The sequence below is a fragment of the Martes martes genome (genome assembly GCF_963455335.1).
Source record: "Martes martes genome assembly, chromosome: 1".
NCBI classification, from domain to species: domain Eukaryota; kingdom Metazoa; phylum Chordata; class Mammalia; order Carnivora; family Mustelidae; genus Martes; species Martes martes.
Genome location: NC_137888.1, coordinates 54,824,382 through 55,073,659, shown reverse-complemented (window position 1 = coordinate 55,073,659; position 249,278 = coordinate 54,824,382). Strand labels below are relative to the sequence as shown.

At 39.7% G+C, this 249,278-nt stretch overlaps 2 protein-coding genes across 2 annotated transcripts; one reads left to right on the top strand and one right to left on the bottom strand.

Moving 5' to 3' along the window:
* Positions 1-44,940: 44,940 nt before the first annotated feature.
* On the top strand, positions 44,941-199,317 carry MYH15 (myosin heavy chain 15; the record flags this gene model as incomplete). The annotated part of the gene is made up of 41 exons (XM_080799011.1): positions 44,941-45,028; positions 49,898-50,004; positions 55,177-55,320; positions 56,754-56,910; positions 57,556-57,583; positions 58,886-58,979; positions 60,886-60,978; positions 62,781-62,844; positions 62,935-63,030; positions 71,905-72,008; positions 73,281-73,419; positions 82,571-82,689; positions 87,310-87,459; positions 88,063-88,233; positions 95,198-95,374; positions 96,451-96,583; positions 99,602-99,669; positions 100,469-100,556; positions 103,625-103,742; positions 104,669-104,792; positions 106,448-106,584; positions 111,353-111,608; positions 115,801-116,043; positions 116,974-117,150; positions 118,844-118,989; positions 122,541-122,631; positions 124,895-125,284; positions 134,251-134,377; positions 139,050-139,168; positions 142,028-142,224; positions 146,154-146,503; positions 148,643-148,767; positions 151,779-151,894; positions 168,811-169,003; positions 169,212-169,415; positions 173,461-173,586; positions 175,688-175,858; positions 178,826-178,930; positions 194,168-194,263; positions 195,126-195,260; positions 199,273-199,317. The coding sequence occupies 41 exons, from the start codon at positions 44,941-44,943 to the stop codon at positions 199,315-199,317; spliced, it is 5,811 nt and encodes a 1,936-aa protein (XP_080655137.1).
* Positions 199,318-199,482: 165 nt separating this feature from the next.
* Positions 199,483-211,775, bottom strand: HHLA2 (HHLA2 member of B7 family; the record flags this gene model as incomplete). The annotated part of the gene is made up of 5 exons (XM_080798895.1): positions 199,483-199,550; positions 205,693-206,013; positions 208,454-208,717; positions 209,672-210,025; positions 211,712-211,775. The coding sequence occupies 5 exons, from the start codon at positions 211,773-211,775 to the stop codon at positions 199,483-199,485; spliced, it is 1,071 nt and encodes a 356-aa protein (XP_080655021.1).
* Between the last annotated feature and the right edge of the window lie 37,503 nt (positions 211,776-249,278).

Below are 249,278 nucleotides of genomic sequence, written 5' to 3'. Positions count from 1 at the left end.
TGTGTATGACCATTTCCTAATGGAGAAAGTAGAACTAAGTAAATGTATCATTATATTAGAATTGTTCAAATTCTCTAAAAATCTTGCTATGAAGAGTTTGTTCATGTGTACATTAGCACAGTTCCTTTTGCCATTTACATTTGCCACTTGACTAGATACAGACTTCTCTTAAAATTGGGCTGATTGAAGTTTATACTAAACTCTCTTTTTAATGTCAGGGCAAAAACAAATAATTAAAACTTAATGCTGTGTTTTGGGGGGAAATTGTCAGATTAGTATCCTTTTATTTGTATTTATTTGTTATAAAGTCTAGTTATTTATGTTAAGGATATAACATAAGACTCTCTTGAGTTAGGACTCTTAGTTAAATGAGAATGTTTGACTTTCAACTTCTACCAGAGGCTCATTCACATATGTTAAGGTACTTCTAATCAAGTTATATTCCCTAAAACTCATAACCTTTAATTTGATCTGTTTCCTCTTTTCAAATAGTTACAAATTGTGTTTACAGCCTTACTTCTGATTTACCTACTGATGAACCAAACACATGCCCTGTTTGTGACTTAATTACTTTATAGGAGTCAGCAAACATTTTCTATAAAGGGCCAGATAGTAAATATTTCAGGCTTTGTGAGTCATCGCTTCTCTCTTACAACTACTTAGTTCTGCAGTGGTAGCAAGAAAGCAGTCCTAGACAGTACATAAATAGGCATGGTTCTGTTCTAATAAAACTTTATTTACAGAATCAGTCAAGGCTTTGCTATTGGGTGTTATATCTTACTGATTAATTGGCCCTTTTATCATTGAGAAATATGTCTCTTTATCTCAGTAAACTTTATCTTGAGGTGTGAGGTCTTTTTAAATTGGTATATGAATATAGCCACTCCAGACTTCTTGTGTTTTCTGTTGTCCTCGTATATATTTTTCTATCCATTTACTTTTAACCTGTGTCATTATATATAAATTGTAGATAATATATAGTTCAATCTTGCTTTTTTTTAAATCTATCTTGACAATCAATTCACAATCCACTTAGAGTTAATATTATACTACTTAGTATAAAATGCAGAAGCCCTGTAACTGTTGGTCCTTTTATGTTCTCCTCATCCTTCATGTTATAGCTGACATATATATCTATATATATTATTGAACCTGAAAACAATGTTATAATTTTTGCTCTAAATAATTATTTGGAAATACCCTGGCTCTCAACATCATAATATATTTACCTATTTGTACACAACAATACACATAAGTAGTATCTTCATTATAACACTATTTTATTTTTCTTTTGAAATAATAAGTTAACTTGTAGGGAGATACTGCAAATACCCTGTTTCTTCTAACTTTCACCCACGAGTTTCAACCTCCATTGATAATTCTTGCTTGAATCAGTTATTACTCTGATGGTTGCCACTTTTGTTTTATAAACTTTTGATGGAAGAAAATGGAACATATTACCCATAATGATAAGTAAGTGTTTTGGATTAAGAAACAAATTGTATATTTTCAGCATTCACTGAGTTTACATTCAAGATAATTAATTTTTTAAAGAAATGAACAAATAAAAGTATGACCTATGCCTTTAAAAGGTAGATGGTTTATTTTTTATAATATGGATAATGAATGTGCTAAGTACTTGAAATTGTATGCTTCTGTAATCCATGCTTTGAGATGAAACAAAAATTTTTAAAAATCTTGGATTTCTTTGAATCTGCAGATCACTTTGAAATCTTAAAGTCTTACGCTGTTCAGCATTTTGTAGTTAATTGACTTTCTTCCTGTCATGCAAAGACTGAGGCTGGTTTTGTTTATGTTTGTGTTCATCTAAACATTTCAAAAATACCCTAAGAAAACTTAATTATCACCATGAATGAGAGGTACCATAATTAACAGAAACCAGCTTTTCTTCACACTGAACTACAAATAGCCCATCATAAACATCATTAGATGTGAGAAGTAACTTTCCTCCCAACTAAATACATATTTTTAGTTATCTTAATTCCCCAAGGACCTAATGTTTATATGCTCTTGGTATCTCAAAAAAAAAAAAAAAAAAGATAATCTTAGGATATACAGCAAAGGGCTTTTTATGTAAGGTCTAGCCAGTGCTGCATAAGAAAGTGACATTTTCAACATCAATAGAATAGGTTGGGTTACAGTTTCATTATGTTATTAAAAACTAATTTTCCACTAAGTAGCTGGGCATTTGGCAGGGATTTAGTAGTGAATATGATTCTCCCTCTCCATTATATTATCTACACTACTCCAAGAATTACATTTCATCTCACTAATCTCAAAGAGCCAAAAGATAAAGGTATTAGAGTAACCTTATGCTTTCCTCAAACTTCAAATAAAAAGGCTTATGATTAGCCCTAGGAAAAGACAACACTGTTCATGTTCAATTAGGCAGGGTTTTCATTTACCCACAAATAAAGACTGGTATTAACTACTACACACTAATTTATATAAAACCCACAGTTAATCAGAGCATGTTAGAGCTGAAAGGATTCTTAAAGAACAGTAAAGCCTGGCCCCCTGTGTTTCAAAAAGATTTAAACTTTATATTACATTTTCAGAAAAGAAGTCTGGTGATTTAAACATACCGATCAAACTACATGATGAAAAAATAAACGTGGATTTTGGGCAGTTTCACTTCTAGCATTTTGTCTTAAGGATGTACACTAAGAGTTAGGATGTACATTACAGCACGTTATTGTAATACAAAATTGGAAATAACCCAAGTATACAGTGTAAAATACATTCATTAAAATAACAGAGTCTTTTTAAAAAATGTATTGAAATATATGGGCACATGGAAAGAGATCCCTGGTGTGTTACGGGGAAAAAGCATGAAACCAAACTATTTGTAAGCAGCGATTCACACACCTACATATCTTTAAGATATATAGGTGTGTATAAATATGCAATACATAAATATAAATGGTAAACAATGGCTGCCTTTGAGTAATGAAATTGATTTTATTGTCTATTTATCTAAAATTTGTAACTAGATGTCACTTAAAAATTTTTAAAGCCATGTTTTAAATCATGAGTTTTGTAACAACATTGAAATTTAACTTCTAGCTTTACCTAAGGAAAGTTTCATCTGTAAAATGAAGTTAATGCATACTTTATAGATTTGTTATTATTTTTTATTTTTCTTACAAATACAAAATGAGGAGGTGCCTAGATGGCTCAGTTGGTTAAGCATCCAACTCTTGGTTTCAGCTTAGATCATGATCTCCGGATCATGGGATCTGAGCCCTGTGTGGGACTCCATGCTTAGCATGGAATCCGCTTGGGATTCTCTTCCTCTCCTTGTGCCCCTACCCCCAACTCGTGTGCTCTAAATAAAAAAGTTAAATAAAATCTTAAATACAAAATAAAGCTGATGGCTTTTAGTAATTTCATAGTGTTTATCTCCCTTTTGGGAGAAAAATGGTGTAGAAATCTTTATTTCCTTTATCTTTGGTTTCTGATTTCTCCTTATCAAACCTGTGACCAATTGTGGAAAATAAAATTAACAGTAAAGAATCTGCATTTTCAAGAGTAGTACAGGGTGGCAAGGTTAGTACTAGGCATTAAATAAATCTTCGAAGTATTCTAGGGTGACTTATTGGCAAAAGCCAGCCTAGGCTGCCCTCTTACCTAATTTATTTCTAGGAAATAGCTATTCTAAGCAGTGTTAAGTGAACATTTTTCACTTTGTAAGAGACGTTTTTCATACTTTAACTCTGCCCTCTCTTGGGCGTCATAGCTTTTCCAACTGATGAATATGCCTACAAAATTCATTACGAAATTGTACATTATTTTTAATTTCCTGGAAAAGATTGAGGAAAGGGCACAGTTGAGAAAAGTTTGCCAAATTTTAATAAAAAAGTATGTGTAAGACTGGGATGCTGTTATATTCCTAGCTCTTTTGACAGATTTATGGACACTTTAAGAGCAAACAGGCTTTAAAAAGATACTTGGCTACTTAAGCCACCACATATTTATAATAGCTTCAGTCATTTTCCACTTAATATAAATTAGTTTTCCTATTACATGTTAATATTTCGATTTAGAGATCTTATTTTTATATTAGCCCCTTAAAAAGTCCAAAAATATTAGAGCCGTACATCCCAAAGTAAAGATTATGCATGCGTTTACAGAAATAAAATTGAAGCCGTTAGCTGTAAGGTCAAGGAATAAGAATATTGGAAATTTGTATAGAATTAAGAGAGAGAACATAGTTACCAATGCTTGAGCCTGACTGTGTTAAAACACTTTCAGAAAATAAGCAAGGTCACCCTGAACCATTTAGTCAGAGTTGCATTTCATGCAAATACTCTTGAGATTAGACTAATTGGAGCTATGTCTTGAATTGCTGCTATCTTGGAAATACTAATCTAACTAAGAGACTTGAGTTGTTGATGTGGATTGATCCAAGTAGTAAAAAGTCTCATGCGGTGATGATTACAATATTAACCAAATACACTTATGTCACTTTTTCAGTGGAATTCTCTACTTGGGATGGGGTTAAGGAATAGAATATATAAGCACATGGTTATGAAATTCAAAATTTAAGAAAAGATTCATGGACTTCCAGTTTCTACTCTGACAAGCAAAGTGCTTGGAAATTGGTTCTCCCACCTTCACAATAAGAAAAAATTGAACAAACTGAAAACTATTTAGATTCATCAGAGAATTGAGGTTGCACGACTAACCACTGCCTCAAAAACTGGAGATAGGTGAATACGGAGAATATAGATGAACTTATCTGAAGCACGAGCATGGTAGGAACACTTATATGCTAAATTTGATGAATTTAGAGCTTTATGTGAATTAGTCTGAGAGTTAATCCCTAGGAGCACCCATACTTTCACAGTGTCTTGAGTTTTACCTCTGGGAGCCTCACCAGGTTCTAGTGAAGACCAGAGAGAACTCTACTTGTGTTTAGAGGCAGGGAGAAAGAAAAAAATCCTTTTGAAACTAGCCTGGAGCATTCTCCATAACCTAACAAAGGCTTATCCAACAAGGAAAAGCTCTGGAACCTTGATAGATTCAGAGGAAAGAAAACTACCCAACTCCAGTCCATTTGAGCCCTCAAGCCTCAACTAAGGGAGAAAAAATTTTGAGAAGTGTTTATAAACACTAGATCAAAGTGATCATCAGTACTGAGTCTATGAATATGAAAAGGATCATAAGGGAATATTATGAAAATCTCTGTCCACAAATTTGATAACTCAGATGAAATAGACCAATTTCTTGAAAGACACAAGCTACTAATATTCATACCAGGAGAAAGGGATAATCTGAATAGAACTATATTAAAGAAATTAAATCAATAATTACTAACTTTCCAAAACAAAGCATCAGGCCAAAATTGTTTAGCTGATGAATTCTACCAATCCTCATTCTGTGAGGCCATCATGACTCTAATACCAAAACCAGACATTACATGGAAGGAAAGCTGCCGAGCAATAATAGCTCATGGACATATATACAAAAGATTGTCAGCAAAAACTTGCAATGTCTAAAAAGAATGACAAACTTTAACCACGTGTGATTTAATAAACTGTTACAGCCATGCAATGGAATATTCAGAAATAAAAAGAAATGAGCTGTCAAACCATGAAAAGACATGGAGGACCCTTAAATGCACATTCCTAAGTGAAAAAAGTCGGTCTGAAAAGTCTACACTCTGTGTGATTCCAATTATATGACATTTTGGAAAAGTAAAAACTATTTTAACAGTAAAAATAGTGGTTGCCAGGGGGAAGTGGGGAGCCTGGATAGCAGGGAGGATGCGTAAACAGGTGAAGCACGGACATTTTTAGGGCAGCGAAACTATTTTGTATGATACTATAACGGTGGGTACATGGCATTCATTTGTCAAAATCCATGGAACTCTGCAATATAAAGAATGGAACCTTAATGTAAACCAGGCACTATGGTTAATATGTCATACATTGGTGCATTAATTGCCAGGGAATGGGGTGAGTATATGGAACTCTATCTGCTTAATTATTCTCTAAATCTGAAACTACACTTAAAAAAAAAAAAAAAGTCTTTTTAATGTTAAAAAAAAGTGCATGATGGTGTTCTCTTTTATTCCTCTCTCTTAGCCACCTAGTTCTCTTCCACAGAATCACTGACTTGTTATCAGTTTCTTATGTAGCCTTAAGGAGATGCACAATACATACAAACATGTATATGCATATATTTTTTTTTTGGTGGGTTACAGAAAGGAAAGCATATCATACATACAGTTCCGTACCTTCCCTTTCTCACCGCATGATGCCTAGGAAAATGTTCTCGGGTTCTCATTATGGTGTTAAATTTTTCATGACTTGCCAAACATGTAGAAAGTACTTATTTCTGTTTCCTTTTTGTTAACTATTTAATCCCTTTCTATTTTTTCCCTGGGATTATCCATCTTTTCCTTATTGGATTGCAGGTAGTCTTTATTAAGTAAAATTTCCAATTTTGATAAAAGTTGCATGTACCTTTCCCAGTTATCTGAGTGATTTTTTACTTTATTTATGGTGCACAGATCTTCCTCAGCTTATGATAAGGTTATGTCCTAATAAATCCATTATTTAAATATGTAAATTTAATTATATAAATTATTATATATTTAAATATAAAATACATATGTTTTATATTTAAATATATAAATCCATAAATTATGTCCTAATAAATCCATTGTAAACTGAAAATAGATATTTTTATTGAAATTGATATTTGAAAATAGATATTTTATGGAAATATGTATATTTAAAATGCATTTAATACACCTAACCTACTAAACTTGATAGCTGAGCCTACATTAAACGTGCTCAGAACACTTATGTTAGCCTACAGTTGGGCAGAATCGTCTAACACAAAGCCTATTCGATAATAAAGTGTTGAACACCTCATCCAGTTTATTGTATACTGTACTGAAAGTGAAAAACAGAATGTATCAGTCGTTTACCCTTGTAATCCCATGGCTGCCTGGGAGCTGTGGCTCACAGATGCTGCCAACCATCAGGAGAATATCATATCTCATGTCACTCACCTGGGTGAAGATCAAAAATTCAAAATTTGAAGAATGGGGTTTTTTTTTGTTTGTTTTTTTAAGATTTTATTTATTTATTGACGGACAGAGATCACAAGTAGGCAGAGAGGCAGGCAGAGAAAGAGGGGGAAGCAGGCTCTCTGCTCAGCAGAGACATAGGGCTAGATCCCAGGACCCTGAGATCATGACCTGAGCCGAAGGCAGAGGCTTAACGCACTGAGCCACCCAGGTGCCCCTTGAAGAATGGTTTTTACTGAGTAGTTTTTTTTCTTTACTTTTGCACCATCATAAAGCCAAAATATAGTTAAGTTGAATCTTTGTTAATTGGGGACCATCTGTATTTTTTTGTATGAAGAATTTTTTTCATTTTAAATTTCTTTTCTTTCATAATTTGTGTTATTGTAACCTTGATGATATTTTAATATTTCATAGAACTGGTGTTTCCTTGTTTTTTTATTTGAGAATTTTCCTAAATGTACTTGTTCATTAATTTTTCCCATATTATTTTAGAATCATTTTATCTAGTTAAAAAAATGATTGATACTTTCATTTGATTAATGTTAGGTTTATAGATTACTTTAGAGAGAATTGACATCTTTACATTATTAAATCATCTTTTTAAAAACATAATATGTCTCTCTATGGTTTTATTTTGTACTCAAACCATCACTGAATTTACTTAAGAGAATCACCTAAAAGCTACTATAAATAATAAGCCATTTATATCATCTATAAAGAAAAAATATTTTATATCCTCACTTCCAAGTTTTAAATCATGTATTTCTTTCTCTTATCCAGGTCAATTTAATATATATATATATATGTATATATATATATATGGTGATAAAGAACTTTGTTTATTCCTGGCTTTAATGGAAATGCTTCTAGTATATTCCTGTTAAGCATGACGCTAACTTTTGATTTAAGATATATAGGTTTTAATGTGTTAGGCTTTTCTATTTTATTCAGAATTTATCAAAACTGGAAGTGGATTTTAATAGAATGGATACAAAGTTTATCATATTTTTTGCTATCTATGAAAGATAATGTGACTTATTCCCTCTTTTTATGTATTAATATGTATCAGTCAGTACAAGTTAGTTTATACTGCAGTAATCAATAACCTCAAATTCTCAGTAGCTTAGAACAACATGGTTTATTTTCTGCTGATGCTACACATCAGAGGAGCTGCATGTCCTTCTTACCCCCAGACCCAGGCTTATAGAGCAGCCATCATCTGGAGCATTGAGAGTCTCTGTAGTAGAGGGAAATGGAGCCACTGACTTTTAAACCTTCCACACATTATTTTGGTTCTTATTTTACTGATGAGTTTAAATTACATGACCACAGGGAACTGCAAGAAGAGAGGGAAGAGACATCCTACCATGTGCCTTGGAAAAGAAATAGGATCAATATATAATGAAATATATTAATATATTCCTTAATTTTGATGATCCTTAAATTCCTGAAATAAATAGAACTTTGTCATAGAAAAATTTAAATGGGCTAATGGATTCTGTTAGGTAACATTTTATTTAGAATTTTTGCAATGACAGTCACAAGTTAGATGGTTTTCAGTTTGTGTGTTTATGTGTGCTAACTTTGTCAGGGTTTGGTATCATTAATCTAGCTTTAAAAAATTAAGAATGTGGGGGCACCTGGCTGGTTCAGTAGAGGATATGACTCTCGATCTTGGGGTCATGAATTTGAACTCAGCATTGAATGTAGAGTTACTTTAAAAAATAAGAGTATTTTACTTACTTGTTTTCTTGTTTTTCTCTGTAATTTAGGCAGAATAGGAGTTTTTTGTTCCTTAAAGGTTTAGTAAAATTGACCTGTGAAACCATCTAGTCATGGTGCTTTTTTTCCTTTTTTGAGGGGAAAGAGTTAATGCCATGATGGCTTTCTATATTTCTTCCATGTTAATTGGTTTGTTCGGAATTGTTTTTCTCTCTATTCTGAGTTATTCTAATAATTTATTTCTGTTAAAAATATCGTTTATTTTAATTCCAGGTCTTCAGTTGTTTTGCATGTTTGAACAAGGAAATATTTTGATATGCTTTTGATTTCCTCTGCATCTATAATTATCACCCAATTATATTTTCCTGTTTTATGTATTTAATCTTTTACTTTTTATTCTGCTTTTGATCAACCAGAAGTTTATTAATCTATTTCAAAGAACCCAGGCCTTAGATATGTTTATTACTTCTATCATTGTTCTTTTTATTAATATATAATTTCTCATTTTATTAAAAAATGTTTTAATTCTGAAAAATATACACATATAGAAGAATGCACAAAACATAACACCAGTGAACAACTACTCAATTTAAAAGTCTACCTCATGCCCCATCTTGAACTCTGTCCTTCCCTCCTCCTCAAATGTAACTACTGTAGTTGCTACCACCACAGTTGTTTTACCTGGTTTTAAAAACTTTATATAAAAAGAGTCACCCAGTACGTATCCATTTCTATCTTTTTTCTTTTACTCAACATCATGAGATTTAAAATTTTTTTCATGTCTAAATTTTTTCCTATTATATTAAAACCAGTTGATTTTTGTATATTAAACTTTATCCAGCCAATTCACTAAAATTATTTATAATTTATTCACCCACTCTTTTGAATTTTTATATACACTTCCAATTGTCTGGGGAAAAAGTGACAGTTTTCTTTCTTTCCAATCCTTATACTTTTCGTCTCTTTACCATTTTATTGTACTTTGTCAATTTATTTACTTTTAAGACCTCTAGTAAAATGTTGCTTTGAATGGACATTCTTATCTCTTTTCCAGTCTTGGAGGATATGATATTAACATTTACCAGTAAGTGTAACTGATGTAACTGGGGGTTTTTGTTCATTTTAGAAATGCTCTATGAGTTTTTTTTAAATTTTTATTTATTTATTTGACAGAGAGAGAGCACAAGTAGGCAGAGAGAGAGGGGGAAGCAGGCTCCCTGCTGAGCAGAGAGCCTGATGTGGGGATTTATCCCAGGGGCCTGAGATCATGACCTGAGCCGAAGACAGAGGCTTAACCCACTGAGCAACCCAGGCGTCCCTAGAAATGCTTTATGAGGTTTAAGAAGTTTCTATTTTTAGTTCAAAAGAAATTAAAATTTTTATTGAATGTTTTCTTTGCAAGGGATATAAATAGGATGGGTTTCTCTGTTCTCATTGATGCAGGAGAATTTGAGCTTCCTATCTCTGCAATCTTGGGCTCTTGGATTTAAGTTTCTGGTTCCCAGAGTACAATTCTTTCACAAAGGGATACAGCTAATGTTCTGTTCCACTGGAAGTTGAGACTGGCACCTGGCCACTCTGAGCTTCTAATGCCAGTGAACCAAGAGGAAAAGAAGCAGCTAACGGTTCTGGCTGAGATGATGATTGTGTACAATTCATCATTGTACAGGGAAAAGAATGTCTAGAACACAGGAGGACTTCTGGGGTTTCTCTTAGTACTCCTATTTCTGTTATGAACTTAATGAAAAACTACAATAACTGCTCATGACTCAAGAATGACCTCAGCAAGCAACAAACTGACCAGCTGAGTGTTTATTCACTAAGGCCAAAGGGATACGAAAACCTTAGTATTAGAAGGAAGCTAGAAACACCAACAATGACTACATGTCCAGTTTCAAAAACAGGAACTGCTGTAGTTATGAGTATTAAATCCCAACTGTGAAATGTCTGTATTCTTTTTTTTTCAATCTCAGTCCTTTTTCTTTGCTTTTCTCCCATCTTCTGTCCATCTGTTTTTTAACATAAGTTGTGTTAGTAGTGGTTAACCTTGTAGCTCAGTATTTAGGTTATGAGACATCAAAGGGCAAGTATCATTCAGCCGAAAGAAGAATGGACATCACTTGTGACTCAGGTGAAATGTGGAATTCTGAGTCCTCTGGGGAGAGGTGAGTATGTTTTGGTTACACAATGACAGAGTAGAGGCATGGTTTTGCTATTGTCTTAATTTATGGCTGGATTTATGGCTTTATTTATGGAACCATATTTCCCAGAACTGTTTCTTAAGGCTTAAGTGAGTTAGAGAAACTGTGTTAATACTTGGAAAGCAGAAACAAGGCAGCTGTCATTACTTTTTTAAAAAATTATTTTTATTAACATATATTATTTGCCCCAGGGGTACAGGTCTGTGAATCTTCAGGCTTACACACTTCACAGCTCTCACCATATCACATACCTTCTCCAATGTACATAACCCCACCACTCTCTCCACACCCTCCCTCTCCCAAGCAACCCTCAGTCTGTTTTGTGAGATTATGAGTGTCTTATGGTTTGTCTCCCTCCCGATCCCATCTTGTTTCATTTTTTCCTTCGCTACCCCCTAAACCCCCCACGTTGCCTCTCAAATTCCTCATATCAGGGAGATCATATGATAATTGTCTTTCTCTGATTGATTTATTTCACTCAGCATAATACCCTCTAGTTCCATCCACATTGTTGCAAATGGCAAGATTTCATTTCTTTTGATGGCTGCAAAGTATTCAATTGTATATATATACTACATCTTCTTTATCCATTCATCTGTTGATGGACCTCTAGGTTCTTTCCATAGTTTGGCTATTGTGGACATTGCTGCTATAAATATTCAGGTGCACATGCCCCTTTGGATCACTACATTTGTATCTTTAGGGCAAATACCCAGTAGTGCAATTGCTGGGTCGTAGGGTAGCTCTATTTTCAACTTTTTGAGGAATCTCCATGCTGTTTTCCAGAGTGACTGCACCAGCTTGCATTCCCACCTAGAGTGTAGGAGGGTTCCCCTTTCTCCGGATCCTTGCCAACATCTGTCATTTCTTGACTTGTTAATTTTTGCCATTCTGACTGGTGTGAGATGGTATCTCATTGTGGTTTTGATTTGTATTTCCCTGATGCTGAATGATGTGGAACACGTTTTCATGTGTCTGTTGGCCATCTGGATGTCTTCTTTGCAGAAATGTCTGTTCATGTCTTCTGTCCATTTCTTCATTGGATTATTTGTTCTTTGGGTGTTGAATGTAATAAGTTCTTTATAGACTTTGGATACTAGTCCTTTATCTGATATGTCATTTGCAAATATCTTCTCCCATTCTATCAGTTGTCTTTTGGTTTTGTTAACTGTTTCCTTTGCTGTACAAAAGCTTTTGATCTTGATGAAGTCCCAATAGTTCATTTTTGCCCTTGCTTCCCTTGCCTTTGGTGATGTTTCTAGAAAGAAGTTGCTGTGGCTAAGGTTGAAGGGGTTGCTGCCTGTGTTCTCAAGGATTTTGATGGATTCCTGTCTCACATTGAGGTCTTTCATCCATTTTGAGTCTATTTTTGTATGTGGTATAAGGAAATGGTCCAGTTTCATTTTTCTGTATATGGCTGTCCAATTTTCCCAACACCATTTGTTGAAGAGGCTATCTTTTTTCCATTGGACATTCTTTCCTGCTTTGTCGAAGATTAGTTGACCATAGAGTTGAGGGTCTATTTCTGGGCTCTCTATTCTGTTCCATTGATCTATGTGTCTCTTTTTGTGCCAGTACCAAACTGTCTTGATGATGACAGCTTTGTAAGAGCGGTTGAAGTCTGGAATTGTGATGCCACCAACTTTGGCTTTCTTTTTCAACATTCCTCTGGCTATCTGGGATCTTTTCTGGTTCTGTATAAATTTTAAGATTATTTGTTCCATTTCTTTGAAAAAAATTGATGGTATTTTGATAAGGATTGAGTTAAATGTGTAGATATCTTTAGGTAGCATAGACATTTTCACAATATTTGTTCTTCCAATCCATGAGCATGGAACATTTTTCCATTTCTTTGTGTCTTCCTCAATTTCTTCCATGAGTACTTTATAGTTTTCTGTGTACAGATTCTTTGCCTCTTTGGTTAGGTTTGTTCCTAGGTATCTTATGGTTTTGGGTGCAATTGTAAATGGGATAGACTCCTCAGTTTCTCTTTCTTCTGTCTTGCTGTTGGTGTATAGAAATACAACTGATTTCTATGGATTGCTTTTATATCCTGACACTTTACTGAATTCCTGTAATATCCACATTAAATATCATATCATCTGCAAAGAGTGAGAATTTGACTTCTTCTTTATCGATTTGGATGCCTTTTATTTGTTTTTGTTGTCTGATTGATGAGGCTAGGACGTCTAGTACTATGTTGAATAGCAGTGGTGATAATGGACATCCCTTCTTTGTTCCTGACCTTTGGGGAAAAGCTCTCAGTTTTTCCCCATGAGAACGATATTCACTGTGGGTTTTTCATAGATGGCTTTGATGATATTGAGGTATGTACCTTCTATCCCTACACTGAAGAGTTTTGATCAAGAAAGGATGCTGTACTTTGTCAAATGTTTTTTCAGCATCTATTGAGAGTATCATATGGTTCTTGTTCTTTCTTTTATTAATGTATTGTATCACATTGATTTGTGGATGTTGAACCAACCTTGCAGCCTATGAATAAATCCCACTTGGTTGTGGTGAATAATCCTTTTAATGTACTGTTGGATCCTATGCATTAGTATTTTCATGAGAATTTTTGCATCTGTGTTCATCAAGGATATTGCTCTGTAATTCTCCTTTTTGGTGGGGTCTTTGTCTGGTTTTGGGATCAAGGTAATGCTGACCTCATAAAATGAGTTTGGAAGTTTTCCTTTCATTTCTATTTTTTGGAACAGTTTCAGTAGAATAGGTATTAATTCCTCTTTAAATGTTTGGTAGAATTCCCCTGGGAAGCCATCTGGCCCTGGGCTCTTGTTTGTTGGGAGATTTTTTGATGACTGCTCAATCTCCTTACTGGTTATGGGACTGTTCAGGTTTTCTATTTTTTCCTGGTTTAGTTTTGGTAGTTCATACGTTTTTAGGAATGCATCCATTTCTTCCAGATTGTCAAATTTGCTGGTGTATTGTTGCTCATAATATGCTCCTATAATTGTTTGTATTTCTTTGGTGTTGGTTGTGTTCTCTCATCTTTCATTCATGATTTTATTAATTTGTGTTTTGGGTCTTTTTTTCTTTCTGATAAGTCTGGCCAGGGGTTTATCAGTTTTATTAATTCTTTCAAAGAGCAAGCTCCCAGTTTCGTTGATCTGTTCTACTGTCCTTTTCGTTTCTATTTCATTGATTTCTGCTCTGATCTTTATTATCTCTCTTCTCCTGCTGGGTTTAGGCTTTCTTTGGTGTTCTTTCTCCAGCTCCTTTAGGTGTAGGATTAGGTTGTGTACTTGAGACCTTTCTTGTTTCTTGAGAAAGGTTTGTATCACTATATACTTTCCTCTCAGGACCGCCTTTGATGTATCCCGAAGATTTTGAACAGTTGTGTTTTCATTTCATTTGTTTCCATGAATTTTTTCAATTCTTCTTTAATTTCCTGGTTGACCCATTCATTCTTTAGTAGGATACTCTTTATCCTCCATGTATTTGAGTTCTTTCCAGCTTTCTTCTTGTGATTGAGTTCCAACTTTAGAGCATTGTGGTCAGAAAATATGCAGGGAATGATCCCAATCTTTTGGTACCAGTTGAGACTTGATTTTTGACCCAGGATGTGATCTATTCTGGAGATTGTTTCATGTGCACTAGAGAAGAATGTGTATTCTGTTGCTTTGGGATGGAATGTTCTGAATATATCTGTGATGTCCATCTGGTCCCATGTGTCATTTAAAGTCTTTATTTCCTTGCTGATCTTTTGCTTGGATAATCTCTCCATTTCAGTGAGGAGGGTGTTAAAGTCCCCTACTATTATTGTATTATTGTCAATGTACTTCTTTGATTTTGTTATTAATTGGTTTATATAATTGGCAGCTCCCATATTAGGGGCATAGATATTTGAAATTGTTAGATCTTCTTGTTGTACAGACCTGTTAAGTATGATGTAGTGTCCTTCCTCATCTCTTTTTTTTTTTTTAATTTTTTTATTTGAGAGAGAGAACATTAGAGAGGTCAGCGGGAGAAGCAGAGTCCCTGCTGAGCAGGGAGCCCGATGCGGGACTCGATCCCAGGACTCCAGGATCATGACCTGAGCCGAAGGCAGTTGCTTAACCAACTGAGCCACCCAGGTGCCCCTTTCTCATCTCTTATTACAGTCTTTGGTTTAACATCTAATTGTATAATATAAGGATTGCCACCCCAGCTTTCTTTTGATGTTCATTAACATAGTAAATTGTTTTCCACCATCTCACTTTAAATCTGGAGGTGTTCTTCTGTCTAAAATGTCTCTCTTGCATATAGCATATCATTGGGTCTTGTTCTTTTTATCCATTCTGATACCCTGTGTCTTTTGATTGGGGCATTTAGCCCACTTACATCCAGGGTGACTATTGAAGCATATGAATTTAGTGCCATTGTATTGCCTGTAAGGTGACTGTTACTGTATCTTGTCTCTCTTCCTTTCTGTTCTACTACTTTTAAGCTCTCTCTTTGCTTAGAGGACCCCTTTCAATATTTCCTGTAGGGCTGGTTTGCTGTTTGCAAATTCTTTTAATTTTTGTTTTTCCTGGAAGCTTTTTATCTCTTTTTATCTCTCCTTCTATTTTCAATGACAGCCTACCTGGATATAGTATTTTTCTTATTTAGTGCTCTGAATCATCATGCCAGTTCTTTCTGGCCTGCCAGGTCTCTGTGGATAAGTCTGCTGCCAATCTGATATTTCTACCATTGTATTTATTCTCCATCATTTGGTCTTCTATATCACTAATTCTCTCTTCTGCCTCATTTATCCTAGCAGTCAGAGCCTCCATTTTTTTATTGCACCTCATTAATAGTTTTTTTTTTTAATTTCAGCTTGGTTAGATTTTAGTTTTTTTATTTCTCCAGGAAGTGTTTTCTAATATCTTCCATGCCCTTTTCAAGCCCAGCTAGCACCTTGAGAATCGTCTTTCTGAACTCTAGTTCTGACATATTGCCAATGTCTGTATTGATTGGGTCCCTAGCTGTCAGTAGTGCCTCTTCTTTTTTTTTCTTGGTGAGTTTTTCCACCTTGTCATTTTATCCAGATAAGAATATATGAACGAGAGAATAAAATACTAAAAGGGTGGCAAAGACCTCAGAAAAGTGTACACTGACCAAATCAGAAGAGATCCAAAACTGGGGGGGAGAAGAAAGGGGGGAAAATTTTTAAAAATTGAAAAAATTATATATATATATATATATATATATATATATATATATATATGCACACATACACACACACACATACATATTAGTATTAGACTGGTGAATAGAACAGAGCCACACACTTGATTTGGGGTGTATTTTGGTCTCTTAGAAGAAATTTCCTCCCAAAATTTTAAAGAAAGAAACACACACACACACACACACACACACACACACACACACACGTATATATATACACACACACACAGGGTAAACACGATGAAGGGATGGAATATGACTGTTAAGATGGAAATTTAAAAAAATTCTAAAAAGGAATTGATAAGATAAGTTGGTTGGAAAAAGGAAAAAAAAAAAAGAAAAAAAAAGGAGAGAATGTGCTCTGGCTGGAGAGTAGAACAAAGCCATGTGCTATATTAGGGTATATTTTAATCTGTTAGAATAAATTTTATCCCAAAATTTTTTAGGGAAAAAAAAAAACCTGTATGTATACAAAAAAAAAAGGTTAAATACAATGCAGTGATAAAATATGACTATAATAATGAAGGTTTTAAAAGGGTTTTTTTAGAAAGGTATTGTTAAAATAAACTAGTTTAAAAATGCTAAAAGAGGAAAGAGTAAAAATTTAAAAAATAGAATAAGAAAAAGAAAATTTTTAAATTTAACTTTGCAAGACTAAAGGATCATAGGGAAAAAGATGAATTCTATGCATTGCTTTCCCCTAGCTCTGGAGTTCAGCTGTTCTCCTTGATCGGTGAGCTTGGTCTTGGCTGGATGTTCTTGCTGATCTTCCATCGGAGGGGCCTGTTGCAGTGATTCTCAAATATCTTTGCCTAAGACAGAATTGCACTGCCCTTGCCAGGGACCGGGCTAAGTAATCTGCTTGGGTTCGCTCTCCAGAGCTTTTGTTCCCTGAATGCTTTCCGTACTGCTTTGGAGGACTGGAATGAAAGTGGTGGCCTCCCAATCTCCGGCCCAGAGGAGCTGAGAGCTCAGGACCCCACTCCTCAGTGCGCCCTCAGAGAAAAGCACTCAATTACTCCTGTCTCCCTGGTCTCCAGCAGCACTCCAAGCTCACCTGACCTGTGACTGAGCATTTTTATCTTTGGAGCACAGACCCATTTGGCATTTCCAAGCCCAGTGGATTCCTGCTGCACTGCTTCTCCCAGAGCAGGAATGTGAGTCTCCCTGGATCTGCCACTTGTGGGGTTCCTGCTCGAAGAACAGTGACCCATCTGTGCCTTGGGTCACAGTTTAAGGTACCACCAATCTAAAAGCTCACTCTTCGGTTCTGTCTCTGCAGCTGGCTTCCCTGCTCCAATACCTGGCAGGTCTGCCACACTCAGACAACCCCCATCTTTTTGTGACCTTACGGGACCCGAGACCACACTGTCCCCGTGAGGGCTTCACCCCTGCTTAGCCTCTGGAGCAATGTCCCTCAGTGGAACGACTTCTAAAAGTTCTGATTTTGTGCTCCACTGTTCTGCCACTTGCTGGGAGCCGGCCCCTCCCCCAACGGTTTATCTTCCCATGGCTTCGGATTCACTTCTCTGGACATCCTATCTTTCAGAAAGTGGTCGATTTTCTGCTCCTAGAATTGCTGCTCTTCTTCTCTTCTCTCTCCTTTTGAGTTTGTAGGTGTTTGGAATGTTTTGATACCTATCTAGCTGAACTCCTGGGATCTGATATCGTTTCAGTCTGCTACACCTCTGCCATTTTGCCTCTCTCTCTGTCGTTACTTTTTGAAGGTTTCATTGGTTAGGTGTCATGAAATATGCAGAGAAACAAGGTGATTCCAGATTCTCTTCACTCTCTCCTGCTCTGGGTGCAGCTCTTCTTCCCACCTGTTAGTCCTACTGACCCACAGCACCCCAGGCTCACCAGCAGACATGGAGACAGCAGGTTTCCCTACACATCAGTACCTTTTCTTCACAGTCTCCTCCTGGCAGCTACCCATATTCTCGTTCAAGCTCCCAACTTGCTTCAGTGTTTCAGGAGGTTAGCTAGTAGCTTGTCTCTGATCCTCCAGTTTCCCCTTTTTCCACAATTGTTCCATTTAGTCCTACGAGGATCCTTTATTACATGATACGAGTCTGCCTTCCAGATGGAATCCAGACTATTACACTCCTATTCCCTTCTGCCTCCAGAAATTATTATTTCTGATCCCTTTAGCATTTTCATTTTATTAGATATTAGTCATGTATTCCTCATTGGTTGGGGGTTGCAGGGAAAGGTCTCCTTGTAATTGTATTTTCTTTTTTAGAGGCTTGGAGGAGTTGTCATGCACTTTTCTTCTCTCTGGGTTATATTTAATTAAAAACAAACAAAAACACAAAGCAAAAGTCAAAATAAAGATTAGTTTAATAATGGAAAAGCTGGATTTCAGAAATTGGCAAGCCAGCCTCCCTCCTATCCCAATTAAAATTTTCCCATTCAGTCATCAGATAGAAAGCATTAAATCTCTCTCCACTCTGAGGAGGGCTGCTGTGTGTTTGCCACAAGGGAGAAGTAACTGAGGAGGAGAATCATACTTCATTTAAGGACCCACAGTTCCAAGAGAAAGAGGGGTATACCTGCACTATCTATGTTTCTAAACAGTAACCTGCTTCCAAAATAGTGTCGTGAATGTCAGGCTCTTACAAATGTCAACAAGGAGTTGAAAGTCACTCTTCCTTCACCAAGGGACCCCAAAAGTGTACATTCTAATATGGTCTCTTCTTTGGATATAGGGGAAGGTCCCACATTGGAAACTTGGGGACATGGGACTTGGATTCTACCTTGATATACTTTCTTTGTCCTCGTGTCACTACATTTAAAGATCATTTGTAAATACTTTATTATGGCTCTCTAGATAGACAACTCCTATTTGTAATTATATAGACCAACCCATGACCCATGTCAACACCTCCTTGCCTATATGAGTTCTTTCTTAAAGAATGATAAACTCTACAGAGTGGGAAGACAAAATGCTATACTTGCCTTCCCATCATTTCTTGATGGTAGGGGATTGTCCTGAGTAGTGGTTCTGGCCAGTGAGCCATAGAAATCTGCTAAGTCGAGTGTTTTACTTGAAAACTTCTGTTTATAAAAGGAGATAGACACAGGTGTCACCAACCCTTTTCTTCCTTCTTTCTGTCTTGCACATGTGTTTTTTAGTACTATTTGTTGAAGCAATGAAAATAGCCAAGGAAGTGTAATTATGGATATAAATAATCCTTACCAACTATTTTAAATTGGGAGGAGAAGGGTCTTGGTTAATAGATACTTATGTTGGATTTGGATGCATTTTGCCTGTCTTATTAATCATAATGCTGTCTAACAAGTCTTAATTTTTTTCTCAACACACCTTACTTACAAAAAAAAAAAAAAAAACTGGTATCTTTTTACTAGGTTCTCACATGCTAGTCCTTAGACAGTGGTTCTCAAATTTGAGGATCCATCAAAATCACCTGGAGAGATGTTAAAATACAATTGCTAGGACCCAAAGACATAAGTTTCTGATTCAGTAGGCCTGAGATGTGTCTAATAATTTGCATTTCTGACATGTTCTTGGGTGATGATAGTGGTACAGATCTGGGAACCACATCTTAAAATTTGCTGTTTTACGATATCAATGCTGTGTTGTCCTCTTCCATACCTATTTTGAGGTAATAGACCCCAGCTGATGTTAGATGCTGTGAGGAGCCATACTTTTTACATTTTGATAAACCAGGAATGATGAAGTGACTCAACTGTCAGGAGCACATCACCAAATTTGCCTAATCAAAAAAAAAAAAAAAAAAAAAGTGACATGACTGGCTAGCTCAGTTGTAGCATGGGACTGTTGATCTTGGGGTTGTGAGTTTGAATCCTATGTTGAGTGTAGAGATTACTTAAGAATAAAATCTTTTAAGGGGTGCCTGGGTGGCTCAGATGGTTAAGCATCTAACTCTTAGTTTTGGCTCAAGTCATGATCTCAGGGTTGTGAGATCGAGCCCCACATTAGGCTCTGCTCTGGGTGTGGAGCCTGCTTAAGATTCCTCTCCTTCTTCTCCCTCTGCTCCTCCCTACCTCTCTTTAAAAAATTAAATATTTTTAAAAAATAGTAAAATTTTCTTCTGACCTTGGTTAATGATTTCTTATGTCAATGTCTATAAATTTTAGGAATGATTTGTAAGAGGATAATTAATAATCAATATTTCTTACTACATGACTTTTTAATAAAAAATAAGGGAAAATTAAACCAGTATCCAGTTTAATAATAATTGAATACCTCACCTTTGTATAGCTGATGGAAGAACCAAATGATTTTAATTTAGTTTTGGATGTCATTAGTTTGGTAGAGTTTTTATCAGGCATCTCTAAGGATGAACCTATTGGAAGATAATATATTATCAAATAGAATGGTGTAATTTTCTATTTGCAAGTTAAATGAATTAATATCATCAACATGGTGTTTTATCATCATATGCAATTATAGATTTCTGTATGTGCTTTGATGATTACTATCATTCAGTCTTCTTAAAGAACCTGGGCATCTCATTAGTATTCTGTTACTGAGCAGTGTGAACATGTGTGGAGCAGCTGGAGAGGGACCATATATTTCACAGAACTCTGGATTAATGACAAGAAATATTCTGGTAGTGACCCCATGAATAGAAAGCAGGAATCTTGGAAAAAAAAAAAAAAAAAAAAAAACCTTCCAATTTGCAAGTCTATCTTTGTAAAGTAAGTTTTGTTGTTGTTGTTGTTTTGTTGTTTTGTTTTTTTTTTTTTAAATCTTGGTAGTAAAGGTCTACTTAGCTCTCTACTTAGGCTATCTGTCTTCACTGCCAAATCCAGTAAGGCCTTTCTCCATCTGTTGGCTCCCCCCAACCCAACAATATAAGGTCAGTCCTGCCTTCCATCAGAAGTCATTTAAAAATCCCTGCGGGGTGGGGGTGGGGGGGTGGGGGGGAGGAGCGAGGAAGGGTGGTGGTTTCACCTGGTGGAACTAGATGATCCAGCTCCATTTAGGTGTCCAGATTACACTAGTTAGGCTTTGTCTTTTAATTAAGTCCTACCTTAAAACTAAAAGTTCTAATAAATGGACTCCTGGCCAGCCATGTGTGTGTTCTAGTTTCCTGGACAGAACCCTAATTCCTCCATGACTGGGACTTTGTCTAGCCCCCAGTTTTTCAAGAAACATAACCTCTCTCCTAATGCCTCTCTCTCCTGGGCTGTGAGGATTCACATGCATCTATCACCTGGATGATGGTCATAAAACCTGTGTAGGACTTTACCTTTGACAAACCACCCTCTTTTCATATATTCTCTTCTTTGAGCATCAAATTGATCAGGTAAGCATGGTAATAGTACCACATTTTAATTTTAATTTAATTATAGACAATCTAAGGCTCAGAAGGGTTCAAAAAACTGCCCAGGGTCCCTGAGCTAGTAAATAGTCAACAATGATGTGAGAACAGATCCTCTGAACATAAATCTGGTACTATTTTTCCTAACCTTCCCTATGTGCCAGATTTCCCTGAAATTCTGGCACTTCTGCCTACTTCTTTCTACTGCTTGCTATTGGGACCTGTTCTAGGGTGGTCTGATCTCCAGACTTAGTCTTGCCCATTTTGTCTATCCTTAAAATTCATAAGAAGGATAAATGAATAAATAAATAAATTTCTCCAAGAGGTTTGCTTTATCTGAATTGAATTAAAATATAGTCACAAAAGATACACAATTTGTTAGTAGGAAGAATAAGTCACCCAGAGAATCAACTTACTTCATAATAAGCAAGTTTCCCTTCTTGTTGGCTACTCTCTTCAATATCTAAATACAAAAACTGGCACCAGCTTGTTCACTCAGATACGTTGCCTAATGTGGCAGTGAGGGGGGTGGGGATGGCCAGGGGTACTGGCATCTGGAAAGCCGACTGGTTCTTAACCTGAAGCAGTTCAGACTCTGAGACAAGTTCCATCCCACCTTCTTTTCAATACCATGGAGATAATGCTCTCCTTATATTCCTTCCAATTGACACTCACTTAACTGCTTTTATAAATAAAATGCCCTACAGTTAAGGGTATTAATACATTACTAATATTATTGGTTTGTTTTTATATATTTTATGTTTTCCAAGCATTTTTGCATCTTCTTTACACTGAGAAACTTGATGTTCAGAGAGGTTTAGCAATTATCCCAAAGGTGCAAAATTAGAGACGAGAACCAACCCCCCTGTATTCTTATCTTTCACTCTTTCCACTACACACATATTCACTAGTGCCTTGACCTTGGATTGCTCCTTCATTCCCTCCTTTGTTTTTATAAGCAATAGCTAAAGACCACATCAAAAATACTTGTTAGGGGTCTGTATTCTCCTACTCAGTGTGTCTAATTGTGCACAGTACTTAAGATACCAAAATCTACCTGAGTAGGGCAAGTATCTTGCACTTGATAGATGATTGAAAGAATTAGAGGTAGAGAAAAAATTGAAGAAGAAAGACTGGCTGCCTGATGCTCATTGGCTCCACAACTAAATATGACAGCTACTAGCCCCTGGGGCTACTGAGCACTTGAAATGTAGCTAGTCCACATTCAGGTGTGCTATAAGGATAAAATACACACCAGATTAATATATGTATATCTTAGTATTAAAACAAAGATTTTTCATTGATAATTTTTAGATCGATTCATATTTTGTATATATTTTGGATCTTTTTTTTTTTTAAGATTTTATTTATTTATTTGACAGAGATCACAAGTAGGCAGAGAGGCAGGCAGAAAGAGGAGAAAGCAGGCTCTCCACGGAGCAGAGAGCCCGATGCGGGGCTCGATCCCAGGACCCTGGGATCATGACACGAGCCGAAGGCAGAGGCTTTAACCCACTGAGCCACCCAGGCGCCCCTGGATCTTTTTGATAATAAGCTATATTACCAGTTTAGTTTATTAATAAATTCATCTTATCTCTTCCTCTTTACCTTTTTTAAAGTGACTACTGAAAATTTAAAATTACACATGTGATTTACATTCTGTTTCTGTTGGACAACACTGCTCTCAGGCATTGATTCACCACTTTGCAATTCTTAAGTTGTTTGTTTCCTCCTTGGTATCTTTTCATGTAATTCCTTCTCCTTAAAAATATGGCTCTTCCTTCATAACTTGTCACAAAGTTGAACCCCCAATCAATTAATCAGTCTATGCTTAAAGCCAAGCACCATTACAGTACCTTCACCCACAATTATTATGAATTATTCTGTTTCTAAAAGAAGACCCAATCTTCATGAAATTTCAAATACAATGCCTTTTTTTTTTTTTTTTTTTTTACATTGTTCCAGGACACCTAGTGTAGCTCTAAGAGTCTGTTGAAATGGGCTTGACTGACACCCTGCAGACTTATAAAGTTATCCTAAGTGACAGTCAAACTAAGACTTCCCTTCATATATAGACACTGTCAGTTATACTAGGTGTTCTTAGTAACCAAATGTAAATTAAAAAGAAAAAAATTCTTATCTCTATTTCCACTGCCATTCTTTCAAACTCTTACTTCCCTGTTGTATTATCATAGTTGCCTCCTACCTGAAATCTTTACTCCTGGTGTCCCTACCAATTACATCCTGAATCCCACTAGCCATTCAATCTTTCTAAAATACCACAATTTTCATGTCAGATTTTGATGAAAAATCTTCAGTGACTTCCAATAGCCTAGAGCAATAATTCTCAAACCGTGCTTCATTGAACCACATGATTCTGCTCATCTTGGGGTTAACATTTCTTGAACCAGAACAGCTCTCCCATGTCCTATTTATCATGTTCAGTCTACTGGTTTCCTGAACATATGGAATAAAGTTGTGCCAACTGTTTTAATGTTTTTATTTACTAATTCTATCATTCATGTCATTTCTAGGTTAGTTTTGATTGATTCTTTTCATTTTAAGGTGTATTTTCCTGTCTTTCTTTCTTTCTTTCTTTCTCTTCTTCTTCTTCTTCTTCTTTCTTTCTTCTTCTTCTTGAACACCTGGTAGTTTTTAATTGGATGTCAGACATTGAGACTTTTAACTTGTTGGGTACTGGACATATTTGTATTCCTATAAATATTTTTGAAAAGCTTTGTTCTAGGATGCAGTCACTAAAGGATCACTGCCCTTTGGTGTTTATTGACTGATGCCTAGAAAGCCGTTGTATCATGTTTTCTGTGGATTTATTTAGTTGTTGTATGTGAGAGCGTAAAGCTACTCCCTGTTTTTCAATGTTGGTGGGAGCAGAAGTTTCAGTGAAGAGACTTACATCACATTTTGTTTTAAAAATGTGGGGCGCCTGGGTGGCTCAGTGGGTTAACCCTCTGCCTTTGGCTCAGGTCATGATCTCAGGGTCCTGGGATCAAGCCCCGCATTGGGCTCTCTGCTAAGCAGGGAGCCTGCTTCCCCCCCTCTCTCTGCCTGCCTCTCTGCCTGCTTGTGATCTCTGTCTGTCAAATAAATAAATAAAATCTTTAAAAAAATAAAATAAAATACTAAGGAAGGGGAGTCTGGATGGCTCAGTGGGTTAAAGCCTCTGCCTTTGGCTCAGGTCATGATCTCAGGGTCCTGGGATCGAGCCCCGCATTGGGCTCTCTGCTAAGCGGGAAGCCTGCTTCCTCCTCTCTCTCTGCCTGCCTCTCTGCCTACTTGTGATCTCTGTCTGTCAAATAAATAAATAAAATCTAAAAAAATAAAAATAAATAAAAATCTATTTGACCCATAAATGAATATTTTAAAAATCTAGAATATAGTCTATCCAGATAGCCAAAGCCTTCCTCAATCTGCCCTCAGTTTAAACTTATAATTTATTGTCTTATTGCAGGCAGCATGACTAAATACAGCTTATATGTTTCCACCTCTTTATTCATAAGTTTCCCATGCTGTCAATGTGACATTGTCTTCCTGGCCGGTGTTCTCTTATCTGGTCCTCTATTCTGGTCCTTTCTACTTCATAAGATTACTTTAATTATGTTTACCTCATCTTACCAACAATATCATATGATCTTTTAAGATGCGAACCATATCTGATATTTTTGTATTTTTCCCAAAAGCTTAGCACAAAGATTGGGCAGCAAGTGAACACTCAACATGTGTTTGTAATTTGTCTATCAGAATGCCCAATAGCCTGACAGTAGAAGCCTGGAATTTTATTCTTGCTAGTCTTAATCAGCAGCACACAAATTACTATATGACAGGATAAAAATAGGCTATGAGGTAATTTCTGAGTAATCATGATATGACATTATAAATGTAGTCAGCCTACTTTTAAAAAATCCAGACAGATGGTAAAACATTCCATGTGATTTTATTCTCTGTGCTCTGTGTCCAAGTCAATGGCTCACAACTTCTCACTTCTATTTTCTCAGACACCAAGGGTCCTGTGCTGAAATTTTCCACTGTACCAGCTCTTTTCTTTATACCCGGTAGGACAGAGTATGTAATGTCACCTTCTCTATTTTCACTGACACCAAAGCTACATGAATCCTAATTATTTATTGAGCGTAGTTGTCTCTGCTACCAACCCAGAGGCAAGAAGCCAGAATGGTTAAGAGCTTGACCTCTGGTGTCAGACTGCCTGACGTTGAGCACTAGTTTTACTGGATATTAGCACTGTGACCTTTTGCTGCCATTTCTTCTCCCAGGCCTCAATTCCTCGCCTATCAACAGGAGATGATAACAGAACCCACCATGTAGGATCCTGTAGGAACTTAGATCTCCCTACCACACTCTGCAGGAGTTCAGTGCTTTTGAATTGAATTGAGATATATGTTCATACTCCTAAATTGGGTCATTGCTTTTTAAGGACAGAATTCCTTACCAAATTGTTTGAAACCCATGGCAATTACCAAGCACAGAAAGACACAACCATTATCTCTGATTTTAATGTGTCTATGAACTCAACCTATTTCACTAAGAAGACTCTTGCAAGAAGTTTAAGATCCAAGGAAATTAATTACACTTTATGCCTGCCTATTAGTCTTGCCAGGATATGGCTATTCTCAATTAGTGAGAAACCAGATAAATGCTCCCAATATAATTATAGTTCTTTTATTGTGATAATAATTGTTGCCATTTGGTTTTTTAATTTTTTAAAGATTTTTTTAATTTATTTATTTGACAGAGATCACAAGCAGGCAGAGAGACAGGCAGAGAGAGAGGAGGAAGCAGGCTCCCCACAGAGCAGAGAGCCTGATGTGGTGCTCGATCCCAGGACCCTGGGACCATGACCTGAGCTGAAGGCAGAGGCTTTAATCCACTGAGCCACCCAGGTGCCCCTAATTGTTGCCATTCATTAAATACTCTTTTTCCAGGTATGGTTCTGATGACTTTATAGATATTATTTAAAATGAAAACCTTATGATGTAGGCATAATACGGATGAGAAGGCTAAGGCACAGAGAAAATAAAGATTATGCTCAGTGTTACTTGGTTAGATAAGAGCAGAATCAGAATTTACATTCAAGTAGCCTGACCTCAAAGCCTACCACTTACCCTCTCTATTCTTCTGATAAGCCAAGATAACATTTTATCTATATGGGGCATATTTGTCAAACTCCAAGTTGGCCTAACTAGTGTAGAGTTTTAGAAGTTCTAAGACATGGTCAACACAAAATAGGAGTCATGGAAATGCATTCCAGGCATTACTGGCAGTGGGATGGGTAATGATTTTTTTTTTTTTAACATTAAAAGCTATCTAGAATAACATACAGTTTCTCCTAAAATATAGACTCTACAGCTGAGAGTCCTTTGCAGTGAGAGATGGTGATGCGTGTTCCCAGGACACCTGGGGCAAGGTGCACTTGGGGAGGAAATTTGGCCTCTCCTGGAGTATGGAGAATGGAGTAGTACTAGACTGGACCAGTGTATAAGGCACCAGAGAAAGGGCAGTTGAGGCTGGTCTCTAAGGCTGGCTAGGAGGTCTAAGGAGAATAGAATAGACTCTGATGGCTTAATAGGATCTCCCCACTTGCTTCCTTTTGTCTGGTACACTAGCTCTCAAAGTGAGATCCTCAGACCAGCAGCAGTAAGATCAACTGGCAGTTTGTTAGCAATGCAAATTCTCAGGCCCCATCTCAAACATACTGAATAAGAAATTCTGGGAGTGAGGCATGCAATCTGTGTCTTACCAAATCCTCTAGGATATTCCCAGTAGATACTACATTTTTAAGAACCTCTGATGGCAGGATCCTTTTTGAACTCCACAGTTAGAAATAAGAGTATTAAAATGTGAGATTATCGAGAGCTCTTCAATATGAAGTAGATACAGACTCATGTCAATGAATTTTGACACCCTGCATTTCATCTATTTTCAAAGTCTTTTTGGCGGAGATAAGTATACCGGGTAAGTGCAGTCCTCACTTTCCCCCCCTACATGACTAAGGTTCATAAAACCAAGGCTTAGCCTGGGGCATAGGTCAAATGGGCCGCCATTCATGATGGGTGTCAGCCAAATGCTTTCACGTGGGAAAACACATGAGTGCAAGTAATATGTATTAGTGGATGGATATTTTAAAAACCATTCTAATGTATATTTTTTTTTAAATAAAAATCACTGGGAAGAAAATAAACATTACAACTGTTACTGTTCCGTTTCAAACAATTCGTATTGAGTCTCAACCCAGGGCTGAGAAGTTCTGCTCGAGATCATGCGCTCCCAGAGGGCCGGGACCTGCCTTCTTCTTCACTGTTCACCTCAGGACTGGTACAGAGCCCGAGGCACAGCTGCCCCACAAACAGATCATGAGCTACACTAACTGGAAATGAGTAAAGAGATCAGAGAGCATTCACCTCACAAGTAGGAGAACAGAGATAGGAAAAGGAAGCAGAACAGGGAAATAAATTTCAGACTTGACAACTCTGCCATCTTTCGTATAGTGAGGACTGATAGAAGCTCTACATAGATGTATACGCCTCACAGCTACAGAATCAGGTAGCTCTGATTTGTGCTATTCATAATTTTAAGATGCTTGTTGCTGGCATGAATTGATTAATGAACTGGTGCATGGAGAGTTTGTTTATCGAAGCACCGGAACTGCTGAAAAGTCTAACTTTATTGGCCCATTGCATGCATTTGCATTCAGTTTCAATTATGAGGCAAAAAGTCATGCTGCTGAATGGCAGACCCAGACGTTTTTAGAGAAATTCGCATTGTAAATGACAGCCCAGCACCTCTTCTTTTTTTTAAAAAATTAATATTAGACATGATCAAAGAATAAAATCAAAAGACACATGGGTGTCCATCATGTGCCCCTAATTCTAATTCCTGACTATTTTTTTTAAATAATACAAGTATTTTATTTCAAAATTAGGTACCTGGTTCGCCCAGAAAATCTGCATTATTTCCAATATACCGCAAGCATTGGTGAAATGTATTTTGAAATTTATCTCTTAGATTCAAAAGGCAACCCGATAAGAGACTCACATTATAAACCATGGCATCTGCTTTGCTTCCATCTTTACATCTTAAAGATAAAATTTATTACATTCTTTTGCAATGTGCAATCTTATTAAAAATAGGCTAGACATGACAGCATCTAAACAGAAGTTACTCCTTTGAATCTAAGCCACTCATTAAAAAACACCCAGCAGCATTAACCCTTCTAGCTGAAAAATGTGTTTTTGAGGGTTTTTCCCCCAGTGGATTCTTTCTTTGATCTTTTTACCAGTTTCACAAAGGATGTTTCAAAATTGGTGAGAGCATTGGGCAATTGATGAACCTGAGCAATGGATAGGGGAAAAAAGTTCTTTATGCAGTGGTGCTGGGTCACTTCCAGTTGATAGCAATTTTCCAAATAATTAGGCATACTTATGATGATTTTTTAAAGATTTTATTTATTTTTTGAGAGAGAGAGAGAGAGAGAGTGAAGAGAGAGCGAGCACAAGCTGGAGGTGGGGAGAGGCAGAGGGAGAAACAGACTCCCCGCTGAGCAGGGAGCCTGATGTGGGCCTTGATCCCAGAACCTGGGATCATGACCAGAGCAGAAGGCAGACATTCAAGCAACTGAGCCACCTAGGGACCCTGAAAATGATGATTTTTTGGAAACATTAGAAGTAAGTTTATTAATACATTTATTCATTCATCATTTATTTAGAGTAGTACAAAGTCTCCATAAAAGGTATATTTTCTCCCAAATCATTACTTTCAAAGTATCTCAGGTGATTATTTTTTTGAAGTTCTCTGTGGTAAGCTTCCCCCATCTTCCAAACTATTGGAACCCCTGATTTTTTAGCTGAGCACAAAGCCACCTGGAATTAAGACTGTTTCATAGTCTTCAGCCACGGAAATGTAAGCATCCTTTTGCAAGTAGGTGTTATTAAGCTCTTGTAGACGTGATAGCAATGGAAATGGTGAACAATTTCTGGGAAATTCTTTAAAGGGCATGGCCCATCTATTTTCCTTCTTTCTTCTGGCTTGGAAATGTATAAAATGGCCAGATCTCTAACAGAATTTTGAATCATGAGTTGATCTGGGGAATGGAAGCCTTGTACAGCAAATACATTGTCAAGAAAGAAGAAAACTGATCATATATATATATATATATATATATACACACACACACACACACACACACACACATACATACATATCCTGGATTAACTCCTTCCAGACTCCATGACAGAAATAAACTTCTATCTTATTTAAGTCATTGTTATTTAGGAGTTTTCTGTTCCTAACTTGTCTATTTGCAGAGGGCACTTTTGTTATTGTTGTTGTTCCCCTTGGCAACTAATACCAGGACTGCCAAGAAATACTGACTAAATATAGCCATTTGTAATCCTCCAAAGCTAGACCAAAAAAAAGTTAGTTATAAAAAGAAAAGATAGTTATGTCTAACTATATCAAAATATAAGATAAGTGTTACCATAAATAAATTCAGGAAATAAATGGTATGGTAAATTGAATTAATTAAGACCGATGACAGACAAAGGATTAGGATACAAAATGTGCAGAGAATGCTTACAAATTGAAAAAGAAGAGCGGGGTGCCTGGGTGGCTCAGTGGGTTAAAGTCTCTTCCTTCAGCTCAGGTCATGTTCCCAGGGTCCTGGGATTGAGCACCGAATCAGACTCTCTGCTCAGCAGGGAGCCTGCTGCCTCCTCTCTCTCTCTCTCTGCCTACTTGTGATCTCTATCTGTCAAACAAATAAATTAAATCTTTAAAAAAAAAAAAAGGAAGAACAAATACCCCCACAGGAAAATAAGCAAAATAAATTAGCAGAATAAACAACTCAGACAAGAATCATTCCAAATGATGGATAAGCACTTAAAAAGATGCTCAAATTCTATAAGAGAGAAATGAAATTTAAGTTAAAATGTGATATTACTTTATGCTTTTTGGATTGTCAAAAATTAAAAAGAATGACGGCCAATTACTGTCAGTAATCAAAAAAGAATACTTTCATACATGGCTAGCGTAATTAAGTGTTACTGCCTTTTTGGAAAGCAATCTGGCAATATCTATTAAAATTTTGAATGCATTTTTTCTGACTTGACATTCCCACCCTTGGGACACTTTCCCAAAGAAATAAAATTATAAATAATGATACATGCATGACAATGCTGATTACAACATTTTTCATAATGGTGAAAAAACTAGAAAATTTGATAGGGGAATTGCTGAATTAATTGTGGTATATCTACATTGTGGAATATCATACAGCCATTAAAGTGATGAATTAGGGTTCTGGCAGCTGGTTTGGCAGGTTTTCAATGAATATTATTGAGTGACAAAAGCAAGAGATAGAGACCTATATATAATTCACCTCATTTTGTTCAACAACCAACAGCAGTATGTGATGTCTTTGCATATCTACATGAGCAAATAAGCATGGAGGAAAATATCAAAGGATGAATTCTAAATTGTTAACCTGGCCCATGTGTGAGGTGAGTGAAAGCAAGAGACGTTGTTAGTGGTAAGGTAAGAAAATGTAGGATCTTATATGGCAAGAAGACAAAGGCAAGCCAAAAAAAAAAAAAATATGTCTAGTATGTTTGACTTATTTATATGTTAGATTAATTGTATATGTGTGTATATATATTTGTGTGTGCATGTGTATGTATTATATATAGAGAGAGAGAAAGAGAGAGAGAGACATACACTGAATTATGACTCTAATTACACCCAGAAATACTGATCAGAATCTTATTTAAAGATAATTTTTATTACAAAAAATGCACAATATTATAGGAAGATTAGAAAATATAGAGATGCAAAATAACTTTTTGAAGAACCCATAATCCCTCTACCCAGAGAAAACAACTTTAGGACTATTTTTAAATGCATGTAATTTTTAAATGTACTGTGATAACTGTTTTATAATTCATTCTCATTTAAATACCACAAACTTCTTTAATAATTAATTCTCCTCCTCATAAGTTTATGATCTCATTTTCTAACAAACATGAAACCATCCCTTTACACGCACACATCAAGTCCTTTCACATATATGCTGATCCTCACACCGCACATGGACTTGGGAAGGGAAGAAGCCACACAGCCTGGAAGAGGATTTGAGTGTTTCATTTTTCCTTTCTTTTACATCTGCAGTAATCCCACATGGAAAACCTCCTCTCTCCCTCCCTCCACAAGCCAACATACTCTAACATCCTTCATAATACTGAACCTTCTATCTAGGTTAAGAACAGAAGAGAATAACTTGTAAACTGTGGTTCAGAACAACCTCGTGTGACTTTTCTAGCCCTCAGTAGCATTTGTGTGATCAATGCTGTAAAACATTTTGTCTTTAGCAATTATTATAGTAAGATTTGAGATGTGGGGGATGCCTAGGTGGCTCAGTCGGTTAAGTGTCTGCCTTCAGCTCAGGTCATGATCCCAGGATTCTGGGACAGAGCCCCACACCAGGTTCCTAGCTCCGTGGGGAGCATGCTTCTCTCCCTATCTGCTCTGCCTGCTGCTCCCCCTGCTTGTGCTCTCTCTCTCTCTCTCTGACAAATAAAGAAATCTTAAAAACAACAACAAAAAGATTTGAGATTTGACTTTTGGTTCTGCATATTAGAGTACTCAGTCCACTACAGTTTCAGTAGAACTTATGGTCATCAATATGTAACAGATCTTCAAAGGGGTTTCCTTGTTGGGAATAGTTACTTTAATTTTATTGTCCAGGCAATTGGCTATACGGTTTGATCCTTTGCATATAAAAGTTGTTGACAGAATTTAGCTCTCCCCTGTTTTCTTTTTTTAAGACATGACTTACCTTTCATTAAGGCCCTCGTTTTGATCCCATTCTCTATTCAACCCAGAGAATAAACAACACTGCCTCACATTCCTGAGATTATAATAATGATCTCATAGGCCAAATTTGAATCTCCAGGGCTGCCATGCCTATCTACCTGACAGATTTGAGAACTGTCAAATGCCAACCAAGCCATGTAAGCAACTCCCTGATCCTGTCCTTTCTTGGGATTTTTTTTTTTTTAACAGAACCAAAACATGCCCCTATTCCCCCATATACATCTTGCTCTCAACCACATGCCCTAAGAATCTACTGGAACATGCCTCTCTCCTGAGCATTCAAAATGGAAACATTTCTTTTATTACTTTTAACAGCTGTCTCTTATTTATTCCAAATCAGACCCCTCTGAAAACCCAATCTGGTTAGTTTCCTCTGTGTTTGGACATTCTGAATCCTCAGAGCACCTTGAAATGCAAGTTAAATTGTTTTGTCTGCTTTATCTAGATTGATTCTTTTTTAAAAGTCCAAACACAACAACATACCCTTTTTCTTAAGCCCTAAGCTCACAGGAAAAATGGCTTTCAGTCTCCCAAAGGCCAAATGGATGGCCCTTATATCCATTTCCTACAAACTGAAAGCCAGCCAGAGTGATATTTCTCTTGCTTCGTTTCATATTGCCTGGGATTCTGTGAGGTTACTGCTGACTGTCAGTTTACCCACTCTAATTAAATCGCATTCCTGTAAGAAGCAACAAGGATCATCTCAATTAGGCTGCCATATTGGCTCATTTTAGCATAACTGATTAGTTATAATTATGCAGTACTTACTTCAGTATTTATTACTAATCCACTTCTGCCCACAACGCTGCTATACTAACCCTCAGTATAGGTGTCTTTCGACTCTCTTCTCTTTTTCCCCAGTGGGAAATGATGAACTAATTGGTTTGGGGGAAGAGTTATGCAGAGCTGGCCCATCAGTACTGAGAACTGATGGCATGAGCTGTTTCCTATAACCCGAAAGGAGTTCTACTTTTTTATATCACTTCCCAAGTTATTTTAAACATAGTTCAGAAAGTCCCTTGCTCCAGGGAGACATTTTCAGGTTTTGCAAAAGGCTTTCAAGTTCTGGAAAAGTGATTCAAAGCCAAAGGCATTGTCTGGCTGTTTCCCCTTTTATAGCAGTGGGTTAGCTGTTTGCTTCACCTGGAGACTGCCGCAAAAGAACATTTCCTGGCTGTTGGAAGAAGCAAATAGTAATGTATTTCCTTGCATAGAAAGGAAATTTTTTTAAATTACACTTTTTGAGGGAAGGTGTTAAAGAACATTACCCAAATTATGAGCTAATAATCATATATTGTAATGGTTACAAGAATAGGTTCTGAAGCCCAAAATTTTAGGCTCAACTCTTGTCTCCAAAAATTACTAGCTTATCATCTCTGCCTCTATTTATTTCCGCATTTGTAAAATGGGAATAATAAAAGTCCCACCATATAGGGTTATTATGAGGCTTAAATAAATTCATGTATGCAAAGTGCGTAGAACAGTGCTTAGAACATAGTAAATCATTTTAGTAGTCTTAGAATGGCCTAAATAAACAGTAGACACTATTATTAACTGTTCCCTTGGCACTGTGGGAAATGTTGAGACCCTTAACTTAATTCTTCAAAAAGCCCAAGACTTAGAGCCCAAGATCCCAAAATTGAGGCTGCCAGAGGAGGGTGTTGCTGCTTCTCTTAATTAATCGTGTCTAATCTTATTATGCAGCAACCTTTTAGAGAATGAGTCAAATTACTCTGTGGAGTTTGGTTATAGAAATGGAATCGTTTTCTGGCATCTTACACCCCTGCCTCAGAGACAATTTGGGTGCCAAACCCAGATCCATGAGTTCCACTTCTCAAAAACCAGCAGACAAATTTAGAAACAATGGCAAAATTAACTGAGGTTGTCACCGTTGACCTTGACAAAAGTGTATAAAGTTTTGTTCAGCACTGGTCTGCTCATTTCTTTGTCTCTTTCCAAGGTAGGTTTTTCTCTGTCCCTTTTCCACCAACACACTGAATGACAGGTACAAAAGACAATTGGTTATTTGTACTGATATTTTTCCCTCCGGGGTTATCCATTAGATGAAATGAAATAGTTTAAGAAAAAAAAATGCCTTCATAGAATGGAATCATGCTGAGGTAAGAATTTCAACCACTATTTATTTTATTTTCATTATAGTCTCTTGGGGAATGTATGTCCATTACTGTACTTACTATATTAAAATGATTTATTGCTGAGTCGTGTCTCCTACTAGAGTTAAATCTTGAGAGCAGAAGCTGGGATCTCAAGTATTTTGGCAATTTTGGGGTCTTATTGGGTGTTCAAAAGTATTTGTTGGAATTAATTGAACTAGAATATATAATATTCCAATTTTATTTTAAGTAAGTATGTCTTTGAATATCTATCATGTGAAGATTTTGATTATAATTGTACTAACTTAAAACTCATAATTATCCTGAGTTAAGGTCATATCAACCAGAAGAAATACAAAAACAATTAGAATAATACAAATAATACCTTGGATTTATATTTTACATCACCTTTCAGAATCACTAAATATATTTAATGCATATCATTTGTGCTGAATAATAGCATTAGCAATTCTAAACTAGATGTTAATCTATTGTGCAGATCATGGGTCACTGATCCTAAAGAATATTTTACTAGATGATACAATGTTCGATTTTATCTATTGTTTATTCTCTGCCTATGGTGTTTATCAGTATTTTATGGGAGAGTATCTTTGCCTTCAACCCCAAAGCACAAAGATACAACCCCAAATCTGAATTTTCTTTGGTTTCTTTTCATAGATCTATCATGAATATTTTTTTCCTAAACTCTGCTCAAAACTGTTCATACTTTCAGCCTGGATCTATTGGTAAACTTGGGCCAGTCACTTATTTCGCTGGTCCTTTTTATGCTCACCTATCAGTTATGGAACACTGAGATAGCTGGTATTAGAGAATTTTTAGTTCTAAAATTTCAAGGATTAAAAAACCTTGGGATAATACAATTCAAATTTCTTAACCAATACAGTTAACACTCGAACAACATGGGGGTTAGGGGCACCGACCTCTCCCCAACAAAAATCCGCATATAACTTTCGACTCTCCCAAAACTTAATTATTAATAACTTACTTTGACTGGAAGCATTACAGATAACATAAATCAGTCAATTAACGCATATTTTGTATGTTATGTGCATTATATACTGTATTCTTACAATAAGGTAATCTAGAGAAAAGGAAACATTAAGAAAATCATAAGGAAGAAAAAATACATTTACAGTACTGTTCTGTATCTATTGGGGAAAAATTGCAAGTGTAAGTGGGCCCACACAGTTCAAACCCATGTTGTTCAAGAGTCAACTGTACTTTCATTTCACATTCAATGTAGAGAATGAGGTAATGATACTGTCTTAACCAAGGACAGGTCAGGTGTAAGGACATATTACATCTTGGTTAGATGCCTTTCTAACCAAGGACAAGATCCCTTCTAAGCTGGCGCTTAGCCAGGAGTTGGTACAGCATCAAACTTACAAATATGAATTCAGGAATCAGACTGATGGGTTTAATTTGTTTGTTAGTTCTTTCCTTAAGTGTTCCGTGACACAAGTGAATGCATCTAAGACGCAGCCTAGACTAGAAAACTTCCTGTAAAATGTTGCTTAATGGGGACCCAAAGGATGATTAGGAACCTACTAGAGGGAAGAGGGCAGGGCTGAATGTTCCAGGAAGAGGAGGTCACATCATGTGTGAACATCCAGAGGTCCGAGAGTGCTCTTGGCATTTACTGGTAATGCACCAGCCAGGCCATGCCGGGGTTGAGAGAGTGATGGAGATGGGGTGGGGACATAGGGCAGGCCAAAGGATGAATAGCTCTGCAGGCTCTGTTACCGTGTTGGACTTTATCTTACATAAAAACATAGGTTTTATTTTATTTTTTTAATGATTTTATTTATTTATTTATTTGAGAGAGAGAGAGAGCCCAAGCGGGAGGGTGGGGTCTGGGGGGAGGGGCAGAGGAAGAGGGAGAAGCAGACTCCCCACTGAGCAGGGATCCCAAAGTGGGGCTCAATCCCAAGACTCCAGGATCATGACCTGAGCCAAAGGCAGACGCTTAACGGACTGAGCCACCCAGGTGCCCCAAAACATGGGTTTTGAATAAGCTAGTGATAAGATTGTGCACCTGTATTAAAATTAAATTAAAGGAGTAAATTAAGAGAGTAAAGCAATAAGCCAGGAGAGAAATGGTGGTGCCCTTGGTCAGGGTGCTGGTAGGGGAATAGAAAGATGTAGATAGTTCTGAATGACATTTAGACAAGAAGTCAGCAGAACTTGGCAGATGATTGAATGTGAATGTGAAGGATGACTTTCATGTATCAGGATTCCATACCACAGACATCACTAGCTACCTCTCCAAATCTTGATGTCTTTATATAATGTGGGTTATTATATATATCCTTCATAAAGCTGTTGTGAGGTTAAGAGAGTTACCCTCAGGGGCGCCTGGGTGGCTCAGTGGGTTAACCCTCTGCCTTTGGCTCAGGTCATGATCTCAGGGTCCTGGGATCAAGCCCCGCATTGGGCTCTCTGCTAAGCAGGGAGCCTGCTTCCCCCCCTCTCTCTGCCTGCCTCTCTGCCTGCTTGTGATCTCTGTCTGTCAAATAAATAAATAAAATCTTTAAAAAAATAAAATAAAATACTAAGGAAGGGGAGTCTGGATGGCTCAGTGGGTTAAAGCCTCTGCCTTTGGCTCAGGTCATGATCTCAGGGTCCTGGGATCGAGCCCCGCATTGGGCTCTCTGCTAAGCGGGAAGCCTGCTTCCCCCTCTCTCTCTGCCTGCCTCTCTGCCTGCCTGTGATCTCTCTCTCTCTCTCTCTCTCTGTCAAATAAATAAATAAAATCTTTAAAAAAGAAAAAAAAAGAGTTACCCTCAAAAATGGTTATCTATTATTTGCTCTTTTAAGATAGTGTTGGTACTGAGTCTACAGGTAGAATTTCAGGGACATTTAAGATTGTCTCCTTTGAGTTACAAACAGTTATTTTTAAAATAAAGTTATAAATGAGAGGGTTACATCTCCATGACCTGTCCTGTGCATAGCTCTATCCCAGCATTTCTCATTTTGAACTGTAAGAGCTTACACATATCTAGGTGACTCAGCCCTCCCTGGAGTGGGAACCTCTTGAGGTCTTATTGCTCCTTTAACCCGTGGAGCTTAGAAGGGCATATGAAAATGAATGTGTGACAGATTTTAATCAGAATTTTTTTCCTCTGGATGAATAGCAAATCGTTGAATACAGAGAACTGGAGTTTGGATCCAAGTTGGGAGAAGAGAAGGAGTGGGATGAGATAGGCATGGACAGGATGGAAGGGAAGCTGGGAGAGGAGAACCCACGGAAGGAGGGAGCTGAAGAGACATGTCACTGATACCCGCTATGTGATTAGGGATAGGCCTTTGATTAATTAATGAACACAGGGAAAGAGAAAAAAGTAGAGAGTATCCTAGAACCAAGGATTAGCATTAGGGACTGAAAAGTACCATTAAGGTTTGTCTATAAGAGATCATTAAAAAGAACAGTTTCTGTGGAGTGATGGGAAGGAGAGCTGAATGGCAGTGGGCTGTGGGTAGACCAGGAGGAGGGGAGCAGAATCCAGGAGTGTGGGCTGGATTGCCCAGATATCTGTAGTCACGTTCATCAACACCCTTTGAAATGAGTGCCTCATATAATCAATAATTTGTGCAACACTCTTCATTTGTAATTCAATTCAACATTTGAACATTTTTCTTTCAAGGAGATAAACCTGCTTAAAACCCCTGTTTTATAGAAAGCTACATAGCATATAAATAAATAAAATGCAAGTACTATAGCTGTTTAAGGGGTGGTAGATTTATGCATAAAGACTAAGCAATTAGCAATTTTCTACTGAGTTACCCTTGCTGAGTTGAGGCACATAACACACTATCCCAGCAGCATGAATATTAGGGAGTCATCGGTATCATTTGTCTACCCAGTAGTGCCCCTAATTAAGAGCATCTTGCAGCATTTCCCCAGATTTGTGGTGTTCACTGGGCCTTGTAGCTAAATGTATTTCACTTACAGCTTTGAGACACATGTTCCAGCTTGTTGGGAATCATTTAAGGGCTTGATAATTCTTCCTTCCTCTGTTGACATCTGGATAAATCCATTCTCATTTTCAGGCACTTCGTCTCCAATTTTAATAATGGAAGAGGCTTTGTCAAGAGAGCCTTCGTGTTTGTTTACTTACAGCCATATTCATATTTCTTCTTATTACTTGCATTATGGTTTCCCAGCAGTGGAAGTCTTCAAAAGTAAACATGCATAATAACCTCACTTGATGAAGAATTCAAGTGAATCTAATCAGTTACGATGACACCAACATGAGAAACTGTTGGGGTTGCTAACGTGAGAATGATTTGGCTCTTTTCATAATGCAATTAATAAGCATTAATTGAGTTTCTGGTTATACTTCAGGCACTAAAATGCCAAGGTGGTATGGATTTCAAAGGAGAGGCTCTGCATTCCCTCCCCTCAGAAATGTATTGTCTAGCCCTGACTGAAAGAGAGAAGATTGCCAATAATAGACTCACTGTGGCCAGCAGGGAGAGGACTGGGGTCAGTGTGATCTTCCAGGACAGAATCCTGCTTAAATGAATGATACTGTTGTCTCACCTCCATCTACCCAGCCAAAGCTGCCACGTTTTGATTTGGTCTCTCTACTTCCCTGTCGAACTATCCTCTATCATGGTTTTGCACATCTCAAACCCACGAAGCAATTCAGAAAACAAAACCTGCATCTTGAGCACAGCGTTTAAAGACCACACAAATGTTGTTGAATAGGAATAAAAGTAGTTAACATGTAGTGAAGTCTTAGTATGCACAGCACTGTGCTGCCTTTCATTTATACACAATGTTCACATTGCCTTAGGAGAGGAGGTAAAAACCTGTATGAAGACAAAGAATCAGACGTAATGTCTTAAAGATATTTTGATCAGAAAAACAGAAATTCAAGATAATTTAAAGTTGGGGAGGGGAGAAATGGGAATTTATTAGCGGGTTATTGAAAGAGTCTATGAAAACCAAAGGCAGGAATTGAATCTAGGTCTCCAGAGGTACTGCTAACTGGAAAGCGATTTGGAACACAAGCAAGCAATCTCCCTTCCCTTGTTCCCTTATCGCTGCTTCTCTGTATTCTTGTGATTCCCTCTCTATTGATATTTCTGCTGATTAGCATGCTTACGGCACCACATGACCACACCACAGTGCCAACCTCAATCCCCAGGTTCGTATCACTCCATTCAAGCAAAAAACAGACTGAGCGTGTCACCTTGGTCCCATATCTGTATTCCAGATAGGAAAGATACCCTAATTGTCCCTGATTGGATCAGGTGCTCACGCTTGGTCTAATCAGTGGGCCAGGATGCCAGTGTCACCTCAGAAACATGGAAGCTTGTGGTTCATGCCTATTAGATGAAGGCAGGCACTTCTCAGAGCAGAGTGTGGGCTCAGCAGGCACTCCAAACTGTCTGCTAAAAGGGGATAAGATTTGATAATTACAGAATCAATAGAACTTGATCGATTGAATGTGTGCATGAGAGAAAAGGAGAAATTGGAGATGACTCCTAGGGTTCTACATTGGTGGACAACAAGGGTCCAAGATGGTAACCCTTCCATGGGGAACCCCCAAAGCAGAGGACAATGAGGGAGTGAAGGAGTCTCTAGAAGAACAGTGTGAGGAAAAGGTCTCTCATGTTCAGAATAACATAACCCGTCAAGGGTTTTCGCTTAGTGGTGAGCTGGGACTCACGGCTCTATAAGCTCCCTTCTTCTCCTGGCTGCCGCAGTCCCCCTGGGCTCCTACATTCTGACCTCTGTGCAGGACTAGCATCACCCACCCTTGGGTGCAAAGACTTTTCTCTACAAATTTCTTGAAGTGTAGCCATAAGTAAGATAGAAGAAAACCGGGGTGCCTGGATGGCTCAGTGGGTTAAAGCCTCTGCCTTCGGCTCAGGTCATGATCCCAGGCTCCTGGGATCGAGCCCCACATTAGGCTCTCCACTCGGCAGGGAGCCTGCTTCCTCCTCTCTCTCTGCCTGCCTCTCTGCCTGCTTGTGATCTCTGTCTGTCAAATAAATAAAATCTTAAAAAAAAAGAAGAAGAAAACTTCCTCCTCCTATACCTGACCCAGTCCCAATCAATTATTCTAAGAGGGCAAAGAGTATGTTTATTCTGCCCATCACTGTACCGCCCAAGCCTAACATGGACAATTACAGATGGATACTGAACACATATTGGGTGAGAATAACTAAACATTTTCAACAAGCTATTTATAAAATACCTGGGGAGAGAGAGGAATACAGAGAATATAACCAGTATAAAATAACTAATTTCCAAACAACAGATTTTATTCTAAAAATAATTAAATGTTCTAAAGTAGGGTGACCAGGCACCTGGGTGGCTCAGTGGGTTAAGCCTCTGCCTTCAGCTCAGGTCATGATCTCAGAGTCCTGGGATCAAGCCCCGCATCGGGCTGTCAGCTCAGCAGGGAGTCTGCTTCCTCCTCTCTCTCTGCCTGCCTCTCTGCCTGCTTGTGATCTGTCTGTCAAATAAATAAATAAAATCTTTAAAAAAAATTAATAAAGTAGGGTGAGCAACTTATCCCAGCTTGTCTGGGATTCTTCCAGAATCCCAGTTCGAAGCTGGTTTGAGCCCTGAAAAGTCCCAGGTCCTGGGAAATGCTTCAGTCCCTAGCCAACCAGTTGGTCCCCCAGGCAGGTGTCTCACATGACAGGCAGGTATTAACTTACTTTGCATCAAGTAGAAGTTAAATTTTGACTAACATGATTCTTTCCAGACCAAGGTGAAAAGCTCTTATCTCAACTTTCCCTTCCTTTTAAGGCCTCCCCACTCCTTGTCTTTACCTTGTTAACTGGGTAACTGAGATACATTGAACACTGGAAATTGTACCATAGAATGCAAATATGACAATGGTGGTTTACATGGCATTCGGATTCCAAAAAAATAAATGCCAGAACAGAATAGGAGGAATTATTTGGTTGTGTATGGCAAACTGAATGACAACACACATGAGTATCTAAGGCTTCTCTCTGAGTCTAACTTTCTGATAGTGATATTCTCTGAGAACCTTGGGAATCATGGGTACAAATCATCAGGGCTTTGTAGTTATTGAAAAGGTATACTGTTATTGCCGATTAATAAAATGTCATTCTAAGTCCTCTGTTTTCTTACAAGGGGAGGTGTCCATATGTCCCTATTTGCTTGGGGCAGTTTTAGATGATATCTGTTGCCCAAGTTTAATTATTAAAATTAATATTTTATTATTACTTTCTAGTAATTTATTATTACTAATTATTATTATGTCCTGGTATAAAAAATATACTTATAGTCTTGGGTGATAGATAATATGGTCACCATACTTACGAGCATAGCTATGTGACTCCCAGAGCCCAGTCTTTCCAGTACAAATTGACAAACCAAACTCTGGGAGCCCAAATGTGAAGAATTCACAGGGATGTGCAGACAACCCTTGTGCCTAACCTCTTCCCCTTCTCTCCAACATCCCATCTTCTCTCTCCTGCTCCCTATAGATATTTACTAGCAGATAAAAATCACAGTAAGTCTCAGCATCTTTTGACAAAAATGCACCTAAATGCGAGTCTCAGATTTAATTTCCTCTCCGTATGTAGATTAACTTCTCCTTCTGAAAGAGCTACCTTTAATTCTATGTTTCTCTATCATGATTAAAACACACCATTTATTTTGCTAGCAAGGTTAATTTGTTTACTTCTTGTGGGAATTTGGGCTCTTTCATTTTCTATTTTAAGGTGTTGATATGACTGGACTGTGATAAGTATGTTATTCTAACAAAGTTCTGAAGCCATATGAGCAACTTGAAACTGAAGGGACCCAGGGGACAGCTGGGGCATTGAGTTAACCAAAACAGGAGGCCGAGGGGGAAGGACGGGGTCATCTCCTGGACTCACTTTCCTGCCTCCCAACAGTTGCCATGTCCTCTGTACTCTTGGTCCATGAAGTGCCTTCCTCTGTAGAGCGGCTTCCGACACGCTCCGTTCCTTGCAGACCTTTAACTATGCTAAGCGGTCCAGACTAGAAAAGAGACTTACACAGCTGTGTGCTCTGTCTTGATGTGATCTTTTTATCCTTGGATGTTATTATAAGAACTACTTTTTAAAAAACTCTGTTATTATGAAAACGCACGCACATGCCACAACTTAAAATAGACCAGAAAGCTAGGAAGTGAAAGGTAACTATCTCCTCACCCACCCAGAGCCTGTTCCTACTCCCAGATAGATACCTGTTCTTTAGGTATCTTTTCAGGAAGTGTACACACACACACACACACACACACGCAGAGTTTATGGAGATCGTCTACATCCAAAATATGCTTCCTGAGCTCTCCTTTCTACTGAGCGCAAGCCACCAGGAAGCCACATGGAGTGAGGGTGGGAAGATTCAGTCCAATTTCCTCACAAATACAGACTCGCAACTTGTCTCCCTGACTACGGCTTCTCCCTGTTCCAACCCACCCTGAATACGCTGCCAGAGACATTTTCCTAAAATACTGCTTCCCTCACGTTCTCGCCCTGTCTGTGACGTTTCCTGTAGTGTATTCCTAAATGTCTCGGCCTAGCTTTCTAAGCTGTCTTTTAGCTTGCTCCCTCCTACCTATTCCAACGCTGATCATTATCATCACATATCCTGAATTGGAATCCTTACCGGCAGAGGTCGGTTTTGTTTTTTTCTCCTGGGACATGTCACCACCCTCGGTCCCATTTCTGGGCTTTTGCGCATTGCTTCCCTTGCATACCTATCTTCTGTCTACTTCAGGAAATGCTGCCATAGATTAGGATTAGTCCTTGTGTTGTGTTGGGGAGGAAACTGAACCTAGGGTGAGCTAAGTGATTTCTTACAAGTCACGTGCTTATTTTCTGGCAGAGATAGAACTAACTTGTTAGCCTGGGCCACTAGTCCTTGCTGTAAACAACACTCCTTAGATCCTAGAGGAGTTACCCTTGGACACACCCAAACCACCACAAAGAAACGTAGGGGCGCCTGGATGGCTCAGTCAATTGAGCATCTGCTCTTGGCTTGGGTCATGGCCGCCTCAGGCTCCCTGCTCACTAGGGAGTCTTCTTCTCCTTCTCCCTCTGCCACTCCCCCTGCTTGGGCTCACTCTCTGTTTCTGAAATAAAAAATACCTTTAAAAAAAAAAAAAGAGAGTAACTTAAGGGCAATGAAATCCATTACTTTATTGGGTTTGTTTGTTGCCACCCGTATGCGAAATAGAAAGTGATTAGTTTCTTCTGGCGGGGGGGTAGACCATGGTGCTGATCAGTCCTCAACAGCAGCACCAGAGCTGAGCAACCTTGGTACATCCTTCTCTACCTTCTCATCTGTGAAATGGGGCACGTGATTCTTGCCACACAACCTTGAACGGAGAGGGAAAAAGCTTAAGGTTTTTTGTCAAATTAGAGAGAATGACCTCTTATTTTGGATCACGAGAGCACAGATTGTATTTCTTCTCCTTGTTGTCAAATGTCAAGTGTGAAGATCAAAGATAAAATAAGTCCCGTGTTTGGTACAGAGTGGAAGACACCATGAATTTAGACCTGATGATTTGCCTGGCCATCAGCCCCTCCGAGACCCACAGCTGCTTCGCCTGAATTGATGAACTCCTCCATCCATACCTGCTCATTGCCTTCAGCACACAGCCTGCTTCCCACTTCCAGCCCGTGCTTCCTGTGCTTCCAGAACATCCCTCAGCCAGTAGTTGCACATCCCGCCCACTCCCAGACCCCCATCTCTGTGGGATACTTACACTTTCACTTCTGTACTCTCTCATGCTGAACATTAGTCTGAAAGACTTTCCCCCCTTTGTCACCACACTCCAGCCACAGTGCTCACTCTCCCTGGATGCTCCTAGACCCCTGCAAGCCCTTCTTCCACTCCTATCAAGCCGCCTGGAGTTCACAACTGGACGTTTCTCAGTCTGGCCCATTCTACCACCTGCCAATGTCAGGACTGTGGTTCAGGGTTGCAGCATGACTTTCATGGGCCCAGGCTCTCTTGTCTTTGTTAGCTTCTTCCTTCACAAAAAGTATGAAAAACCAGATTTTACAACGGTGTTGGCATCAAGACTAATTAACATTACCCAGGATGGATTCATTATTATATATCATTAATATCATACTCATGTTTTATTCTGATTTTAAAGAAAATTATTATTAAACTATTTTGGGGGGCCCCTGAAAGCATCAGGAATGCTAGTGCCTTCTGTGCCTAGTGGATACAGTAAGATGTTCTCGAGTCCAACTTGGTCATACGCTTGATACATGTTGAGAGAGAGGACGGGTGGAGGCAGTTAAAAATTTAACCCTTTTTGGTCTGTGTCTAGTGAATAGCATCTTGGATCAGTGCCTGGTGCCCCCATATCCAATGGTTCCTTCCTATACCTGTCTTCTACAGAGTGGATCCTTGTGGCTCACTTTCAGGGCTAAGCCTGTTCTGGTCGATCACTCGAAGAAGGATGGATCTGTCAGAGCTTGGAGAGGCTGCAGCCTTCCTCAGAAGAAGCCAGGCAGAGCTGCTTCTGCTAGAGGCCGGGGCCTTTGATGGTAAGACTTGGGGTTGATGGTAGCTTCCCTCCATTTTACCACTTCTGGGTGGTGGCTGAGATTTTTGATTGGTTGAGAAGGAGCCTTCCATCCTGGAACCTAGCTTACTTGTTGGGATGCATTCGCCTGTATGAACCTTAGAAGAAGCAACTGAGAAAACACGTGGCCTGGTGGGGATGAGTCCGCAAGAAAGAGGAGGGCAGCTGGGGACAGACCCGGGCCAAGCCCTGCTTATTTGTTTTCTCTTGGAGGAAGCATGGTGCCAGCGTAGATACCCCTGGGAGTGGCCCAGAAAAGGCCTTGCTCTGAAACCACTTAGTGTGGGTGAATTCTATAGCACAGACAGGGGCCTGGGGCTTTGACTGTAGGTGGGGCTGGTCCACTCTAAGGAAGAAGAAAGGAAAAGCCTTCGGAAAGACAGGAGAAATAGAAGTCATCCCTGGCCCTCTTCAGACTGTTCTAATGATGGAACTTTGCCCTCTGGCTGTCTTCCAGGTCAGCAAGGTCACACAGCCAACCTGCAACAAGAGATAATTAGGAGACTTGCTCACCCTGATGAATAGTCTCCTGGTAGTTAAAGGCAAGGACAAAGGTTAATGAGGATTTACCCTCGAGATGAAAGCTGAGTTCTACATTAAAGTCTCTAAATAAAGGCTACACTTCCCCTCCTTCTCTACGTGGCTGGGCAGCATGGGCGTCTGAATTTCAGCTACTTGGAGATGGACAGTGTGATCTAGCCTCAAGCCACCCACATATCTTGATCCCCAAATTATTCAACAGTGCAACATAAATACTGACTTAGTGTTGTTCTAGTACTCAGAATTAGTCAACATGAGACCTTAATATGACCAATTACAATTCAAGCTGGTTATGTAGGACATTATATTTCCATCATAGTCTAGTCCTGGATCCGTTCCGAGTTTCCAGTCATTGGATTTCATTACAATGACTGGATTTTAGAGTAGCTAATTATAATCCATCAAATCAAATACAATAACAGAACTCTCCCTGAGGTCAGAACTGGTCATGCAAAAGCTTACCACAGGTAGTCAGATAATGAAGGACAAGATCATAGCGGTACCAGTGAGAAAATAAAAATTAGGTCAAAGCATTAGAGATAATTGGATGATGCATTTAGTAGGAACAGCACTGTAAATAATTACTTAAAATACTGCAATAACTTTTAATTAATTTTTTTTCCAAACGGTTTTCCTCATAGAAAGGCAGTGGCAGCAAAAACGAAGAGTAAGGGAAAGATTCTCATCCCCTTTGGCTAGTAGACAATGGAGTTTGCTTTTTTGAACTCAGGCCAAAGGGAAGCAATGTGATTAGAATACTTGGCAAGGCATCTTGGGTTCAAATTCCCTGACCCAGATCCTCTCCAGTGCTATAATCAGAGCAAATCACTGCCCTTTCCTGAGCCCTGGCGTCCTCATCTGTCAAACAGGGTGATGACACTTGCTCTGCCTACCTTCCTCCCCGGAGGCCCATTGCAACAATAAATGTAAAAACTAAACACCAAACATTATTACGTGGCCTGGGAAGGAAAACTAGAATTGCTGAATGTCAGGGAGGAAGTGTGCTAGTAGAGATACACACAAAGCCCCATTCCCAAGCTAAATGTGAATGATTGTTATGTTAGGACACATAAGCAATCTATTTCCAATAACCACCAAACTGAATGCAGTATTACTCCAATCTTGATCAAAAGTATAGAAAAAAGACTGGAAAGAAATGTTTCGGATAGCGGCTATCTCTTTGTTGTTCATTATAGGTGATTTTTTAAAAAGTTTTGTTTATTTACTTTTTTTAGTAATCTCTACACCCAACGTGGGGCTTGAATTTACAGCCCCGAGATCGAGAGTCACATGCTCTTCTGACTGAACCGGCCAGGTGCCCCAAGGATTATTATTTTTTTTTAATTTTCTTTATATATTTCTCTACATTTTCATTTTTTCTCCAATATGCACGTGTTGCCCTTTTGGTTGTTGTTGTTGTTGCCTTTAGATTAGAAAAGATATTTAATCATCTAAAAATATAAAATCATAGTAGACAAACCTCCTGAGGTTACAGATGGGAAAATGGGGGCCCAAAGAGGTGAAACCGTTGTTTTCTACCTTGTCACTAGCCTTGCCAGGACTAAAATCCAAGCAGCCCAACTCAGACCCATTGCTGTTTGCACTTCCATCTCTGCAATTATTCATGAGTGCATGGCATGTACATATTAAAATATGAGTTCCTTTAGTTTAGCTTCAAAAACATCCCTGTTAGGGACTGGGCCTCAGAGATAGGTAAGGATTTCTAAAAATTCTCCCCTACCATTTCCAGGGGCCATAAAAGAAGGGGCTAATCATGAGGCATGGGATGAACCTAATTCTTCAGAGAAAAATTGGAGGAAAAAATCCAAGCATATAAGGGAGAGGAAGCATGCTGTAATGGAAGAGCTCTGATTTAGGAGATGGGTGATCTAATTTCTAGAGTCATTATTCTAATGACTGCCACTAATTAGCTTTGTGACTATAGATAACTCTCTTAATCTCTTTTCTCAGGTTTTTTTCTTAAAAAAAAAAAAAAAGTGGAAATCTTGCCAGCTAACATCCATGTTTCTTTCAAGTGATAACATTTGATTTAAAATACAGTGCATTTACCTTAAACACACAAAATGTATGCAAAATAGGTACTTTTCAAAAACAAGCCTCTTTTCATAGACATAACACAAAGCAAAATCTATTTTTTGTAAAAAGAGATCAAAATAATAAATATAATGCAAAACCAGTATTTAAAATGCAAGCGACAGGGGCGCCTGGGTGGCTCAGTGGGTTAAAGCCTCTGCCTTCGGCTCGGGTCATGATCCCGGGGTCCTGGGATCGAATCCCGCATCGGGCTCTCTGCTCGGCAGGGAGCCTGCTTCCCCCTCCTCTCTCTGCCTGCCTCTCTGCCTACTTGTGATCTGTCTCTCTGTCAAATAAATAAATAAAATCTTTAAAAAAAAATTTTTTTTAAATGCAAGCGACAAGTGGAAGCAAATGCAAAAATCAGTTTGACAGGAATACAAAAATCTCTCCTGGCAATTTCGGCAGTGGATTGGTTGTAACTAGGGGAACAGCAAAGACTAGGACAGCAAGAAGGTAGTGTGCAACAAAATTCTTTGCGGAGACAAGCACGGTGGAAGGAAGGGCGAATGTTGCCCAACTTCACTACACAGTGTCTCCAAGTCCTATTGCCCATCTCTGGGGAGAGAGTCTGGTAGGGGCACCAATGAGGCCTCCTAACTTTTGTGATTCTTGTGTTGGGTGGTGGTGGTGATGGAGCTGGCATTACCTACCCATGCTATCGTTGCATAGAGGTTTCATCAGTTCCTCCCTAGGCATTGGTTCAGACTGTCCCTCTCCCAGCCAAATCCTCTCCTCTTCTCTCCTCTCCTCTCCTCCCCTCCCCTCCCCTCTCCTCTCCTCCCCTCCCCTCCCCTCCCCTCCTCTCTCTTCCCCTCCCCTTCTGTCCCCTCCCCTCCCCTCCCCTCTCCCCTCTTCTCTCTCCTCTCTTCTGCCCTTTATCTACTTGTTGAGCTGTGACTTGGAACTTCCATAAAGTCCTGGTAAGACTCACTTTCCCTTAAAAATAGGTTTCTTTTCTTTTTTCTTTCCTTTTCTTTTCAAGTGAGGGAGAGAGGGGGGCAGGGAGGGCCAGAGGTAGAGGGAGAGAGAGAATCTTGAGCAGGTGCCACACCCCGTGGGAGTATGACAGGGGGCTTGATCTCAGATCTTATGACTCTGAGGTCATGACCCGAGCAGAAATCAAGTGCCTGACGCTTAACCAACTGAGCCACCCAGGTGTCCCGAAAAGTAGGTTTTTTTATTCATCTTTCCTGGCTCTCTGTCTCAGGTGGGAGAGAACCCAAGAAGCATCTAAATGAGGTCCAGCGAAGCTGTCTCAGCTGTTAAAAAATTTTATTTCACCCAAAGCTTCTTGGCTAATCACGTTGTGAAGGGCTGTTTTGCTTAGGGGCAAACAAAGTGAAGAGGCTGAGGACAAAAAAAATGCTATTCTGGGGGGAAAAATACAGAGCAGTTATGCTGTATGGCAAAAATAACCCATATTCTCTCTCCTCTCTCCCCTGCCCTGCCCCCATTCTACCATGTGTTTCTCATAGCAGGCTTTTATTCCAAAATTAAAACTAAGGTCTAGGGGTGCCTGGGTGGCTCAGTGGGTTAAGCCTCTGCCTTTGGCTCGGGTCATGATCTCGAGGTCCTGGGATTGAGCCCCGAATCGGGTTCTTCACTCAGCAGGGAGCCTGCTTCCCCCCCTCTCTCTGCCTGCCTCTCTGCCTACTTGTGACCTCTGTCAAATAAATAAGTTAAATCTTAAAAAAACAAAACAAAAAGAAAAACTAAGGTCTAAAGAAACCCTGAAAGACAGACTTGACCACTAAACCAATTTTCACTTAATTGTAACCAGACCTTTCTGAGTGAAGTATTCTGGAAGGGAGCTGGGCGGGGAGTGGGGAGGCTTGTTGGACGGGGGTGGTTGAGGCACCAGGACAACCACCCAGGACCTGGGCCTATGAGTGGGAGGTAAGTGTTGGAGGTGGGAAGAGTGGCGTATAAGGTGTGGGCCAGTACCTTTCTTACAGCAAAATGGTCTGTGATGTTCCTTGCCTCTGCTGGCTCAAGTGTTTCTCGTTCCCACAGAGTCAGTGTGTCATCTTTGCAATGAGCTTTTGTGATTTTATCTAACGCTGCCATTTCCTATATTGGTGACTCCAAGTCACCAGGCAGGATTAGCAGAAAGGAGATCATATCCATCAGTATGAAAGGGTCCAATGTATATTTTATACAGGTACTATGGTTATGATCCTCTTTTGCTCCGTAGAGAAGAAGAAATGCTGGATTCGTGATGGCAAGCATGGGTACGTTGAGGCTGAAGTTAAAGGGAGTGGAAAGGATGGCAAAGTAATTGTCGAGACAACAGACGGAAAGGTACAGGAATCTTTGTTTCCTCTCTGGGATAACTACATTCTCTATTTAATCAAATGATTAAATATGTCCTTTCTCTGATAGCTTAATTAAAAACCTGAGGTAGAAGATACAATGATAGATACACTTTTGGAAACGGCATGCATCTTTGAGAAGCCCCTTCACTTCCTATCGAAGATTAAACAACACTGACTAAATCAGAATAACACAATTATCAGTGGTAAAGATCATTGACTCTAGAGCTCACAGTTTCTGTGTCTTCCACCGCCATTTCAAGTTTTGTTGTTTTTTTAAAGGGGTCCCTTGCAGTGAACAGTGACCTAAAGGACTCTGAAGCAAGTTGTGTTTGGATTAAGAAAGAGGGATAATTTGGGGCGCCTGGAGCCATGCAGGTGGCTCTGTCAGTTAAGCATCCAGTTCTTGATTCCGGCTCAAGTCACAATCTCAGGGTTGTGGGATCAAGCCCCAGAGCTCTGTACTCAGCTGTGAGTCTGCTTGAGATTCTCTCTCCCCCTCCCTGGTCCTCCCCCTGCTCATGTTCTCTCTTGCTCAGATAAATAAATCTTAAAAAAAAAGAAAAAGAAAAAAAAAGAAAAGAAAGACGGATAATTTGACTAAGAATAGCTCAGTGCCAGAGAAGCCAAGGGATGGGGGATGGTCAGCAATGCCAAATGTTAGAGAAAAAAATGAAGGTCTTGGAGAAGGCCACAGCATTTCAGAATTAGGTCACTTAACGACCTTTGAAAGAGGTTTAGGGCGAGTGTGGAGTGCAAGCTCTGAAAGGGGTCATGGAGGGCACGTGCAGTAAGGCTGGAACGGCCCGCCACCCCTTCTTCCTGTCACCCGGGCACCTGGGGCGGCAGGGTAACGCCAGGCAGACAGTCCACCCACGGGACCCTCCCCTAAGTCACTGACCTCAGGTCGCCTGCCAGCCCCGTGATGCTGAGCTGGGCCCTATTTCTGGCCTGACTCGGATGAACAGTTCCCGGCAGGTGTTACAGACGATTCCCTGCCCATATTCGCGTCTCTGATCCCCCTTTGGTTGCATCTCAGCGCCGGAGCAAACAGACAGAATCGTTACCAAGAAGCTTTGTCTTTTTCACACCCGTATCTTCCTATTTGGACAATTTATAAAAAACATTGTCATTTGTGTTGTAAAGCTCTGGAGACCACTTACAGTGTCTGGACATAAAAAAATCCCCCATTAGGCAGATTTGATGTCACTAATGGAATTAAGAGAAGAACTCGGGCCTTATCGGCAGGAACTTACCTAGGTAGGCAAGAAAAATTCAGACTGTCCTAAATAAGGACACAGATGGGCCCTAAAGTTAGCCTTGGGACCATCTCTTATGAAAGGAGAGAAAGCAGATGTCAATGTCTCTTTTCCATCATTGTTTATGCCAACTTTTTAAAACAATATTATCGAGCTATAATTTACATACCATATAGTTCACCTCTTTAAAGTGTGCAATTCCATAGTTTTTGTGGTGTTAAAATGTGGTGTCTGTCTGATCGGCTGGGGGACCCCAAATGTGGGGCAACGATCAGGTGGAAGCAGGTGGTGTGGGTGGTGACAAGAATTCGCCTGAGGCAGAGCAAAGAAGGTAGGACTTTATTGACTATAAAGCAAGGGAGCAGCAGGCAAGACAGAAGCGAGGCTGTCTGCGGAGGCAGGGGGTAGGGGCTGTTTTTAAAGAGTGAAAGTGAGGATAAGTAGCCCATGGGTCAGTTAGGGGCTCTGGATATCGTGAGGTGGGTCCCCCGATGGGCCGGTATGTATCCATCCAGGTGGTCGCTGTGGGCCCTTTCTACAGTCCATCGCTCAAGCCTGATTGCCAAAAAGTGGCCTTTATAGTTTTTAGTATATTTAGAGAATTATACAATCATCACTGCCATTTAATTTTTAGAATATTTTCATGATCCCAAAAAGAAATCTTGTACCCATTAGCAGTCACCCCTTCTCTCCCCTCTGACCTAGGTTATTTCTCTCTAGATTTGCCTATTCTGGCATTTCAGATAAATGGGATCATACAACATATGGCCTTTTGTGTCTAGCTTCTTTCACTTAGTATAATGTTTTGGGGCTCATTCATGTTGTAGCGTGTATCAGTACTTTATTGCTTTGTGTAGCTGAATAATATTCCATAGTATTGGATGCACCACATTTGTTGGGAGACATATGGATTGTTTGCAGGTTTTGGCTATTAGGAATAATGCCCACATGAAGACGCATGTGTAAGTTTCTGGGTAGGTGTACTAACTTCTCTGGGGTATGTTCCTAGTAGAATTGTTGGGTCTTTCGGTAACTTCTGTGTCTGGCATTACAAGGAACTGCCAAAATGTCTTCCAAAATGGCTGCATCACTTTACATTCCTGTCAACAATATAAAAGGGTTATAATTTCTCTATATCCTCACCAATGCATATTACTGTCTTTTAGATTATAACCGTTCTAGTGGGTTTAAAGTTGCATTTTATTTATTTATTTTTAATATATTTTTAAGGATTTTTATTTATTTATTTATTTGACAGAGACACAGCAAGAGAGAGAACCCAAGCAGGCGGAGAGAGAGAGGGAGAAACAGGCTTCCTGCTGAGCAGGGAGCCTGATGTGGGACTTGGTCCCAGAACCCTGGGATCATGACCTGAGCCGAAGGCAGATGCTTAATGACTGAGCCACCCAGATGCCCTGTAAAGTGGTATTTCTTTTTTAAGATTTTATTTATTTATTTGACATATAGAGATCACAAGTAGGCAGAGGCAGGCAGAGAGAGAGGAGGAAGCAGGATCCCTGTGGAGCAGAGAACCTGATGTGGAGCTGGGTCCCAGGACCCTAGGATTATGACCCAAGCTGAAGGCAAAGGCTTTAACCCCCTGAGCCACCCAGGTGCCCCTAAAGTGCTATTTTAATGTGATTTTTATTTGTATTTCCCTAATGAATGATATCATGCATCTTTTCACATGCTTACTGTAAGCTTACTGCTTACATTTGTGTATCTTCAGAGAAATGTCTAATTAAAGCCTTTATGCATTTTTAATTGGCTTATTGGTTTATTTGTTGTATTTTAAAAGTTCTTTATATATTTTGGATATATATATTTGGATATAAGTCCCTTATCAAATATATGATTTGTGAAGATTTTCTCCTAGTGTTGTCTTTTCACCTTTTTTTTTTTTTTTTAAGATTTTATTTCTTTGAAAGAGAGAGAGGGAGAATGCATGCTACAGAGTGAGCAGGAGGCAGGGACAAGAGGAGAGGGAGAGGGAGAAGCAGGGCAGGGAGCCTGACATGTGGGGCTCAATCCCAGGACCCTGAGATCATGACTTGAGTTGAAGGTAGATGCTTCATTGACTGAGTCACCCAGGGATCCCATCTTTTCACTTTCTTAATGGAATCCAACCCTATTTTATCAGGTCTCCAAATGAGAGGCTTTCTTGTCTAAGCCCGTGTTCCAAAACTGCTGTCTTTTCAGCAGTATTTAAGATGATTTATAAATATATTATGGCTAGACTTATGGTTTCCAAAAGAAATTAAAGAAGAAAAGCATGAAAGCCATAATATAATGATACAGAAAGAAGAGTCTAAAGGGGTTTGCTTTGTTTTGTTTGTCCTTCCACCATGTAATGAGGGTCCCACTCCCCTCTCCTCATCCTGTAACTCCCCAGCTCCAGGCGTCCTCCTCCTGACCTTAGAAGTAACAACACTTTCAATCACCACATGAACAGTCTTTGAAATGTTAACAGAGACAATGAAGCCAGTGGGCATACTTATGGAAGAGAGTAGGCAATGAAAGAAGAGAGAAAAACAGAATCAGAGCTAACGGGAGGTATTTAAAGACATAAGACACCCGATTAAGTTCTATATAAAAGGAGTCCTTGACATGTGGAAATTAAAGGGACTCAAAAGAAAACTGACTACTGTTGGAGCAATGACAAAGCAGATTGTGCGTAGGAATTTGATCAAGAATATGGAGAATGTGGGGCCACCTGGGTGGCTCAGTTGGTTAAGCATCTGACTCTCCATTTCAGCTCAGGTCATGATCTCAAGGTTGTGAGCTTGAGCCCTGCCACAAGTTCTGTGCTGACTGTGAAGCCTGCTTAGGATTCTCCCCCTCCCTCTGCCCACACTCACTCTCTCTCAAAATAAATAAATAAGGGGAACCTGGGTGGCTCAGTGGGTTAAAGCCTCTGCCTTTGGTTCAGGTCATGATCCCAGGGTCCTGGGATGGAGCCCCGCATTGGGCTCTTTGCTTGGCGGGGAGCCTGCTTCCCCCCCTCACCGCACCCCTCTGCCTACTTGTGGTCTCTGTCTGTCAAATAAATAAATAAAATCTTAAGACTAAATAAATAAATAAATAAACAAAACAAAACATATAGATAATGTGAGAGTTTTGGAAGAAGCCAAATGGGTTTAAATGGAGCCATCAGTTGATACCTATGTTTAGTAAACAAGGAAAAGGTCTATAGGAAATGGTATTAGGAAACTTGGAGAATAACTAAACAACTATTTGGTAGCAATGCATCCATATTAATCAAGAGATCAATATTTATTGAGTACCTACCATGTCCATCACATTATAATAGATGCTTTAGTAACTATAAAAGAAAACACCATCAAAACTCCTTCAGGTGTTTATAATCAAACTGAGAAATAGTCTGACATTGTTAATTATTGAAACATACACAAAAGCTTGTGTCAAGACAGTATGGGTTGTTTACATGGTAAAAGATTTTTTTAAATGAGCTAAGGGTGTTGGAGAAGGATTGAGAAAGAGGGTAGGTCTTGAACAAAGTCTGGAAGGATTTATCTGCCTCCTTGACCTTTCACTCAATATTCCTTCTTCTAAACCTTCTAAGCAGCAAGAGAGATGCCGAATTGTATGCCATATGGTGTGTGCCCTCAGAGACAACCAGTCGGTGAGGAGCCTCAGGACTAGAGCTCTGCAAGGCAGAATATTTTGATTCAAGAAAAACCTTTTCAAATTTCATCTTCAGGCAAGGTGTGATCATGGGCAGGAGAAACACCTGTCTGTTTCATTAGGATTGGTTAAACTTCTGGCCCCGTCCTCTCATGAGGCCTCCTTTTCTTGAATCTTTGAAGATTCTTTCCAATGCATGACAAAATGAAGGAACATAAAATAGGGGAATACATACGCAATTTTTCTCCTCTCTGCAGAGTCTAAGTGTCAAGGAGGACGAAATCCAGCAGATGAATCCCCCAAAGTTTGAAATGATTGAAGACCTAGCAATGCTGACTCATCTCAATGAGGCATCCGTGCTGCACACCCTGAAGCAGCGCTATGACCATTGGATGATCTATGTATGTACACATGCTTTACTGCTGAGGGATCACGCTGGCACTCACACTGGCAATGTCTCAGCCCTCTCTCAGATGATAGCTTGCTTGGAATCTAAGCAGACTCATGTGGGGATAATCCTTGAGGAATGCCCACCGAGAAGGGACCTTGCCTTCACATTTCCCCCAATTTTATTTTGTCAACATCTGTAGCCTGCCCCTAAGTTGTCAAGCTAAAGTAAAGTCATGAGGTTTGGAAGCTGATAGATTGGTGTCCAAATGCTAGTTTTGTCCCTGATTAGTTGTTAAGTTTCTTAACTTCTGAAGTCACCTTATCTATAAAGTGAGGTGAGACTGCTTGGCTCTCCAAGGTAGCCTGGAGGATGAAATCAGAGAATGTAAAGAACTCAGTGCAGTGCCTGTCACCCTGTTCATGCTCCGGAGAAGGAGTTACTGTTTTCAACACCATTACACTGGTGATGTTTGCTTAGGTTCTTTGATTTACTCAGATCCTATTCAACAGCAGCCCTGAGTAGATTGGGCCAAAATGATAGCATTTGGGCTGCACTGCTACCGAAGCCACGACATGTAGCCAACTTGTCCCTTGGCACTCTGACTTATATGACTATATTAGTTTCCCTAGGATGCTGTAACAAAATTACCACAAACCAGTTGGCTTAACAAGAGAAGTTTATTCAATCACAGTTCTAGAAGCCAGAAGTCTAAAATCAAATCAAATCAGCAGGGTCATACTCCTTCTGGAGTCTGTAGTGGAGAATCCTTACCCCTCGAAGCTTCTAGTGGCTGCTGGCATTCCTTGTGGTTGTACCGCTCCACTCTCTGCCTCTGCCTTTATATCCCTTTCCCTTCTGTGTGTCCATATTTTCTTCTCTCTGTGTGTCTTATAAAGACATCAGCCATTGGATTTAAGGCCCACCCACATATCATCTTGAGATCCTTAGCTTAATTATATTTGCAAAGATCCTTTTTCCAAATAAGTTTGGTTTTGGGGATTAGGACCTGAACGTGTCTTTTTGGGGGAGCCACAATTCAACCATTACGGTGACTGAGTGACCCAAATGAGCTATTCCCTCTCATTGCCTTAAAAATCAGGTTCCTAATCTTGCTGAAACACAAGCCACCTTCTGGCCTCAAATGCCCGATAACTGCTCAGCCTGCTGTTGGCGTCCTCCCTGTCTTCAAAAGGTGTGTGTGTCAGACATGTTAGTAGTTAGCGGGTCTCCCCGGGGAGAGGTAACCCCGGGTCCCAAGGCTCCTCTAACCTGGTTCTGTCTCTTCCCGTTATAGTCCCCTCTCTGTGAGCATCTGAGAGCTCTCCTCTTTTTAGGTCCTTTATGAGTAAATATTTCAGCAAACGTTATCTGGCAGTGAGAGAGCTGACAGACCTGGAAGTATTTCCAACCTGTTTTCTGAAATCTCCTCTGATTTTTCCTCAGACATATTCAGGTCTCTTCTGTGTGAGCATAAACCCTTACAAGTGGCTCCCAGTGTATCAGAAAGAAGTCGTGGCTGCCTACAAAGGGAAGAGGCGATCAGAAGCTCCCCCTCACATCTTCGCTGTGGCCGATAATGCCTTTCAGGATATGCTTCACAGTAAGTGGCTGCCCTACAAAATGAAAGGTAAAAATATCTGATCTACTTTCTTCTCTGTGTCACTAAGAGGCAGGTAGGCATTGTGAGCAGAGCGTGGCCTTTACAGTTACCTAATCACTTGAAGCCTCCATTTCTTTGGGATAAAACATGGGCAAAATAGAGCCTGCCTCCTAGGGTTCTGGAGATGATTAGCTCACACGTCAAATTAAGTGAGATAATGCATTGAAAGTGCTCAGCCCAGTGGCTGGCCCAGAGTAAGCCCCCTGTAGATGGCAGCTTTTATGACATCAAGCGCCCGCTAGAGTTTCTGGCACAAAGAAGTTTCTCTGTAGCTATTGTAACACCATGCTTCTTAAAAGGCTTAAAATGGCAAAAATGTCAACCATTAGTCAGTTATCATTTGTATTTGGAGCAAGGAAAATAGGCCTGAGATTTCTATGTTCTTATGAGTGACATACATAGGGGCAAGGGAAAAAAATCTCTTTTTACTCTGTGCTCTTTAAATGGTATTTTTTTATCCGACTGAGAGCAAATCCTTTTCCTGGTGTCTGACTTCAAACCGCAACCAAGGACATTTTGAATAAGTTTGCCAATACGTAGAAGCTCTGGCAGAAGAATGTTCTGACATTTTCTTTTCTTTTGTAGATCAGGAGAATCAGTCTGTACTTTTGACGTAAGTGTTTGCCTTGCCACCTCTTTCTGGCTAGCGGTGAGAGTTTCAATGGAAACAGATATCTACATTTCACTGGGAATAAAACATAAATTCACTATCTTTGAATTGTTTGCTCTTTAGATACAGAATACATTCTAGGCAAGAATAAGATAACTCAGGAAATTGTCATAACAATTTAGTCAGCGATTACTCCAGATATGGTACTAGGTAGGTTGCCCCCACCATCTTAGTAGATCTTTTAGAACTCATAGTGCACAAAGTGATCTTAGTCACTTTCTTGATGGAGAACTCCCTGTCAAAATAATCATTTTCAAAGGTCTGTGGACTGGCTAATTGGGCAGAGAGCCAGAAAGTTCAATGGGTATGACCATGGAACAATAACCTCCTGCCAGATTGGGGCAGACCAAGGTACTTTAAGTAGTAGGAACTAAAAGATGGTGACACTTGGAGCAGAAAAGGAGGGTAAAGACCAGTGATATTGTATTGTATCTGCTTTTGATGAGAAGAGCACTGGTTGACCAGATGAACTATCAGCATGGTGGCTGGGGAAGGGTGGGGAGGCTAAGATTCAAAAGGCAGTGAAATGCTAAAGTTCTTGGTCTTCCTAAGCAATGGTGTTGTCACCTCATGTCCTGGGCTCTCCATTGGCTTTAGTCATCTCAAGAAGGAAAAGAGTCTCAGAATCTTAGAGCTAGAAGGATAGTTAAGTGTTTAGGCCTTGCAGAGAGGATTGACTCTTTTCTGGAGTTTCATAGAGATAAAGGCAGGCCTTGATCCTATAATGCTTTGGGTGATAAGGCTAGCACCACTGTGTTCTTCCCACATCACAAAGTTAACTGGTTATCAAACGTAAAAGGGAACTCTAAAACCCAGCTGCCTGGTAGATTGATTGGTAAGCCCTCTTCTCAGGGAGAAGGTTGGACCTAGCCATGTCGTAGCCTTAATATGTGGAAATCCCTGCAACAGCTGGTAAAGAGGAGACCTGTCTTTAATTAATAGAGAAACTCCTCAGTTTTTTGTTAACCAGACCATGAAAAGCAGTCTTCCAGTTTTTATAAAATCTTTAATCTTTCTGTACTGAGTTTTGATGTTTGTTCATGCTGTTTCTCCAGCCTGAGATAGTCCTTCCCTGTCACCCAATTGATTAAATATCTACATCTCTTTAATCAAGTTTCCTCTCCAGTTCCATTTTTCCATAAAATTTTTCCTTCTTGTCTTAGCCTATATGGTTAAAATGATTTAACTTTTCACTGTATTTATAATCCAAACCAGTTAACTGTATCATTGAATTTCTCATCGCAGAGGAGAATCTGGTGCTGGAAAGACTGTGAACACCAAACATATCATCCAGTATTTTGCCACCATAGCAACCACGGGTGAATCAAGGGAAAAGCTGGTAAGTGCTCATATATCTTGGCAGGAGAGGTGAGGTAGTCCTATCCTGATCATGGAGGCTCTGCCTTGACCACTTTTGGGGGAGAAAAGAGGAGACAAGAGCCATAGAGCAATTAGAAAATTATAGAAAAGGGGTTTTTTTCCCCCATCTTTGCCTCTTGAGAGGATCACCAAGTGCTTCAAACCAATAACCCCCAAACATGAAATCACATAATTTGTTTCAGATTTGCTTCAAGGGCTATTTAGGCTGATCTTTGTTGATTGTACCCTCTGAGAATTACACTTAAGATCCAAGCCATCTTCCCTAAAGGCTAGAGTCATCAGTGCCTTGAATGGCCACTTTTGATATTTCTGAATCCCTTTAGCTACTATGAGATGTCAGACTTCCACAGATAAGTACCGGTAGAAGTCTTCTTCCTTTACCACTAACTCCTGGATCAAATCCCAAAGGCCTGATGGGCATTACCTCAATGTTAATCACATTCCAGGTTCTACTTATCTTCCCTCTCTATTTAATTACTTTTATCTTTGGTGATTTTTAATTTAGCTTACTTTGTTTAGCTCCATTAACAGGTTGATGGGTTTTATGATAATTTGAGAGTAACTAGACCGTGAGAATTGGTATGCAAAAATAAAATTAGATAATGCTGAGTGAGACTCAAAATCAATGAGTTATTGAGCTGTTAGAGAGCCTCTCATCTTTCTATGTCTGGCATTGTTATTTTGCTTTTTAAAATTCAATCCTGGATGCTCCCTGCTGTTTTTGCCAAGAAGTATATCAAAATAGCAACCTGGTCCAATTTTCAAGCCACGAAAAGTTTCCCAACCACCACATTCCTGAATTTGATTGATTTCTTTAGGTATCATTGAACTCTATTATTCACTAGATATTACTTCATTTCTGTGTGCATTTTAGGTTGTTCAGTGTGTGTTTGTTCTAGCCATTGAGCCTTATGATAATACATGACACAATACATAATACAATACATGAGAAACTTTGCTCCTTTAGCCCTTTTACCTATTTATAGTAGACCCATACGATGTAGAAGGGATGTGATATTTGTAGTTTTATATATATACTTTTTTTTTTTTTTGAGAGCAAGAGAGTGTGTGTGCACATGAGAAGGAGAGGGAGGGAGAGGAAGCAGGGCTCAATCTTACCACCTGAGCTAAAATCAAGAGTGGGACACTTAACCAACTGAGCCACACGAGTGCCCCTAAGTTTATAAATTCTTGAATACTATATACTAAGTAATCCCTTCCATGAAATGGATCTTTGATGTTGAGTGGAAAACAACATAGCCACATTGCAATGGGGATGCTGAGTGCTCATTAAGACTTACTCTGTGGAGGTGACCTGCTGAGCACACACAATTCAAATTCAAAATGAATACCATCACTGACTCCCTGCTTGGCATGGACCACTGGATTACTTAGGAATCATAATAAGGAAAAATATAATTTAATAATGCCAAGAATCTGCTGTATTACCTTAGGATAAATTTCCAGGTGTAAGAATTAGATGGGATGAGAGGGAGATAAACAATGGGGAAAATATAAGGCATGAAGTCTTTCTGGAAATAGGCTATAGTATTGATTGATTGATTGATGGTAGATATTTAGTTCCTTTCCCCACTTAGGCCAATTCCAACCAAAAGAGAAGCATTGCAAATAAATGAGCTCCCACATATATTCACAGGGGCATTGTATGTTAAGACAGTTTTCAGTCATCTATTTTTCTGAGTTCTGATTCCAAAGTAACATTGTATAAACAAAATTTGGAAACAGCTTTTGGCTACTATTTATCCAAAGCAAGAATGGGGTCAGATCTAGGGATGGAGGGCTTACCACATTACAGAATTTTACTAAAAACTTTATCTGCTGTATTTCTCTTACTTGTACCTCAGGGGACTTTAGAAGATCAAATCAAGCAAGTGCATCCTATTTTGGAAGCATTTGGAAATGCCAAAACCCTGAGAAATGACAACTCGTCTCGTTTTGTAAGTAATGTGATTGAACAGCATATCAGAGTCTCTAATTTTTAAGTAAATGGTAAAATTCAGGTCTGAGCACATAGATGTAAAAAAATTTCTCAGACATCAAAGAGGTCTAACATTGTTAGATTGTTTGAAAAAGAAAGAGATCAGTTTTGTTATTAAGAAATTAAAACTATATATAAATATGTACCAGGGAAGCTTCTATCGTTTAGTCAATTTCAGGAAGACAGTATTTAATAATTGGTAATATTAACAATATTTAATAGTTTCAATTTCCTTTCTACTCCTGGTAGAGAAGCTCACCCAGCAAATTCTAATAATGCTTTATATTGTATTATATTTTACAGATTTGAAAGTACTTTCTCCTTCATAATTTCCTATACTCCTTATAACTGGTCAATGTAGTAAGCACTTCCTCATTCACTTAATACAATTATTGTTTCTATTCTTGCTTATGGCTCCCCTACCTCTGCATATTTTCTACTGGGGAATTTTTTTTTTTTTTTTTTTTGCAGGAAGAAAACATTTTTAAAAAATCGCTTTTGATAACTGCAATCCCAGGATAGAGGAAGAATTTGAATTTCAAACCTTACTTTCACAAAGCCATTTTATGACAAAAATGAGTGGCAAGCAGCCACTCTATAATTTACAAGGAAATTCGCAGAAGGCTTCCCATTTGAATCTTTGGGCACAATTAAATAACAGCCTCATGGTGAGGTGGTTGGGTTCAGTCCAGGGCCTTTGTACTGCCCTGCCTGTTCCTACACCTGCTTGTGAGGGTACTTACACACGCGTGTCTGTGTGTATGGTTCCCATTCCCCTATATTTGCTAACTTAATGGCTCAATCCCCCTGTTTGTCACCACTCTCCTTCCCTTGCGTGGCTGTGGTCCCCCCTACCTACTTCCTTGCAGGGGTGACCTTTACCAGCCTGTCATCCCCTGGCACTGTCCTCCTCATCCTGCCAGCCCCAGCTGACACCGACTGCCTCCTTAGCTGCCCCTGGCTTCTGACGCGGGCTCTGTCTCCTTGGGCAGCCTTTCTGTCCCACAGATCCTGTCTTATGGCTTTTCATGAGAAGAAAGGAAAGGAGCCCCATCTATTATTTATGCCAAAGCCGTGTTTTAAAACAGAAATCTGATCACATCTGCATAAAATCTCCCACTGTCTTCTGAGAACACATAAATAATATTAAACCCTACTCCTTCCTGTGGCCTGTAGGACTTAGTGATAGGGTGACTGGGGCCTAACTCTCGGACTCTTGTATTTTGCCCCTTTTACTCACTGAACTCCTGCACAGCTGTCTTTTCTTTAGGATTCAAGGATCACCAAACGTTCCTTTGTGTTTCTTTGTTAATGCCATCGCATTAGCTGCTTACACCTAGAATCTAGAAGAGTAGGGACCACACCTGTTTTTTTCTTCATGTGATATGTCCAAGTCCTAGTAGGTTTCCTGGATGGTAGTAGGTTTTCAGTGAATGTTTACTGAATAAATGAAAGAATATGCTGAACAGATAATTGCTTTTTGTCCTTTTTTAGGTAAGAACGCTGAGGCCCAGAGAGATTCAATAATACACATAAGAACACACAGCTAGAAGTCGGCAGGTCTGACACTAGAATCCAGGGCCCCTGCCAGTTCTGGTGATCATTCTGGCTTCCTCCTAGCATTAACTGATGCCATCTCAGGCCCATGCTGCATTTTTCTTTTAACTTTGAACTAGTCACTTTGGGAGTAACGCGTATAAGAAAGCCGTTGCAACTGTTCGGAATGTTTCCATAGGAGACTGTGTTTTATGTCCCCCCCAGGGCAAATTCATCAGGATGCACTTTGGTGCCAGAGGCAAGCTGTCCTCTGTAGACATCGATATTTGTAAGTAGCCACTGCACTATTGGATTACTTTTCTTCTAAGTTTTGCGGCAATACCTAAATAGGAAGCTTTATCCTTTTCTCATCCCACAGATTTGCTTGAAAAATCCCGAGTGATTTTCCAGCAGCCCGGAGAGAGGAACTACCACATATTCTATCAAATTCTGTCTGGAAAAAAAGACCTTTGTGGTAAGTGTGTTATTCTGGAGCTGAGGGATATTGTAAAACAAGAGACAGAAGTCAGATTCTCAGACCTGGGAAAGTGTTGTTTAGTAAGTCTCTTGAGAACTCAGTTTATTTATCCTAAAAAGTAAACAATTATTAAACCAATTATAAAACCAGTGTTCTATAATTTTTTTTAAAAGATTTTATTTATTTATTTATTTGACAGAGAGAGAGAGAGATCACAAGCAGGCATAGAGGCAGGCAGAGGTGTGGGGGAAGCAGGCTCCCTACCCAGCAGAGAGCCCGATGCGGGGCTCGATCCCAGGACCCTGAGACCATGACCTGAGCCGAAGGCAGAGGCTTAACCCACTGAGCCACCCAGGTGCCCCAAGTGTTATATAATTTTATATTGCTAGAGAGTAAATGTTTTCCCAATTTGGTAGTGTTTGGAAGTGGACAGGATGCCTAGAAGGTATAAATGAAAGTGTGTGTGTGTGTGTGTGTGTGTGTGTGTGAGAGAGAGAGAGAGAAAGAGGGAGAGAGAGACAGAGAGACAGAGAGAGACAGAGAGGGGATGTGTGTAAAAAATTTAGGTAATTTAAGGCCTTCAATGATTAGAAAATTAGAACCCCATGGGCGGTATAGACAAAAGGCCAGAAGTGGGAGTTTTATAAAGAAGGGAGGTTTGGGGTTGGGATATGAAGGATGGGAGGGGGATTTAACCAGAGTAATGAGTGGAGGGTATTTCCTATGAGAGAACAGTGGGTACAGGGGCAGGAAAAGGCAGGACAAGATCGGGGAGCAGAGACATCAGGTTGACTGGAAGAAAGGATTTGCATAGAGGAATAGTAGAGATGTTATCCTGATGGTTTCTGAACTCAAGGAGTTGGGGGTGGTGTACATATGTTATGGGTTGGGGTAATAGGAGCTCATGATTTGCTGAGGGCAGTGACAGTTAAGCTGATATGGTGGGCAGGATGGATGGGAGGCCAAGATCCTAGAGGGAAGGGACTATAGCAGTCCTAGTATAAGATCACAAGGCATTGTGTAAGGTTGTGTCTGTGGGAATGGGAGAAAGGGGATGGATTCATAGAAGAATAGACAGGTCTTAGCAATGGCTGAATGCAGGAATGAGGGAGTGGTGAGCCAAAAATATTCCCAAGTTTTATGATTTGACCAGGATAAAGGTAGTACCATGAAGAGAAAGAAAAGTAACTAATGGGCCAAGAGAATAAACTTCCTATAGTCACTCAGTCTTTATTGTGTGACTGCTGCATGTGTACAAGGCACTGCTTTTTTAAGCATGGGGTTTGAAAAATAAGACAGACAGGTCCCTGCCCTCATAGGCTTATATTATAGTATGGGAGGTAAGTAATAAACAAGTAAATGAAGACATATATAATTTGAGCGAATGGTAGGTCTACAAAAAAAAAAAATAGGGTGAGAAAACAGTGAATTTGGGCTTGGTAGGGTAGTGGGTGGTTATATTTTAGATAGACTGGTCAGGCAAGACCTCTCTGGGAAGACAGTATTTTTGCAGACACCTGAATGAGTAAGCGAGTGAGCAGGCAAGATTTTTTGGAATAAAGTTCCAGGAAGAGCGAACAGTGAGTGCAAAGGCCCCAAGGCAGCAATGCATTTATTTTATTTTTGAGATTGCAAAATGGCCATTGCAGTTGACAGAAAGAGGAAAGAAGAAAGTAACATAGGGAAGAGGTGGGCAGGACCTGATCAAGCAGCACCTTGCAGCCTGAGGCAGAGTATGGGAAGTCATTGGAAGGGAAGAATGAGAATCTGATTGGATTGCAAAGGTCTTGCATATGAACTAAACCACTGAGGACAAGGACACTCCCACAGGAGTGGTTGTGGGATGAGATCAAAGATCCAGGTGGAAAAAAAAAAAGAATCCAGGTGAGCAAATGAGTGGGCAGTGAATTCCCCCAGCCTCCTATGCTAGGCTCAGTGTGTCAGTCATACCCTTAGTGGTGTTTTGATTGCACAGTCTTCAAATTCAAAGTGCCCTCACCGAATGGGGCAAGCTCTGCAAACTGGACAATTATTTCTGGCACAGGTGCAGCGGGTGATACAAACGCAGCTGCAGTTCTCCTTCCGCTTTCCCTCCACCTAATGTGGAACAGATTTTTTTTTTTCTGCATCTTCCTCTGATTAGCCCTGCCATATCTAACATTCTTAGCACTGATTTCTCTGCTGTGCAAGCCATCTGACACATAGGGTCCAATGTGGGTACCAGCAGGGACAGTACAATTTGGGGGAGCATCTCTGTTTACAACTAGAACTGTCCGAAGGCTCTGTGGTCTGCAGTGGAAAACGCAGGCTCATCTTGAATTCATTGATCTTGCTGAGTCTTTGGGGGCTGCAGAGATTGATTCCTGCACGAAGACTGACATCTGGTGGTCCAAATTGGGTATTGTCAGTCCATTTGTTCTGGGCAGCACTGGCCATTCTTGGGGACATTTTAGAATTTGAGTTCTTTTTATTCATGTTTGCCAAAGGAGAGTTTCAGAGTGTCCTGAGGATTGTTACAAGAGGACATACCTTAGCAACAAAAGGATTATGTCCAAATTTCCAACAACAGAAGCACTTGTCAGTACCACAAAAGAACCGTGTATGGAAAATCAGTCGGGAGGCTGGCCACCCACCAAAGGAGCTGAGGAATGGGGTGAAGTGTTATCCCAGAGTCAGCTCCCAACTAGTCTCTACATGGTCTGAAACATCCCTCCTCCCCTCCCCTCTCACTTTACACTGACCCTTGGTCAAGGCATGGCTAAAACCTACTTCCTCAGAAACCTGAGATATGGCTCCTTGAAATTCTTGTTCTTAATGCCAGCTGGATGGGTTGGTCCTGCATATACCTTCCTATTTTTCTTCTGTTCTGTGTCTAGTTTTTTCTGTTTATTGTACCCATTGCTACTATTCAACTGGTGCATGAACTCTAGGGTGAGGGGTCAGAAAACACCACCTTGTCTCTTAGAATCTTTGACATTTTGTCTACTGCCCTGGGGGCTCACTTTGGTACATATCAGCCATGCATAAGGGTGCCAAGAGGGGCACCCAACCTGTCTACTAGGGGCCTGAAGGCCTCTGGGGAAAGAAACTGTCATCGTCTGGACCTCCTATTCTGGAGCATATTAAGTTTTACTCCCCTGGCCCATTAGGTTTCTCTTGAACTGGTCTCCTATCTTCATTCCCTTTCTCCCCACTGGTTGTTAGGAGGAAAAAGATGTGTGTGTGGTGGTGGTGCAGATTGTGCCCTGCCTGACTCCAGAGAGTGCTGTTCAAACTGTAGACTGTGTGGATGATTCTTTGTGGAGTTGGGCAGTGTACAACCTCTTCAGCTGTCCATGGCAGTGTGAGAAACAGGTAATGATGGTTGATGCGGCATAGTGGTACTAGCTACAGGACTTTGTGATTTTAAGGGGTTTGTTGTTGTTGTTGTTGTTTTGGTCCAGTGTCAGCTTTGCTTCTTTTCATAGTGAACTCAGCTGAGTCTTGGAGAACACTCATCTATGGTGAAAGTAAAATTCACTGTCAGGAAGACATGTAAAACAAATCCTTGAATGATAAAATACTCATTCTTAAAGGCTTCTTTGCATCTCCTCCTGAAGAGTGGAATCTAGAAATGAACTTGTATGAAGGTTGAGACCTGAATTTTTTGAAGTTGTGAAACAACTGAATTTACCTTTAGCATCATCTTGCACCTCCTCTTTATGCTGTCCCCAGCCTTCCTGACAAGGTTCCCTCCCCCCTTTCTCCACATGCCCACAGCCTGGTCAACAATCTTCTGTGTGGGCCTTATCTGACCTAGATAGTCTCCCTGGCCCTCATAGTGTCTCACATAGTATTCACTATTTGTTTGCCTTTAAAAAAAAAAAAAAAAATCTCTCAGGGCCATTCCTCTGATAGAAATGAAATTAATTAAATAAAGGAATCTCTGTTTACATGATACTCTGAGGTGACCTCAAGACTTAACACAATTAAATTTCATTTTTCCTGGAAAATAAATTTTTATAAGACCTAGTGGGGAAGACATTTTGAGCTAAAGGCCTTTCAGAGTCCCTCAAACACTCATGCGTGTGGTCTGTACGTTTCTAAGAGCTACCACTTCAAATTGACTACGGCTGCTGCCGTGAATGGTTAGGTCAGTGCATCAGCCATATTTCTGGTTAGTGAAATAAAGGAGAAGCCCATTAGGTGTCCTTTATGACTTCTTTGTTTTGGTTTGGTTTTTTTTTTCCTTTATGACTCCTTGAAATGATGTGTCTGGAAGCAGGGAGGTGGAGTGGGAGGAGTGTGTGTGTAGCATGTGGGCCCTTCATGGCGCCTTACTCCCGCCCCCTCCTGAATGTTGACTCTTTCCTCCTCCTGGTCTGGTAGACCTCGGACACAAGGTGGTCTTTCTGCTGTGTTTCCCATAGTGTTTGTCCAATTGTTGGGCCTGCTTGGATGCGAGGAAGACCCTCATTCTATTGGCAAAGGAGGAAAGAAATTCCCATCATAGTTACAAACACGGGTTTGAGTAGGTAGCTAGCTTAGTCTAACAGAAATACTAGAAACTATGTTCTAAATTCAACTGATCATTAATTTGGGACTGGCCAAGTAGTGAGACTTTCTAGGTTTCTATTTTCCTATATTCTACATACAGAAAATAATGTCAAATATAGCACCTTTCATCAAAATGACCAGAATGAAAATGATCAAAAATGAGATAATGAGAAGTGATGACAAAAATGACATAAAATGAAAAGGATATGAATGATTATAATTTAAAGTGATCCAACTGGTAATTCTTGGAAAAACAATTTTAGAAGGTAGTTTGGTGTGTGTGTGTGTGTGTGTGTGTGTGTGTGGTTTTTTGTTTGCTTGTTTTGTGTTTTGTTTTGGTATGAAATGAGACATCCAACAGAAACATCCTCTCACCCTAAAACACTTAGCATTTCCTGCACTAGTTAGGTGTGTGATTCCTGAAGCCTCCTTGAGGGAAAAGACCATGTTATCTTTATATCTTTACCTCCTCTTCATATCATATACCTATTGTAGAGAAAAAAGATTAATTTGAAAGACATGGAAATGATGTCCATATTTGAGGTGTGAGAGGACAAGATTTCATGGCACCCGCAAGTGTAGCTTGAGTACGGTGGTGACATTCACCAGCATATGGAACCACAGAAGAGGCATAGCTTCAGGGCAGACATGGAAAAACGTCATAGATTCAATTTTGGTAATGTTGGATTTGAGCTACTTATGGCTGTCTGCACTGAAACGTCTAGTGGGAAGTTGGAGCTGTAGGTCGGGAGCTCAGAAAATATAGATTTGAGAGACATCAGTAAAGCCATGAATGAGCGTTGCAGAATATATAAACATTTCTTGACCTTGAAAGGCATGACAGAATTTGACACCACTGATTACTCCCTCCTCCTTGAGAATCTCTCCTCTTGGCTTCTAGCACAACACCCTCCCTTGTTTCTCCCCTAAATCTTTGGGTATTTCCCTGTCAGTCTTTCTCTTTCATCTGGCCCTGTAACTTTAGAGTGCCCTGGGCTCAGTCCTTGCATCTATCTCGTGGTGACCTCATTCAACAACGGGTAGCTTTAAAGATCGTTTCCATCCGATAACTTCCACGGTTCTATCACAAGTCCAGAGTCTCTCCAGAATTCCAGACTCCTAGCTAACTGACTCCTCTATGTCTCTACTTGGTTTGGAGAAGAACCAAATTATATGAATGACTTACAATGGAATTTACTTGTGACTGATTTTTTTTCCTATGGTACCACTATATTTTGAGGATTTTGCACAATGTAAAATAACAGAATCATAGATTGTTATGGTTTAGGCTGTAGATACTGTAAAAACTATGGGTTTTAAATGTTTAAGGGGAATTCCTATGGAAAAGAGAAACCCGTAGAAGAACTCTTAACAAGGTTAATATGCATGTCCAAAGTCTTTTGCTATTTCAGTGTGTCAATTTCCTTTTAGTTTACACAAAAATAAAACACTTTAAAAGAAAAAAATTTCTAGAAATTCTTAAGATGGAATTCTACAGTATATACTCTTCTTGTCTGACTTATTTCACTCAGCATAATTATTTTGAGATTTCCATGTTGTAGCATATATTTATGATAACATCTTAAATTTAATGTGCCTAAGACCTGCTCTTGAACTCATCTGTTTCTCCCACCTTATTCTCATCTGTTCCATCTACTTTAAAACTCCACACTCCGAGCACTTCCTTACCATTGCTCCTATTAGTACGCTGGTCAAATACCATCATCTCGCTCCTGGATTTTTTATTTTTTTTAAGATTTTACTTATTTATTTGGTAGAGAGAGAGCGAAAGTGAGCACACATGCAGGGGTAGCAGCAGGCAGAGGGAGAAGCAGGCTCCACGCTGAGCAGGGGGTTGATGTGGGTCTCAGTCTCAGGTCCCCGGGGATCATGACCTGAGCTGAAGGCAGAGGCTTAAATGACGGAGCCACCCAGGTGCCTCTCTCGTGGATTATTTAACAGTCTCCTACCAGATATTTCTGCTTCCATCCTTGTTCTCTCTGTCTTTAATACAGCAGCCATGGTAAATTAAAAAAAAAAAAAAAATCAAGGACACCTGGGTGGCTCAGTGGGTTAAGCCTCTGCCTTCAGCTCAGGTCATGATCTCAGGGTCCCGCATTGGGCTCTCTGCTCAGCAGGGAGCCTGCTTCCCCCTCTCTCTCTGCCTACCTCTCTGCCTACTTATGATCATGCTCTCTCTGTCGAATAAATAAATAAAATCTTTAAAAAAAATCAGATTATGTCATTCCTCTGCTCAAAAACCTTCAACAGCTTCCTATCTTACATAGACATAAATGTCCAAATCCTCACCTTGGCCTGTGAGGAGCTATGATCTATCTCCTCTTTATGCCTCTCTGACCTCATAACGTACTACCACTTACTTCCTTAATTTGCCTCTTGAGCCACTCAAAATGCCAGGAAAACCTCTACCTCGGGGCCTTTGCATTTGTTTTTCTTTGTCTGGAGCATTTCCCCCCACTTATTTTCCCCCTCAACTCTTGCAGGTCTTTATTGAAATGTCACCTTATAGAGGCTTTCCCTGACCACTCTATTGAAAACTGTAGCTCTGTATCACCAACACTTTTTTGTTTTTAAGATTTTATTTTTAAGTAAACTCTACACCCAACATGGGGCTCGAACTCACAACCCTGAGATCTAGAGCTGCAGGCTCCACTTACTGAGCCGGCCAGGTACCCCTATATTGCCGATACACTTTATCCCCTTTCCCTGCTATTTTTTTCCATGGCACTTATTAACATTGTACATTTCATGTCTTTTCATACATTTTACTTATTTTTAAAATTTCTGTCTCCTGCTGTTAGAATAGAAGCTTCATGGGGACAGGAGATTTCCCCATCCCACTGACGGATCTCTAAAACTTACGCTAATGCCTGGCACATTGCTAGAGCTCAACAAATGTTTCTTGATAGAAAGTGAGGCATGAGAAAGAACACAAAGAGATTCTTGGGAATTATGACCATTTTAGGGACATTTAAATCCTCATTCAAATAAGGCTTTGAGGATTATATTTCTATTAAATATATATGCTGTATATCTAGTACTTGCCTTCAACCTGATCTCCTTTGGGCTAGCCCGATTTCTTTTTAGTTTTTAACTTTTTTATAAAACAGCCTCATTGAAGTGTTGTCGATATAAATGTAAATGCTGACATATGCAGGAGACCATTACAGCCATCAAGATAACGCACGGATCTGTTCAAAAGTTTTCTCCTGTTCTTTTGTAACTCCACCTCTGTCCTTTCTCACTTGTCTGAGGCTTCCCCTCCCCACCCAGCCCCTTGGCAACCACTAACATGCTTCCTGTCGCTATAGATCTGACAGCATTTTCTCGAATTTTGTAAGATGGAATCACACAGTGTATACACTTTTTCGTCCGGCTTATTTCACTCCGCATGATTATTTGGAGATTCTTCCATCCTCTAGCATATATCCACAGTTCCGTCCTTTGTTTGCTGACCAATAATCTGTTGTACGGACACACAGGAGTTTGTTAACTCTTGATGGACACTCGGGTTGTTTCCAAACAGAGCTGCCCCGAACACTGGGGAAGTGCATTCTGTTTCTGAGATCTGGGGTCGAGGATAGCAGCTTCACTTCACTGAGTGATAAATACAAAAATCAAATGGGCTCAAAGAAACTTCCCAGGGAGCCAGTGTGAGGCATTAAGCGGTTAATAGGATTTGGCTAATGTCCCTTGCTGATCGGTGCTGACAGCCTGCCTTAGCTTCCGCCTGCATTATGTTTCCTGACTAAGTGAATCACGTCAGGAGCCTTAGACACATTGGGCGCAGCACTGAACACAGAGGCTGATTTATGGATTCCTTGAAAGACAGCCTCAGCCTCCGCTAATAGGGAGGACGTGATAAGGCAGGATACATTGCTGGTGTTCCCGGGGCGCTCAACCCCAGGGACTGCCCACTTCCTAGACTTTGAAACTCAGTCCTGTTATATTTATGATTTTACAAAACATTTTTTGTCCTCTGCCCTCAACCGTGTATCTAGGCCAAATTCCCATTTTCAAAGTTTTGCCAACATGCATTATCTGTTTTATTCACACCCATTCAAGCTGTTGCGATTGACTCTGTGTTAGGATTTGGTCTGCGTGGTCTTCCCTCGGGAGGCATTAACACATGACTGACAAGTTAATAGAGGGCAAAATTTGATTGCAGAGGTTTGGCTGTAGAATATGGATTTTATTTTGGCTTGTTTACAAGTGTGCTATCAGCTGTAAGAGTAAACTGTGAATATAGGTCAATTATTTTCTGAAGCCTTGCAGATTTCTTTAACTGTTTAACTGAAGGTTTTCCCACTGCAGACATGCTCCTGGTGTCTGAAAATCCCTCTGACTTTCCCTTTTGCTCTCATGGAGTCATTGCTGTGGACAGCCAGGATGATGCTGAAGAACTGCTGGCCACTGATGTAAGGCTTGTTAATTACCAGCGCAAAGTTTGGGCATGACAGTGAGAAATGGCAGCATTTCAGATCCTTCCTCTTAAGGGTCCTGGAAAAGTCACTTTCTTTTTTGGGGGGGTGGAGGGTACAAGGAGCTCCTCTAGGTCTGTGTCCGTTCTGAGTTTACTTACTTACTGTAAAAGTGCACATGGTGAGTTTGGTAACTTTAGAACGTCTGGAAAGATAGGAAGACATTTCAACTCAATAGCAACCACTGTTTTTATTTGGTATAGGTCTTTATAGTCTTTGTTCTTTTTTCTTCCTTTTTGGGTTGCTACTATATAGTTGGTTTGGTGTTTTTTTTTTTTTTTTTTTTTTAATAAAAAGACCACAATCACACTGCATATAGTATTCGGTATACAGTTTGCTTTTTTGATTAATCCTATAATATAAGCATTTTCAGGTTATTATTATTCAGGTTATACAAACTCTTCATAAACATTTAAATGAATACTTAATATTTTACCAGACATTTGTCCTATAATGTAGTCACTGTAGTTAGCCATTCTCCTATTGTTAGACTCAAAGATTTTGTTTTGTTTTCTACTGTGGTAAATATCTTTGTAGGTAAATGCTTTTTCCGTATATTAGATTCTCCTTATGCTACATTCCCCAGAGTGAAATTACTAGGCAAGGATTATGAATTTTTTATAGTCTCCTGATACATATGCTAAATTAACCACTAGAAAGATTGCACCAATGTCTACCCTCTGGGAGTGTGTGAGAACACACATCCCGTCACTTCTGCTTCTTAGGGTGTGGTTCTTCTGTGCCATGATGTTTTTCTTTTCTGAAACACTTCCCTCTGCCAGTCTTTGAATAAATTTGGGGGGATATATGGGAGCCCCCCAGATAAGCAACCCATCCGATATTGGTGCTACTTCCTGCCATAACGATGAAAGGCAAAATAATTTACCTCATAGAGCCAGCTAATGATCAACGGCTGGAAGGGAGAGGAGGGGAGCAGGACGTCCAAGGAAAGTTCTAAAACTACTGGAAGTTAAACAAGCCTTCCTAATTCTCGTTTAAAGGGATAAGCAGACTGCGGGTGACCAAGTGCCAACAGAGCCGATTTGCATTGCTTTGAACAGAGCTGTCACACCTCGGGGCTGTGGCGATCTGTTTCATTCCCTCTGACAGCCCGTGGAGTGTAGGGAGGTGTGACACACAGCGGGGGTGAGGTGCTGACTGCAGCCATTAGGCAAATGAAGACATGGCCATCTGTTTCTCTTTTTACAGCGGGCCATGGACATCTTGGGCTTTCTTCCTGATGAGAAGCATGGATCCTATAAACTCATTGGAGCCATCATGCACTTTGGAAACATGAAATTTAAACAGAATCCCAGAGAAGAGCGAGTGGAGGCAGATGGCACAGAAAGTAAGAATTACTCTGAGGCCATGGCACAGACTCTTCAGTTCCCGGACCCCAGGCTTGCTTCCCTTTCCTTGTAGTTACCTCCCCTCTTGTTTTTTTGAAAATGATGAAACTGATCAGCAACCTCCCTTGATGGCAGCTTCTCAAAATTATTCTCTGAACCACCATTCTGATACATAATTCTTGTATCTCAGAATGAGAAGCATTCCTTAATTATTGACAGTGCCAGTAAATTTGCCAAACGTGGGTATTATAGGCTTGATGATGAGGAGAGAGCCTTGCTGTCAGCACAAAGCCCGCTGAGAAAAGCAGAGAAAGGAGCAAATTCCCAGAAGATGTATTTAAGGGACATAATGGAGGTGTGGACAAAGATCTTTAGAATTCCAAGGATAGAGTTTCCATTGGGTTGAGACCACAACGGCTTCATCTGCCTTTGTTTTTTATTCACATGAAAATATCTATAGTCTTGCCTGCTTACTAGAAGATTTGAGTCCTCTTACAATGAATGATCTGTCTAAAATGAACATTAAAATAGAAAATCACAATTATAAAAAGAAGGAAGTATAGTTATTATAATTATTTCATTCAATGTTAAAATTCCTAGCTACTAAAACACAAGGAGGAAACCCATTCATTCAAATCTTTCAACAAATAATTTTAACTTAATTTAATTTTAATTTTTAATTTAATTAAATTTAATTTTAATTTAATGATTTTTAAAAATTTTATATTTTCAGTTGTAAAAATATATATACACATATATGTATGTTGTACATATATATACACATATACGCATGTTTATATATATACATACACACACAAATATATATGTGTGTGTGTGTATATATATATACACACACACATATATATATATATATATACAGGTTACCATTTTAACTGTTTTTAAGTGTGTAGTTCAGTGATATTAAGGACATTCACAGTGTTGTGCAAACATCACCAGTATCCATCTCCAGAACCTTTTCATCATCCCAAGCTGAAACTCTGTACCTATTAATAACTCCCTATTACCCCCTTTACCTCACCCCTCTCAACCATTATTCTGCTTTTTGTCTCTATGAATTTGCCTACTCTATGAATTACATGGTATCTCATGTAAGTATTTGTCCTTCTATGTCTGGCTTATTTCACTTAGCATAATGTCTTCAAGGTATGTCAGAATTCCATTCCTTTCTAAAGCTGAATAATATTCCAGTGTATGTATAGTTCACATTTTATTTATCCATTTATGGACACTTGTGTTGCTTCTACCTTTCATTACTGTGATTAATGCTGTTGTGAACATTGATGTTTAAATATCTATTCAAGTCCCCACATTCAGTTCTTTTATATGTGCCCAGAGATGGACTTGCTGGATTAAATGGTAAATGTATGTTAAATTTTTTTTTGAGGAATTGTACCATACTATTTGCCATAGTGGCTGCATCATTTTACATTCCCACCAGCAATGCATAATGATATCAATTTCTCCACATATTCATCAACATTTACCATTTCCTATTAAAAAATTTTTGTAGTAGCCATCCTAATGGGTTTAAGGTAGTACCTCGTGGTTTTGGTTTGCATTTCCTAGTGATCAGTGATGTTGAGTATTTTTTCATGTGTGTATAGGCCATTTATATATCTTCTCTGGAAAAATATCAATATCAAGTAGTTTGTTCATTTTTTAATTGGGTTGCTTGTTTTTTTTGTTTTTTGTTGTTTTTTTTTTTATTGTTCATCAAGTTATTTTTGAGGTCAGTGCACAGGACTGGCACTATTCTGGTGCTGGGGATATATCTGAGACCATATCATCCCTGTCTTGACTGCCTAATGTGGGAGGTAAATAGTATACATAAACAGACAAATACACATGAAATCATCATGTAAAAAATAAAGCAGAGCAGAAGAATAAAGGATAATAGGGGTTAGGGGGTTCTTGTAGATAGAGCGGCAGAAAATCCCCTCAGGGAAGAGAACACTTGAGCACAGATGAGAATGAAGTAAAGGACCTGTGAGTTATATAAACCTCTTCTATATTAACATATTAAAATATGCTTTTGTGACATCTTATTTGTTGCTTTATTTTGGGGTTTTTGTCTTTCTTTTTCTTTTCCCACCCTTTGAAATAGTTTTTTGAGGAATTGTTTTCATTAAGAAAGCTAGGAATGCTTATGTATCGGAAAATACATGTAAGAAAGCGATGCACTTGATGTCATCCAATCTCCCCGGTGGTTCCTTCCCAGAGTCTTTGCTGGAGCATCCTCATCTTTCCCACTTCTAACTGCTGTTGGGATGGTGGGATCCATTCTTGAATCTTTTCTCTGCCCATTTCCTAGGTTATCATCTCAAACTCAACATGCGTAGAATTGAACTCTTCACCTCACTCTGCCCCTGCTACCAACTCTTCACTTCTCAGTCTTTAGTAAATGTCAACTGGATTCTCTCAGTTGCCCTGACTCTTAGCATCATCCTGAACTCCTTTGTCTCTGCCTTGCTGTGTCTACCTTTAAATATATATAAAACTCATCACTACTTACACACCAAGACCATGTCCAATGCTACCATCTAGCTTGAGCCATTGTTTCTTACCAGATTATTGCAGTAGCTTCTTTATTGGTCTCCCTATCTTCACCCTTGCCTTATTACTGATAGTTCTGCACAGAACAGCCAGTGGTGATCCTTTCATGGGTCAGTTCATGTCTTCTCCTCACTCTAGACTCATCAATAGCTCCCATCTTACTTAAATACCAAGTCCTTTTTTTTTTTTTTAAGATTTATTTATTTGTGTGTGTGTGTGTGTGTGTGTGTGTGTGTGTGTGTGTGTGTGTACACAAGCCATGGGAGGTACAGAGGTAGAGGGAGAGAGAGAATCATCAAGCAGACCCCATGCTGAGTGCAGAGCCCAGTGAGGGACTTAATCCCAGGACCCTGGGATCATGACCTGAGCCAGAACTAAGAGTTGGGTGCTCAACTGACTGACTTACCCAGGCACTCTTAAACCCCACGTTCTCATCATAGCCTCCTTGTCTTCTGTGATACTTCTTAAATCTCTCTAATCCTATCTCCTACTGTGATATTGTGATTTATAATAAAATAAATTATATTTAATCTTTGTTCCAGTTTCTGACACAGAGTTCTTAAAACCCTTGAAATTTTCTAAGTGATGAGAGCAATACAGGTGATTTTGTTGTTAATGAGGTGACTTTTGGACTGTACCTAAGGATCCAGACTGGTCACCATAGGAACTAACCATGTGGCTAGACAGATGGAATTTTCAGTCCTACCTCCAATCGGGGAGAAGAGAGGACTAAAGATCGATTTCTATCACCAATGGCCAATGATTTAACCAGTCATGTCCTTAAAATGCAGTCTCCATAAAACCCCAAAAGGACAGGTTTGGAGAGCTTCCAGGTTGGTGAACACATGAAGATTTGGGGAGGAAAATGTGCTTGGAGAAGGCATGGAAGCTCGGCACTCTTTTCCTATACCTTGCCCTCTGCCTTCTATCCCATCTGGCTGTTCCCGAGTTACATCTTTTATAACAAACAGCTGCTATAGTAAGTAAAATGTTCCTCTGAGTTCTGTGAACCCTTTAGCAAACTAACTGAACCCAAGGAGGGGGTCACTGGAGCCATGAGTCTATTGCCTGTGAGTCAATAGCCCAAGAGACAACCTGGACTTACAACTGGCATCTGAAGTGGGGGAGTAACAGCCTTATAGAACCAAACCCTTAACCCATGCTCCTTCCTCTACTTCTCATGTCAGGACCCTCTTGGTCATGTTTCTCAGTCTTTCTCCATTTCTTATTACCAATTTGGACCATCAGCACCTTGCATGTTGGCATCTTACAATGGGTTCACTTTCTCTCTTCCTGGTCTGGTCTGTCTTGCATATGTGCACAAAATTAATCATTGTGAAGCCTGACTCTATGCCATTTCTTTGATAAAAGTCTCTTTAATGTTTCCCCTTTATTCAATGAAGCCCTTATAGTGATTGGCATCAGAAGCCTTCTGTGACCAGAAATCACTTGCTTTTCTCAGTTTAGTGCTCACTCCCTGACTTTGTGGTCTAGTCTTTGACCATACAGGTTCTCTCCTACTGCAATGCTTATAAGTCATGCTGTTCTGTCTCAGAAATTCTTGTTCTTCTTGTATTTGCCTATTAAAACTCTTCTCATCTTTCAAGGCTCAGATCAAATACCATTTCTTTTTTGAAAGCTTCCCTGATCAGGGAGTCTAGAAGGGATCTCTCCTTCTTTTAAACTTTCATAATAATTGATTTCTTTGTCTCTGATTAGCAATTGTTTTACTGACTTGTTATTTTTTTTGTTTGTTTTATTTGGTCTCATAGATTATAAACTCCTTGATTTCTAACTTTTTGTCTCGTTTATCTCTTTTGCTATAGCACCTAGCACTTAGGCCTTGCACATAGCAAGTGATCAGTAAACTTTCTTCAATAAATTAGGGAATTATGAACAGCTCAGAAACAATATTATAAACCTACATAAAAGGCTAACAGTTGAAATCCATTCTTTTAACCCTCTTCCACATTAGCCAGGTTGTGGATTGACAAAACTGGACTTGGTTCCTTTCTTTATATCTGATTGTTTACATATGGGATTGAACTAGGATGAAATTGTAAAGTTGGAGAAAATTTTCTTTTGTTTTTCTCTACCCCCTTACTTGTTTTCAGGTAAAGTCAGACTTCATTCTATCTTCTTGACTTCAAAATGTACTTACTAGGGGTGCATGGATGGCTCAGTCAGCTAAGACTCTGACTCTTGGTTTTAGTTCGAGTCATGATCTCAGAGTCCTGGGATCCAGCCCTGTGTCAGGCTCTCTGCTCAGTGCAGAGTCTGCTTGAAATTCTTCCCTCCTCCCTCTCTCTCCTCGTCCTTTCCTCCCCCTGCTCACTTGTGTTCTCTCTCTCTCTCTCCCTCTCAAATAAATAAATAAACAAACAAACAAAATCTTAAAAAAAATGTATTTACTAGACCTGGCTACCATTCTCTAGAGAGTAGCTCTCAAACTGTGCTTAACATTGGAATCACCCAAGGAGCTTTGGAATTGATGGAGCCCAGGCCTCACCCAGACCAATCTGGGTAGGTACAGGCATCATTGTCTGTTTCAGCATTTTCCCAGGTAACCCCAATGTGCGGCCAAGTTTGAGGACCACTATAATATGGACTCTGTTCTTAAATCTTCATGTATGTCAGAATCACCCGGGAAGCACGATAGAAACAGGCCCAGACCCTAACCACCTTCAGCAAACAGAGTCCTTTGTGCCTTTATGAGCTCTCCAGGCTATTTTGATCCACGCCAGTGTTTGAGAACACCTGCTCTGGCTAAACTTTCAGACAGCCTAATTAAAATCCATGGGTTTATTCACAAGGTCCTGGGGCATGATGGTAAGAATCTCATAAAGCCTTCTTTGAGAACACATCAGGTCATGGGATGAAAATGTGTTTACCGACCTTGCTGTGTTCATAATAAACATTTCCTAAATGTCAGATGGATAGTTATTCATAGACTTAAACTATTTTCACCTTGGTTGTGAAACTTAGTGCGAATGAAGTAATTTATTTTTTAGAACGAGATGACTATTGTTTTCTATCTAAACAAAACAGAACAGAAAACTGGAGAATGTATAAAGATATACACCTGTAGGATAAATGCAAACTATACTACTTCTCCGCAGATACCTGACTGTCTCTGGAATGGGTGGGAAATAATTCTGTAATGTTGGATGCTATTTCTGTTAGAGCCTAAGTTAGGATATTGTACAGAGAATTTGGGTTTCCTTTGTTCATGGATAAAAATAGACTTAAAGGACTGTCCTTAACACTGGGAAAAGGAGGCACGAGTTTGAGGCTATTATTACCTGTATTGTCCATCTGAATGCTTCCGAAGTTCAGAAAACTGAACTCCTGTCTTTTTTTTTCCTAAACAGATACTGTGGAATAGTTCGTTTTTCACATTGTCAGTTAGTATTCATTTTCACTCGGATTCATCAGGCACACTACATTTCTCTTTCTTTTAAATATTTTTATTCTAGCTTATGTGCTTTTTAAAGTTCCTTCCAGTGCAAAAAGGGCATGGTTTGGATCCACCGGATTCTCCACTTTAAATAATCATGCTTTTGTCTCCGAACATGGCACTCTTAGCACGGATATCTCAGCATAGGATGAACACGTCTGCTCTACTTTTGATTTTTCCATTTATTTTCCCAAATAGGCTTTGCGTTTTGAAAGGTTTCATAGCAACTGAGTACCTGGGCCATTATCACTGACATAGAGTAGGTGTGTAGCTTGTAGAAATGTATGTATAATATGTATTGATTTTAGTTAAGAAGCAAATAAACATTTCAAGCTTTTTAAGCCTTTGTGAAAATTTCAAAGGCCCACAAAAGGAAATGGATATAGATAATACAAATGGCATATTAGCTCTCTAATTGTTTTTTGTTTTTAATTTATTCCCTGTCTGTGGTTATTGCTCAGGAAATCTTGTGCTTCTTAGTGAGGTAAGGAAAGACTGCATTTCCCTCTATGGTAAGACATTATTTTACAAAGTGACTACATCAGATATACTAGCATATATCAAAATTCATCTAAAAATCTAGGATGCTCCAGTAGTTTCAGACGAGTGAAATATTCCTTTTGTTTGATAACTGAAGAAATCTACAATTGGAAATGTGCTTATAATTTTTTGCCTGAAGCTTTCTCTTGTATTATCGTCATTTTTAAAAGCAAGAGATGTGATACACGCTTATTTACTGTTTGATAACACTCATTCTTCCCCCACTTCCTTAGAAAATGGAAGCACTGTTTTAGAAAAATGTCATTGTGTGGGTTGTGAGTATTCTTGTTGGGCAGCAGAGGGCACTATGGAGCAATCAGAGACTTCACAGGAAAAGGTTTTTTATAAACACAAGGGTCCCGGCTTATGTAGATTACTGGTGGTTGTCTTGAATTCTCAAATGACATGGCCCAAGTCCCTGTTTCATTGAAAGAATCTACAAGTACATATGTAGAAGGGAAAAATAGGCAAATAATAAAGATAAGATTTTCCATGTCTGTCAGAGGAATATTTCTTTTCAGAAGAAGGCCAGTATCAAGAAGTAGATTGTTTCTACAACTGAGGTATAATTCACACGCCATAAAATTCACCCTTTTAAAGTATACAGCTCAGTGTGTTTTAGCATAGTCACAAGATTGTATAACCATTACCACTATCTAATTCCAGAACATTCCATTACTTCAAAAAGGTTCCTATTCTACACTTGCAACCAGTACTATGCTGTATCTTAACTAACTGGAATTTAAACAAAAACTTGAGAAAAAATAACACAAAAAGAATCCTGTACCCACTGGTAGTTACTACCCATCCCATTCTCTTCCTAGCAACCACAGAGGCTACTTTCTGTTCTTTGGATTTGCCTATTTGGGGGAGTTCCTATAATTGGAATCACACATTGTGTGTGCCTTTTGTTTCTGGCTTCTTTCACTTAGTGTAACATTTTCAGGTTTGATCCATGTTGTAGCATGCATCAATACTTCCATCCTTTTCAATGGCTGAAAAAGTTTCCATTGTATCTCTATGCCACATTTTGTTTATCCGTTCATCAGTTGATGGATGTTTGGGTTTTCTACTTTTGACTGTTATGAATAATGTTGATAGAAATATTTGTGTGCAATTTTTTGTATGAACGTATGTTTTCACTTCTATTAGGTCTATACCTGGCAGTAGAATTTCTGATTCCTTCAATACCTCTAACTTTTCAGTAGCTGCCAAACTGTTTTCCATAGTGGCTATACCATGCTACGTTCCAACCAACAATGTGTGACAGTTTCAATTTCTCCACACCTTCACCAACACTTGTTATTGTCTGTCTTTTTGATTGTAGCAAGTCTAGTGGATGTGAAGTGGTATTTCATTGTGGTTTGATTTGCATTTCCAAGAACTAAAGTCTTTTAAACATTTAGGATTCAGACATTTTATTTCAAAACTACAGTCTATCTTGCTACATCTGTCTAAACACACCCTCCTCTCATTCTCTGGGGGGTCTTTTTGCCTACAATGGAACAAATTTTTTAAAATATTTTTATTAACATATAATATATTATTTGTTTCAGGGGTACAGGTCTGTGATTCATCACTCTTACACAATTCACAGCACTCACCATAGCACATACCCTCCCCAGTGTCCATCACCCAGCCACCCTCTCCCTACCCTCCCATCCCCCAGCATCCCTCAGTTTGTTTCCTGAGATTGAGAGTCTCTTATGGTTTGTCTCTCTCTCTGGTTTCACCTTGTTTCGCTTTACCCTCCTTTCCTCTATAATCCTCTGTCTTATTTCTCAAATTCCTCATATCAGTGAAATCATATGATAATTGTCTTTCTCTGATTGACTTACTTTGCTTAGCGTAATAGCCTCTAGTTCTATCCATGTCATTGCAAATTTCAAGATTTTGGGGTTTTTTGATGGCTTTATAATATTCCAATGTATATATGTTTGTGTGTGTGTGTATATATATATATACACACACACATATATATATATCACATTTCTTTATCCATTTATCTATTGATGGGCTTCTAGGCTCTTTCCATAGTTTGGCTATTGTGGACATTGCTGCTGTAAACATTGGGTGCATGTGCCCCTTCAGATCACTACATTTGTATCCTTAGGGTAAATACCCAGTAGTGCGATTGCTGGGTCATAGGGTAGCTCTATTTTCAACTTTTTGAGGAACCTCCATGCTGTTTTCCAGAGTGGCTGCACCAGCTCGCATTCCCGCCAACAGTGTAGGAGGGCTCCCCTTTCTTATAATGGAATTAATTTTATTTTATTTTATTTTTAAGATTTGACTTATTTATTTGACAGAGAGAGAGACACAGAGAGAGAGGGAACACAAACAGGGGGAGTAGGAGAGGGAAAGGAGGCTTCTAGTGGAGCAGGGAGCCCTATGTGGGCATCCATCTCAGAACGCTGGGATCATGACCTGAAGCTAAGGCAGACGCTGAAGCACTAAGCCACCCAGGCGCCCAATGGAATGAATTATAACGATGTTTCCCTTTCCCTTTTCCTCCCTTCCCTTCCCCCCTCTTCCCCTCTCCCTTTCCCTCCTTGCCTTCCTTCCTTTCTTCTGACCAGGTGCTGACAAAGCTGCTTTCCTCTTGGGCATTAATTCCTCTGAGCTGGTAAAGGGCTTGATCCATCCTAGAATCAAAGTTGGGAATGAATATGTTACTAGAGGTCAAAATGTAGAACAGGTAAGGTGATATTTCCAGAGCATTATGACTCTATGATCTTGTAATAATTGTATACATATTGTACTTGTTATTTTATAAAAAAGCAACTAAGAGCTCCTGTGAGGAGTATTTGGAATGTTTTCACTGGTGATGCCTACCACAGTAAGTGCTCTTGGGTTAAGAATCTTTCCGGATTCTTAAGACACAGTTTGATACTTTTCCCATAGGTAACAAGTCTCTTTGCGGGTGGAGGCAAGCCCTTTACTTGTGACCAATGTCTTTGTTGTCCGGCTAAGAAGCTTTCAAAGCTGTTAGTTCCTGACATGAGGAAAATTAGCAAATTGGCATCCCCCCTCTCCTATTTGGAATATTGACTTTTTAGAGTAACAGACACCGTAGTCGAGATAGGGTTTTAAAATATCGGCTGAAGTTAGTATTTGAAGGAGGGGTGTTAAGAGCAGAAATGAGAGATGGAGGGTCAGGTAGCTTTTGTGCAACAGCAAGGAGAATTGTTTTAATGATAAAATAACAAATGCTCTGAGGACTGCTGATCCCGAGGCTCTGTCAGAATGCAGCAAATGTTCCCAGGGATGCCGGGTAATGAGACCATCTAAGTGTGCTAGTGCATTCCAAAATAATAATTTACGTCTCTAATGTATGGTAGCCATGCCGCAGAAACACGTCCACACTGAAATCTCAGCTGACAGTAAACTATACATTTCTCTCTTAAATCAAGTCCAATACAGAATGGACAGCCTTCTTCCAGTGTGTAGTTCAGCCCCCTGGAACACATGGCCTCCAAAGTTGCTGCTCACGGTGAACGGATCATTTGTAGAGAAAGTACACCCGCCTTTACTGTTTGGGGCTACCCAAACAGTACCATTCTATCGGTGAAAGTTAGTCAGGTGACCCCCTTAGCTACAGGGGGGCTGAGAAATATAGTCTTTCTGCAGAGAGGGAATGGTATGATCACATGGAGTATGTCTAAAGCATTCACAGGCATCGTCTCCTTCTGTTCTTACAACAGCACTCAGAGGTAAAGGGAGAAGGCATACTGCTCCGATTTCCCAGTTGGGGAATCTGAGGGTTAGGGGACATAAGGAACACTGCAGAGGGCGCATAGCTAATATTCAGGTGACATTTAGATGGTCTTACTCTACATACATTCTAAACCTGAAAATGTGACAGACAAATGTACAAATTTGTGATAGAAGTCGGTTATTTGATGACAATAAACTTTATTTCTTTTTGGTATATTAAAGCATCTGGCATGACTCTGTTATTTAAAACATTTCATCAGTCTCCTAGTTTAACTTACTCTATCCATCAATAATTCTACCTCTGTCATAATACTAGACGGAAATCATGAGTTTCTATTTTTATTCTCCCTTCTCACCAGACCTCCTTGAGGCTGTGGACTGTGATTAGTTCATTTTGGTACCCTTGGTCTCTAGCACAGTGCCCTGCGAGTAGTTGGTGCTCCATAGCCGTTAAGATAAACTAAATATGGAGCTGAATTTGAACCATGATCAGCAGAACACGTAGTTGAGCTATTGCTTGTAGTGAGGTTAGGGGTGTTTGGCAGTTTCTTGCTTTTTAACGTATTCGCCACAACGTGCATGCATGACATGCTATGATTATAGGACGAGGACTTGCTCTGTGTAAAACTAATGAGCCCAAAGGAGGACTGAAATCAAACCTTCGCCTCTTTAATATTGTGTTCTCAGGAACTGAGTTACCACCAGCCTTTACTATAATAGAACCAGTGAAGCAAGTTAATGTATTATTATCCAACATTAAAAGAAAAAAAAAATCCTCATCTTCCATCCTTTCTGTCTTTCTCTTTCTCCTGCTCCTGGAGAGAGAGTAAGAAAGCACACTGTAAGGCTTTTCTTTTCTTAGGAATTTTACTGACTTTATAGAGACAATTGCCACTGCTAAGAATAGAGATGTATATGCTCTGTTGATGACAATTGCAAAAGATGGCAAAAATTCTTGCAGTGTTAACACTTACAGAATTTGGTTCCAGCTCAGTGTTGACTAACTCTGAGACTTTGGTCAAATACCTTCACCTCTTGGTGAACCCAGTGAAGAGGTAGAATTCCTCTGTGTCTCAGCAGGGGGTGACCGGCATCTAAACAGGATGGTCCTTCAGGTATGAGTGTGTCCTGCCCATTGTAGGGGTTTGGAATTCTTGCTCCCAGGTGCTCACTGCCAGTAGCACTCAGTCACGATGACCCCTGGAGGAACACCCTGCCTGTTTTCAAATGCGCTCTTCCTTCAGGAGCAGGTCCCATCCCCAGCTGAGAGCCACTACACGTCACTCTCAAGAACTAAGGTCCTTCAGGTCCAGTATTTCATGATTCCATGAGAGTTCTAACTCTGCCCTTTAGAAAGAAGTTGTTTTAATTTAAAAAGGTTTAATAATGACAAAAAATTGTAATAGTAACCACTGAGCATATGTTCAATGCTTTGTATAGATCTCTCATTCAAATGGACAACAAGCCTACAAAACTGATTTTGGGGGGGTAGCGGAGAAAGAGTGCTAGGAGGGGGAGGGGCAGAGGGAGAGGGAGAAAGAGAATCTCAGGCAGCCTCCATGCCCAGCATGGAGCCTGAGGCAAGGCTTGATTTCATGACCTTGAGGTCATGACCTGAGCCAAAATCAAGAGTCGGGTGCTTAACTGACTGTGCCACCCAGGCACCCCTACAAAATTGATCTTATTTATATTTCCATTTTATAGTCAAAGATGGCAAACCTTACGAAGATGAACTGCTCAAGGCAGTGTAGTAAATACTGCAGTGAAGTTGGGGAAGTAATACAAGTGGAAAGGGGATGGGAGAGTGTGAACTAACATGAATTGAGTACCAAGCACCAAATGTTGTGTTATATTTACATCCTCTGTCTCATTGACTCTCTTCCTACAACCTTGGCAGATGCATACTGTAGTGTTATTTTACCGATGAGAAAGGCAGGGATCCAAGTGGTTACAAATATGGCTATTTGACTCCATTTCTTTCCGGTGGTTGTTTTTGTTCTATTGTGTGCTATTGCTCCCCGATGATCAGTCTTCTGTGAGGTTATTTGAAAAAGAGCTAAGGAATGAGTCTGTGTAGTCCCTGAAAAGTGGAAGTGTAGGTCTAGCTGCCTAAGTCCTCCTTCACTGGATAGTCAATGATGAAAATGCTTCACTAGTAAGCCGTATGTTGGTTTACTGGTTTCAGTCAGCAGACGCCGTACCATCTCCTTCTTCCTCTGACTACGTCTTTAGGTTCTTTCCGTTTCTTCACTACTCTCCACCCAGACCAGTTTCTCTCCCACCCCCACTTCCGAATATTCAGGGAATTAAAAGGGGGTAAGCAAGTTTGTCATGTTCTTTTTAAAGTTTCAAAGTGACTGCTGTAGACAGAGAGTGATTTCCTCAGGGCTCCAGAGGATGAAAATCATTCCTGGTGCTTTATTTGTGCGGGTGTGCTCTTGACACCCATAATAAAAAACTGTAACGCCATCCGGCTTATGGATTACTGTGGAAATGACTCAAGATAACTGATCAGAGAGTGGGTGACTCATCCCTAAATCACCACCAGACACCAACTGGCTCCTGCTGCATGCTCTCTCCTGGGCAGCTGAAGGATGGATGGGATAGGCCTATTTTAAATGTTAAGTGGTTGGAGCCCATTCTGCTTCCAGGCTTGGAGAACGTCCAACTGAAATCCACTCCTACTTGGAGTCTGTCAGAAACCTGCTACTACGGCAGCACCTTTGCATCGTGGAAGTGGCATCTGCATTTATATGGCATCAGCCCAGCACAGAGTCTGGAGCTCTCCCCAGTAGGTTATGTTAAAGCCTTTGCCACATACCTCCAGGGATGGGAAATGCAGCCTGAGTTTTAGGGTAGGAGAATCTGAGTCAGACTGATGCACAAAATTGCCATTCTCCCCACAGGGAGTTGAGAGCAGCCCTGGGGACTGATAGAATAAAGAATGTGGAAGCTGAGGCCAGAAAGAACCTTCAAGAACATTATTCAGGTGAAGAGACCACAATCTGGAGAGGTTAGGCCACTTGCCAAAAGTTAGATAATTTATTAGTGGCAACGGCAGCAGTGGACAAGGGCTAGGCATTCCAGATCCCTACCCTGCTCTACCAGTATTTTGCAGACTTCATGGTGCACAGGAATCCCCCGGGGGATTGTGTGAGGGTACTGGTTCAGATTCGCAGGTCTGGGACTGGATGCCGAGATCCTGAGGGTCAGCATCTTTAATACGCTCCCGGGCGGTGCTGATGCTGCCAGGCTTTAGACCACACTTCGAGAATGCATTACCACTCTACCCCCAGAAAGTTGGTCCTTTGATAAAAGGAACTGATTTCTGTCACAGGAGTGTCTGGTAAGGGGCACCAGGCTGGCTGGCCTCTAGGTTTCTTCTCCTCCCCTCTTCCCTTTCCTCCTTCCCTTGCTTCTTTCTCCCTTTCTTCTCATTGTATTAAATTTCCTCTCCTGTACCATCTCAGCAGCACGCGAGAGCCACAGAAAGTCAATAAATAGATCCCGGTTTTACTAGAAGGTGGCCACTGATAGAAAAGGCCCAGGATTAAAATGTACACTGCTGGCAGATGTGGAGAGCTTTCAATGTGATTTCCAGGTGACCTACGCCGTTGGCGCCCTGTCCAAGTCAATATATGAAAGGATGTTTAAGTGGCTGGTGGCACGAATCAACAGGGCACTGGATGCCAAGCTGTCAAGACAATTCTTCATTGGCATTCTTGACATCACTGGTTTTGAAATCCTTGATGTAAGTATATCAGGTTAGAAGGAACTCAATGCGTATTTATCAGGAGATCAGAGAATGTGAATTGACCGTCACAAGATGTAGTCAAAGTGTGATGGGATTCATTCTGTGAGAACTTAAGCCACTCTGGTTGGAAAAGTGCTATTATTAATATTAAAAATGACAACAATTATTATAATTAATAGAATTAAAAATTAATTCAGCCTTAAATAAAGGTAAAAAGAAATAAAAGAATGATTTTGAATTTTGATATGACTACATGTTATCTTATTATCGTAATTTTTAGTTTGCAGGTGTATTTGAGGGAGGTAAAAATTTAATTGAGGATTCATTACTTGTTGGGTCTATTTGCCATCATACTGATTGTGGTTATGACATTGTCCTACATTTTTCTAAATGGACTTCAGTTTTATTTATTTTTTAATTGAGATACATTTGACAATTAAAAACTGTATATGTTTTGGGTATACAACTTGCTGGTTTGGCACCTATTTGCATTGTGAAATAATCATAGTTAAGTTAATTAACATACCCGTTACCTCAAATAGTTACCATTTGCTCAATTTCGCCTTTATCTCTTCTTCCTACCTAATCACGTCTTTGAAGTATAACAGCCTTGAGCAACTTTGCATTAATTTTACCAATGAAAAATTACAACAGTTCTTTAATCAGCACATGTTTGTTCTGGAGCAAGAGGAATATGCGAAAGAAGGCATTGACTGGGTGTCCATCGACTTTGGTCTGGATTTACAGGCCTGCATAGATCTCGTTGAGAAGGTAACGCATGTTTTTTCTCCTCTTTCATTCTCGTTTAAGGAGGATCATCCCTGCTTGCCACATTGATCCATGTTAGGACTCGGGCTCTGTCAAGGGATGGGAAACGGGGCAGGACAGCTCTGCGCGTTCTCTCTTAATGGGCTTTGTGTGCAGCACCCATGGCAACTGAAGGAAACCCTCATGTCAGTTACCCTCCTCCATCCCCTCCCGCCAAGACTGTTGCTGTGCCTTTGCTGCTTATGCATGGTCTCCACTGTTAATGCGTGAAGAGACTTGTCGAGATTAAAAATGGTCATGCTCTTGACTGGAAAAACACAGAGCTGAAAATATGAGCACTGTAGGGCCTGGCTGATTAACATAAGGTGAATGACTAGGCCCAGAGCAGCTTAACGAAATTTGGCAAATTAGCATGCAAACAAACAACTGTCATAAATCCTCAAGGCCACTACCTCACAGGATGTAGTTTGTTCATTTAATTGGACAAGTACCAGTTAGTTTAAGTAATTTATGACAATACTTCATGGCTTATTAGTAAATTAGCTGCAGTGTATGGTTTCTGAATTCAGTGATGTTCCCGTACTCTGAAATCTTCCCGTGTGCTCCGGGAAGGATTAACGGAGTTTGCCAGGGGGATCGAGGATAGTGTTTTCTGTGGCTTTGTCTGTGGGAGCCTGTGTGGCGGCATGTCTTGCTGTCACCGTGGGTTGCAGTGAATTCCGGAGCCAGGTCTGGGAGAGCCAACGCCTAGTGCTTTCAGTGTTCTGAACGCTCTCTTTGGCTAAGCAGTTGCATCTGATTCTCAACAGCCTCGCCAGGAAGGAGCTAGGGTACCTCCCCTCTCACTGTCTTTGCTGGCCTTTTCAGGTTTTATTGATCAGTGTCCCATCAACTTTATATATTAGGCTTTAGAAGAAACGACACCTTCCTAGAAAATAGCTATTATTCATAACAGAAATGGACGTCACGTTGATTTTATTTAATCTATAACCAGCGAACTTCATAGAGGAAGGGCAGGCTGATTAAAAAAATAATAATAATGATAATGAAGCAACCTCTGAGCTGATAAAAAAGAATAATAGTAATGGCCCAACCATGGTCTGGTGAATGTTTGCTGGCATTGTTCAAGCTGAGAAATGAAACTAAAGAACTGGGGGGACAGATTTGGTTTCTAGCAATTGTCACCTGTGGTATCTGCTTATTGTGATTATGGTGAGATACCATTTAGGGGCAGGAAGGTGGAACATAGACATTGTTCAGACTCAGGTCTATGAACATTACTGATTTTTAGCTGATCTGGAGCCCATTGTCTCATTTGTCTCCAGTCTCAGTGATTCCAAATAACACACTAGCAACATGGATGTAATTTCCTGTCACATTTTCTACTGATACAGTAAAATGAGGAAACAAACAAACAAACAAAAAACCCTGACCAGATGATAGGATGAAGAGATAAGTCTTTGGCTTCCCGTGAATGATTTCAAAGGTGTTCAGGTCAGGCAAATGAGGAATACTAAAACCTTGCTCGACATGATTCTATATTTTGAAAGACCCGTTGAGCTAGTTTAGGCTACGTGAAGAAAATTTGTTGTAAATATTAATGACCAAACTTACTCCTTGAAATAGAATGAATCATGAGTAGTTTTCCAAATTCAAAAGAACTGAAATACATCAATTTGTACAAAATGCCTTATAGTATGCATCTGTGTGTATATATAAGAAGAGGGATTTTCATACATAAAAATTTCAAATTTTTATGTTTACAAAAATGTTTGTCAAACTAAAAAAATGTATTTTAACACCACCTTTAACTGCTAATTTGGTCGTCAAGCATACAGTGACCTCCTTCTCTTATATATGCAGTGAACAAATCTATTATAGGATTAGCTCACACTTATTTCATTGCTTGAAATATTCTCATTTGTTTAGAACTCGGGCATTGATATTAAGATGTTAAAGTAGTAACATATGACTACATATTTATGGTTTTGCATAGGTATTGTATCAGAAAAATACATTCAAAATTATACATTTAAAACCTTGTTGCTCCTGTCATGGTAGTCACCTTGAGAGGCTGCCTCCATTTCCCAATAATTCAGCCCTTTTGCAAAAGTTCCTCTTATGATGGGGATTTGGATAAGGTTTTAGAATATTACCAGCTGTGAGAGAAAAGGAGCTGCAGTACTCATCATCTTACCTGTGTTTAACTCCAAACTGTATTACCTAGCTTGGTTGCATTTTTTACCTTATTTCCCTGACTTGTCCCAATAAATTTTTATTGTTCCTTTACAGTGATACTGTTTCTAAAATAATTTAAATCCTGGTAGCATCTTGGCAATATGTGTTGTTGCCTCCCAGGTGGGATTCTTTGGGTATGCTAAGTCTGGTTTTCTTATTATAGAATGAATCCCATTAATATCGTGTTCTCTCTTGCACACCCATGAGTATATCCTTGAAATGTGTCGCTCCAAACTTTTGGTTACAACTCTTTCCGCCTGACTACTGCCCACAGCAAAGCAGCCCAGATCCCAAAGCTCGAACCTGGATGTCTTAGTGCTTACCTGTCAATCAGTTACGGAACAGAACTTTGCTGGAGACCTGCATTCAGTCCCCTCGGAGCCTACTATGCTAAGGCCTGTGAGAAATGCAAACCGGAGGCATCATCCTATCGCAGAGGAGTGCAGAGCATCATCAGAAAGGCATCCTCTTAAGACCAAAACTTTTAATTTTTTTAACAGAACAAGTAAATTGATTTAGCAGCTACTTGTTTTGATCACTTCCTTACTACCTTGTTAGTGAGGGAGGGATTCCTGCATTGGGTGTAGTATTGGCTAAACCTAGGACACATGGCCCTGGACAGATGAGATTGGCAACAGCTTACTGGCCACATACACTCACAGCCTGGAGGAGGAGGACACTGGTGCCATGCATGGCCACGTGCTGGTTGCCCTCTTGAGCACAGTGACTAAGAGGGGCTCTGGGAGGCAGGTTTTATAGTAAGGGTAGGATGAGGTGACTGTTGATTCTCAAGGGAGGATGTGATGGGCTTGTTTGAACAATCCCAAGAGCTGATAGGGGTCTGAAACCCACCACTCAGGGATAAAGACACTGGGCCCGGCCCCACGATGAGGATGGTTGTGTGGCGAGGGGACCTCAACCACGGAGCACAATGGGGGAGGGGGAGCTTATGATTAGGTCACCTGAGGCCCTTTCAGTTTTCCCCAGATTCCCCGGGCACACATGATGTTGGGCCTTAATTTTAGGTCTAATGCCACACTACTGTGTTATAAGACTTAGAATTAAATGCTGTAGAAAACTTAAGCAGTTGTTATAAGTAGCACTTGCCCTTAGGAAGTATGCAGTCAAGTAGGAGATTTGTAAGTCTAATCAGTGTAAAAATATGTCTCGTATAAATGCAGGAAAGGCACAAAGGCCCACAGAACTCAGAAGAGCTTGAAGTCGCCTCTGCCTGTGGGAATCTTGGAAGGCCCGGTAGGAAAGAGTATAAAATGTCAGCTGGTTCTTAAGACGTGATTATGATTTTAGCAGGTGAAGAGAGGAAGACAGTGAGCAGGTGGAGGGACCGGGAAGAGCAAAGGCCTAGGGGTGAGTAAGTGCAAAGGTCACATTCCAAAACGTTAGGTAGCCTCGTAGCACATAGGATACACTAAAGGAAGTAGCTGGAAGGAAAAAAAAGAGGGTCTGATTGTGAAGAGATGCTAAGTAGTTTACACCTTACTTTTTGGCAGCAGGGAGCCAAAGAGGGCTTCTGTGCTGGGCAGTGGAGCAGTTAGAGCTGCTGGGGTTTATTCTGTGGGTTTGTGTGCTGGGTCTAGAACAGGAGGAAAGGCTAATGACGTAAGGCAGTCGCACAGCTGCAGAGTCGGCCAGGTGAGAAGTGAAGAGGTCCTGACTCAGGACGACAGAAATGGAAATAGGAAGAAAGTGACAGACATAAAAGGAGAGAAGGCAGGATCGATAATATTTGAAGAGGGAGACATCTGAGCCCTCAGGTTCCGAGTCAGGGCAACGGACTCAAACCATTTACTGTGCCATAGAGGACATTTGATGCTACAGGGCAGAACATAATTACTTTTTTTCCTGACCTATTTGGAAATTAATTTGCTGGAGGGCATCATATTTATTAGAAGCTCTATACCTCCCGAGGAATGGAAAAATGGGGAAGACCCTGAAAAAACTGTTTTTCCCCCTCCTTTGTGGTTAGGTTGTTCCATTTTGAACTATGACATGCATTTGCTTAACATAAAGCTTCCAGTCATCCCAAAATGGAAGTTGGCTTCATTAGATTCCCAGCGTGATGGCAGTCCTCATGTGTGGAAGGTGACTGTTTGAGATGGGGGCTCTCCCTCCTTGTGAGGCATTGCCACAATGTCTGTTGTTAACAGACACCAGCCCAGGAAGTATTTTAATTTTTAAATGATTTAGTGCAGTTTTCACTGAGGTTTGACTGCACGTATGGTAGGAAAATCCATGGTGCAAGACGAATCCATGCGTCTCAAAACTTATACCAGTGAATCAACTATTTCATTTGTCAGATCCTCCTCCAACTCCTCATCACTTACTTTGCCAAGAACCCACAAGGTCAGTGCTGCCAGGAGCAAGACAGGTGTTGGTTTCACTTAGAATATTTTGTTCTCATTAAGAATACTTCACATATTCACCCACAGCATCATTCCCCACCTAGATGCTTGGGAGGAAGGAAGATGTTCCAGAACTCTTCAATGCGAGAATTAATAGTGAAATGTTGTTAATTATGTTTTCCCTAAAGTGTGAGTTTTAAGTTTATGAAAACATACAAAAGAGGTAGAAAACCATAGTCGATCTATTACAATGGTAGACTCAGGTGGATCAAAAATATGATCTTTAGGCGTGCCTGGGTGGCTCAGTTGGTTAAGCATCTGCCTTCCACTCAGGTCATGATCCTGGAGTCCTGGGATCGAGCCCTGAATCAAGTTGGGCTCCCTGCTCAGCAAGGAGTCTGCTTCTCCCTCTCTCTCTCTGCCCCTCCCCCACTGGTGTGGTCTCTCTCTCTCTCTTTCTCTCTCTCTCAAAATCTTTAAAAAATTATGATCTTTAAATATTTGATGATCCACTGCTTTAACAAATTAGAACCATCTGCATGGCTCCGGTGGAGTAATTTAGAAAAAACTCTAAACTACAAGCAAATTTTCTTTCAGTATATCACCATCCAGAGCCTTGACCTGGAGTTGGTACATTCTCTCTCCATGATAACATTTAAGCATTAGCTAGCCAGCTTTTTAGAAGGAAATTATGAAGAGAATACAAGGAACTTTTAGGTGGATTGGACCAGAGATTTAATGTCCGTCCCAAGCCCGGGAGTCTATGATTCTTAGGTAAAAAGTGTTGGTAGAAAATCATGAAATCTGTGCTGTTGGGCTAAGGGGTCATGTTGTGTCTCAGAATTCTCATGACATTTTCTCTATACTTTTGTTTTATCTAGTTTGTCGTACACATATGTGTATCTTTAGCCTTCTTAGATGTTCTGGAGCCACAACCCTTGTATAAACCAAAGTGTGTAGCTCAGTGATTTATTCATAGAAGGCGTTGCAGAAATATATGTGGAGTAGGTTAATGCATATACAAATACAAAAATTGATGTGCAAATATAAGAATCTTTCATTCCCTCGCCCCCCAAGCCTGATTTTCTCTATGCGTATGTACCTTACACTGGCTAATGGTAGCATCTACTACCCATTTGCTCAAGCCAAAAACCTGGTCATCTTTCTTTTTCTGTTACACCCCATATTTTATCCACCAGGAGGCTGTGACCTCACTTTACTTTCAAGCTATATCACATTTTGATGACTTGTGACCATCCCTAACCCTATTACTAATCTAGACCAGGGGTCAGCAAACTATGGCCGTGTGAGCCAAATATAGCCTGCAGCCTGTTTTTGTAAATAAAGTTTTAATAAAACATTGTCACACCCCTTGTTTTCACGTCACCACCTGCTGCTTTGGGGCCTAAACTGGCTGAGTGGATGGCAGAGCTGTGATGGGAACCATATGGCCCGCAAAGTCTATTTCCTACATGCCCTTTAAAGAAAATTTTGCTGACGGGGGCCATCAGGTTTTCTACCACATTTTCTTTTGTTGTTTTGTTTTTGCAACACTTTAGAAATGTAAAAATCATTATTAGCTCACTGGATATAGGCCACAGGCAGGAGTTGGCCCACAGGCTCTATTTTGCCAAACCTTTTTAACATGTGATCCTTTTTTGAAGCAAATATCAAATCACAACACTTCTTGTTAAAATCTACAAAGCCCTTCCATCACACTTTAAATTCAAATGTCTTAGCATGGCCTGGACAGCCCTTGGGATCCAATACTGCTTACCTCTCCAACTCCATCTCCACGTGCTCCATCTGAGGAACTTAGCTCTGTCTGCTTTTGCCTCTGGCAGGACCTCAGACTTGTCAAGTATGCTCCTGCCTCAGGGCCTTTGCACTCATCATTTGTCTGTCAAGAGTACTTGCATACAGATCTCAGGATTTGCTCTTCTGGTTCAGGTCAGAGGGTTTTATTTGACTCTCCCACTAAAATTGCTCCCAGCTGGTCCCCCAGTCATTCTCTATTTCTTTACTTTGTATGATTTCTTCAGGACAATTAGGTGAAACTAAATTATTTATTTTTTGCTTACTTGACTATTGTCTTTCTACTCCATTAGAATGTAATCACTCTGAGGACAGGCCCTTAATGTATGCAGCTCATGACTACATTGCCAGCTCCTACTGGTGCCCAGCACCTAATAGGTATTTAATAAATAGTTGTTGAATGGACGATTGACTAGTTATACTTAGTGAATATTCTTTCCCCTTATCAACTGATTCAGTTCCAGGAATAAGAGTTTGTACTCACCCCTGCTATTAAAAATACTGTGTCCTGGTGTTTTCTTTCATCTGCTGTCCATATGTATCTCCAACAGCCAATGGGCATCTTTTCCATCCTTGAAGAGGAATGTGTATTTCCTCAGGCTACAGATGTAACTTTCAAGACCAAACTTTTTGACAACCATTTTGGGAAGTCGGCTTATTTCCAGAAGCCCAGACCTGATAATAAGGGATATGAAGCTCACTTTGAGCTTGTCCATTATGCAGGAACGGTAAGTTACCTCTAGACCCTCAGCCCTGAATTTTCCTGATGCTGCTTCAAATGCATTTGGTCAAAGTCCCTAGATGATATATAAGTAAAGTTTAGCTTAAATGAAGAGATGAACCAAAAAAAAAAAAAAAATTCAGTTCCAGAAAAAAGAGTTGGCATAGCCTTTTAACACTTAGGAAATGAAACACCCATACTATAATAGTATTCCATGTGTACAAAGGTTAGAAATCTTAAAATAGACCCTGTCATCCCAACTCAAAGTAAGTCAGCTTCAGAAAGTCATGGAGATCATCAAAGCTGTGGGTTTTTCCATATTTGTCCCTCCTTTTAAGTTAACATTGTGTGAATGAATGATTTCAACTGATCTTTTTATTGAAGTCTTTTTTTTTTTTTTTTTTTTTAATTCTCTCATAAAGAAATAGTCACTGTGAAGTAATGGCCTCCAAACTATGGCCGACAAAGGTTTCTAATGACTCTCGGTGCCTCTCCTCATTTCCCCACTGGTGTGTGTGTTGCCCCTTTTTTCTGCTTTTCTGTTTCTAGTCAATGATCCCGGATGAAACAGAAAGAGAATTGATAAAGGATAAAATGATACTTCATCCTAAAAATGACCTGCCAACTGTACATAGATGTGCTTGTAATTGTCTTCTTTCATATCCTTGAATATTAATTATAATCATATTTATAGTAAAATATCATTACAATTGCTAATTTTTTTAATGTTCAGTGTGTGTCAGAGACAATTGGATTATTTAATCTATTCTTGCCTATGAAGGAGAGCTGATGTGAATTGTTTCTACTGGAAATACCATTTAATTCTCTCTCCCTCTCCTTCCTTAGCAATCCCTCTCCCTTCCCTCCCCTGCTCTTCCTTTCTATAATGTAAAATGGTAAAGTCTGAGAATTTCTTTGGGTTACACAATGGATTCCTGGAGTATTATTCAGTACTGTTACCTCAAACCAATTTAAAGTTAAAGGACTCAAACAATTTATGACTTTTTTAAAGTAATGCACAATTTGCTATGTTAATTTATGCATTCTCTTCTTTTGTTACCTGAACTGCATGCCTTTCTAAAGGTGCCTTATAACATTAGTGGCTGGCTTGAAAAGAACAAAGACCTTCTTAATGAAACAGTGGTGACTGTATTTCGGAAGTCGTCAAACAGATTCCTGGCAAACCTTTTTGAAAATCACGTCGGTACTGACAGTGGTGAGTTGAACAGTCTTCCCAAATTTTTCAACCTCAGAATGGAACCCATGGCTGCCTCAGCACTTACAAAAACCCTTACCTCTTTCCTGTGATATCTGTGTCTGCTCCCTGTGGTCTGAGTCATCCCCTCTTATTAGCCTTCTGTCCTCAGGCTGGCGGTTCTTCAGGGAAATGGTGCTCTAAGATAGATGTATTTCAAGGATCCTGCTCTGGTTTGCTTTTAGCTTCTATTCAACCCCGTTGCAAAGAAGGAGCTGCAAACCATATTTTGATAAATGGTTTTGGGGAAATAAAAAACCTCTTCAATCTATATTCCCCAAGTATCTTGGATTTCTCCTTCACAATTCTTTTGTGTTATTGTAACTTGGGGTTATGATAAGCTTCATGAGGGCAGGGATTATGCCCAATTTGCTTAATTGTAGCCTCAAGCATGTAGCAAATACCTGTTTAGCAGGCATTCCATAAGTATTTATTAACCAACAAATAACTAATCTTGTTTACTAGTTTGTAATTTACAAAGCGCTTTTAGATACATTATCTTACTCAGTCCCTGCCATGACCCTTTCAGATACAGACAGAGGACAATGCCTTCTTACCTCACAGGAGCAAATACAGAAGAGTTAAGGAACGCTCCCAATTTCACAAATCCACTGTTAAAAGATAAACTGATGTATGTTGAAAATTTTAAGCATTTATTTGAGCAAAAATTGATTCAAATAGGGCAATGTCAAACCCTCAGTGTTTAAGACTTCTCCACTGACAGAAGCTCAGGGAGATACTTTATAGAGAAAAGGTGGAAGCAAATAAGGAAGTTATTGATTGGTTGTAGTTAAAAGCCTACTTGACCGTGATTGGTTGTCCTTAGTGTTTTGATTTTATAACCCTGGGATATTTACAGGCTTAGATTTTGGCTTGCTAACATAGGCCACTATGGAATTAGAGCCACATCAGTCTAATGGCCTCCTTGTTTAATTAATTTAACAGTAGTAAATGCAAAGGCAAAGGTAGGAAGCCGGGCTTCTGCTTCCTGGCCTGGTGCCTATACCACTCTCACTGTCTTCCAGAAACAAAACAGAAAGATGTGCAGGCTACATGTATTTAAGACATAGTTCAGATCTCTGCACCACGATACAAAGGATTTGAAGATGCTGAGCCCATGTGGCCAACCTCAGCCTCACAGCAAGACTAATGCTAGCTGCAGAGGGAAGCTCTCCATGATTCATAACAAAAGTCACAAACTGGCAGCCTTGGAGACGAACCTGGCCTTCATACATGTTTTGTTTGGTCCACATGGGTTTAAAAAAAATCATAAGTTTCCTCATACACATTTGGATTTCTTTTTTCTTTCAAAAGTGGAAAACATGGGAAAATGGAAAATCTGGCCAGCCTGGGTTCAGACACCCTTGTGGCAATGGGGCGAGGTTAAGGGGTGTGTACTGTCATTTCCTAACCTCCTCACTGTCCTGTTATCTCACACCCAGCTTTAAGTTAATTCCTGGCCCCGGGAAGGCTGATTTGGGACTCCTGATTGACATTGTCAGGAAATGGAGAGAGAATTTGGCACTTCCTGGCTTCATCAGCACAGATGACGTAATTCAGGAGCAGACCTGAAATCCCGTTGGCCTCCCTCAAGAGGTTGGGAAATGAAGGCTATTGTATTTGGACCCTGATAATCTTCAGGCAGTGCATTTGCCTGATTCTAATGGCTTCTAAAGTGCCCCTGAGCATTCGGTTAGATAGTGACTCCTAAGCTTACGGCTCCCAGATGGGTCATTCTCTGATCATAAGAGATCAGGCAGCAGTTCAGGCAGAGAGTCAGATAGGAAATCATCTTCGAACTCTTCAGAGCGTCTGCTGTGTCCTTTGGAAACAGAAAAGAATAACCGTCCAGAATGTCCCCCTTTTTTCGTAATTTTTCAAGCACCCCCTGAAAATACTTGCCTCCACGTTTCTCACTCTTCCAAATATTAAATTACCCATAGTAACCATACTTTCTTCTGGGGGAATCCAAGAAATTATAACTGGGTTTATAATTTCTTTAAAAAATTAATAGTGGAAGGTAGTAGTATTCGCTTTTCATAGGTGGAGGAACTGAAACACTAAGAGGTCCCAGTGACTGACTAAGAGGGCCTGGTGCATGTCAGTAGGACATTAGTGATTCAGCTTTAGGACTTCTGCCCCAGCACAGGTTTTACTCAGGTGCAGAGAATATTTTGTGTTACATGTGGACAGCTGGTCCATTTTTTCTGGATTGCCTAAGAATTTTGCAGTTGTTGTTGCTGTTGTACATCTCTGTGAGTTAGCACTACACAAATGTGTGTAAAACAATTTGGTCTAGCATGGACCCTTTTGCTTGAAGAAAATAGAAATAGATTTTTTTTCATAAATTAAAAAACTGATGCCTGACTTACTAAAAACACCGACAATATGGAAAAACAAAGAGAGAAACATAAAAGTTACCTATCATTCTACATAGAGTGATAGTAATTGCTAACACTTTAGTATATGCTTCTCCCAATATTTTTTATATATTTAGTCACTAATAATACAACTATACTGATAGACATGTATATGCACTCAGAATCATAACACACACACTTTTATAACCTACTTTTTCTCTTAAAATAACTCCTAGGAATCTTTCTGTGTCAAGTATATGGTTCTTCCTCATCATTTTAAAAGGCCACACTGTTTCATTATATACATACTCTTTCATAATTTAACTAGTCAATCTCCTACTGAAAGACATTTGCTTTGATAACTTTAGTTTTTGTTTATTTTATTTTATTTTTGTCAGTGATTAAACAATGCTGTAGCAATAACTTTGCACAGTTGTCCAACTATTTCTTTAAGGAAGAACACTAGAAATAGACATTTGTGTTGAGACAAATATTTTTAAAGCTTTTCGTAGATATTGCCATATTGCTTCTAGAACTTGACAAATTTATACTTTCATCAACAGGGTATGATAATGTGACAAAAAAGAGCTTTTTAAATGCTTTTTTCTTCTTTTTTTAGCTCTACAGTTTGGGGAGAAGAAACGCAAGAGAGGAGTTTCATTCCAAACGGTTGCATCTCTGCATAAAGTAATTTTTAATTGCATCTATTCATATATTAACTGCCTCACAATCTGCATATGTTATTACTTATTTGAATTTTCACATCTTCAAATAAGGTAAAAGTATCTGAAGTTAGCCAAGTGGGAAAATTGAAGTTTATCTTGATATTAATGGGCTTTTGTGGACACTATTGGTACCCCACCTAGTCCCCTTTATCAGACCTACACCCATCTTCCAGCTCATAAAAATTCACAGGTCCCAGAATTGCCACTGGCAATTGGGAAGCTAAACTCTCTCCTTACCCCTCCAGACTCTGACTCCTTTCTTGCCTCAAGATGGGGGGAACAACTGTGGTACAATTGGTGCATTTGTGTTCAGAGTTCCTTCAGGGATCACATTCAGCTTTGAATCTATATCATTTTTTTTTTCCTCCCCCATCCTATCCTGCTTCTCAAGTAAATCCCTGATTCAGATCCTGCTTCCAGAGAATCTGACCTTAGAAAAACTTTCCATACAGAAAACTTGAGAAACAATTTATGTGTTCAAGTCATTTGTTTGCCCAGCCATAAATTATCACTATCAAATTCAAAACAGATAGATATGATTCACAACAGAAGTGCATCTGTCAGATAAATATTGACTTGCCTTAAGAAAGAAATAATGTATGGTTTGGTAAGCACAGAAGGATGTTGAATTCATTATTTTATTGTTGATATTCATCTTCGCTTTATGATTAAGTTGATAGACTTGGAGACAATTGTGAGGTAGATCGGTATTTTTAGTGATTTGCAAAGTGATTCTGTGTTTGTTATGGTCTCTATTTAAGGAAAACCTAAATAAATTGATGACTAAGCTGAAATCGACAGCACCTCATTTTGTAAGATGCATAAATCCCAATGTGAACAAAATGCCAGGTAAGAATTAGACTTCTTTGTGATCTGCACTAAGAAATACATTTGATTCAAGCTATGTTGAATGTCTTTTTTAGAAAGTTTACCAGTTCCTTTTATATAAGCGTTGATTTCAGATAGAAAAATGAAAGTAACTTTAAAGTGAGATCTTCAGAACCTCAAGATTGCTTTTGAATTGAGAGTTGAGTGGACACACAGAAGGAATTCACAAAGCCAACTCAACTGGGTAACATTAGAATGCTTGATATCACCATTTAAATTCTTCCTTGTATTTCATGCTAAAATCTGGATGAGCTTCTGTGCCATTGTCTATAAGGGCAAAGTATAATAAAGAGGATTAGATAATCAGTGGAGGAATTAAGGTAGATGTTTCAGCATAAAGGAAATTATTTGGTCTGAATTATATAAACTGGCTGTAAAGACAGTTCCTAAATCCATTTCTAATTTTTGAGAACTCCCTCTAGCCTTCTTGCCAATACAAATATCTTCCCTCTCCCTAACAGCACCCATCTCTTTAGTTATGTACTTCTGAGGGGTGGACAGTTTTTTTTTTTTTTTTTTTTTTTTTTTTAAAGATTTTATTTATTTATTTGACAGACAGAGATCACAAGTAGGCAGAGAGGCAGGCAGAGAGAGAGGGAGAAGCAGGCCCCCTGCTGAGCAGAGAACCTGATGTGGGGCTCGATCCCAGGACCCTGAGATCATGACCCGAGCCGAAGGCAGAGGCTTTAACCCACTGAGCCACCCAGGTGCCCCCAGTTTTTTGTTTTTATTTTAAGGTTTCTCCCCCCACTACCCACAGCAGTTTTATTGAGATATAATGGGCATATAGCACTACAGTATAAATTTAAGGTATACAGCATAATGATTTGACTTATATATATTGTGTAATGATTACTAAGTTCAGTTAACATCCATCGTCTCACATAATTTTTTTTCCTTGTGATAAGAACTCTTAGGATTGACTCTCTTAACTTTATTATCTTGATGCTTAGGTTTTCAAGTATACCATACAATGGTGTTAACTATAGTTATCATGTTGTATATTGCATTCCTGGTACTTATTTATCTTATGACTTGAAGTCTGTGCCTTGTGACCATGCTGGTCCAATGTCCCCACCCTCCCCCACCTCCTGTTTCTGATAACCACAAATCCATAAATCTATCTCTTCTTCTATGAGGTTGTTTGTTTTTAGATTCCACATATAAGCAAGATCATACAGTATTTGTATTTCTCTGCCTCACTTCTTTCACTTAGCATAATGACCTCAAGGTCCATCCATGCTGTTGCATATGGTGGGACTTCCTTCTTTTTTATGGCAGAATAATATTTCATGGTGTGTGTGTGTGTGTGTGTGTGTGTGTGTGTGTATGCATATATTTGTATGTGTGTGTGCATGTGCATACATCTTCTTTATCCATTCTTCTGTCTCTGAACACTTAGGTTGTTTGCATGTCTTAGCTATTATACTGGATACTTTTTTGATGAATGGAGGGTGGTAGGTGGGTAGGTGGTAGGTGGTAGGTGGGTAGTGAAATATTTCTTGTTTTTAATTGCCAAAACAAAGTTTTTACAGACGTTAACTACATGGATTGTTTTCTATACATCATGGGTTTGAAGGTTCTCAGACTTCTTTCTCAGGCTTCTACATAACTTGGTCAGAGGCTGTCAGCTTCAAAATTGTGTAGATGATACACACTTATGTCTTCAGAGCACTAATCACCCTTGGAATATATAGCTAGCCAGATGCTGCTGATTCTAATTTCTGAGGTTCTGTAGTATCTTGCATTTTTATTAACCTCCTGTAATTAGGACCCCGGTCTTGACAGCCTGTGACCTATTTTGGGAAAGTGTGATACTAAACAATGATGCTGCAGTTTGGGTTTTTGCAACACAAACACTTTGTGTTCATTGATGCTGTATGTTTTTGCCTCATTGTTTCTTATCAGCTGGGTTTCTGAATGCATCTAGGGACAGTGCTTCCATTTGGCAAGAAATCTAATTAGCTGCCTCTATTTTGGAGCAATTCTGTTACCTATTAGAGTTGTCTCCCATCGAGTCAGCTCTGATTTCAGCAGTTGGTTTTTTTTTTTTTTTAAGTCATAGGACAAAGTCCTAAGAAAAGCTTCATGATCTAATCAAGACAGTTTTTCATATGTACGTAAAGGGAATGAGCATACTTGATCTTTTGGGGTCATAGAGCACCACTTGTTCCCCTTCTTACACATCATTTGTTTCTGTCTGTGAAAGGGGTTAGAGTACAGGAATATGAATATATAGCTTAGGGTTTATTTCTGTGACTCTGGACATAAGCTGAGATTCATCTCATTTCCATTTTTCTCATAATACTATCATAAGGCCTTGGTGTTAGGAGGAACGCTACTTGACTTCTTCCAGAAGGTTTGCTGAAAGGCAGACACAGTGGCTCCTTGGAAGGTTTTTCAGAGGCTTATCTCAGAGATGGCAGCCACACCTCTGGTAGGGCCTCATCCGATAAACAAGGAGGTGGTAAGAAGATGCTTATGCTATAGAACAAAACTCAGGTGCTCTTAAGATAATAAGGAGAGAATGTAGGCTGGGATGTGACCAAGTCCTTCATAAGGCAAAAAAGTAAACAGAGTTTTGGGGCTGTGCTCATCTTCTCCTTTTTTGTATTCCCCCCTTCTTGTAATCCCTTCCCCTTCCTACTTGGAGGTGGCAGTTCCCTTTTGTGTTCTTACACTCTTCTCTAGCTGGTTTTCAGCCAGAGAAGGGATGTAATACAAGCTATTTATAATCCTAGCAAAAATGTATTCTTTTTCATCTTCTAGGTGTATTTGCTTATAAAACTTGACAAACCATGAATTAAAGGGTTCGTTCTGTGTTAGAGGAATTTCAGGTAAATCCGATTTAGAGACTCTTGCATGATAGGTTGGGTACTGAGAGAGTGCCACTAGGCTGGGAGTGAGTGAACTCCTATTGCCTATTATATTAGAGAACTTTTCTTTAAATCCCAAGATGCAGCAATTAAGACAAGATCTTGGGTAATAATTCTTTTGGACACAGACCGAGAGTGACCCTTTTTCTACAGGTGTATTAGACCCTTACTTGCTTCTGCAGCAGCTGCGCTGTAATGGTGTCTTAGAAGGAATCAGGATATGCTGTGAAGGTTTTCCAAACCAACTGCTGTATGCTGATTTTAAACAAAGGTAAAAATACATCCCAGGATCTGAGGAGCCCAAGGCAGCCCATTCTGTTTTCCTCTCTTTCTGAGTGTTTAGGCATGCATTATTTGTTTGGTTGATGTCCTCCAGACTACAGATCGATGTGTTTTGGTGGTGGTGAGATATATGACGACAGAGTTCCATTATTACTTCCCCTTAAATCCAACATCCATGTAGCTGTAATATTCTTAAATCTCTATTAACGGGTAATAGCCCCACATATAGAAGAAATATATACAGAAGAAAGACACGGAGGCTGAATTGAATTTCTGAAATGTCATATGTACTTAATCGTAGCTGCCTTCCAAGCAGGCTGTTGCTGTACTAGCAAGCCTGTGAAAGAAAGGAAGCCAGCAGGGTATGTGGCAGGAGGCAGGAGAGGCATTTCTGCTTTCTATTTTCTGAATCCCCAAAGTATAAATTATAGGTCATCAAGCAAATTTGAGCAAAGTATGGTAGAGTAGAAGGAGTACATGTCTCAGGGTTAAGAGACATATTTCTAGCTCTCCACCAGCTCACCATCAGGGTGAAGAAATCTTGGAAGAGCATTTAAAAAAAAAAAAAAGAGCATTTAATGTCTCTGCTTTCCAGTTATCTTATCAGTATGATAGAGATACTTAAGCCTGCCTCTTTCCCTCCCCTTGCCTCCCAATCTCTCCTTCCTTCCCTAATTGAGCAGAGAATAAAATGATGTTGTCTAAAATACTATGAAAGTACAAACTATTATCCCAAAATAAGGGATTATTCCTTGTATTCTCATTATTATTGCCATGAGTTTTGTGAAAATTGAACATATTTGTAGGAGAGGTACAAGTCTGTACCTCCTCTACCTCACTTGTTCAAATTATTCTTTCTGTGAATAATATGACCTCTCTGACCCCAGGATTTATTCTTTATCTATTTTAAATTAGGTACTGCATTTTGCACCCAAAGGCATTTCCAAAGAGTAGGTTTGTAAGCAGCAGAAAAGCAGCTGAGGAATTACTTGGCTCATTGAAGATAGACCATACCCAGTACCGCTTTGGAATCACTAAGGTAACCAGAAAACTAGGAAGAATGCATTTGGAGAAGAGTAGGAGAAAAGAGTGTGTATCTTAAAATACCCATGAAAGTGCAATGGTAAGGCATTCTACAATTCTTGTGACCACAAATAACACAAATAGAGCTCAGTTGAAAGTGGAGACTTCAACGCTATTTGAGAGAACACGCAATGCTTCTTAAACCTTAGTGTTGACTACATGTACATTTTTATAATTATTCATCTAAGTAAGTTTGTGCCAAGATATAAAATATTGAATCAACCTTAGTGTGCTAGAAAATGTGCGTAGACATCAGAGCTAGAAAAAGGTGAATCAACTTACTGGAATGAACTGCTTGTCTGTGTGTGAATGGATTCATCGACCAGTACTCTTTAAGGGAATTAATTCTACAAAACTGTACGAGTAATTAAAATGTTAAGGTCAACCCCACTATCCCAAAAATTAATCCACAGTGAAGTTCCTTAAATGTGGTTTGCTAAATTCTGCTTTGTCCTAGATGATTTTGATACAATCCACATATTATGGGAAACTTCTGACTAATAGATTTGGTTTTATTTGATAGTCAACAACAGGTTGTTCCTAATGACATGCATAGAAGGACCAAATTATTAGAAAGAGAATTGGAGGGTCTAGGGTGAAAAGTTCACAGAAAAAGGAGCTCCACAGGACATGATTATAAAATGTTACTTGACTCTTACATTTTGAGTACCTGAGAATCTGTTTCTGGTGTTTGTTGCTTTTGCTGATTTCCACTACTGGTACCTTGTTTCCCTATGGACTTAGTTGTTTTTGCTGTATACTACTAGTCTAGACAGGACTAGCATGAGGTAAGAGAGCCTCCTGAGACACAAAGTTTAAGATGATACTCACTATTAGGGTTATGTAAGTACTGACTTATACAACTCTGAAAGTGAGTTCTTCCTTAAAATTTGTGCCTGACACTTCACTCACCTCACCTTGGCCATTACTTCTAATTCTTGAAAAAAGTATTGATGTGGATTCTTTAATGGCTAAGACAGAGTCACTTTCTCTAGAGCAGAGATCAGCAAACCTTGGCCTAAGGGCCATTTCCGTGGTCTATTTTTAATACGGCCCATTAGTTAAAAATGGTTTGACATTTTAAAATGGTTGGTTTTTTTTGTTTGTTTGTTTTTGGGTTTTTTTTTTTTTTTTTAAAGAAGGGGGAAAGGAAGAGGAAGAAAGGGAGGAGAAGAAAGGGAAGAAGAGGAAATGAAGAAGATTCTATAGATCTATGAAAATTCTGTGATTTGTAAAGCCCAAAAATATTTTCTATCTGGCCTTTTACAGAAAAGTTTGCAGACCCCTGTCTGGCACTGCAGAGCACTGCTTGGCTGGGTCGATCTTAAAATTTAAACCAGGTTCCCTCAACACCCTATACATTATTAAAAGATGAGGAGAATAGTCTATGCTCTTCAGGAACCAAAATAACCACAGGATTAAATAAAATATTTTTGCAAATTTTAGATTTATAAAAGCAAACCTTCTAGAATATACATTTTACACCTTGAGTAGGACTTAACGAGAAATACAACTAATCAATGAATACACCAGTTGTTCATACAGTCATTCAGTAGACTGAATAATGAATGCCCATTATGAGTGGAACTAGCATCTGATTCTTTCTTTCAGGTGTTTTTAAAAGCTGGCTTTCTGGAACAACTGGAATCCATGAGAGATGAGAGATTATCCAAAGTCTTTACATTGTTCCAAGCCAGAGTACGGGGCAAACTGATGCGAATCACGTTCCAGAGGATTCTGGAAGAGAGGTATGATATCCTTACCCTACACTCCCATTGTCACAGTAGCAGTGTACCTACATCAATGTGACCTTATCACACTGTCTTATCATAGGTCAGTGTAAAGGGCTGCCACCTCTGCTCAGGCTGGGACTTCACTTAAAATTTTTAAATCCTGGAACACCAAACAGAGCACAAAGGGCTTTTATTGCAGTATCTAACCAAGTATAAGTGTAATTCAGATATTTCTTGTATTGTTTCTGGGCTTCCCTTTGGAGGGATTCTTTATAGTCAAGGAAGTCTGGATCTCTGAGGGTGGTGTGACTCACAATTCATAACCAAAGCAGACCTGGAAAAGTTCACATGCATCCCATAGCCAACTCTAGGGAAATTTGCTGCAGAGTGAGGAGGTGTTTCTGACCACTTTACAACCTCCCCTGGGTCAGAAACTGTGGCTGTTGGTGATATGTAATCATAACTCTCTTATTTCATTTCAGGCAGGTTCACTAGGGACATTTATCACCACATTTGGACACTAAGGTGTAGGTTTTGTCTATTCTTTAAGAGAATCATGGAAAGCAAGCTAGAAAAATCTCTAAACAAAGGGATTGTGAGCAAAAGATTCTGCAATTGTTGCATTTACTTTTTCTATGGTATAGTTTACCTTCTGGAGAGAGGTCCACAGATCTTGGTATAACTTGTTTAATTGATAATCTGTTAATTCCTTCTGTTTTTCCAAAGAAGGAAAAGATAATTACATGGTGATAGCAAAGATATTAAGAGACCTTTCCTAAACAATCTTCTGTAACTTATATCATGCTCAGTAAGGTATGGGAATTTATGGGAGTTTGGGAATCAAAAGACATGGCTTCTAGAACTAGTTATATAAATTTTGGTAAAACTCTTAATGTCTATATAGTTCACTTCCTTCATCTGTAAAATGAGGTCTTTTTTTAATAATTGAATTTTTTTGATATTTGATATTTTATTTTTTTAAAATTTTTTTAAAGATTTTTTATTTATTTATTTGACAGACAGAGGTCACAAATAGGCAGAGAGAGAGGAAGGGAAGCAGACTCCCTGCTGAGAAGAGCCCGATGCGGGGCTCGATCCTAGGACCCTGGGACCATGACCCGATCAGAAGGCAGAGGCTTTAACCCACTGAGCCACCCAGGGGCCCCCAAAATGAGGTCTTTTTAAAAAAAATTTATTTATTCATTTGAGAGAGAGACAACACAAGCAAGGGAGTGGGGGAGGCAGAGGGAGAGAGAGAAGCTGACTCCCCGCTGAGCTATGAGGCTGATGCGGAGCTTGATCCCAGTACCTGAAGATCATGACCTGAGCCGAAGGCTGACTCTTAATTGACTGAGCCACCCAGGTGCCCCATGTAAAATGAGGTCTTTACTATCCACTCCTTCTAAATAATAGGATGACTTTAACAATGTTTTTTAATTTTTAATTTTTTAAATTTTTTACAGATTTTTATTTATTTCAGATAGAGAGAGAGAGAGTGTGTATGCATAAGCAGGGGTGGGGGAATAGGGCAGAGGGAGAAGCAGGCACCTGGTTGAGCAGGGAGCCCCATACCAGGACCTGGGTTCATGACCTGAGCTGAATGCAGACGCTTAACCAACTGAGCCACCAGGCACTCTGGCTTTAAACAATTATTATAAAATATTTCAAACACACAAAAAGTACAGAAAATATTCTAATGCATACTCATGGAGCTTATTATCAAAAGTTTGGCAGTTTCTAACATTTTCTCTCTACTGCTCACGATTTAAAAACATTTACAGAATTAAAGCTTTTTATGTATTTCTCCCTTAATCCAGTTCCTATACCTAGTTCCCCAGATCCTGAATTTTTGTTTTCATTCTATGTTTCATTCATGTTTCATATATAAAACATATAAAGATATGTTTTCATACGTTTAGCATATTTTTCTGGTAGTTGCTCACAACATTAAAAAAAATAAATTAACAAGGGCACCTGGGTGGCCTAGTCAGTTAGCTGTCTGCCTTCGGCTCAGATCATGATCCTGGAATCCCAGGATGGAGCCCCACATCAGGCTCTCTGCTTAGCAAGGAATCTGCATCTCTCTCTGTTCTTCACCCCACTCGTGTTCTCACTCTCTCTGTCTCTCTCTCAAATAAATAAAATCTTCAAATAAATAAATGAATAAATAAATAAAAATAACAGATACAGTTGAAGCACCTTGTGTATTTCTGCCTTGATCTGAATCCTATGGAGATATGCAGATATCCTTAAAAGGTGATATGATTTTGCCTGTATTCAGTCTTCACATAAATAATATTCTGTATATATTATACAGAAATTTGTTCTATTTTTTCAGTACTATTTTTGAAATTTATTAATGTTGATAAATCTAGTGCTAGATTATGGATTTAACTGCTATATAATATTCCACTCTACAAATATACCATGATTTATTGATCCATTTCCTAGCTCAAGTAAATTTAACTCATTTACAATTTTTTCCCATTAGGAACAGCTCTCTAGTGTAATTTTTGCAAATGTCTGCCCCTGCACATGTGCAGGAGTTTCTTGAGGGCAATATCACTCAAAATGCTGGTTCATGTTCTAAGAGTTTGTGGGTAACAGCTGGTGAGAACTGCACTTTCCATAGCTTTTCTCTAGGGTATGAATTAGTAGATTTTAGCCTACACACCACTTCATCTTCATGAGATATCACCAAAATGCTTTCCAATTTACTCTTCACCAGAAGTATATGAAAATCCCATTGCTCGGTATTGATGCCAACTTGTGGTATTTTGGACTTCAAAAACTTTTGCCAAGCTTTGTCATATTTCTGACTGCGGGGAAAGCTATCATTTCCCTTTTAAGAAGATGTTAACTGTAGATTTTTCTTTTTGTAGGTATGATATATTGTGTGGAGGACTTTTGTTCCATCCTATGTTGTTAAGCACTATTCTCAGGAAAATGGTTAAATTCTTTTTCTGCATCTGGTGACATAATTACATAGGGTTTTTTTCCCATTGACCTTTAAGTATATTGAATTATATTGATAGATTTTAAAAAATGTTAAACCCACTTTGTTTTTGAACTTTTTCATACATCAATGGGTTTAGTTATAGTATTATCATAAGGATTTTTGCAACATTGTTTATGAATAAGTTTGGTAATTTTTTTCTCCTACATTATCAGACTTTGGATCAAGATGACCTTACCCTTATAAAACAAGTGGGGAATGTCTCCTCTTTTCAAAACATGAAACAATTTATTTTGATTATCTGCTCCTTGAATGGTTGGTAGGTGATGGGATTTTTTTGACAGATTTTACAAATTTGATTCCATTTATTTAACAGTTGTAGCATATTGAGATTTTCCTTTTTTCTTGAATCAGTTTAGATGAGTTTCTTTAAAAAAAATTGTACATTTCTTTTAAATTTTCCAATTTGCTAGATTATGATGTTAATATCTATCATATCTATAAATATATTTCTAAAGCATAATCCTAGATTATTCTTAGAATATTATTATTTCTAGTATTGTTTATTTGTGCCTTCTGTCCTTTTTCTTAATCATTGATGTCAGTTGTTTATTTAGACTATCTAATAAATCACCTTATTTTGTTTTTTATTCTAGTTTATTAGTTTCTGATCTCATTTTTATTCTTTCCTTCTTTCCACTTGCTTTGGGTTTATTATTAATTCACAACTTTTTAATGTTAGCTGATTAGTCAGCTGGTTAATTCTTACATTGAGTGTTTGATTTAAATGACTATATTTTCCAATATTAGATATTTTATTTGGTCCTCTTTCAAATCTTTCTGCCCTTTTATTATAATGGCTCATTTCTTTCTTGTTTTTTCAAGTCTTCCCTCTATGCCTTTAAGAATTTTTAACAATTATTTTATGGTCTCCACCAGATTGTTCAATTATTTGAAATTCTTGGGGGACTAATCAAATTTTTTATTATAGTTGCTCACCCTCACTGTTGGGTGATTTTTTTTTTTTCTATATGTGTTTTGTAATTTTGAAGAGTAAGCTCATCTTTAAAGGGACTTTAAGAGAATCTCTAGTGCTTGATTTTAGGGTACTTTCTTCAGTGCACATTTGCATTTTCTTTTCTCAAAAGCCCAAAGGGTATTTATTGCCAGCATAAAAAATGATGATGCTAAATTCTTACATACATCTGCACTGATCAGATAGTATAGTTTAAACCTCAGACATTTCAGTGGTCCTGATCCATGATAAAAACAAAAAATTCCTGGAGTAGAATTTTTGCTTTATCCTGAGGCCAGAGCAAATCAGATGTACTTTTCTTTGACATCACTTTGTGCCAGTGGTGAATTTTTAAATTTTTCTTTTCACGAAGGGTGATGTTCTTTGAAAGTCTCAGCCTGTCTCTTTATCCATATGGATATAAAAATATAAATCCCTACAATACCAAGACTGGTTCCTTCCTTCCATGAAGATGGCCAAGCTATACACACATTGACTTTTCATTAGGGTTTTTTTTTGCTCCCTCTTTCTCTGTTACCCTCTATCCAGCTCAGCTCTCATTGCAAGGATGTTTGCAGTGGAAATATTTTGGGGGCATCTAGCCCACAATATTGCTAGCTCCAGAAGTCCCTCATAGGGCTTTTGCCAGAATCAAGTGAGAGCCCAGATGTAGAAGGGCTTTGAAGATAAATGAGAAGATAAATGAGAAACTTTAATGACTCCTCAAAAGATATGCTTCTTAAGGATCTTAATTGGGGAAATGGCTCTCCTATTGTCTGGGTTCACTTGTTTTTCTTTTTCTCTCGATTTAGGGAAGCCCTTCTTGTGATCCAGTGGAACCTAAGAGTTTTCATGGCTGTGAAGACTTGGCCCTGGATGAGACTCTTCTTCAAAATCAAGCCTCTAGTTAAATCTGCTGGAATGGGAAAGGAGATAGCTGCTCTGAAGGAAGAGTGTGTGCAACTGCAAAAAACCCTGGAGAACTCGGAATCTCAGAGGGAAGAACTGAAAGCCAAACAGTTCTCCTTCATCAGGGAAAAGAATGACCTGCTTCTTCAGCTGCAGGCTGTGAGTGGCCCCATCATTTGTTCTCCACATCAAGGTTTTAATTAGAGTCCCTTGTTTTGCAGGCAGTGTTCACTTGAGAAAAATGAGGCATGTGCTTTTCAAATACTATAGCATTTCAGCAGACACAATGGAAACACTTAAGGAGACACCCTGTTTCCCAGTGAGCGGATTTCATTGGCAGGATGTCTTTGAAAAGGGGACAAACTCTTAGATGGGCTTTAAGTATATAAAAGCACCACAATCTATCATGGGAACCAAGGAGCTCTGGATCTTAATTTAAATTTTGTGTGATCCATTAGCAAATCAAAAGACAGGATTTAGTAGATTCTGAGAAAAACTTTACTGAAATCTTCAGGATTATTGCAGTTTGCTTCTACCTGTTTTCCTGATTTTTGGTTTCTCTACTTCCCCTACCCCAGTCCAAATCAGCTTCATTAATCAGTTCAATTCTTGAAAGAGCAGCTCTCAACATTGGCTTTGCTTCAAACTTATTGGTGAAGCATTAAAAAAATAGATGTCTAGACCCCACTGTCAGATATTTTGATTAAGCAGACCCTATGTGGGTTCAAATAATCTATATGGGTGATTCTGATATCCAGTTAGGATTGAGAACCATTGTCTTAAACAAACATTGTGTTGCTTCTCTGGTGAGTAAGTTTCAGATTCTGCAATATGTGCATTATAGACTCCAGACCCTTGGCCTTGGCATCTGAGCCTCCATCTCCACTCTGATACCCGTGTGCCGTTAGTCACTCCCTTTCACATTCCTCCTCTCTAGGCACCAAGACTGCTATTATCCCTAAACACCCAAAGGCAGTGATGAGGTTTTCTCCACTGTTATTATATTCTCCACCCCACTTAGCACAGTGCTAAGCTAGAAAAATACTGGGTTCTAATACAACTATATACAATTTATAATACAATTTATACAATACAACTATAGAACATTTTTTTCCTGATTTTTGAACTTACAGAAAACAGAAAATTTAATAATTTTAGACTGATCCAAGTTATTCTTTTCTTTGGTCCTATGCTATTCATCAGTTTTCCAAGAGGCCATTTTTTTGTAGACGAATTTCATCCAGACCTGTATTTCTTTCTTTCTTTTTCTTTTTTCTTTTTTTTTAAAGATTTTATTTATTTATTTGACAGAGAGTGAGTGAGTAAGCACAAGCAAGGGGAGCGGCAGAGGGAGAGGGAGAAACAAGTGCCCTACTCAGCAGGGAGCCCAATGTAGGGGCTCGATCCTGGGACCCTAGGATCATGACCTGAACTGAAGACAGATGCTTAACCAACTGAGACACCCAGGGACCTCCAGACCCATTTTTCTGATACATATTTAACATAACATTGGCTCTAGAATTTTAGTGTATTTCAGCCTGACCTGGAGCACACTTATTCGAAATACAAATTCCTGGGCCCCACTCCAAATCTTCTTTAAATTCATACTGTGAAAATCACCATTGGCAATACCATGTTTTGTGTGGTTTGCGGGAAAAGCAGCTTTAGATGAGATCTGACCTCCCAGTTTTCATCATTCTTCCTGTCAACAAAGAGACTGGCCAGTGCTACGTAGGCTGACATGGGAGATAGAAATGGACCCAAAGCATGCTGGGGGTAGCAGGTAAAAGCCTGGGATACACAATAAGGGATCAGCATGGGGAACATGGGAAACCCATGGGAAGCCTATGGGGGCAAACTCAGGTAGGCTGAGATGAGTTCAAATTGTAACTGAGATTTTAAAAGTTGACAGAGCTATAACATAATTTATTATTTATTTTTAAGGGACACAGCTGAACACAGCAGGGATCAAGGAAACAAAGATTCTTTTCAAATCATTCATTTATTCAAAATACCAGCAGAACTGCGTGAACGAACCCGTTCTGATTAATGTCATTAACTACCATCGGGGAAGGGATATATTCCCACTGTTTAACCTGCCACATCATTGCTCAGCTGGCCCCCAAATCCTGCTGTCATGTTTAATGAAGGGATCAATGATAGTCGATTGGACTGTCTTCTTCATTCAGTGATGGTGACAGGTCCAGTACACAGACTGAATGGAATAGAGCAAATAAGCATTCTGCTTGTCAACCTGGTATGAACTAAGATCAAATGTTCCCATTATTTCCCAAACATTGAAAGCTTCTCTGATCTGCATGGACCCCTCCTGCTCTGACGTTCTTGTTTGTTTTAATTTATCCCTTTTCTTTTGGTCCTCAGTGATGTTGGCGATTTACTATTCTGTGCTTTCCCCATCTGTGCCTTTTTGAGCCCCGTTTGTTGGGCAGATGGCCATCCTTAAAAGTTAGCCAGAAATCAATGGCCTAGAATTTGGCCTTTTTCTTCTATTTTTTCCTCAAATTTTTATTTAAATTCTAGTGAAGATGTAGTGTAATATTGGTCTCAAGAATAGAATTTAGTGCTTCATCACTTATATATAACACCCACTACTCAACACAACTAGTGCCTTCCTTAATACCCATCACCCATCTAGCCCATCCCCATCCACCTCCCTCCAGTAACCCTCAGTTGTTCTCATTGTTTAGAGTCTTTTATGGTTTGCTTCCCTCTCTCCTTTTTTCTTCCTCTACATTCATCTATTTTGCTTCTAAAATTCCACATATGAGTGAAATCATATGGTTTTTATCATTCTCTGACTTATTTCACTTAACATTGAACTCTCTAGCTCCATCCACGTAATTGCAAATGGCAAGATTCCTTTTGATGGATGAGTAGTATTCCATTATATAAGTACACACTGCATCTTCTTTATCCATTCATCAGTTGATGGACATTTGAGTCTTTTCCATAATTTGGCTATTGTTAATAATGCTGCTATAAACATCAGGGTACATGTGCTCCTTCAAATCTATATTTTTGTATCCTTTTTGTAAATACCTAGTAGTGCAATTGCTGGATTGTAGGGTAGTTCTATTTTTAACTCTTTGGGGAAATTCCATGCTGTTTTTCAGAGTGGCTGCACCAGTTTGCATTGCCAAACAACTTAAGCCAGGTAAATAGTTAATAAATTGCTGGGGGCACCTGGCTGGCTCAGTTGGTTGAACGGCCAGCTCTTGATTTTGGCTCAGGTCATGATCTCAGGGTCCTAGGATGAGCCCTGCATCTGGTTCTGTGCTCAATGGGGAGTCTGCTTGAAGATTCTTTATCTCTTTCTCTCTCCCTCTGCTCCTCCCCCCACTCGTACACTCTCTTTTTCTCTCAACTAACTAACTAAATAAATAAATCTTTAAAAAAAATAAATTTCTCAGAGGACCATATTGCAAAGAATGAGTGAAGAGGTCTAGAGACGGAAGATGGAGATGCAGGTGAAGTTATCTTGCAATGAGACCTACATTAATTAAGAACTTGCTCACAAGGAAGGAGTTTTATTTAGTCTCTAACAAACACATTAGAGAGGTTCAAAGCTACAAAATGTGTTTTATAGCAAAAAGGCAAATGACCTCTTCATTTTTCACTTGACCTGTAACACAGGGACAGTGGATCAGTCAATGGAGACTTGGAGGTAAGACATTTGAAAGGACGATAGGAAAGACTAGTTTACACTCGGGGCTTAATTTGTGGAACTCACCACTGGCAGAATCATTGAGGAAAAGATTTTCATTGGAAATAATAGTGGACTCTAGTTAATAACTTGCAATTGAAATGTATAAATTCTAAATTCAGCCTGTAAATAAAAAATACACAATTCTATTTGTTGAAGGTATATTAAACAAGTGCACCAGGGCACTTATAATAGTATTATGAATATTGTAGTGTCTGAGCGGGCACTGCTTTCTTAAAAGACTTTATTCTGAGCAAGGCATCAACCTCAAACTCTTTGCCAAGTGGAGGCTTCCAGAAGCTGTGAATTAAGCAGTAAGCCACTGATTTTTGGAGGCATGTTAGCTCCTTTAGGCCACCAGGATTCTATTAAGTGCTTTAGAAGAGGTAATCTAATCTACTGAATGGCCCGAAAGATCAAAAGCACCTCCTAGCACAAGCAACTCCTCCACTTCTCAACAATAGGATCAGGGAACTGGGAATTTTATTTCACCTGCTGAGGAAAGGCGGGTGAAAGTGCTGGTCACAGGGCATGCAATTATCTCTTTGCTGTGCGTTAAACAGCGTTTTCGTCTAGCTGATAAATTATTTCCAGCTTTTGGCAACAATTTTCTCCTCATCATGGCAGGAGCAAGAGACCCTGGCAAATGTTGAAGAGCAGTGTGAGTCGCTGATTAAATCCAAGATCCAGCTGGAGGCCAGAGTGAAGGTGCTGTCTGCGCGGGTGGAGGAAGAAGAGGAGATAAATTCCGAGCTGACTGCCAGGGGGCAGAAGCTCGAAGATGAATGTTTCGAGTTGAAGAAAGAAATTGATGACCTGGAAACAATGTTGGTGAAGTCACAGAAGGAGAAGCGTGCTACAGAGCGCAAGGTACTTTTTTGATAATGTCAGGGAGACCTGGATGCCTGAATCCCACCCCCATCAGGTTCTGGTACCAGGCTTGCTGGGCTCACATGGAGGAACCCGTGGCCTGAACTTGACAGCAGTCCCAGTCGAAACCGGCATAAAACGAGGGGTCCAGTGAACTGTGGTGTCCCGATTCAAATTTCCAATTCAAATTTCCGGAACCCCGCTTTATTTTCCAAATGAAACATCTTCACTTGTTTCAGTCTTATGACATCTGAAATCTAATAGAGCAGCGTGATTTCATCGGGCCTCTGAGTAGCCTTTTTTGGAAGGAGAGCGAACATGATGGGGTTTACTGAAAGGTGATTTGGGATGTGTCTGAACCCCCACCTCTGTCATTAATTTGAAGTTCGACCTTGAAGATGTCATGTTAATTCCAGCGAAGGATTTTGACATTCTGTTCATTTCAGTTGAGGGTTTTCGCGGGTGCTCCGTGTATGGATTGAAACTAGCTGAGGAGTCTGTTTCCAACCTCTGATAAACAAATGGTCTCTGGAATGACACTGTAATTTTGGCAGACAATTAAATAGCAATTCTTGTGCCATTGGTTCCCTTGCATAAAAAGCATGCGGGCCTGACAGAGCCAGCTTCCATTTTTGCATATTTGAACAGCTGGAACTCTTCTTTCTTTGCCACTCTCAGGATCTGAGACACAACAAGATTGCTGCGTGCCCCCTGAGCACTCAGAAAATTACCTTGAGTCGTGTTCTTGCTGTATAATCATGCGGCGCTTGGAAACCTGGCCGTCGAATGAGGAACCTGATACTTGCTTAGCTAGAATACCCCCTACCCTAAGTCCGTGTGTGTACTGGAAAAGAGACAAGACGGCCCGTAGCATTTGCCCACCCTGTCAGCAGAAAGGCTAATGCTGCTGTCACCATCGTCTTCCCACAGGTCAAGAACCTGACTGAGGAAGTGGAGTCTCTAAATGAGGAGATCAGCAAACTAAACAGAGCGGCCAAGGTCATGCAGGAGGCCCATCAGCAGACGCTGGATGACCTGGTCGCAGAGGAGGAGAAACTCAGCAGCCTGAGCACAGCCAAGTTGAAATTGGAACGGCAAGTAGATGAGGTAGGAAGTGTTGTATCTCGCTAGTTAGCCGTCTACATGTATACAGGCCTCTGATTTTTACTTAATTTATCTTGACAGTTTGGGGGAAACTTAGTAGCATGGCTTGTATCTTTAATATTTAGAAACAGAGGTTTATTTGTTCCTTGATAAAACTGAACCACTACAATATAAGAGAATTCCCAGCATGTAACCTGTCAGTTTTTAAATGCAACCTTCCTACAACCCTGGGCAGTGGGAGGAGAACATTGAGAGGATTTGTAGGGTTATCCCTGTAAGTGACAGACTTTTCCCCATAGCTCCCCAAGAACCTGGTGTTTTGCCCAACAGGTAGGCTGGTTCTCTATTTGACACTAGTGTTGAAAGATTAGTTTAAGGCCCTGTGTGTTTCCAGTGACATGCTGAGGTTTATTTAGAATTGAAAGATATGTAAATCACGAGCTATGTTCAACCTATGCTTTGGGAAAACGCTTGTAAGATTCTAAAGATGGTGTCCCTGTTCTGCCTCCAAACACCCTGTGACATAAAGATGTTTCAAACCACTCTTCATGGTCGCGTCACCATTCTTTCTTCCCCTTCCCAGCTGGCAGAGCAGAGGCATTCACTCTCTTATTAGTTCCAAAAGCTTAGCCTTTATAAAATTGCTGACAGAGGTGGCCTGGTTTTTTATTTGAATTATTTGCTTCTTTTTCCTCATGCCTTTCTATCAGTTTCCTCTATTACCTGTTAGTTGTCTCAATTCTCTTTCTATTTCCACTGATTGTGTGTCTCACAAAGCCTCAATATGAGGATTTACTGTGTGTGTGCGCGTCCTCTCTCTCTCTCTCTCTCTCTCTCTCTCTCTCTCGCTTTCTCGCTCTTTCCCACTCTCTCTCTCTCACACACACACACACACACTCACTTGTTCTCTCCTGGAGTTCATCTACTTTCAGGTTTTTACATACGCCTTCCAGAAATTCTCCCTCCTCCTATTTGAATTTCATATATTTTGCAGGTTACAGGAAATAGCTCCTACTGCTGAAAAGTAACCATTTCAATATATCCATGAACAAATAGCCATATTGTAACTGTTATCTAGCCTCCTGCCAAACCAGCCCCCATCTTGTTGACAGTGCTAATCCAGCAAAACTGGAATGTTCTGAGCCCCTGGTGTGGTACCAGAATATAACATGTTTGACGTGACGTTATGGACTAGAAGACGGAACCAGGACAGATGCCTCATATTCATAGATGATTGTTTGGAGACAGATCTGCTTGGTGTTGCTCCAGGGAGCTGAGCTTTGACTCACGGGAAGAATTTAGAGAGAATATTTTGGCTTCTTCTGAAGAAGCACTCCTGAGTAAATGGACTTATCCACCCATGAAATGAGCTGCCGTGTGAAGTGGGCTTCCCATCAGGGAGGAACAATCAAATAAGGGCTCCCTGGTTATTTATTATTGGCTCTTTTCTGAGGACAGAGCTCCTGTTCCTTAATCTCCAAAGTTGTCTTTCATCACTGTAATTTCTAGATTTTTCGTTGTCTTACTGATGCATGCAATTTTTATTTTTTAAAATATCTACACAACTGGGCACCATTTGCATAATCTGTGCTTTGTAATTTTCTTTCTTTTTCCAGAAGGTAAGTGTTCATGAACACATCTAGTGAAGTATAAACTTTACCAATTTATTTGGCTAAATAATGCCTCCTTTTGTCAGCTTGAGGGTGCCCTAGAGCAGGAGAGGAGAGCAAGAATGAACTGTGAGAGGGAAAAGAGCAAACTGGAGGGCGATTTTAAGCTGCAGCGCGTGAGTATGGAGCACCTGGAGAGCGGCCAGCTGCAGCTGGCAGAGAAGCTGAGCAAGTAAGCCACCTTGCTGTTGACGCAGCATCCTGGAAGGCCTTGTATTGGGAGGAACAGCTCTCGCATTTCATTGATCCTGTGACTCCAGGGTCAGATGTCTTAAGATTTGAAGGGGAAGATAACAAGTCTAGAAGATGATTTTTTTCTTTTTCTTTTTCTTTTCTTTTCTTTCTTTCTTTCTTTCTTTTTTTTTTTTTTTGCTGGACTTTATTATTTGGTTGTAAAAAGAGAGTAAATGCATAATCATGAAGAATGTGACTGAGAAGGTGTCTGACTAGCAGGTGGGAAATAATGGTGTAAGGCATGTGAGATGTGAATTACTGAAATTTGAGGTTACAAGTCCAAAAACTTAAAGAGCTCACTTCTTTTATCTATGATGAGACCAATGGCATAAAAAGTAAATAATAATGATAACAATAATAATAATAAAACAAAAACCAATAAAACAAAACAAAACAAAGCCCTAATGTGAAGTTTAATATAGGCCTCTGATCACTTTAAAAAAGATGGCCAGATATAACCTCATTGTTATTTATATAGCTTTTCTATCAAGTAATTTACCATAGAAATATTAAATCTTAAAATTTAAAGCAAAACGTAACAATGAGAATTAGGGGAACTTTCGGCTCCCATGATCTCTGGGCAAGATGCCGCCTCAGTTTTGTTTCACTGCTCAGGGAAATGGACTTTCTCTCTTGTCTCTTGTCTCTTCCCCTGCTTAGCTAGACTTAATTCTAACCATTAGGGATTTTCAAAGTATTGGGAATAGATCAGGTAGAAGGGGGAAGCAGTGAGGCCCAAGACAAAGACAGGGCCAGGATAAAGCTGGGAGCACATTGATCACTGGGTTTACAGGAAAGAAGAGAAGAGTCAAGAGAGAAGCTGTAAGTTTTTGGTTTTTCTGTGTTTGAGTTGCCATGATACATGCTCATGTTCAGGCTTGATTAATATTCTAAGAAGCTACTGGACTTGATAGGTGTTTGAAAAAGAAGAAATAAGTCATCCTATATATGTGTGGAACGTAGAAACCATGATAGAGGTCCCTGAGCATTCAATTTTAAGATGATGTTTCAGCTCAGCAAAGTGAAAATGATGCTTGTAGGCCCTAAGTCAAAGAGCTCTGGCATTGTAGAAATCCATGTTTTCAGAAAGGTACAACCTTAACTATAAAACTATTCCTCTAAATGGACCTATTATCTATAAAAACTTAATGCGTGATAAAGGTGGCATTTCAAATTAGTGATGACTGGATAGAGTGTTTAATAAATGGTGCTGAGATTATTAGCTATTCATTTTCTGAGATGAAAGTTAAATTTCTACCTTGCACTATTCCCACATGCAAAATCCAGTTGCATTAAAGAATTAAATGTGAAAACAAGGCTATGAGGCTGCTAGACTATGCAACATTATTCACAATAGCTAAGACACAGAAGCAACCTAACTGTCCACTGATGGATAAACGGATAAAGAAAATGTGGCATATACATATAAGGGAATATTATCCAGCCTTTAAAAAGAAAGAAACCTTGGGGCGCCTGGGTGGCTCAGTGGGTTAAAGCCTCTGCCTTCGGCTCAGGTCATGATCCCAGGGTCCTGGGATCGAGCCCCGCATCGGGTTCTCTGGTCAGTGGGGAGCCTGCTTCCTCCTCTCTCTCTGCCTACTTGCCATCTTTGTCTGTCAAATAAATAAATAAAATCTTAAAAAAAAAATCTTAAAAAAAAAAAGAGAAAGAAACCTTGCTGTAGGTGACACTATAGGTGAACCGGGAGGATACTATGCTAAGTGAAATAAGGAATCATAGAAGAACAAATACTTCATGATCCTATTTATATGAGGCACCTAAAATAGTCAAACTTATAGAAACAGAATAGAATGGTGAGTGCTAGGGACTGGAGGGAGTGGAAAATAGGGATGTTATTTAACAGGTATGAAGTTTCAGTTATGAAAGATGACTGAGTTCTAGAAATCTGCTGTACAACAATGTGTTTATAGTTAGCATTACTGTATCATGCACTTAAATACTTGTTAAGAGGGTAGATCTCATGTTAAATGTTCTTACCACAATAAAGACAACAAAAGTCATTCGAAGACAACATAGGTGATAAGTCTTAAGGAAAATGGCAGGTTACATTTTCTTGAATAAGTGACAAAGGCAAAGGCAGAAAAAGAATATTTTGATATCTAATGATAGCAAATATTTAAACATTATTATGGCAAAATCCAACACAAATAAAATCAGAACAAGTTATATAACATGGGAGAAATGTTTACAGCAGAAATCAGAAAATAAGAATACTAAAAGGAAATCTATAGTTCAATAATTATGTGAACAGCCTATGGACGAATGATTAAAGGATACCACCAGGTAGTTTATTTGGCTTATTGGGCATTTTTGAATCTCGTAGTTGACAACGTGCTGCCTGCTGCCTCAGTGTTAAACAAGGGCATTAAAAAGAAAGTCATTCTATCACGGAACACCACATCAAAAACTGATGATGTACTGTGTGGTGATTAACATAACATAATAAAAAAAACAGCAAAGGAAAAAAAAAAACCCAGAAAGTCATTCTAATCTCTCTCAGACTAGGAAAAATTTAGAAGTATGCTACTATTAAGTGTAAATGTGGAATAATCTCACACTGCTATTGCAGGGCAAAGGGGTGGGTTAGTTTTTGGTTTTTTTTTTTTTTAGGAAAAAGGAATGTCTTTTATTTTTTCATTTATTTGGGTTCCATATTTTTTTTAAAGATTTTATTTCTTTATTTGACAGAGATCACAAGTAGTCAGAGAGGCAGGCAGAGAGAGAGAGAGGGAAGCAGGCTCCCTGCTGAGCAGACAGCCCGACGTGGGGCTTGATCCCAGGACCTTGGGATCATGACCCGAGCCGAAGGCAGAGGCTTTAACCCACTGAGCCACCCAGGTGCCCCGGGTTCCATATTTTTAAGCACACACTGGGACTTGATCCAGCGATTCCCTGGTCTGTATCTACTCTAAGAAACACTCTCATGTGCACAAGGGGGCATGGATACGAACAGTATTATCTACAAAAGGAAAATATTGGGGAACACATAAGGGCTTATTAATAGGGAAATGGATAAATGACAGCATGTCTCAATCATGGAATAGTATTTCACGGTTAATTTTTAAATGAAATCATTTATCTGTGGGCCAACATGGAAAAACCTCCAATTTGTTATTGGGTTAGAAGTAAGTTATGGAACTATAAATACAAACTTGTATCATATTGTACTTTTCACAGTAAAGAAAATGAAACTCTTTCTACCAATATATAAACACAAACATATGTCAATACTTAGAAAAATGTCTGGAAGGACTCACACCAAACTGATAATGGTGTTGACCTCTAGGAAAGGAACAAAGATTGGGTGTGATAGCCAAGGAGATTTCAGATATAGATATAATAGTTGAATTTTTACAATGAGAATGAATACATATGTCATTACTATAATTTTAAATATGATTTTAAAAAATATTTACGCTAAATGTTATCACTCTAAACAATTCTATTTGATACATTTTTCCCTAACAGGAAAGAACTAGAAATGAATCAGATGAATTTAAAGGTGGAGAAGGAGAAAGGCCTGGTGGCTCAGCTTCAGAACACGGTTAAGGAGCTCCAGGTAATCATTTGTCAGATACCTTTGTGTGGCTATATGTGGATTCATGGGTGGTAATTGGTACTTCACTAACAAATACTTTGCCAGGGAATCCATACCTTCAGCCAACTATGGACAGAAGTAGAAAAAAGAAGTGGGTAAGAAGGTAAACTGTGGCATTCGCCAGCTGGCTGACTCAGGAAAATTACCCTTGAAGCTTAGATTTTCTTATCATATTAAAACATAGATAATTTGTTGCATACTTATGGTGAACCAAACATTGTGCTAAAATCCTAGGCATTTATTTTTTTCAGTTATTAATCTTCCTGACAACCTTTGAGCTAATATTATTAACAGCAACAGTACTTTTAAGTGGTAAGCATAAAGCCTGATTCATGGTAAGCATTCAGTGTTAGCAATTTAATTTTCTATAACGATTAGTCTTCGTGATTAGAAAGCAATTCTATTTCCGTGCTGAAAGTCTGTTTTATATCTACCTATAGTCTCAACACATTATTTAATAATGGGAAGCTTTTTATAAGTTTTAGACCACGTAGTTGTTTTATACTATTTGACCATGTTACAGAGTAATAGAGGTATGTATGGACATACACATGTACCTATACACATGTATAGATAACTCCTTACATATGCCGAATGCATATACATCTGTATGATAGATGTTTTTCCTTTGGAGCTAAATATTTATCTCAGTAATGTAGCCATTACTCAAAATAATTTTGAGCCTCTTTCTGATAATTATTTTCTGAGACATTTTTGAACCAAATAAGAAATTCAGTCTCCCTGATTTATAGGCATGATTTCAAACACAATATTAATCTCCAAGCGATTATCTATCATATTCACCAGGCTTGTCTTCAAATGATACTTGACTTTATCCAAAATAAAAAGACCCAGAAGTTTCAATTTATCCAAAAGACAAATTCTTTTCCCTTGATGATTTAAAACAAAACAAAACAAAACAAAAAACAAGCTCTAAAGATTATTTCTGAGGAAACGTTTCAGAAATGTTTGGTTTAATGATAGTATTGTTTGGGACAAAGTTATTAGATCCCAAAATAACTCGTTGGAAGGGGAACGTGTTTACTTGGGTGTGGAAGTCATAAATTTTTTGGCGCTTTTTCTGTCATAACTCCTCTACAGATCTGGTAGCCTACATATTGGCATGATCTAGAAACCAGCATTCTCTAACCGTGGTACTCTTATTCAAAGGAAAGGAAAACATATTCTAAAATAGATTCTATCTCTTTTTACCCCTATCCTAATGTATGCTTAATTATTAAAGGTGATATTAATAAACATCAGTGGCTTCCCTGTACTATAATGATGCTGTCAAAATTTGTAGAGCTATTTGCCCTTACACTAAAAAAAATTTGGGCTCTGGGGGTTCTTATCACTAATTTCCTTTATCTAGTAATTTTGCCTCTAATGGTATCAGATTACATTCGTGGTAGCAGTCTCCATTCCTCCACCAATTCTAATATGTTACTTCAGATTTCCTGGTACTTGAAATCACCTGCAGACGAAGAAGCCAAGTAACCAAGTATGTCAGAATTGTGTGTAAAATTACATTGATGCTGTTTCTTCTGAGTGAGTTGCTTGGACTCAGAGATAGTCATTCTGTTCTTCAGATATTTGCCCAAGTTCCTAATAACTGAGTTTGGTAAACTAATTCTAGAGGAGTGAGGTCTTGTATATAAAATTCATCATGTTAGTTTTTATTAAATCTATTTAAATTTTTTTCTTGTTCCGTGAAAAATGTTCCCTATTGCTTTAGAAAGTGCTCTTTACTGTGGTTCCCTGTCCATGTATAGAATTTAATGAAGTTGCTCATCACCAAGGCCTGGGAGATCTGGAGGAACTGCCCATTTGAATTCTGGTTTTTGTACTGATTTGGGGAAAATAATTTAATTTCTGTGTATTCTATCTTTATAAAATGGGAACCAAGAGTGTTATGTAACTTTTCTTAGTGTTGAGAAATGTATAAAAATACAGTAAAGCTCTTAATATAAAATATGCTACAAGTGCTTTGCAAAAGTCAAAATTATTGGGACGCCTGGGTGGCTCAGTTGGTTAGGCGGCTGCCTTCGGCTCAGGTGATGATCCCAGCGTCCTGGGATCAAGTCCCGCGTCGGGCTCCTTGCTCCGCAGGGAGCCTGCTTCTCCCTCTGCCACTGTCTGCCTGTGCTCGCTCGCTCTCTCTCTCTCTGACAAATAAATAAATAAAAAAAAATCTTTAAAAAGTCAAAATTATTTATTGCTGCAGATACAGATACAGGCTTTTAAAAGGGAACTCGAAGTTGAAAGGACCACTCGAGCCAAGGTGGAGAGGGAGAGAGCTGACCTCACCCAAGAATTGGAAGACTTGAATGAGAGGCTGGAGGAGGCAGGAGGCAACAGTTTGGCTCAGCTGGATATAACTAAGAAACAGGAAACAAAATTCCAGAAGCTTCGCAGAGACATGGAAGAGGCTGCACTATACTTCGAGGCAACTTCTGCCACTTTGAAGAAGAGACATGCAGACAGCCTGGCTGAGCTCCAGGGCCGGCTTGACAATTTACAACAGGTCAAGCAGAAATTAGAAAAAGACAAGAGCGACTTGCAGCTAGAAGTGGAAGACCTCTTGATGAGTGTTGAGCAGATGACCAGAGCTAAGGTAAACATTCTTAAGTCCGCCTTACAGACTTCAGAACATGAAAGTAGGTGGGGAGAGGAAGGAAAAGAAAAAATAAATGAGACTGGTGACTTGAGGAGTGTGCTAATGGAAGCTATAGTTCTTTTGATTGACTAGATCAGGCTTAATCTCAGTGGACATTATTAAGGTCACATGGCTATTACCTGAATGTAGTCTGACAGTAGCTTCTGGTTTTATTAGAGTTCCAGTCCATGATTCTTATGGGTCTTTCTGGTGATGATATAAATAAGTAGACTGAAAAGTAAGCCACTAATTACGTGAGTGGTGCGTCTCTCTTGAAGAATGACATTGAGTTGGAAACACTCCTTGGAGGTGCCTCATACACTCTAGTGTTTGTCTCAATGAATGGTGGACACAAAGAGCTTTGCTAACAGGAGAGACCTTTTCCCCCTCATCTTTTCTGACAACTCTGTAACCCGCCAGCACTTAGAAGGAACTTTCACCACATGTTCTTTCTTCACTGCACCCATTAGTTCATATAGTACAGGCTCTTATATCAAATGACTAGTATCAGTTCACAGGTAATGGCCATCCTACCTTCTGGTATTTGAGAGAAGGCTTATGTTAGGTTAATCAGAACAAATACAGGCATACAACATTTTATTGAGCTTTGCTTTATTGTGCTTCACAGATAATGTGTTTTTTACAATTGAAGGATTATGGCAGCCCTAAGTTGACCAAGTCTGTTAGTGCCATTTATCTAACAGCATCGTCTTACTCCATGTTTCTGTGCCACAGTTTGGTAATTCTCACAACATTTCAAACTTTTTCATTATATTTATTATGGTGATCTATGATCAGTGATTTTTGATGTTACTGTTGTTTGGGGGCACCAAGAACCATGCCCCATATAAGAAGGCAGACTTAATTGATAAATGTGTGTGTTCTGACTGCTCCACCGACTGGCCATTCTCCTATCTCCCTCCCTCTCCTCAGGCCTCTCTATTCCCTGAGACACAATAATATTGAAATTAGGCCAATTAATAACCTTAAAATGCCTTCTGAGTGTTCAAGTGAAAGGAAGAGTTGTACATCTCTCATTTGAAATCAAAAGCTTGAAATGGGGGCACCTGGGTAGCTCAGTGGGTTAAAACCTCTGCCTTCGGCTCAGGTCATGATCTCAGGGTCCGGGGATCGAGCCCTGCATCGGGCTCTCTGCTCAGCGGGGAGCCTGCTTCCCTTCCTCTCTCTCTGCCTGCATCTCTGCCTACTTGTGATCTCTGTCAAATAAATAAAATCTTTAAAAAAAAAAAAAGCTTGAAATGATTAATCTTGGTGAGGAAGGCAGGTTGGAAGCCAGGACAGGCTGAAAGCTAGCTAGGCCTCTTGTGCCAAATGGTTAGCCAACTTGTGGATGCAAAGGAAAAATTCCTGAAGATTAAAAGTGCTACTCCAGTGAAAACATGAGTTATAAGCAAGTGAAAAAGCCTTATTGCTGATAATGAAGAAAGCTTTAGTGGTCTGGATAGGAGATCAAACCATCATTCCCTTAAGCTAAAACCTAATCTAAAAACTCTCCAATTCTGTGAAGGCTGAGAGAGGTGAGGAAGCTGCAGAAGGTTCGTTGTTGAGGTTTAAGGAAAGAAGCTCTCTCTAATATGAAGTACCAGGTGAAGAAACAAGTGCCAATGTAGAAATTGAGTCTGGTGGTGGAGGGCATGTATTGCATGGAGCACTGGGGGTGGTGATAAACAAGGAATCTTGGAACACCGGGAAAAGAAAAAAAAGAAATTGCAGCAAGTTTTCCAGAAGATCTAGCTTAGATAATTCATGAAGGTGGTTACGCTAAACAGAGAAACTCAATGTAGACATTCTTCTATTAGAAGATGCCATCTAGAACTCTCCTAGCTAGAGAGGAGAAGACAATGCCTGGCTTCAAAGGACAGGCTAATTCTCTTGTTAGGGGCTAAAGTTGAAGCTAATGCTCATTCACCAATCTGAAAACCCAAGGACCCACAAGAATTGTGCTAAATCTACTTTGCCTGTGCTGTAGAAATGGAAAAATAAAGCCTGAATGACAGCACATATTTGAAGCCTACTGTTGAGACTTATTGCTTGGAAAAGAAGATTCCTTTCAAAATAGTACTACTCATTGACAATGTACCTGGTCACTGAAGAACTCTAATGAAGATATACAATAAGATTCATGTTGTCTTCATGCTTGCTAACAGCCACTCAGCAGCCCATGGATCAAGGAGTCATTCTGACTTTCAAATATCATGATTCAAGAAATACATTTTTTAAGTCTCTAGCTGCCACAGATCCATCAAATTCACTGATGGATCTGGGCAAAGTAAATTGAAAGTCTTCTGGAAAGCATTCACCATTCTAGATTAAGAACATTCTACTTTAAGAACATTCATGATTTGTAGGAAGAGGTCTAAATATCAACATTAACAGGAGTTTTGAAGAAGTTGGTTCCAATCCTTCTGGATAACTTTGAGAGGTTAAGACTCCACTGGAGGAAGTAACTGAAGATGTGGTGGAAATAGCAAGATAACTAGAATTAGAAGTGGAGCCTGAAGATGGTATCGAAGGTCCACAATCTTATGATACAACTTTAACAGGTAAGGAGTTGCTACTAATGGATGAGCAGAGAAGTGGTTTCTTGAGACAGAATCTACTCCTGGTGAAGATGCTGTGAAGACTGTTGATGTGGCAACAAAGGATTTAGAATATGACATAAACTTCATTGATAAAACAGCAGCAGGGTTTGATAAGATTGACTCCAATTTTGAAGAAAGTTCTACTGTGGGTAAAATGCAATCTAACAGCATCACATGCTACACGGAAATCATTTATGAAAGGAAGAGTCAATTGATGTGTCAAAACTGACTATTGTCCTATTTCAAGAAATTGCCGCAGCCACCCCAACCTTCAGGAACCACCACCCTGATAAATCAGCAGCCATCAATATTGAGCAAGATCCTCCACCAGCAAAAAGATTATGACTCGTAGAAAGCTCAGATGATGGCTAGCATATTTTAGCAATAAGCCATATTAAATTTTGGCATACACTTTTTTTATATGTAATGCTATTGTACAATTAATAGACTATAGTATAGTGTAAATATAACATTTATGAGCACTAGGAAACCAAAAAACTCACTGACTCACTTTATTGTGATATTACCTTTATTGCATGATTTGGCACTGAACCCGCAATATCTCCAAGGTATGCCTGTAGCCAGAGTCACATTCTCCTTGTGAGCAGAATTTGTAAAATTATCTGGAAAAGAGACAAACTAACAATAAAGCTCAACCTGCAAGGACCGTAGCCAGAAAAATGTAACATTTCCTCAGAGAGACTGAGTGAATCCTAAAATATTTAGCTTAGTTCCCTTTAAAAACCTCATTCAGTAGAAACACAACCACCCTGCTTTTCCTTCTCTCTCTTTCTCTCCTCTATCCCTGCCACCCCACCCCCAATTATCTTAGAATGTAAATTTAGTAAGGATTTAAGTCCTCTCTCCTCTATCTCTTCTGTATTCTGCCTTTTATGTGGACTCATCCTTCTTTCTCTCAGCAGTGAAAGCATTCTTTCTCCATGCCCTGTAGGCTTCATTTGCTTTCCTCAGCCCAAATGATGCTCTAGAAGTCCTTACTCTTTATAATCTACTGTGCCTCTTGTTTATCCTCAGGAATTCTTCTGTTTCTGCACATCTTAGTAGGAAGTCATAGTCATAAAACTGTTGATAGGTTCACTGTAAATTTGTACTAATTAGATATGAATTTCCTACTTTCCAATTTCCTCTAGAATTTCATTGATGCTCAGAAGTTCTTTTATTCTTCTAATTCACTGTTTTATTTTAAATAAAATCCTCCCTCAGATTCTAACCCTGACTTTCTAAATCCTTTTCAATAAATGGTAAGACCTAACTGATAAGATCAAGACCCATTCAGTATAACTTCTCTCTTCACCTTATATTTTTCTTATCCTCATCCATTTCTTGCTTTCTTGTCCCAAAGAATAAAATATTTTTCCACATGACCATTATTCACCCATTGCAAAAACAAACCAAAATAAAGAAAGACTTTTCCTCAGATACTAGGAGGAGGAAAGCAAAGTCTATCCATATCTGCCTCTGTCTCCTTGACCAAAGAGTATAGTTCCATTTATCTATTGCTATATAACAAATCATCCCCAAACCTTGCAGCTTGAAACAGCAATTTATTATCAACTCTCCAGTCTCAACTGGAGTCATCTGAAGGTTTATTCATTCTCATGTCCGGCTCTTGGGCTAGGACAACTAACTAAAACTGCTGGGGGCTAGTTGGAAATCTTTCTTGCCATGTGGCTAGCTTGGGTTTCCGCACAGCATGGCAACCATGGAGGACCTAGGCTTCTTATGGAATTTAGGGCATAAGAGCAAGTACTACAAGAGACCAAGACAGAAGCCGCAACAATTCTAGTTAGGCAGACTTACAGTGCAGTGCAGTGATTCAGTTTTAAGTCACAGGGTAGGGATCTACACAAAGGTGTGAGTACCAGAGGGTGTCAGTTATTGGGGGACCATCTTGGGAAGCTGGCTCCCACCAGCAGATATATATGCCTCACTACCTTCTCAATCCTGTATCCCCCGTTGTGGGTTTTATTATACCTGCTTTTCTTAGAAGTATTCTTAAGTTCTTTCAAAGATCAGGAAAGTCTTCCTTTCCTCAGATTAGTGTGTCTAAAACCAAACTCATCACCTTCTTCTGAATCTGGTGTTTCCGCTGGACATTTCTGTCATTGGCACCCTGTTTCTTCCCATCACCCAGACTCTAAGCCTGTAAATGATTATTTGTTTCCTCTCCTGTTCTTTGCTTTCCAATCAATTCTTACAGCAGGTCAATTCTTCACCGTCTTACAGTTTTCCATTCTATTCTCACATGCAGGTAGGACTTCCATTACCCTTTAACCAGACTATTGAAGTGGTTTCCCAAGTTATCTTTTTTGCTTCTAATTTTTCTTTTGATCAATCTATCCTATACAGTATCTATCTGAATATCTCTAGACATGGCTTTATAGAATCATGTCCCCCTGCTTAACACTGAACTTCAAGCTGCTGGTTTTCAAGGTACCCTTTGGCCTGTGACCAGACTCCCTCTGCCCTGCCAATTTTAGATCCCATTACTTTTTTTCATGGGCCTTCTACTTCAGCCAAGCTAGAATGTTTGCCCTCCATCAAATATCCTTTTTCCACCAATATGCCTTGTCCAAACTCAGCCCTTTCCCTGGAATGCTCAAGTTCAACTTTCCATATTAAAACTTTATGTTTCAGAAGTACAGTAGCACTTTTAGGATCCTTCTTGTACTACTGCTTTATATAGTCTTTTAACTTTGCTTAAGTAGAAAACATCTCTAAGGCGGACACTAGGTCTTATTTTACTCATACTCACTACATGATATGCGTAACCTGTATACTCAAGTACTAGCATTAACTTTTACATACGCCTCTTGGGAATTCTGTGGCTCATAGGTTCAGGGGCTATCCAAGGCATACAATCATGGCAGAGATGGGCCTTGACGCCCCATCCTGTTTGTGTTGGTGGGTGGCCACATTCCACTGCTGCTGTAAATATTTCTCAGTGGGGTAAATTGATTCTGTTCACTCTCATAAGCGTATACATTATGCTGAAATTTTTCTTGAATTGTTTATTTCATCTTTTCCTGAATTATAATCCCAGGAATGCCAATCACTCAGTGGTACAGTGGAAACTGAAGCATTTTCAGAAAGTATATTATGCTGACAGAGAAGCCCGGGGAAATTTAGAAGTTATAGGCAATCTCACAATTATCTTGATTATTTTGAATTCCCATTGGTTCCTGCATTTCTGGGAGACAGCATTTTTAGGCAGCATTTTAAGAATCAGCTTTAAGATGAACGCACATTATTCCATTAACCTCTTCTTTCCTGGTATGAAAATTTAGTGCCTATCCTTTATGCTTAAATTTGAATTTGTACCTTCAAGTTATAGCCTATTTGAATGATATGTCCCCGTATAGGCTACCTTTAGATAACTGATTTCGATGCCTTTTGCAGATCCTGCTTATAAAAAATACATTGTAAATTGAAAACGCTCTGCCAGTGGTTAACACTGCCCATGAAATACCTACCATATGAAGCTATGTCTAAAAGCAGGTGTCTTTTCTGTCTGCCCAGGTGGCTGCCTAATCTGCAGATATACACAGCCCAGCTGGGCTTTACTGCATAGGAGTCTCTTAAAAACGGAGGGTTCTCTGGCTCCTTTGCTTGCCATTTCCACACACCATTGACTAAGTTGTCTTCTAGAGCTCTGTGTTCTTTCACCCTCAGCAAACAGGTGCATAGCATAGAATACTGAGGACCATAAGCAGAAGTGCCATTTCTCACACCTGGATGTGTTCTTCCTGTCCCAGTTAATGGGTCATTTGTTACTGGAGACAACATAAAATAAAGATGGTTCACATAGTTATCATATTTTTATCCAGTTTCCTCCAGCGCTCAGGATTCGTGACAGCATGAGTCAACTAGGATGTCAATGTAGCATTCCTTTTGTCATTACTACTTCATATAACGGGCACTTAGGAATTTAGTATTTGGCTTTTTTTTTTTTTTTCCTTGCCTCCACACAGGCCGTTATCAGTGCAAATCCTAATTCCAACATTCCCTAGCTGTGTGAATTTGGACAAGGTGTTTAGCCTCTCTGACTCTGGTTTTTTTTTTTTTTTAAAGATTTTATTTATTTATTTGACAGGCAGAGATCACAAGTAGGCAGAGAGGCAGGCAGAGAGAGGGGGAAGCAGGCTCTCCAAGAGGCAGAGAGCCCGATGCAGGGCTCGATCCCGGGACCCAGAGATCATGACCTGAGCCAAAGGCAGACACCTAACCAGCTGAGCCACCCAGGTACCCTTCTGACTCTGTTTTATAAATGATAAAACATTTATCATTTGTAATGATAAACATTTTGTCGTTATAAACATATCACCATAAAATGATAAACATTTTATAAATGAAATAACAGAGTCAATCTGAACTCTTAAAGGATATTTTGATGAAAAAAATGAGTCTGCCAACTTCGTCAAATTACTTTCAGGAGTGAGAGCAAACTATTCAACATTCAAAATATAATTAGCAGTTTCAGACCATCTACAGCCTGTTACATTTATCACTACTCTAGCTTTCTTCCAGTAGCCAGTGGGGAGTGGGTATTTGAGTGCGCCTGACATTTAACCTCAGGGCTCTAACCTATATGATGCTGATGACATTGTAGGAGAAGCTGGCCATCCAATCTCTGCCAAGTTTAGTTGCACCATCACCAAGTCTGGATGTGCTATAGAACATCTTCGAGCTTGATCTATATGATATTCCTCTTCAGCCTCCAAATGAACGTGCACCTGATTTGGCTCTTCACTTGTTTGCTAATCAGTGGATAATATCTTGACCAAGTTAAAAGTAAATGTGGGTGTTGGGCATTATAAGGAAAGCTTGAATGTGACCTCTAAGTCAACTTTAGTGGGCATGTTGGCCAACCTCTCACTAAGGCAATAATTTGATTGTCTTCAACATTTATTAAGTAACCTATTTCGTGTCAAGCATTGCACACTGCCTTGGGGATATAAGAAAATGTAATCTGGTCATTTTTCATTGGGAGTTTAGAATAGTCACTAGTGTAAGCTTGAAGAGAATAATCTTCAGCATAGAGTTGACTCTAGCTGGAGGCCTCCAAGATTTTTGCTGATTTAGGGGTTTTCCAGAGGACTAAACCTGGTGTCTTTCAAATGTTACTGGTTCTTGGCCATTGCTACATCACCACAAATTAGGTAAACCTTCAGACTGTTAGGCTCACCACCAGATTTCACATGCCTCACCATTTTCTTGGAAAGCCACTGGTGTGATCTTTTCTTTATTGTCTTAATTCTTCCTTTTCCTTAACACTCATTGTGAAAACAAAGATCTTACGGGACTGTTGTATGGATTGAGATTTAATACACGTAAAGAGCAAAACAAATAGCTATCTGTGGAACAATGGATCTGTAGCACCACCAATGTGATTTCTGATCATATTAATAACAAGGATGAAAACTACAGCAAGGTAAAGAGGATACAGCCATTTTACGTCTGGCAGCTCTTGGTCCTGTTTAAGGATCTTGAGTCTCAAGGTCACTAGCATTAGTTCCAGGGTGTGGTAGAAATCTGATTGTTATATTGGTTACTTAAGTCAGGTAGAAGTACAAAGGCCAAACGGCATATCCTTTCCTCCAAATGTGAAAAACCCATTGTGAGAAGCTGGAGTTTAGAGTTGAAGGGTTAACTTAACAGGGTTCCCTTGAGCCTGCAGCCTTAGTGATCCAGAGGTTGTAGTTGTTTCTCAGTTCAAATGTCCATGATTAAACCATTGCAGTTCATATCTATCTACTTTCTTATATATTGCTTGGTCAGCCCTTTGGATTTCATTCCCTTTTCCCTTGTTCTTTCCCTCTCCTCTGCATGTCCCCAATTGTTTATTGAGCTTCTCATATGTGCTCGACACTAATCTAGGCATTGACGGGTTATCTGTGATCAAGCAGAATCTCTACTTTCATGAAACCTATTCTAGTTGGGGAGTAAGATGGTTAAATATATAATATAATGTCAAGAAGTCATTTTGAACTATGCAAGTATTGGGCATGTTTCCTTGTTCAAAAAAGCAAAGAATTCTAGAGAGTGTCCCAATACCCAGGGAGCTGGGTTTCTACATGACACCTGTAGCCTGAGAAGTTTGGACCCTTAAAGTCCCAGACCTTGAGTTTATTGTGTTTTCTGAAATTAGAAGATACAGTTTCCCAAATGTTAGCTGTGGTCTTCAGAGCAGAAAAGAGCACAAAGTTCCCAGGAACCACCCCCTCCCCACCCCCCATCTTATGCAGCTAATTCAGCCTGGACTCCATGAACCATACCCAAACCTTCATTCTAAACTCGTAGGCGAACTCTGAGAAGCTCTGTAGTCTGTATGAAGAGCGCTTGAATGAAGCAAATGCAAAACTAGATGAAGTGACTCAGTTAGCAAATGACCTGAACACACAGAAGACGAAGCTACGGAGTGAGAACGGTAAGTAAACGTGCTGCTTCAGTTGTGAGTGAGCTCAGTCCCAGCAGCCTGGTGGAAGGACAACTGAGATGATCAATCAGTCACTGAAATGGAGTGAGAGTTTGAAGATTCTAGGGGAGGAATGCAGCCTCTGATTTAACCTTGTCCACAGATGTGCCCTTGTCTGGTGAGGGTTACCTCTGTGTGGGTTTGGGAGGCTCTGCCCAGAAATATGCAGTTGGATGAAGGAACTATCAAGATCAAAGAATGGCAGGGCTGTTCACACAGCCTCCAAGACATGACTTTTTATAATGTCAACCTCATGGAAACAGGCATCTTTTTCTAATTTTCAGTAATAAACCCATACTTTTTTTAAACACCCAGTGAAAGCCATAATCTGTACAATGGCCTACAAGGCCATGTAATTGGGCCCCTCATTATCTCTCTGACCTCTTCTTCTACTTTCCCTTCTCTCGTTCTGCCTTGACTATGTTTTTAACACACCAGGCACACTCGCATTCTAGGGTCTTGCCCTAGCTTTTTCCTCTGCCTGGAATACTCTAATAATTCTCCAGAGACTTGAAGATGAGGGTTAATCAAACAGATATCCAGGGGATGTCAGTATAGGCCTTGTGGAGAAGGTGACGTTTGTTCTCAACCCGTTTTCTCTCTGTGCCTTTTTAAAAATAGTATTTAATACCTTCAAACAAACTACATACTTGACATGACAAATGTGCATATTTGTCTATCTCCATCTGCAAGAATGTAAGCTTCTTCTAAGCTTTGTTTTATTCACTGATGTATGTCAGTCATCTAGAACAATGTCCGCCACTTATTGGTGCTACACAAACATTTGATAAATGAAAAGTAGGAAAATGTCCCATGGTTTACTCTCAACTATGAGCTACTAATGATAGTTTGTGTGTGTGTGTGTATGTGTGTGTGGGGGGGGGGTTAGCAATTTCTTTGGGTTTTTTTCTTCTTCAATTTGTCATAAGTTTTTTTTTTTTATCTTGCATATTTAGTCATTTATAACGGTTGTTTCTAATCCATCAAGTAGAGGGACGATGGTTTACTTAACCTTGCCTTGTAGCTTTAATTGTTTCTCTGCTATGAACAGCATGTGGCTAGATGTAATTACATTATTTTTAGGAGTGTGTTTCCAGAGATCACATTCTTAGGTCAATGAAAATAAACAATACTCTTGATGCCCAGAGGCACACACTTTAAAGAGAGAATAAAGATCATTTGGACTGTATGACATCCTTCTGCTGGTGGGTACCTGCTTCTAGAGGCTAAATCTAGAATTAAAGCTAAATTAGAATGGGCTGGCAAAACTAACTATAAACCTAGAAACCCAAAAGAAAGTGTTTTTGGTTCTAGCAGGGACACTGAACAGGACTCTAATAGTGGGGGGCAGGGTGGATGACACTTGGCCTTGTTACAAAACCCCCAGTTTGATTTCTGCCATTTAGGATGTAGTCTGTGGACGCCAGAGTCCAGTGATAAGACTGGAGAAAACCCATATGTCGGGTCCTGAATGATGTGCTGTACAACATTGTTGTGATGGGCCCTGCCTACCTCCCCCTAGCTATCGGCATTAATTTTCCACTCACTTTTTTGATGAGGAAATTAGTGGGTAAGTGAGTGAAGTGAAAGTGGGTGTGAGGTGATAATTCCGCTCAGGATGGAGGACCTTTTCTTCCTTCCTTTAATTCTTATTTTCACCTTTTGGCTTTGTGTGAATTAAAATTTAAGTATATACCTATCCAAGCCTTCCCTCCCGTCACTGGGTCTAAGCTTCAGATTTTTTGCTGCTTTTTTGCCACTGCCGCTAGTCTCATGCCCTGCCCTGTCAACATATCACACTCCACTTTCCAAGCAAACTAGTGGTAAATGTGATGAAGTAAGCCATGTTAAGTGGGTCCCTGTTCTGTGAGATACGTGATATGTCAGTCTCAACCCCCTGGCGGATTGGCATTTCTTCAGACTCCTTTTCAGTACAACGTTGTCACCTACAGGTTTTCGGTTTGGTCCACAGAACACTGGTAATCATCAAGACCCTTGTAGGGGGCCTATGAGGTTAAAGTGACTGCTTTTTAAGTTCTTTTGCGATTTGTATTGATGCTGCAGAAGCAGTGACAATTAAAACTACTGAAGTCTCATCATGCATCAAGACAGTGGCACCACACTGTACTATTATTAATCATTATATGCACTGATATAGTGATATACTGATATACTCACAGTCTGAAAAAAAAAAAGTCAGTTTTAAGTAAGAATGTCCTTAATGAAGCAGTGAAAGTTAATTTTATTTTATCTTGACCCCAAGTATATATCTTTTTAATATTCTCTCTGATAAAAGAGGAAGTATGCATAAAGCACCTCTGTATTTTTATGAAGTTTTAAAATTTTAATTCCAGCACAGTTAACATAGTGTTATATTTGTTCAGGTGTATAATACAGTGATTGAATGATTCTATACATTGCTCAGTGACCATCACAAGTGTGCTCTTAATCCCCTTCACCTATTTCACCCATCCCCCCCCACCGACACCCCCTCTGAAGTATGATGTGTGATTACGTTCTGAGATGAGCTAGTAGGTTTCTTCAGGGAGCATCCTATTTACTTAAAAGGCCAATTGACAGAAAAACTATGTTTATTCTGATTCAGATATTTGGCAGATATTTTCTCAAAAGTGAACAAAGTAAGCCTGTCGCTTCAAGGAAAACAACTGACATTATTTGTTGCCAATAATAAAATTGAAGATTTTAGGCAAAAATCAGATTTTGGAAAACGTGTATATGCCTTCATGAGCCTGATGCTCTCGATTGTCAAAGACTTTTCTGATGAGATCAGCAGTGACGTTAACAAACACGCTGTTTTTAATATTATATGGAATGTGTCAACATTTTAGAAGATCTGTGTAGTTCAGTGAACACCTATTTTTCAAATCACCATGTCATGATGTTATATAGTCATGTGTGGGTGAAAGATCCATTCAAAGTTTAAGCTAGACTCATGAATTTTAAGGTAACAGAGGATCATACTGCAACTAATCCTTGAGAAATTTCTATTGAGTTTTGGTGTAGTATCAAATAACGGTCACAATTATCTGAAAAGACTATGAAAATTCATCTCCCTTTTCCCATGTATCTATGGCAGGCTAGGTTCTTCACATATGTCAATAAAAACGGTGTATTACAGTAGATTGCATTCAGAGGCAAATATGAAAATCTAGCTTTTATTAAGCCAGAGATTTTTTAAGATGTAAAATAATGTCATTATTCTCACTTTTTTGTACTTTTAGAAAATATAGCTTTTCCTCTTAAAAATGGTTGTTTAGGTAAACATGTTAACACATCATTAAGATTTTTATTGTTATTTGAAAATGAGTTAATACAAATTTTAAATTTCTCTTTTAATTTCAAATATGCTATCTATTAAATATCAAATCCATATAAATAAAATCTCTTTGGGGTACCCAATAAATTTTAAGCATATGAAGTGTTCTTGAGACCAAAAGTTTGAGAATTGCTGCTTCAGCCCGAACAGATGCTTTCTTATAATGCTAAGAGTTTTAGAACTTGTTTATAGCAAGAACTATAGGGGTCGCAGATATTGTGGGTTTTTAGTGTTGCACTAATTACACTATAGAAGCAACTGCCTTTGCCCAGGATCGGCTCAGTATTTGGTACCATTGCTAATAATCAAGGCATTGCTGTCCTATCATCAGCAAAAGAGACAGATAGTGTAGACTACTGTATAATGAAATTTCCCCCCATCATGGTCCTATCCTCCACTATTTAATGACTATTTTTAATATTTATTAAGCAGCTAGTCTACAAAACACATTCACAGTAGTGAAAAACACATTAGTCACAAAACACATTCATTTAATTTCCATTAACAGTTTTTTTAAAGATTTTTATTTATTTTAGAGAGTGTGAGATTAGGGGCTGTGGGTCAGAGGGAGAGGAAGAGAGAAAGGAGAGAATCTAAAGCAGACTCTGCAATGAACAGAGCCTGACTCAGGGCTCAATCTCATGATCCTGAGATCATGACCTGAGCCAAAGCCAAGAGTTGGACGCTTAACTGACTGAGCCACCCAGGCGCCCTGACCATTTTTTATTGTTATCCTCGTTTTACAGATGTGGCAAAGAAGTTGTAATTACCTAAAGATTATACAGTCAGAAATTGGTAGAGCCACATAAAATAAACAAGGGAGCATAACACAAAAGAATGTGCTCTTCGGGGTTAAAAGACTTAATTAGAATCTGCCTCCACCAGTTACTGGCTATGCACGTTGGTGTCTCAATCATACACAAGTTAGTTGCTGTTTCCCCCTCTTTAAAGTGGGTAATATACTACGAACATGGTCAAGGAGTTATGGGAATTAAGATGGACAGTAGTGCCTGCTGCACAGAAAAGTTTCAATATATGGTAGCAAATATTACCTATTATTGACCCAAACTTACTGCTAAAAATCAGTTCTTTATCAGGGCTCTTTTGTACATCTCGGAATAGATGATGGCCAGGGTTTTGCTGATAACTGAACTCTCAGACCCCTGTTATATTAAAAACATGTGTTAGGAGTCACCGTGGTTGTCCTTCAAGTGGACAGCTCGTGGGAGGAGGCAGTGGATGGGGAGGCAGGCTGGGATTAATGCACTTTGTGAAATCTCTCTGTAGGAGAGTTCCTGAGGAGGTTGGAAGAAAAGAAAGCTCTGATAAACCAACTTTCCAGGGAAAAGAGCAACTTCACTCGGCAAATAGAAGCACTGAAAGGGCAACTGGAAGAGGAATCCAAAGTAATGCATCTATTATTTCTCGCCAGTAGCTTGACTGTGTGTGGGGGAAAAAAAAAATCATGCCTGATGGATGAGGCTCGATATCCCCTCCTATAAGAGAGGAAAGTGTCCCGGAAGTTACGGGGGAAAAAAACATAGTGGACCCTGTATGTGCCAGGAAGGAACTTCATCACGGAAGGACTTTACTCAGTGACGCAAATTGCTTGTCTAGTTTGTCAGACTTATTATTTTTTTTAAAGATTTTATTTATTTATTTATTTGACAGAGAGAGAGAGAGAGAGAGAAAGAGAGAGAGAGAGGGGCGCACACAAGCAGGGGGAGTAGCAGAGGAAGAAGGAGAAGCAGGCTCTCCACTGAACAACAAGCCCAATGTGGGGCTCGATCCCAGCGCCCCGGGATCGTGACCTGAGCCGAAGGCAGATGGTTAACTGCTGAACCACCCGGGCACCCCGTTTGTCAGATTTAGACACAGCAAGCATGCCATTTTGCATTATTATGTGAACAGGAAATCAGCAAGGCTCTTTACGGATCTTTGATTCTGAATTGCACCAAGAAGTAGAATTGAAAAGAAGACCAGAATGAAACAAATGGGACTGGCTTAGTTCATATATTACTTTTAAGTTGTCAGTAACCTATACATATCTGTCATTTCTTCCCAAGAGGATATATCATGTTTCTAGCAGGTGACACCAGTGAAAGTGGCCCTTTAAGGTGAAAATGGAGTGACTAAGGTGGGAGAGAAATTCTCTGAGCTCTGATATTTCAAGCTAATACCCGGTTCATCTTGAAGGCACCTTGTTACTGACACCCCACAGCACCTCACTTGTACGTAATCTCCCTGCAAAGGCATCTATTCTGAGGTACAGGTCATGAGACTGTAGACGTCTGTTCTCAAATATTTTATTTCATTCCCTCAACTCTCCTTATTTTCTACATTATATATGCATTTTTAAATGAATCCCGTGGTTTGTGCATCAGACATTCTGCCAGATACATCTCTCATGTTATCTCAATCTTCATGTAAGTTCTAGAAAAAAGGTAGAATTATATCTTTTTACATGAAGAAACCAAGGCTCTGAGAAGAAAAATAACATGTCCAAGGTCATACAGCTAGTAGTAGAGTATGAAGGAATTGTTGCTGGTCGTGAGATGACTTAATTTAGATTTTAGAAGATCTCTCTGGCTGACATCCCAGTGGCTTCCAGCTGGCCTCAGAGGCCCCTCTGCTTAGCCTCCAGCCTCCTCCTGCGACCTTACGTCATACGTCTGCTTCCCTCGTTTCCTCCCCTCCAGCTGCCCAGACCTCCTCTGGGCCTCTTATACGAGTCACCATTACTCCTGCCAGAGGACTTTCATAGCTGCTGTTTCCACTGTGTACGAGCCCTTCCCTTCCCCAAGGCCCTTGGGCAATGATGTGAAGGAGTCAAACATCCTGTATTGTCATTCTGTTTTAGTTCCTCACTGCTGTCAGCATTTAAAAAAAAAAATTTAATTTGTTTATATGTTCATTTTGTGTATCCTCTCACCCCTTTATGGCTCCTTAGGGCAAAGACTTTATCTTCATCTCACTTACTTCTGTAAACACTAATGCCTTGAACAGGTGCTCAATGAATATATAAGAGGGGTAGGGTCACAATTTAAAGCCAAATTTATTGGCTTTCAAAGCCTGCGTCCTTCTCAGGGTCACTGTGTATTGTTGCTCCTCTTTCAAAGCTGCCCAAGGGTGTCTGGCTGAGGCTGCTGTTAGCTAAGCCTTGTGCTCTCAGAGCTGCATCCACGGACTGAGAAGATGCTTTTTTCTAACTTGCAGTAAGGACTCGTGAGGGACCGGCCCAGACTCCAGTAGACTAGGTTCTTGCCACTAGACTAGGTTATCTCTTGGGAATGATGGCTCTAGGTTAACCACACCACAGGCAAATGACAGAAATGTTCACCAAACTCAGCTCTGCTATCTAAAAAACACGGTAGCTGCTACGGCATCACAGGTGGCTGTGTGAATTTAAGTTTATTTGAAACAAAACTAAAAATCAGTGACCACACATTGTACTGAGGCACATACTGAGTGTTCAATAGTTACATGTGGCTATGGTTACCATATTGGATGGTCCATATATAAAATCTTTTCTTTTTTTTAAATAAGGATTGATTGATTGATCGAATGATTGACTTGAAAAGAGAGAGTACGCAAACATGAGCAGGAAGGGCAAAGGGAGAGGAAGAGAGAGTCTCCAGCACACCCCATGCTGAGCAGGGAGCCTGACGTGGAGCTCCATCTCACGACCCTGAGATCATGACCTGAGCCAAAACCAAGAGCTGGACAGTTAACCAACTGTGGCACCCAGGTGCCCCTAAAATATTTTCATCGATAGAAAGTTCTATCAGATAGTGCTGTTTTAAAGTGATCAGAGATAGTGTTCAGAGATTTACATGTGAAATAAAAGATTTTTTCATCAATGAATGAAAAGCTGGACCAAGTTTCAGTGATCTTTTTTGAGTCCAAATAAGATCTCAATCTTAGATAGTGCTAACAATAAATCTTCCTGTCTAAATGATAGGGAATGTTTTTGCTACCTTGTATTCCCCACTATTTCCAGAACCTGCCAGTTGCTGAAGCCCACATAGTCAGGCAGACATTTCCCTAAATAGTACACTGTTCCCTGTTGTAACAGCAGCAATTAGATACTCGATCCTTTCTCGTCCCAAATTCTTTCCTGGGTATTATCTTACTAGGTTCAGGTTCAGCTTGAATTTGTGGCAGGTTGTTATTAACCTTATCTAAAAAAAAAAAGATGTCACCTCCAAGCCCTTCGTTGTTAATGGTAGCGATGCCCTTTTTTAATGTGTGTTGTGTCTGTTAAGTCACAGAGCGCCCTGGCCCAGGCCCTGCAGTCAGCCAAGCGTGACCGTGACCTTCTTCAAGAGCAGTATGAGGAAGAACAAGAGGCCAAGGCTGAGCTGCTCTGGGCTCTCTCCAAAGGCAACAGTGAAATGGTGCAGTGGAGAGTGAAGTATGCAGATGACATCAGCAAGAGGACTGAGGACTTGGAGGAGGCCAAGTGAGTGGGGCAAGGCAGACCTGAACGCAGAGGGAGTTACAGAGCAGAGGATGAGGAGAGTGACCTTGACTGATAGACCTCATGTAGACATTGAATAAATCGCCACCAAGTGCATGAATAAGCCCAAGACCAAAGCTGAAACAGCCCACTGCTGGCAAGGAGCACATGCTCTGGGGGGGGGGGGGGGGCTAAAAAATAACAATTATAATAGAGTAATAAAGGCTAGAACAAAGTCCTGGTGAAAGAAAGGAGGCTCTTTCTAGGGCACAAAGCAAGTCTTCGTAGAAGACGTGACTTGGAGCGAGGGTCTGAAAATGCGCTAGCCCTCAGAATCCTGTACTTCATTTGGAACATCCAAATAGTCGAGTCCAAGTGTGTACATGACATTAAAGTCTCTGGTCTACAACTTGGACACTACAAAGTGCTCTGTGAAGATGGACGGAGATGGCTCGAAACATATCAGGATCTGTCATCATGCCTTAAGGGCTGCAAGTTTCTTTGAAAAGAAGTCACCCTCAGACCACCTCTCAGGTTAGAATATCAGCTTTATAGCCAGCACTCCATAAAGGCTTTAGAAGTCCTTCTCAGGAACCACAGGAGCTTGGGGCCTAGAAGAATCAAGACCTGGTACCGAGGTGTAGAACTGAAGCATATTGTTCAGAGGTCAAAGGGCTGTGTCAGTTTGAGAGGAAGTGTCAAGCTAACCCCAGATTTCTAGTCATTAAAGCTTTACTCAAAAGAGCGTGTCCCTGGTTTGGCAGCTTAGCAAAACTTCAGGGCAGATCAATCCCTTTCTCTTTAGTTTCAACCAAAATTATTGTTTTTCCGTTCTTCACCTAAATCTTTGAGAGACATGGCTGTGCATTTGCTCAGTAGTCTCTGGGTCCTGTCCCTGGAGGGGTACCAAGTGATCTGTCTCTGAAGCCGCAGTAACTTGAAAAGGGCTTTGGGATGACGGATACTAAGAATACCTGCGGTAGACGTTTGAAAAATGCCGGGCCACAGAAAAGTGGGGCTTTGAACTGAAATGGCTCCTCATATTGGAAATAGGGCATTTGCTTCTAAAGTAAGATTTTTTTTCCCCCACTATGATGGAAGAATGCGGGTGAAGGTGCCCACCAGTCACAGTGTTTGCAGGTTTCTTTGGGAGGGGTAGGAAAGAGGGAAAGCATATACGCTGCTTACGACCACATGGATTTGTTGAGCTAACAGATTGTTGTTCTGCAGCACTTGACAGCTAAAGAGAAATAATGGACAACATGATACTATATGAATACCTCTTCTGCTTTCAACTTATTATTTTTTTTGAGGGAGAGAAAGAGAGAAAGAGAACTCGTGTGTGAGAGTTGCAGGTTAAGAGGGCATGGGCAGAGGGAGAGAGAATCCTAAGCAGGCTGCACAACCCAGCACAGAACCCTACATGGGACTCGATCTCCTGACCTTGAGATCATGACCTGAATCGAAATCAAGAGTTGATTGCTTAACTGACGGAACCACCCAGGTGCCCCAAAACTTAATTGAATATCAAATAAATAAAATGTTGTCTATATTATATTTTCTTTGTGATTCACCCCAGGGAGGCAGAACTACAAAAAAAAAAAATCTAGGATTCTATATATATATTTTTTAATTGGCTTCACAGGATGACTTAGTCTAGCTGAATCAAACTCACCTGAGACCCAGTTGACTGTTTCTGAATTCCACATTCCCCAAGAATAGGGAGTTGGTTTCTTAATCTTCCACATCTTCCACATTCTTTTACTGAGTAAGAACTTATGGTTGGCAAATGAGGAACAAATGGTAGTTGGTGTGAAAATGTAGACAGGATTATCACTGAAGTGAGGGTGACCAGCTTGTCCATTTTGCCTAATGGAGTTGTGAGCTTGCTGATTTTAGCATGGATGGCCCCATGTCCTGGTAACCCCTCAGTCCCTCCCCATATGTGGTCACCCAAAGAAAAATCCCTACTTTCTGGTACCAATTGAGTATTTCTAAGGTAGTTAAAATATAATTTATATTATATAAATATATATACATATTTTATATATATATATGTAATTATTTTATAAGGCCCCTATTTAAGGTGGAGTAAAGCATCAGAATCTCCTTTTGCTCCAGCTTTATTGTGATGTAATTGACATTTGTGTATGTATTGACATTGACATGCTGGGACCAAGTAGGGTTCCAAACTCCTACATACCTTTAAATATGTTTAGGTTATACAATGTGATGATTTGATATGGGTACATATGGCAAAGTCTTTACCACAATGTAGTTAGTCAATAAATCCCCTACCCTATGTAATTACAATTTGTTGTCGCTATGGTGAGACCGTTAAAGCTCTACTCTCACAGCAACTTTCAAATGTAAAGACAGGATTGTTAACTGTAGTCACCAGGCAGTATCTCTTTTTGGGACTCCTGGGTGGCTCAGTCAGTTTAAGGGTTGGAGTCTTGGCTTTGGCTCAGGTCATGATCTCAGGGACACGGGATTGGGACTCTGCTCCGTAGGGAGTCTGCAGGAGATTTTCTCTCCTCTCCCTCTGCCCCTCCCCACCTCGCATGCACACCCTCTCTCTCAAATAAATAAATTTTTTTCTTTCTCTTTTTCTCTCTTTCTCTCTTTCTCTCTCTCTTTCTTTCTTTCTTGCCTTCATTCTTTCTTTCTTTTGAGAGAGAGACAGAGACAGCGCAAGCAGAAGGAGAGGGAGAAGCAGACTCCCCGCTGAGCCAGGAGCCCAATATGGGGCTTGATCCTAGGACCTGAAGATCATGACCTGAGCTGAAGGCAGACACTTAACCATCTGAGCTATCCAGCACCTCTCAAATAAATAAATCTTAAAAAATAAAAATAAAAAAAAAAACTCCTCTTAACATTTAAGAAAAATGAAGCAAAGTTGAGAAGTTACTACGGTTAGAAAGCCAGCGAGTAAGGAGTAGTTGTTAGAGCACAGATCCCTCCTGGATAGCTGAGCACAGATTAGTTTTTGTAGGATTCCCCCCAAAAGGGGGCTTTATGACCACTTTGGTCTGATGGGCTACTGTGTGGCACATGTTCATTCCTGAGGACATTTTTCTCTTTAATAATAGTAGATCAGAAAGAGCTTCGGTACACACAGTACCTTTCATCTAAGAAGTGTAAAGAATGGGTAAGAACGGGGCTGCCAGCCTCCCTGCAGGAGATGGGAGCGAGAGAACACATTGCATCCATCAGAAAGCCTCAGGGCACTGCGTTGTGCGGATGGCGGAGGAGGCACTTTAATAATCCACTCCATCTCAGAGGACGCTGAAGGGCCAACAGCAGGGGCTAGAATCCCCCCCCCCCCCCAGCTGTGGGATCTGTGAAGTGAGCATCACAATGGGATGGATTTGAGTATATAAATTTGAGAAGAGCAGCTGAGGTGGAGAAGGAACTCAGAGAAAAGACAGAACTTTGGCATGTTTAGGAGCCACGCGGTAAGAGGGAGAGAGAATGAGCAGGAGAGCACCAAAGAGTGTTCCTAGAAACAATGTAGCAGGGAGATCTCTAAAGACTAGATGTGCCTAAGAACTTTTAACAGCTGCTTCCTGTTGGTGGGCCGTTCCGTACCATCTTCCGCTTTCTCCCGCTTCTTCCGGAAGTCATTGATCAAGTCTGGATTGCTGACAGAAGGGTTAGGGTTAAGCAAATCCTTCTAGGTGGAGGGATCCCGAGTTCCAAGACCAGGTTGGCAAAGGCTAGGGGAAGGGAAAGCGCACCTGGACATCCGGGTTCTCTAGGCACACAGAGGTCATTTTGAGACCTGAGCGGCTCTTGCTTGGTACCTCTCAGCCGACCTCAGGGGCCTCCCTGCTGTGAACCCAAGCACTGCTGTAATCCAGGACACACTGGGGGAGGTCTCTGAGGGTTGGAGCTTCACTTGCCTTTTGCTTGGGGTCTCCCCTTCTCAGGAAGAAGCTGGCCATGCGGTTGCAGGAGGCTGCTGAAGCCATGGGGGTAGCGAATGCCAGAAATGCCTCCCTGGAGAGGGCCAGGCACCAACTGCAGCTCGAGCTTGGGGACACCCTGTCCGACCTCGGGAAAGCCCGCTCCTCAGCAGCCATGCTGGACCAGAAGCGGCAGCACTTGGACAAGTGCCTGGATGGCTGGAAGCAGAAGCAGGAGGAGTCACAGGCCATGCTGGAGGCCTCTCAGAAGGAAGCCCGGGCCCTCAGCACTGAGCTCCTCAAGCTCAGGCATGCCTACGAGGAGAGCACTGTGAGCCAAGAGACCCTCCAGAGGGTGAACAAAAATCTCCAAGGTACTCTGAGCAGGGCTTGGAGCCAGAGCAGGAGCAAGCAGGTGTGGGGGAGCCCTGGCTTCAAGGGCAAGGCTGTCCTCCATGGGCAGGCATCTCAGCATTGTCATGGTCCCACTCAGGTTTTAACTTTTCCATTTTTAATACTTTTTTTTTTACTAGAGTTATTATTTATTAAATTCTAAAAATTAGACTACTTTCCTACCTTAGCCTCAGGTTCACTCCACCGAGAAAGCCACTATGAAGAATTTCTTTATCATCCATAGCCTGACCAAGATTTCCCATGCATATATGCATGCATGTATTATTCAAGTTATGCAGTATTCTACACCTCTTATTTTTTCATTTATCAAAATAATTTCTAATTTGACAAATATTTCTGTGGCCTATGCAATGTGTCGGGCTCTGTTGCATACACAACCATTCCTTATTTAATTCTCAGAACAGTCTTATGTGTTGGTTTGTCTGTAAAATGCAGATTGTATTAAGTTCTATAAGATCAAGAACTTGTCCAAATGCACAGTCGATCCAAAGCAGGTATGAGATCTGAGCCCAGGCAGCTTGACTCTAACCTATGCACACTTAATCACGGGCTCTACCACTGCCCACGTGCTTCGGGATTCTCTTTTCATGTCTGTCCATGGAGGCCTGCCACGTGATTGCTGATAGTTGCAGAGTGTTGTATTATAAGGATGAGCAACACTTATTGAACTAGACCTCATTCAGCTTAGATACAATTTCTCGCAGCTACAAATAATCCTCTACAATATACTCCAGACATATACCTGTGGACGTGGGCTAATGTTTCAGTAGGGGTAGCTTCCCAGAAATGAAACTGCTGGGCTAAAGGAATGAATTGCTAAATTAGGAGATGCTGCCAACCTACACCAGCACCATGAGTGATGGGCATGAAAACCCTGAGATACCCCGGGAGCAAGCTCATTGTTCTTGGAGGCAGGAGTGAATCTTGCTTCTCTGTTGGCCTACATAGTCCATGCTCAGTGAGACTGGGCACATGAGAGGTGCTGGAACAGTGGTCAGAGAACTTCACCTGCAACCGAACTACCAGGAGGGCTGGTGCAAATGGTGGGCTGGGGCCCTGCCCCCAGAGTTTCTGATTCACTGGGTCGAGGGTGGGGTCTCAGAATTTGTATTTCTAATAAGTTGCCCGTGAGGCCGGTGCTGCTGGCCTGGAGACCACGCTTGGGCTGGGTGGAAGCTTGGGCAGAAGTCTTTTTCAAAAGCTCTCCAAGTGATTCTGAGGTATGGTCAGAATGGAGAACCACGGCCCTGAGTTTTCTTTGGAAACCTCTCTTCTGGAGAGGACTTATAAAAGAAGCCTTCATTACATAAGAATTGTCATCTAAAGAGTTTGGTGTTGTAACTTTTCAAAACTCTATCACAGCGGGGGATCTTGGAACCGGAGGAGCAGGTAAGCTCTTGAGCTCCTTCCACCACCTCTGGGCGGTGGGTAATTCCCAGAGCTACTTGGCGCTACTCCACTCCTCTTAGTTACTAGAGGCTTCCTTCCTGAAGAGGCAGAACTGACAGTAACAATGTTGAATGGTGGAGGTTTTGTCACTTCTGGATGCCTTATTCTGCCTATGACTCATGTTCATGAGAGGCTAGCCACAAACCCTCAAGCGTTTGACCTCCTTTGGATACTCTGGTCAATCTGCACTCACACATCAGCTTCTGACAGGCAATGACCCAGCTTATGCTTTAGGTTCCCATCCTGATATTGAGTGGCAGTGGACAGAATGGCAGCCACGGGTCTCAACAGCTAGGCATTTACACCAGAAGTATAGGGATTCCCAGTCTGTGTCTCAACGCAGCAGCCGGTGGAATCTGACATGGCTCTGACAAGTGGGCCCGCCATGTAAAGTTATACAGGTTGTTCACTGCACGGTACTTTGAGAAGCACTGTCCTCTCCGGTTGTAGCAGGCAACTTTCCGGTGGGTGGCAAGAGAATATACTGAAGAAAGAGTGACTTTTTCAAATTCCAACAAGGGTCCCATAGGTGCCATGGGTGACCTTGCCATCAAGTCTCCAAGGATGGCATGAGCACGGTCCCAGGGGAACAGTCCACTGTCAGATATCAGTGGTTCCTTTCACTAACTTTGCTGTTCTTCCTTCTCCAGAAGAGATTTCTAATCTGACAAATCAGGTGAGAGAAGGAAAGAGGAACCTAAATGAAATGGAAAAGGCCAAGAAGCAGGTTGAGCAAGAGAAGACTGAGGTCCAGGCAGCGCTGGAAGAAGCAGAGGTATTACCTCCGGGGAGCAAAGAAGGTTTTTGTCATTGTGACAAAGCAAAGTAATAGCAGCAGCAGCAGCAGCAGCAGTGACAACAGCAGTAAATACAAGTATTAACTCTGTACTAGGGACTAGACCCAGTGCTCGATATGTCTTACCTTGGCAAACTATGGTCCCATTTCACAGATGAAGACACTGAGGCTCAGAGGGCAGGGTGAGCAATAATGGATACAAATCTGCCAAGTGCAATGAAAAATAGGAACCACAGCTATCTTCTTTATTGATTTATCCCCCTGTGCCTAGACCCTCACTGTTCAAAATTGAGCCCACGGATCAGCTGCTTGGAGCTGCCTTGTCCTGGAGTTTGTAAGAAATTCAGACTCTCAGCCTTCTCCCCAGCTCTGCTGAGTCAGAATCTGCATCTTAACACGATCCTTTAGTGGCTCATATTCACACTAACGGCCGAGAAGCACTTGCCTAGAGCATTGGCTGGTGTGTAGTAGAGGTTCAACAAATATTTGGTGAATGTTAAATGAATGAATATCCATTCTGTCCCATCACTCAAAACACTCCCTCCCCCCCAAATTTAGTTTTAAAAGTGAGATTCAAAGTGATATTCTTAAACTTTTGTCCTGAAAGCTTATCTTTGTACAGATTGCTTGGCAGGATCATTTTGAGTGTTAGGGATTAAAAGTTCAAGAACAATCTCCGACCTTATCCCTGGGTATGTGCTAGGGATTGAACGAGCCACTGAGACTTTTTACCAAAGAGGGTGAACTAAAAGGAGTCATCTGTCATGGTCACTAAGCAGTTAACACAGCCTGCAAAGCCTCTTTTCTCAGAGCTGAGTTTCATCTTCTTGACCCTCCCTTAGACTAAGCATCCATCTAGTACTTAAAATGCAGCCCCACCACTCACCTTCCAACTGAGAAAATGATTTTTTTAAAAGATTTATTTATTTGTTTGAAAGAAAAAGATAGTAAGAAAGAGCATAAGCAGGGGGCAGAGGGAGAAACAGACTCCCAACTGATCATGAAGCCCAATGTGGGACTTGATCCCAGGCCCCCAAGATCATGACCTGAACTGAAGGTGGACACGTAACTGACTGAGCCACCCAGGAGCCCCAAGAAAAAGATTTTTAATGGGCAAAACAGTCCATTTTAAACAGAGCCTTTGGAAGGTATGATCATGGAAAATTAGACTTCAAAGTTCTGCTCCACACCAAACAACGTCCATTAAGTTCATGTTATCACTGTGTTTCTGTAAGAGACCTGACAGATTGAAGATGTATCCATAGTACCCTGCATCTAGAGCTGTCAAGTGGATGGCTTTTGACACAGCTCTTGCCTTTTTAGGCATAATTGTTTTCCTGAGGTCTTTACATTTTATATAGAATCCTTTCAGTTGGTAGTGTCACCTAACAAGGCTAGTCCTTGTAAAGTGAGCTTTGTTTCATTTTCTTGTTCCCTTTGGTCCTCTGGCCATTCTGGCTAGGGACTTTCTGAAGCCACCACCCTAACCTAAAGAAGTAATTTTCATGGTAGAAATTTCAAGCACTATGATGAGCCAGTGAGAGAGATGATTGGCCGGTGGGAGGGGGGCAATTTGAGTCCCATGTAACATAGAGACGTTTCACGTCTTGAAGGGACTGGCACGTCACAGGCCAGAGTAAGGCCATAGCGCTCATACCACTTACCACCACTAGATGGCATTATATTCTATTTGCATTTTCTCAAGTTTTGTCTTTTGCAGCATCCATAAATACTTCATCAACTTGGACAAGTATTTGTAAAATTGGGTTATTTGTTTTCCTGGGTGAGCCTTTATGAGAAACTTTATCATATTAGTTTTGAAGCCACAAAACTCAAATTATCCCAGGTCACCTTCTCCAAAGATTGTTTCTCTGCGGATTCTAGAGGGTGAGAGGTGACAGTTTCCCCTGAAGGAAGGGCACCATTTCCTTGCAGGAAATTGCTCTCTAAGCATTGGTTTTTGATTTATTTTCTTTTATATTGAAGGTAGTGTTGAGGGAACAGCAGCAAGGCCTTAAGACATATTAAAATTAGTAACATCTTTCTTATTTTTATCTTGAAGTTGCTACTCAGTTTTACTTTTTACTTTTGTTTGTATGTGGTAACCATGCCCCAGAAAAGGCTACAAAAATTACTCCTGCCCTCAGGACTATCTTCCAGGTGTTAACTGATAAGCAGATTGTTGTCACACCTTATGTCCTTTATAAACATCTTTCTCAGTATTTTCCAAATATTTTGTTTGTTTCTACTTCTATATAAATTGTGTCTTTGGAACAGGCTTTAAAGATTTAATCAAAGCTACACTTTTAAACTTGAATCACCTTTGTAACATCCCTGGCAGTAATTGCCTTGCCTATATTTAAATACTCAAAGGGACGGGAGATTTCCCTAGCTGTCAAAGCAATCCATTTGAAGTAGTATTAATAATTATGGTGATGATGGCTCACACCGAGTGTTATGTGTCAAGTACATCCTAAATTCCTTTATTGTTCTTCCTTTGACAATATTTGGATACTCGCCTGTTTCCTGCTCTCTGAATGCTTTCGACTTTTTCACTATTCCTCCGTGGTGTCCAGAATTAAATGGAAGATTCCAAGTTGGAGTTACCACTATTCTTGCTCTAGCTTTGATCCACTTATTGATTCATCCTGAAGATGAACTATATTAAGCGAAGCCAAGAGTAATAAATTAAAAAGTTTAAATATAGTCACAGACGAGATTGAAATTTTCTATTTTAAAAAATGCTTTAGAATTCTAGTTCCTGAACTACAGCAGAGAGCCCTGGGAATGTCAAAGCTGTAAGTGACATGACAAACAAAAGCAGTCAGTTGTCTCTCATCCTGTTCCAATCTTCAGGGACCTGATTTGAACTTAGAGCTCTCCCAGCAATTCCAAAGAGAGCTATGATAGTGACATACATTTTGAGGGAAAAAAAAATTTTGTGTCCAAAAAGTAGACTTAACTTGGTACTTTTAATTTATGTGTTTCAGGGAGCTCTGGAACGTAATGAAAGCAAGATTCTTCGCTTCCAGCTTGAACTCTTGGAAGCTAAAGCGGAACTTGAAAGAAAGCTTTCAGAGAAAAACGAAGAAATAGAAAATTTTAGGTATCTGAGATTATTCTGATGAGCAACATTTGCATATTCCAGAATCCTTGACTGACTAGAACATGCTGTGTTTGGCAGCCTTTTTGGCCTCTGTTTGAACATTTCCAAAGAAACTGAGACAGTCTAACCCTACACCAGCACCTTTCTAGTGAGCTCACCACTATTAGTATGAAGGCACACCTTTATGCAATTATTGCCTGTTTTTATGATTTTCTTATATTTGAGCAGCTTCCGTTCTCCTAGAGACTCCAGATAACACACCAAAAAAGTATAATTATATGCAAAAGGACTGGGGGCATTGCCCAGTCTCTTTCTCAGGCACACGAGAAGCTGACCGATAATGTGGAAGGGTGGAGGAAAGGAATCAAAAAATGTGATGTGGTGCATTAAAATTAATGTCAGATCAGAGTGAAGTTTTCACAGAGCGCCCCCCCCCCCCCGCTGTGTGTACCTGTAGCCGTTTGTGTGGAGAGGGGCAGAAGCCAGGCGCTAAGCCGCTTACTGAATCCCTGGTGAAGAGACTGAGTCTTAATAGTCAGGAAACGGAATTAGACAGGACTCACGGGTGGCAGGAGCTTTTCTTAGCTTCCTCATAACAAGCTGATGACTTTAGACATTCTACTTCTTAGCGTCTCAGTGAAGTGAGGGGATAAAAGCAGCCCCATACGTGTCACAGAAGGTGGTGAGGAAGATCAGTGAGCTGATGTTGGCAAAGCACTTCACACTGTATAGATCAAAGCACAATTATAAACACATGGAATTCACTATGATTATATTATTTATCCGATCTGTTCCATTAAGTCTATGCCATATGTCAGCAAGGAAAATCATCTGAGTCGGAGTTTTGAGTGGCAAGTTGCTTTCAATGTGTTTGTTAAACAATTAAAAAAATTGTTAATATATTCACTAGAACTGGCTTCTTTCCTATAGCCCAAATTCAGACAAAACTCCCATGGGGGTCATTTTTTTAATGAGGCCATCAAGCTGCATTTGGCCCTCTGTGTGCTTTGAGTTACCCTTGCCCTCACTCACTAAAATTTTTCCCTCTCAAGGACTGACTGTGGGGATGAATTCTGGTCGACTTAAGAGGCTCTGAGTCAGTGTCTAAAAGAATTTTTTTTGATGAAGGGCGAAACATCGGGCCTTGATATTTGCCCTACTTCCTTCCGTGAGGAACAAAAACGAGCGTTTCTTTGTGCAGTTAAAAAAACTCATTTTGGGTAACGTCAAGCCTGCACCTATTAATAAACCAAGCTGAGGAAAAATGAATCCTCCGAGAGTCTGCGTCTTGTCAGGTACATCTGAATGTCTTAGAACCGTTCACCAATTACGATAATCTTACTGCAAAGGAAGTGGAGATCCAAACAGCCAGGGCTGGAAGAAGAAAGAGCAGAACACTAGCTTGAAGCTGCGAGGGGCCTGAAAAAGGAAGGGGCGGGCTGGAGGGTGGGGCGAGCTCGTCAGGAGTTTTAGTTAATGATTCATAATAACTATAATAGGTACATCCGGAAAGAAGAGACAGAACCTCTCTTACAGAATATCACAGAGGCCCTAGCAGACGTTTCTGGGGAAGGGCTCCTCCGTGCAAGTGCAGGTTGTATCTGGATGCCTTGGTTTGAATCTGATGCTTTCATGGGACTTCGGGGCAGGGAGGCCAAGGGGTCCCAAGGAAACGAGCAGAATGGCAGGGGCAGGGGGAAGTCCAAGCAAAGCAGAGCTTTCGAGCAATCAAGGATAAGCCAAGTAGCGTTCTAGAACTCGAGGAGAGTACTGCCTGGGCCAGCTGAGGTTCTAGGTCTTCGGTCCACATCAGCCTTGGGAAAGGCCACAGAAACTGAAGGCCCGTGGAAGGGACCAGAGAAAGCAGCAGAGACCCGAGTCGAGGGCAGGGACCTGATCGCGCTACTAGTGGCCTGATGCATTCAACTCCTCTGCTATCTTTGGGTGAGGACTAATCCTGAGGGAGCTGGAGGCCTGTTGGTGGGGAAAAGTAGGAGCAGCTGGTGTATGTGTCATATGTTCCACTTGTTAAACACATATTTGAGCACTTCACGTTGGCCAGACGCTGTGTCTGCTATTCTTGCCGGGACTTCCTAAACTTTTATGGATTCAGTAGGTCTTTCTTTAAAAAAAAAAAAAAAAGATTTCTACAAAGGCTCTGATTAACATAGCTGGAGGTAGGGAGGTGATGACACTTCTGTTGATGGGAGGAGAGGAGGCGTTTTGGTGGCTGGCTTTGGTCATCCCCATCCTAGATACAGGAATGACGGCAGCTAGCAGGAAGGCCAGCGAGAGGCTGTAACTGTCACCCAAGTCAGGTTCTAATAGAAGACTCAGAACTGGGTTGAAAACAAGTGGGTCAGGTGTGTCTTGAATTTTCAGAGACCACTGACTGTCTCCCTCCTCCAGCTCAGGACAGGGAAATGCTGGGATGTGCGAGGGCCCAGGGTGTACCTGCCTTGTCTTTAGCTCTCTCCAGACACACCCAGAGACGTGCTGGGAAGCTTTTGGGAATGAGGCACTGAAAGTCCTTACTCTATCAAAATGCATTAGCTTGCTTTGGTTTGATCACCTACAGAAGGGTTGAACAAAAACTTCTGTATGCGACCAGACAGAGTAGGGGAGTAGAAAATTCTCTTTACCCTCTTTGGGTCTCTGGCTGGTCCTAAGAATTAAACTGACTGAAGACAGAGTAGCAGGAGAAAAGCATACACATGTTATTGAATTTTTACGTGCACAGGGTGGGCCTTCACAGGAGGGTGAGGACCCAGAGACATGACCAGAGCAGGAAGATTTTATACCTTTTAGACAAAGAAACCATGAACTTGTGAAGTATTGACAAGGCATGGGGATTTGGGTCAGGGGTAGCAAATGTTGAAGAATTAGCAAGGTTTGTTTATATAGCCTTCTTGGCCCTAAATTCTCTCTTTGGTGGTAAGGATGAGTCCCTTCCTTCTGTACAGGGAGAGGGTATCCTTCACGTGCGAGATTTATGTACTGCTTTCAGCACAGGAGGACAGAAGTATTTAGAGCGATCTTCTTGGTTTTGTTGTTTTCTTGAACTCCTTTAGCTTAAGAAATTTAATATGCCACGGTGCCATAGTTTGGGCTAGCAACCCCCAAACAGCTTCAGTAGTAAATATTTGTGGCTTGCACAGGCCATAGGGTCTCTATCTCTACTCAACCTTGCAGCCGTAGCTTGAAAGCAACTGTAGACAACAGGAAGTCAAATTGGCATGGCTGGATTTGGCCCATAGCTCCCCGTTTGCCCACCCCTGGCCTCTAGACTTCAGGATCTGCTAATGTTCTACCTCGTTTTCTTTCCCTTTGGTCTGTTCTTCAGAACTCAGTGATGTCAAACTTCACACGCAGTCTTAATTTATAAGCACCATCAAACTTAATTTCGTTTACTGTTTGAGTTTCTGCCAGAAGAATATGTTTAAGTCTTTTCTCGTTTCTAAGTAAAATATTTTAGCATGTCTTAAAAACAGGATCTCAAACACAGACATGGTATTTAGTCAGGAAAATATCTGTTAATCATTTTAAAACTAAATCCTATATATTAGAGTTAAGGAAAGTCTTACAGTTCTCCGATATACATGAACAATATTGCAAGAGAAAAAAACTGACCTATTAAATTGACTTGACTGTCCATTTAAAACCATTAAGGTCTTAAGGTTGGTTTTTTTTTTAATTCTAAGGGTTTTTTTTTTCAAGATTTGAGGGTTTTTTTTAATTCTAAATTTTAAAAAAATATAACATACAGTGTTGTCTTAGTTTCGGGTATACAATACAGTGATTCAACAGTTCTGTACAGTACTCAGTGCTCATCACAGTAAGTGCCCTCTTAATCCCCTTCACTTATTCCACCCATCCCCCACCCAGCTCCTGTTTGGTAACCATTAGTTTGTTCTCTATGTTATGAGTCTCTTTCTCAATTTGTCTATTTTTTTCTTTGTTCATTTGTTTTGTTGCTTAAATTCCACATATGAGTGAGATCATACGGTATTTGTCTTTCTCTGACTGACTTATTTCACTTAGCGCGATACCATCTAGATCCATCCATTATACCCTATAGATTGATACAGGAGTCCATTCTTTTTTATGGCTGAGTAATATTACACACACGTATCTCTTTTATCCATTTGTCTATTGGTGGACACTTGGGTTGCTTCCATAACTTGGCTATAGTAAATAATGCCTCAGTAAACATTAGGGTGCATATATCTTTTCAAATTAGGGGTTTTATTTTCTTTGGGTAAATAGACAGTAGTGGCATTACTAGATCACAGGGTAATTGTATTTTTAATTTTTTAAGGAACTGTTATCCACAATGGCTGCACCAGTTTGCATTCCCACGAACAGTATATGATGGTTCCTTTTTCTCCACATTCTCACCTACCATTTATTATTTCTTGTGTTTTTGATTTTAGCCATTCTGACAGGTGTGAGGTAATATCTTGTGATTTTGATCTTCATTTCCCTGATGATGAGTGAAGTTGAGCATCTGTTTATGTATCTCTTGGCCATCTGCATGTCTTCTTCAGAGAAATGTCTGTTCATGTCTTCTGCCCATTATTCAGTTGGATTATTTGGGGGTTTTGGTGTTGAGTTGTGTAAGTTCTTTAGATAGTTTGGATACTAACCCTTTACTGGTATGTCATCCACAAGTGTCCCTTCAGTGGGTGGTCTTTTAGTTTTGTTGATGGCTTCCTTTACTGTATAAAATCTTTTATTTTCAGATACTCCCAATAGTTGATTTTTGCTTCTGTTTCCCTTGTCTGAAGGGATATATGTAGAAAAATGTTGCTAAAGCCAATGTAAGAGAAATTAATACCTGTGTTATTTTCTAGGAATTTTATGGTTTCAGCTCTCACATTTAGGGCTTTAATCCATTTGGAGTTTATTTTTGTATATGGTGTGAGAAGGTGGGCCAGTTTCATTCTTTTGCATGTAGCTGTCCAGTTTTCCCAACACCATTGGTTGAAGAGACTGTCTTTTTCCCATTGCATATTCTTGCCTTGTTTGTCACAGATCAACTGACCATATAATCATGGGTTTATTTCTAGGTTCTCTATTCTGTTATATTGATTTATTTGTCTGTTTTTGTGTCAGTATCACACTGTTTTGATCACTAGAGTATTGTAGTACATCTTGAAATCTGGAATTGTGGTATGTCCATTTCTATTTTGTTCCATTTCAAGATCATTTTGGCTATTTGGGGTCTTTTGTGGTTTTGTAAAAATTTTAGGATTATTCAAGTTCTGTGAAAAATGCTGCAGTATTTTGATGGGAATTGCATTAAATCTGTAGATTACTTTCTCTAGTATGGACATTTTAACAGTATTTGTTCTTCCAATCCATGAACATGGAATATCTTTCCATTTGTTTGTGTCATCTTCAAATTATTTCATCAGTGGTTTATAGTTTTCAGAGTATAGGTCTTTTACCTCCTTGATTAAGTTTATTCCTAGGTATTTTATTATGTTGGTACAATTGTGTAAGTGAGATTTTTTTCTTAATTACTCTTTCTATTAATTCATTATTAGTGTATGGAAATGCAATAGATTTCTGTATATTGATATGTATCCTATGACTTTACTGAATTAATTTATCAGTTGTAGTTGAATCTTTAGGGTTTTCTATATGTAGTGTCATCTGTAGATAGTGAATTTTACTTCTTTACCAATATGGATGCCAATATGGATGCCTTTCTTTTGTTGTCTGATTGTTGAGGTTAGGACTCCCTACTCTAGTACTGTGTTGAATAAAATGATGAGAGTGGACATCTTTCTCTTGTTCCTGATCTTAGGGGAAAAGCTCTAAGTGTCTCACCATTGTGTATAATGTTAGTTGTGGGTTTTTCATATATGGTCTTTATTATGCTCAGTTATGCTCCCCATAAACCCACTTTGTTGAGACTTTTTTTTCATGAATGGATGTTGTTCTTTGTCAAATGCTTTTTCTCCATCAATTGAAAAGATCTATGGTTTTTATCCTTTTTCTTGATGTTGATGTGATGTATCACATTGATTGATTTGCAAATATTGAACCACTCCTTCATCCCAGGAATAACTCCCACTTAATCATGATGAATGATTTTGTTCAATGTGTAGTATAGTTGGATTTGGTTTGCTGATATTTTGTTGAGGATATTCGCGTCTATGTTCATCAGAGATACTGGTCTATAGTTCTTTGCTTTTGTAGTGTCTTTATCTAGTTTTGGTGTCAGAGTATTGCTGGCCTCATAGAATAAATTTGAAAGTTTCCCTGACTCTTCTATTTTTTGGAATAGTTTGAGAAGATTAGATATTGATTCTTCTTTAAATGTTTGGTAGAATTCACCTGTGAAGCCATCTGGTCCTGGACTTTTGTTTGTTGGGAGTTTTTTGATTACTGATTCAATTTCATTGCTGATAATTGGCCTGTTCATATTCTCTATTTCTAAAAAAGAAATTTTTTTCCTATTTCCTGAATCGGTTTGGAGAGGTTATATGTTTCTAGGAATTTATCCATTTCTTCTAAGTTATCTAGTTTAGTGGCATATCATTTTCCATAATATTCTCTTACAATCCTTTGTATTTCTTTGGTGTTGATTATTATTTTTCTTTTGTTTCTGATTTTGTTTATTTGAGTCCTTTCTCTCTCTCTTTATGATGAGTCTGGGTAAAAGTTTATCAGCTTTGTTGCTCTTTTCAAGGAACTACCTCCTAGTTTCATTGATCTATTGTTTTTAATTTCTATTTTGTTTGTTTCTGCTCTACTCTTTATTATTTCCTTCCTTCTACTGGTTTGAGGTATTGTTCTTCTTTTTCTCGATCCTTTAGGTGTAGGGGTAGGTTGTTTGAGATTTTTCTTGCTTTTTGAGGTAGTTCCATATTGCTATAAACTTCCTTCTTAGAACAGCTTTTTCTGCATCCCAAAGATTTTGGGATGTTTGTGTTTTCATTTACATTTGTCTCCATGTCTCCATTTTTTAATTTCTTCTTTGATTTCTTGGTTGACCAATTCATTATTCAGTAGTATGTTATTTAGTCTCCATGCATTTGTATTCTCTCCAGATTTTTTTCTTCTGATTGATTTCTAGTTTTGTAGCATTGTGGTCAGACAAGATGCATGCTAGGACTTCAATCTTTTGAATTCATTGATATTTGTTTTGTGGTTTAATATGTGATCTATTCTGGAGAATGTTCCATGTATACCTGAAAAGAATGTGTGTTTTGTTGTTTGGGGAAGGAATATTCTGAATATACCTGTTAAGTCCATCTGTTCCCATGTATAATTCAAAGTCACTGCTTCCTTGTTGATTTTCTGTTTGGATGATCTATCCATTAATGTAAGTTGGATGTTAAAGTCCCCTACTATTACTGTATTACTATCAATTACTTCCTTCATGTTTGTTATTAGCTACTTTATGTATTTGGGTACTCTCATGTTGGGTACATAAGTATTTACAACTATTATATCTTTTTGGATTGTTCCCTTTATGACTATACAGTGTCCTTCTTTGTCTCTTTGCTTTAAAGTCTATTTTGTCTAAATATAAGTATTTCTACCCTAACTTCCATTTGCATGGTAAATGCTATTCTCCCTCTATTTTTTTTTATTACAAAGATTTATATAGAAAGTAGTTTAGCTGTTTTGGCTCTCAATTTTGGCAAACATGTATAATTTCAGTAACTAAAGATTGTCAGTGCCCTCTTTCCTTCCCCAGGATAGCTGCCCCCACTAAGTCTTGAGGAATTCAGCTCTTGCTCAGTGGTGGATCAGAGTAGTGGGGTGTATTGATGGGGGCTCCCTTCTCACTTGTGTGGGAGGCTGCATTAGCCTCTGCTGTCTAAGACCCTGACCTCACAGCTAAACCATTGCAGGGCTCCCAAAGTCCCAGAAGCAGGCCTGCTGAGATGGGAAGGCAGAGGGGTTGCCCCTCTCTTGTTTTCTCTCCCTAGGTACCCTGCAGTGTCTCAGCCCACCTCCTGCCCTGCCCCACCATCCACTGTGCTCTAGAGACCAATCCATCCATGGGTCTCTGGGGAAGCTGCCCCTGCTTTCTCCTGGGGGATCAGCCCTCCCAGTTCTCTGCAGGTAGCTGCCCAGGGTCTCTGCCAGGTGAGGAACTCAGCTCATTGCCTGAAGCCCCTTCTCCACCAACAGAAGAACCTGGAGTCCTGGTTAAAGATGATGTAGATCACAGGGTTGAGCAAGCTGTTGCAGTAGCCAATCCAGAAAAAGAATTTGAAGAGCAGATCCACACCTGGCATGCCTTGGGGCAGATGCCCTGCAGGCTGTAGCTGAAGAAGAAGGGAACCAGCAGAGCAGCAGCACACCCATCACCACGGTGTGAAGGTGAAGTACTCCTGTGCACCTGGGCCACCGAGCCTCAGAACACGCTGCTGTGGGTGCTGTGCACCTGGCACCCTGGCAGCACAGAGAGAACAGGGAGTGTGAGCTGGCCTCTGACAGGTACCTGCCAGGGTGCAGACCTCCAGCAGCCAGCACTCCCAAGTTGACTCTGGCCAGACCCTGGCATATGGGTGGCCGTCATTCCTGCCCACATCAGGCTGCTGTCCTCTGGCTCTTCCTACAGTTGCACAGCCCCTGTTGCTGCATCCAGTCCTCTTTCTGTAGTCCTGCAGGCACCTTTGTGGCCCTAGGGTACACACATGCTGAGCATGTGCATGCGCAGCTGGACCCACAGCAGATGCTGGCCTAGACCCATCCCATGATGAGGCTGGGTAGGAAATGGAGCTGTTGCAGCAGGGCTGAATGTATTCTTCTCCTTGTTGAGGCTGCATTATGGGTGGGTGGGGTTGTCAAGCTGGCAGTAGAGCCGGAGAAATGGTAGGAAGATAACAGCTAAGATGAGCCACATGACCACATCCATCCCTTCACCTTTAATCTGCAGGCATCTTTAGGTCTGAAATGAGTCTCTTGTAGGTGGCATATAGAGGGGTCCTGCTCTTTTATCCATTCTGTCACCTTATGTCTTTTGATTTGACCGTTTAGTCCATTTACATTCAGAGTAATTATTAATAGGTATGTACTGATCACCATTTTGTTACTTGTTTTATGGTGTTTTTGTCGTTTTATTCTTTTCTTTTCTTGCCCTTTTCTCTCATGGTTTGCTGGATTTCTTTAGTGATATGCATTGATACCTTTTTCTTTATTTTTTGCATATCTATGACTGGTTTTTGATTTATGGTTACTATCATGTTTATATATAACATGCATATGGCAATCTACATTAAGTTCATTGTCCTTTAAGTTTGAACCCCTTCTTTACTCCTCTCCCCTCCACATTTTAGCTATGTGGTGTCATACCTTACACCCTTTTATTCTGTGAGTCCCTTAACTGATTTTTATAGATACACTTAATTTTACTGCTTTTGTGCTTCCTACTTTTCTCATGTCTCTAACATTTATTGTAGGGCTGCTTTAATTGTCAAGAGTTCCTGCAACTTTAGTTTGGGAAACTCTTTATCCCCCCTTCTATTCTGAATGGTAGCATTGCTGGATTGAGTAGTCTTGGCTATAGGTTTTTTTCTTCCAGCACTTTGAGTCTATTGTGCCGCTCTCTTTTTGGCCTGCAAAGTTTCTGCTAAAAAAGCAACTGATAGGGGCACCTGGGTGGCTCAGTGGGTTAAAGCCTCTGCCTTCGGCTCAGATCATGATCCCAGGGTCCTGGGATTGAGCCCCGCATCGGGCTCTCTGCTCAGCGGGGAGCCTGCTTCCTCCCTCTCTCTCTGCCTGCCTCTCTGCCTACTTGTGATCTCTGTCTATCAAATAAATAAATAAAATCTTAAAAAAAAAAAAAAGCAACTGATAGGCTTATGGGGTTTCCCTTGTATGTAATTATTTTCTTTTCTTTTTATGTTTTTAAAGTTCTCTCGTTATTACTACTTTTTGCCATTTTAATTGTGTGTTTTGGCGTAGATCTCCTTGGATTGATTTTCTTGGAGACTTTCATCGCCTCCTAGATCTGGATTTCTCTTTCCCAAGATTCAGGAAATTTTCGGCTATTATTTCTTCTGATAGATTTTGTGCCCCCTTTTCTCTCTCTTTTCCTTTTGGAATCCCTGTAATGCAAACCTTATTATGATTGATAGTGTCACTGAGTTGTTTAGGTCTATTTTCAGTTTTTATTATAATTTTTCTCTCTCCTGTTCAGGTTGATTTCTTTCCATTATTCTATCCTCCAGGTCACTGATTTATTCTTCTGCTTCCTCTGGTCTACTATTTATTCCCTCTAGTGTATTTTTAATTTCAGTTATTGAGTTCTTCATCTCTTTCTTTTTTATGTTTTCTACCTCTTTATTAAGGCTCTCACTGAGGTCATCCACTCTTTTGTGGGCATCTTCATGACAATTACTTTAAATTCTCTTTCAGGCATATTGCTTATCTTGGTTTTGTTAAGCTCTTTTGTTGTGATTTTGTCCTATTCTTTAATTTGGGACATGTTCCTCTGTCTCCTCATTTTGTCTAATGCTGTATCTGTTCCTATGTGTTAGGAAAGTCAGCCGTGTGTCTGCTCTTGAAAGTAGTGGCCTTATGAAAATTAGTAAATAAATCTTCCCTTATAACCCAGACATTTTTTTTCTTTTTTTTTTAAATTTAAATTTTAGTTAACATACAGTGCAATATTGGCTTCTGGAGTAGAATTCAGCGATTCATCACTTACATATAACACCCAGTGCTCATCACAACAAATGCCCTCTTTAATACCCATCAATCATCTATCCCCATTCCCCCACCCACCTCCCTCCATCAACCCTCAGTTTGTTCTTTATTGTTAACAGTTTCTTATGGTTTGTTTCCTTCTCTCCTTTTTTACCCTTTCCCATATGTTTATAGGTTTTCTTTCTTAAATTCCACATATGAGTGAGATCATATGGTATTTATTTTTGTCTGACTGACTTATTTCACTTATTATAATACACTCTAGCTCATCCACGTTTTTGCAAATGGCAAATGGCAAGATTACAGGGTTTTTTTTGTGGCTGAGTAATATATATATATACATATATATATATGATGAATGGATAGAGAAGATGTGGGATGGATATATATATATATATATATATATATATATATAGTAGCTAAACTATGGAGAGAGCCCAAATGTCCACTGACTGATGAATGGATAGAGAAGATGTGGGATGGAGATATCTATATCTAGATATCTAGATATAGATATCTAGATATCTAGATATAGATATCTATATCTAGATATAGATATCTGATAATATATATATATCTGATAATGCTATTATAAATATAGGGGTGCATATACCCCTTGAATCTATATTTTTGTATTCTGTGGGTAAATACCTAATAGTGCAATTGCTTAATCATAGAGTAGTTCTATTTTTAACTTTTTGGGGAACCTCCAAACTGTTCTACAGAGTGGCTGCACCAGTTGGCACTCCCACTAATGATACAAGAGAGTTCCCCTTCACTGCATCCTTACCAACACCTGTTGTCTCTTGTGTTGTTAATTTTAGCCATTCTGACAGGTGTGAGGTGATATCTTGTTGTGGTTTTGACTTGTATTTCCCTGATGATGAGTGATGTTGAACATCTTTTCAAATGTCTATTAGCCATCTGGATATCTTCTTTGGAAAAGTGTCTATTCATGTCTTCTGCCCATTTCTTTTTCTTTCTTTTTTTAAAAAAAGATTTTATTTATTTATTTGACAGACAGAGATCACATGTAGGCAGAGAGGCAGGCAGAGGGGGGCGGGGAAGCAGGCTCCCTGTAGAGAGCCCAATGCAGGACTCGATCCCAGGACCCTGAGATCATGACCTGAGCTGAAGGCAGAGGCTTAGCCCACAGAGCCACCCAGGTGCCCCTTCTGCCCATTTCTTAACTGGGTTTTTGTTCTTTGGGTGTTGAGTTTGATAAGTTCTTTATAGATTCTGGATACTAACCTTTTATCAGATATGTCATTTTCAAATATCTTCTCTCATTCAGTAGGCTGTCTTTTAGTTTTCATTGATTGTTGCCTTTCCTTGTTTTATCTTGATGAAGTCCCAGTAGTTCATGTCTGGCTCCTTTGGCTCCAGTGATGTGTCTAGTAAGAAGTTGCTATGGACAATGTCAAAGAGGTTGCTGCCTGTATTCTCTTGTAGGGTTTTGATAGTTTCCTGTCTCACATTTAGGTCTTTCATCCATTTTGAATTTATTTTTGTGTATGGTGTAAGAAAGTGGTCCAGTTTCTTTCTTCTGTGTGTTGCCGTCCAGTTTTCCCAACACCATTTGTTGAAGATACTTTTTTTCCAGTGGATATTCTTTCCTGCTTTGTCAAAGATTAGTTGACCACAGAGTTGTGCGTCCATTTCTGGGTTCTCTATTCTATTCCATTGATCTATGTGTCTGTTTTTGTGCCAGTACCATACTGTCTTGATGACTGTATCTTTGTAATATAACTTGAAATCTGGAACTATGATGTCTCCAATTTTGTTTTTCTTTTTCAGAACTGCTTTGGCTATTTGGGGTCCTTTGTGGCTCACAAAATTAAGAGAAATACATTTTCTTTTATTCAGGTGTCTCTCATAATTTTTATTGAGGGGGTAAAAATATCTTAGTTTCTTACCTGATTTTATTCTTTTGGCTCTACCTGATAATGCAGAAATTACCTATTGTATGAGTCCCATATAAATTTTAGGATTGTTTGTTCTACTTCTGTAAAAAATGCTGGTGGTATTTTGTTGGGGATTGAATTAAATGCATAGATTGCTTTGGGTAATGTAGACATTTTAGCAATATCTGTTTTTCCAATCCACAAGCGTGGAATGCTTTTCTATTTCTCTGTGTCATCTTCAATTTCTTTCATAAGTGTTCTGTAGTTTTCAGAGTATAGATCTTTTACTACTTTAGTTAAGTATTTACCTCTTTAGTTAGGTATTCCTAGGTTTCTTATTGTTTTGTGTACAACTGCAAATGGGATCGATTCCTTGATTTCATTTTCTGCTGCTTCATTATTGGTATATAAAAATGCAACAGATTTCTGTACCTTGATTTTATATCCTGCAACTTTGATGAATTCATGTATTAGTTCCAATAATTTTTTGGTGGAATTCTTTGGGTTTTCTACAGAGACTATCATGTCATCTGCAAATAGTGAAAGTTCGATTTCTTCCTTGCCAATTTGGATGCCCAGGTGTTTTTCACACTGTTACTTCAATGCTGTATCTTTGAGAGGCTATTTGTTATGCAGTCTCTTTGAGGATGGGGTTCAGTTTTCCATTTCTCTTGCAGAACCTATTGCAATGATTTTTAAAGTTCCAAGTACTAAGCCCAATTGTAAGAACTCGTGAAGCCAGGCCCCTCTGGTTTTCAAAGCCAAGTGTTATGGGGATTTGTGTTTCCCACACAGGTTCCTCATGCCTGGGGTGCTTAGTGTGAGGGTCTGTTTCCCTCATCTCTATGTTTCTCACTACTGTGGACAATCCCATGTGTCCATTTAGAAGTCCCAACAATGTCTCTGCCCTTCCTACATTCTTCCATGTGGTCTTTTCTCTACTTCTATTTATGTAAAGTCAGTTCTGCCAGTTTGTGTGCTGTTTTCTGGTTTATTTACATTGATGTATTGTTATCTAGTTGTATCCATGGGATGAGGTTAGCTTAGGGTCCTCCTATTCCTCCATCTCCCCTAGAAGTCTGTACCATATCTTCTTTATCCATTCATCTATCGATGGGCACTTGGGTTGCTTCTATATCATGGCTATTGTAAATAATGCTGCAGTAAACATGGGAGTGCATATATCTTTTTGAATTAGCGTTTTTGTTTTATTTGGGCAAATGTCCAGTAGTAGAATTACTGGATCATATGGTAATTCTATTTTTTATTTTTTTGAGGAGTGTCCATACTATTTCGCATAGTGATTGCACAAATTTGCATTCCCACCAACAGTGCATGAGGGTTCTTTTTTCTCCTTTTCATCCCTAACCCTTATTATTGTTTGTTTCTGAGTTTAGCCATTCTCACAGGTGTGAGGTAATATCTCATTGTGGTTTTGATTTACATTTCCCTGATGATGAGTGATGCTGAGCATCTGTTTTTGTGTCTGTTGGCTATCTATATGTCTTCTTTGAAGAAATGTCTATTCATGTCTTTTGCCCATTTTTAATCAGATTATTATTATTTTTAGTGTTGAGTTGTATAAGCTATATATAATTTGTGTCTTAATCACTTACTGGATATATCACTCGAAATTTCCTTTCCTCTTCAGTAGGTTGCCTTTTTGTTTTATTGATGGTTTCCCTCCTTAAGTTTTAAATTTTTACACTGATTTTTTTTTTCTTTTGGTTTCCTTTTTCAAATTGTCTTCCACATTTCTGGGGGTGAGGGGAAGAACTTGCTACTATATTGTTCTGGTCCTGAGTGCTTCATTTTTTTTAAGGGTACTTGGAGGAGTTTTCATTTTAAAACATAACTATACATGAAATGTATTGATCGTGTAGAGGCCATTCTCTAAGCCTGTATCCTATCCAAGCCTCTCAAACCACAGTAATTTCTACTGTCTGCAGGCTCTCATGAAGATTCATAAACAACTGTAGAAAAATACAGTTTGAAACATTGTTTAAGTAAAATGTATCTCTGTACAGAGGATTTTGACACCAAACTAGGAATGCTTTTGTTCCTGCATAAGGATAGTCGGCTGTGGAGAAAATAAGTTTCCTCGCTGTAAAACAAAGAAGCGTCTTAGAGCTTTTAGTGATTTTGAGAATGCGAGTCCCTGTGTGAGTCTGCTTAGGCTGCCATAATGAAACACAGACTGAGTGGCTTAAATGCATAAATTTATTTTCTCACAGTTCTGGAAGCTGCAAGTCCACAGTCTAGGTGTTGGCAAGTTTGGTTTCCCCTGAGGCTTCTCCTTGGCTTGCAAATGATGCCTCTCCTGTTGTGTCCTCACATGGTCTTTCTTCTGTGCATGTGCATCCCTGTTGGGTTTGTGTATGTCCAAATTTTCTCTTTTTATAGAGACACAAATCAGATTGAATTTGGCCCCACCCAACAGTCTCATTTTACCTTAATCACCTCTTTCAGAGGCCATGTCTCCAAAGATAGTCACATTCTGAAGTACTGGGGTTTAGGGCTTTGACATATGAATGGGAAGGCACATATTCAACTGTAATAGTCTCTTTTAACTTTATATATTGGCATCCCTGTAGGATTCTGAACTGGAAGCTGAACAGAAGCCCAGGACATAAGAATAGACATGAGAGGCTGACCTCAACTTGTTGGGTGCTGGGACATGGGGTTAGCAGAGGAGAGGTGCTCACTCTGGGCTTTATATTTTTCCATACATTTCCATAACTACTTGTGAGACTTCTTCCCACCAATGGGGAGAAGAGTGGTTGTGACAAGTGGCCCCTCCTCCTGTCATCTAATTGAAAACTCTAACTACATTCCTACCCAATGTGGGCTATAAACCTGCTGATTGGCCTCAGAGCTGAGGACACAGGTTCAATGACATTTCAGTGCAGACCTAATTCTGATACAAGTTGAGTATATTCTTGCTATTTGTGATAATGGGATGTGTGATGAAGACTAGGAAGGCTCTTCCCACCTCTGTCTTGTCTCTCCAGCACTAAGTCCTGTTTCATAGGGTAAGTTTAATAGGGCATGTTGGTTATAGCAGTTAACCTGTCCTGGCTCACAAACACCAAATCTTGGTGACTTAAAACTCTCAGAGTTCATCTCTGTTTTATGTCCAAGTCCAATGTAGGCTAGGCTACAGAGCAAGCCACTGTTCTTCAAAGTCATTCAAGAACCCAGGTTTCTTCCTTCTTGTGTTCCACAATCTTCCATATGTGGCCACCAAGTTTGCCATAGATGTGGAAAAGGGGAGTCATAGACCACAAAAGTGAAAATGTTGTATGAGCGAGGCCTGGAAACATTTCTGCCCATAATCCAGTGGCCAGGATTCAGTCACATAGTCCCAAATTAACTGCCAGAATGCTGGGAAATGATTGTCATGAGTTTCCCAGAATTTTTCATTACTTTCCTGAACACACATCCATTGTCTAAACTTCTGTCACTTTGCAAACACAGTTTCAGCATAGGGCTTTGTTGTTAGGAAGGAATATTGAAACAACTCAATATTTACACAGCAGTTGGTTTTCTCAGCTTACCCTTGACTACTCCGACTCCTAGAGAAAGATAACCCTGCCATTATAGAAGAACTAAGCATCGACAAGCCATTAGAGCAGTATTGGTGGTCCTTGAGATGTTAGCCTGCGTGGCTCTTTCTTGCCTTGTTCAAATGTGTTTCACCATTGAAAGTAGTTTAAATGTTATAGCTGTCAGGAAGAGCATCCTTCCTTTTTCCTTAGCCACTCTAGGAAATCCAGATGTTTGCCTTGTGCTATTCTTTAGGGCATCTTAGATAAGGCTAAGGCTCCCCACTGGAATGTCACAAAGATTCTGGTACTTTCCTTGATTCTTGTGGGAAGTTGTTCTAAGATTCTTAATCTGTTAGGATGCTCATTAACCTAACCCTTCAACCTCTATGTTTTTAAAAAAGATTTATTTATTTATTTGAGGGAGAGAGAGCATGAGTGAGCATGCAAGTGGGGTGAGGGGCAAAGGGAGAGGGAGAGAGAGAATCTCAAGCCAACTCCCCTCTGACTGCAGAGCTGGATGCAGGGCTTGATCCCAGAACCCTGAGATCACGACTTGAGCTGAAATCAAGAGTTGATTTCAACTCTTCAATTTCCTAACTGATGGAGCCACCCAGGTGCCCCAACCGCTGTTTTTAAATGACAACCTTAGACTCATTTTGTTAATTCCCCAGAATTTTTCTTGAATTTTCATTTTTTTCTGTTTCCTAAACTATTATGTACACAGCAGGTAACCTTTCTTAATTTGGGTGCATGATTTTTTTCCCCCTGAATGTTATTCTAAATTTAGGAGGAACCAGCAATGTGCTATTGACTCCCTGCAGTATAGTCTGGATTCTGAAACTAGAAGCAGAATTGAGGCGACCCGGCTGAAGAAGAATGTGGAAGGGGACCTCAGTGAGACAGAACTTCAGCTTAGCTGTGCCAACCGGAAGGTGTCAGAAACAACCAAATCCCTGGGCCAGCTTCAGACCCAGATCAAGGTATATGTACTATGGGGGCAGGGAATAAACAAACCGAGAGACCGATTGTATTGAGCAATGAAAGTAAGGGCAACAAATCTAATCCTTCAAGAGAGCAGGAACATACTTAAATTTAAACTGATGGAGCCTTGCTCAGAGCAGACTTGCAGGTGCATAGCCCATTGAACCCAGAGTGGTCTGTGCCCCAGGCCTGTGTTTTCTCTCACAGGACCTTCGGGTACAGCTAGATGACAGCACGCTCCTGAACAGTGAGCTGAAGGAGCAGGTGGCTATGGCCGAGAAGCACAACTCTCTTCTCCACTCTGAGCTAGAGGAACTGAGGTCCTTGTACAAGCAGACAGAACGGGGGCGCAGGCTGGCAGAGGAAGAGCTCCTACAGGCCACAGAGAGAATCAATCTTTTCCATACCCAGGTGAGGCTCATACATTCTCCCTATTAGCTGTGTCATTGGTGTGAAGGTCATTGTTTCCTCCTACTGTTCAGCCTTGGACCATACCTAGTTGCCATGTCAGGCCTTGGGTATGGCATATGAGGCATAGGTTAAGTCTTTGGCAGCAAAGCAGTGGGTACACTCTTCATTTATTCCCAGATGTATTAGTTTCCTGAGCTGTTACAACTCAGGACCACAAACTGGGTGGTTTAAAACAGCAGAAATTGATTCTTCCACAGTATTGAAGACTAGATGACTGAAACTGAGGTGTCGGCTGGGCCATGCTCCTTCTGAATCTTGTAGGTCAATTCTTCCTTGCCTTTTTCTAGCTTCTGGTGGTTTGTTGGCGATCTTTGGTCCTTCTTAACTTATAGCTGCATCATTTCAATCCTCTGCCTTCACATGGCATTCTCTCCGTGTCTGAGCACCATTTTTCCTCTGTTCATATTTTTGTCTAAATTTCCCCTTTTTATAAGAACATCCGTTGTATTGGATTTAGACAGCTCCTAATGATCTCATTTTTAACTTGATTACCTCTGTAAAGACTCTATTTCCAAATAAGGTCACATTCAGAGATCTGGGGTTAGGACTTTAGCATCTCTTTTGGAGAGCATATAATATAACCCATAATACTAAGTCCAAAAGAATGGACTCTCAGAGCATTGATAGCCAGGATTCTGGAGAGACATGAACATTCCCTAGTACCAGTACCACTTTCCTCCTTCTCCTGTTCCCTCCAAGCTCCATGCTCTCCCAGCATCTCAGGATTTTTTTTTTTTTTAATGTTCCTGCCTCAGAGCCAGGAGATTTCTAACAATTCTAAGTGGCTGCTGACGGATTTGATGAGCTGTCAGGACTCTGGTATCTCATGGAAGGTTATGTAAGTGACACAAAGCAAGAATTCTGAAATCTTTTGCCATTCTCATAGAACCAGGAGATACCCTCGTGTACAGTAAATGGATCAGTCAACATTTCCAGGGCACCCACCGTAACCAGAGCAGATATACATGGTATCCATGCAGCATGTCCCTATCATCCTAAAGAAGCAAGACCTAAGCGAGGAACTTCAACCCACTGCCGGTGTGTAGTGTCAGAGCAAGCACATTGCTACAGAAAGCCTTCTCTGACAGTCCTAGACCTAGCTAGATACACAATATGCTTAACTGCAGCTGGAAACCAAAGACAGAAGCATGGGGGAGGAGGAGATTTGGGTTATTGAGGGAAACTGCTATACTCACTCGAACATGGTGAGGCGGAGGTAGGAGAGATCAGAGAAATGATGTTAAGAGGCAGGGAGAGCCAGGTCCCCAGGAACCTTGAGTCTGAGACTGAGGCAGCTTAAATTCTGTCTAGTAGTTAATGGGATCCATTGAAGAATTTCCAGTAGCTAAGAGTGAAATGATCAGATTTTCATTTTGGGAAGTTCAACCTGGTGAGTGCCGTGAACGGTGGAGTAGGCAGAGCTGCCATACCTGGAGCATTTAGCAACGTCTGTGGGATCACTTTGGTTGCCACAGTGACTGGAGAGTGTCACCGGAGGATGCCGCTAACTGGGCAGAGTTCAGAGATCCTAATGCTTGTGCTGGGTGTGGATAATCCTACCGCACAAAGAACTGTGCTAGGTGCAGGATAATCCTACTTCACAAAGAACTGGCCCTCCCAGAATGCCAATTGTGCCCCCTCCTAGGAATACTGGGGACAAGGAAGGATCAGCCGAAGATATACCAGCTAGAAAGCATTGCGATTAGTTTGTGCCTACAGTTTGATTTTTGTGTCCATCAAAACACTGTGCATGGCACAACCTTCTTTAGATACCATGTGATACGGAACAAGTAGGCTGTGTGTTCTGCATAATTCCTGGCAGGCTAACTCACTTCAACATTTTCGTTCTCTCTCAGGAAAGCGTCTCTAAATACAATGAGCAGGATTCTTATAAAGTCGGATATTGAATTTTTAAAAAGTAATCATCTATCTGTAGTATTTAATAGCTATTGGTAATAAATCATTTGCCATGCCTATTATAACTGATAATGCACCAGTGGGTCCCAATATGATGAAAAAACACTAGCCTAGAGAGAACTGAGCACATCAACCAGAGAAAAAGCAGACACAGGGAGGAGGAGATGAATTTGAAAAAACAAAAAGAAAATTAGGCCGTGGAAACCTGATCTCTAGAGCAGAGTTTCTGACACTTTGCTGTATAACAGAAACTAACACAAAAATTCAAATTCTCAGGTCTCATTTCAGACCTACTGAATGAAAATCTCTGCAGTGGGACCCAGGAATCAAATGAATTCTCAGGTGATGCTGCTGGTGGTTCCTTTGACCAGCAAATCTAGGTGATACTACTTTGTCTAGACCAGCATATCTGGTGATACTACATTGCTCACGAGGACCTCTCCCCAACATTAATCATGTGGGGGCACCTTGCAGTTAATAGAATGCTGTCAATCTTTTGATGACATAATGAACCTTTAATGGAACCTTCTTAGTCCCTTCTGCATTCCTAGACTTCTAAGCCTAGAATAAAGATACAAGGCCAAACTTATCCTTGACTGACTACATGTGCTCTTTTTAAAACCCAAGCTGTGACCGTCTAGTTTGCCCTCTTGCACAATATCTCCTAAACCCCTTCCTCCCCAAAAGAACCAGTTAGAGTCATTCAGCTTGAAAACGTTTTGGCAATTATCTCTCTAGCAGATTTTAAATGATTCCATGTATGAACAAGTCAGCATTTATATTTATACCTTCCTTTACACAGAAAGAGTTTCTATGGAGTTACGTACAGGGAGCATCCAGAAAATACCCAGTAAAATACACTTATCCTCAACACCACCACCACCGCCACCAGGGAAAATCTTGGGTTCGGGGGCACAGAACCTAGCTCTCTGGGAGGACAGAGCATGGTGGCCTTGATGAAGATGCTTCATGCCATTGAGGAAGCAGGGCAGAGCCTATGAGGCTGGAATATCTTTCTATTTCCAAGGTACAATCTGCTTTCTGAGAGAGGTACTCGCTAGAGAAAAGTGAAAGGACAATGAAGAAAAATCAAAAATAGGAACCTGTGCTTTTTATATTACATTCTCTGTGCAAGGTTTCACACCCTCAGAAAAGCTGTGCTTCAAACATGGGCCAAATAGCAGCAAAGGGAGCCTCAGCCTCTAGTGTCATAACCCAGGAAAGAAAGAATTAGGGCAGTACCAGCCACAGAACACCAAGCATCCCCCCGCTGTGGTGGAGGCTTCCTAAGGGCTAGAGGATGAGACTCATCTGAGCTACCCCTCCCGCCTCCTCACTGCAAAGTCAGGTAGAAAGGGAGGCAGATAAAGAGGAAGCGTGGTTTTTGGTTTTGTTTTTGTTTTTCCTGGAGCAGCATACTGGAAACTGATTTTTTAAAAAAGATTTTATTTACTTATTCAACAGAGAGAGAGAGATCACAAGTAGGCAGAGAGGCAGGCAGAGAGAGTGGGGGGAAGCAGGCTCCCTGCCGAGCAGAGAGCCTGATGCGGGGCTCGATCGCAGGACCCTGATATCATGACCGGAGCGAAAGGCAGAGGTTTAACCCACTGAGCCACCCAGGCACCGCTGGAAACTGATTTTTATACCCCAACCTCCTGCTCCCCAGATATCTGCCGCTGACCCTGACCTGTGCTCTGGAACACTTGTTTCTACCACATCAAAAAACAAAAAGCAGAAAACCGTATTCCTCAACAAGTTGAAAACTGAATATACTTTTGGGGTTTGTAGCTTATCTGGATCCATTTCTACTTTCTTATTCAGACAAACTATCTCTTTGATATCGAGCCTCTAATGAATGAAATACCTTCCATTCAAATACGCCTTTGTTGGCACAGGGGAGTTTTCTAGTGTGGCTTCCTGGGGTTGGAAGGACTGGTACACTGACTTGCTGCTTAGAACGGAACTTGCTCCCAGCCAGAGCCCATTCCCGTTGCATGTCCGCCACCGACCAGCTGGCTTTTGCATCGGTGGTCTCAACTTGCCTAATGAGAGTGCTGCTTTGCTTTAGAACACTAGCCTCCTCAGCCAGAAGAAGAAACTGGAGGTTGATGTTGCCAGGATGCAGAAAGAAGCCGAAGAGGCAGTGCAGAGGTGTCAAAATGCAGAAGAGAAGGTCAGGAAGGCCGCCACTGAGGTGGGTCCATTGACTGCTTCCTCACTCCTGTCTTCCAGAGTTGACCGGAGCAGTAGACAAGGGGCAGAGGCAGATCTGCGGCCAAAAAGAATTCCATTGATTCTCCATACAGCCAGAAGCAGATTAGCTGACCCCTCTGCCTCTCTGTTCCCATTTTGAAAAATTAGGCCAATTAGCTCCTCCCTTCCAACCTACTCAGACAATAAAAGGGAGAGTTGAATTGCTATAAGCAAAACCTCATGAAAGCAAGAGGGTTTTTTTTTGTGTGTGTTTTTTAAAGGTAAGCCACTTTCCACTTGTGAATCAATACATCTAGAGTCTAGAAACAATTCTTCCTGGATGTCCCTACAAATAGCTATTTTCTTAGTATCTGTAATGGTTTGAATGATGATGATCTGGAAAGAGAGCTTATTTCACTTATCTCTTCCAGCCCATACTATTGTTTGAGTAGCACCATCAGGTTGGTAAAGAAGGGTTCCAGGGCTGGTGTACCTTCTTTATTTGAAAGTTTAAAATTGTGGATGGGGGTGCTTTTCCTAAGTGGCACTAACCTCAGCATTGGCAGCCAGCCTTGTCTGAAGCTTTGTGGGGAGGGAAGAAAGGCCACTGCTGGGCACCCCCTGTGGGCAGATGCAGCACTGCTCTCAAAGGGCACAGCAAGCAGACGGTAACACTCAGCGTAAAAATGAGCAGAGAGAGATGGAGGATCTTGCGGGTCCCAGGCTTGTTGAGCAGAGTGTGCCCTCAACTGCAGCCTCCACTCACTCTCTCCCCATCAAGTGACTCTGTGTAGTCCATCAACGCCCGACTATGTGCAGCAGCCCTGATTTTGCTATGTGAATGGAAACTGGTCCTCTTGATGAAAGGGGTAGTGGAACTGGGGAGACAAGACATTTAACTAGATTTTATATTAGTCATTTTAAAATTCAAAAGAGAGGAAGAGCTTATGTCTATATTCGCCCGAGTTATTTGGCAGTTGAGGAGCTAAACAAAACCTTTGCACCAAACCCCTGGATACCAGGTCACTGCAGAATCCAGCCCTCTCTAAGAATAGAGAAGCATGCCTATCACCCAGCCATTTTGTATCAAGGCAGGCATTTCATGATGGAAAAGAGGTGTGTGAAAGCTTGGAAATGTTTGATGGCCAAGAGGAAAATAATATGCTTAACATTTATGAAAATCCACATAGAGAGAATGGGATGAAAAGAGTGTCTACTCCAGCTTGGGAAATGTATGCAGTCATGCATTATGAAGACTAGCTGCTCTCACGTGCCTTTATAAGAGTTTCTTCACAATGTTGAAAAATGAACCTCACTACCTCTTCCCCCACCTTCCAGTTTTCTAATAGTTCAGCTCTGAGTCCCAACCCCACATAGCAAAACCCAGAGTTGCCTCCATAATTCATTCTTTGCCCTCACCATCTGCACAGACGTCTCACACTTAAATTATACAGATGGTTGGTAACCTGATAGACAGAGAAGCTTTGGCTGGGAGGACAGTGTTCTTACATTAAATGCACTGAGAGATTCATGAACCAGTTCTTAATAATTTTGTCGAGACATCAAGCCCTTGTACACATAGCCAAAGCCAAGAGCAGGCTTCACAAACAAGAATTAACCTTCTTTGTGCCAGATTATTGGCACTGAGAGCATCCGTAGCTGCCAAATTCCTGAAGCCTAAACTTGTTTGCTGTTGTGAATCACAGAATTATAAAAGTGAGATGTGAAAGATTTTCATAGGCATCCTTCCATACTTGTCCTGGTGCAAGATATTACAGGGCACATCCCAGGCTTTCGTCCGCTCAGATCTGTTGTTCCGGTTGGTCAGCTTTCTTTTGTGTTGTGCAATGTTCATGCAGTGCTTCATCTCTAGATAGTTTCTGCTACCCCTCACCCCAGTTTCTCTGGTAGCTGATGTCATCTTGACTGCCATATTGTTGACACACATGAGGGTGACCCAAGTTAGGGACAGAGGGGTGGGAGGAGATTATTACAAAGAGGAAGACATGACATCTGGTCAAATCATGACCTGAAGATTGTGGGTGGAAATGAGAACGTCACTTGGCTGCCATCTTATCCCAGCTCCTTTCTTTCTGTTTTAGGCAGCGAACATATCAGAAGAACTGAAGAAGGAGCAAGACACCAATGCTCACTTGGAGAGGATGAGAAAGAATATGGAGCAGACAATTAAAAACTTACAAAAAAAGCTGGATGAAGCTGAACAGACTGCCATGACGGGGAAGAGAAAGCAAATCCAGAAATTAGAATCTAGGGTAGGCGTTTGCATGGGTCATGATGGGGTCATGACGACTCCTGGTTCAAGTTCTTTTTTTTTTTCTTTCTTTCTTTTTTTTTTCCGGTTCAAGTTCTTATCCTGGAATATCACTCCAAATGTTCCCTCTTTCTCTAATCACTTCTGCTTTTTAGCACTTGTAGATCATGGAGAGCATCAGATCTCAATATACTTATTCATTCTTGTTTGACTTTGGGCCATCAACCAAGACTTTTCTTGGACTGGATTAACTCTGCCTCCCCTCTTCCTGCTAAGTGAGAATGCATCTTCTCCCATTCAGCCACAACAACTCAGGGCTCCCCACAGCTGAGGTTACCTGCTGGCTGCATCTGTGCAGTCTTGCTTCTGTGTCTTCGTTCCTGTTATTTCCTCTGCAGAGAAGGCACATTTTTTATCTGCCAGGGAAAGTGGAAGGGAAGCAACTAAATCAAGGATGAAGAAATACTCGGTGAAGATATAGGAAGGGCAGACGACAATGACATTACACCTGCCTTCAGGGAGCTTAACAACAAATAGAAAGATCTCTCTTGACTATTGAATCGATTTCAATGACTATGTACAAGTTGGTGACAAATGCTAGGAGGAGAGGAAGAAACTTTCACTGGGACTTGATGGTTCAGAAGGGTCCCTGACAAATACAGTATTGTTTTTGCACATTTATGGTATATCCATACAGTAGAATTCCAATGCACATCCATGGTACCTCCATATAATCATGCTCATTAATTAGGAATGAGGAAGAGCTCTGTAGTAGGTTCTGGAGATCCCATTGTACCACTAGGGTACAATGATGATAAAAGTCACCATCAATAGGTAGCATCACAAGCTTTTGTGCAAGAGCAGAGGAAATCTAGAAGATGGGCGCACATACACATTTTGCTTAGGTTTTCAAAAAGAAAGGGTGACAGGATTAGACAAAAACTAATAAAAATAGCTACCCATAGGAGAAGAACACAGAGATGAAACTGAGACCTTCTGAATGAAACTTGTTCCATTGTTTTGATTGCAAAATCATATAAAACATTTACATGCTTCCTAATTAAAAAACAAGTTTAAATCAAAGAGCAGAATAAAACAAATCAATCCTTAAAATGTTAACACAAATAGAAACAAGTGAAGCTAACTGTGTATCAATTTGGGGAGCATAAAACCCACAGATGAATTATTCCCAGTGACTTTTAAACATAGTGCTTTGTACATGCCTCATGGGATACATCTAAGGACAAAAGAAAAAAAATAGCAAATGAAGTACCGTACTTGCAGTTTCAAATAACGATATCTTATCATTACTACTATGAGTAAGACTAATATAATTCTTTAACCAATAATTGTTTAATCTTTATTGTATAAGAACCAAGCTTTTTAGTATGAGAAAAAAACATATAGGTATAAAATTAAAGAACTTAGAATATGTCTTTTTTCCCTAGTAAAAAAATAATACAGGATTGATACTGGTATTTCCAATTCAAATTTAAGATTGCAGGATTTAATTTTGTTCTAATTGCTCTTTCTCCACCATTAAGTCCTAGAACCAGTGTTAACTCAGTAGCAATGAGCCCCTGATATCGGCTGATACTAAGGAATTATGATAAATTTTCTTAAAAACATAATCATAATACTATTATCTGTTAGGATTACATAATAATATATTTACAGGTAAAATTATATGATGTCTAAGGTTTGATGTAATAGTGATTTTCCCAGAGGAGTTTTAATACACTTAAAAATACATGCGAGAAAACCTCACCTTAAAGGGGGTCTCATCGTCTCACATCTCATCCGATAGAACTGTGTATTAGGCTCCTGTATGATAGGGGGTTAGAAGATTATTTTAATGGGCTTCATCTATAAAGAACTTGTATACCTGCTGACTTGCCCTCCCTGAGGAAGAACTAGAACAGTGTGTCTGAAGTGGAGGGTAGGGAAGCAGGGAGTAAGAGATGGGGTCAGACATTCCGGGCACATTCCTGCCTCGGGCATTAGACTGCAATTTTTAAAAGGATAGTCAGGGAGGCCCTGTGGAGAAGGTGGCATTTGTGTCAAGAAGAAGGCAGGGAAGAGAGCCACGGACATCGAGGGGAAGAGAAAGAGCAACCAATACCCTTCCTCCCTCAAGTCTCTACCCCCGTTTCCATTTTATTTCGCCAAACTCACCACTGAACATATTCTATATCCTGCTTTGTGTGTTCCCCCTCATTAAAATGTATGTTCATATAGGGGAGAGATTTTTGTTTGTTCTGTGCACAGCTGTATCTCTAGCCTTGGGGTCTGGTGTGTGGCTGGCATAAAATATTTGTTGAATGAATGTTAACTTTGCTTAGAGGACTCCATCAGGCTGCAAGCAGGTTGTTAGTCTACTATAGCTCGCCCACACAACAGGGCTCCCGGGCGGCACGTTCTGCATCTGCCACAGAGTCTCAAGGTCAGATTTCAGAGAGTCAGAGCTGACCATGGAGAAGGCAGCTTAAGACCACAAAGCACAGTGGCTGGATCCTTTTTTTAAATTTTTTTTTTATTTTTTAATTTAATTTTATTTTATTTTATTATTTTTTATTTATTATTTTTTTTTTTATGGAAAGTGGCTGGATCCTTAAAGGGTGCTCTATGTAGCTTATTCTCTGTATACTCACCGATGTTCCTACACATGCATATATGTATATTTTGTGATCTAACAGGAGAATTGTCACTTCTGCGTGGATGAGCCTCTTACAGCCTTCAGAGTTTAAACAGGCCTCTTATAAACCCACAGAATTTAATCCACTCGCTTTTGGCGAGCCAGTGGTCCCAGAGACGGGGCCCTGTTTAATCATGGCCAGCCGGAGAGTGAACACATCTTTCTAGATGATGTCGTCATTCTATTGCAAAGGACCATGCCAGTCGGCAAATACGATGTCACCCTGGCTTGCTGGCTGCCAGCCTGTGGTCTGAGGTCAGGGTTTCGTTGCAGGTTCGCGAACTGGAAGGTGAACTGGAGGACGAAATCCGTCGCAGGGCGGAGGCCCAGAAGGAAGCCCGCAGGCTGGAGCGATGCGTCAGAGAGTTGACCTATCAGGTACTCCTGGAAACCACTGGGGTGCTGGAGAAACATGCTCCTTCAAGCCTGAAATGGCCTTCCGGGTCTTCTGCTGTTCTCTCCCCATCTTTGCCCTCCCTCAGCGGTAGACACTGACTGACAATCCCAGGGCTTCTGTGCTATTCGGGGTTTGGGACGGTCCCTTTTCAGAGCTTACAGGGAGCAAAATGGGAGCAGCACGTCGCAATTAGAAGCGAAAAGCTATTTATACGGTGCTGGTTTTGTCACACATAACGTCTACAGCACGCGCAGAAAGATGCCTTCCTGTGAGAGGCTGAGTGAGAACAACGTGTAAATGAAGTGGCCGACAGAGAGTTGGGGGGGGGGTTCCTCAGCCGGCAGGTGACATGGGACCCTGGCTACCCCGGAGCAGGGGACATCCTCACCCCTAGTCTCTGGTGGCACAAACCCTCCAGGCCCCCCAAGGACTCTGTCTGGTGCCGGTGCAAGGTGGTGGACACACAGCAACGGTTCACGACGGGCCTCCCGAGCTCTCAGCTCCTCTTCCTGTGGCCCAACGCCGGTCTCCAGCAATAACAGAGAAGTGGGAAGGCTTCTTACCAGGAATTAAGGCATTTCTGAAGCCACAAGATCATCCTTCCTTTCATTTTCATTTTCTAACCTGTCTTCCCTTCAAATGGAGGGGCCCGTAGAGTCCATGAGATCAGAGGCCCCTCGGGGGCCTCGTGTCTTCCCCACACAGAGTTGGGGCGTGTATCCCAGTTGTCGAACACGGACGCCAGACATCACTTTCTAGCCCTCTCCTGCCGCATGGTCTAGCTCATGCCGGCGAAAAGGCACCTTCACTCCAGGGGCCGCCCACTTTCACAGCACCTTAGGATCTGCCCGTCTTGCTTCTGGTCCCTGAGGCTGAGTTGCTGTTCAAGACGCCAACATCTTCCTCCCTCGCAGCAGGAAGGATAGTGTAGATAAGGAAGCAGAGCGCTTCAGAAGCCCCGTCTTGGGCTAATTAAGATGAAATGAGCTACTTGCGCAGCTCGTCTTTACCGAATAAGTGGTTCTTTTCTAAGACGAGTTAGTCTGGCGCTTCTCTAGACTGTGCTCCTTCTACCGAAACCACCCAGGAGTGAGCCCCTGGTATGTGCCGCAAAGGAGGTAAACAGCTTAGGAGCAGGAGAAAGGTGGTCCCCGCCCTTCTTTTGAGGAGGGTGAGGAAGCCACGTGTGCGGCTTATTAATAACGTCTGGGGTTTTCTTCTCTTTGTTTTCCTATGGATTATTCAGACATTTTTTTCTTCTGAAGACAAGTTCATTATAGAACAAAACACCAAGGCTATCCTTTTTTGGTTTTCATTGTCCCCAGGAATGCATTCTTGTTCTATTGTGTTTTCTCTTTGTTCTCAGCAATAACCTTATTGTTCCCTCAGGTACTAGTGTGGAGGAATAGTTCTTCATTTCTTCCAAGTGTCTGCACAGTGCTTAGAGTGTTATCTACTCAATTACACAATGATTTTTCTGCTGTTAAATCAGGTAACACCTAGTGAGCACCTGTTTCACACAAGATACTAAGCTAAGCACCGTAACTTTAAAAAGCCATTGGTGAGCCCTCCACATTCCTTGATATCAGTACCTGGTTTTGAAATATCCAAGATAGATGCCAACTGGATCCAGTCTGTTCTCCTTTAACATCAAAATAACCACCAGGACTATGAGGCGGGGTGTTTCGTGATAGTGCTTCTTTGGTGCCAATTGAAGATGTCATTTCGAAAGGGGCCTAAATGTGGTTTTGCTTTCCGAGGAAAAATCCTCTGGGAATATCCTACTATATTAGAAAGGGAATCGAGTGTGACCCCAACCACTATAGTTGTATGGCCAGTCCCCACTGAGCATTCAGAAGCTCATCCGATTTTCTCTCTTCAGTACCCAGAATAATGTGCTATAAAGCAAGACATAGGACTAGGAACTTATAACCGTTATAGAAGGTACAGACAGTTTTTCAGCAACCCCCATCCACCTGCTCCATTTTATCTTCAACTGCTTTCTATATTCAAGGATCTATGTATAGATGTTATTTAATCCTTACAAATCTAATTACAGATATGGTATCTTCATTTTTAGAGAAAGGGAAGCAAAATGGGATTTGGGGTAACTTCTCTGGGAACCAGGTGCCAGGATAGAGTTCTAGAAGTACAAGAGATTTATTGGACATAACACCTGGAAAGACAAAGGGGAGAGCAAGGAGAGTCAGGCAGAGAAAGCCTTTAGTCCACAGTGCAAGTCTGACACCCATGAAAGGAAAGGGTGAAGGAAGGAAGATGAGCCAGGAGAGGCAGATTGCCACGCTCCTCTGAGCAGTCTCCTACACAAAGATTGCCCGGAAAGGAGCCCCATGTTGGGCAGTGACGGCCAGATCCTCATAACTGCTGGGCCCAGGTGTTGGCTGGGGGATCCCTGGGGAGTGGTGATCTCAATGTGAATGCTACAGCGACTCCCAAACGTGCTACAGCTGGAGGTTTTCTGGTAAGTGCCCACCTCACAGCTTGAAGGGAAACTGAGCTGTGTACAACTGTGCCTACCACAGGGCTGGGTTGTGAACCTAAGCCTGACAAAGGCTTTGCCTTCTCAAGTGGGAGGAACACTGTTAACATCAGCAACCGCTTCTAGCCTTCTTCAGTTTTCTTCTTTGTGGCTTCCTTGACCACACAGTAAATTTACTGGCCTCCGTAAATTGGGTTTAAGCAATTAAACTGCTGTTGGTTTTAGAACTTCCTATAAACACATAATTCTATGAGTCTTCAAATTTCTTAAACCTGGGACAGAGAGGGACAGGCAGATGAAAAGAGAATAGATTTTATTAAAAAAATAGAGTTGTCTCATTTCCTTATATCTTGGTCTCTGCCTTAGTAAGCGTAAAATTAGTAATGAATTTTCTACTGTCAGATTGTACTTTAAGGTGGAGTGGGGAAGCATGCTAGGCGATGCAAATGGCTTGGTTGAAGTTTTATGTCTTTACTCATGTATTTATTTATTTATATTCAGATAAAACTGACACATAACGTTGCATTAATGTTGGGTGTACAATATAATCTGATTTTGTTTACATTGTGAAATGATTATCACAAGTTTAATTAACATCCATCACCACACATAATTACAAAATCTTTTTTTTCTTGAGATGAGAACTCTTAAGATTTACTCTCTTAGCAACTTTCAAATATACAACACTGTATAGGTAACTGGATTCACTATGTTCAACATTACATTTCCAGGACTTGTTCATCTTAAAACTGGGATTTGTAACTCTTGACTACCTTGACCCATTTTTCCCACTCCCCTATATCCCCACCACCAATCTGTTTTTTGTTTCTGAGTCTGGTTTTTTAGATTTTACGTTTAGGTAAGATCATATATTATTTGTCTTTCTCTGACTTATTTCACTTAGTATAATGCCCTTAAGGATTGCAAATGGCAGGACTTCCTTCTTTTTTATGGCTGAATAATATTCCGCTCTGCGTGTATATACACATACCCCATTTCCTTTATTCATTCATTTGTTTTTTTGTTTGTTTTTTAAAGATTTTATTTATTTATTTGAGAGAGAGAGATCACAAGTAGGCAGAGAGGCATGCAGAGAGAGAGGAGGAAGCAGGCTCTCTGCTGAGCAGAGAGCCCGATGCAGGGCTCGATCCCAGGACCCTGAGATCATGACCTGAGTCGAAGGCAAGCACTTACCCCACTGAGCCACCCAGGCACCCCTATTCGTTCATTTGTTGATAGACACTTAGGTTGTTTCCATGTCTTGGCTATATAAATAATACTGTCATGAACATGGGGATGCAGATATCTTTTTAAGATAGTGATTGTTTCCTTCAGATAAATAACCAGAAGTAGGATTGCTGAATCATATGGTAGTTCTATTTTCAATTTTTTGAGGAAACCTCCATACCATTTTCCACAGTGGCTACACCAGGTTGCATCCCCTTTTCTCATTTCTCAACACTTGTTATTTCTTGTCTTTTTGATGATATCTCATTGTGATTTTGATTTGCATTTCCCTGATGGTTAGTGATGTTGAGCACCTTTTCATGCACCTATTGGCCATATATATATCTTCTTTGAAAAAAACGTCCATACACATCCTCTGTTCATTTTTTAGAATTCCAGTATAATTAATGTACAGTGTTATATTAGCTTCAGATATGCAAGATTGTATTTCAACAATTCTATACATTACTCAGTGCTCATGGAGATAAGTGTACTCTTAATACCCTTTACCTATTTCACCCATCCCCCCAACCACCTCCCATCTGGTAACTACCACTTTGTTCTCTATATTTAAGAGTCTGCTTTTCATTTGTCTGTTTTTGTATTTGCTTGTTTGTTCTGTTTCTTGAATTTCATATATGAGTGAAACCATATGGTATCTGTCTCTCTCTGACTGACTTACTTTACCTAGCATTATACCCTTTAGATCTATCCATGTTGTAGCAAATGGCAATACTTCATTCTTCTTTAGAGCTGAATAACATTCTATGCATATATATACCACCTCTTCATTCATTCATTCATTCATTCATCTTTTGATGGATACTTGTGTTGCTTCCATATTTTGGCTATTGAAAATAATGCTGCAATAAACATAAGGGTGCATATATCTTTTTGAATTAGAGTTTTCATATCCTTTGGGTAAATACTTAGTAGTGGAATTACTGGATCATATGGTAATTATTTTTTGAGGAACCTCCTTACTGTTTGCCACAGTTTCTGCACCAGTTTACATTCCCACCAACAGTGCATGAGGGTTCCTTTTTCTCCCTTTTTCTTGTTGTTGTTTTTATTTTAGCCATTCTGATAGGTGTGAGGTGATATCTTATAGTTGTTTTGATTTGCATTTCCCTGATTATTAATGATGCTGAGCATCTTTGCGTTTCTGTTTCTCAGCCCATTTTTTTAAATCGTATTTTTTGTTTTCAGTTTTGTTCTGTTTTGTTATTCAGTTGTATGAGTTCTTTATGTATTTTAGATATTAATCCCTTATCAGGTACAGTATTTAAAAATATTTCTTCCTATTCCATGGGTTGCCTTTTTAAAAATTTATTTATTTATTTATTTATTTATTACTGTTTCTTTTGCTGTATGGAAGTTTTTTAGTTTGCTGTAGTCCCACTTATTTATTTTTGCTTCTGTTGCCTTTGTTTTTGTTGTCAAATGCAAATTTCATAGCCAAAACCAATTTTGAGGAGCTTAACCCATGTTTTCTTCTAGAAGTTTCATGGTTTCATATCTTACATTTAAGTTTTTAAGCCATTTTGAGCTAATTTTGTGTATGGTATAAGAATGTGGTCTAGTTTCATTCTTTTCCCTGTGGCAGTCCAATTTCCCCAATACCATTTTTTAAAGATACTCTTCCTTGTATATTCTTAGCTCCTTGTCATAAATTAATTGGCCATTTATATGTGGGTTTATTTCTGGGCTATTTGTTTCTTTGTGTCTGTTTTTAGGTCAATACCATACTGTTTTGATTACTATAGCTTTATAATACAGTTTGAAATCAGGTAGCATGGGGCACTGAGTTTTTTTCTTTCTCAATTCCTTTGGCTATTTGGGTCCTTTTGTGGTTCGATACAAATTTTAAAATTGTTTGTTATATGTCAGTGAAAAATGCAATTGAAATTATGATAGGCATTGCATTGAAACTGTAAATTTTCTATGTGTAGTATGGACATTTTAATATTAATTCTTCCAATCCATGAACATGGAATATCTTTCCATTTTATTTGTGTCATCTTAAATTTCTTTCATCAATGTCTTATAGTTTTCAGGGCACAGGTCTTTCATCCCTTTGGTTAAATTTATTCCTAAGTATTTTTATCCTTTTGATGCATTTGTAAATGGGATAATTTTCTTTTTTTTTTTTTTTTAAGATTTATTTATTTTAGAGAGTGAGCACAAGCAGGGGGAGGGGCAGAGGGAGACGGAGACAAGCAGACTTGTGTTGATTGGGGAACCCATCCCGGGTTCCATCCCAGGATGCTGAGGTCATGATCTGAGCTGAAATCAAGAGTCAGATGTTTAACTGACTGAGCCACCCAGTGCACTGGGCTTATTCTTTTCTTTTCTTTTTTGTTTTTTTTCAGGATTGTTTTCTTAATTTCTCTTTCTTATAGTTTGTCACTAGTGTACAGAAACACAACTGATTTTTGTATGTTGATTTTATATCCTGCAACTTTGCTGTTTATTATTTCTAATAGTTTTTGGTGGAGTCTAGGTTTTTTTGTTTTGTTTTGTTACATATACTATTATATTATCTTCAAATCAAGATAGTTTTACTTCTTCCTTTCTCATTTGGATGCTCTTTATTTCTTTTTCTTGCCTAATTGCTCTGGCTGAGACATGCAGTAATATGTTGAATAAAAGTACTAAGAGTAGGCATCTTTGTCTTGTTCCTAATCTCAGAGGTAAATCTTAGTTTTTCTTCATTGAGTATAATGTTAGCTGTGAGTTTTTCATATACAGGCTTTATTATCTTGAGAGATAACCCTCTATACCTACACTGTTAGGAGGTTTTATCATGAACTGATGTTGAATTTTGTCAAATGCTTTTTCTGCATGTAGTGAGATGATCATATGATTTCTGTCCTTCAATTTGTTAATGTGGTGTATCACATTGACTTGCAGATGTCAAACCATCTTTGCATCCTAGGAATAAATCCAATTTGATCATGGCATATGATCCTTTTAATGTATCATTGAATTCAGTTTGCTAATAATTTCTTGAGGATTTTCATACATATGTTCATCAGGGATACTGGGCTGTAATTTTCTTTCTTTTCTCTCTCTTTCTCTCTTAAGGTTTGATATCAGGGTAATGCTGGCCTTGTAAAAGGTGTTGGAAGTGTTCTTTTCTCTTCAATTTTAGGAAGGAATTTGGGAAGAAGTGATATTAATTCTTCTTTAAACATTTGAAAGAATTTACCAATGAAGACATCTGGTCCTGGACTTTTGTTTTTTGTGAAGTTTTTTTATTACTAGTCCAATCTCCTTGCTATAATTGGTCTGCTCCAATTTTTTTTTTGTATTAAGATTGATTGATTGATTGATTGATTTTAAATTTTTAAAAGATGTTATTTGTTTATTTGTGTGTGTGTGTGTGTGTGTGAGAGAGAGAGAGAGAGAGAGAGCAAGCACATGAGTGGAGGGAGGGGCAGAGGGCAAAGCAGATTCCTGCTGAGCAGGAAGCCAATGCAGAACTTGATCCCAGGACCCCAGGACCATGACCTGATCCAAAGGCTGACACTTAACCAACTGAGCCACCCAGGTGCCTGAGTTTTATTTGTTTTTATCATTTTATTTTTTTATCATAATAAATGTACTCTTTAATCCCCATCCTCTAGTTCCCTGATCACTCCACCCACCTTCCCTCTGGTAACTGGTTTTTTTTATTCTCTGTAATTAAAAGTCTGTTTCTTGGTTTGTCTCTCTCCTTTTTTTTTTCTATGCTCATTTGTTTTGTTTCTTAAATTCCACATATGAGTGAGATCATATGGTTTTCATCTTTCACTGACTGACTTATTTCACTTAGCATTATTCTCTCTAGTTCTGTCCATGTTGTAAATGGCAAGATTTCATTCTTTTTTATGACTGAATAATACACCACTAATATGGCTGAATACACACACACACACACACACACACACACACACCCCACATCTTTATCCATTCATCTATTAAAGGACTTGTGGGCTGCTTCCATAGCTCATTGTAAATAATGGTACAGTAAACATCAGGGTACATGTATCCCTTTGAATTAATGTCTTTGTATTTTTTGGGTAAAATACCCAGTAGTGCAATTTCTGGATCTTAGGTTATTTCTATTTTTAATTTTTTGAGGAAACTCCATACCGTTTTCACAATGGCTGTTGCATTCTGCCCAACAGGGTAAGAAGGTTCCTTTTTTTCCACATCCTTGCCAAACTTGTTGTTTCTTATGTTTTTGATTTGTTCATATTTTCTCTTTATTCATGATTAGGTCTTGGTAGGTTGTATGTTCTAAGAATTTATCCATTTCTTTTAGTATGTCCAAATTTTTAGATATAACTGTTTATAATACTTTCTTATGATCCTTTGCATTTCTAGGGTATCATTTGTAGTGTTTCCTCTTTCATTTCTAATTTTATTTGAGTCCTCACTCTTTTCTTGGTGATTCTAGCTGGAAGTTTATTTAAAATGTTGCTATTGTTGAAGCATAGGTGACATAGAATGTTATATTAGTTCCATGTGTACAACATAGTGATTTGACATCTCTAGATGTTATGCTGTGTTGTCTACAGTGTAGTTACTATTTGCCACCATATAATGCTATTAAAATACATTGGCTATATTCCCTATGCTGTGCCTTTCATCCCATGACGTATTCATTACAAAACTGGAAGACTGTACCTCCCACTCCCCTTACCTCTTTTGCTCAACCCCAAAACCACTGGCAACCACCAGCTCTCTGTATTTAAGATTCTGTTTTTGCTATTTTTGTTAGTTTCTTCATTTTGTTTTTTAGATTACACATAAAAGTGAAATAATATGGTACTTGTCTCTCTCTGTCTGGGTTATTTCATTTAGCATAATACCCTCTAGGTCCATTCATGTTGCTGCAAATGTAAGATTGCATCCTTTTTATGGCTTAGTAATATTCCATTGCATATATATACCACATCTTTTTCCATTCATCTTTGTGTCAACACTTAGGTTGTTTCCACATCTTGGGTATTGTAAATAATGCTGCAATAAACATGGGGTGCATATATTTTTGCAAATTAGTGCTTTTGTATTCTTTGGGTAAATACCCAGTAGGGACATTACTGGATTGATATTTACTATGGTACTTCTATTTTTGATTTTTTTGAGAAACTTCCATACTGTTTTCCCTAGTGGCTTCACCAACTTATATTCTCACTAATAATGTATGAATGTTCCTTTTTTTCCACATCCTTGCCAACAAATGTTTCTTTCTTTCTTTCTTTTTTCCCAGCCATTCTGACAAGTGTAAAGTGGTATCTTACTGGGGTTTTGATTTGCATTTCACTAATGATTAGTGATGTTGAGCGTCTTTACCTATGTCTGTTGGTCATCTATATGCCTTCTTTGAAAAATGTCTATTCAGGTCCAATACGCATTTTTAAATCAGATTATTTGGGGCTTTTGGTGTTGAGTTATATAAGTTCTTCATAAATTCTGGATATTAACCCCTTAACAGGTACATCATTTGCAGATATATTCTCCCATTTGGTAGGTGTTATTTTTGTTTTGCTGGTGATTTCCTTTGCTGTGCAAGAGATTTTTAGTTTGATATAATCCCAGTAGCTTATTTGTGCTTTTATTTCCCTTGCCTAAGGAGACATACCCATAAAAAATAAATAAAATTAAAAAAATTAAAAATAGGAGACATCCATAAATGTGTTGCTAAGGCGGATATCTAAGAGATTACTGCCTGTCTTTTCTTCTAGGAGTTTTACGGTTTCATGTCTCACATTTAAGTCTTTAATATATTTGGAGTTTATTATTGTGTATGGTGTAAAAAAGTGGTCCAGTTTCATTCTTTTGCAGATTTCCCAGCATCACTTATTGAAGAGACTGTCTTTCCTCATTGTATAGTCTTGCTGCCTTTGTCATAGGTTAACTGACTATCTAGGTGTAAATTTCTTTTGGGGCTCTCTATTCTGTTCAGTTGATCTATGTGTTTATTTTCATGCCAGTTCTGCACTGTTTTATTATAACTTTATAGTACATCTTGAAATCTGAGGCAGTTTTATTCTTCTTTCTCAAGATTGCTTTGGCTATTTGGGTTCTTTTGTGGTTCTACAAATTTTAGCATTATTTGTTCCAGATCTGTGAAAAATACTATTGGTATTTTGATAAGGAGTGCATTGAATCTGTAGAATTGTTTTCTTAATTTATCTTTCTGCTACTTCATTTCAGTGTATTGAAAAGCAACAGATTTATGTATATTAATTTTGTATTTGGCAGCCTTACTGAATTCATTTATTCATTTCTTCTAGGTTATCCATTTGGGGGCATATTAATTGTTTGTAGTAGTTTCTTATGATCCTTTGTATTTATGTGGCATCAGTTGTAATGTCTCCCCCTTTCATTTCTAATTTTGAGTCCTCTCTATTTTTCTTGTGAATCTTGTTAAACATTTATCAATTTTGTTTATCTTTAAAAAAAAAAACAGCTCTTAGTTTCATTTTCTATTGTCTTTTTAGTCTTTACTTGATTTATTTTCATTCTGATATTTGTTATTTCCTTCTTTCTAGAACTTAGGTCTTTAGTTTTTCTTCTAGTTCCTTATAGCATAAAGTTAGGTTGTTTATTTGAGATCTTTCTTCATTTCTTAATGTGGACATTTATTACTATGAACTTCCCTCTTAGAACCGCTTTTGCTATATCCTATAAGTTTTGGTATGTTGTATTTCCATTTTCATTTGCCTCAAGGTATTTTTTTTAATGGAGAAAAAGTAAGTTTATATTGATGAGGTAAAATTCGCAATGAAGAAATTAGAGGTACCAACATTTATGTGATAAACAATACAGCATCAAAGTATTTTAAAGAACAGCTTCTTGTTTTGTTTTAGTTTCAAAGGTAGAGTTTAACGATTCGTTAGTCGCATATAAGCCTCAAGGTATTTTTTGTGTGTGTGTTTTATTTCTCTTTTGATTTCTTCTTTGATGCATTGGTTGTTTAGAGATGTAGTTTAATCTTCATATATTTGTGAATTTTCTGGGTTTTTTTCTTATAATTTCAGTTTCATACTGTGTGGTCAGAAAAGACACTTGGTATGATTTCAGTGCTTTTAAATTTGTTAAGACTTGTTTTGTGGACTAACATATGATCTATTCTGAGGAATGTTATACGCATGCTTGAGAATAATGTGTATTCTGTTGCTTTTGGTTGGAGTGTATACAGTCTGTTAAGTCCATCTGTTCTAATGTTTTGTTTAAGGACTATGTTTCCTTAATGATTTTCTGTCTGTATGATCCATCCATTGATGAAAATTGGGTATTAAAATCCCCTATTATTTTTGTATTGCTGTTTGTTTCTCCCTTTAGCTCTTTTAATATTTGCTTTATATATGTAGATGTTCATATATTAGTGCATAGATATTTATAAACGCTATATCCTCCTGTTGGACTGACCCTTAATCATTATAGAATGACCTTTGTCTCTTATTAAAATCTTTGTCTTAACATCTGTTTTGTCTGATAGAAATGTAGCTACCGCACCTTCATTTTGGTTAACATTTGCTGGGAATATCTTGCTGCATTCCTTCACTTTTAGTCTATGTGTGCCTTCAGATCTGAAATGAATCTCTTGTAGGCAACAAGTAGATGAGTCTTTTTTTTTGTAAGATTTTATTTATTTATTTGAAAGAGAGAGAGTGATCACAAGTAGGCAGAGAGGCAGGCAGAGAGAAAGGGGGAAGCAGGCTCCCTGTTGAGCTGAGAGCCCGATGTGGGGCTCAATCCCAGGACCCCGAGATCATGACCTGAGCTGAAAGCAGAGGCTTTAACCCACTGAGCCACCCAGGCACCCCGAGTCTTGTTTTTTTATCCATTCAGCCACTCTGTCTTTTGATTGGAGAATTTGGCTCACTTATATTTAAAGTAATTATTGATGGGGATATACATAATAGTGGGTTTGTTAGTTTTCTGGTTGTTTTGTAATTCCCTTCTTCCTTTTTCTTCTCTTGCTCTCTTTGTGATTTGATGATTTTCTGTAGTATGGTTAGATTCCTTTCTCTTTATCTTGTGTATCTACTGTATCAACTGCAGGTTTTTGCTTTGCTTTTACCATGAGGCTTACATAAAACAACCTGTATTTATAATAGTCTATTTTAAGCTTCAATTGGGATGTATTCTATAGCTCTATATTTTTGCTCTCCTCCCTACCCACATTTTATGTTTTTGATGTCACAATTTACATATTTTTATCTGTGTATTCATTAACAGATTTTGGAAGTTGGTTCTTTTTACTTTTTTTTTCTTTTAACCTTCATACTAGATGTATAAGTGATTTACCCACCACCATAACAGCATTATATTACCTTAATTTTATATATTTATCCTTACGAGTGAAATTTATATGTTCATTTTCTTTTACTTATTAGTGCCCTTTCATTTCAGTTTACTGAGTTCCGTTCAACATTTCTTATAAGGTCAGTCTAATGACACTGAATGCCTTCGTGTTTTTCTTGTCTGAAAAACTACTTATCCCTCCTTCAATTCTGAAGGACAACTTTGCTGGGTAGAGTATTCTTATTTGGCGGGTTTTTTGTTTGTTTGTTTTTTGTTTTTTCCCTTTCAACTCTTTAAATATATCATACCATTTCCTACTGGCCTGGAAAGATTTTGTTGAAAAATCTGCTTATACAGTCCTATGGGGTTTCCTTTGTATGTAACAAGTTGTTTTTCTCTTGCTACTTTTAAGATTCTCTCCCTGACTTTGACAATTTAATATTGTGTGGTTTGGTGTGGGCCTCTTTGGGTTCATTTTATTTGAAAGTCTCTGAACTTCCTGGATCTAAATGTCTGTTTCTTTCCCCAGGTTAGGGAAGTTTTCAGCCATTATTTTTTTCAAATTTTGTCTGTCCTTTTCTCTCTTTATTCTCCTTCTGGGACCCCTATAGTGCAAATATTAGTCTGCTTGATGTTCTCCTCTAAATCGCTTAAGCTGTGTTCACTCTTTATTTTATTCTTTATGTTTTTGCTGTTCTGATGAGACGAATTCCACTGCCCTGTCTTCAAGTTCGCCAATCCTTTCTCCTGCTTCACCTAGTCTGGTGTTGTACTTTTTAGTCCACTAATTGTATTCTTCATCACTGTGATTCTGTTTGGTACTTTCTTATATTTTCTGTCTCTTTGTTGAAATTTTTGTTTTGTTCATGCATTGTTCTGAGCTTGGTGAGCATCTTTATGACCATTATTTTGAACTCTTTATCAGGTAAATCACTTACCTCTTTTTCTGAGAGTTTATTTTGCTCTTTGGTTTGGAGCACGTTCCTCTGTTCCTTCGTTTTCTTTGTTTCTCTGTACTGGTTTCTATGTGTTACATAAAACAGATACCTCTCCCAGTCGTGATTGAGAGGCCTCATGTAGGAGATGATCTTTATTGTTCAACCCTTCTCTAGCTCTTGGTTGTTCCTAAAATCTTTGTAATTGTCCAAGCAGTCTTCTTTGATCTTAATGGCTCCCAATAGTTGACGATGTCCTAGCCTAATAGAGTCCCAAAGGGGAGATCTCAGTACCTAGATGCAGGCTGATTGGAAGCTGATCTTCAGGTAGGACCTTTCTTAAGAATTTTTAAAAAAATCTTTATTAACATATAATGTATTATTAGCCCCAGGGGTACAGGTCTGTGAATTGCCAGATTTACACACTTCACAGCACTCACCATAACGCATACCTTCCCCAGTGCCCATAACCAACCACCCTCTCCCTACCCCCCTGCCCTGGCAACCCTCAGTTTGTTTTGTGAGATTAAGAGTCTCTTATGGTTTGTCTCCCTTCCGATCCAATCTTGTTTCATTTATTCCTTTCCAGGTAGGAGCTTTTAAAACATGCAAATATACCTCTTCTAAGGGAAGACTGAGAGGAGGACATTTCTGTCTGTTTTCTTTGTGCTGAGACTTGGGGTGCTAGCCATTTAAGAAGTTTCTTTGTTTGCTGCCATTCCATTGATCCTGTGGACATAAACCTTGCTGACCACCAGAGCCAGGCTATCAAGAGATGTGTCTTCTGGAGAGAGTTACACAATCCAGGGCACCAGATCTGTACACAAGCTCCTTTCTTGGCAGCATCAGCAAGCAAGGGTGGAACAGATGGAGAGCATAAAGCTGGCCCACCAGCTTCCCAGTCTCTGGAGAAGATTGCAGTCAGTCCCTTGATGTATGTTAAATTAGAAGCGAACTCCTCAGTCACAGTTACTAAGATAAATAAATTGGTCTCTTTTACAGAATGATGGCATTTCAGTATGCTCCTTTTATACTGTGCCATGGCAGGGGAAGGGGCAGCTGGTTAAGCAGTTTTTGTTTGTTGCAGTCCTATGGGACCCATGAATATAAGTCCCACTAGCCACTAGAGCCATGCCTTCATGAGGTATTCCCTGGGCAGCAGCCACAAAACTAGGGAGTCAAATATGCACAAGCTCCTTCCTGAGAGATATGAGAAACCTGGAGTGAGGTAGGGGGCAAGTGTGAATATGATGCCTACTTGCCTCTCCAGTATCTGGAGAGTATCACAGTCAGCCCCTTGATGTGTTTAAATTAGAAGCTTGCCCCTAGCCTTCTGCTGCTAAGGTAAGCAAAGAGGCCTCTTTCGTGGAAAGACTGGGTGTTTCTATTACTTCTGTGCTGTGTCCAGGGGGAGGGGATATTGACTGAACTTACAGAGGTGGGAATAAGCAGGGGAGCTGTGAGGTAAGAGTGGAGGAAGTTTGTGGGAGGTAGTGGAAGGTAGGTGGAAAGACCATGAAAGTCATCAAAGGTGTTGACCTTTGATGAAATATTGTAAGATGAAAACAGGAAAATAAGTTGAGCAGCAGGGGTAGGTCTTGATTAAATCAATATCTCAGCCATCAGCCAGTTGAGATGTTCTTCTTTCGGGAAGTTCAACAGTTCCAGAATGGAGATATTCTAGTTAAAGGGACATAGTAAATTGGAGGATGTGCAGAAACTTGCCTGCCTGCATACCTCTCCCTTCCTTTTTCCTCAGAATACTCAAGGCTCTGTAGAGCACAGTTGAGAAACACTACCTTAGTAGATTTTGTTTCTCTAGCCCAAGTCTGGATTGCAATGGAAGCAATGAGAATGTACACACCAACGTCCCCACCGCTTACAGAATTTTCCTCTCTCTGGTGATGCCCACACCAGAATTCCAGAAAACTTACCTTTTCTATGGTTTCATTATCCAAAGCCAAGAGTCAGTTAGAAAGTTCAAGGAAAGAGTTAGTTTGATTAGTGAGAGAGGACTAGAGAGAGATTAGTAGGCTCTGGAGTTCTGAGATCAGGAGAAAGGGCTGTCAGTGCTCAGAGCTGTGTTAATTTCTCAAAACTTGGGATGAGTAAAGTTAGACCCATTTTTAAAATCACAACTAAAATATGTTGCTTAATAAAGTTTCCTAACTCTTATTTTCATATAAGGCAACTCCTAATGCAGACTGCTGGATCATTCAAATCATCTTCATATATTCACTTATGCATTTCAGGCTGAGGAAGACAAAAAAAATCTGAGCAGGATGCAGACTCTGGTGGATAAACTTCAGCTGCAAGTACAAAGTTACAAGCAGCAAATGGAGGCAGCAGTAAGTACCTGGGGCTGTTGCAGTCTCATGGATTTCCCAGCCATTGTTCTTGATTAATGGAGATATGTGAGTATTTTATCTAGAGAGGACCAGCTCAGCTTAAAGTCTGTTCATTCTCCAGTTTTTCTCAAACTAGAGCTTTAACCCATGCTCAGAAAATTGTTACTTTTCCTTTCAGGGAGTCAGAGCACTGCCTTCAACCTTGTGGTTATAATCAAACACGTGCATTGCAAGAATAGAGTCCAGTAAGAACATGGTGTTATATAGGTGAATTTTTGGCCAGGTAGTCACCTTGGGGCCTTCCTACCCCAAAACCTTGGGTGAGCATAAATGTGCCTCATAGTCCTTTTTCCTGATGAGCCTGGACATAACTGAACCAGACAACCATCATTTGAAATGTATTTGCCAACCCTGGGTTAATATCCATAGCTACATAGAATATAATTCATAAGTACCATATATATTGGTTTATACCTAATATCTCTTGAGAGATTTTGGATTATTTCAATGATTCAGGCTAAAACACAAATTACCTGTTGACCTGTATAATGGTTAAAGACAAACCCCCACTACTCAAAGAAAAACCAGGATGTTTAACTGATTATGAAACATTTGTGGTTTTCTTACATGTAACATGTGGAACGTGCTGATCTAAATTTCCAGAGAACAGTGGTTATAAAAATGGATCTCATGCCTAGTAGAAAGTCTGAATCCATATATATCATACCAAAATATATTCCATTCAATACTCAGAAGTTTAGATTCTTTTCACACATTTTTAAACTTTTTCATGTCAAAGCAGAAAAAATGACTATGCAGGCACAGGGATATTTTTTCTTTTTTTTTTTTTTTATTTTTATAGGAAGCACAAGCCAATCAATATCTTTCCAAGTATAAGAAGCAGCAGCATGAGTTGAATGAAGCTAAGGAAAGGGCAGAGATAGCAGAATCTCAAGTCAATAAACTCAAGATCAAAGAAAAGGAGTTTAGAAAAAAGGTATGTCAGATATACAACTCTGTTGTAATTCTTAAAGTGTGTGTGTTTAGAGCTCATGTCATCACACAGACCAGTAGAACAAGAAATTATTTTTTAAAATACTTTAAAGAGAAAAAAACAAAAACTAGATTCTGCTAAGTTCTTCCCATATTTACTAAATTTTCCTTGTCCAGGTAATATGCAGTGCTAAGCATTCTAGTGGAATGTACATTGTATTTCTACCTCTCAAATGCTTAATTCCAGGTGAACTTGTAAGTTCTCAGTTCTGGGTCCTAGATCCATTTGTGTAGAACAGTCAGGAGTTCAGAGAGCAAAGACAATTTTAAAAGCACAGATAGATCTGCTTGAAACGGAGTTGAGTCTTTCTATATAGATAAGTACATGACTTCATACTGGATCAGTATGGAGACCTAGGTGCTGAGGTAGTGGGGAATAAATGTATTTGTCCTCTCTAGCTTTCTGCTTTTCCCCTCATTCTGTTCTAAAACAGGAGGGAAGGGTATTTCCATATCTGTGGTTCTCAACACTATTATTCTGATGCCAGGGTAGGAGTTTCTACCCTAATTCTACTAGCATAGTGGCAGCATGACAAAGACCACTGACCTGTAGGCTTGTCAGGGTCTGTTCAGGCTGCTGTAACAATGCCAGAGACTGGGTGGCTTATAAATAACAAACATTTCTCACAGTTCTGGTGGCTGGGCCGTTCAGGATCATGGTGCTGGCAGATTCAGTCCCAGGTGAGGGCCACTTCCTCATAGATGACCCTTTTCTCACTGGGTCCTCACAGAGTAAAAGGGATGGGGAGGGGGAGGAAGCTGTCTGGGGATTTTTTTAGAAGGCACTAATCCTCTTCACAAGAACTCCATCCTCAGGACTTAAAGGCCCCACCTCCTAAAACCATTCAACATATGAATTTGGGGGTTATATACAAACAAAACAGGAAGTCCCGGCTTTCTTATTGAGATATCCCACAAACAGGGTCTTTAAATGAGATCTGGCTTTAGGAGAAATGAATTGAAAGACTTCGTAAAATGCGCTATTCGCTGCCCTTTATGGAATGCCTATAAAGCACTTAACATGGTGCCTAGCGCAGATAGGTACCATATCATTTTTTAAAATTTGGTATATACCTATTCCTCTTATTATAAATGAATTACTAATAGCTCTGCAAGATAAGTAGATAGGGTTGTCCAGAATACATACGACCGGAAAGGAGGTCAAAATAATCTCTTTTGAAGGAGAATCTAAAAGCTGGTTATATTGAATACATTTAGATCTAAATTTGAGAAGCATGAGTCATTGGCACACTCCAGAGATTTCTTGTTGCCGCCTGAATATTGTCTCAGGGATAAGGCCTCTGAGCAGAGGCCCACTTAAGTGGTTTGAACTCTGCCCTCAATTTGAGAAGGGTCATGGCATTGATTTGGGGTCTTAGAGGCAGGGCCTGCCCATCAACTCCATTTAATGGTTTTGTTTAGGGAAATGCCTCACATGTGTTACGCTTGTGCTCAGCTGGAAGAGGTCAAAAGAGCTGCAAAACATTTGTAATGTATTCGACTTTGTCACAGTTATTTCTAACAAAGAATAAAATGAGTGAAGCAGAAATTTCTTCTTAGACATACCCAAGATGACTAGGAAAACCATCCTTGGCGGTGCAATGACTAATTGTTCCCCATTCTCAGAAGGAAAGCCTGAAAAATCTAACTGCCATAAACCAAGCAAAAACATTCTCTGATAGAATTGGGTGTCTCTCTGGGCTGTGGAGCCAATTGGTGATGTGGCCACCGTCTTTCCCTCATGGAGTCTTTGGTAGAGGGCGCTGCCTTCACCCCCCCAAGGCTAGGTGGGCAGAAAATGGAGAATGTCCAAGCACATCCTTCAGATGAATTACCTGTGTCTGCTTTCTGTAATGCATATAATTGCTTCAATTCCCTGCATCCCTTTGAAGCTAATGAGGACTTGGCTAAGGCCTGCTTACTCTGAAAAGGACTGGGCTTCATTCTGGGTGTGTGTACCACCGATGAAAGTCACAGGAATCTCAGAGAGCACACTCATATTTTGTTTTTCAGACTCATGAAGAATAAGAAGTCCTTTGCTTATGAAGGACAGAGGCTGGACAAGTACAAGGATGGTACCATTTAATGTTTGAAAACTTAAGTCGCATTTGAAACAAGCATTTAAAACATGTTTATGTGGTGCGGAAAGCAATTTAAACAAGGTGATTAGAAAATGTAATAGAGTATCTTTGCTTCCAAGGTTAATGGGGATTTTTCAGATCCTCAAATACAAGTAAACATTTTACATAAAAGATTAATATAAAAATCATTCACATTCTGAAGTTAAAAAATGAAACCTATTCTTTTGTCCATATTGTCTCTTAATGAGTAATATTTACAAAAGACATGGGCCACGAGGCCTAGGGTATGTTGGTAAATTGTAATTACTAAAGTTAACAAATTTTTCCTGACTCATCCATGACTCTATGTTTTTAGCCACTAATGGTAGGAGTTGATAAACTTTCCTTTTAGCACTATGATGTACATATAGTCACAGGCACTTAGAATTTGTAGGTTAAATCCTCCCAGTCTATACCTAGGTAGGCTAGGTATAGCCTAGGTAGCTGTTGGTGCAGCTTTTCAACACTGAAGCAGCTTCTCACACAAGACAGTTGAGTGATAGGTGGGAATGCTGGCTTTGTATTGTGCCAGTGTGGCTCAGCAGGAGGTTCATTTCCTGGATTTCCTTTCTCTGTGTGGTTCTGGGTTAGAGTTGGTTCACAAGAGAAATTGTCACTAGATTTGAGAGGGAGAAGTGAAGGAGGAACTGTTCATTTTTCATCCGCACTCCATATCTAGCTTTCCTTCTTGACCACTGACAGAGCCGATTTCCATACTTCAGGCCCAGCCCCAGAAGCAAAAGGGACAGCTTGATGGAGTCTTCTTCACAGGTGCCCAGAATTATATGAGGTTGATTCCATATAACAAGTCTGTATTCTCTGTCATTCTCAGCACTCTGCCTCTCTGACCCCAACCCTGACTAATACAAGTGGCTCTGAGATTAATTCAGGGGCTCAACAGTATTGAAGGACCCAGGTTCATTCTTGTCTGCCATCCTCAATTTGTTGAGTTTGTTCTTTCCATTTTGTAAGAAGAGTATAGCAGTTGTGAGCATTTTCTCCTCACAGTTAAAGTTTTTCTTTATAATGATGTCAGTACTTAGAGAAAATCAGGCCAGCTAGCATCACGCACAATTCAGGGGTGGTTTCCTCCTGTAAACTATAGGGTCAAAACTTAAGTCACTAAAATGCTGGTTAGACTTTTTCTTTCTTATAAATTGATTAAAATAAAGGGAAGAGATCATCAAGTCAGCTGGGTTATCCATTCTCCCTGTGTGTAAAAATTTATGTGGAAATCTAAATTTATCATAAAGCTGATTAACAATATGACAACTGAGTCAGAAGAGTGAGTCAAATTATCTTCATAGCTAATGTCACTCATCTATGTAAACCTGGTGTTGGAAGGCATAACCCACCCCCCAGAGATGTCAGTTCTTGAGTTGATAGGGCCCTTTGCTCTAGGCAATCTTGGAGATACTGACATTTTTAAACTTTGGGGTCCCTAAGACTCACCATATTAAATCTAGTTGGTTAAGCTGATATTAACTATTCATATAAAATGAGTACAATACCTTAGCATATCAAGTGCCCTGATTTTTCACCTTTTCACTAAGGTGACTTCTGCTTCTGTGTGCTCTCTCACCCATCACTAGTTGATCAGATTTTGAATCAATGCTTAGTGATACATTTCTTCCAAGATCTTGGTAGGAACCTCAGTGTGGCCTCCTGGACTGACTGCAGCAGGAGTGCCACTGCATGAGAGCAGTTCTTTTCTAGTTGGAACTGGCATCCAGGCATTCATAATCTTGAGGTAGGTAGGGAGTCAGTGAGTAATAGTTGGAACTTGAAGAGGAAATATGGTAGTGGGAAACTCAATGGTTGCAAGTCTTTTCAAAGGTAGAATTATTAGGCCCTGACAAGCCACCGCTGGAACTGCAGTGAAGAGAGAGGAAGCGAAGTCACTGGATATTAAGGGTGCTCATCATGGGTTGATACAGTTCTGTCTTACTTTCCTCTACTGGCTGGGTGTCCTGTAAAAGCCTAGAACCAAGAAAAATGGATTTTAAATGGCTGGGGTTCATGTCAGAATAACCATTTTTATCTTAATCACTTAATGATGATAGTGTTTTGTTTTGGTTTTTGGAAGTAGGGAGCTTTGGAGCGATTGTCTGCATCTGTAATCAGAGAACCATGAGACAGTTATAAGTAGTTATAAAGGCTCAATTTTAATCACCCTTCTAGATTAGTTCCTGGGTTTTGTTCTTTTTTTTTTCTTTTAAGATTTTTAAAATTTATTTGTCAGAGAGAGAGAGAGAGCACAAGCAGGCAGAGTGGCAGGCAGAGGCAGAAGCAGGCTCCCTGGTGAGCAAGGAGCCTGACACGGGACTTGATCCGAGGACCCTGGGACCATGACCTGAGCCGAAGGCAGCCGCTTAACGAACTGAGCCACCCAGGTGTCCCTATTTGCTGAGTTTTTAACCAGTAGAGAAAAGAGTTTACCCCACTCTTTGCTCTTATTTATATTCTGATTAATGGAACTCATAATAAAAGGTGTGTGGCAAAAAGTTTTAACTCCATTTTAAACAACTGCATTTGCAAGTAAACTATAATTCGTAAGCGAATTATTGGTTCCCAAGGAGCTTAGAAGTGGTTGGACAAATAGGGAAGGCAAGCCAACTGAATCTGGGTAGAAACTGTAATCTGCTTTTCTACTTTGTATTTCTTTCTACTTCTATACAGTTCCGTGCTTCCACTGGAAGAATAAGTACACTGGTTTCCCACCATATGCATAGTGCCGCTCAGATCTTCTCCACAAGTAACAATAGGAAATGAGAAGAGCAGCCAGTTATTTGAGTAGAGCCCTAATTATATATTTTTTTCCTGTTCTGTTATCCCGTGATCCCTCTCGCCCTTTCTTATCCCTCTATCAAAGTCTTGCGAGATGATATATGTATCAATTACTTTTTCACAGTAGCATTCTTATGCTATAATTGGTTTGATAAAGTAAAAAGCTTTACCTTGCTTTCTTCTGCATCAGCAGTGTTGGCCATCTCAGTACAGACAGAAGACCCTTCTATAGGAAAAAAAAGAAAAACTTAGAAAAAATCTTTTTGCAAACACTCATTTTTTTATTCCTGCCTCAGTACAATTATGTTATTAGATGCACCTTAGTTACTCCCCCTTTCATATCCTTCTTCCAAAAAACAGCCTTAAAAATGCAGTGTAGAAATACCTCATTAGCTACAAATAACAATAAATTCTTATGGCTGATTCAGGTGCACCAAAACAGGGATAAAAGCTGTCCAGCCAAGCCAGGAATTCCTGGCTCTTTAGGATAGTTGGCCTGAGTCCTACTAACCATTAACAATGGAAAATAACAGCCAAGGAGGTGGTGATTAAGTCCACTGATAGCAAAAGAAAAAGGTACGGGTACAATGCTGTTTTCCAAGGAAAGCCTTCCTTTTGTGCCTTGCTAAAAATCTAGGTTAATTTATACTTATCCTAGACTAAAAGCATTTTAAAACAGTTCTAGAAAAGGGAATTTAAAAAAGAAAACACATACCATGGTCATACGGAACTACAACCAGGGACCTAGAGGTGGGCAAGTTTTGGGGGCCTTTAGTGTAACAGCTTGAAATATATTTTCAGCCTATCTAACCCCACAGTTATCGAACATTGCTCAAATAGCCAATACCCTGACACTGTTTTTGCTGATCGCTCCAGACTGCTCCTCCAGAATCAGAACCCAGCCTGCTGTGTCTGCCCTGCATAGCTGACCTGGACGGATTCCTTCCATTGGCTGTGTTTACCCTCTCGTTTCCAAATGGAGTAGAGAGTACAGAGAGGGAAGGGCAAAATCACATATTTATTCTTCCAGAGCCTTCCTTGTAAGGTCGCCTTGGTCTGGCTATGTCCTTCAAGTAAAAGTTACTCTCCCTACAAGGCATCTGGTTTTACAGGACTCTCTTCTTCTGGGTTTTGGTAATGGCACCTTCTACTTGTTTAGATTTGCTGGCAATCAGCTGCTTCCAGCTCTGGGGAAATGAGCTATCTTCTGTGCTCCCCTTTGTACAGTTTTGAGTGTTCCAGGTGTTTTCTGTTGAGACTTGACTTTTGCACACTTCCAATATAGAAGATAAACTGTCATTCTGGAGCAGTATGTAGTGCCCCTCTGTCATATAATTTGAACCCGAGGGGACAAACTAGACTTGCCTATGATTTCCTATCTTTTTCCACTTCCGGCCAGTAAGGGACAGGAGAAACCAGTAATAAGCTAGAGTGGCCTTCCTATTAGTATAAACAGTCACAGGGTGAAATTGGTGAAACTCCTGCTCACTGTCATGCTTAATATCTTACTTTCAATAAAGGAATAAAGGTGTCTCCTATTACCAAATCTCCTAACTTCATCAGGGGCAAAAGGCAATTATCAGTCAGAGGAATGGACATAGGATTTATCTCAACCTCCCAGGACACTCAGGCATCTCAGATTATAGAATAAGAGAAAGAAGCTGGGTCTCCTTAAGTGGTATACAGAAGTCTGTTTCATGCCCCCAACTTCTTGGATTCCACTTTCCTGGTCTACAAAATGTGGAAATAAGTAGAACTAAGTTTTCCCTAGATTTAATTCTGTCAATAAAAGCCAAACCTTCTAAGAAGTCCTATGACCATAGCATCTTAATGTATCATTTTAAATTACCTGTTAGTAACCCAAGTTTTGTTGCAGAAAATCTAGAAAAAGTGTTTTAAAAATGCAACAAGGATTACAATAAAATGGCCCATAAAAGACAAAGCAGTGATACCATAGACAAAGCTCAAAGAAAGAGGAAACAAAGTGCAGGGACGAAAGCAAGTCTAGACATAGGGACAAACTTTCCAAAGGCATCCACTTTTAAAGTTTGGGCTTATTTCTTTCCATCTATTTTTCAACGCAAGATAATTTTGGTAATTCTGTGTATTATTTTAGTGCTAGATTTAAATTTTTTCAGTGTGCTGCAATGCATGTGCTTGTATATGGCTTGTTACATCTTTAACCATTTAATTCAGGATAAATTTGTTAGCAGTATAGTTAGCTGGGAATGTGGGAGCATTTTAAAGGATTTCTGATAAATTTTACAAACAACTGTCCGGAAAATTCAGAACTGTTTATATGTCTAACAGCCATGTAGGGTTATCTGTAGGTCATCCTTGATAACCTCTACCTGTACACTGAGGGACAGAGTTCATATTCTCCATGAGATACCTACCTCTCCTGGAACGGTTGTATCTTTTTAACATACAGAATATGCAAATTGCCAGGAGACCCAAAATCACCAAAGACAGAAAAATTATCCAGGTGGTTCTGCTTTGACTCTGTTCTAAATAAAACAAAAAGTCTGTAAGCTGGAAGAAAAATTACCAAAGAACACATTTATGATTTTAAAAACTAGTTAATTCTGCATTTATGAGCATAAATATCTCCCAGTCTCAATGTCTGTACTGTGGGAAACCTGCATAAGTCAGAATATTAACCAATTTGGGGCTTGGTAGGAGGTGGGTGTTGGGGAGAAAAAGGTTGCAAACTTGAGAAGCAATGAGTGTATTATGCATTGTGAGTTTCTATTGTTTTATATTGTAAAGACAGTAAACACACTGTTACAAAGGAATAATTATGACTACAGACTATCCACAGCCCAGCATTCTCCTTGGAGGATGAAGGGAGAGCAGAGTGCAGCCTTGGTTTGGAGAAGACAGGGGCATAGAGAAACAGGGTAAGTGCAGAGGGGATCAGTGGAGCGGAGTGAGAGGTGACAGGCGAACACCAGGATAATAGAGTGCTTGATGCTCCTCAGAATCACGGCAGGAGCTGGGGTTTTTCCAGCATCTTTGTTGGAACTATAATTGTTGTAATTAGTATTAAAGGAAGTAGGACCCCAGAAGGCAGAAACTTGGAGACCTGGAGTTACTCAAGTCAGAACCCGTTAATCTTGTGATCTACCTTCTGCCATAGAGTAGGAGCAAGTGTTAGAGCACACAGGCCGATTCAAGGTGAAAAGGTGCTTGTGGCTATTTTTTCATATAACAGATGTCCATTTTTATGAACATACTCTTTATTAATAATGTTCTGTAACCACTAAAACATTAATCTCTACACATATTGGTATCATTCTGAAATTGTATACCCATATAAAGAATGAGCGATTAAGTGGCAATGTTGACTTTTGAAAGTGTTTTCATATGCATACTTTTCTGGGACCCCTGGGTGGCTCGGTCAGTTAAGTGCCTGCCTTAGGCTCAGGCCATAATCCCAGGGTCCTGGAATTGAGTCCTGCATCAGACTTCTTGCTCAGCAGGGAGCCTGCTTCTCCTTCTCCCTGCTGCTCTTCCTGCTTATGATCTCTCTCTCTCTCTCTGCAACTAAATAAAATCCTAGAAAGGAAAACAAAAAAACAAAATATATGCATACTTTTCCTCCTGAAGAAAATCCTGCAAAGTATAGCATTTTCTTACTTTGTCACCCTCACTTCCTCCACTGTAAAGAGATTTGCCCAACATCACATAGTGATTCAGCAGCAAAATTTAGCAAGGATTATTCAATTCCATTCAATTCCATGCAACCTGTATTGAATAGATCTAGACTCTAAGAATCATAACTCCCCCTACCACCCAATCTGGGCTTCCTTTTCAAGTGCTGCTGTATCTCCTGGGTAAGACAAGTAGAAAACTGTGATTCAGAAGAGAAAACCAAATTTCTTTGAAAGAGTGCTATCTAGGATACTAGTAGTGCTTGACCTCTTTTTTGCCCTGCTAGGGTAGCTCCTGCCACACACTTCTTTCTGGGGGGAAGTGCGGGGAGACCCTCCTCCAGTCTCAATAGGCCAGGGTTTACTTGGGAATTCAGAGGTTCTGAAAAGCTTCTTTTGTCAGAGATGGAATGGTCCTGATGTTTTGCTTTGTGTAAACTAAAAATTAAATCTCTGGTTAGAAAGATGGATCATATGTGGTCTTCAGACCATATATTCCTGTTTTTTGGGGTTTTTTTCTACACTCCAAAATGAATCCAACATGAAGCAACATTTGAAAAATAGAATGAAAGCTTATCTAGATTTTACAGGAAACTAACATTTTTACTTGGGAGAAAAAGAGGAGCTTCAACTGCACCCCAGTTTTCAGCACTCTCAAAATGACAGCTCTACACAAAGGGAGAGTCATCCCTCAGTGTCTAGAAGCTTCTATTTGAAGGCCATTTGACCTAAGGACAACTCCATATTCTTACCTCTAAGTCTCACTACATAGAATCACTGAACCTCCAAATCTGTTATTCCTAATTTTCACAACTAGAATGATATTTTTTTAATGTTTTTAATGTTTTAATGTTTAATGTTTTTTTTAAATATTTTACTTATTTATTTGACAGAGAAAGAGCACAAGTAGACAGAATGGCAGGTAGAGGGAGAGGGAAAGAAGCAGGCTCTCTGCTGAGCAGGGAGCCTGACATGGAGCTTGATCCTAGGACCTTAGAATCATGACCTGAACCAAAGGTAGATGTTTAATTGACTTAGCCAAACAGGTGCCCTGATAGAAATGTTTTTTAAAACACATGTCCCACTGGCTCAAATATGTTTAATAAAGAATGGAGAGCTGCCACTATGTCCTATGATATCTCATTGATAGCTTAAGGGTAAGGGGATCAACCAGCCCACCTAGAAAGTCAACTTCATTGGTACATGTACCATGACTCTATAGACAGTAAACTAGAAAGATTTTTTTTTTTAAACTAGAAAGATTTTAAAGAGTTTTGGCAGTTAACTATCACTAGAAGTAAAAAAAAAAAAAAAAAAAAAAAAAAAAGAGCAGGATCAGGTGTACATTTAGTGTTTCCAATGTCCTTTGGTGATTGTTTCCAACAAGTTCCCAGACCATGCTTCCCTAGCCTCTACCAGAGCCCCAATTCTAACTTCTTACTGTGCCTGAAGCCTCAACTCCCCAGACCCCAGGACCTAAAGCATGTGTCAGGCACATCAGTAAACAGGAATTGAGGATGCTTAGGCTCAAGAGTCACCAAATCATGTAGGTTCCCCCTTCATTTCTAAAGCCCTGAAACCATGAAAAGGAAATCTTATGGGAATAGTTTTTTTTTTCAATGAAGGACTTTTGTGTGTTTGAAAGAAGGAGGTTGACTACCATCTTCACCAAAAGTATCCCTGTAGTATCTACATTTTCAGAAGTACTAATCAAAATTCTTTAAATGCCAACCTAATTTCCCTGTTTGATAGTTACAATCTCTATTGCTATATTGCTATAGCCAAAACCAATTACCCAACCCTACTTGTAACTTACCTACTACATGCAGTGTTTGGAGGGTAAGTGAAGTGTATTTGCTTGAAGAAATATTGCATAAGTATTCCCCACTGTCTGAAACTCTCAGATCCTTCAGAGTCAAGAAAAAGTCACTCTGGTTTATTCGCTCTTTGTTCCAGGAGACTCGGGGTTCATAGATGGTTGTATTTCGTGAGGAGCTCAGAAAGTAAGCCAGGATAGAGGAGGTCTCTCTTTCCACTTTGGACCAAGTGACTATGAAGTCTTGATCCAGTAAAAAAATACTGTTTGTAAGTTCACATGAAAGTGAAAAATTTTCACTTTGCATTTTATGAAGGTCATCTAATGATGGGATAGAAAAGGAAACATCAATGAAAATACAATTTTCAAATGAATTTTCCAAGTTATACTTAGAAATGCTTTGAGAAATACCTTTGGAAATGGTTTTTGAAAGAAGCTGTGCCACCACCATTTTAACACTTACCACGATTAAGTTTAGGCCTTCGACGAAGCCTAAGCCTGGGCTAGCTAGTGAGATGACACTCCTGGTTTCCAACTCCTGCAGCCTGATAGTGAGCACTCAAGAATGTTGCTACCAACTACCAGGCTTTTGAACTCAATGTTGTTCTTCTACTGACCCCTCAAATGCTGGTATTCTCCAGGACCTTCCTCTCGCCCCTCCGTCTACTCTCTAGTAGTCTCTTCTGGTCTCAACTGCTTCTTAATCACTCTCTGCGCAAGTCTCTTCTCCTGACATTAATAGTCTATTTCTAGCTGTGTACAGGTAAGCCCCCACTGGACTGAGCTCTGTGAGAGGAGGGACTCTGCTGGACATTCTCATCTTGCTCCCCCACATCCAGCTCTATCTCGTCCTTCCAGTTCTGCCGCTCGGTAGCTGACCTCTGTGCACTACCACGACTTCTTCTGCCTAAGCTCTAGACTCCCTTGCTTCACACTCCACCTGTGAGAGAGTGATGCCAAAACAAACCTATCTAAAATGCACGGCTGGGTCTCTCCAATACTTCAAAAATCCTTCCGCGGCTCCATGCCACCTCTGGAATCCTGGTCCAGTTCCTGAGCAAGATCAAGGCCTTCCATCTGGTGTTCGACTCCCTCTTCAGGCTTATCTCTTGCTACTTTAGTTTCATCCTCTACCACTTACACTTCTACAAATACAGGCGATATTTACTCCTCCGTGCTTTTGTGTTTTTTAATCTGGAATGCCTATGTTCTCTGGAAATCCCTGCTATTCCTTTAAACTTCTGCCCATATGCAACCTCCTTAAGCATATATTCTCCAACAACCCTGTTTATACCCAACCACAGTGAACAGAATTAATTGCTTCCTTTGTATGCTACCTTCCTAGTTTAGTGTTTACATGATTGTACTAGATGCTGTGGATCCAGAAATGAATATGAGAATAAATTCTTTTTATTTTTTAAGATTTTTATTTGAGAGAATTCAAGCAAGGGAAGGGGGAGAGGGAGAAGCAGGCTCCCCATCGAGCAGGGAGCCTGATGCAGGACTTGATCCCAGGACCCTGAAATCATGACCTGAGCTGAAAGCAGATGCTTAATGACTGAGCCACCCAGGCTCTCCAAGTGTTCACAGTCTGTGAGCAACACACATAGCATATAATGACTCCTCAGCAACACAACATAGCACTGAACCTAAGGAGCTGTGGATGCTTCTGGATACTGAATTCCGAATAAACATGAGAAAATATGATTTTCCATAGAAAATATTTACAATTTAGTATGGACATTTCCAACACTTCCCCATGGTTCCATTGCTGCCTGGAAAAGTGAACATTGGGTGACCATGCCTTCGACACGGATTATGTAAACGTGGTGAATCACTCTTAATTTAGGGTCTTCTTGCAAGCACTTGAGAATATGAAATTCAGGAAAAGAAGGCCAAAAAGGATAGCTGACACCCACTTTCTCCATGTAATGGGGATTTAGGAAAACATTTTGCTTTGCTTCTAAAATATACAACATTTTTCTTGAAATTGGATAAGATGTCAAACTAATTTTTCCTCTTAATCTTAAATAGTAGGTGATGTAGAGATTGATCAGAATTTCTGTTTGTTCAAATAAATGAGAGGAAGGGGTACTAAAAATGCTCATGCTATGATAGAGTTGTTGATAAAGCTTAATGGGCTAATACTATGTAAAGAGAATGAACAGAAGCAATAATACTAGTGAATTTTTATTTAGTTGAAAGATTGGCAAGCATCACAGATTGTGACCTAGTAGGCAAGCTTTCTTCTCAGATCTTTGGAAGTGCAATGCAGATAAAAATCACAAAGGGTGCTGGGTGGCTCAGTCGGTGAAGCATCTGCCTTTGGCTCAGGTCGTGATCCCAGGGTCCTGGGACTAAGTCCGTATCGGATTCCCTGCTGAACGGGGAGCCTGCTTCTCCCTCTCCCTCTGCCGCTCCTTCCTGCTTGTTCTCTCTCTCCCCCTCTCAAATAAAATAAAGTTTAAAAAGAAGATAAATCATAGATAAATATAATAATATTTTAATAACATTCATGAATAGATTTACTACTTTCCATTTCACACATCCTACACCTAGCAGGTAGGAATTACTTCTGTTTTACTAGAGAGGAAGTAGTGTTCAGAGCCAGTAAATAATAGACCCGGTCAGTCTTAGTCTTCTCACTGGAGCAGATGCATTTTCTTTCTTTTGTGTTCCATTTTTTTCCCTATAAATCAATCCTCATTTCCTCCCAACCTCTGACATAGCACATACACACAGGAAGCCCAATGGAGCCTACCTTTCATTGTCCATCCTCCTGTCCATGTTTGGTCCAGTAATGAGTTTTCAATAGCACATTCATAAGATAAATTTGATCCTGTAATATTTATCATACTGTCAACTTGAAAAGGATCCAAGGTTTCAATTTCTCCCTTATTGCTTTCAGAGATGGTTGTATTGTTCGTTTTCCATGAGATATGTGGATGAGGATAACTTAACACACAGCATATTAAGAAGCTCTCTGTGTTCCTCTTTTCATATTTCATCACAGGTGTGACGAAAGCTAGGAGGGAGAAAGAAGGACATATGAGGGACTGTCATTAACTTCTTCTTGAGTCATCTGTGCAGAACACTTACTACTTTAATACCCATGAAATGAAAAGCTGAGCCTAATGAGCAAAAATTGGCAGTTACTAACGGAAAAACAAAACCAAAACTCAATAGAAACTTAAGATATACTGTATTTATCTACAAATGAAAAAAAAAAAGCATTCATGGATATTTAGCGTAGCAATTAGCAATCTTAATTCTCTAGCAAGAGTTCTAAAAAGAAATCTAATGATCTCGCTGAGCAACCAATAGAAACTAGAGCTCATGCAGCACTCTGTACTCTCTAGGTAATAACTCAAGAGTCTTCTTAATTCTTTGTTTACATATGATTCTTAGATTTCTGAGTCAAGGTCTGAAGCAGCTAAATGAGACAGAGGAAGAAGAAACAAGTGCTGGATGAAACAACCCACTAGAAAATGCCTCTCCCCCCATAAATAAGTAAGTTATAAAATTAATACAGACAAGAAGCAAGCATATAATATTAAAATTACCCTTAAATAAGCCAATAGTTCAACATTTTTTTAAAAAGACACCATATAGGCAGAAATTAATGCTGATAAGACTAAGGGGAAAATGAATGCTCTTTTGCTGCTGGTCAAAGTAATGTATTAAAATTTTCTGATACTTTACTTTCAGATCATTTCCTACTATTAAATACAAGAATGCCCCTCACAACATTTGTCATGTAAAACACTGGAAATACCTGAACACCTACCAGTAGAGGAATGGGTGCATCAATTATAGCATTTCTATATTACAAGATACCATGCATTTAAAAAATGAGGTAGATTTGTATTTATTGACTTGGAAGGAAGCCCACAGCATATTCAATTAAGGAAAAGGTATTTCAGAAAAACATGGAATGATATCCTTGTTATGTTTTGGAAAACCTCATATACTTACTTACCTCCCACCCTTAGAACCACTTTATTTATGATTTTTCTAGATGTTGTTCCCACATAGCATAAATAAATTCCTTCATCCAGAAGGCTTAATCTTCTTAAAGATAAAGAAGCATTCCCTTTGTGAATTTCACCATGGAAGAGGGATGTCCTGTTTGCATATCTGTGATCTTGTGCTTCCAAATAGTCACTGTCTTTGTAGTATGAGTGAACATAGTTATCTTGATTTTTCCAGTGAATTACAACTTCAGGCTCACTTTCAAATGAGCAAGGGAGAATTATATCTTCACCAAGTCTTCCAATGACTATTTGCTCTTCCTCAGCAGTTATAAGTTTAGGGGAAGCTAAAAGGAATGTATCTAAAAATCAAGAGCAGGTATGAAGAGAATTAGTGATGGGTGCTTATCAAGGGCTCTATCAGGACCACCTAGCAGAACTATCCTGGATCTGCAGCCTGATCACTAATAGACCACACCATCAAGAACCCTTGCTAGTCTGATTACTAGAAATAAGCCATGAAGCTTGTGTTCGAGTTTTTGTAATTGTATATTATGTATACAAAAGACTCCTCCTGATTTTTATTCCTGAACACATTCACTTTTAACATCTACTACAACAATAACAAATTAGTTTATCCAGCTAACTAGAGTCAGTAGGCTCTAAAAGATTAGAGCAAATTTAACTTGGTTTCATTAGAAAATATTTGGAGTACGTAGAAGACAATGCTCGACTCAGGAATCTGTAAGGAATATGCAGACATTAGCTTCAAGCAAGGGAACACTTAAGCAGGAGGAGTCCAAAAGGGGAAGCGAAGTGACTCATTTATTTTGGCCTTAGGACACCTCTCCAGATATCCTAGGAGTCAACTGAAATATAGTAAAGGAACATTATTCTGGATATAAATGTGGAAGTCCATTCACCCTGAGATACATGCACACACACATATATATACACATAAATATATATTTATAACATACATATAGTTTATTACTAACTTCAGAAATTACTTTTTTAAAGAAGATGGATTCATCACAAGCAAGTTTTCTGCAAAGAAAATATATTTAGCCATTTCAGAATCCTTGAAGGCAACATCCAGCTTCTTTGACCAATTCATAAAATATGTTAAGTAGATTATGTACCCTATCTACAGATTTTAGAATAATAGAGCTGGAAAGGATCTTATCATATAGATGATGGGGTAAATTCCTTCGGCCCTTAGGCAAGACCACCCATGATGGAAGAACTGAGTGCTCCTGTGGCTTATCACAGTCTTTTTCCTCTGCCTCTTCCTCTGGATCCCTTTCCACTCTGTTTTCTCCCACTTCTCTCCCTCAGAGAGATTTAGTTTATTTCTGTACAGAGCTAGAGAGATTGCAAATATTTTGTTGAGAGAACGACTCGGAAAGGTGGGGGGAAAGGAGTGGTTTTTGTCAATTTCCCTAATTGCTCTACTAAGCACCTCTAATATTCCCTTAGGTAATTAAAAATGCTCGTCACAGGACCAGGCAAAGGGGATAATGCCTTCTGTTAAGTGTTAAGTACCAAGCTTACACTTGAAAAAAAAAATCAATCATCAATCAATCAAACTTGGCTTTCTAGTGATTTTATATTGGTAGCAGATAACTGATTAGAAAAAGCCTTACAGAAGACAGGAAAAAATACCATTTTTAATCTTCATGCAGGACCTCCACTCTGTTTTCCTGTTTCTCATTAAGTGATCTTTTAGAAAATTTCACAATGCAGGGCACCCGGGTGGTCATTAATTAAGCTTCTGCCTTTGGCTCAGGTCATGATCCCAGAGTCCTGGGATGGAGCCCCATATCAGGCTCCTTGATCAGTGGGAGGCCTGCTTCTCCCTCACTCTCCGCTTGCCACTCCCCTTGCTCATACACACTCTCTCTCTCTCTCTGTCAGATAAATAAATAAAATCTTCAAAAAAGAAAGGTTCACAATACTATGGCTACAGAGGAAACCGCATTGTGTGCTCATGTTCCTAGCTCCGAATACAAACAACTAACACCTGGGTGTATTATAAAGGAACTCACCGTGAAATCCGCTTAGAGATGGTACAAGAATGAGGATGATAGACAGCACTGCCTGTGCCTTCATGTCTCGTGGAGGTCATACTAGTTATACTATCAAAGACAAGCAAAATATGCATGTTATGGATTTCAAATGCAAACCGGAATTGGAATAGAAAGAGTGTCTGACTATAGGAGATCAGTTAAAGAAACTACAGTACATCCACACAAATCATTCTTCTGCAGCCACTAAAGAGGATATTGTAATAGATGGTTCAATGGCATGGAAAGAAGTTCTTAACGTTATAGGAGAAAAAAGAATACAGTGTAACTTGTAAGTAGCATAGTCCCTTTTTAAAAGCACATACATTTCTGCAGATCAGAGACAGATGACATATCACTAAATATACACTAGGATGTTAACTCTGCAGAATGGATTTCACATCTAAAGCAGTGCCTACTATACAATTGGTATTGAAAACTGGCTGTTGAATGAATAAAGATCTGATATATGTTCAACAGTAGTTCTCTGGATAACAGTTTCTGTTATTTTTAAAGCTTTCTACAGTGGACATGTATTTTTATAGTAAATATACTAAAATCAAATTCAGTTAAAGATTAACACCAATGATGTTAACTATGGTGTTATTTATAGTCACACACAAAAACAAAACAAAATCTGGAAATATATTCTCATGTATTAGAATAATAGAACAAATCATAAGTCAGTTATTAAAATCATGGTTCATGGGTGCCTGGATGGCTCAGTCGTTAAGTGTCTGCCTTTGGCTCAGGTCATGATTCCAGGGTTCTGTGATCAAGCCCTGCATCAGGCTCCCTGCTCAGCAGGAAGCCTCCTTCTCCCTCTCCCACACCCCCTGCTTGTGTTCCCTCTTTCACTGTCTCTGTCAAATAAATAAATCAAATCTTTAAAAAAAATAAAATCATGATTCAAAATGAGTATTTCAAAAACTAAAACACATAAGAAAATATAGATGGCAAACTGTATACATACAATATAATTCCAAGTAAGTAAAATATAACTGATTTTCTCTAATGCTGGGATTATAGGTAATTTTTATTCCTTTTAAGAAATATCTTGTTTAAAGAATAACATATAATTAGTTTTAAAAATCTCTAAAAGAAAATTTTAAAGAAATCACTTGGGATCCACACGATTAAAAAGTTGTGTCATAAATATATTATAGGAGATGAGATTTAAGAATAATTAAGACTATTCTAAAAAAATACAATTACAGTCCTTCATCACAGCAAAATTAAACCTATAGAATAATTTATAGTTTCATCTTTACCTTTTAAATACTAGAAGAAAATAATTGTATGTATGGCCCTGGGAGAGGGCCTTTTTTAACAGGACCATACATTTTTTATGCTAGATATATCTACATAAAAATTGGAAAAGTAACAAGAACATATTAAAATACAAATAATCAGGGAATACATTTGCAGTATGACAAAGTTATCACTCCAGTAGCTCAGAGCAATAGATATAATGTTTGGCAAAGCAAAAACTTGTAAAATAACCTTAGTTATGAAAATAAGACTTTTTATTTTTTCCTATTGATGTATTTGCATGTATAACGTATGAAAAGTTGTATCACAATGATTATTTCTGAATAGTAAGATTATAAGTAATCATTAAACTCATTTTCTGCTATGAACATATGTAAATATGTAATAACACTTTTTATCTTTATAGGCTACTTGATAAAACAAACAAGCAAAAAGAATTAAGCATTTTTTCCCAAGCAACAATTAACTCAGATCCACCTTGCTTAATGTAACTTTGGGGCATTCCATGTCCACTATCTTACTATACAGGTTCACTTTCTCATTCTTCATAATAACTCCAATATTTGCTACCTTTTCTTGAAACTTCCAGTATTTCTTTCCCCCATGTCTCTTTCAGCTGATGCTTTTACCTTCATTAATGACAATTATGGATACTCCCTCACTCTACCACCAGTTCAACCAAGCCATTAACAGCGGTGTCTACTCTTTCCGTCTCCCCTTCTCCTCTTACAGAAAGCCAAATCCTTCACTTTTGCCCTGTTTCCCATATTTTTTACACTCAAGAGATCTGTCCCTGCAAGTATATCCCCTCTTCAACTGTATCATCAGGTTCTCTCTCTCCACTAGATCAAGCCCCTGTGTCCCAATAGGTCCCATCTTAAGAACATGGAAAAAGCCCCACGATATTCTCCTCTGGCTCTTGATTAGCTATCTACCTATGTTTTAGCTCTATTAACTTCTTGAAAGAATTGTCTAAAGGACCACCCCCATTTCCCTTTTACTATTTCCTCTCAATCCACTGTGGCCTCTGTTTATGTGACAGGTCATAAATTGCCCCTGTCAGTGTTTCCAAGAACCTCCACGTTGCCAGAAACAGTAGATATGATTCGTCCTCATCTTACCCAGTCAGCATTCAACATAATGGGCCCTCATCTCTCTGATGGAAGATTCTTCTCTTGTTTCCAGCCAACTCATTCTCCTGTCTTTTTTGGTTTTTTTTTCTTCCTCACTGCTGTTCAGTCTCTGCTTACCCTATTTATGTAGAAATAAGGGAAGTTCTCAAGTCTTATACTATCTCTGGACTCTCTCCCTAGGTGAGTTCTTCTATTCCATAGCTCTGAATGTCATTATGTGAAGGATTCTGAAACTTATCTGAGTCAATGTCATATATTCAATTTTCCATCTGATCTGTCCATTTAGATGCCTGTAGGCATCACAGAATCAACATGAGCCCTTGACTTTTACCTCATTCCCTTTGCCATTCCTCCCTGCCTTACCCCAAACAAGACAACAAAATTACTCAGAATTACTCCCAGTCATTTTGTTAATGGCCTAAAACTCCATTATTTGTGCACTCAGCAACTCTACCATTACTGTCTCTTCAAAAGCCACTGTCATCTCTTTCCTAGATATCTGGCTGGTTACTGCTTACAGTCAGTCCACTATCAATGCAGGAGCCAACAGTCATATTTTTAAAATGTAAATCATTCCATGACATCCTCCTATTGAAATCCCTTCAGTGGCTTCCCACCATACTCAGATCCAAATTTTTAACCCGAGCCCACTAAGCCTTCCATACTCTGGCTCCTGGTCCTGCCTGCCCTTCCAGCCTCTCCCATAGAAGCCCACAACATACATTCTAAAAAACTTGTGAACACAATGCTCCAATTCAAGGGTCACCATGAGCTGAAAATTAGGCCCTTGAGAGCTATTTAATTCATGTCTTTTGAATAAAATGACAAATTACAGTAACCCATTTATCATCTAAGATAAAGTACTATGAATAAAAAAACATACTCAACCTCTTCTACACAAATGCTTGATTTAGCTCTGTTGAAATAATTTCAGCATTCAGCTAAGTGAGGCAGTTAATGAGTATTTGGCCCTATTTTTATGCCCAATTTTATTTTTAGACATTTATTTTCTTCCCCAAAAGCAGCAGAAATCATCCACCTTGAATTAAACTGAAGTTACCCAAGTTGCAATCAGCACCCTTACAAAAGGGTTCAAATGTTAGAAGCATCTTGTTCTGGTACATTTTGGCTGGATTCCAGATGTGGGGGAGAAAGGCAGAGAGGCAGCCTCTGTAATGGAACACGGCAAAAAGAAATCCAGATGCTAAGACTAATCAGACAGAAGAGAAAATTGAGGCCATTCTACAAGCATAAAACAAGGAGAACAGAACAACTACCCCTGGACCCACTTCGACAGCTACAGACCACACTGACTGCAGTCATCAGCACTAACTGTGGTAATAATGACAAACTTCACTTGCGTTCATGCCAAGACTCTCTAGCCTGCCCATCAGTGACACTCAAGACTAGACCCGGCTCCTAACTGCTGGCCTAAATGTGACGGAGCTACATTGCAAGGCAATTTGTTTTTGAAAAACAGGAATGTTTCCTCTAACTTGCAACATGCCAGTTCCCTTTATGAGTTCCTTCAGGGGAAGCAGCTTCCAGGGTGTACATTCTCCTCTGCATTGTTTTTAAATTCAGTGCCTCACCATAGTATTCTTGGCTCTGAGCCAATTTGTGAAAGTCATAACAAAAGGAAACTCTTTGTAACATTGTAGGGATTTCTCCTAAGCATCCACTTAGATTTTAATAGTATTGACTTTGTTAAAACAGAAAAGAACAAAAGAATAATTTCAGGATTATCCTCTCTTTACTCAAAAAAATCTCACCTGATGTTTCACAGTGGAAGTCCACCCCTTGAGTATTCATTCATTGGGTCGAAACTCTGAATCTCTAGGGGTACTGTCTTTGTTTCAGGCTCTGTTTGTTTTTGTTTGTTTGTTTGTTTCGCTGTTGTTGTGGATGGAGGACTAGGTCTTTGTAACAGGGGTAAGGTACACAGTAATACATTTTTGGGGAGGAAGAGGGGTGCAGTGGCAGAGCAGTAAGAGTGAAGGAAAAGGGGGAAGTGAAACAATGAAGAAGGGAAAGTAGATACGAGGTGGTGGTTGCCTTGGGCATAGCTTTAGAACAGAAAACAGAACCACTTGCTCAGATCTCCTAGTATCTTCTACAGAACCACATATCCATCAGAGAAAAAGAACTGAAGGAATTCATTTATGGGTTTTCCCCATGAGGCTTTAACTCCCATGTTTCTTCTAGTTGTGCACCTGGCCCCTCGGCCATGGAGGACAGCCATGAAGGAAGCCAGCAGTCATGCCTCACAGTATGGTATCCTGAGTCTTGAAATACAGGGCAGGGGAAACCAGTGCCTCTGCGAGTGTCATGGAAACTCATGTCTGGACTGTGGTCACTGCAGCTCACACTGTGGTGGGTAAAATTGTGGACACGCTGAAGTTGTCCTCCCCAGAGAAGGCGGGGTCAGCACCTGACATTTAGAAGTGGGGCAGTGGTGTTGGGTTAGGGGTTCTCTCTGTCCACCCAGTTGAGGGCCCAGGAAACAGGTAAAACCAAGAAAACCTAGGAAGGTTCATAAATTGGGTCCAATAAAAGCAGCTATTTTAGAAATACTACACATTTAATATCTGATATTTTGTATATTAGCAGACCATTAATCTCCTGCACAGATCCCCTGTGATCATTTTTACTAAACACTGCTTGGCTACTGCTACATTTTTCATAGGATTGTCCTTAAGTGATGAAAGCTGTGATTCTGGGAGTTATACACCTTCCCTACTCCCTGCGCCAGTCAGTGGTAGCTTCAAGTTAAGAAACCTTTTGTGGTCCAGAGCCCCTCCCAGGGAATGAAGCTGGGACTTCACCTGAAGCCATATCCCTGCTTAGCTCCTTTTTCTGCCCTACCCTGTTCCCACAATTCTTCACACTTTCCTCCTAAAGACACTCTACAAAACCTATCCAGGGTTGATCTCCTGGAAGCAGAGCCCACAGAGCCTGAGACAAAGAATGCGAGGAAGAGGGGCACTGCTATGCCAACAAGGGCCATTTTCCACTTTAGACTGCATCACAAAATGTTCCTTCCTGCCAAAAGGGTAGGTTATACAATCCGCCTCAATAGCGCTGTATACAAGAAAGAATATAGCCGGACACAGTGGTGGTTTTTTGTTTTTTGTTTTTGTTTTTGTTTTTTTTTTAAGCAAAAATGCCACAAAGCCAAGACAACAGACAAAAGAAAATGCCAAGGTTAACAAGGCAGATGGCAGCGGTTTTGTTGAGCATGTAAAGGTAGTAAACAACTGAATAAGACTCCATTAAGTGAAGTGAGTTCTGAACATGTGCAGATGTAAGGCCAAGGACTGATTAAAAAAAGTCAGGGCTCGGGGCACCTGGGTGGCTCAGTGGGCTAAAGCCTCTGCCTTTGGCTCAGGTCATGATCCCAGGGTCCTGGGATCGAGCCCCGTGTCGGGCTCTCTGCTCAGCGGGGAGCCTGCTTCCCTTCCTCTCTCTCTGCCTGCCTCTCTGCCTACTTGTGATCTCTGTCAAATAAATAAAATCTTAAAAAAAAAAAAAAAAAGTCAGGGCTCCCTCTATAAACCACTGATAGATGCCCATGGCATGTCAAGTGCCTCTGAGAAGCCGGTCTGCTGTTTCTGTATACTTCTCCTCCCACCAGTTCAGTGAGTTAGCATCACTAAATAATTTAAATGTTAATTGACTAAATTCAAGGACAAGACAAACCTGGTGTTTCCCCAACAGCTAAGTTGAATAAGATGAATGCTCTGGAAAGACGAAGTAAGGGCAAGTCACAAAAAAAGACAAGAAAATTCTGCTATTGGATTAGGTGTCAGAGAGACAATAGTAAAAGACTGAGAGCAAACTGTGAAGATCTAGAAGGAGCCAAACTCTTATAAAAATCTGAGTACTGGGGCGCCTGGGTGGCTCAGTGGGTTGAGCCACTGCCTTCGGCTCAGGTCATGACCTCAGGATCCTGGGATTGAGTCCTGCATCGGGCTCTCTGCTCAGCAGGGAGCCTGCTTCCCTCTCTCTCTCTCTCTCTCTGCCTGCCTCTCTGCCTACTTGTGATCTCTCTCTGTCAAACAAATAAATAAAATCTTTAAAAAAAAAATCTAAGTACTGAGTTCTCTGGCCACTTTCAAGAAATGAAAATTATAAATACTGGACAGTACGCTACAAAGGTTGTCTGAGAAAGAGAACACAGGAAACCAAACAGGGCTTCATGCTCAGAACAATGCCTTGGCCCCCTCCACTCACAAAACCTAGAAAGTAGTAGATGAACACTTGTTATTTTAATTTTAAAAAACATTCAAAATATATAACTTAGATACCAAATTGTTTAGCTAAACCAACAACTGGGCCTGATTGTGTCAGATGTGAGGATTTTGAGAAAAGTAAGGAAAGCTCTGAAGTGATTTGGTGACCTCTCACTATAGACATGTGAGACCCAGTATCTGTAACACAGACAGGAAGCAGTAGTACCTGGAGGGTCAAAGGAGACCTTTCTTAGGTCAGTTTACATTTATCACTCAATGTCGGTATCAGAATCCCATCCGATAGTCGTCACGGCTGCTATATTTGAATATATCTATTGCATGGTAAGTGACATAGTCAGTATTCCTCATTCTCATTAACCATTCACCATTTTGACTCAATCCCTGTGTCACCTTTTCAATTCCAGAAATAAAGAACTCCTCCTTGTACCTACGTATCGAGGTGCTGGGGTTGAGTGACCTGTAACAGAATCACTGAATCAAGGATTTGGTGTTAAAAAAAAAAAAAAAAAAGGCAAAACAATCTTTACAAGACTTATTCCTAGCTGTGTAGATTGCTTAGCGTTTTTATTAAGTGATGACTTATAGAGGTCTGCTTTCTGGCAAGTGCTTGTGCCCATGGACACCTGAATTAGTGGCTTTTGGTCCTTGGAATGTGAAACTATAGCTAACTCAACTAGCTGGTGCACAAGACAGGGAGGACTGCCAGCTTCAGTCTGCATATAGTGCTTAGTGGGCCATTTCAAAGTATAGTGGTTGTGAGGTTGACTTCGTATCAGTGAGTTTTCTCTACAGTTCAGAGTCAATTCTGCCAAATAACCCTTGTTTATAAAGCTCCATTGCTTTAGCCCTATCTTCTACCTACCATCCATCCTTTGACTCTGACCATATTAAAGTTCTGAAAGACAAGAGAAAATGAACTACCTCAAATTTATCCCAACCTCCTAGGAAACAGGATTAGATCATTGTTTGTACGGTGCCCCACTCTGTCATCCATCAAGCTTAACCATCTTTTCTGCCATGGGAAATATACAATTTGAGCATCTCCTATGGGTCACAAACTGTATGGGGATGAGTCAGTCCCTATCTCACAAAGCTCAGGCTCTACCAAAATACTGATGGATCATATAAACAAATAAATCATAATACAGAGATACAGGCAGCAATAGGAACTCCCATGAGGTGCTATGGAAGGACAGAAGAAATCTCTTGAGCTTAGTGGGGGCAGGGTGTTAACAAACGCTTCTTAAAGCATTGGGTTTTGAAGGACAAGGAGAAGCTGCCTGTGGAAAGGAGTACAGGGAAGTGGAGGAGGGAAGATATTTTCTAGGCAGACAATAAAACAAAGATACAGCTGCAAGAGAGGACATAAACACCAAGCAGGCCATGTAGAAGAAAAAATGCTGGAAAGGTGTGCAAAGGCCAGATCATGACCGTTCTTGTAAGACACACTGAGAAAATAGGAAGCTAATGGTGAAGTCAGATTTGTCTTTTGGAAAGATCCCACCAGTGGGATTATAAGAGATAAATAAAAGGAGCCAGCCTATAAGCATCAATGAAGTAAATGTGAAAGGAAACTATTTGAAAGCAAACTTAATAACGTGAAATAGATAAAATGTGAAAGCACACCACGGTAGACACTGGTACCATTTCCCTTCTTTGCTAACAGAACTCCTCTGTTCAGCCCTGTGTGAGACTTGGCCACCTCTAGCCAATAGAACAGAGGAAGGGTCCAGAAAGGGTACATGAGATGGCCATACTGGTTCAGTGTGGGAGGGGGAGTCCTCCACATTTGGAGAAGGAGGAGCTGGGGTCGTGACCACCATGAAGAGTTGGAACCCAGTCAGAACTTCCCAACTGTCCTGGAAACTGAGTTCAGCAACTAACTACGTTCACACGACTCTTGAGTACTGACACCCAACTATAATGTCTGTATGTCTGCCTTTCCCTCCTTGTAACTCTGAGCCCAAGAGAAATAGGAGTGTGGCCAGCTTCTTGCACTGCTTTCTCCAAAATGAACTACTGAAATCAAACTGAAAAAAAATTTTTGGACACTGTTTTGGACAATGAGACATAAGCAGAGGTCTGTTGGGAGGATTTCTGTGGAAAATGTTGTGCCCTTATAAGAGGGATAGATACAATAGCAGAACTTCACGGCAACCCCTTCCTTCTGCTTTCTGAGCACAGATTTCGTGCTGTAGCTGCAGGAACCACCTTCCTGATGTGAAGAAATAAGTGTGAGGATTAAAAAGCCAACATAACAAGGATCATAGAGATGATAGAAAGTCAGAAAGAAATGGGGTTTATAAAGATACTGTTGAGTCTAGCTGTTCTGGATCTTCTACCTTTAGACTTTCTGCTAACTAAGTAATATATTTAAACTGTTGTGACTCGGCCCTACAAATGTCTCCAAATATTCCAAAGTGACACAAAATTTAAAAATATATATTTTTTAACCTGTTGAAGAGCTACTGACACAGGAAGTTCCATTTTTGTCTACATAAATAAATCAATGAAAAAAAACCAATCTCTCTTCCCATCACAATAAAATATTGACAGAAGTTTTGTCATATTTTAAGAGTTAAGTTAGAGACACACATTTTCTTGTAAATGGTGGCAAAACCACATTTAATCTTAGAGCTGAAGCATGTGTCAGTTATGAGCCATTGGAATTTTGTAGTAAATTTAAAGTGCCTTATGTTTTTTGTAAGAAGAGGTTTCTAACAGCAGAACACATTAACCTTAAAAGTCCCATTTCTTTTTAGTATCAACATTAAAAGTAAAATACTGATACTCAGCTGAAGTAGTAGTTTGCAAATATGATGTTTTCTATTATACAACTAAAAAAGAGTTTGGTTATTTCACCCTCCAGGGCCCCTGTTTGTCCTTATTTCTTTAAAAGAAAAATAAATAAATATTTGTTTTCAAGGGGCTTTAAAAATAAGGCTATGGGGTAGTAAAGTAACTTAATAATATACAACTAGGACTGGCATGTTGGTAGAAAAAGAGTGATTTTGACAAGTTCTAATGCAATAATGTGTACTTCAACATTCTAAGTTTAGTGTTGAATTTATAGTTAAGACTAGAGAAGGGACAATATAAAAGTTTTAAGTTGGTCTGTAGACCTTTTGAAAGCAAAGTACATGAGTTTGACTCATTCATACACATGGCTCCACTCAAAGTTCAAGCTGCCCTGACACACCTGTTAAGTCAGCTTCTGCTCAGTTCTATGTGTTTCTATAGTTAGAAGTTTTCCCAGGGGACTTCTGAGTTCAGTAAAGACACTGGAACATTCAGGGAGGGAGAAAGGAAGAGAGACTGCTGGGGCGTGGTGGGGGGGGGGGTGTGGTTTGAATGGAGGGAGAGAAAGAGAGGAGAGACAGAAAGAGACACAGAGAAACAGACTGTTACCAGTGATGATAGGATTCTTCAAAGTGAGGCATCTTTTTTATGTTCTCATCTGTTCAGGCAGTGAGATCCAGGCCCAGCATGATCTGCTGTAGAATGATGACTGTTTCTCCTTGCCGTGGCTTCCCATGCTTACTTTCCAAAGATCAGCTGCTACCTTCTTTGAGAAACATGAATTATCTCATCTGCTCTCCTCTGTATCAACCCATCTTCTGATAATTCCTCCATGTCCCAATTCTGTTCTCTCTTCTCTTTCCCAGACCTTAACCCTAACCCATCCCAGCTCTCCTTCTCTTTCCCCATGCCTACAAACACACTGAATAACATTCCTTGACCCTGTTTTTCCCTCTAATTGTGACCCCAATTCCCAACATACTTCACCCCCTGAGCTGTACCTGGGACCGTATCTACTGCTACTCCTTCTCACGGTATACTGACTTTAAAAATCCTGTGAATCAGATTCCCCCTATCAATCCTGAAATCATTTTTGAAAAGTCCCAGTGACACAAGTGACAAACTGAAAGACATTCTTAAATGACATGAGGGGACATTTGACTCCTCCTTCCTTGACACAAAATGGGGTGTTGTCTACATTTGTGGGGATCTTGGGTGGGAGGAATTGGCAGGTCAGAAGAGAAGATGATATGAACATCTAAAGGTGGATGAAACAACCCATATGAACAAAGTTTACAAGGAGGTCCTATCTGCTAAAAAAAAAATTAAAAAATTATAAAATATAGTTTTCTCTTTTCTCCTGAATTTATTACTTTTTTGGTAATATTAGCAGGTAACATCTCAGTGCTATTAAGCATATAGTAATGTTATATACACTGTAAATCTAAACAGAATCATGTGAGATGTTATAATTTCCATTATAGAGATGAAGACACTGAGGTTTACATAGGCTAAGTAGCTTGCTCAAGATTACAGTGAATGCAACGTCAGAACTTTAAAGAACATCACGTTCATGACTTTGGGGCCCTCTATTAACCACTCTACTCTGAAACTTTTCACATGACATCAGTGATTCACCACCTCTAGGTCATTCCCCAGAGAACCAGCTATCAAGGACCAAATGGTCCCTTCCAATGGTCCCTTTAGTCTTTTTGAATCTTGACCTTTTGGAGAGTTTCGGCCCCACTTCTAAGAAGCTATTTTCTCTTGGCAAGTGTTGATGGCAATTGTAAAACCATGTATGGTTATAGTGATTCTAAGTGCTTTCTCTGCTTTCACTTTCTCAGTTCTCCATAGAGGATTAACTGTGCGTTCTGTTAATTAATAGTAGCCTCTTTTACAGTGCCCCAGATTGGATGATAAATTATATGGTCACCCTAGTATGTACCATTGCTGTCTTAGTCTTTTTTAAGCATTGATTTCAACATGTAATCAATCTGCTCAAAGTCAAGAGCTCCTGCTAAATGCATAGAGAATATTTCTGTCTGCCCAGCTACCCTGCCTTCAGGGGAACCCTTCTTCCCCATTTCATTTCATTCTGGGAAGGGGGTTGCTGCTAATCTGTGTTGGCAACAATGTCCTCCTCTACCATTCCAACCAAGGACGGGCTAATAATCCAGGTGTGGTAAATCATGGCAACCCATCCAAACAGTGGGCAAGGGACCCAAGAAAGGCCAAACCACTTCTGAACATTAAATGAGAAGACCTTTCTTCCACTAAGGCTTCTAGGCTGGGAGACTATGTTTGAAACTAATGGCAGCAATAAACTCCTGCCATGTGAAGAGAACTGTTTGACAGAAAGAAATCAATCAATGGCAGGGAGTGCAGAGAGAGGCAGAGGATGAGAGCATAATGGCAAGTAGGCGAGTGCACCCGAGTGGACAGAAATGCCTGCCAGTAAGCACATCGTCATGGCCTTGGTTCCCACACTTCTTAATTCAATTCTGTAAACTACCCCAGTATCCTTCCATTTTATGTGTGCTAACCAAACCTCTTTTTTTTTTTTTTTTGTCTAAGCTAATTTGAATTTGGTTTCTAAAACTTGCATATAAAATTGTCCTGATACCTAATCTCTCCCAAATTTACCTTCAATAATACTCAAAGATACGAAATATTCAAAGATATGAAAAAATTTTAAATAAGATCCCATTTCTAACCTGGCAGAATGACAGGTTAGATAGACAGAGACAGGTTATATAGAGAGACAGATATCTACACACATACACATATGTATATATACATTTAATATTTAGCTCTGGAAAGATATTGGAGATATACCTTTGGTGATGGTATACATTGATATACAACTTTCTGGAAAGCAATTTGGCAATATTTATTAAATGCTTTTAAAACAATGAGACCTTCTGTAGTGACAAGCAACAGATTTAAGACTTAAGCAAGAAGGAAATGTATTAGAAAGAGACCGGGAACTCCAGAACTGAAGGATAAACCTCCAGGCTTCAAAAGAGCAGACAATGCCAGGGAAGTCAATGGCTCAGGTTTTGTTACACAGTGACTCAGTTCCAGTCAACTTCCTCCTGACTAGATCATGGTTCTGCTTTCCAAACTGGAGAGGCCATGTATTGGTTACATACGTCTACTCTTAGGAAAGCCAGCCACGGTAGGTAGAGAGGACAACAGATTATAAGCTCTACAGTCAGCTCATTGGTATATTTCTATACATGAACCTTTGGCTGCCCAACACACGTAGCCAAAGTTGTCTTCACTTACCATCACCCAAATACTCTATGGACAATGGCAAGCTTACTTACCTCCTTTGCTGTGGGAAGCAGTCCAAGTTCCAGAAGTTGCCACATTCAGGAGTAATAATAGATATCACAAGGGCACTGCTAAACAAGATCAGCACTTCTCAAACCATCTACAGTAAAGAAACAGTAAATTTTGGTTTCTAATCTGTCATGGGCAAATTCACTGGGAAAATGTAATAAAGATGAATTGCAGATAAATGAAATTAAACATAAAATGTGAGCCTTGATTTTTTATTATTATATACAATAGGCATAGAAATCTTGATAGCAATCTATCAGAGTAATTTTAAATACTCTCTATTTCTATACTTCTTGCATCATGAACCAGTAATAAACAGCTCATACACTGGCACCAGCCCGCCGAGCCCCACTTCGAGTGGTTCTACTTTAGGATATATTTATTCCCCCTCAAATTCTGCTTCAATCTATGGTCCAAAAGGAATACCATCACCAACACACTCTACATACGATATAGATAGAAGACATTTTGTTCTAAGTCATGACACATCAAGCAAAGAAACAGACCATGGTTTTTCTATCTGCCACTTCTCCCTAAACCAGAGCTAGTATTTGTGTCTCCCCTTTTCTGTTAACTCTTCTGTGATCTCCTTACCTTCTGGCAGTCCCTTAGCTATGTTCCTGAACCTTGACTTTTGAACTGTTTCAGTTCTTTGTGGTCTTACCTAGGATCTTACCAATGGTCTCCCACTACCCTTTCCCACTGAGAATAGAAAAGAAAGGTATCCATTATGTTCCTATCATATTCCTCCTAACTGCACAGCAGTAATCATAGTATTCTTACTAGGCATGGTCAATCACCCCAGCTAATACAGTATCCCACTTTTCTGCCATTTTCCCCCTGGCATGAAGAACCCAAATGACCTATCTTAGTTTCTAATTTAGAAGTACTACATGGCATGTTACAGAGGTTTAGTGTGTAACATACAGTGTATGTGTACCATACAGTGTACGTGTAACATACAGTACTACCCTGTAGTACTGTTACAGTGTAGTACTGTAGGTTACACGCTGTATGTTGCCTCCAGTCCTTGGGTACTAAAAGGGAGGATGAATGACACTAAAAGCCTCAGCGAGTAAAAAACTGAGAGTAGCTTAGTTAAAATTGTTAGATACCTCAGTCCCTCCTCTGTCCATGGTTCCTAGATCCACATCTTCTAACTGTGGGGACACAGTTCCTTATTTGGAACACTGGTTCAGAGCCTACCCAGTCTTCTGTGAAGTAGCTATGTCATCATGTAGAAGGTGCCCTGGAAGATTGCAGGGCTAAGTTCTTAGAGACCATTCCGCCATGTTAGAAGGCTTGTGGCATCATTGATAGAAAATATAAAATAAGTGAGTTACATTTGAATTAGCCCATGACTTGCTTTCTTTGCTTTTGATCAAGGAACTCCCTTCAGAACCAGTTTGGGTAGGATAATGACTGAGTATGAAGCATTCAGTAAGACTGCAGTTGGTAGTTCTGGCAAAGGCACAGCCAGGAAGAAGGGAAATACAATCCTTTCTGTAACAGAAGCAATTACATGTAATCCAGCAAAGAGCTGACTTGTCTTTGTTAGGTGTGATGTCACATCAGAGACGTGGGCTGATCTCTAAGACCGACAAAGTGAGCAGTCAGCTGTGGCACAGCCTGATTTGCTTTGATGAGGGAAAGGCTGTGTGGTGCAGCCTACACAGAATCTATCTAGACTCCTATGGCCGCCTTATTCATGTTCCATGTGAATGCTCACCAGAAAGCCTTCACTACAGAAGAGGCTCTCCATAACGTGACCAGGCATTGGTGGAATCAGTTCAGTTCAACCTCCTTCTTTCTCACTGCTTGCCAAATGGGTCCTGAATGGTATATAAGCAGTTCGCTCAAGCAATTTATTTGCTTAATAGAATACCAGAAGGCACACTTTGTTGTAGATAGTGGATCCTTGATCATAGACTCTAAAACTCAAGTATCTTCTTCATAAACTCTATACTATTTATATACCTAGACACAACTTCTGAAGGAATGCCCTTGGCCAAAGAAAACCAAAACTTTCTCAAAATCTAGGAGCTTTTATTGCAATTCTATTAGGATTTGCCATGGATAACATTCAGTATCCAGAACTGCCTCAGTCACTGTGTAAATTTCTTCCAATGAGGAGGCAACACATGGACGGAAGTTACAATGAGACTCAACACTGATTAAGTAATAATGTGTTAGGCAGCTTTTCTGGTACCAGCTCCATTCTTTCCATGGCTCAAGGTCCTGACAGGCAGACCCGTCAGGGTTCCAGCTTCCATGAGGTGACCTCATCCCTTGGATCCCACAGTATCAATTCCTTCACCATAGAAGTGACTTCCTATTGTTCCATGAGATTCTCACTATCTCATCCTTGATTTCCCAATTCCTTTATTACCTGAATGCCTGCATTAAATTTCCTCTGTCGTATATAATTGAAGTTGATACTATTTTCTTAGACTCTCCCTGTAGGCCAGCTAACTTTACTTATACTGGTCTCTGCAGGACTATAATCTACACATTTTTTTTTCTCTGAGTATATAATGAGAATGTCTATCCTTGGCAAATTTTGGAATCCCCAAATTAACCAGCTCCCTGACCTCTTTTGTAAAGGCCAGAGTAGGAGGAGAGCCAGATGGTAGCATTTTGCAAACCCGATGCCTTCAAAATAGTTGATCCAAAGTAATACTACATCCTAGGATACTTTCAAGGGCTTGAGAGAGGCATATATGAATATTCATACCTTATTCTCAAATAGTTCCTTGGTTTAGTCATTGCAATGCTGATGACAGTTGAAGAATGAAAGTTGTTCTTTATGTAAAAAAACTGGGTGATGGGCATTAAGGAGGGTATGTGATGTGATGAGCACTGGTTGTTATGTGTAACTAATGAAATATTGAACACTACATCAAAAACTAATGATGTACTATATGCTGACTAACAGAACATAATAAAAAAACTAATGATGTACTATATGTTGGCTAATTGAATTTAAATTTAAAAAAGTAAAATTTTAAAAAATTAAAAAGTAAAAACAAAAACAAACAAACAAAAAACCCCAACAAACAGAAAACAGAACTAAAAGGCTGGCTCATCACTTTAATTCCATGTTTAATTTGAGCCAAAGATTTCTGCTTGTCTGACTATTTCCTGAGTCCTGAATATTGCACTGCCTTTGGATTTCTGACCACACCCGCTTGGAGTCTGCAATCAGTTGCTTTCAGCATGACTCCTCCTAACTCTGCTGAATTTAGGGATCCCATTTTCACCGCATCTCTCTCCTCTGCCGTCTCCTCTGGCCTACAAAACCTGATAGCAGTGTGCATTTTTAAAAGAATTCTGCAACCTGGGTCAGTAATCTGTTTTTCCTGGGAAGGAAGAGTCTTCTGAACAGAATGCGAGGTAGGTGGGCCAGACATACACATATATCCAAACTAATGTTTCCAGTTCTTGCAATCTTTGAAAGCAAGAAAAGCTGCAGAATGATAGAGGGGCCAGGATTCAATGTCACCTACTGTAGGACAGCATGCAACAAAAGTTTGCACTAACCAAGTCATCAAACTTGAAATGAAAGCCGGCTGCCTAGGCTAGCTCATTGAATAGAGACTGCCTGGTGAGTACTATAACAATGATTTCAGCAGATCTGAATTTCTGAAATTTCCTCCAAAATTTTTTCTGCACCCTTCGAGGCATGTATGTGCTGAATTTAAATTCATTTTTGTTGCTGAGAGAGTAATACTGAAAAGAGGGTTGGATATTGGGCTGTGTACAGTTGCCAGATAAAATACAGGATGTCCAGTTAAATTTGAATTCAGATGAACTAATACTTTTATATTATAAGCATGTCCTATGCATTATTTGAGACATACTTAGGCTAAAGTAAATCATTCATTGATCTGTCATTCAAATTTAACTGGGAATTTTGTATTTTTATTTGCAAATCCCGACATCTCTATAGTTGGGGGACATTTGGCAATAGTTCCTCTTCATATAAAGGAGACTTAGCTGCATTTGGCAAGGGAGTATAAAGAAGCAGGTAAGAACTAAGGCTGTGGAGTGAGGGTGCCTAGATTTGAATCACATTACTTTCACTTAATGACTATGACCTTGGGCCAGGATTAGCTGCATAGATTTGTGGCACCAGGTGCTTCATGAGCTTCTGTTCTCTTCTTTTAGGAAACAGCTATCCAGACACCAGAAATTCCCTCTGAGAAGAGGTCTGGTTGGCCGACAGTAAGAGGTTGATGAGAAAACTTGGCTACCACTTACCACGAACATTTACATTTCTGTCCCAGAACACAGAAGGGAGTCTCACTGCCTTTCAATCCAGTAAGATTGAATGACTGACTCCAGATACTACCATTCTCTAGATATCATTGTATATTACATGTAGCCCACTGTCAGAATCAGTTAGGGGTTGGCCCCCTCCTTTTTAGGGGCAATAGGTAGGAACCCAGAATAACAAGCAAAATACAGATTCAGGGAAAGTACTCTAAGACTGCTCATGTCTCAAGCAAGGGCCACACAAACCAGCTTCTGGATGGAATAGGAGTGGTGCTCATATAGGAGCCTGAGGTCTTTGCCCCAGGTCCCTGCCTGAGATGACCCTACCTTTTCTGCATCTGTGTCAAGTTTCTAAATCTTCCTCTTTTTGGGAGAGGGTGATGGCCAGCTTGAATCCAGGTCTTCTATTCCTGGATCAGAATGATTTAGGGACAGAGAGGAAATGATAGCACAGCCAGAGCCTCACAGGGAATTGATGTGAGCTGGGCACACACTCCAGAGTGAGACTATTTAAAGTTCTGCCCCAGCAACACTGTCAGGACTATTACAAGAAAATAATCAGAAATATAATAGATGTATGAACAAAGGCTTTTATTACAGTGAAGAACTAGAAGCAGCTTAAATGTCCAATAATGGGGGAAGATTAAAATAATATGCGGAAATAAAATATAATATGTGAGTGTACATTATTTGAGGTGACTTTAAAGGCTGGAATTGATATTTAACGTTATGGGAAGTTCTTGTATGAAATTTATAATGCTAGTCAAGCTTTTATGGTGAACCCTTTTCATAAAGACTGGTAGGAAATACACTTCAAACTCACTAGTCTCACCATCCCGAGATAATTTTCAGTTTCACAGTTAAGTAGCCCACATTTTTCTAGGAGTCTAGAAATTATTTTCTAAAATTAAGATTTCTGATTTCTTATGAGTCAAGCTACAAGTCACCTTTTAAAACAGATGTTGTTTCCTGAACTATTTGACGCCGACTCACTTTGATTCCCGAATGTACCATGTTCATCCCCACAGGTAATTTTCCTTGCAGTCAGCATCTGTGATTTCAAGATGCACAGAAGTACCACATCCTTCCTGAAACCTCAGCCAGATCCTAGTGATGTCACTTGCCACCTCCCTTTTCTACATCTTGTTTGTATCACTCATGAAACCTTTATGTGGTTCCTCTGTGGCTAGTTTCAAAATCATGGAAGAGTTTTCAAATTTCAGGATAGGGGGAAGGAGGGGGAAAGGTGGATGGAAGCAGAAAGAGAATTGAAGATAGAAAAAACATAGACTATTCTAGTTTAAAGATGGTGGAGGGAAAAGACAACATTGGTAACCAAAGTGCAACGTGATCCTTGATTAGGTCTTCCATCAAAAAATCGCTGTGGGGCTTCTCAAACTGATGTGCATATGAATCACTGGATTCTTGTCAAAATACAGTGATGCCTAAACTTCTGGTTTATGGCTCAGACCTTACATCTAAGGGGTATTTTGAGAATTACTGGAAAACACTGGCTGTATTAGATAATAACATCGATGTTTCATTGCTTCAATGTGATAAGGGTAAATGATTATCTGAGATCATTCCATTTGTAGGAGATATGTACTAAAGTGCTTGGGTAAATGTCATGTTTGTATCTTACTTTCAAATGGTTCAACAAAAAAATTATACATAAATATGTATATGAGAAACAAAGAAAACTGGATGAAATAACAACTGATGAATCTTGGTGAAAGGCATTCACTGTACTTCACCTTTTTTTTCTGGTTTTCAAAATCTTTAAAATAAAGAACTATGAAATGATTAGTAAAAATAATACATAGCCCTAAGCTACACCCTGTAAAAATTGAGTCAATCCATCTGGAGCGAGGCCCAGGAGTTTATAATTTAACAAACATTCCAGAAAGTTCCATCACGAGTTTTGCACAGACCACATTGAGAATAATGTCTAAGCTGTTAGTTGGGGGAGCACTATTGTCTGGTGATTCACATCCTCGCTATGGCGAAGGTCTCCAGGTTTGAAATACTATCATAAACTCCAAGAGCTAAGTTCAGTTTGTCTAACAGCCTTTGCCATTCCCCTCATTTCATAATGGCACCATTCTTGCCTTAGGAAGCTTCCTTCCAGTTCACAATATGAAGGGAGATGAACAGAGAGAACACCCTCATGTCCCTTACCACGGTGGGCACTTGTATTCATTTTCTATGCTACATAACAAATTACCAGAAATTTAACAGCTTAAAACAACACAGATTATCTCAGTCTTTGTAGGTCAGAAGTCCAGGCACAGCTGAAATGCACGTTGTGTTCAGGGTTTCACCAGGCTGTTATCAAGGTAAGTCAGAGCTGCTAGCTGGGAGTCCTGTTCCACGCTCACTAACCACTGGCAGAATCTGCTTCCTTGCAACTGTAGTACTGAGGACTTCAGCAACGAGAGCCCACCATTCATTCCATGGCACATGGCACTTTCCACAGCATGGCAGCTTGGTTCTTCAAGGCCATAGGAGAGGGTCTCTATATTTCAAGTCTCTGACCCTCTGTTAAAGGGTCACACCCACCCAGAATTTTCTCCCTTATAGTTAACCAAAATCAACTGGTATGGGACCTTAAGGGCATCTGCAAAATCCTTTCACCTTCATCATATAATACAAATGAATCAAGGCCTTGACTACCTAATCATATTCACAGGCCTGGCCCACACTCAAGGGGAGGAAATTATACAGAGAGTGTATAACAAGGAACAAGAATCTGGGGCCATCTTACAGTGCTGCCTATTACAGCATCTGTGGGAGCAGCCTTTTGGATGGCGTTCCTGGTGTTCAGACCCTTGTATGGTCCTCTCGCACATTTTACCATGGTTGACCCATGTAAACCAATAGAATAAGCAGAAATGATATGCTACTTCTGAGATTAGGTCATAAAAGACATAGTAGCTTCCAACTGGTTTCTCTCGCTCTGATCATTCACTCTGGGGAAACTACCCACTATGCTGTGTGAGCGGCCCTGTGGAGAGGTCAGTAGGAAACCTCCCACCTACAACCACGTTGATGAGTTTGGAAGCAGTTTTGCTCCAGTGCCTTTGAGACGATGGCAGCCCTAGCCAATACCTTAGTTGCAGCTCCATGACAGACCCTGAGCCAGAACCATCCAGCTAAGCAGCGTCCAGATTCTTGATCCTTAGAAATCCCATGAGATGATAAATGATTGTTATTTTAAACTGCTGAGTTCAGGGATGATTTGTTATGCAGCAGTAGATAAATAATATAAGACCTGTGCTAGGCCTGACTAATCTAGAGTGAAAGATGCCTGTGTCTTCCTTCGCTAAAGTGGGAAAAGCATATGCAGTAGTAGTTAAAGAGCCCACAAAGAGAAGACCAGAGATCAAAGGTAGGTTGGCCAGTGCAAGGGTAGAAAGGGTCCTTTTTTAGCTTCTGGGTAGACCATAGTGTGATTTAGTGCCATTCCTGCTATTCTAGTATCATGAGCCAATACATTCCCCTTTTTTGCCCTTCATTTTTTTTTTTTTTTTAAGATTTATTTGAGAGAGAGCAGGGGAAGGGAGGGACACAGAGAGAGGGCAGAGAGAATCCCAAGCAGACTCCATGCTGGGCATGCAGCCCAACATGGGACTCTAACCAAGGATCCTGAAATCATGACCTGAGCTGGACCAAGATTTGGATGCTTAACCAACTATGCTACCCAGTTGCCCTTTTTTTTGCCCTTTGAATTCAGAGACTTCCAAAGTACATTTAGGTCTGCTGAACACATTTTGACCTTCTCTCTATCTCCAACAAGTGTAAATTTATAATGATATGCAATCAGTATATGCAAATCAGCCAAATTCAGTAATTTGTCTTTCTTTCCCCTCTTGATGGCTGTGATTAAGTTGATTTGAATCTGGTTTCTGTCACTTGCAACCAGGAGTTTTGACTCATAAAAGCCCTCTGTAAGATTGGTTCCATGCCTTACTCTGGTCATTACTTTTTGAATGACATCTTTCCCTCCAAGGTCATGTTGGCTGGTCCTAATCACAGGCTAGGTCATGATTTTTAGGTTCCCTGGAAAATAAGTTTTATGTACTTGTGTTTCTAAGAAAGTTCCTACGGCATTTTTTCCCCCAGGGAAGCCTTGCGATGTTGAGAATATAGCAATTTGACTAAATGATCTACATTTATTCCAGGGTAAATTTCTTCTGTAGTATATGGCATTTTTCTTCCTAACTTAGCTAATCAAACTCTCTGGGTACTGAGCTAACTATTCATGCTGAAGCAGCCCTAGTCATTGTGAAAAGAAACACAATAAACAAATCTCACACCGAAATCAAGCAAAAATTCCGAGTTCTAAGATGCCATTTCTCCATACTTGCTGCTCTCAGCATGAAAGAGTCTGTAGAGACCCCACACTTAACCCACAATTCTGCCTTCTCCCAATTCTGAATGACAGCAGTGAGTTTAAACAAACTGGGATAAAGATGCCCTCAGTGAATCTCCTACCCCTTATAATAATCCTACTGTGATTCTTTTTACCCAACACTACTACTAAAATGACAGATAATGCATTTAAGCTTTATAATCATTAGACAAAGTCTAAGTGCCTCTCCTAACTGCCCTTCCCCATATAATTCTAAGTTTTACCATTTTCCAGAATAATACAGCACTTTTAAAGTCTAAATTCACCCTTGACATTATTCTTTCTTACCAAATCAGTTTAAGTTAGGCTGGTGACCATTCACAAAATCGCCCTCGGAAAAAACTGAAGTTATGTAATCCTATTAATGGTGTTTATCCTTTGGTTTAATACATTAAGCATTCAGGGCCTGAGCTAAGGGGAATTGGCATAAATAGTAATCTACATTGTGCCCCCTAAAGAATATTCTCACTCTACCACATCCATTAGTATCAGAGACTGAAACCAGACTACTTAGATTCTAAAACTGTCTTTTGCACTTAAAGCCATGTACTATTGGCCACATTGCCCAAGTCTTCTGTGTTTTACATCTGTAACATAGGGATAATAGTAATATCCATCTCAGAACCATTGTTGTAAGACCTTAATGATATTTGGGAAACACTTTACATATGACCTGGCACACAGTAAGGGTTAAATAGCCAGCAGAGATCACATTGAAATCTGATTGTGTATCTCCCCACTTAGCACAGAAGGTACTTCAGCACCATTCAAAAGAGGCATCCCCATCACATCTCGTGTAGAATTAGTACTCCTTTACCTGCTGTGCAGATGAAATTAAAGTGATCCCATACTATTAGTACCCCATATGATTAAAAGAATAAAACATAATCAGTCCTCTTTGCAAGAAGATACTATCCCAGCCGAAAATTATTTCTGTAACATTTTTGCAAATACAAAGTCTGGGTCACAAAAAAAAATAACCAGACACTCAGGGACAAAATAACAATCAAACACACAGAAATGACTGAAAATAAAACTCATAAGCACTTCAGATGTTGGAGTTTTAGATATACACTTTAAAATAACCACGCTTATTTTGTTCAAGGAGACAAGATAGAGAATTTTGGCAGAAAACTAAAAACCATGATAAAGGACCCCACAGAAACTAGAGGAACTGGGAGATGACAACTGAAAATAGCAACAGTTTAATAGATCAATTTAACAGCTGTGTAGGTAGTCAAAGGATTAGTAGCTTGGATTATTCATTGGTCACAAAGAATTGTCTAGAATGAAGTAAGGAGAAAAAAAAAAAAAACATTAGGAAGGTAAGAAACAGGATATAGTGAGAAGGCACAATGTAAGTGGAACTTTGAGAGTGGGTAAAAAGAATTATTTCAAGACATGATGGATGAGAATTTTCCAAAACTGAAAGCCATTAATTTACAGACTCAAGAAGCCCAACAAACCCTAAACAGAAAACAACCATGTACCTCATGGTGAAATGTTAAAAACCAAAGAAAATCTTAAAGTAGTCAGAAGTAACAACAACAACAACAGCATATTGTCTCCAAAATAACAATTAGGCAGACAACCAACTTTAAACAGAGTTAATAGAAGTCAGAAAGGATTAATATCTTCAAAGTGCTGAAAGAAAATACTCCCAACCCAGATGTACAAGTTTAGCAAAAATGTATTTCAAGAAAATAGGATGAAATAATTTTAAGACACGAAAAGAATTTGCAACAAATAGATCTGCACTAAAAGAAATACTAAATACTAAAGGCATGTTTCACAGACAGAAGGAAAATGATACCAGATGGAAACTAAGATTCAGGAAGGAATGATGAGCAATGTAAGGGGAATATGGGACAAACTTAAGTAAGTGGACTGATGATGATAATGTTCCAAATACAGACAAAATTAAAGGAAATAATAATGCCTTGAAAGTTTACAGGAGGATAATGGAGTTGAAGCATCTAAAAGGAATCTAAGGTTCTTCCACTGTTCATGAAGAAAATAAAGTACCAATTAATACAAGACTTTAAGAACCAAAAAAAAAAAAAAAAGTTTGTCATAATCTTGTGGTTAACCAGGAAAAGAACTGCAAAAAAAAGTGTGTAAGTTCCAAAATAGTATAGGAAAACAAAACAAAACAAAACAAATGTGGAGTAAAGGCAGGAAAGAAGGACATTTGGAGGAAACAAACAAACAAACATAAAATAGATGGGACAAATAGAAAGTACTGAGTAAGCCTGACTCAAAGCAATTCATACTACACAACTCCAATTGTCTGAAATTCTAACAAAGGCAATTCTGAACAGGCAAAACTAAAACTAGGATGCACACTTAAGTAGTACAACTAAAGAAAAGTAGGGAAAGGATGATTATAAAAGTTCAGAAGAGATTTCCTTTGAGGGAAAGAGAGATGGTGGTGATTTGGAGGGACATGAAGGTTAGAAGAATGTTCATTACTTAGCTAACTGATTCAGTTTTGTGCTGATTCATTTACCTATATGTATTTTGTCCCTTTCTCTGTATTTATTTTATTTCTACAAAAAAATAGAGTATAAGGGACATCGAAATGTGCGGAGATCATATAATCCTCAGAAAGATACGGTTAAATAAAGCACTGAACAGCAGAAATAGTATGCTCTTGTTAGCAATATAAAAGCTTACATACTTGTATACAGCTTGTATTCACACAGATCATTTTTTAAGACATACAGAATAAATTTAATCTGGCCCCTGCCTCTAAGAGGGGAGACTAGGACTCTGGTATTTATAGAAAGAAGGGGATAATTTTCATCCAGATTCTTTTACTGTGAAAATAACTCTTGAATTATTATTTTTTTAATAAAAAGAAATTTCACCAATCTATAAATCAATTCTGAAAAAATGGGGTTTCTATCGGATGAAATCATTATTTTTAAATTAACAACTGCATTTTGAAATCTTAACTTAAACTTGGCATGCATAACCAAGAATTTTAAATCATTGCTAAATTTGTTCAAAAGACGGATCAAATTTTCATAACCTAGAAGGGAAGAAAAGTGGCTTTTATTTTAAACAGACACCCATGAATTGATTGTCTTTCCATTTCCCTCACACAAATGCAGTAGAGATAGATATGGATAATTCATTTTCATTTCAACTTGTTTCTAGAATATTGGTATAAGCCTCCATCTGCATTACAATGGAGTGCTACTAAAAATAGGCAACAAACTTAGGGTAAACTGAATGGCTGAATTTAAAATCTGCCATAAATCATAAAATTGTACTGTAAACTCTTAGTCATATAAGGAGTGAACCATTATCCAATAATGAGGATAATTTGAGTTGCCAGAGTGATTAGAACTAAATGAAAAATACATTTAGGGAATTCAGCAATAAATAAAAAGATAACAGCCATTGTTGAAAAGGTGTGAATAAATGAGCCATCCAGAACTTTTGGGTCAAGATGGCAACCACAACACATGCTTTTTAAATTTTGTTTCTTACCTCAAGTCAATAAAAATTTAGAAAATATTTTTCTTAAAAAGAGAAAGATACAAATCAGAAAAGGTGAGGGGAGACAGTAAAATTTTGGAAGCTAGAGAAATATGGGCAAGTACAAACTGACTTGGTAGATCCAAGAAAACTAATCTCTAGCCAGTACTGGCAAAATGTGAAGCCAACCAATTTATATACAGAGTGCCCAATAAGCACAGGAAATGTCTTTGGAACTGGTGGTAAAAGGAAGAGTAAGAAAAGCTTCTGAAAGCTATTTCTTATAGCCATGCTACGTGGATGGCCTGGACCTTCTCTTAGACTACGTATTTGTGCTCCCACCACTTCATCTGCTGAAACCCTACTACCCAGTGTAATGGTATTGGGAAATGGGGCCCTCCTGATGGCATTAGTGCCTTTATAAGAAGAAAAAAGCATATTTCTCCTTTTCTAGACTGCACCATCTGGGGACACAATAAGAAATTATCCATCTGCAAACCAGGAACAATGCCCTCACCAGACACTGGACCTGCCAGGCCTTTATCTTGGGCTTCTCAACCTCCAGAACTATGAGAACTGTTTTCTTTTTGTTGTTTTTTTAGACCACCCAGTCTGTGCTAATTTGTTATGGGAGCCCAAGCAGACTAAAACACCCTTCCAACAAACAGGTGGGATATCTAGACTGATGACACCATGTACATATTAAGAGATAGAAAAAGTTGTATTATGTCATGAGACTTTCTGGGCAGAACAGGACAGAACCCAGCATGGTCTAGAATTGGCCTGAGTGTCTTGAGAGTGAGAGAAAGTGGCTCTGGTTGTTATCATGGTGAGGGGGTAGAACGATAGGAGAATTCAATCCCAGAATTGTTTGAATTTGCCTCCAGCACCAAAGGAAGGAATGCCCTGGCTTTCTTATCAACTTGCCTAAATAGAGCAAAGTGGGAAAGGAGTAAACTGAGGCTTAAAAGCTCTCAGCAAAGATTTTTAAAAATGGAAACAGATTTTCTTATACTATTTAAGAAGCTAAACCTTGAAGATCCCCTCCTCTACTCCATTTTGCTGAGCAATTCCCGCTCCCAACTCTGAGAAAAATATGGAAGCTTGTTCTCTGGAGAAACTAAAAGCAAGACGTCTGGACTGATGATTCTGGCACACATCAGAATTACGGTAAAAGATAGGATTGTGGGATCAAAAGTATACCTAATGCTGAATAAAAGATCCCCTACTGCCAATCTCAATTACTCTCCAGTGAACTCAGGTGATAAGCGTGGCCCATATTTTAAGCTCTCAGAATTTCTAAAGAGCTTTTTAAGTCCTTCATACTTAATGTCAAGCAGATGCTCAAATATTATGAGATATCTGAGGAAATCTCCTACCATGGAAGATAGAAATTAAAAAATTTTTTAAATTACTAATTTCCTTCACCAAAAATGGCATCTTGAAGTAGATAAAAAATGCAAGGGTTGGAGGAGAGGGAAATCAACATGACCAAATGAAATAAAATTATCATCATCCTCAGGAATAAGAAAATGCTGCATCCATGAGAGAAGAGCAGGAAGCCATTAAAAACTAAGAAAACAGAAAAGAGCTTGGAATTAAGAACATATCAAGTGCAGTCATTTAGAGGGTTAGGAGATGAATTCTGAGAAGTCTCCTAGAAAGTGGAGCAAAAAGACAAAAAGGCAGAAAAATCGGAGAAAAGGAGATAAGAAAATGGGATGTCAACCCCAGAAAAATCTAAGGGAAAAAAAAAAAAAAAAAGAAACAGAGCATAAAACCAAATTGTTCAAGAAAATTCCCCCAGGAAAAAATAGGACAAGAACTGCTATTACTGGAAAAAAGTTTCACTGAATAGAAGTAGTAGATGAAAATAGGTACACAAAAACATCTAAATTTCAGATCACCAGTGAAAAGAAGATTCTACCAACTTGCAGAAAGAAAAAGCAGATCAAAAAAGATCAGGGATCACAACAGCTTCAGACTTTGCAGTAGCATCACTGTCAGCAAAAGGAAAATGGAGTAATATCCAGAAACTTAAAGGAAAGTGACTTGTGACCTATACTTACTCAATTCACAAGACTTGTGAGGGTAGAATGCCATTCTCAGACACGCACAGTCTCAAAAAAAAAAAAAAAAATTACCACCCATCCTCTTTCTCAAGAAGCTGCTAGAAATGTGCTCCACCAAAATAAAAGCATAAACCAAGAAAAGCAAAGACATGGTACTGGCAATATGAGTTCCAAATGGGATAAGGATGAAGGGATTCCTAGGAGGACAATGAACAGACATCCTGAGACACTAGCTGGAAACTAGACCACATGGGAGCAAAGTGAATCTAGACAGACACGCTATAGGATATACGACCATGACCCCCACTGCTTTGGTTCAGTCTTTAAAAAAAAAAAAAAAAGGAAAGAAAGAAAGAACAAAACAACAACAATAAAAAACACCTAGAGGAATGCCCTAGAGAGCCTGGCTCAGACAGAAGGTGGTGATCTTGACAATTTGCTCATACATGTCCTGCTCTTTCCTCCGGATCATGCAGCCTAAAATGCATGTGAACAGTTATTTCACCCCACCCAAGTTTTTTGCTTCCATTTAGTTCTGAGAGCTGCAACAAGGCCATGGTGGGCTCTGAAGCAAAAAACCCAGAGCAGTTCACTTCACTCCCACTGATCATGTTTAGTACCTGTTTCACACTTACAATTCTTCCAAAGTCATAGACTGTGGTTAAGCCTCAGATTCCCTAGAGCTCACGCCTGGTCTCTTCCACTGAATACTCCACAAAGTCCTTTTGTAAACTCCCAGGAAGCAGAAACCTAAGACCCACAGACTACTGAGTTTACCTTGCTCACACAACTAGCTCTGTATTGTTCACCCTGTCGGAGGGGAGGTGTGGAAGAGGAATGTTGAGAAGCAGCAAACATAAGAGGATTTTAAGTTCTATTTCATAAGTTGGGTGGAGGATTTCAAGTGTTTTTTTTTTTTCAATTGTTGAGGTTTTTCTTGTTAAAAATTTACACTGTGCACATAACATCACATGCAGAAAATAAAGGGAAAATAAGTTAGCCAACTCATACTGGAATGGTTAGACTGTAAATTGGAACAGACTTCTTGGGCGGTTTTCTGGCAATGAATAACAAAAAATCTTAAAATTGGGGATGCTTTTTGACCAATTCTACCTCTAAAAAATACTCTATGAAAAGCTGAACAATGCCCAAAGTACACAGAAAGGCTTTGCTAAATCAGAAACTAAAAGTTAAAAATTAGGAACCAAAAAGACCCACTCTTGCAGAAGTTATTAAAATAACAGGAATATTAATGCCATTGACCATTTTGCAGTCACTAGATATGGTGCATTTGCTGGCGTGGATAAAGTTCACATTACACTGTAATTTACTTTAAAATACCGAAGCATGGACCATGTGATGTGTGTATGCACTGATTTAATCTACTTCCCAGGGGTAATTAGTTAATATTTGAAGAACCCTGTTCAGTGCGTGTACTCCAGGGGACTGACTGTGCTGTAGAAGCAGCAGTGGCAAGCACTTTAATGATAACTAGCTCCAGCAGCACTGGAGGATCTGCTAACTAGGATAAGAGATGCTCAAAATACGTTTACATTGGTGAAAACTACTAACACATCTGCTCTTGCATGAACAGGAGTATAATAGAAGCCTAGACCCATAAGAGCCATTAGCACTAGAATATATCAGTGTTTGCCTTTAAGTCAACTTGTTGTGCAAGGAAATTTGGGTACCTATGAGACAAGTGCTGTAGTACTTCCCCAAGCTTCCATGAACAGGTTTTATGACTCTTAATGGCCACGTACTAAATGTAATATTTGGAGTACTTCTGAGAAACTGATGCCAAGATAGGATTATTGCAGATTTACTGGGGGAATATACCCAGGATGGAAAAGGAGAAGAGGGCTGAACAAGGCAGGGAGAATCTTGAGGTGATGAGGAAGGTTTGGCATTTCTGAAGGAGCCACAGAAGGAAGATTAGGTGGGAAGGTCTCAGATTACAATGGGGCTCCAAGAAAATTTTAGCCCATCTGATAGGGAGTTCCTATGCTAAAGTCACCCATCACTGGAGTCACTCAGGTTGCAGCAAAGGACCCTCATTAATACCCCCAACCATGCTCAGCGATTGGCTAGGAGCAGCTACGGGAACCACGATGTCAGTGTAAATGAGGCCATACGTCCAGAGGCACAGCAGCTGGCACTGGCAGTCAGCTATGCTCCCCACAGTAGGAACCTTGATTATTTTCATGACTGCCATACTACGCATTGCAGAATTCAGATTGCAAACCACCTAGAAAAGAATTTTGAGATCATCACCCTCACTGGTAATCTAATCACTGGAAACGGAACTAGGAAAGAAAGTCTGGTGGTTGTAAAATGCCCAAATTTGCTGAAATTTATTCTTAACAATATAGTTTGAAGTGTGAGGGGGACAGGGGGATGGGTTGTTCAGTATAAATATAGGATGGTCCCAGCCTTTGTTTTTAAAGTCAATTGCATCCAATGGCAGGACTTTTTTTTTTTTTTTAAGTATTTTACTAGCTGCCACTATAGTTCCTTTAGGGACTTCTCCACCTTCCCAACCAGGCTCTAAATCCCCTATGAAACCATCTTATCAAGGCCTTTTCCTAAGACCCTATGAATAAGAAATAAATAGGCATTTGGGGTATAAGAGGACATAAAGAATAAAAGAACTAGTGTGCCTGGGTGGTTCAGTTGGCAAAGCATCTGCCTTCAGCTCAGGTCATGCTCCTGGGGTCCTGGGATGGAGCCCCACATCGTACTCCTTGTTTGGCAGGGAGTCTGCTTCTCCCTCTACCTCTCCCCACTGCTTGTGCTCTCTCTTTCTCTCATGCTGTCTTTCACATTCTCTCTCTCAAATAACTAACTAAATAAAAATCTTAAAAAAAAAAAATAAAAGAAGAAGAAGACGAAAAGAGCTAAGGAACAGAGAGAGAGCAAAGTAACAAGGTGTTCAGAGGCCAAAGGACTTTATGCTGTCTTTTGACTGTTGATCTCATGAGTGAGAGAATGAGGAAAAAGAGCTACATGCCACGTAGGGATAGGGAAGTATCTACAAAATGAAGAAATGATAATCAAGGTTGACAAAGTCCCTGAGCAATTCCAGAAACATTACGACATGAAGTAAATTTCCCACATAACTTGGAGAGTGGCGAGGAGTACAGCTTAATGTGAGGTAGACTGAGGGTCACCACAACAGACACCTTAGTGAAAAATATACACACACAAAATATATGTGGATAGAAAATATTTGAGAGCATGTATAAAATGTTACTACTGTCTCTTTACAGGACAAAGTTATGATTTTTTAATCTGCATTTTCTAATTTTTCTACAATGAACATTAATCAGTATAATATAAAAAAAAGTATTGGAAAAAATAATTTCAGTAATTACTTACTTCCAGGAATTAGACTGAACATTAGTTAAGTCAATGTTTTCAGCACAGTCTCCAACATAATTGGTCAATTATAACAAAACAACAAAACAAAACAAAACAAAAAAAAAAACAAAACCCTCCATAGAAAGGTCGATCTACCCTATAACCCATGGATGTATTTTGCAGCTATATCATCCTGGAAGGCATATTTTGTATGCCATGTTAGTCAAAGTAGACCTTTTTTTTTTTATTTTAAAGATTTTATTTATTTGAGAGAGAGCATGAGAGGGGAGAGGGTTAGAGGGAGAAGCAGACTCTCTGCCAAGCTGGGAGCCCAATGGGGGACTATATCCTGGGGTTCCAGGATCATGACCTGAGCCGAAGGCAGTTTCTTAACCAACTGAGCCACCCAGGCACCCCCAAATTAGACCTTTTAGTTAAGATTTTTTTTTTCCAGGCCTGATAATAATTGGCTGTTCCCTCTCTGAAAGCCCTGGGACTAGACCCATCTCTGCTTTGTTAGGAGGTCTTAAGAAAAAGATTGCTCCAATAAGGTCTAAATTAAAAACTGACTCTGGTTAAAGCTACCACTTTTCTCAAGAAGCAATCTCCTTGGAGAACAGGCTACTTCACCCTCTCAAGGACAGGATGTCAGGATTCTATTGGCAAACTTATGTACTATCATGTAAAACTACTAAAGTATACCTTAATGTCTGAGACGTGGAGGTATTTTCTTCTTCCTTCCCTGCCACTCGTACTTCCCTCTTACCAGCTTAATTTCTAAAACCTGTGGCTCCATCTTTAATCCTCAGCAGCTAGCACTTTAAACCCCTACTAGATGGTAGTGAAGAACAGTTGTACATGTTAAAAAATACACCTGGCAGAAAGAACGTCACAGATTCTAACTTCATGCCATATATATCCATCCCTACAGGCTTACGTTCTATCTTCGGATCAAGCTGGATCGCTGGAAGATGATGTGTGTTACCACCGGCCACAGTGTCTTCCTATTAAAAATAACAACAACAACAACAACAACAACAAAACACCTCCCCTTCTTCCAGAAGGCAATGCCCTATTCCAGGATACATGATTTGGTGAGAGAAATGGGGGCCAGATTTCAATCTCATGAGAGATCACATGAACAATCACATGAGCTAAGTGCCCCTGTACACTGTCCGGGGTAGCCATGATTTATATGCTTAGCAGGCCCTACTTTAGTCTCATGAGAAAATCCTGTCAGCACAGTAGGCTTTAACTCTAAACTTTTACTCTCTTTGAGTCTCTCCAGCCTTGTTTGTTGAGGGTCTTATGTAGACCCATGTTTCCCAGCTTTTTGGGTTTCATGGACCAGTTAAAAATTAAAAAAAAAAAAAAAAGTTTTTTTTTTCCCTTGGGAACTGACAAAGGATTGCCAAATTTTACTTGAAAAGAATAAGACAAAGTATATAATTTACTGAGCACCGTAATTTTAAAATAAAGGCCAATATTTCTCAAGAAATAAAGGCTGTCAAGTAGAGCTACTTACATGGTCATCACCGCCTTTCCTGTGCGTACTGTCTCCTCCAGGCACATGTGGCTTTCTGCAGGATCTCCAGCGCACCCAGCCACTTCTCCTTCTGTTCCCTCAGCTGAACTGGTGCCTACTCATCTTTCAGGTCTCAGCTGGGGAGTCAGGGAAGAATCTAAGCAAACTTAGGAACTTAGGAATTGCTACTCTTTCATCAATTGATTTAAAAGACAATTGGTTATATATCCATGGGTTTAATATTCATCACACTTACAGACGGAGCTTCAGGAGAAGAGCACTCATACCTACATAGCTTCGTCTCTAACACCCGACACAGATCTGACTACATAATATGTGCTTGAATATTTATTGAATGGATTAAACCAACGTCCCTTACATAAGGTCCTCTCTTAGAGATGTGAGTTTTGAACCAGAAGAACTTGATCCCTTTTTTGGAATGTTAAACATTATATAATTTGTTTTCTGCCTTTTCCTGCTTCCAAGAATCTTAGACACAGGCTTATATTCCATCATGGCAACTATGTTGACTCTTCTGGTTGGCATATTTACTCTGTTTCCTGTTCCGTATTTTTTCTTATTATTTTACCCTTATTATAAGCTGTTCTAAGCTGTTTCAAATTCCTTTTCAGAAAGACACATGGTGTAAATAAATAAATAAAAGCCTTAGAGTGCAAGAGCTCACCTGCTCCTTGAAATAAAATGCTGACATTTCAAATGTTCCTTATTGTAAAGGTTAGATGATTAAATATATTCCTCTTCTGCTACCTCAGATTACCCAAATAAACACCAACCGCATGCAGACCACACAAATAGATCAGGCTTTTGAATGGAGGTGGTTTTAAAAGACAGGTATATATTTAAAGAATCAAGAGAAAAGAAAATGCAAGGTATAGCACTTTCATTTAAAAACATACAAGCAACCTTAAGAAAACTACCATGTATACTTTTACTTATGCTTACTATGTGCCCTTTAAAAATATTAAGAAAAGCCAGCTGCCATACTTTCCAAAGATTTTTCTTAAAAGACTTTATTTATTTGACAGAGAGAGAGAGAGAGAAAGAGAGAGTGTGCACAAGCGGAGGGAGCAGCAGGCAGAGGGAGGAGGAGAAGCAGGCTCCCCGCCAAGCAGGGAGCCCTATGTGGGACTCAATCCCAGGACCCTGGGATCACGGCCCGAGCCGAAGGCAGACACTCAACTGACTGAGCCACCCAGATGCCAGTCCAAAGATTTTTGAGGAGCATTAAGACTCTTTTCGCCCACAAAGACCAGCTTATATAGGTCTGCTCTTAACATTCAAAACTGTAGATTGGTAAGTACACTTAAAACTGAGCCACATATCAATTAAACTTTTAATTCTGCATTATATTTTAATAAAATAGATTTAACACAAAATGTACATAGGCTAATACTCCTTAATTGGCTCAATTACTCATATAAAACATATCACCTGTGGTCTCTGGCAGCACTTTATTGTCTCAAGAGAAAGACCCTAAGTTTCCAGAAGAGAAAGGTCCTGCCATAAGAGAAACCATCTTATCTAATAGCATGTCTGCACAAGCAGGTTAGCATCCTGGAAGTAGAAAGCCTCTGCTAGCCAGCCTCAGCCTCTCACATGAGATACACTGTAGCAGAAGTTAACAGACTTGCCTAAAGTAACATCGAGGATGAGCGGCAGCTAGGACTAAGTGCTTCCTCTGCACCTGTAGCCCCTGCAGGGAAAACTAACCACCTGGGAGGACCAACAGAAGAAGAGTCGAGTGGCAAAGGAGAGCTTAACAGTCTACAGAAGCAGGCCAACACTTGCCCTGGGCATGTGCTTAAGCTCCAAGAGGCTATTACCTCCGTTCTATGTAATAGGAGGCTATATTCTCTTAGTCATATCTGAGGACTTTCCAACTGTCAAGTTTTTGCCTTTGGAACCACACAGGATATATTCAGTGTGCATAGCACGTGATGGAACACCCAGTTCTCAGTTCTGAATTCCAGGTTCTTCTAAGAGCAGGCAGGTAAGAGAGTGCACTTGGTGTGCCACCTCGAATTTTATTTCACAGGCTGAGAGCCTCTGGTGGAAGGCTTAATGGTAGTACAAAAGCAACATTTTCAACCTGTGTGGGAAAATAAGGGCATCTGTCCTTCTGAAGAGCTGAAAAGTTTTGGCACAGAACCTGGCATCTTTCTTGGTGGCACAGCAACCTTTGTATTCAAGTGAATAAGGGGGGAAGTCCCAACTAAGAGTGGCAGGCTCCTTTCATAGTGAGGATACCTGAGTCTTGTGATACCAGTAGGGGTTGTAGCAGGAGGCAGGTGGGATCACAGGCTCTGCAGTCAGGCCTTGTTTTTTACTTCCAGCTCCCAAATTTACTAGTTATAGGACTTTGAGGATAGGTCACTTTTTGAATGGTATCCTCACTGGTAACATGGAGGTTGGGCATAGCAGTGGATACAAATGGTCTCCTAATCCTCACTACACCTTGATGAAGTAAATGCCTAGCTCTGTACTCACTGGTATACATAGTTTTCATATTCTACTACCCCCTCCTTACTTTCTCTGGGCTTTCCAGATTCTCTCCTAACAGGAGGATGGAGAAGGGAGTGGTGGGAGTTCCAGGTCTGGACCCATTGCATCCGGCACCAGGACAAATTCCTCCCCTTCTCCTGCCAAGCTCTCTCATGCTCAACAATATTCCCATCCTCTTTACAAATTGAGAAGGACTCAGTTAAAAGGGGAAGGAATCCATAACATGGCTAAAGGCAAGCCTAAGGATGTGGAAGGGGAGGAAATTTCTTTTTTTAAAGAGAACAGGGCTATGATTCATTTTCCTTGTGGTAACAAAAGACTAGGTGCTCACAAGAACATGGAAAGTGGCTCCATGGCTGCCCTCCGCCAACCCTCAATTTTTTTCTCATTTAATCTAGTTCTCATTGTAGGTATTTTCAAGGACACCTTCCCTGGGCATGTGCTTAATACTCGTTAGTACAACAGTTGGCCAACTTGCTAGTAATGTGGGCACAAAGACAAAATCAGTCTGTGTCCCAAGTAGTTCATGCTTGACTTCTGCCAGGAACAGCAAACGCTCAGATGAGAACATGATACCCCTCTGTAAAGCCATCCATGGTCCTGCAAGGATAATATTTAAATTGTGTCTTGCAAATTAAGGAAGATTTAGTGGGGGCCAGGGGAAAAAAGGAAGGGGCTTTCATGAAGTCATTTTAACCCTGAAAAGAGGTATGATGAAAGTCATTCCCAAACACCCTAGGCTTCAATTTTTACACAAGTAAATTAGGATTGGTTTGTCTAAAGTCACAGAGATTGGTGTCTATGTGGCAAAGAACCAGACCTTACTCCTAATCAAGTATTTTGACTAGTGTGTGGCTGTCCCTTACCCTACACACAGTAGCCTGTATGGACACCTGCAGCACTTAGTAAACCTCTTACTCCAGTCATGCTGCAGCAACCAGCTCTGCAAAAGCTTCAGCCAGTTGAGTGTAGATGGAGCCTGAAGCGCCTTGCCCTGACACTACCCCGGTGCCTAGAAAGTTCGGAAGTGGAAGTGAGAGAGTGGCAGGAATTCTCTCACTGTGTCTCCCTGCATGAATGCATGCACAGTCCAGAAATATGAAGGAGGTAGTGCCCATGAGGGGACTGTAGGGGGTGATTAAACAGTTCGGAGACACACTTCCTAATGCTCCTGAGAAGTCCCAAAGGGTGAAACACAGTCACGGGAGGTGGTGAACTCATCAATAATGCATCACTGTGTTGGCTCTTCTTCTTTCATTCCCAGTTTGACTGCCCTTGAGCTGCAGTCCTGCTGCTTGCCCTAGTCCCTGTTGTAGCCTGCTTTCTCTGAAAGCAGAGCCTAATATCATCACCCTCAAGGTCTCATCCTTCCACCCTCCCCACAAATGGTTCAAGGATGATTCTTCATGATCTAAAAGTCATTGAGGAACTTTATTTTCATTTTTGTGATAAAGTGACCTATATTCTGAGTCTCATGGATGACCACTTTAAAAAGTTGCTATACAACTTCAGTATCAATGTTCCTTTGTTTGGCATTAAGTTGTACCATATTGTCCCATGTTGATAAGGACGGGGCAGATATCAAAGGAAGACTAAGTGACATACCACATGGACAGTGTCACCCGTAGCTTAATTCTACTTAATTCTGTACTAAAAATTATTTAATACTGAGGATACAAGAGAATTATCCCCCCAAAGGAGAGTTATGTATTATTCAAGTCTGAGAAAAATTGCCTTCATATAATTGTCTCAGTTTCTATTTCTAGTCTTAAATCAGACTTGCATTTCTAATCACCCCAGGTGTTTTCACTCTTAAACTCTTGGGGCTCCACAATCACCCAGTCAAGAGCACAATATCCTCTTTTTTGCGTTAATACCTAACTTTCTAAACCTTAATTTTGTAAGGCACTCTTTTTCTATATATTAAAGTTTTGAGTTCTCCAACAACGGTAGGTCCTCTAAGATGTTCCACTGTTGCTTTTTTCATTCTCACCATTACTACTCTGTTAGGAACTGTAATTGAGCTCTGTTCACAGCTTCCATTTAACCGCCTCACAAGATAAAAGAAATGGAGAAAATCGGTCTGAAATATACGTCCTAGGTTAGGTGCCCTAGAAGCAGAGCCAGAGATGGGGATTCTTATGTGATTGATTTTTCTGAGGGCGCACTTTTAAGAAAAAGCTGTGAGGAAGTGAAGGAATAGGACAAAGAAGGGAAAGAAGCCAAGCAAAGATGGGCTGACAGGTCTGGTCCCTGATGGATGGCACAGGAAGCACTGGAGCATGAATGGCACCACAGACTTGTTTATCCTTGAGGCAAAGAGTCAATGGTCTATAATCTCAGATTAGTCAATTGTCCGAGATGGGCCATCCCACGTGGGATGACTTTGCCCCCAGGCATCTTTGGACAGGGGCAATTCTCAGGATAAGAGTGCATCCTGAGCCAGCAGTGGCCAACACTCCTAGAGCTGAGGGTTGGGTGCATCTCCCCTAAAAACAGGATCTGTGCAGGACATCAACTAGGGCTACTGTTCAAACTGACACTTGTACATTGATAGAGCTAGGAAGGTCCAGCCAGGAAACAGGGACAACCATAGGTCTTTCATAAAGAAGTAATTACAGGAATTTGGCCACATGGGTGAGGGGAGAGGTGGGAAGCAACAGGTGTGAATAAGACAGTCCAGTAAGTAGCAGTAACAAAAAGCTGCCACCACCTCCTACGGTTGGAGGGACAGTGAAAGGTGATACAGTCTGGACTGTCCGGGAGTGCTAGAACTCTGGAGGGATGCAGAGGGGACACCTCAGGAAGTAAGGATGGGGTATAACCTGGCTCCTCCTCACCCCTCCCCTCCAGCCTTCTAGCTATCTGCCTGCGCTTCCTCTTGGCCAAACCTATAAGGAATCAGAGGGAAAGGAGGCTATGGAAATATAGCTTCTTCTGATGCAAAGTAAGGGGAGGGCAGAAAGAGAACAGGAGCGATGAACAGGTACTGATCTTGCTACGGTGGTGTGCCTGCGCATTTCTGTTCATACCAAGCGAGATATACGCCTACCAAAACAGCTGTGTGTCATCCATTTTCCTTGATATTATAA